Source organism: Anguilla rostrata, chromosome 11 (genome assembly GCF_018555375.3).
Source record: "Anguilla rostrata isolate EN2019 chromosome 11, ASM1855537v3, whole genome shotgun sequence".
In the NCBI taxonomy this organism is placed as follows: Eukaryota; Metazoa; Chordata; class Actinopteri; order Anguilliformes; family Anguillidae; genus Anguilla; species Anguilla rostrata.
This window is the reverse complement of record NC_057943.1, coordinates 35,942,546-36,204,701: the sequence shown is the minus strand read 5'-3', so window position 1 is coordinate 36,204,701 and position 262,156 is coordinate 35,942,546. Positions and strand designations below refer to the sequence as shown.

The 262,156-nt window shown below is 44.1% G+C and overlaps 13 protein-coding genes across 24 annotated transcripts in view; 7 read left to right on the top strand and 6 right to left on the bottom strand.

Annotated features, from left to right (window-relative positions):
• The window catches only part of LOC135234778 (6-phosphofructo-2-kinase/fructose-2,6-bisphosphatase-like), a 13,634-nt gene extending 7,607 nt beyond the window's left edge, over window positions 1–6,027 (bottom strand). For both annotated transcript variants that reach the window (XR_010324200.1, XM_064299689.1), the window contains exons 1-5: window positions 5,867–6,027; window positions 5,558–5,624; window positions 4,840–4,914; window positions 4,626–4,682; window positions 3,845–3,966 (exon numbers count right to left, since the gene is read on the bottom strand). Coding sequence is in view for 1 of the 2 variants with exons in the window: in XM_064299689.1 (XP_064155759.1) it covers window positions 3,845–3,966; window positions 4,626–4,682; window positions 4,840–4,914; window positions 5,558–5,624; window positions 5,867–6,012 (467 nt within the window). In the remaining variant the exon portion in view is untranslated. The remainder of the gene's footprint in view (window positions 1–3,844; window positions 3,967–4,625; window positions 4,683–4,839; window positions 4,915–5,557; window positions 5,625–5,866) is intronic.
• Window positions 6,028–22,103: 16,076 nt separating this feature from the next.
• On the top strand, window positions 22,104–28,193 carry LOC135234777 (UDP-glucuronosyltransferase 2C1-like). 2 transcript variants are annotated; one of them, XM_064299688.1, is made up of 2 exons: window positions 22,104–22,521; window positions 23,810–28,193. In XM_064299688.1, exons 1-2 carry the CDS (start codon window positions 22,455–22,457, stop codon window positions 25,339–25,341), a joined length of 1,599 nt encoding a protein of 532 aa, XP_064155758.1. In that variant the 5' UTR covers window positions 22,104–22,454; the 3' UTR covers window positions 25,342–28,193. The 2 variants fall into 2 exon arrangements, with proteins under 2 accessions (XP_064155758.1, XP_064155757.1); XM_064299687.1 differs by lacking the exon at window positions 22,104–22,521 and having other exon boundaries at window positions 23,752–28,193.
• Window positions 28,194–35,408: 7,215 nt separating this feature from the next.
• lmod3 (leiomodin 3 (fetal)) lies at window positions 35,409–42,200 on the top strand. The gene is made up of 3 exons (XM_064299684.1): window positions 35,409–35,980; window positions 38,668–40,176; window positions 41,516–42,200. Exons 1-3 carry the CDS (start codon window positions 35,699–35,701, stop codon window positions 41,561–41,563), a joined length of 1,839 nt encoding a protein of 612 aa, XP_064155754.1. The 5' UTR covers window positions 35,409–35,698; the 3' UTR covers window positions 41,564–42,200.
• A 1,640-nt stretch (window positions 42,201–43,840) lies between these two features.
• LOC135234776 (monocarboxylate transporter 2-like) lies at window positions 43,841–54,399 on the bottom strand. Of its 2 annotated transcripts, none has more exons than XM_064299685.1 (5): window positions 54,237–54,399; window positions 52,848–53,074; window positions 50,272–50,415; window positions 45,710–46,702; window positions 43,841–44,406 (listed from the first exon to the last, which is right to left on the bottom strand). In XM_064299685.1, the coding sequence occupies exons 2-5, from the start codon at window positions 53,059–53,061 to the stop codon at window positions 44,129–44,131; spliced, it is 1,629 nt and encodes a 542-aa protein (XP_064155755.1). In that variant the 5' UTR covers window positions 53,062–53,074; window positions 54,237–54,399; the 3' UTR covers window positions 43,841–44,128. The 2 variants fall into 2 exon arrangements, with proteins under 2 accessions (XP_064155755.1, XP_064155756.1); XM_064299686.1 differs by lacking the exon at window positions 54,237–54,399 and adding an exon at window positions 53,980–54,193.
• A 3,451-nt stretch (window positions 54,400–57,850) lies between these two features.
• Window positions 57,851–75,938, bottom strand: LOC135234774 (glucoside xylosyltransferase 2-like). Of its 2 annotated transcripts, none has more exons than XM_064299680.1 (7): window positions 75,286–75,938; window positions 69,026–69,221; window positions 67,729–67,860; window positions 66,419–66,670; window positions 64,036–64,159; window positions 62,673–62,845; window positions 57,851–60,589 (listed from the first exon to the last, which is right to left on the bottom strand). In XM_064299680.1, exons 1-7 carry the CDS (start codon window positions 75,543–75,545, stop codon window positions 60,410–60,412), a joined length of 1,317 nt encoding a protein of 438 aa, XP_064155750.1. In that variant the 5' UTR covers window positions 75,546–75,938; the 3' UTR covers window positions 57,851–60,409. The 2 variants fall into 2 exon arrangements, with proteins under 2 accessions (XP_064155750.1, XP_064155753.1); XM_064299683.1 differs by lacking the exon at window positions 75,286–75,938 and adding an exon at window positions 70,316–70,692.
• A 7,129-nt stretch (window positions 75,939–83,067) lies between these two features.
• si:ch211-207e14.4 (interleukin-17 receptor D) lies at window positions 83,068–105,594 on the top strand. Its single transcript, XM_064299679.1, has 12 exons — window positions 83,068–83,343; window positions 92,226–92,310; window positions 95,938–96,096; window positions 97,155–97,273; window positions 97,498–97,618; window positions 98,104–98,142; window positions 99,148–99,293; window positions 100,306–100,380; window positions 101,582–101,648; window positions 102,730–102,876; window positions 103,467–103,639; window positions 104,136–105,594. The coding sequence occupies exons 1-12, from the start codon at window positions 83,227–83,229 to the stop codon at window positions 104,613–104,615; spliced, it is 1,728 nt and encodes a 575-aa protein (XP_064155749.1). The 5' UTR covers window positions 83,068–83,226; the 3' UTR covers window positions 104,616–105,594.
• A 7,380-nt stretch (window positions 105,595–112,974) lies between these two features.
• vgll4l (vestigial like 4 like) lies at window positions 112,975–121,367 on the top strand. The gene is made up of 5 exons (XM_064299678.1): window positions 112,975–113,178; window positions 115,249–115,411; window positions 116,012–116,288; window positions 117,628–117,706; window positions 119,710–121,367. Exons 1-5 carry the CDS (start codon window positions 113,112–113,114, stop codon window positions 120,045–120,047), a joined length of 924 nt encoding a protein of 307 aa, XP_064155748.1. The 5' UTR covers window positions 112,975–113,111; the 3' UTR covers window positions 120,048–121,367.
• Window positions 121,368–133,104: 11,737 nt separating this feature from the next.
• syn1 (synapsin I) lies at window positions 133,105–170,065 on the top strand. 3 transcript variants are annotated; one of them, XR_010324199.1, is made up of 14 exons: window positions 133,105–134,219; window positions 138,910–138,967; window positions 143,807–143,898; window positions 145,283–145,439; window positions 147,064–147,153; window positions 150,942–151,004; window positions 151,232–151,374; window positions 153,271–153,345; window positions 159,557–159,659; window positions 160,441–160,590; window positions 161,215–161,293; window positions 161,895–162,546; window positions 167,073–169,202; window positions 169,236–170,065. XR_010324199.1 is itself a non-coding variant. In XM_064299676.1 (13 exons), the coding sequence occupies exons 1-13, from the start codon at window positions 133,918–133,920 to the stop codon at window positions 167,209–167,211; spliced, it is 2,103 nt and encodes a 700-aa protein (XP_064155746.1). In that variant the 5' UTR covers window positions 133,105–133,917; the 3' UTR covers window positions 167,212–170,065. The 3 variants fall into 3 exon arrangements, 2 of the variants coding, with proteins under 2 accessions (XP_064155746.1, XP_064155747.1); XM_064299676.1 differs by having other exon boundaries at window positions 167,073–170,065; XM_064299677.1 differs by having other exon boundaries at window positions 133,106–134,219; window positions 167,111–170,065.
• A 2,597-nt stretch (window positions 170,066–172,662) lies between these two features.
• Window positions 172,663–187,936, bottom strand: mybl2a (v-myb avian myeloblastosis viral oncogene homolog-like 2a). 3 transcript variants are annotated; one of them, XM_064299674.1, is made up of 8 exons: window positions 187,661–187,936; window positions 184,685–184,754; window positions 181,856–181,927; window positions 181,050–181,142; window positions 180,590–180,810; window positions 179,347–179,497; window positions 176,248–176,307; window positions 172,663–175,424 (listed from the first exon to the last, which is right to left on the bottom strand). In XM_064299674.1, exons 1-8 carry the CDS (start codon window positions 187,678–187,680, stop codon window positions 173,508–173,510), a joined length of 2,604 nt encoding a protein of 867 aa, XP_064155744.1. In that variant the 5' UTR covers window positions 187,681–187,936; the 3' UTR covers window positions 172,663–173,507. The 3 variants fall into 3 exon arrangements, with proteins under 3 accessions (XP_064155744.1, XP_064155742.1, XP_064155745.1); XM_064299672.1 differs by having other exon boundaries at window positions 184,658–184,754; window positions 187,661–187,935; XM_064299675.1 differs by lacking the exon at window positions 184,685–184,754 and having other exon boundaries at window positions 187,661–187,935.
• Window positions 187,937–191,054: 3,118 nt separating this feature from the next.
• On the bottom strand, window positions 191,055–217,199 carry l3mbtl1 (L3MBTL histone methyl-lysine binding protein 1). Of its 4 annotated transcripts, none has more exons than XM_064299668.1 (23): window positions 217,162–217,190; window positions 214,787–214,826; window positions 214,463–214,634; window positions 210,028–210,203; window positions 209,488–209,614; window positions 208,337–208,481; window positions 205,464–205,596; window positions 204,097–204,160; window positions 203,050–203,144; window positions 202,121–202,225; window positions 201,012–201,147; window positions 200,800–200,891; window positions 199,860–200,011; window positions 199,647–199,723; window positions 199,331–199,416; window positions 198,696–198,806; window positions 198,105–198,243; window positions 197,502–197,601; window positions 196,626–196,826; window positions 196,394–196,443; window positions 193,918–194,075; window positions 192,446–192,508; window positions 191,055–192,285 (listed from the first exon to the last, which is right to left on the bottom strand). In XM_064299668.1, exons 2-23 carry the CDS (start codon window positions 214,793–214,795, stop codon window positions 192,151–192,153), a joined length of 2,526 nt encoding a protein of 841 aa, XP_064155738.1. In that variant the 5' UTR covers window positions 214,796–214,826; window positions 217,162–217,190; the 3' UTR covers window positions 191,055–192,150. The 4 variants fall into 4 exon arrangements, with proteins under 4 accessions (XP_064155738.1, XP_064155739.1, XP_064155740.1 ...); XM_064299670.1 differs by having other exon boundaries at window positions 192,184–192,315; XM_064299669.1 differs by lacking the exon at window positions 214,787–214,826 and having other exon boundaries at window positions 217,162–217,199.
• Window positions 217,200–218,778: 1,579 nt separating this feature from the next.
• On the top strand, window positions 218,779–227,131 carry snx21 (sorting nexin family member 21). Its single transcript, XM_064299666.1, has 4 exons — window positions 218,779–219,034; window positions 222,447–222,720; window positions 223,110–223,267; window positions 223,699–227,131. Exons 2-4 carry the CDS (start codon window positions 222,462–222,464, stop codon window positions 224,446–224,448), a joined length of 1,167 nt encoding a protein of 388 aa, XP_064155736.1. The 5' UTR covers window positions 218,779–219,034; window positions 222,447–222,461; the 3' UTR covers window positions 224,449–227,131.
• Window positions 227,132–230,910: 3,779 nt separating this feature from the next.
• wfdc2 (WAP four-disulfide core domain 2) lies at window positions 230,911–235,546 on the top strand. The gene is made up of 4 exons (XM_064299667.1): window positions 230,911–231,065; window positions 231,897–232,034; window positions 232,234–232,371; window positions 235,241–235,546. Exons 1-4 carry the CDS (start codon window positions 230,981–230,983, stop codon window positions 235,372–235,374), a joined length of 495 nt encoding a protein of 164 aa, XP_064155737.1. The 5' UTR covers window positions 230,911–230,980; the 3' UTR covers window positions 235,375–235,546.
• A 3,760-nt stretch (window positions 235,547–239,306) lies between these two features.
• pigt (phosphatidylinositol glycan anchor biosynthesis, class T) lies at window positions 239,307–253,193 on the bottom strand. The gene is made up of 13 exons (XM_064299665.1): window positions 252,624–253,193; window positions 252,251–252,428; window positions 250,968–251,095; window positions 249,386–249,486; window positions 248,616–248,702; window positions 246,745–246,832; window positions 246,556–246,653; window positions 245,462–245,621; window positions 243,032–243,232; window positions 242,198–242,363; window positions 241,016–241,099; window positions 240,331–240,621; window positions 239,307–240,287 (listed from the first exon to the last, which is right to left on the bottom strand). The coding sequence occupies exons 1-12, from the start codon at window positions 253,084–253,086 to the stop codon at window positions 240,372–240,374; spliced, it is 2,004 nt and encodes a 667-aa protein (XP_064155735.1). The 5' UTR covers window positions 253,087–253,193; the 3' UTR covers window positions 239,307–240,287; window positions 240,331–240,371.
• Window positions 253,194–262,156: the final 8,963 nt, after the last annotated feature.

Sequence of the window (262,156 nt, the reverse complement as noted above, 5' to 3'; positions counted from 1 at the left end):
AGTTTAACTGTCTCATGACCTTGCTGTATTTTTAATACAAACAGTAGACAAGCCCAAGTAAGAGGAAAAACAAACTCAAACAGGCTGGTGACCCTAACAAGCTTAAAATGTAAAAAGGTGAAAACGGACTTATGAAACACACCTATTCCTCCAAACGTACAGTATGTTCTACCCCACCCTACTCGCACAGTCTGTCAGTCAGGCTAATGCCTAGTGAAAAGGCTCATTCACAGTCCTGAGCTCGCTCAGTGTTTGTCTTGGTTGTGCACTTAATCTCTCCTTTAGCCACGTTAGCCTGTTGTGCCAACGGGTTTAGACCTGGTGGAAGTGAGGAAGCATTATGCTCCAGAGGAATCAAATTAACGTCGAAAAATGAAAAGTGACTCTTCAGGACCAGCGCTTGTCTTGAGTAACCATGTAAACCAGAGGTGGGCAATGAGGGTTGTATCAGTTTCTGGTTGTTATGCCAACTTCTAGTCGTAATTACTTAATTAGCCCTAACATTTACACCAACTGGCATTTTAGCTGCATTTCTGGATAAGTGCATGGATGGCAGCCAAAGACTGTTCATGTCTCTGTATGAAATGTTTTACTGTGATACAATCAACAAGTGAGCCAGTGTGTAAACAGCCAATTAGCTCATTTAGCCTCGGTAATTGGTTGAAACAAAAACCTACATACACAGTGGCCTTCTGGGACCAGAATGGCCCAGTCCCTGGTGTAAACACTGTTGTGAGAAAGAAGCATTTATTACATGTTCTGACATGTAAAAAGAAAATGGAGATAGCTAACTAGCAAATGTATGTAACAAACAAGCTGGTCTGTAATTTCTAAAAGTAAACCAAAGCTGGCCAGCATTCTAAATGAATGTACAGTGAGATCCATAATGTTCGGGACATTATTTTTCTTGATTTGGCTCTGTACTCCACAATTTTAGATTCATAATCAAATTCAGTTGCTTCCTTAGTGCAGGTATAAAAGAGCTTTCAGTATCTAGTCCTGATTCTAAGCTTTTAAATGCCGTTGTAGTGTTATTGGCATTGGTCAACATAAGGATCACAGTTGAGCCAATGAAAGTCAAGGAAGCTCAGAAATAAGAAAATAACAGTCAGAGACATAAGCTAAACCTCAGACTTACCAAAATCAACATCAAGAGCTCAGTAATCGTAAAGAAAAGACCTCTTACATTACATTACATTTATTTATTTGGGGCGACATAGCTCAGGAGGTAAGACCGATTGTCTGGCAGTCGGAGGGTTGCCGGTTCAAACCCCGCCCTGGGCGTGTCGAAGTGTCCTTGAGCAAGACACCTAACCACTAACTGCTCTGGCGAATGAGAGGCATCAATTGTAAAGCGCTTTGGATAAAAGCGCTATATAAATGCAGTCCATTTACCATTTGGCAGACGCTTTTATCCAAAGCGACGTACAAAAAGTGCATTTCATGGTCATAGACAACTGCTAAACACAGGTTCAGTAAGGTACAATACTTATTTTGTACAGCTATTTCTAGCCAAGAACACAGTTTAGTTCACACAGTGAACACTATTCAGACCTAACCTCTGCAAAGCCAACTAGGCAGAAGAATAAGATACAGTATTATGACAAATACAAATTACCAAAAAGAGCTGGGATGGGGCAACATGTAACAAGTGTCATGAAAAAGAGGGGGGGGGGAAGAGACTTAGAGTGAAATATACAGCGTGGTGGTGGTTAGTCTAGGTATAGTCTGAAGAGATTAGTCTTCAGGCCACGGCGGAAGATGGGTAGTGAGGGAGAGGTTCGGAGAGGGACGGGGAGTTTGTTCCACCACTGGGGAGCTAGGGTGGAGAAGCTCTGTGATCCCTTTGGGCGGGTGGGAGGGGTTACAAGGCGCCCTGCTGCCGCAGAGCGGAATGGTCGAGCAGGCACATAGAATCGAGTCATGTCCTGCAAGTAGATGGGGGCTGTCCTGTTGGCAGCAGTGTAGGCAAGGGTCAGGGCTTTGAACCTCTTCAGTACATAACCAAATAATTCTCACCATAATGAAGAAAACCCCCCCAAACACCTGTCTAGCAGATCAGAAACACGTTCTACTGTCCACAGAAGACTTCTGGAACAGAAATACAGAGGCTGCACTGCAAGATGCAAACCACTAGTTAGCTGCAAAAACAGAATGACCACACTACATGACCAGGCTACAGTTTTGCTAAGAAGCACCTAAAAGAGCCTGCAGTGTTCTGTAAAAAGGTCTTGTGGACAGACGAGACCAAGATTCACTTGTATCAGAGTGATGGCAAGAGCAAAGAGTGGAAGCCAAAAGGAACTGCTCAAGACTCAAAGCACCCCCCTTCATCTCTGGGGGTGTTATGGCTAGGGCATATACAGCTGCCACAGATACTGGCTGACTGATTTAACTGCTGATAGCAGCAGCAGAATCAACTGCGATGAGTATAGAAGCATCTCATCTACTCAAGCAAAATCCTCCAAACTCATTGGATGGCGCTTCATCCTACAGCAAGACGATGATCCCAAGCATACAGCTAAAGCAACAAAGGCATTTTTCAAAGCCAAAAACCGGAAAATTATTGACTGGCCAAGTCATTCACCAACTGATTCCAACTGAACATGCTACCGCAGAGAAAACTGATGGCTGCAGTACAGGCCTGGTAGAGCACCACCAGAGAAGATACTCAGCACCTGAATGATGGCTATGGGTCACAGACTTCAAGCAGCCATTGCATGCAAAGGATAAGTGACAACGTGCTAAACATGACTAATTTACAGGGCCGGCCCGTGGTATAAACGGTCTATGTGGTTGTTTAGGGCCACAACCGCTAGGGGGGGCCACACGATCCAATGTTCATCTAAGGTAAATAACGTTATTTTCGCAATTACGTTCATCCCCTATCGCGGAACTAGCGGTATAAATTGTAAACGGAATGGCAACCGAACATTTCGTAACAGTGTAATGTAAGAATGGTAAATGGTAAATGGACTGCACTTATATAGCGCTTTTATCCAAAGCGCTTTACAATTGATGCCTCTCATTCGCCAGAGCAGTTAGGGGTTAGGGGTTAGGTGTCTTGCTCAAGGACACTTCGACACGCCCAGGGTGGGGTTTGAACCGGCAACCCTCCGACTGCCAGACAATCGGTCTTACCTCCTGAGCTATGTCGCCCCCGGAGGGATTTTACCAAGTGAACAACGCCCCCCTCCCCTTGGTCGACAGAATCCAACACCCCCATGCCCCCCCGCTCGGACATATTTGCTTAGGGCCACCAAAAGCCTAGGGCCGGTCCTGCTAATTTAATTTACATAACGTGAATATGTCTCATTATGGCGCCCTGAAATGGAGGGACTATGTATAGAAAGTGAAACAAAGGGTATAAAAATACCACTAAATAAAACCTGGGGGTGTGCATTTTAACCACATGAGATATGTTTGATTACAAATCTAAAATTGTGGAGTACAGAGCCAAAAAAAAAAAAAGGCCCAAAACATAATGTAGCTCACGGTATATATTGTAATACAGGTATTATAAATCTGTGATAAAAGCATGCTGGGGATGTAATGGACCCCCCTGGTACATGTGTGGTGTGGTGTGTACCATCACACCCCCGCCACAGACACAGATTTAAGAACCACGCTTTTCTGTATTATTCTCTACGGTTATATGAATACAAGCAATGGCTGCATCTCTGCATGTCCTGAGTCCTCCCTGAGTAATGTGTCTCCAGAGGGGGGGGAGGGGGGTTTGGGGGGGGCGGAACTGGGGACGGCCACACCCTGCTGCGCCCGCAGAAGTCTCGAGGTGCGCGACACTGAAAGCCCCCACCCCCCCGTTCGTCTGCCAGGGAGTCACCTGTCGGTGTCGTCATCCAGGGGCACGTAGGTGAGCTTGTAGCACTCGATGCGCTTCAGGAAGTCCACCATCGCCTCCTCTTTGTCGCAGTCCTTGTAGTCCGGGCTGCTCAGCTTCACTTGCTGCGAAACACAACACCACGCGAAGCTTCTCAGTGATTGGCTTGTGTGTATCCATGGAAACTGGTTTCAGCACCCTGCGGTGACAGAGGCTGCTCGTGCCTCCCCGGGGGACGGGGGGGCGAGGGGGGGACGATGGAGCAGTCATGTTATGCAGTGTTATATCTCCAGGGAGATGAAGGTCTAACACTGTTCAGTTCAGGCTAAGACTCAAAGCCCTACTTCTCCTTGAAAGGCTGTACATGAGGATATCCGAGGATTTATTTCCAACAAGACTGGGAAAGATAAGTTGGCAATAATAATAACAATAACAGTAGTAATAATAATAATGATCATTATAATATTATTTTTATATAACAGCTTTCTCTCACACAAAGCACTTCACAACAACTGAACTTGCAAAAAGAAAGATAAGAATAAAAGAACAAATAGATGTTAAACACACAACAGCTTAAAAATATATAATATAATGAAAAGAGCACTCAGTCAGTACAATCAGTAAAATAGAAACAAAAATAATGGAAAGGTGTAAAATCATTCTAAAAACACATCACTGGACAGAAATTAGGGGGGTAGTGATGTGCCAGATTAAAAATATGTGTTTTCAAGGCCGATTTAAACCTGGTTGATGAAAAAATTTGGAGAGAGATTCATTCCATTACCATGATGTTTGCTTCGATGATGTCCAGATCGTCACAGACGGACTCCACGAAAAAAACCTAGCGCACGGGAGACAGGTTTAAACCTCAGAGGGTACATCACCGGAGGAAGAGATCCTTCTGTTCACAGCTCAGCGGCGCTAGGATATCATTTCTGTTCAGCGCACTGCAGAGTGAAGCTCACCCGCAACGAGCCACTGATTGGCTAACGGCTCACCTTGTAGCCATTAGCCTTGGCAAAACTCAGGATGTCCTCTCTGCGATCCCGGGTGGTATTGGTGGCGTCAAATACCTGGGGAGGGGGGATATCAGAGCTGATCAATATGACCAATCAGTGGCTCACTGTTGATGATGACAAGCATACATGCAAGACATTTAACCATACTCATACACACACACACACGCGTGCGCGCGCGCACATACATTTACTCTCTTCATTTTTAACCGAAAATTATTTTTAGTATTGTTTAGTTTTTTCCCATAATGATTTTCTGTATAACCTAACATCTTTTTTTTTTATCCTCTGCACTGTGTGTCTTATCCTGATTTCCTTGTGACCTTGGGTATCCTGAAAGGTGCTTTATAAATAAAATGTATTATCAATATTATTATTATTATTATTGCTCATCTCTAAATTGCCCATAGGTATGAGTGCTTGAGTGAATGGTGTGTGTGTCCTGTGATAGATTGGCTTCCTGTCCAGGGTGTATTCCTGCCTCTTGCCCAATTGCACGCTGGGATAGACTCCAGCACCCCCGCGACCCTGCTCAGTGGGTATAGATAATGGATGGATGGATGGATGGACGGATGGATGGATGGATGAACTGGATGGATGGATGGATGGATGGACGGATGGATGGATGGATGGACGGACTGAATGAATGGATGGATGGATGGATGGGTGGATGGATTATTATTGTTGTTGCTGAACTCACCGCCACTTGGCCCTGCTCTTGAGTGAAGTAGGCGCAGATGTCCTTCAGCGCAGTCACAGCACAGGCACTGAACACACAAGGGCGCAGGTAGACTGTGAACGCTGCTACTGAACATCACAGCCAATTAACGCCACTCAACGCGCCGACGTAACCAAACACCACTGCCAAAAGTATAAATTCAACTTTATGACTTAAAACTACAACTGAACATCAAGACTGAACACACTCAGAAACCTGAAGGCAGAACGCAGAACATTAGCGCTGAACATCAGCACCGTCACGCGGCTTGGCACTTCCTGTTCCTCTTACTTGCGAATCTTCATGGCTTCCTCGTTGTCAGAACGGAAGAACTCGAAGGTCTTATAGGTCTGGACAGCTTCCCTGCGATACTGACCCAGGTTAAACACTGACAGGGAGAGAGGGACGAAAAGGAGAGAGAGAAAAGAAATGAGCATGCGAGAGTGAGAGGAAACTCATTCTCAATTAACGCAATGTGTAATACATGCTTCTGATATGAGCAAGTGACCTAACATCACACCCTCAGGAATCGACTGATGACACATCTTTCTGAGGAAGGCCCTGTATCAATCAGGCACTGTAGTGAGCAGCATCTGGCTGGCATGCACAGTTGGGAGAGATAGGGGCAGCATGAACAGTGTGTGAGTGAGGCAGAGATCAGAGTGTGGGCGGAGCATGCACAGTGTGTGGGTGGGGCAGAGTTTCAGAGAGTGGGTGGAGCAGCGCAGTGTGTGGGTGGGCAGAGATCAGAGGTGGGCGGAGCAGCCAGTGTGTGGGTGGGGCAGAGATCAGAGAGTGGGTGGAGCATGCACAGTGTGTGGGTGGGGCAGAGATCAGAGAGTGGGCGGAGCACGCGCAGTGTGTGGGTGGGGCAGAGATCAGAGAGTGGGCGGAGCATGCGCAGTGTGTGGGTGGGGCAGAGTTCAGAGAGTGGGTGGAGCATGCGCAGTGTGTGAGTGAGGCAGAGATCAGAGTGTGGGCGGAGCAAGCGCAGTGTGTGGGTGGGGCAGAGATCAGAGAGTGGGCGGAGCAAGCGCAGTGTGTGGGTGGGGCAGAGATCAGAGATGGGGTGTCAGTGGCACCGCCAATTGTGTAGCGTGAGGAGAGATGTAGGTTCCGGGCGGCAGCCCCCATGATAGAGTGGGCGAGTCAGAACTGGGCCGGAGCTGACACACCTGGTGCGCACACACGAACACATCACACAACGCGTACACTACAGATGTACGTACCCCCACACACCACACAGCACCACCATCACAAACACAAACGGCAAGTCGGTAAACAGCACACAGGCCTGAAACACACCGAACACACGTCAACACACCACACACACACCGAACACCCACACACACACACACACACGTACCGAACACACACACAGACACGTACCGAACACACACACGTGCGCAATGAGCAGGACATACAATCAAGCACAGAAAACAGATGCACTCACACATAACATGTGCTGTGCAGATGTGCAAGCAGAGAACGTACTTAACCTGTATTTCAGGACCCCTGCGCCCCAAACCCCACCCCACCCTCCCCGGTGACCACGGGCATAGACCTTTGGGTGTGAGGTGTGTTGTAACATGTTCCCATGCACACTGTTCAGTTCAGTGTCCCCAGAACACAGTGACCTTGGCAACGTCCACGAAACTGCGCCATCCTCCATGGGTTAGTGACCTCCTGGGAACAGTGAGGGAGGGGAGGGGCCCTCCACCCACACAGCCAAATCAGGGGACACCTCCACCCACACAGCCAAATCAGGGGACACCTCCACCCACACAAGCTCAGGAGGTGTCAATGCAGCTTTAATACAAGTGCATTATCACGGATCACCATTGTGGTAGCAATGCAGTCCACTACAAAATAAATGAATATCAGTTGTTATAACTGTAATAAATCAGAAGCAGCGACACAATTAAGCCTTATAAAGCTAATGACCACTCATGCATAAAGGCAAGCATTAAAATGAAAGAGTCACACAACGTCCATTGGTAAAACATTCTAAAATACAATAAATATTAGACTGAAGGGAATGGCATTAAAGAATACGATGTGGGAAAGCCAGTCATATCAAAAAGGGTCAAAACAAAATCTAATACCTTTCAAGGGGCCTAACGATTACTGAAATGGAGGAATACTGCTTGGAAATATCATAAAAAACAATACTGAGATGAAAATTAGTTGGTTTGAAAACTGGTCATTATCTTTAGAAAAATAAGTTTTATAGCAACAAAAGTAGTAGTCCATTTTCAAAACAAAGCTACTGTAAGTGGAAGTAGCCTATACAGTTTCAATCAATGAAGGACTCAAGATCTTAAAACTGGAGCATTTTGGCATCGCTTTTAAACGACATACAACCTCCTGTCAACTAGATTCTGTCTCTTCTGCTGTTTTATGCCTGTAGATTATTCATCTTGATTTTCTTGTTCAGAGTGGCTTGCAATGTGGCCTGGCGCTTTAAACACCATGGCAACAATGCAAGCACAGGTACAGAGCAGACCTGGGGTCAGATAAGTGACATTTCCACTCTTCAGAAGCAGCTCAAATTCTAAAATGCTCCTGCAGACCCCCGAGAACCTTACGTTAAACTTCTTTGCGTGGCGGAAATGGATGTTTCCTTTCAAACTGTCTGCAATCTCCAGGAAGCTTACAGGTGTCTAAGGGTTAACACTAGAAAGGCCAGAACCAACGCCATAGGGCATTTGGACTTTAAAATGCAAATTAGCCCAACAATGCAATAACCGCCTCCTTCCACGACTTCTCCTAAACAGCTGGGATTAAAATAACTGCATTGTTAGAATTCTTTTTAAAAAGTCAAGTCATTAAAGAACTACGGGCATTTTGAGCCATTTCCTTCACAAAACCCCCCTGCCAGACTATAGGTAACAGGTGCTGCTACACAGGTGTGAATGGGTTGCCCTCCTCTCCAGCACGCTATTCAGCAACTGATTAATCGATGCGTTGATACAAATTGCTGGGTCAAGCGCTATCGAAACGAATTTTTCACAAATAATCACACAAAATTAATTCACTGCAATCGTTTGACGAAGATGCTTTACTTTGACTACTGGACTTCAGCGTGGGGATCAATAATTGTGGGCATTGTACTCAGAGAAATGGTGGGTTTATAACTGTGTGGAGAGGACGCCTCAGACATACTTCCAGTTTTATCACTGACACGGTAAACTCTGAACAAACTACAGGATGGAAAAATCACACAAGCGAATGGGACCAGGGGAAGCACTGGAATTGCAGATGAGTGACTTCATCGTGGACCTGGCACGCCAGCTGGGTTAAAGTTACATGAACTCGAAGACAGAAGCAGCAGCCGCCAAAAGCAGCCAAGATCACAATCACCTCACTGACCCAGAAAACGCAAATGCAGTCAGAATAAGGCTAACGTTGTGAAATGCAATCGATGTGCTATGAGATCCCTGCTCGCACAAACAACCAAAGCAGTGCGGTCCCTTGTGCCACTGATGAGCAGGAGGACAGAGACAGTACATTATACTGCAGAAGCTCAATCGACACAGCAGGAGCAAGGGAAGGGAGAAGCAAGCAGAATTTGTTATGACTTATAAACTTTTTTTTTTTTTTAAATATTGCTCTTTGTATTTCTTCAACTACTTTCTCCATTTGTGTTGTGCTTGTTTTGCACTTACAACTTCTCAATGCGCCTGAAACACACCCTGGCTCTTATTCCCTCACCTATATGAAAAAACTGATATACAAATCAGAAATAAAAATGTCGAAATTGATACAGCCCTGACTTTAATTTAAAGAAAATAGTTTTGTAACATAATCTTTCATAATCTTTATGAAATATAGGTCGCAGGGGGTGCTGAAATCGATGCTGTAATGCTGGATGAGCCTTAAGCCACAGGGCATCGGGCTTGGTGGTTTAAAGCAGTAAAAAAGCGCAGCCTTTCTAGAGTTAAAGTATTTCAAACTATTCTATTTATAGGTCTGGCACAGTGGGCAGTAACACTACAAAATGAGTATGAAGCTGAAAAATCATAATACAGGATCAGTTAACACGTTAAGCATAAGAGAAACACATTAGTACGATGGCATCATACTAATGTGCCGTAAAGCCAAACACTACAAGATCAACACTGGCTCAGACTGACGTTCACATGATGCCAGAACGTTAGGCCACAATTGGATGTATCACAAAAAGGCCTGGGTCCTAGCGCCGGGGGGTGTGGCCATCCCCGTTTTACGCACATGGGCCATGCGAGGAGACAAGGGTCCAGACAGGAAGTGATGCGTGGGCCCAGAGTAATGGTGAGGATGGGACACGAGTCCAATCCGGAGCACCCATCTCTCCATGATCACCGCTCTACAGCGCCCCCTGTCCTTCACTGCCGGTATAGCCTCTCTCGTGCTGATATCTCCTCACTACACCACCGATATTATATACCGACGGAGCACTGATATCTCCAGTACTGGCTCTCTATAGCACTCATATCTGCTATTATACTCACGCGACCTCAGAAAGAGTTATAGAAGAACCACACTTGCAGTCCGGTATTTTCATATATCTTATTTCTTATATCCCCCTCTCTCGTTCTCTCAGATACGCACACACACACAAGCACACGCATGCACACACACACGCACACACACATGCATACACGCACACGCACGCACGCACGCACGCACGCACTCACGCACTCACACACGCCCACACACACTCACTCAGTCACTCACTCACGCACGCACAGACGCATGCACACACACACACACACACACACACACACACACACACAAGCACACGCATGCACACACACACGCACACACACATGCATACACACACACGCACGCACGCACACACTCACGCCCACACACACACATACTACACACACACTCACACACACACACACTTAGTCACTCACTCACGCGCGCACAGACACATGCACACACACACACACACACAGTGGACATAAAGTCCTATGGGGTAAAGGGGACAGCAGGATCCAGGTCTGGGTTCGAAGGGTAACCAGCTCCATGGAGACCAGATCGTCCCCGAATCTGGGCACTGCCCATGGGCGATCCTCTGTGCAGGACTGTGATTTGTCAGGACTACAAGCCCCTCCTGTCCCAAAAAAACCTCCATCCACGGCATGACATTTGTCCCAATTTACACTGTGTCAAAGCTCTTGGAAGAACGAAAAAGACACACTCCAGGTACTACTGGATTTTCGGTCCATGCAAACTACAACATTAAGCGAAGAGATTTAAGTAATATTTGATTGATAATGCCTAAGCAGTCAAGAAAGTATTATTATATTTTTCTCAAACAGGACATAATAATTTTTCAAAAACAAATTGTTTGATATGACACTATCCTCAATTAACATGGTTCTGATGGACTAAAACCTGACCACAAGTTGCAGACACCATTTTCAGTCGACTTACACTATAACATGCATCTTGCCATTTTATCCTCTCACCCCAACACACCCCCAACACGACAGCTACTCGTGGGCCACATACCCCCAACACTATAACTGCCCTGATACGGGTGAGCCACATACCCCCAACACTACAACTGCCCTGATACGCGTGGGCCACTCAAACACAGCTGGGGAAGTGGGAATTCAGAAGGACAGAGAGAAAAGAAAAGAGGGAAAATGTGATTTATTTGTTATTGCAGCAAGAGTATTTTTTCAAGCTTTGAGAAGGGGAGATGGGGCCAAAGCAGATTTTTTATTTTTTTTAAATGAAAAAGGAAAGGGATTAAAGAAGGACAGAGCGCACGGGAGAGAAAGAAAGATGACAGAGGGAGGGAAAAGAGAAAGACAAAGACAGGAGAACAAACTTATTGTACGTCGCTTTGGATGAAAGTGCCTGCCAGATAAATGTCGCAATGCCTGCACTCACAGCCTCTCCTCCGGTTCAGCTTGTTGCTCATCCATGGGACCCAGATCTTCAGCAGCGGAGTCTGGGTCAGCTCAGCCTGCGCTTTCGACATCTCTGCGCCCGAAAAAGCCGGCGTTCAGCGGCTCGCAGGGTCCGACTGAGCACGTGCGAGCGTGTGCATGCGTATGAATGAGGGAGAGGGAACTCCACCGCAGGGTTGCCATATTCGCTAAAAACTCCCCGTGCGACTCACGGCCATGCTCAGGCGAAGAAGCTAAAACCATGAGCATTCAGTTAAAATAGAACCAAACTCTTGAATCCCCCCCCCCCCCCAATAAACTTGTTAAGACAAGTCCCACCCCAAGGTCCTTACAACAAGCAGAAATATTATTTTGCCTCAGGAATGAGCCCATCCAGCTGTTTCAAAGCAAGATGATTTCTGTTATTTTGTATGCAATTTCAGAAAGAAAGAAAAGGCCAAATGACAGTTGGATTTTAAATCCCAGAAGCTGCAATTAAAGACACCTGAAAATCTAAGATGAAGTCAGACACAATTCATCTATTAGGCTAAACAAAAAAACCTGGCAACCTTAGTTCAGTGCAGCCAAGTAAACCCTGATCACCTGACTGTGCTGAAGGAGAGGGAGGCGGGCACATGGCTGACATGACATGAGGAGAGAGGGTGGAGTAAGGGGGTAGAGCTACAGTGATTAACCCCTTGTGTGCCTCCCTCTCTCTCCCTCCCTATATATATATCTCTCTATATATATAGTGCCCTCCAAATGTATGGCAACGATAGAGTGAAATTTGTTATTTTTGCTACATACATAAAGCATTCATGTATGTTTCATATCGTTCACCTTTTTACAGAAATAGCTTTTTTTGTGCCGAGTCCCCCCATTTTTATCTATGTAAAAATTAATTAGTGAATGACTGACAGGTGTTACCGGTTACTCAGGTGCTTTGCATGAGAGCATGGGAGCAGCTTTGCATAAAGAGCACTGAGTGTCTAGTCGTGGTTTCAGTCTGTGTTTTCGTCTGGAGATTTGCCACTTGGAGTCAGATGCACAAGGCGAAGAAATATTGCCTGTGTCATAAAAGCACACATATGGGTTACATTACATGCCTGTAATGGTGTTCTGGTGTGTTTCGGCCTAACCCAAACCATGAAAAACAGCCCCAGAATATTATTCCGCCTGTTCCAAACAATGCACCATGCATCTGAGCAGGTAACATTCACCTGGCATTCGCCAAACTCAGACTGCCAGATAGTGAAGCGTGATTCATCGCCCCAGAGAACACGTTTCCACTGCTCCAGAGTCCAATGGCGGTGTGCTTTACACCACTTCAGCCGACACTTGGCATTGCGGGTGGTAATCTTAGGCTTGTGTACAGCTGCTTGGCCATGGAAACCCTTTTCATGAAGCTCCCAATGAACAATGCTTGTGCTGACGTTACTTCCAGAGGCAGTCTGGAACTCAGTAGTGAGTGCTGTCAACTGAGGACAGATGATTTCTATGCGCTACGCACTTTAGCGCTTGGCAGACCGATTCTGTGAGCTTGTGTGGCCTACCGTTTCCCGGCTGAGCTGCTGTAGCTCCTAGACGTTTCCACTTCAAAATAAAAGCACAGTTGACTGGAGCAGCTCTAACAGGGCAGAAATTTGACAAACCGCCTTGCTGAAAAGGTGGCATCCTATGACAGTGCGACATTGAGAGAGACTGAGCATTTCAGTACAACCTCTTTTACTGCCAATGTTTGTCTATGGAGATTGCATGGTTGTATGCTTGATTTTATGCACCAGTTAGCAAAGGGTGTGGCTGAAGTGCCTGAACCTACTAATTGTAATGGGTGTCTACATACTTTTGGCCATGTAGTATACATATACATGTGTACACTTACACACAAAGAGACGCTTCCCAATAACCCTGCAATACTGCAGCAACCCTTCCCCATAACCCTGCAATACTGCAGCAACTCTTCCCCATAACCCTGCAATACTGCAGTAACTCTTCCCCATAACCCTGCAAAACTACACTGATACTGTTCCCCATAACCCTGCAATACTGCACAAAGTCTCTTCCCCATAGTGCTGTGGAGCAGGGCCGGAGGAGAGGGTCTGTAATGAATGCTGTGCAGCCTTGCTTGAGCACAGGAAAGCTGTATGTTGCTGTGGAGACGCACAGGGGCTCTGCGTAGTCTTCAGAAGGAGTGTGGCCTAACCCTTAATCATGAAAAACAGGCGGCCTTAATGACATCAACACAGCACTTCACTCCGGAGCGTCTCACGGGGTTAATATTAGGACACTAACGGGATTAAAGGCTCAGACTACAGGCACAGACAAACTGGCAAGACACAGACTGTAACCCTGCAAAAGCCATTCCTCTGGATTTCAATGGGCCACAGTCCTGAAGCACCGACAGTCTGCCCTAGTGCATGGAGGGGCAGTGGCTATGATAGCCTGGGACAGTCCAACACTCTCACGAAAGTTAAAAACTATAAGGCTGTGTTATACAAGGCTAGTTCAGATCACACACCAGTGAGGGGTGTGGCTGAGCAAATGTCACAGAACACAGCCGTGCTGTGACATCGGAAGGGGTTGGGTTTTAGCCAACGTCAGAATACGGTGAGAGTTTCTCCACTGTTTTGGGTTTCAAGGAGCATATTCCACCACTAGGGGGCAAGATGTGAAAAGACGGGACTTTGGGATGTGTAGGGCATGGAGGGGAAAGGCTGACAGAAGACCTGCAGTTGCCAGGGGCAACCCTCCCGTCAGGGTGCGAGTTCCAGTGATGAATTGAGTGAATGAAGGAGCCTTGGCCTTGGCTGCTCTGCTGAACCAGCACCAGGGTGTTGAATCTTCACTGCGCTGCACACGCTCAGTACATGTATGACACGTGAATGCCACGTGAAGCCAAGGTCCAGTGATCAGGACTACAGTCAAACCTAGGGCTGCTCGACTATGGCAAAAATCATAATCACGATTATTTTGGTCAATATTGAGATCACAGTTATTTAATACGATTACTCATTGACTTTGGAAACATCATGCATTTATCGAACTTTAAAAAAAAACAAAAAACTTTTTAACAGTGGATTTCCTTGACTTTAAATATAATTCAACTGAAAAACAAATTTTTTAAAAATGTTAAAAAAAAAAAAATGAGATAAATAAAATAAATAATATATAATGTATAAATAAATATACATTTAAATAAATAATATAAAAATAAGAAATAAAAATGAATTAGATCAAAATACATAAGATCAACTATGTTGCAGTGCACTTCCACAACCTACTGAAGACTACTAAACATATATTCAATATATAAAAATAATAAATAAAAATAAATTAGATAATCTTGATTATCTTGTTTTCATGATCGTTGGAAGCCAAAATCGTAATTGAAAATAAAATTTGATTAATCGCCCAGCCCTAGTCGAGCATCAGGCTGTTCACACAGGAGGTTAGCGGTCTGTCCACCCTGTACAGCAATCTGTCAGTATTTCACTGAATATGCCCAGTGTAGAATCAACGTGTCTGTACTGCGTAGACTCAACGTGCCTGTACTGTGTAGAATCAATTGGTCTGTACTGTGTAGACTCGACGTGCCTGTACTGTGTCGAATCAAATGGTCTGTACTGTGTAGACTCAACGTGTCTGTACTGTGTAGAATCAACGTGTCTGTACTGCGTAGACTCAACGTGCCTGTACTGTGTAGAATCAACGTGTCTGTACTGCGTAGACTCGACGTGCGTATCTATACTGTGTAGACTCGACGTGCCTGTACTGTGTTGAATCAAATGGTCTGTACTGTGTAGACTCAACGTGTCTGTACTGTGTAGAATCAACGTGTCTGTACTGCGTAGACTCAACGTGCCTGTACTGTGTAGAATCAATTGGTCTGTACTGTGTAGACTCGACGTGCCTGTACTGTGTAGAATCAATTGGTCTGTACTGTGTAGACTCGACGTGTCTGTACTGTGTAGAATCAACGTGTCTGTACTGCGTAGACTCAACGTGCCTGTACTGTGTAGAATCAATTGGTCTGTACTGTGTAGAATCAATTGGTCTGTACTGTATAGACTCGACGTGTCTGTACTGTGCAGACTCAACATGTCTGTACTGTGTAGACTCGACGTGTCTGTACTGTGTAGACTCAACATGTCTGTATTGTGTAGACTCGACGTGTCTGTACTGTGTAGACTCAACATGTCTGTATTGTGTAGACTCGACGTGTCTGTACTGTGTAGACTCGACGTGTCTGTACATTTTCAACTTATCATGCCTTACCAGCACAAAAGTGGTAAGAGCGTCATTTACATTTTACATATTACATATAGAAAAGATTTTACTGGACTTACTGTTTATGTTACGCAACAAACGCCCAATTAACCACGTCCACTGAAAATCTGGCGTTTGGCCAAGGGGGACAGCAAGCCGATTGCGGCACCAGATTTTATACGGTTTTTTTTCTCCCCTTTTTTGCAAGAATCATTAAAAATATTGCTCGATCGTTTGTGAATGCAAAAAATATTAAAACAACACGTCAGCAAATAATTCTGAGATTTCAGTTTCCTGGACCTTTAAGCAAAAGAAAAGCTGATCGTTCGCTACAAAGCGTGCAGCTTGACGTGCGCGTCCACGTGAACGTGGGTCGAAATCAGCAGGGGAATCGAAAACGGCACAACGCTGGATGCGGAAGCGCGGTTGAGAAAGTCGGTTCCAAGATTACACGAACCGTTTCATTGTCCAGCATTACAATATGGTCGCGGTGTCTTCTTAAATATAGACTGCGAATTAAGATCACAATGCGCAAACGCTAGAGTGCATTCACAGAATAATGTATAGCCTACTTCGCAAGAACGGAGAAGTAAACGCGCAGGCTAAACAAAAGATTCAGAGGAAAATAAAGCAGAGATACATGTGATTCCTTAACCATCTGGCCACGTCGCAGCATTTCCTCTACAGCTGCAGATCCCGGGGGGAAGTGGGGGGATGCAGGGTGGACATGTACCCCTCCACACACATACCACCCCCAAATTTAAGAAAACATCTGATGGTCACCGTCAATATTATCATGTTGTCCTTGGTGGTATTGTCAGTGTCTCCCCGAAAAAACCCCAAAAGAAAATGTCCTGTTTGTTTTCACCCCGAAAGTCAACGTCCTTGGCTGACCCCAGGCTTTTAGCGGTCATCCGGCAAAACAGTTCAGTTAGCAAAATGAGTTCAATTAAAGCCTGCACACTGGACCACCAACAAACACCACTATAGACATTCCGGGTGAATAAGTAGGCTACTCACCATGTGGACGCTGAAAGCGTGGGATTTGCGGGGTTTCGGCCATGGTTGTGCACAAGGGCTACAACTAGGAGAGGGTCTTTCAGTCGATGTAATCCAGATCAGTGTGAGGAGTTTTATTTATTGTATTTTAAAGGACTATTTATTCCTCGTGCAGTACAGTATCCGTCACCGCATGCTGTCATTCGTAGTGCACATGCTGTTATTGTGTTGGAGAAATTGGAGTGTGGCTCACGCTGTCTTCGCCCTGTGCCTGCGACCACCCTCCCCAGACTGCTTCTAATCGCTCACGACGCTAAGCGTAGCCAACCCCCATAGATACTATTTCCATGGCAATGGCCAGAGCTTGACCAGTGACCACAGGATATCTCCGTTTAAAAAAGAGCTTGGAAGCATCAATAGCAAGGGGGTAAATACAACTGGGTGGACAGTGCCTGCCGTTTTCCTCCGCTTTACAGAGGCGTCGATTGTGTGATGTTGGCTCCATCTGCTGCTACCGGAGAGCTTTGTTGTTGAAAGAAGAGAAGGAAAATAACTGATTGCTGCCGCCTTTGGACTGAGCTGTTCGATATGAATTCGCTACCGTCACGATTGAAATGTGTGTCTGAATTGTGTTTGCAGCATGCTGGAAGTGTCCAGTTAATGAGGTGTAACATTTAGCAAGTTGACTAACACTGAACTTTGCTGAATACAAAACAGGCCGAAGAACTGTGGCGAATGGCTACATTCATTTCTAATCACTTAAATGCCCCATTCAATATTACGAGATAGGCCTACCTAATAGCTGAATTAATATTTATTTATAATTTTCCGCATTATCCTCTTCACCGCAAGGATTTGTCTTGTTATTAATCGAATAGTTATATGGATAAAGATACTGTTGACTCAGATTCGATAACACCGCAGGGCTGCTATTGCCCCCATTTTACACAACGTCACAAACAGCGTTAATATTAATGAGCTGTGACGTAGTGGGGGCATCACGCACTTCCTCAGTGTCGTGGCGGCACAGACAAACATCACAGTCAATAGTCGCACTTATCTTACTGTGCTACAAGCTGGTCCCAGGCAGGAGTGACTACGCTAAAACCATTATACACTCTTTACAAACAATCTGTGAAAATTCTTGATAAAAAACAAGAATGTCATTGTACCATCATTCAAAAGTACAATTTATTGACCTTTGACAGTTTTCTTTGTTTTGCAGATATGTGCCTGATGTGGGAAATTAATTCATGATCTTGCGCCACCACCACTTAAACAATGTGTGTCATTGTGCAGGAACAATGCTAGGGAGACCAGGGCATCTGTCAGAGGTGACTGCTCGGCTAAATTTAGGAAAACTGCTTTCAGACAATCAGCATTTTCAGTCAGAGCAGCAGATAAATGGAACTCAATTCCCACCCATATCAGAGAATGCACAAGCTTCAGTATTTTTAAAACAACACTTAAAACATGGGTTAAGACAAACCAATCATGTGATCACTGATCTAAACCTTTATATGGAACCAATTGTTTTCCAACATGGAGAGTATGTAAAGTATATTTTGTATGATGTTGTTTTATATGTGATGTATTGTTTGTAAATTTTATTGTTTTTAATTGTTTGTATTGTATTGTTTGTATTATACTGTATTGTTTTAAATATTTTCCTGCCCAGGGACTGCAGATGTAAATTAGCTATATAGCTAACTCTGGCCCAACGGTTGTGTTGTGTATGGCTCCTGTTAAATAAATAAACTAAACTAAACTGAATTACTGTTCAGCATGAAGAAAAGGAAACAGCAAAGTAAACAAACTGAACTTATTTTCCTGTGACAGTTTAGACAATAACATAAATATATTATGAATTTTTAAATATTATTTTATGCCGCTCTGGAAAACCAATATTAAATGGACATATAAGCACTTTTTTTTCTTGATTTCTAACACAGCCAAGCAATTTCCAGATATGAAATTTAATCGCCAAAATTACAATAACAAAAACAGAAAAAGACATATCTCTTAATGTTTATATTCTATATATTCCATATTGTATGTCTAATCTTCTGACACCAGATGAAAACGCACCTGTTTAGACTGACCATGAAGCCCTACGTATGCAAAATTTAACACAACCCCCAGCTAATTGGTTACTTAAAGTACTACATCGTCAATGTTTTTGTTTTGGGTTTTTTTTTTTTGCATCTACTTTAGCCTTCAGTGTTATGTTGCAGGCTTATGTGAAGACTGCTACTATTGGTTGTGCCTCTACTTAAGGGCATCTGCGACAGGCCTAAATATAGCAACAATCACTGCAGCAACAACAGCAACAACAACAATAAAGTATAATACAGTGCCGTGAAAAAGGATTTGCCCCCTTCTAGATTTCCTCTATTATTGGATATATTTCACACGGAATGGTTTCAGATCTTTAGGCAAAATGGAATATTAGACAAAGGGAAACTGAGTAAATGCAAAACACATTTTTTTAAATTACTGTTTCTTTTATTTAATCAAACACCCATATACCAAATTAATTGCATGCGTAGTTACCAAACTGACCAATCAACCAAATTTAATTGAAGTTTAGATTCAACCCTGTTGAATCTAAACTTCACTCAAATTGAACTGAGAGTAAAAGTCACTTGTCCGTGTGAAGTAGTCACCTCAAAGTTTCTACAAGGGCACAGTCAAAGGAAATTCCAGTAGAGATGAGAAAAAAGTTGTAGAAATATATTACTCTGGAAAGGGTTACAAAGCCATTTATAAGGCACTGGGACTCTACCAAACCACAGTGAGAGCAATTATGTCTAAATGGAGAACACTTGTAACAGTGGTGAATCTTCTCAGGAGTGGCCAGCCTGCCAAAATTCCTCCAAGGGCGCAGCGACAACTCATAACAAGAGAAATCACCGTGTTCACCCGTTTTAATTTGTTTGGTGCGTAGAAACCAAAGAAATATCGTCAATTGAAAAGAAACTGGTTTGCACTCAAAAAAATGGCTACAACGCTTCAAAAAATGTCATTATGTATTTTTTATTAGTTTTCTAATAAACGTATAATTAAAGAAAACTAATAAAAAATAATTACATTTTTTTGAAGCTTTGTAGCCATTTTTTTGAGTGCGAACCAATTTTTTTTCAAGCAGCGACAACTCATCCAGGAAGTCACAAAAGATTTCAGAAGAACATCCAAAGAAATGCAGGCCTCTCCTGCCTCACCTAAGGTTAGTGTTCATGACTCCAAAATAAGAAAAAGACTGGACAAAATTGGATTCATGGGAGAGTATAGAGGTAGAAACCACTGCGAACCAAGAGAAACATCAATGCTTCTCTCAGAAAAAAGCACCTAGATGATCCTTGATCTGTGGACAGATGAGTCAGAAGTATAACTTTTTGGACAACATGGGTCCCATTATATCTTACATAAACCAAGTACAACATTTCACAGTAAGAACATCCTACCAACAGTCAAACATGGTGGTGGTAGTGTGATGATGTCGGGCTGTCTTGCTGCCTCAAGACCAGGATGACTTTGTTATGAATTTTGTTTTCCAGAAAATTCTTAAGGAGAATCTGTCCGTGAGCTGAAGCTGAAGCTGAAGCTGAAGAATAATTGGGTTATGCAGCTAGACAATTATCCAAAACACCAAAGCAAGTCCACTGAATGGTGGCTGAAAAGAAACAAAATGAAAGTTTTTGAGTGGCTTAGTCAAAGTCCTGAATTGAACCCAGTAGAGGTGCTGTGGCAGGACGTGAAAAAAATTTCTAAAATCTCCAGTGATGTGAAAGACTAATATCAAGTTACAGGAAGTGTTTGGTTGCAGTTGCTAAAGGTGGTTCAAGCAGTTAATAAGTTTAAGGTGGAAATTACTTTTTCACATGAGTGTTTTATTACTTTTCACATTAAATGAATGAAATAATAATTATACAATAATTTTAAAAAATTGTTTTGTGTTTTCTCAGGTTCCCTTTATCTGAGATTACATTTTGTCTAAATATTTGAAATCATTCAGTGTGACAATGCAATAATAGATGGAATTAGGAAGGGGGCAAACACATTATCACAGCACTGTATACCAAAAAAGCAGATGTGCTTTCAGTGCATAATTCATTTATTTCTCATAACCCAATATGCCATTGTATGAAAAAGACTCAGTGTCCACAAACTCTGTTGCTCTTAGTCCGTACTGCACTGTTGAACTTGCTAATGCAAAGAACATCAGTAAAATGTATTGTATATATTGAACAATGCTTTTTGACCTTGCATACAAAAATGCATAAGTTTGAAGGCAGTTTAGTTGGAAAATAGAAAATTGCATACCTCATGTCCAGGTTGACATTGCTATAAAACTGTCCAAGTGTGTAATTTCTAAACACAAGAACTGGAGCAACTGGTGTGTCCATTCTGCACTGATATTCTCTTCAAGCTCATTGATAATAAAAAATAAATCAATAATTAAATAAATAATAAAAAAACAATAATATTATTTAGAAAGGGTTACATTTTCTGAAGTAAATGTTTATGCTTGCAGAGCTGAAAGTGCTGAAATACTGCTGTGTAAATTGTATGAAGGAGTGGGAAGTAGGAAGTATAAAGCTGAATGGAGGTTCTGCTAAAAACCCTGAAACAGCAGAAAATGTACAAGCTTCCCCTGGACAGTTATTTGAATCCAGTTGAAATTTTCTGTGGAATATGCCTTTAAGTGTATGAAATGTTGTATTAATGCAACAAAACATTAGTAATATGATCATCCACCCGCTGGAATGTTCACTGTCTTATCCACGGGATTGCTGATTGGCTGCTGCTGGGAAAACAGTGGCGTATAGTACTTTCCAGAAAATCTTAGGGCTGCAAAAAAGATATCTGGCAGTGTAAAAGTGGAGTAACTGTATAAGTAGACCCGTACTTGCTGATGATTGTCGCGTCCTGCATCAACGCACAGGAGCCAGTCAGAGCCTGCCCTGTTTTTTTAAAAACATTTTTTATTGATCTTTGGTGGAGGATGTGACTGCTTGCTCTGCACCTAGTTCACCTCCCACTTTCTGGCAAACTGTGACTGCTGCCAGGGGTGGGCTCTGGCGAGTTCTGGGGGGTGTGTTTTGGCTCCTGTTCTGTCTTCATCAGCGTGCAGGAGCCTGGCTGCTGGACTGTGCGCACAGACTAGGCGGCTGTGCATGCGTATGCCCAAAGTCGAAGAGATTTTGAACGAGCTGGCTTAGTAACTAGCCATGGCTGTTGTGTAGCACTCTCAGCTCCTTCCACCAGAACGGTGAGAGCGATACCTTTACCTTCACAGAAACTACGCGGCTGTCCTGCGCGGGAGAGCTGTGACTGCCAGACTGCTCTGCACAGGAATCCCAGTGGTGAGTTTCTCATTCAGATCTCTAACCTCAAATCACCCGGACAAGCGTGCACTTACACCACACCCAATCCTACAGAAACATGTCCTGTGTTAATTCAGTACAGATGAGTCCAACAGGGACCATACGTATTCTGTAAGAGTTGATTTAACACTGATTTTACTGTGCAGGAAAATAACAGATACATGCTAAATGGACTTATGAATTCACATTCTTTCTCTGGCTATATATGAAGACCTTATTGATTAACAGTTTTAATGATTTGCTCATATTTGTGTGGTTATTCCCTTAAAGACAGTCCTCTTATCATGGATCAATTGCCTGCAGGTTGATCATATAACTAAGCCAAGCAACTTCCTGATGTTTCACTCAATTGACACAATTACAATAAAAGACATACCGTCTGTGCTTATTTTATATATAAATTCCATATTCTGTGTCTAATCTTCTGACACAGAGTGAAAACACACTTGTTTAGACAGACCATGAAGTCCTGCTAACACACTAACTCAGTGTGAAAGGTTTATAAACTTCCTGGCTAAGCTTTGTTTGCTCTGAGCCTGCACTGCACTGTTGGACTTATATAAGCATGATTGTGCAGCGTACTCTTGTCAATGACACCTTCGTTCCATTAAATTGGTAATGGTGCAGTACTAATGCAGCTTGTTTTTCTTTGCTTGTAAAAATTTTTGTCTTGCATTATTTCAAGATTTCCTGAAGCTCTACAAGCATAGCCGCCTGGGCCAGCCTTCCTAAAAGCCCGGTTTGTCCCAGAGGCTCTGAAACAGCCCATCTCCCGCAGCACGGGTTGGTGGACTCCAGCGGGGAAACTGCGGCCACTTCTCAGCGACGTGCGTCTGCTCTGCTGCGCTTCAGTCTGCACTTTCCCCTCAACTCTTCCCCTCCCGCGAGCTGGCTCAGCCGGTGTATTGAGTTACTGTATTATATGCTTGAGATCACTGACAACAATCGCCAACAAATAACAAATAACAAATTAACCTGAAATTCTATACGTGGAACCAGCTTTCCCACTAATCTGTTTGTTTACTGTGTTCCAGAGTCCCTGTGATTTTCCATCAGCCACTGGAGCTCCTGGAGTCTACCCTTTCCCCTGTGGCTGCCAGGAAGCCTTGACTCCGCATGCTGGGACTTGTAGTGGCTGCTCTGATTCAGCTGTGCATGCTCTGACTCAGTGGTGACTACCTTGACTCTGCTCTGTGTCGTGACTCAGTGGTGACTACCTTGACTCTTCTCTGTGTGTCGTGACTCAGTGGTGACTACATTGACCCTGCTCTGTGTGTCGTGACTCAGTGGTGACTACATTGACTCTGCTCTGTGTCATGCCTCAGTGGTGACTACATTGGCTCTGCTCTCTGTGTGTCGTGACTCAGTGGTGAGTACATTGACTCTGCTCTGTGTCATGCCTCAGTGGTGACTACATTGACTCTGCTCTCTGTGTGTCGTGACTCAGTGGTGACTACATTGACTCTGCTCTGTGTCATGCCTCAGTGGTGACTACATTGGCTCTGTGTGTGTCGTGACTCAGTGGTCACTACCTTGACTCTGCTCTGTGTGTCGTGACTCAGTGGTGACTACATTGACTCTGCTCTGTGTGGTGTGACTTGCCTGCTGCTGCAGCAACTCGGCCTCAGACGCCATGACAGCCCTCCCGGTGGCTCTCCTGCTGCTGTTGTGGGCGGGGCCAGGCTGCGAGGGCGGGCGGGTGCTGGTGTACCCGGTGGACGGGAGCCACTGGCTGAACATGCGCGTCCTGGTGGAGGCGCTGCACGCCCGGGGGCACCAGGTCACCGTCCTGCGGTCCTCCACCAGCTGGTACATCGCTGAGCGCTCCCCCCACTACACCGCTATCACCGTGCACCAGGAAGCCGTCCAGAGCATCGAGAGCAAGGACACCATGTCCCACTTCCTGCACACGTCCCTGGAGCTGCGCAAGGACTGGAGCTCCCCGCTGGCCTTCCTTGAATTCTACACCAACCTCTTTCGCCTGATGGCCCAGAACAACAGGGTGGTGGCCCAGGTGGCGCGCATCATGTTCACGGACGGGGCTCTGATGCGGAGGCTGCGGGAGGAGCGCTTCGACCTGGTCCTGACCGACCCAGTCTTCCCCACAGGCGTGCTGCTGGCCCACAAGCTGCAGCTGCCGCTGGTGCTAAACGTGCGCTGGTCCCTGAACGGGGAGGGCCACTTCGCCATCGCCCCCTCGCCGATCTCCTACATCCCCCTGCTCTTCTCCCACAGCTCTGACAGGATGGACTTTCCGCAGCGGCTCTCCAACGCGCTGTACTACGGGCTCAGCCTGTACCTGTACTACTTCGTCTCCAGCCCACCGTACCAGGCCGTGTGCCGAGAATTCTTCTCTCCAGGCGTCGATGTCTTCTCGCTCATCCAGGGAGCCGACCTGTGGCTGATGAGGGTGGATTTCGTCTTCGAGTTCCCGCGCCCTACCATGCCCAACGTAGTGTACATGGGCGGGTTCCAGTGCCGCCCCGCCCAGCCCCTCCCCTCTGAGCTGGAGGAGTTTGTGCAGAGCTCCGGGAAGCACGGGGTGGTGCTCATGTCCCTGGGCACCCTGCTCGGGGGCCTTCAGCCACACATTTCGGATGTCATCGCCTCTGCCTTTGCCCGCCTGCCTCAGAAGGTGGTGTGGAGGCACCTGGGGGCGAGGCCATCCACCCTGGGCAACAACACCCTGCTGCTGGACTGGCTTCCCCAAAATGACCTGCTGGGCCACCCCAAGACCCGTGCTTTCGTCACGCACGGAGGCACCAATGGCCTGTACGAGGCCATCTACCACGGCGTGCCCATTCTGGGCCTCCCGCTCATCTTCGACCAGATGGACAACATGGTGCGCGTGGAGGCGCGGGGCGCGGGCATCGTGCTGGACGTGACGGCGCTGGAGGTGGACTCTCTGACCCAGGCTCTGCAGGACGTCCTGGACGAGCAGAAGCCCTACAGGGAGAACATGCGCAGGCTGTCCCGGCTGCACCGCGACCAGCCCCTCGAACCTCTGGACAGCGCCCTCTTCTGGATGGAGTTTGTCATGAGGCACGGGGGGGCGGCGCACCTGCGCACCGAGTCTTACAGGATGCCCTGGTACGCCTACCACAACCTGGACGTGCTGGCCTTGCTGCTGGGCTCCGCCACTGCTCTCCTAGTACTCATTGGCGCCACCTGCAGGTGTCTGTTTCAGAGGCTCTGCAGGACCAGGAAGGTCAAACGGGAGTGATCAAACTACCGCCATGTTTCCTCAGTGTAGATAGTCGGTTGATGGCAATTTAATTGACAATAGTGTCAGAAGGCTTTTGATTAGCATGATATAGCCTAATTGCACTGCGGTCTGTAACATCCACATCAGCTGCACAGGTGTCCTGGGCAGTAATTGTGCTGCTCAGCCCGTCGATGGCTGAGCTAAGCACCATGGCCAGACTTCATGTGGAACACCTGTACTGGTGTGAACCATCTCATAAGCCGTGTTTCCACCAAAAGTACCCAGAACTTTTAGTCCCAGGAACTACTTTTCAAGGAACTAAAAGGTTCCTTCAGCCCACGGTTGTCTGCGTTTCCACCGCGGTCTAAAGTCCCGCGAAGATTAGGCAAATTAGCCCACTGACGTATGAAAAAGTGACGTTGTCGTCGGTCCATCTGTCCTATGATTTCTTCTGTAACCCCATACTACCACCGAATTAGCCTACATTATTTTCTAATAACTGGGACAGCCCGGAGGGGTTTATTTCACTTATATACAACGGGTTACCAGCAATGACTATATATGGTTACTTTTGTATTTATTGATTTTTATCGATTTAATCACCTGGAATTAAAATATTCTTCTGCAGCAGTTTGGGCATATTTTACCGTTGTCAAGCAAAACTGTCGTTGGTAGTTGAACTTGGACCGTTGTTATGCAACAAATAGGATATAACAGGCCAATAGTCAGATTGTAACTGTATTATATATCCTCTCAAACACATTCATTATGTTTTTATGCGAACATTCGCTTTCATGTCTTGACATCCGAAGCGACAGAATGCATTCACATTTATATGTATAACTGGCAACAACAGCAGAAAACATGCACACGTTGTAAACAATTTGCTGTTTGATTACTTTCTCATCGTCAATTCCATATAGGCTAATCGCAAAATGACAAGAATAGAACGAAAACTCGGACTTGCGTGAAAATTTTAATTAGTAGTGGTACAGCCACCGTTTGTTTTCCTTCGAAGTTACTGCTAGCCGAGCAGCGAAGTGTGCCCTCCAGATGCGAACCATGCACCATAAATTAGTCCATAGTTTTCCTGGTCTTTTTGTGGAATTGAAGAATGGCAGAGTAAAATTACGGCAGTCTGAAAAAGCAAAAGGGACGATTACTAGAATTAACCTGTTATTTTACCTTGACAAAAAGTGCGGAAGGTGATTTCCAGTTTGCTTTTACTGTATCACCAATGTGAATTACGCAGAACTACCGCATACCTCACATAACTGTATCAAACGTTTTGAGTCAATTACAACGGGCTAACAAAGAAAATCCGGAAGAAAATATTCAGCAACTGAATTAATCCGTTTGAATGTTTTGGTACGTAATATGCTGTCCCAGCACGAATGCTTAGCATTTTATAAAACGAATACTAAAGCAAGAAAAGAACAGAAGAGCACACGTTATAATTCCAAGACGTTGGCAGGCTATAACCAAAACTAGGCTACTGCGCCGCATAACATACAAGTTTGATTTGAAGTTATTATGAAAATAAATTGGTTTGCGGCTGAATATTTTTAAACATGGCGGTTGAAAATAAACACAAAAAAATGCTGCGAGTACTCGACCAATCAGAAATGTTCAGCGCTGCAAGCTCCACCCAAAAGGTTCCTGTACTTTCGGAAAGTACTACCCCCCGAGCAGGAAATTTTTTGGGGGTAAAATAAAGCCCCCGGAGCTAAATTTAGACCCTAGTTCCTGCGGTGGAAACGCACTGAGTTCCTCAAAAGGTTCCTAGTTCCGGGGTAAAGTTCCTGCGGTGGAAACGCGGCTATAGTCCTACAGAGACCGGGTGGACTTTCAGTCATATGCTATTCTAATTTGGGCTGTGAAATGGGAAACATATTGAAAACAAATTTTTCCATTTATTTGTTCCAGGTGGTGGCCTACTGTTGCACCACCTTCTCATAATCATATTAAATCAATCTGACACTTACTGCAAAATAAATATGAATGCAATTCAGATCCATATTGTCACCATCTTACTTGTTTGTCTAAGCTTTTCACCTTCGTTATTTCAAATGAGACATAGCCTACATGGCTATGCTTTATTTTACATTCACTAGATTCCTCGTTAAGCAATTTTTTTTTTCATGTTCTTTGTAAGGTTTTCAAAATTCAGATGCACTCACCAATAGGCCTATTTCACAAGATGGCGACCAAAACCGGATGTAGGGATACTTTGTTTCCGGTTACCGTTGCTACGGACGCAAGTCCATTTCTGACAGCGAAAAATTGAGCCTAAACAGCGACGTGTGTTCTCACAGTCCCTGATAGCTCTGCCAACGTTCACTGTCCGATGTTATCCGCATTGTCGAAGCATTGCCAGTGAACGTTAAGCGGTCTAAACTGGACAACGGCTATACATTCTTTTTTGAGAAGTTTATATTCGGTTATGAAGGTAAGTATAACGTTAGCTCTGGTTCACCAGAAAGCTAAGTAGCTAGCTTGCTAACCACATTAAGTTTAAAGAGATGTTTCACTTCGACATAACAAATTCTTTTCTGGAGGCGACTCCATTGTGTTTTCGTAGCGTGAAGCAACATCTGCTGTCCATTAACAGCGTCTCTGTTCCTCTCGGTTGTCCCGAAAATGAATGAATAGGGAGCCTGACAACTGTGAGGAAAAGCGATTCTGTTAACATTGACGGTCAACAGGGGAGGCAAATGCTATGTAAGTACAATGTGTTAGGCTCCACAAAATTACTTATGTTATTATACCGAAGTGAAATATCTCTGAACTAAGTTTTGTACTACCGTTACTATTTTGTGACATGCTGTTTGTGCTGTACTTGTTCTAATAAAGATTTATATTGCTTGTCAGATTGCCTGTGTAATGGTGTTCAGTTCACTACCGAGCTGTTTGTTTTCATCGCTGATAAAAACTACCCACACATTTTTAAATCAGCTGATATATCTTAAGTAGGCTTGTCGCGATGTCCGTCAATACATTTTGTAATTACAATTAACAACTAAAATAAACGTGCATCTGCAGTTTCAACATTGAATATCCAAATATGTGCTTGCTAACAAGGTAGCTGGCTAAAACGTAATTTGCTAATCATAACATAACATATAGCTCGCTAACTGATTTTATGACATTCCAAGTTCCAGCGCACACCAAACTACGGAGGAAGAGGTCTGCATGCTATTTCGCCGAGGCTCTCAACCAGGCGAACGTTTCCTTGCTCCTGTTTACAACCTGAGACACTTCTCCAAACCGCGCAAAGAGTACAGATGAGCTGCTTAAACTCTGAATAACTCGCGATGTCGGTGTTTGAGGTGCTTGGCTAAGTTAGCTAGCTAGATGCGTTTCCTCTTTCAGTTTAAAATGAGCAATGAGTGTTTCCAAACGTGTTTTTGACAACGTTGTCTTGATTATATAACCAAGGGCAAAGTATTCATACACATGAATTATTATTTTTTTGTTTCTCAAAGAGTGGTAGGGCCTATGTTTGGTGGAACTGTCATGGCAGACGCACTGCCGCTAGCCATCTTGTTATGAATTGTTTTCGTTTAGCCGTTCTCAAGCAGGCCAACTCAGACTAGAGTGCGGTACAAAAAATGAAAAAACTAGAACTGTTACAATCACTAGGCCTGTTTGATTCTGATTTGTACTTTGTACTCTTTGCGCGGTTTGGAGAATTGCCTCAGGTTGTAAACAGGAGCAGGGAAACAGTTCGCCTGGTTGAGAGCCTCGGCGAAACAGCGTGCAGACCTCTTCCTCCGTAGTTGGGTGTGCGCTGCAGCTTGCCATTGAGCCATAACACGGTATTCTGTCGCATGCTGCAGCAAGAGTTTCTATGAAACTCTCGCTGGTTATGAGACTATTTTCTATTTCTCTAGCTCTTTGGGTCATTCCCTGTGAAATTTGGTGCCCCTACTTGAAAGGTCCTAATACCAAGAAAATAAGGACCCCTTAATGAAGTCCGAATTATTGCCTCATTCAAATTTTAATTATTTAACGTTTTTGTTTGCTTATCCTTGATTGTACTGTCAAATTTTACTGATGCTAATGTTAAACTTGTTTTTCTTACTCAGTAGCCCATGAAGAAAAAAAGAAATTATTCAAAAAGTAAAAACGGCTGTCTTGTGATATGCCTGATTATAAACCGAGTTATATATATATTCAGAATTGTAATTTATATATTCAGAATTGAAGTTATATATTCGGAAATTGAATTTATATATTCGGGAATTGTACTTATATATCCAGAATTGAATTTATATATTCAGAATTGTAATTTATATATTCAGAATTGAAGTTATATATTCGGAAATTGAATTTATATATTCGGGAATTGTACTTATATATCCAGAATTGTAATTTATATATTCAGAATTGAAGTTATATATTCGGAAATTGAATTTATATATTCGGGAATTGTACTTATATATCCAGAATTGAATTTATATATTCAGAAATTGAATTTATATATTCAGAATTGAAGTTATATATTCGGAAATTGAATTTATATATTCGGGAATTGTACTTATATATCCAGAATTGAATTTATATATTCAGAAATTGAATTTATATATTCAGAATTGAAGTTATATATTCGGAAATTGAATTTATATATTCGGGAATTGTACTTATATATCCAGAATTGAATTTATATATTCAGAAATGGAATTTATATATTCAGAATTGTACTTATATATTCGGGAATTGAATTTATATATTCAGGAATTGTACTTATATATCCAGAATTGAATTTATATATTCAGAAATTGAATTTATATATCCAGAATTGAATTTATATATTCAGGAATTGTACTTATATATACAGAATTGAATTTATATATTCGAAAGATGGCTAGCGGCAGTGCCATGACAGTTCCACCAAACATAGGCTCTACCACTCTTTGAGAAACAAAAAAATAATAATTAATGTGTATGAATACTTTGCCCTTGGTTATATAATCAAGACAACGTTGTCAAAAACACGTTTGGAAACACTGTCATTGCTCATTTTAAACTGAAAGAGGAAACGCAAAAAATGTGTGTGTGTCAAAAAAGAATGTATAGCCCTTGTCCAGTTTAGACCGCTTAACGTTCACTGGCAATGCTTCGACAATGCGGATAACATCGGACAGTGAACTTTGGCAGAGCTATCAGGGACTGTGAGAACACACGTCGCTGTTTAGGCTCAATTTTTCGCTGTCAGAAATGGACTTGCGTCCGTAGCAACGGTAACCGGAAACAAAGTATCCCTACATCCGGTTTTGGTCGCCATCTTGTGAAATAGGCCTATTGGTCAGGTCAACATCTTAATTGTAAAAAGAGAGGAATAGCTCATGGGACAGAAATATGTGTATATACACCCAGAGTGCAAATTATACAGTGACAATCGGGGGGGCCAACTTTTTCTCCAGGGCGTAAAGGGAACCCAGTACAGTGCAGGCGCGGGCTTCAGTGAACTGAAGTCTTACAATCCAAGTGCACAATGAGTGAGTAGTGGATACTGTCAGTCACTTCAGCTTCTAAAGAAGTTTTCACATGCATGTGAAACCATGCTGTACCATGCTGTACTTCTACTGTACAGTATTGTATCTGGGTCCTCTTATGTTTGCCATCATTAAGGTTGCATTATGGGTAAAATAGAAGCAGGCTGGTAAGGCACTCTTACATGTTTGGTACTGATCCACTTTCAAAGTGTGCTGGCAGGGAAGCATGCCGGTTTCCGAATACTGCTACACAAGCAGGACCACACCTGCACAGTCATGCACACAGTCATACCATACCTACAGCACCAGGAGGATTCATTCAAAGTTATTTCCATCATCATTAAATAAACGCTAGTTTCCATTTACATGTTGAACTGATTGAGCTGAAAGCAGATTGGCTCAAAGTAGCTTAGCTGAGTCAGCTGGATAACTGCGCTGAGTAAAACCCAGAACAGCTCTCTTTTTTTTTTTTTACTGCAGTCCATGTTCCAGATTTAGGAGGGTTCGGGGTTTTACTGCGCAGTTATCTAGCTACCTCAGTAATCCTGCTTCCTGAAACACGGCCCTGAGCTGTGTGATCTGATTTTAATAAAAACTTTTATCCTAGAAGTCTTAAAGTTGTATCCTAACTCTCCAGCAGATGGCAGTGTGTGTTCAGGTGGTTGACACTGGAATCGGTATTTTGGAGCATCTGGGCTCGCCTGTCAGTCAGGAGGCTGGGGCCCTCCCATGCACTCGTGTTTTTTATTAATCTTACCATCTTACAATGTCATTCAAACTTTGTGTCACATCAAAGTGTCAAATACCTCAAATTGTCTCATGCAAGACATTTAAATGAATGTACAAAACTGCTGGTGAATACTTACAGAAAGCATATTCCTCCAGAAAACTTATCTTTATACTTGGTTGTCAAGTTCATTTTACTAAATGTACAAAAGAACTTGATGCAATTTTTGAGGAAGTTGATTTACAATGTATTTACAGAAATAACTTACGGTGTAATATTAGCATGATTAAATATAAGCTTTTATCCAACTTTGAAGAAAAGTGGTCTAATGATATATTGCTAAAACCAAAATTAAGGACATATATTACATTACATTACAGGCATTTAGCAGACGCTCTTATCCTGAGCGACGTACAACAAGTGCATTAGTTCAAGGTGCAGAGGTGCAAAAGAAACACACTAGAGTGAAGTAAAGATCATAGTGCCAGAAGTAACCACATAGATCAGGACTCCAACCCTGTAGGGTAACCTGTTCAGCAAACAAACAAACAATCCTGCCAAGTACAAACTAGCACTGAAATCACATTTGCCTAATCAGAATCAGACAAAAACAATCCTGCCAAATAAAGACCGTATTAGTATTAGCCTAACTAGGTACATTGAGCTAAACTATGGGCTAGGGAGGGGTGGGGAGAGGTGCAGCCTGTAGAGATGAGTCTTTAGTCTGCGCTTGAAGGTAGTCAGATTCTCTGCTGTTCTGACCGCCACGGGAAGGTCATTCCACCAGCGAGGGGCCAGGACAGACAGCAGTCATGAGCGGGAAGTACAGACACGAAGAGGGGGAGGTGCCAAGCGTCCAGAGATGGGAGAACGGAGAGGTCTAGCTGGTGTGTAGGGTCTGATGATCCTCTGGATGTATCCTGGTGCTGACCCCTTAGCTGCCTGGTATGCAAGCACCAAGGTCTTAAATTTGATGCGAGCCATAACAGGCAGCCAGTGGAGGTCAGTGAGCAGGGGGGTGACATGGGAATGTCTGGGGAGGTTGTAAACCAGACGCGCTGCAGCATTCTGGATGAGCTGCAGGGGTCTGATGGCGGATGCTGGCAGACCAGCCAGCAGCGAGTTGCAGTAGTCCAGGCGGGACAGAACCATCGCTTGAACTTGGAGCTGGGTTGCGTAGGTGGTGAGGAAGGGGCGGATACTCCGGATGTTGTACAGGAAGAACCTACACGTTCGACTCACCGTCGTGAAGTTCTGGGAGAGGGACAGTCTGTTGTCCATCACCACTCCGAGGTTTTTCACAGTGGGTGATGATGACACCACGGTATTCATGTTAAGCTAAACTATGGCCTTGAACCATACGTTATGGCATACCTAACCAGAAGCCAAAGGTCCCTGGTTGCCCAGTTATTAACCGGTATCCTTCCTCTGGCTATTGAGGTAGGCAGATTTAATGATGTAATTGAAGAAAAAAGACTATGTCTGTTATGTGATCTGGGTAAAATTGAAAATGAATCCCACTTTATGCTGTACTGTACATATTATGATGATCTAAGAGCACCAGTTTTCCATGAAATGTCTGTACGTAATCCTGAAGTGTTTTGGGGGGGGGGGGTGGATGATGAATAATTGGAATGGCTATTTAAGTTTGACGTTTTTAAAATGGCGAACTTTGTCTCAAAAGCCTGAAAAAGAAGGCAAGATGGATTGTTTGTTTAGTCTCTAATGAGGTGTTATTATTTATGTAATGATTATGTATATGTTGCAAAAACCTGGAAAAGAAGATAAGAAGGTTTGGTTATGGAGTCTATACTGTTTTGTACAGTGCATGTGTATCAGATATGTGCCTGTAGCATTTTAATAGGTTTAGGATTTACTCTGGATCTGTTATATGCAAAATGTTGGTGTCATATAAGCCCATGTGGGCTGGACATCGGTGTGATGCATGACACAATAATAAAATTCATTAATTCATTGTAAAAGTTATTGTATATTTGCTACTTACAATAAATACTGCATGTAGAATAAATATTGTACATACATACATAGAAATCTATGCTGCACAGTTTTTGTCGACTCTCAAGCCAAGGAAATGTTGGCTGTGTGGGCACATTTGAAGCTGCCGGAGAAAGGCAATCGCCTTGCTATTTGTGACCAACGCCCCAGCGAGATTTCAAGAGGAGTCTACTCGAGCAAGAATTTTAATTAGGGCTGTCAATGTTAACGTGTTAACTCATGCTTTTAATTTGTAATGATTCATGTGTTAAACGTTTCCAAACACAATTAATTGTACTTGTTGCATATAATAATATGTAACATCATAGTTTTATTTTGCAGCCGCTGGATCCCCTTGAGATTGTGATCGCAGGGGGGTGGTGATATTGCGGACTGGCGGTGGGGGTCGTGGGGGAGGGAAATTTTAATGCCCGTGCTCCCTCTGCATTATTCACATTGGTGTAGGTTAAGATCAAAATGAACTGTTGCCAACGTTTCATATTTATTAAAAATCTTGTATGTTGACGAAGTGAGGTTGGGAAACAGTACTTGCACAAAGTTTTATGTTATAGCTGGGCCCCATTAAAATCCGCTCTTGGCGGATTTTAATGGCTGGCTAGCCATTTGGCTAGATATGCTGGCTAGCCATTTGTTAGGAACAATGCTAACAATTAGTTTACCATTGACAGCCCAGTGTAATCAGTATAATAGGTGCATACCTTGCAAAACTAAATGAATGACTTAGTCAGAGCTCACTGTTCAAAGTACAGCCATCTTTCCAGCCCTTCCCAGATTTGGCTTCTTTGAGAGAGTGGCTCAATGGAAACCACTTCTGAGAAGAGCTATGTGCTTTTCTGCAGAAGGGACGGGGAATCTTCTGCCAATCAAGGGAAATATGGGCGAAGTTAAAAACAGATAAGTCCTCAAGCAGAACCTGTTCATTCTACACAACTGCATTCATCTGCATTCAGGAAGGAAGGAAGACTGCTTTAAAAAAAAAAATGGTCATCATTATGAAAATAGTCCAACCAAACACCAGACTTACATCCCATTGAAAATCAGTGGTATGACCTGAGAACTGCTCTCCACTAACTCTCTCCTGCCTTGGCAGAGCTGGAGCAAATTTGCATGGAGCAATGTGAGAAATGCGTGAAAAGCACATACACATGGACCTGAGAAGACTCTGTAATTGCCAAAGGCCCATCTAAACGTGTGAATGCTAATGAAATGAAAAATGTTGAATGAAAGTTATTTAGACTTTTCCTGTACCGGGAATTCTTTAAAACGCAATGGTCTTCTTATGATCTGAGCTGAGACACAAGGAAAAATAACATCAAACTGCATTATATTCACTAACCCAGACAATTAATGCAATACACTTTTTTCCAAATATTAGATTTTTTCCAAATAGTACTTGAAATATAAGTCATTGTTTTGGCCTGTAAAAACATTCAAATAAACAGAAAATGGCATTTTCCAACGCGAAATCCCGTGTGTTTGGCCCAGGCCTGGATTCCAGCATTTGTCTGAGCAGTTCTCATCGTATGCCACCTTCCAGTTTTTTCCCTGGGAGTCTAAATAAAACAATGAGCCAACATCCCATTTTGCACTCCCATGTTTCCTTGGCTCTGGTATATTCTGGAACTGCTAATCCTTCCTTCTCTGTCAGCATGTGTTGTGTTGTGTTGTGCGGCTCTGTAGTACCCCTTTGGTGGGATATAATTACACCGCGGTGCATTCTGAGGGGGTGGAGTCAGCTTCTGTGAACTCCCGTCTCTGGAACCCAAGCCAGGCCCACAGAAATGTGCACCTGCTGCCGTCACTTTGCCAGCCTGTCGCTGCTGATATACCAGGCACACTTGCACAGCTGACTCAAGCTCCTGAAATAAGAATATTTCCTTCTTGCACCATAAATACCTTCCGTCCCACCAAACGGGCCCTAATTTTAGACTGTGCCTGAAGCACAAACAAGCTGGTAGTCCCACCGAAGCCGATTTATCAAACTCCGCAAGGCCTGTTGGGCAGCAGGACTGTGTCCACCGCGTTCCAAAATCTCCGGATCCCCAGCCGTGCGGTCAGCGAAGCTTTCCTCCTTCACCCTACGCTGAGAAACCCCGGTTGGAGAAAGGCTAGAGGGAAGGTGTCGGCGGCGGACATGTCGGATCACAGCGAGCGGGACTGCGGCCTGGAGGACATCGACGAGGATGAGCTCCTGGCGAACCTCTCTCCGGAGGAGCTCAGGGAGCTCCAGAGGGAGATGGAGGTGCTGGCCCCGGACGAGGAGGTGCCCGTTGGAATGAGGCAGAAGGACCAGACGGAGAAACCGCCCTCCGGCTCCTTCGACCACAGGTCCCTGGTGGATTACCTGTACTGGGAGAGAGAGTCCAAGCGCATGCTAGAGGAGGAGAGAGTGCCCACTACTCTGCTACCCAGTCAGGTGAGAGGCTGAGCCTGTGTTTACTAGTCTCTTACACAGACACAAGGCTGGGCGAAGGGCGTCCACGTAACCGTTTATCAAAAACTGTCTGTCATTGTGTTCATATAATGTACATTATGCTGTTAGTTTTCAAATTTTCAGATAGCTATATTCTATACTGTTTGAGTACAATATGTAGTTATAATAATTATTAAACATAGTCCATATGTCCGTTGACTTTAACTGTGTGAAATGCTGACATACTACAGGAATTCCAGCAGGAAATTAGCTTACATAGGTAAGCGAGGTTGTCTGCTTCATCTGTGATTACTAGAACAGAATTACAACATTGTCATGCTAGTAGTGCTAACTAGTGATATTCATTCATTAGGAAGATCTGATGTGATGTCAAGTGAACTCTATTCATAAGCAGTTTGTTTATGTAGTTTGCTGGCTGGTCCTCCTTCAGCTGAAATACAATAGCCTTATGCACTACCTGGCTTGTACTACCACATTAACGAGGACTGGAACTAATGAACTGAGGTGACTGTAGTATTTGGTAGAGATTGGCGACTATTGGTTAGTGCCTAGCTAAAGGTGTTCTCATCCAAAACCTTCCTATTTGTCATTTAAAGTTTTGACATATCTATGCACCCATATTTTCCATTATCATTTCAAAGCGACTTACATCACTGTGTCATTTTTTTGTGGGTAAGTATTGGCATAGAATAGAACAGAGTGCCATGTTTTACAAAGCTGAAAAAGGAGGGAAATTGAAGTTAAGTAAAGTTACTGTCCCTTAAAATGAAGTTCGAAATAAGGCATGAAACTTTCTCAGCAATACAGCCCCCTCTGTGTGTATAGCAACAGTAGAGTTAAATTAGTTATTTTTGCTATATACCTAAGCCATTTGGATTTAAGACGAATATGAGACAAAAGTACAGAGAATCAGTTTTCATTTCATGGGATTTACATTGAGATATGTTGTACCGTTTTACAGAAACTGCTGTTTTTGTGTTGAGTCCCTCCATTTTCACTTAAGTTAATGGATGACGTTAACTTCTCAGTAAGTTAACATAACCTTTAAATGCAATAACTGCATCAAGTCCACGACCCACAGACCAAACTTCTGGGCTGTTCCTGGTAAATGCCTTTTCAGGCCTTCACTGCAGCTGTTTTCAGCTGACCTATGTTCTGAGGTTTTCTGTCTTCACCCTCCTCCTCAGCAAGTGATGAAGAGGAGACTGAAGACAGAAACCCCCTGGCCATGCTGAAGGATATGTTATTAGTGAGATAATTGGATATGCTGAAAAGTAATCACGGTAGCCAATGTAGTTTCAAATATTGAATACAAATTTTTTTAATGCAGTTTTAAAAACTACTTTAGATTTAGAAATGTAGCTTTATCAACCGATTTTGGCTAGTGTCAGCAATTTAGTGTTGACACTAGCACAGTTTATCTTCCCGTCGGCATCCTGCTGAAGTTGATGAAAATTACCTGATAAAGGGTCAAGGTTTTTATAGGTGCTTTAGGGTTAGAGTCAGGCTTTCTTGGGTGTGTTGATAGGTGCTGTAGGGTTAGATTCAGGCTTTCTAGAGTTTGTTGATAGGTGCTGTAGGGTTAGAGTCAGGGTTTCTTGGGTGTGTTGATCGGTGCTAAATGGTTAAAATCAGGGTTTCTTGGGTTTGTTGATCGGTGCTAAATGGTTAAAATCAGGCTTTCTTGGGTGTGTTGATAGGTGCTGTAGGGTTAGAGTCAGGGTTTCTTGGGTTTGTTGATAGGTGCTGTAGGGTAAATGTCAGGGTTAGGGTTATGTGATGGGAGATGCAGGATACTGTAGATGTCTAGTGTTGCACTCTACCAGACATAAACTCTCTCTCGTAAAATAGTGTAACCAAAAATAAGATTTCATATTTACTTCAACATCAACCCACTGGAACATTTTATCACACAACTTCCCATGATCACTTCAACGATGGAAAACTGCGGGCTAAAGGAATTTAAAAGTGCAGTACTATGACATGAAGTGGATTTTCACATTTTTTAAGCACACTTCCCCCGTTCCCTGATCGCAAGCAGCTTTCCTGCAGGAAGCCCTGCATTAGTGTCTATTGGACTGCATGGTGTTGTCGGCTTGTTATTTTAGTGATTGGGCTCTATCAAATTAAAATGAGGCTTGTCCTTGCCGGGTTGGTTTGGGTCGGGACGTAATGATGTCAGTCTTAGGTAAGCTCAGGCTTAATTTCTAGCCTGATGTAGACCTCTAATTTTAGGGAGAACACAGACATGCAAATAACATTTGATAGTCTAGTATGACTGATGTACGTGGGTCAGATATGCAAGTGTGTGTGTGTGTGTGTGTGTGTATGTGTATTTATAACCTGTGCATATTGCACAAAGTGAAAACAATATTTACTATTCATGGCAGTATCAATGACATTTATGTTTGTAGAATTAAGAATTTGTGTAGAATTTGTGTTTAATTTGCTTTAATGGTGACCAGAGTCAAGGTTAATTCCAGTTGAATTAATTCATTTCAGGAAATATTTGGGGGAAATTCTATTAAATAAAAAATTGTCATAGAAAATTCATGATTTTGAAGTTCAATTCAACTGAATTGAAACCGAATTGACCCCAGTCATGATACTGGTATATCACACTGCATGGAATACATGCAAACTCATTTATTCCTTAATTGTGTCTCCAGAAAAAAATAGAAGAGGAACTTGAGTATGATGGAAGAAAGAAGGAAGAGGAGCTGCTGTATGACGAGATGGAAGAAGTTGCGGAAGAGGAAGTAAAAGAGGTGGAGGTAGAAAAAAAGGTGGAAGAAGAACCTATCAAGATGGATCAGGAATGTGCCCCGGAATGTCCACCAACATCTTCAGAGCAGACTGTTCCAGCCACTGTTCCTGCCCAGGAAGCTTTGCCTCCCCCGCCAGAATTTGCGGATATTCCAGAGGAACGAGAGGAGAAGTGTCTGGAACAAAATGGCACCGGACCAGAAGAAAATGGTGATGTACAAACAAGCGTTGCTCAATCCGATATGGCAGCTGGACACCCTGAATTAGCATCCGAGGACCTGAAAAAAGAGGAAGTCCAAAAACAAGACACAGAGAAAGAGGGGACTAAAATATCCCGGTTAAAAATTCCAAAAAAGTTGGCACTTGGCAACAACTTCATCAAGCTGACAGCGAGGCCGTCTGGCAACGAGACGAACTTGGAGAGCACCTTGGACAAGATCCGCAACAACAACCCCGCCATCAAAGATGTCAACCTCAACAACATAGAGAATATTCCCAAGGAAATGCTGGTTGACTACGTCAACGCCCTGAAGAAGAACAAGCACGTAACGACCTTCAGCATTGCCAACACCGGTGCCGATGAGAACATCGCTTACACGCTCGCCAACATGCTCAGGGAGAATCGAAGTATTACCACCCTCAACATCGAGTCAAACTTCATCACGGGGAAGGGCATCATTGCCATCATGCGCTGCCTGCAGTTCAACGAGACGCTAACCGAGCTGCGCTTCCACAACCAGCGACACATGCTGGGGCACCAGGCCGAGATGGAGGTGGCCCGCCTGCTCAAGGCCAACAGCACGCTGCTGAAGATAGGCTTCCATTTTGAGCAGCCGGGCCCCAGGATGGTGGTGACCAACCTGCTGACCAGGAACCTGGACCGGCAGCGGCAGCAGCGGCAGGAGGAGCAGAAGCAGCACCAGCTGAAGGAGCAGAGGGAGCTGCTGGAGATGTACGAGAGCTCGCTCAACCTTCCGAGGGGGCTGCTGGAGATGCTGGGGGGGTACCTGCCCCCCATGGCGTTCGCCCCCCAGGACTCCGGGGAGCCTCCTGAGCAGAGCGCTCCATCCGCGGACCGCCAGCAGCGCCACGCGCCGCCGAAGGCTCCCGAACAAGAACCTTCGAACGCCTTCAAGGGCGTCCAGCTGAAGAAGACCCCCAGGCGCAAAGACCCCCTGCTGGAGCTGAACCCCAGGGCGGAGAGGAGAGAGGAGAGCGTCCAGCTGAGGAGGACCGCGAGGCAAAAAGCAGCGGCGGACGGAGGCCCGCTGGACGAGAGAGCCGCCCTGAAGGACGTGATCAAGACTCTGAAGCCGGTCCCCCGCAGACGACAGCCGCCCAAGGTCGACCTCACGCCACGAGACCAGCTCCTCAGCGAGATCCGGCACAGCAACATCGCCTACCTGAAAGCGGTGAGCGCTACCATAGATCTAAAGCTGCCACCAGGTCACTGATTGACAGATGTGGGGACTGAGAATCATTGAATGTGAGGAGAAGAAAGGCTTGAAATTACTATAGAATTTAGAATTGATTGACAGGTGTGAGGAGTGACCATAGATCTCAGATTAGTACCACTGAATTGATAGATGTGGGTGGTGAGAATAAATTAATAGCAGGTGAGAATAATTGATTGACAGATGTGAGGAGTGACCATAGATCTCAGATCAGTACCACTGAATTGATAGATGTGGGTGGTGAAAATAACTGAATAACAGGTGATAATAATTGATTGACAGGTGTGAGGAGTGACCATAGATCTCAGATTAGTACCACTGAATTGATAGATGTGGGTGGTGAGAATAATTTAATAACAGGTGAGAATAAGTGATTGACAGGTGTGAACAGTGTGTGCAGGCTGAGCATGGGGTGTTGCAGACCAAAGTTATTTTTCAGTATTTTTAATTTACAGATCACAGCATAGATTGTTTTGCTAACCTATAAATATATTAAGTTGTTCATATGCACACAGAGTGAATATGGAGCAGGTATATAGTGCTTATTTTAAGCCTTGTGGTTACAGCCGAAACAAAGGACTGCTGACTAATCTGTACATTGAATAAAAAGTGATGCACATTTTCCACTGAACTTGAAAATAGTGATAATTCTAGGATGTAGTTTGGATGTAGTATGTTTCTAAATTTTTTTGCTTACAACAGGAGTTCATCAAAAGACACCAGAGTTCTGAACTGGAAAGCCATAATACTACTCTACAAAACTAGCACTGCCAAAAACTGAGAGCAGTACCTTTGTTGAATTATTTGAAAATACAATCTTTTCCTAGAATATTGTGCAGCTATGTGCATGTATTTGTTTATTTATTTATTTGCAAATACCGCTGTATACCGGCATCAGATTATTTCAGCATGCATTAATAGCACATGAATGAACATCCTTTTTTGGTAATTCCTGTGGGAATGCATCATAAACTAATAAGAGGGATAATGGGTGTGTGTGTGTGGGGGGGGGGATGGGGGAATGGGGAATTTGGCAGGGGGGTAGCACGCACTGCTCCAGCAGGCAGGGGGGAAGGTATACTGCCCATTGAAAGTACACCACAGCCACACCTTCAGCTCTGTGCTCAGGCCGCCCAGCGGTGAAGCACGTATACACTGAAACGTGTTTGGCTGTGTCTTTGTCAGATCTGCGATAGCACGTGTGCCTCTGTTTGCCAGCTGTATTTGAGCCCTTAAAATAAGGCCCAGCTGGTCTGTTTGCAAAATCACTCTCAGTTGTACATTCTTTGATCCTCAGGTACCACTGCCTAAAGAACTGGAATCCAGCGAGACAGATCTGTTCTGAAGGATCGCCATCAAACATGTGAACTCACTCAGACTGATTAATGCCAAGGCATGAAGTCACCCAGCACCTGCAGTAGTTGAAGAATGAGTTAATCCCCTGTGACCCAGCACCTGCAGTAGTTGAAGAATTAGTAAATCCCCTGTGACCCAGCAGCTGCAGTAGATGAAGAATTAGTCAACCCCCTGTGACCCAGCACCTGCAGTAGATGAAGAATGAGTAAATCCCCTGTAACCCAGCACCTGAACTAGTTGAAGAATGAGTGAATCCCCTGTGACCCAGCACCGGCAGTAGATGAAGAATTAGTAAATCCCCTGTGACCCAGCACCTGCAGTAAACGAAGAATGAGTAAATCCCCTGTAACCCAGCACCTGCAGTAGATGAAGAATGAGTGAATCCCCTGTGACCCAGCACTAATCCCCTGTGCTTTGCAAGAGACTTGAAGGAGTTCACTGGCAAACTCCCGACACCGTGCAAATATCAGCAAGGCCATCAGTCACTCCCCTGTCCTGGAGGGGAGAACAGCTGTTTAAAATGAATCTTTAGTGCAGCACCTGTTTTCTCAATCTCTGTCTGTTATTTCACGCCTGCCACTTATTTTTTGTAACTTGTTTAATGAGTAAAATTATGTTTTAAAACACCCATTGTTGTGCAGTGTTTAACATGAATATGCATGAAAGCTTCACTTGAGCAAATGACGCTAAACGGCCCCAAAAGGGCAGCGTGACATTAAGACTGTAAAACTGCTGCCCGTTTGGATTTGCTGCCTTTGGAGCCAAAAAGCCTCTGCTTTAAAGCGCTCTGGAAACTGGCCCCTGAGTCTTCAGAGTGTGGAGATGACTGGGGTAGGGAATAAGTCTGGTTGTTCTGTGAGAAGAGAACCTACTGGCTGTTGCATGGTTTATGGAGACACTTTAATTCAACTGCTCCCATAAAAATGTGTTTTTTATTTTATTTTATTGGAGATGAGAACATTTTGAGCAGTTGCATAAATGAATATTTTAAACAAATAAAAATATCTTGAAAGAAAGCCGTAAAAAGAACAAGTTCCCCAATCCCAGGGACACACCCCCCCCCCCCTCTCTCTGTCCTGCCCCCCTGTATGCCTGATTTAAATGCCAACTGTAACGGCAACCCTGAATTGTTACTAGCTGCTGATTGTTAAAGTGTCTATTCAGGGATGAACTACCCTCATAAGGCCACATTATGTCAGAAATAGCTGTGCACGGGGCCGTCTGGGTAGTGTAGAGGTATAAGCATTCGCCTACCACCACAGAGGCCCGGGTTCAATCCCCGGCAGCGGTAGTTCCGGCTTGGTCAGACGTTTCTACAAACACAATTGGCAGTGTTCGCGGGTGGGAAGCCGGTGAGGGTATGAGTCCTGATCGTTGTATTAGCGACTCCTACTGATTGGTCGGGGTGCCTGTTCAGCAGGGAGGGGATCTGATGGAGATGGCATGAACCTCTGCACACATTATGCTCTCCCAGTGAAACTCCTCGCTGTCAGGTGAAAAGAAGCAGCTGGTGACTCCACATGTATCGGAGGCTGGCATGTGGTAATCTACACCCTCCCCAGACCGACAGACAACAGCGCATCGACCAGGACTGCGATACACACAGGGAATTGGTATAACGACTAAATTGGGGAGGAAATGGGAGAAAATGGCAAAAAGAGTCTGGTCCCCATAAGCCTTGTCTCCCCCAAGGTCACATGACTGTACAGTGGAGCCACAGTTACAGACTGACTGGTCGACTGAATATAGGGTAAAACTGTCAGTCACATTCACAATTACACCTCAAGACCCTTATTAGAAAAGCCATACAACGCTCTAAAGTTTACACCCCCGTTAATTATTTCTTGTCTTATTTATCTGAATGTGGTTTGTTTACTTCTGTGGAAGTAACTCTATATAATGAGAAAATGAATGAGATGAGAAATGAAAGCATTTAGATGGCTTCAGACTTCTAATGAAAATAAAAACCTGAAAATGACTTAATTGATAAGTATTCACCCTTTGTTTTAAAAACCTAAATTCGGCCTGGTGTGTCCCACAGAAATCACAAGGTATAGCATTACCCCCTTCACTCCGGAAACTTCCTTCTCACGGCACTCGCTGACCCCTACAGCATCTGACTCCAAAAGCCGCTTGGAGGGAAGCAGCGCCTGACCTGTCATTCATACTGTGGTAATAAATACGAAAACATTCAGCACTTCGATACAAACTGTTAAGGGAATTAATTATTTTGATGTGTATAGCATGTTTTATAATCAACATTGAGAAAACTGGTCAAATCCTTGGTTTATCTTTTGTTACACTGGTTAAATTCATACTGAAATTGAACCCATTGTTCCATCTTTGGCATAAATGTAAAATGTGGCTAACTTCAAAAAACACATGATTGCAACCTGCTTCCACCACTTCAAATGGCTTAGCCATCAGGCTAGCTCTGTCCATTTAGCCTTAAAGTCCAAATGTTTTTTTTAAATTTGCAGATAGACCACTGCTCATATTCTAGGAAGGTTTGCTAGCTTAACTGCTAGCATACCGTTTTCGGATATGCAGCAGATTAGGTTTCTGTCTCAAAAGTGCACGCAGGTTCTCCCTTGTCTTCCGGAGCTGGCACCTCCTCCTCCACGGATTTCTTCTCTCCTGTGCCGTTCACGGTGGACTCCTCATTCCCAGCTCTGACCTCCACTGCCGCAGCTAGCCTCTCCTTCTCCTCCTGCTCCAGGCGCCTGTAGTTGTAGAAGTTCATGACGAAGAGGAAGATTCCAGCAGCCAGCATCATGACCCCACAGGCGTAGTACATGTATTTGTAATCCATAAAGATGTCCACCAGTGCCCCTGCAGGAGAAAAGAGGAATGGCACACACATTTCAGTGTGCAGCACAAAATCCAAAAGCTCTTACTCACAAACTGCTACTTTTTCACCAAAGGTGAAAAGGTAAGGTTTCCTTACCTGCACAGACATTCTGTGGAATTATACACCTGAGTTATTTTGAGATTATTTTGCAGGGTTTAAAATTGTTTTAGGAATTTTAAACTCTCCATCTCCTGCGTATTGAATCTGATGATAATATGATAATATGAGACACTAGTAATTCATGTGCTGGTTTACACTGATTTTGAGAAAAAGATAAGGGTATTGTGTGTAGATTGATGAGAATAAACATTAATCAATTTAATCAATTTTATAATAAGGCTATAACATAACAAAATGTGGAAAAAGTGAAGGGGTCTGAATACTTTCTGAAGGCACTGAAACTCTGCAGTACAAAGAGCCAGTACTATAGTACTACTCACTCACCTGCTATTGGTGGTCCTAAAAGCACAGGTCCACATTCCAAAGAGCCAGTACTATAGTACTACTCACTCACCTGCTATTGGTGGTCCTAAAAGCACAGGTCCACACTCCAAAGAGCCAGTACTATAGTACTACTCACTCACCTGCTATTGGTGGTCCTAAAAGCACAGGTCAACATTCCAAAGAGCCAGTACTATAGTACTACTCACTCACCTGCTATTGGTGGTCCTAAAAGCACACGTCCATACTCCAAAGAGCCAGTACTATAGTACGACTCACTCACCTGCTATTGGTGGTCCTAAAAGCACAGGTCCACACTCCAAAGAGCCAGTACTATAGTACTACTCACTCACCTGCTATCGGTGGTCCTAAAAGCACACGTCCACACTCCAAAGAGCCAGTACTATAGTACTACTCACTCACCTGCTATTGGTGGTCCTAAAAGCACAGGTCCACACTCCAAAGAGCCAGTACTATAGTACTACTCACTCACCTGCTATTGGTGGTCCTAAAAGCACAGGTCCACACTCCAAAGAGCCAGTACTATAGTACTACTCACTCACCTGCTATTGGTGGTCCTAAAAGCACAGGTCCACACTCCAAAGAGCCAGTACTATAGTACTACTCACTCACCTGCTATTGGTGGTCCTAAAAGCACAGGTCCACACTCCAAAGAGCCAGTACTATAGTACTACTCACTCACCTGCTATTGGTGGTCCTAAAAGCACAGGTCCACACTCCAAAGAGCCAGTACTATAGTACTACTCACTCACCTGCTATTGGTGGTCCTAAAAGCACAGGTCCACACTCCAAAGAGCCAGTACTATAGTACTACTCACTCACCTGCTATTGGTGGTCCTAAAAGCACAGGTCCACATTCGATGATGGTGACGAGCCCGACTGCGCTGGAGAACCGCTGAGCTCCGACCAAGTCCATCAGAACCTCGAAGAGCAAGGCGCAGACCATGCCGAACGCCACGCCGAAGAAGACGGCATAGACGACTAGTCCCGCGTACCCCGTGGCCAGCGGGCACAGCAGGTGGCAGACGCCATTGTACGCTACGGACAGGCTGAAGAAGTACTGGATCCTGGGCCGGACCCAGCGAGAGTTGGCCACCATCCCCGTCGCGGGCCGAGCGAACATGTCCACGAGGGCCAGGATGGAGAGCAGGAAGGCCGCCTGGTACTCGTCGATGCCCATGTGTTTGGCGTACGGGGCCAGGAAAACAATGGGCGCGAAGAAACCGAAAAACATGATGACGTTGCCCACGAGGTAAATGAGGAAACCGCGGTGCCTGAAGAGAGAGAGATCGATCAGTTTGCTGACTCCGTCCGCGCACCCCGTCCTCTTCCGCGGACCCTGGCCGCTCAACAGGCCGACGTCCTGGGACCCGCCACCGTCCTCCGGGCTGGCCTTACCGCCACCATCCTCCGGGCTGGCCTTACCGCCACCACCCTCCGGGCTGGCCTTACCGCCACCGTCCTTCATGCTGGCCTTCCCGCCTCCGTCCTCCATGCTGGCCTTCCCGCCTCCGTCCTCCACGCTGGCCTTCCCAGCACCGTTCCCGCTGGGGTTTTCCGGATTTCGCGGTGGCTTGGGGCCAATAGGCCTCATGAGGGCCCCAGCCGCACAGCTGTTCAGAATTATGGCTCCAAGGATGAAGAACGCGCCCCTCCAACCGAAGCTGTCAAGCAGGAACTGGTTGAGCGGAGCCAGGGTGGAGAGGAGCACCGGACTTCCCGCCATGGCCAGGCCGTTTGCGATTGGTCTCTTGACCAGGAAATACTTCCCGATTATAGTGAGGGCAGGCTGGAGGTTGAAGGCGAGGCCCATCCCTGTAAAATCAAGCTCAAGATCAATTAGAGCCATCAGATTACAAACACTACACACTAGAGCATCATATTACAAACACTACACACTAGAGCATCAGATTACAAACACTACACACTAGAGCATCAGATTACAAACACTACACACTAGACCATCACATTATAAACACTACACACTAGACCATCACATTATAAACACTACACACTAGAGCATCAGATTACAAACACTACACACTAGACCATCACATTATAAACACTACACACTAGAGCATCAGATTACAAACACTACACACTAGACCATCACATTATAAACACTACACACTAGACCATCACATTATAAACACTACACACTAGAGCATCAGATTACAAACACTACACACTAGACCATCACATTATAAACACTACACACTAGACCATCACATTATAAACACTACACACTAGAGCATCACATTATAAACACTACACATTAGACCATCACATTACATACACTACACACTAGAGCATCAGATTACAAACACTACACACTAGACCATCACATTATAAACACTACACACTAGACCATCACATTACAAACACTACACACTAGACCATCATATTACAAACACTACACACTAGACCATCACATTACAAACACTACACACTAGACCATCATATTACAAACACTACACACTAGACCATCACGTTACAAACACTACACACTAGACCATCATATTACAAACACTACACACTAGACCATCACATTACAAACACTACATATTAGAGAATCCCATTACAAACACTACACACTAGACCATCATATTACAAACACTACACACTAGACCATCACATTACAAACACTACACACTAGAACATCACATTACAAACACTACACATTAGAGAATCATATTACAAACACTACTGTATGTGTAATGTACTACATCCAGAACTTTGTGAACGTTAGTTTCAGCTAACTGAAGTGGCCAACTAAAACTATATTAACAAAAGCATGGTTCAGAAGTTAGTCGTCAAATAGGGAACAATTTGGTATGTTTACATGCACACTCACACTCCAATAATATCCTGAATAAAACAATATCCCGAATAACACATGGGTTATGCAAACAGCACTTAAGTACCCCGAATAAGGCCTTATTCCAAATATGGCACATTCTGATAAAGACATATGACATATACTGATATTATTGTTTATTAATTTTCTAGTCTGCTTGGTTAGTATAGGGTATGCATTTTGTGTGTGTGTGTGTGTGTGTATGTCCTTGTGCATATAAGCATTACATTATAAAATGCTCACTTCACTGTTACAAACTGACACGTTTCAACATCCTGTCTTTGTCAAAGTAATATTCATTTATGTATTATTGTTTATTAATTTTCTAGTCTGCTTGGTTAGTATAAGGCATGCATCTCACCCCCCCAGACCCCCTCCTTCCCCCTCCTTCCCCCACCCCTAATCTCTACTCATGAGATCCTCCCTCATTCACAGAACGGGCTGACTGCCTCTGGTAGAGTTAGGTCATTCAGACCAGCTCCTGCAGCTGCTGCAGTGAGAACATTAGGGCAGCCAGAGAAAACCACACCCCATGTAACTCAGCACATTATAGGGCAGCACACTTCCACCAATCAGAGAGCAACTGGTTCACACAGACTGCTGGTATCTGAGGTTGGCGAGCCCAGCAGTACTGACTCAGCGCTCACTGGTCTGCACAAACCCCTCCCCCCCCCCCCGCCCCACCCACAGCCTGAGCCACAGGAAGACTGTGGGCGGTGCAACAGCCATACTTGATTGAAATTGGCAGCTACAATAGTAAAAAACAGAAGACTTAGGGGAGATTTGATCAAGGCTTTCAAATTTATTAAAGGGATTAATAAAGTGAACTACATGAAATTATTCAACTTGAGTTCGGTTAGCAGAACGAGGGGGCATAAATGGAAACTGGCAAAGGGTAAATTTCACACAGACAATAGGAAATATTTTTTCACAGAGAGAATAGTCAATGTGTGGAATAGCTTGTCTGGACCTGTAGTGGAGGCAGAAACACTGGGGGTATTCAAGGCCCGGTTTGATACAGTGTTAGATACCATCTAGCCTTTAGGTAAACTATGCATTAAGTATAGTTTAGTGGTAGGAATAGACGAGCAGTGTTGGGCTGAATGGCCTGTTCTCGTCTTATGTTATGTTATGTTAGCTAGCAGTAGTATTAAGGATAAATATTATTATTCATTGATAATGGTGCAAAATGTCCCAGCAGCAATGATTCACGTGTGGGGGTTGTTATAGCAGCAAAGGCTGGACCGACTCCATATTAAGGCCCATAATTTTGGATGAGATGTTGGACGTCAGGTGTCCACATACTTTTGGCCATGTAGTGCACTTAAGCCAGTGAGCAGTGTGATCTTCACTACTGAACTTTGGTGTCAGCTCATGAAATCTGGCTGATGTGTAGCCTACTTTGTACAGGAGTGCAACTATTGTATGTATTTAGTTATGTTTACTGTTTAATAAGTGTGTGTTTTAGAATAACACTGGCCTGCATTGGTTTTGCTTACCCTCATTTTAACTTCGTGACAAACAGCATATCACATAGCTGTTCCGGTATATTCCAGGACAGAACATTGAAGAGGGTATCTCGAAAGAAACTTTGCTCTGAGCAGGAGCAAAGCTGCAAAGCAAATAATCTACTCTCATATCTGAGATGATTTTGGAAGCTGTTTTTGTTAGCCATGTCAGCAAGTTCCTGGGCACAGTACAAAGGGCTTCTGACAGATGGCTCTGCCACATTACTTTAATGATTGACTGTTCACCACCGTGTTTCCGGGTACATGATCATCATGATATGGATTATTTCTCATTTTTATTTGACTACATTTCCTCTCTCACTGACTAGTGTTTTTACAGTATGTGTTGTCGCAGATACTGTATCTACGGCCAAATGAACAAATTGGATCAGGGGCAGAATCGGCCACATATTAGAGTGGGAAAGTTGCCACCCTTCGACCATAGTGGGAAAAGAAAAGGCCGTTTGTTGAAGTAGCCAGTACCGCAGTTACAATGATCCACCTGCACTGGACCACAGGGGAACCTCTCACTCCACACCTGAGTGGATCTGTATAGAAGATATTAACTTAAAGGACAGGTGTGCAAACTGTGCTGAAATCCTGCTGTTCAAACAATGAGTGGCCAATGAGCAGGAGTGCATCCACCTCATTGAACCGTTGAAAAAAACGTTTTATTGGGTTGGGAAGAGAGGGACCCTTGAACTTTATCCCCATATGCCCTTCCTATCCCAGTCCAGCCAAAACTAGAGTGACCCTGTATCCAAGACCTAGAAGCTTAGTCTAAAGCAGGACACCATAGAAAGGCTATAAATTAAAAAATGGAAATTGTGAAGACCCTTTTTCTGACACACCTTTGAATTATAACAGCCTCAGCATGCATTTTCAATAAAACACCACTCGTCTGTAATTAAAAATTCAACAGGAGGGATCTAGCATAAATATTTGTGTCCAGAAAATACATATTCATGTTTACACAGCTTACAAACAGTAAATGTGAATAAAAATGATGTGGCGAATACCTCCAATGATGCCAATGCATATATACAAATGCATAATGGAATTGCCAAAAGAAGCGGTTACCATAGCAACCCCACACATAAGCCCACCGGCAATCACCACGGGCCGGCTGCCATAGCGATTAACCAGAATGCTGCTCACGGGACCTGCAACCACAGGGGGGCGAGGGAGGAGAGAGAGTTTTGCACAGTTTATTCAAAAATACAACACACATTACACATTTAATAGGTACAAAAATGCACACACAATATTGGTAATATTGATAGGCCATGGAACAGTCTGCATTGTTGTATAGCATTTTTAGACATACTTCTATGAAGTTGCTTTCAACTATATATAAGTTCTGTATTGTTTCACAGTTAATTATTGTTTTACATTTGCTATTTATTTTAATCATTATCACTATTTCTAATGTGTTTATTCGGAGTCCAAGCGCCAGAGGTGTTGGAGCCATATTGGTTTTTTTTAGGATTGCATTTTCCCGCCCCTTCACCGCAAATAACTCCCTGATATCTCAAAGCCCTGCCAGAATTGGTCTGATTGCTGGCCGAACCCTTGGATCCTAATAAAAACACGGCGCCGATCGGACACCTGATACTACGCGCACGCACAAACTCTGCTTGCCGTACCGCAGGGATGGGCGAGGAAGGCCATATCGGACCAGCTTCTGCTCTCAGTTATTTAATCAGCCCTGTCTGTCACAGGATCTGACGTTTCAGCCACATTCCATCATATGAGCAACGGCTGATGAAAGTTCTTGCACCCGTACGCTCGTGCTGTTGCTTTTTATTGTGGTCTAATCTATGAATGAATTGGTGCTGAGGTTTATGACAAATAAGATGACTGAGCCAGGGTAACTGGGCGTGGCATAATCCAACCCTCCAGGAATGGAGTTTCCCACCCCTGCCCAACAGCAACAAAACATGATATACGGGGCCAAACAAATTTCTCTCGATGATTATATGCAATATTGAATTTTTTGAAAAACACTTAAAATGCTACCTTTTCGACAAAAATTGACAAATTTTCATGAAATTTCTCACACGGCCTCTTTAAACCAAGCTCCACAAAAGTTCTATATAGAGATTTGATATAGGAAAACATGGTTGAAAAATGAGCCAATGAAAGTCCACTGCAAAATGAGTACTGTCCTTTTGCAGAGATTTCAAACTTGGAAGAGTGACCAAACCCCTCATTAGGAACATACACATGTCTTGTGGCCATCGCCATTTTGAACTGGCCACCTTCTTGGATTATTTTTACTCACCTATTACTTATTAGGGGTTCCGGCAAAACATTTCAGGTGAGTCTTACGAAATTTGTAATATTGCCCCGCTTTGCTCCAAGAAACTCCTTGCCAGATTTGGGAATGATTAACCACTTCATGGTGCCATATCAGTACTTAATTGCAGTATTTAAACAAACATAACTCCTGCAATGTTTCATTTAGACACTGGAAACCAATATTGATAAATGACTCTCCTCACAGTGCAGTGCAGTATCCTTACTCAGTACAGTGTCCTTATCCTTACTTAGTACAGTGCCCTTATCCTTACTCCTCAGTACAGTGCCCTTATCCTTACTCAGTACAGTGCCCTTATCCTTACTCAGTACAGTGTCCTTATCCTTACTCAGTGCAGTGCCTTATCCTTACTCAGTGCAGTGTCCTTATCCTTACTCAGTACAGTGCCCTTATCCTTACTCCTCAGTAGTGTCCTCATCCTTACTTAGTGCAGTGCTGTATCCTTACTCAGTGCAGTGCTGTATCCTTACTCAGTGCAGTGTCCTTATCCTTACTCAGTAGTGCCCTTATCCTTACTCCTCAGTAGTGTCCTCATCCTTACTTAGTGCAGTGCTGTATCCTTACTCAGTGCAGTGCTGTATCCTTACTCAGTGCAGTGCCCTTATCCTTACTCAGTGCAGTGCCTTATCCTTACTACCCTTTGCTCAGTGTTATAAGTTTCTACAGACTATATGCCTCAAAACAATAAAGACAAAAAGGAGAAACAACATAAATGTGGTGATAATCATCAGTTAATTACTTATATAATTGCTGCGCTAATTCGTGTTAAATGGCCCAGGCATTAATGGTGGTGCATTTTTATAAAAATATGCATCTATAGACGACTTCATTTGGAAGGGGCTCTAACGGTGGCATGGCATGCTGTGCCCTAGCCGTTCACGCGTGATGCTGCCTACCCCCATGACACAGACGGGCGAGACCGGCTCACTCACACGTGACCTCACACGTGACCTACCAGCGCGAGTATCAACAAAAACTACAATTTACTCTCAGTCTGGAGCCCTGATGGTGCACCTGTGTTGTACCTCTTCCCACGTGAATATGATGAACACATTAACACAGCCACTGTGTGACAAAAACACTTGACGCCACTCCTGTGACTTCATACTGCACAAGCACATGCACTGTTACTTTGGATTCACAGAACCATAGGTACCTTGAAAGAGTATTTTAATTCCCTATGCACTTCAGACAATTAAAAGTAAGCGATATCAGCCAAATAAGCACATGACACATACTGTTCCTGTACACACGCATGCATACACGCACACTTACCCCCCGCATACATGGTAGCCAGCATGATAGAGGAAACCCAGGCGATCTCGCTGTAGGAGATGGAGAAGAACTCCTGGATCTCCTTGAAGTAGATGGTGAGAGCTTTGGGGAACGCGTAGGAGAAGCCGATGCAGATGAAGGAGCCAAACACCACAGCCCAGCCCCAGCCCCCGTCCGGCGGGGTATACCCCAGGCTCGTCGTCGTGGCAGGCATGGCAATTCGGGAGCTGTGGAAGAGAAAACCTCTTCAATTATAAGAAACAAACAGTTAACATGCACTCACTCAAATACACACACATACACTCTCTCATACACACTTACATCACGCATACACTCACTCTCTCATACATGCACACTTTCTCATACAGTCTCACACACTCTCACACTCTTTCATACACTCACACACACACATAATCACCCATACACACTCTCACACTCTCTCATACACGTAGGGACTCCGGGCGCCCAAGCATTTGCCCCTTTCGCCCCAAGTACCCCTTTCATTTGGTTTAAAAAACATAAGAATTTTATATTACTGTTGTTGTCATTAATTTTTGCTCATTCGTTTTGGTAAAATATACTTTAGGTAATAATTGTGTCTGGTAGAGCTGCTTTTCAAGGTTGATGTGCCCTTTTCTCACTGTGAACACCTGCCACTCAAAAGGTCTCAGCCCAGCACAACGCTGCACCACTCACTCATACAAACTCATACACACCGGTGTTTAATTAGTGCTCCAGTATTAAACTGATGGACAATCTTACGGACATTTACAGCAGTCTGTCTTTTAAAATTATTATGTGTAATATAAAATGCCGTAATATTCCACATATAATTAATATTAATGGAAAAAGTTAGCTGAATTTTGCGTCTATTTTGGATCATCGTACATCACGCGGGTTCGTTTAACGGTTCCACAATCAATAGGTTTCTTTACGCCAATTTTCACAGCACGAGCAGCGAGCATTAGGTAAGGTTGCTAATTGAATAGGTGGTGATCGCTCACGTACATTATAGCAAAGCACACTACTGTCATAACTAGCATGTCAGTGCGTTCATCTGACTTATATAATAAGAAAACTGAAACACGTAAAACCCCTGTCACAGCTTATAAAATAGACTACCGCGTCTTACCGTTTATTAACGCTGGGTTGACGGAAAGAGATTTCTTCTGAATAAATTGGTGCCCGTTCTACTGAAAAACTCAGCTTCAGTTCACTCACACTGCTCACGTGGGTTTGTGCTTGGGTTGGCGCTACTTATTTTTATTTTTAGGCTTCTGTGTTCGAAGGGTATGAGCGACGGAAGTACCCTGAGAAGGGTGGACTGGACAGCCAACTGGTATTGCCAGTTTTCCATAGCCTATTCCATAGCCTATTCCATAGCCTTACCCTTTTCCAACCGTGGGTTTAAATCGCCACTTCGGTAGCCCGGAACGTGCCGCGTGGGTTGCTCATGTGTAGTGCATTTCAATCGCGGAGCCAGAAGTGCTTTTTGTGTTGTTTCCTGAAATCTGCAAGTTATAGCCTACGAGGCATGAAGGTTGCGTGCAACCTCTTTATTTGTTTTAGGGCGAACTTCAGTTGGACCCAGTAGCAATTACTGGGTCCAATTGGACTGGATCTCATGCCCCCTTCACCACCTTATCCAAATACGGATAATTGTATTATTTTAATACTGTGCATTTTAGTGCCACAAGATTATAAATTAACTGAAGACGTAAAGTGGGCTGCGAGTGACCAATGCTCTCAACTCTCTCACCAAAAAACGATAAAATGCAGGTGCAGACGTGCAGTATTAAAACATTCTTGCAAACGTAGGCTACACAGGAGTAATAAAAAGTCTTTGTGTGGCACTGCCACATATGATTTTAGTGTTTTGGTTTGTAAGGAATTATAATGAAACTAAAACTACTTGAAATGTTCCATTCCATCCATACTTTTAGGCTATGCCCGGTGTTTATTCGTAATTCACAAGCAGCGAACATTAAAATAGTCTGTTGCTAAGCGCATTAGATATGCGATGCCCTGCAAATTAAATTAAATGTATATTTTTTTCTTGTTCAGTAATCTTTTACTGAACCGGAAAAAATGAAGGGATTTTCGGGTGAACTGTTGCGTACGTATTGGCGGGGTATGACGCAATTAAAATAAATAAATGGCGGCAAAAGTTTGTTCGGAAGTTTGTCATATAAAGACAGCCGAAATTAATCACGAGTAAATAATTCAATTACAAGATGGCTGCAAATTATTGCGGAAAATAAGCATTTTTCGGAGGAGGGCTAGCCTACAACTCAAAAAAATATCTGAGCCGCCAAACTTCAAGTTTCGGCATCCTGTCATTGGAACGTTCCTGTCCGGAAAAATCACGTGTTCAAAAACCACATGTGAACACCCATCATGTGAAGAGTAGCTACATGAACTATACAAATAATACCACTCGTGAGAGCGGAAAAGGGTATTAATTCATGTTTTGTTTTCACATAGGAAAATTGTAGTTCGCATTTTCAAAAGTCAGCGACGTAAAAATGTGAAGCTGCAAACCAATCAATGTGACCTATTTTCCATGCATTCACAACTGAAAAAAGCCAATCACATTCCAGTTCACGTACATTTCCTTTTCATGCGGGAATATTTTATTTGTTTTGTCTCTGACACCAAATATAGATTGAAACAAAGGAGCATTAGTAAAACTTAACTGCCAATATATTAAGTGTGCTCCAGCTCCTCTTTGTTTCCAGGTCCCGTTCCTACAGTCATACTAGCTATGCAAAGCCATGTCTTTACACTACTGCCATCCAGTGGGACTGGAGGATACAGCATTTAGTTCACAAGGTATGGAGGTATTTTTGTAGCCAAAGTCACAAATCTGTAGAATGGATTCACAAATCTGTAAATTGTTTCGCAAATCTGTAGAATGTATTGTAAAGGACCAACCACATCCATCGCTAACCTCTCATGGTTCTGAGGGAAGCGGGACGGGTGGTAATGGTGCAGCAGAAGGTATTGGTGTTTTGTCAGATGACGGACACAGTTGGGATATTGCAATTCCTGAGTTACAGTATAGTGCGTCCACACCAGGCCACCAATAAACATCCGGAAGCAGTTGTTTCGTTTGCACGATGCCTTGGTGCCACAATCAAACCTGTGCCCCTGAACAGATAGTTGTCTTGGACACTCCGTTAATTTCTGATTGTGTAATAGGGAAGCAGGATCGTGTGGACAGCAGCAGGAGCACGGGCCCAGACAGCTCTGAGCAGGAGAGAGAGATGCTGCGGCGAATTCGCCCGGCAGGAGAGCAGCGCCTTGAATTCAGGCTCTGCTGCGTCTGCGCCGGTCCCGTTATCAGGAGGCAGGGGGAGGCGCGACGCACAATCGGTGATGCCGCGACCCAGACTGGTGAGTGACCGTGCAGTCGCCGCAGAGCACGCATGGACAGCGGCGTGAAAAATTATTCTGACTTCGACTAGGCCACTCCAAATCTTTGATTCCGTTTCCTTTCAGCCATTCAGATGCGAACTTGTGTTTTGGATCATTGTCTTGCTGCATAATCCAGTTTCACTTGAGCTTCAGCTCATGGACTGATGACTGGACATTCTCAATTTTTTTTTTCAGAGCAGAATTCATTGCTCCTTCAATAACAGCAAGTTGCTCAAGTCCCAAGGCAGCAAAGCATCCCAATGCCATCACACTACCACCACCATGTTTGACAGTGGGTAGGATGGTTTTACTGTGAAATTCTATATTTGCTTTACACCAGACATAATGGGACCCATGTCATTCTAGAAAGCTCCAGAAAGTGTGTGCGTATGTATATGTGTGTGTGTGTGTGTATGTGTGTGTATGTATATATATTGGGGAAGCACAGAATCGTGTCACTGGAACTAAGGGGCTCAACTCAAACCATGAACAACATTTGACATACACAATTTCTTTCCTAAATTTGAAGCAGACCCCTGACTGACTGAACCCTCCCATCCCTGAAGCAGACCCCTGACTGGACCCTCCCATCCCTGAAGCAGACCCCTGACTGAACCCCCCCATCCCTGAAGCAGACCCTGACTGAATCCTCCCATCCCTGGAGCAGACCCCTGACTGAATCCTCCCATCCCTGAAGCAGACCCCTGACTGACTGAATTCTTCCATCCCTGAAGCAGACCCCTGACTGACTGAATTCTTCCATCCCTGAAGCAGACCCCTGACTGACTGAATTCTTCCATCCCTGAAGCAGACCCCTCACTGAACCCTACCATCCCCGGAGCAGACCCCTGACTAAATCCTCCCATCCCTGGAGCAGCCCCCTGACTGACTGAAGTCTTCCATCCCTGAAGCAGACCCCTGAATGACTGAACCCTCCCATCCCTGAAGCAGACCCCTGACTGACTGAATTCTTCCATCCCTGAAGCAGACCCCTGACTGAACCCTACCATCCCCGGAGCAGACCCCTGACTGACTGAACTCTTCAATCCCTGGAGCAGATCCCTGACTGGACCCTCCCATCCCTGGAGCAGACCCCTGACTGACTGAACCCTTCCATCCCTGGAGCAGACCCCTGACTGACTGAACTCTCCCATCCCTGAAGCAGACCCCTGACTGGACCCTACCATCCCTGGAGCAGACCCCTGACTGGACCCTACCATCCCTGGAGCAGACCCCTGACTGGACCCTACCATCCCTGGAGCAGACCCCTGACTGGACCCTACCATCCCTGGAGCAGACCCCTGACTGGACCCCACCATCCCTGGGCTGTGCAGTAGGCAATTTCCCATCATCCTCGAGGGATTCTGCCACAGTAGGCACTGGCATGGTCTGGATTTAATTCAGGATTACTATTTCTGAATTTGGAATAAGGCAGAATTTTCTAAAGTGCTCCATTTTCTCTTTCTGGGTTAATCTGGATATACCAAATTAGGAGACTCTAAAAGAGCCTCACAAACCCATTTTTCCCTTCATCATTACAGTGTTAACTCCCCTGCTCTTGTGATAATGTTTTTTAAACACAGTGAAATATTATGAACAAATGTCAGTAAAAAATCTGGAAACATTTACTTTTATAACTTTAATTACAATGACAAAATTCACCTCTCTGTATTCAGTGTGTACAGAGCCCGAAGATTCTGTTTAAGTAGAATCAACGCAAAAAGTAGAATCTAGGACAAATAGCATTTCGTTTTTTCCTGTGGGTTTACACAAATGATCCCTTGTAAATACAGAATATACTGAAAATGTATCAAAATAAAATATATTATCAAGATATTTTAACACTTCACAATATATGGGCAAATATACAAATTATGGTCTCTTTCAGACAATGTTTTTTCTTAAATAAAAAATAAAATAAAGAAGTATTTGTCAGTTTATATTGATAATATGCTTACAATGTTGCAATGTGTGTATTTCTATAAGGGATCATAATTTGGACACATATTAACTAGTTAAGTAATTTTGCAATTTTGATCCATGGTTCACTTTTTGGCTTCTGAAAACCATAGTACAAATAATACTAACAACAATAATAAAAACAACAACATCATAATAAAAAATAAAAAATATAATAATAATAATAATAATAATAATAGTTCTGCAGGCAGTAGAACAGGCACTCTGTTTGCTGTTTGGCTCAGTTTGGAAAGTGTAGTTCAGCTAAATTTTCTTCTGGAAAAGACATGAATGAAATGGTTTCTGTAGAATGACGTGGCATGCAGTGGAAAATTATGCCGGCTGTTGGAAAAGACATGCATTATAGAAACGCATTTTGTAAGCTCTGAGGCAATAGCAGGTCACACACACACTGTGCTTTAGCCCCTCCTATTCACATTTATCCTATTCAAGTTTTCACCAAAAAAACAGACATTTAACATGAACTGTCTCCAAAGTGCCAGTACATTCAAGGTAATCTTCATTTTTTTCAGTATCGTCAACATATCCTTTGCAAATACCAAAACTGAAAATACCAACTCCAAGTGCTTTTTGACATTTTCCTAACCCACTTATCGTTCAACCATGAAGCCATTCATTTTAGTTGTGCGCTGAAGTCATTAAATACAGCTCAGAAAGACATATTTTCATTTTTTTTAAATGCAACATATTATCACAAAATTTACTTCAAAACGGAGCAAATTGTTCATTAGATGGGGACTATTTTCATTATGTAGGTCCCGTGCATTTAAACACATTCGATGTGGTAGTGAATCGGCAAACCAAGGAAAGCCATGACTCGTGGGCAGTAAATATATGGCAAGCCATTTTAACATTTAATAGCCTCGCTTGACTATCCATAATTACATTTTACAAAATGCATTCTACAAATGCATTTTGACTAGTCGTAATTACAATGTGGCCAGTCAGAATGATAATACAGAATATATATGTAATTATAAACTGACTAGTAAAAACGATAATTCAAGATATCTGCAAATATATTGACTATTCAAAAGACCTTTTAAGGTGTCTATAATGACGTCACAGACATTGTTATTCGACTTGTCACACATACCGGTCTTCTTTAAAGATATCCATAACTTCTTTTTATATATCTTAAAAGGACTTGTATCAAATTCAAGATATCGACATTTTAGTTTTGAAAAGTTATCTACAATTGTGTTTTGACTAATAATATCTTAGATTCAGATATCAAAAACGATCATTTAAATAGCTTAAATCACGAGGAATTAAAGATAAGTCATGTGTTTGATACTCAAATCTGAATTGTAGATATCTTTAATCGGAGGTTCCATACAACTGAATGGCAAAAGTAACTTCAATCTTACTAGTCATAAATTAATTACAGATATCTGTAATGTGAATCCGGTCAGGCTATTAAATGTTAAAATGGACTGCCATAATATACTGCAGTAGCCAACTCGCCACCAGCTGCATTTTGGATGTTTACGTAACTGAAAAGGATGCGCATTAGTACACACCGAGTATGTGCTTACCCAGCATGCACTTTGCCTTCCTTACCGTCAGTCTACCTGAAACAGAACTACTTTTCACATATTGAAAAAGCAATCATTTTAAATTTATGAAGCTGTCTCAGTTAAAAGTACAAAGACTAGGTTCTTTGTACTTGCTGAATCATGCTGACCAAAGCAACAGTGGATCAGTTGCTGTGTGCTTTCAGTTGGAATATCTAATCCTTATTCCACAGCATTGGATAGCTGCTCCAGTTCACATGCAGTTCTGTGGTCTTAAACCTGAGTTTTAAACCTCAGCTAAGTACACTGCAATTGACCCATTAAGTATATGATATATTTTCATGTATTTTTAGAGAACAATGGCTTGATGGACAATAATGGTTTCTAGTTGGGATTATTCTTTTCATGGAATATATAAACAAAACTGAATAAATCGCCAGCGTTATCCGGTAAGGGGGGAGGCAGCTGGCTCAAGTTAGTTTTGGTCAGTCAGGTATTGGGTAAAGTTTGGGTCAGGCTTGGATCAGGTGTGGGTCCAGCTTGGGTCAGATTTTGAGTCTGGATCGGGTCAAGTTTTGGATAAGGTTTGGGGTGACGTTTGAGTCAGGGTAGAGCAGTGTTCCTGTGATGTCGGAGCGTGTGGTTTTTTTATTTAGGTTGTGGTTTAGTGGGTACGATCAGCCTCTGTTCAAACATCGTCCTCATGGTCTTCTCCACCTGCTTGAGGAAGATCTGGGGTATTCGGCCACACAGAGTGTTAACTGTGTCCAGGAACTTCGACTGCAGCGGCTCAAACAGGGCGTGTGCCATGTTGTCTTCAAGGGGGTACTGAAAAAAAAATCACAGAAAGACTCCATCGGTATGTGCACGTGATTCATTCCCTATCAGTGTGTACATCGGATCCAGACCCTATCACTATGACACATGGGTTTTCAGACCAAATTCAGTAAGGGTATGAACATTTTAAAATCTGCTGCTGCTAATCTTCTGTTTTTCACAATGTGTTGATGCTCGAAAGGTCTATAACTGAGGCTCAAATGTACAGATTTTTTTAAAGGAAAAAGGCTTCCATTTCAGTAATTCCACATTTCATTTTTTAAGTTTACTGTGGCAGTGAGCTCAGCCGGCCCATTTTCAGGACCTCATTGAGTAAAACTTGTACCATGCGAATAGACTGTGTTACTCTGGTGGCAAAGAACATCTAACAAATATTACTGCTACACCCACATTGGTGCTGCTGCTCCATATACTATTACTATTAATATTATTAGTGTAATTACTGTTATTCCAATTATAGTTGTCATGCTAGCCCATGGAATGCTGCTTCTTTGGAACACAGGAAATTTCAAATCTGCGTTTTACATGAATTCACTTGTGTTCTGATAAAAATAACTTTTTGCCATAAGTATGCCAATTCACAATAATAGCACAATGAATGTATGTCATTCATAATTTTATTACGACACTTGTAACGGAAGTGGGATGAAATAAGCTACAAATAATGTTTTGAAGTTTGGATAAAATTTTTTGTCATAGCAGCTAATAAAAAAAAACCCTTGGAGCGATTGCTGTTTTATTTACTCCTGTTTTTTTGCAGGCCTGTGAAAAAGTGGGTAGGCCATCTGGGTAGGTTTTCTCAGAATACATTTTCCACACATGCTATGCCCAGCTCCAGTGCTCCTTGGAGCTAATCCTATGACACGACTGTATTCCTGAAGGTAATGCAGTCATCGTCCCAGCTATTCCAACTCTATCGTCTTATGGTGGTACAAAAAAAGAAAAAACACAATTATGTAAATACATTTTTAAAATTCATATTAGAGCAAGACTAAGTTCACAACAAGGAGAGCCCAGGCTTCACATAAACTCAAACCAACAATGCAACCTCCCTGCCTAAAAAGTGCGCATCTGCTCATGAAAGCACAGCTTATTATCCTTAATGAAGCGGAAATAACTGAAGTAAAATCGGATGACTGAGATGTATGCAGCAAAGCTGAGGGAAAAACAAGACCACACCAGCAAGCACCTTACAGATAGCATGCTCTCATACAGGCAGAAAAGCATCATCTTTACAACTTTAAAAGGCCTACAATTTTTTTAAACAAACCTGATTTTTTACTTAGAACATGACTTAACCTGCTAATGTATATGACCTTTAGTGACCACTTTATAGTAACATGGTCATGGCAGGCAAGAAAAGTGTAGCTATATAATCTTACCATCGACAGTTTGCTGCTGCGGAGGTAAGTTTTCACAAACTAACTGTGAATATGCTTCTTCATATAGATGACGGCAGTACTACTAGCATTCTTTTTTACTGCGAGCAGTATCTTTTTTTGGTGTTCCAGAGTTTTAAATGGCCACAATACAATGATAACATGCACAGTGAACAGATCAAAGGCATTATCTTTTATAAGCCAGCTAGGGCACATGGCATCTTGTTTTTGACTTTTCCTACAAATTAAGCACTACCTCTTTAAATCTGGCAATGCTACCAACAGTTGTGTAAATATTATGATCAATAAGCAACACAAATGTCAGACACAAAAGATGATTGGATCAAAAAAAACAGGAGTAATTATTTTGATGCATTCAAATCTGGGTCATCACCTGTTGTAATCTAAAAACAGAGGGAATACCTGCATTTATAGAATGTAGTGTATTTTTTCCTGCTTTGGGGTGGGGGGGGTGGGGGGGTCTGTGTAAATTCACCTGCGTTAACGCAAACTCTGAATATGTTATGTTGTTGTGTTGTGTTATGTTGTGTTATGTTGTTGTGTTGTGTTGTGTTATGTTGTGTTGTGTAATGTTGTGTTATATTATGCTGTGTTATGTTATGTTGTCTTATGTTGTGTTATGTTGTGTTGTGTTGTGTTGTGTTTTGTTATGTTACGTTACTCTGTGTGTTTACCTTGCGCACCACATCATAAATGGCTTTGAAGGCGGGATGCTTGTCGTCATGGTAAACTCTGCGGATGCCGTGGAGGATGGAGACTCCTTCCTCCTCCGCGCCCTTGCAGTTGCTACCGTACGCGCAGTGCTCCGGGCGGTAGTTCCACTGGCACGGAAAGGTGTAAAGGTACTCTGGAAAACAGTGGGCACACATCACCATGACAACTTGGCGTTCCAAACACCTGCCGTATTCGCCTAAGGAAGAACACTTAGTGAAAAATCAGTGAGCTCTAAAGAGACATTGTCATCAATGATGGCTTCAGGTCTGTCTGGCGTAACTGGCTGAGGGGACAGTTGTTTCTGGTTTGTACAGAAAACATCTGGAATCTGTTCTCCTGAACCTTTAATCCAATGTCGAACATGTTTCTCTTGCTAAGGACTTAATAGGGACCATAATAGTTTGTGTTGGCATGTCTACTTTTGGTCAACACATAAACGTGTTGACAACGGACAGAAAATGGGATACTCTTGGGTAAATCAGGAAAAAAACATTCACAAATCAGAGACTGCTACGTAGGTGGGGCTTACACTAAAATAAACATCCCGGCATGCCTAGAGCCATGGTTAATAATGCTGGACAGGCCAGGTTCCCTGTTATTACCGATAACATGGCTGTAACAGAAAACCTCATTGAAAGAGGGAGACTGTTGTGGAGATTCAGTGACTAAGATGGCTCAACATATTGACAATACATGAGAAATGGTGTCCAAGGTGATGTCAGCATGGAACTCTGAGGGAATGACATCATCATAAAAGGACAACAGTGCAATGAAGTGTGCACTTCAGAAGCATGATCTAATCTTGAGGATACATGGGATTCTAAAGCCCTGAGTGGATCAGTAATGGTGTGGGTGTGGTCCTGGCATGGTTTGGGTAAAGCCCTGAGTGGATCAGTAATGGTGTGGGTGTGGTCCTGGCATGGTTTGGGTAAAGCCCTGAGTGGATCAGTAATGGTCTGCGTGTGGTCCTGGCATGGTTCGGGTAAAGCCCTGAGTGGATCAATAATGGTGTGGGTGTGGTCCTGGCATGGTTTGGGTTAGGGTTAGGGTTAGGGTTAGGGTTAGGGTTAGAATGCTGAGAAGGCAAGGTCAATACCAATAAATTACTTAATGCTACTGAGTGACATTTTTCACCCCATGTTAAAACATTTATTTTTTTCATAAAAGGGCTTCTTTTGAGATGGCTTGTGCCTAAATCCACAAGGCACGAATAGTCACCTAATGGTTTGACAAGTATGCTTTCAGCAATATTTTATGTATCAGTGTATCCGGGGTATGGCAGCCCCCAAGAGCCAATCAGATGGCTTCCAGCAGGCTGTGTACCTGGGTTGTAGTGGAAGATGATGTTGAGGAGGTCCTGGTCGCCCCAGGCGATGAGGTCCTTGTACTTCTCATATAGCGGCTGAAGAAGGTCCTCCCATGACAGACCAGTGGGAATCAAGCTGCTCTGTAGGATCAGTAACACATGACAGGCTAACAGGAGTCATACTGCTCTGTAGGATCAGTAACACATGACAGGCTAACAGGAGTCATTTCTCTAGATCAGGAAATGACATTTTGGGAGGTCAGCCTATTCCCCCAGTGAGTCTGTTCCACGTTATCATATATCTATGCAGAGTAGTGTGGGATATGATTTTGAATACTCAATAGTTTGCCAGTTTTTGTTGTAATTTTACACTTATTTCACACATAAGAATATTTATGAGTATATTTGTGAAAATGCAATAAAGCAGGTATGTGCCATAACAATATTGATCTTTTATTAATCATTATAATGAGCATGTATAATGAAACAATGGTTTATAATTGCACAAACCAGCATGAACAATTGATAAATGATTTATTAATTTTTCCTGTTGATATCCAACCTGACAGTGCTACCGAAATCCTCCCTGCAGCAAATGTGTGAAACTAGAACAACAGCGCTTTTGTCAAGACGTAACTGCCAGCGGAACCCAGCGAAGCGGTTGAGCCAGATTTCACTCTCCAGATTGATTGCTATGGCTATGTACTGCAGGGCATTTAAGTTTCAGCTTTCAAAAGGAACATTTGGTTAAATTTATTACTTTAATTTGTCAGTTTCATTGACTCCATTCTAACCTTTCGCGGAATCATATTGATGGTAATGAGAGCCTACCCAATACTTTGATCTGCTCTCGATAGCCACATGCTTGCACACACCACCAGGTGACGGGGAACTGAAAGCTACTGACATGATTATGAAAGCAGGGGATCTGTACAACCCCCAGCACACCTTTTACAAGGAAAACCTAAAAAAAGAAAAGGCTTGGGATGAAGTTTCTGGGTGTGGCAGGCACTGCCAGAACCTTCAACCTCAGATTGCCATGTTATGGTGTGGAAGAGCACAGCCACATCAAACGGACATGCTGTTCTCAGGTTGTGCATTTGATCACAGCCAACTCACCCAGCGGATGAGCCAGGTGTCCTCGGTGGCCTGTGCCTAGGACACAGCCACAACCATGCAACCGATGAGCCGTTCTCAGGTGTGTGCCAGACGCAGCCACAACTCAACCCAGATGAGCCAGTTTCTCAGGTGTGTGCCAGGACACAGCCACAACTCAACCCCGATGAGCCTGTCTCTCAGGTGTGTGCCAGGACACAACCACAACTCAACCCTGATGAGCCTGTCTCTCAGGTGTGTGCCAGGACACAGCCACAACTCAACCCAGATGAGCCAGTGTCTCAGGTGTGTGCCAGGACACAGCCACAACTCAACCCCGATGAGCCTGTCTCTCAGGTGTGTGCCAGGACACAGCCACAACTCAACCCAGATGAGCCAGTGTCTCAGGTGTGTGCCAGGACACAGCCACAACTCAACCCCGATGAGCCTGTCTCTCAGGTGTGTGCCAGGACACAGCCACAACTCAACCCGATGAGCCGTTCTCAGGTGTGTGCCAGGACACAGCCACAACTCAACCCCGATGAGCCTGTCTCTCAGGTGTGTGCCAGGACACAGCCACAACTCAACCCCGATGAGCCTGTGTCTCAGGTGTGTGCCAGGACACAGCCACAACTCAACCCTGATGAGCCTGTGTCTCAGGTGTGTCCCAGGACACAGCCACAACTCAACCCCGATGAGCCTGTCTCTCAGGTGTGATATGCACCTGGGCCACGCTTGACCCGGGATCCAAATGCCGCGATAAAAGGTAAATGTGGATGGTTACAGTCGGGTCACTTTTGGCCCAAAACTGAAATGCTGCACTAACCTTACATGTGGATAGGGGGACTTTTGCCACGTTTGGCCCACAATACACTTGCCATTGCCATAACTGAGCCCTAAGTACCTGAACACAACCACATTTGTCCCAGAATCGTCTATCTGGGTATGTTATCAGGTGGAAATAGCACTATTTCTAGTGCTACGCGTGCGCTCTGCTCCTGGTGTACCTGAACAAGCCGCCACTGGCACACTTTGCTTCCCTTACCCTACACTACGCGTGCGCTCTGCTCCTGGTGTACCTGAACAAGCCACCACTGGCACACTTTGCTTCCCTTACCCTACGCTGCAGTACGCGTGCGCTCCCCTCCTGGTGTACCTGAACAAGCCACGACTGGCACACTTTGCTTCTGCGTACGCTGCACTGCTGGTGTACTACTGAGTCTTTCGTCAGGTTTCGCATTTGAAACCAGGAACCAGTTCAGCTGTTTAAGCAGTCTTGAGCAGCTTCCCTCTGAAGTTCCTCACCTTGAACAGTGTGCCCCTGATCCGGGTCAGGTTCATCAGCATCACCCCGGAGTTGAGCCCCGCTGCCCCATAGAAGGGGTGCCGCGCGTAGCGGCTGTACCAGCCGGTTTTGGGGATCTCGTGGTCCGGAGCCATGCCGGCCAGCTGGGTGCTGTTGAAGTCCTTCAGGATGCTCCAGATGTGGTCCATGGGCCGCAGGAAGAGCACATCTGTATCCACGTACAGGAGCGAATCCACGTCCTTCAGCAAAACCTGCGTGCAGGCAGGGGCGGTATTGCAGTATTATCTACAAAATCATCTGAGATTAAACTTCAATGCACATACCAAAATTGCGGTTAATTCCATTTTAATTGAATTCAATTCATGAATTGAAAAACACACATCAGAGAACATCAGAGGCAATTAATAACTAAAATTTCAATTCATTTTTTCATTGCTCACACTGAAAATGAAATTGACCTGAACTCTGTGTCCTTTCGCAGTAGAATGTGAATACAGAGGCTGAATACAGGCTAGACCTTTTTAGGGCCTCTGTACTACTGCAGGGTTGGAGAAGTTGGACTTTAGCACACACATCCTGAAACGTGCTGCCAGTGCTTTGTGTCCTTCCTGTCCATTTGCAGAGCTGCATTCTGACTTTCTGAGGAGGCTAGCATGCACGCTAACCACTGTCTGAGGAGGCTAGCATGCCTGTGAAGTATGTCCACACTGCAAGCTGAATATTGCTGTGTTTGAAATGTAAGGCCCAAGAATATGCATAGATGCTGGCTTTAAATTCTCAACACAGTAAGAGACTACATGTTAAAATTCCCAGTGGTCATCACTAGTGTTTATATGCAATGATTTACAGTAAACTTTTCTGTTGGTTCAAGAGCTGGTAATTTATAGTTAGCAGTTCACAGAAAATAAGTGTTTTGGGTCATACGTTGAAGCACTGTCCTTTTGGAATGAATGAGGAACTCGGCCCCAATATTTCCTGTGCTGAATGTTTAATTACAATTAATCTTTATTCTGTGGACATTGTGGACATTGCCTCTGAATTCTGATTATGCAGGTGCGACTGTGGTGAAGCATGGATCTCTCCAGCTGCAAAAATCACCAACTAACAAGAGAAATCTGTGGAGCACTGGAGGGAACAGTATATTGCCTTGCTATTGAATCAACGGTGAAGGTTTAGGCCCAAACATTCAAGTGCACTAAACTGTGATAAAAAGCAAGCAGTGCATATGATGGCAGACTCTTCTCTTCTTTTAGATGCCTGTGAATAACATGGGGACGGTGATGTAAATGCAGAGGTGTTCAGTTCTCACGGGGAGGAAGAGGCGCTGGGCGGCGCATGGCTTGAACAGGTTCTTCCACTCCTCAGCATTCTCTGCGGAGAATGTGATTGGGTATATGCTGTACTGAAACCTGGGGGAGAGAAACCGGGGCCATCTCTTCAGCTGAAAAAGAAAATGCACAATGTTACAATTCATCACTCAGACCCCGTTAAAACACATCACTCACAGACCCATTTACAATTCATCACTCAGACCCCGTTAAAAAACATCACTCACAGACCCATTTACAATTCATCACTCAGACCCCGTTAAAACACATCACTCACAGACCCATTTACAATTCATCACTCAGACCCCGTTAAAACACATCACTCACAGACCCATTTACAATTCATCACTCAGACCCCGTTAAAAAACATCACTCACAGACCCATTTACAATTCATCACTCAGACCCCGTTAAAACACATCACTCACAGACCCATTTACAATTCATCACTCAGACCCGGTTAAAACACATCACTCACAGACCCATTTACAATTCATCACTCAGACCCGGTTAAAACACATCACTCACAGACCCATTTACAATTCATCACTCAGACCCCGTTAAAACACATCACTCACAGACCCATTTACAATTCATCACTCAGACCCCGTCAAAACACATCACTCACAGACCCATTTACAACCTATCACTCACAGAACCATTTTCAACTGATCACTCACAGACTCATTTACAACTTATCACTCACAGACCCAGTTACAACTGATCACTCACAGACCCATTTACAACTGATCACTCACAGACCCAGTTACAACTGATCACTCACAGACCCATTTACAACTGATCACTCACAGACCCAGTTACAACTGATCACTCACAGACTCAGTTGCAACTGATGACTCACAGACCCATTTACAACTGATCACTCACAGACACATTTACAACTTATCACTCACAGAACCATTTACATCTGATCACTCACAGACCCATTTACAATCCACCACTCACAGACCCATTTACAACCCACCACTCACAGACCCAGTTACAACCCACCACTCACAGACCCAGTTACAACCCACCACTCACAGGCCCAGTTATAACCCACCACTCACAGACCCAGTTACAACCCATTACTCACAGACCCAGTTATAACCCACCAATCACAGACCCAGTTACAACCCATTACTCACAGACCCAGTTATAACCCACCACTCACAGACCCAGTTACAACCCATTACTCACAGACCCAGTTACAACCCACCACTGAGATACTCACACAAGAGATGTGCAATAAAATGACAGTCTAAGAAAACAAACGCACCCCTTTATCAAACACTGTGGCCAGGGCATGCTCTGTGAAGATGTGGAACTTTATTCTCTTGAGGCTGAAGATCAGGGCAGATTTGAGCATGGTGAAGGCCTCTTCTACACGGTCCCCACAGACCACCGCCGCCAGGTGCATCGTCTCACCGATGATGGGGCCTCTGGGCAAGGCCCGCCCCCATTCAGTCCTCACCCTATCAGAGGGCACATAAGCACAACATGAGCATGTGATCTAAGATCTATATGTGCACTGGCTGTGTAGCTGCTATGTATACTCAGCATGGTAGTACAGGTTTCTATATTAACTCTTACTCTCAAAGGCACAAAGTTCTATATTAACTATTACTCTCTATGGCACAAAGTTCTACATTAACTTTACTCTCTATGGTACAGAGTTCTACAATAACTATTGCTCTCTATGGTACAGAATTCTATATCAGCTTTTACTCTCTATGATACAGAGTTCTATATTAAATAGACACCAGGCTGCTATTACTCTCTATGGGAGTAGAGTTCTATATTAAATAGGCACCAGGCTACTATTACTCTCTATGGGAGTAGAGTTCTATATTAAATAGACACCAGGCTACTATTACTCTCTATGGGAGTAGAGTTCTATATTAAATAGACACCAGGCTACTATTACTCTCTATGGGAGTAGAGTTCTATATTAAATAGACACCAGGCTACTATTACTCTCTATGGGAGTAGAGTTCTATATTAAATAGACACCAGGCTACTATTACTCTCTATGGGAGTTCTAAATTAAAAATTCTTAATGATGTTCATCTTTTTACATAACCGCACCGACATGATGCTGCACAACTTGGTTTGCTTGATTTCTAATAGTCCTATTTTCAAAACCTCTGCTTGAGAGGTCAAACCAAGGGCATAGCATCAGGAGGGATATTTAAATGGAGGGAGATGTGTAAAATGCTTTGCATTTATCCAGTTCCATCCAAACACCAATACAGCACCATCAGGGGCCTGGTTGCTCTCCCTGTCTCCCAGAAGCAAATCTGTGCTCTTTTGCACATGCGTGAATTTAGCATAGCATAAGATAACATAACATAATGACAAGAACAGGCCATTCAGCCCAACAAAGCTTGCCATTTTCACAACTAAAATAGTCCCCTAATTACCTAGACTAGATAGTATACACTGTATCAACCCTAGTCTTGACAATCCCCAGAGTTTCTGCCTCTACTACGTGACCTGGCAGGCTATTCCACACATTGACTACTTTCTGCGTGAAAAAAATTTGTCCTAACGTCTGTGCGAAATTTACCTTTTGCTAATTTCCATTTATGTTCCCTCGTTCTACTAGCAGAAATCGATGCATGTGAATTTGACCTGCTCCTGGCTGCTGCCGTAGCCTGCTGATCCACGATGACAGTTAGTGTTCCCCCGTCGGAGATCAGCAGGCTTCGGTGGCAGACGGGAGCAAGTCAAATTCACGCAAAAGAGCACAGACTTACTTCCGGTCACCGTAGCCGCACCCACAGCCATCGATGCTTAAAGTCCCTCATGTCCCAGTCCCAGTATGGCAGTGGCTCTGTGGTTCATTTTCTTAGAATGCGATGCGGGTGAATACTGAAGAACTATACATTGCGCCCCAGCATCGATTTAACAAAACACATTTCAACAGAAACGCCGAAGCGTTCCCCCCCCCCGCAAGTACATAACCGGCTCCCTCGTAGTTAAAGTTAGCGGCTCCCTTGAGTCGTAGTTAAAGCTAACTGTGGAGATTCCCTCCTTCAGCAAAATGAACAGAAGATCACTTTGAAAGTTCTTTGGGAGGGAGGCCCAGTGGGAAGCAGAGGGATATTTCTGTGCGCTTCAGTGAATGGGTCCTCTATCTGTGCGGCTGACACGTTAATGGCTTTTTGTGGGGCACTGAAACGGGATCCCCCATTTATTTTAAGCCGGCAGAGCACACTGAATTGTGTCCACATTTCATATGTGCCGTTTCTTTAAAATAGCTAATGTATGTAAAAATTTAAGGACATCTCTCTATCAAATAAACAGTAGCTTATTCTATTTTTCACTACTAGGTTAAAAAAATTTATACATTAAAGTAATTTATTGATGTGTTTTGTATTTACAGTGTGTTTAAAATATATTTGATGAAATATCTTGTTTATATAAATTTTATTGACAATAGTGTGCCCCCTCATCCCCAGCAAATGCCGCCTCCCATGTGAACAATGCTTTGGATCTGTTTGGAAGCAATGGATGGAATGAGGCTCGAGTGTCTCGTGGAAGGCATTGTCTTGGCTGGCTGCTGTTTTGCTCAATGGTCTGTCTTTCACGTGCGTAATGTGAATAACCGCATGATTACTGACACGCAAACAGGCCTGGCACAGCCGTGCATGTTTACCTCAGACCCGGTTTCCGTGGAAGCGCGCATAAATCCTGCTAAATGTGCTGTATCTGGCATGCCATACTTTCGCTCCGCCCCCTTCGGAACACCGTCAGTAGGGACCGATGACCTCATTTACTTTTCCACAATGCAGTGGCAGTGTAGAGGATGACCGAGGAGGCCCTCTGTTCAGAGTCCGCAAACATGCCCTTCCGCGGCGTTACAGAAATGGAACCAAAATTCAATGAAAACAAAACCTGCCAGATTTAAGACCTATTCGATTTAACAAAATGGTTGCCATAGCAGCCTCTGTACGTCTGGTGTGGCTGTGGTTTAAACTGTAGCATCTCCACAGACCTCATTGTGACACAGTAGTTTTCTGGCTTATAAGAAACCGGGGTCTGTGTATCCTGGAGGTAATGCTCCATGACTGTATTTGAATGCCAATCCTGCATGGGCTGAATGCCGTGTAAGCATCATAACCAAGCTTGTTAGATTAAATGGCAATTAGCGGGTGGACAATAGTCTGATAAATGGTTCCTAATGCTCCACTGACAGGACAACTCCACAGTGTCCAGGCAGAACATGGGAAAGATACAGCTGCAAGGAGAACATCGGGGGGTTAGGACAAAATGGCCGCTGTCAACAGCGCTCGCCTCATGAGTCGAATGACTTCATCTACACTGGACAAACTGCCACTGAAAACAAACAATATGCTGTACGCATGTCGCCATTTTACTGGCGTATGCTGGCTGTGTTCTTACAGTAGAGTCATTATGACTGAAACACTGAGTTCAGGAATATGTACATTTTAATGTATGGGATTTAAGTGCACCCGTGTTTCTTGTGAAAGAAAGGGGGTGCATGATTGTGTTCCCTGAGCAATATGAATTTACTCTGAGCACACACTAGTGGCCAATAATGTTTATCCAAAATACCAAACACATATGCAAAAACACTGTAACATTTACATTTTAAATCCTTTAGGTATTAACTGTAGCCTGTACTTTAAAAGGATTAAGAATCCTTTAAAATGTATTTCCATGTGACAAAAATATTTTGTGAAATATACATATTGAAAACTAAGTATAATTAATCTGCTGATGCAAAGGAGTAGAATATGATTATGCACAACTGCCATTCCCAATATGATGGTTTACATTATGGCTACTCTGTTTACAGTTTTGTGTGCTTGTGACAAATTGTCACTAAAGTGGAAGGGTTGGCAATGTAAATCCAATTTTAGCACCAATGGGACTGATTCAAACCACAAAATGTATTGATTTTCTAACTCATGACAGATGCCAGTTCCAACCAGTATCAATACTGAAGTGATTCTGCTAGTTTGAGTCTTCTTTCAGCCCATAAGAATCAGAGACCATTTAGTTCCAATAAGGCAGTGTAAAACTCGTTCTTTCAGCATCGAGGAATTAGAAACCATTCAGAATAAAATTCAGAGAGTACTCAGGTACCCTTCTGCCTTCATTAGAGGTAACTTTCACTGGGAGAAAAAACACTCAAACTGCAGAATATGTTAAATTAAGAGAACTTGTATTTTGGTTCCTGTTTAAAATGAATTATTTCATTATTTGCTTTTTAAAATGTAAAGAAAGGCTAGGCGCTATATCGTGGGGCAGTGCACTATGGGGTTTCTGGTTCTCTCACTCCAAAATTTCTATTTTGAATGGACATTGACTGTTCTCCCTAAGAAGAATGTGTCATTTTCACAGCCATGGTAATGTGTGCGTTTGTGGTAATGTAATGTGTGTGTTTGTGGTATTGTGTGCTTTTGTGGTAATGTGAGTTTGTGGTAATGTATGCTTTTGTGGTAATGTGTGCTTTTGTGGTAACGTGCGCTTTTGTGGTAACGTGCGCTTTTGTGGTGATGTGTGCGTTTGTGGTAATGTGTGCATTTGTGATAATGTGTGCGTTTGTGGTATGTGTGTGTTAGTGGTAATGTGTGTGTTAGTTGTAATGTGTGTGTTAGTTGTAATGTGTGTGTTTGTGGTATTGTGAGCTTTTGTGGTAATGTGTGCATTTGTGGTAATGTATACGCTTGTGGTAATGTGTGCATTTGTGGTAATGTAATGTGTGTTTGTGGTAATGTGTGCATTTGTGGTAATGTATACGCTTGTGGTAATGTGTGCATTTGTGGTAATGTAATGTGTGTTTGTGGTAATGCGTTAGTTTACGGTATTGTGTGCGTTTGTGGTAATGTATGTTTTTGTGGTAATGTGTGCGTTTGTGGTAGTATGCGCTTTTGTGGTAATGTGTGCGTTTGTGGTATGTGTGCGTTTGTGGTAATGTGTGTTTTTAGTATGTGTGCGTTTGTGGTAATGTGTGCGTTTGTTTAATGTAATATGTCCTTTTGTGGTATTGTGTGCTTTTGTGGTAATGTGTGCATTTGTAGTAATGTGTGCGTTTGTGGTATGTGTGCGTTTGTGGTAATGTATATGTTTGTTGTAATGTAATGTGTGCGTTTGTGGTATGTGTGCATTTGTGGTAATGTATATGTTTGTTGTAATGTAATGTGTGCGTTTGTGGTAATGTGTGCGTTTATGGTAATGTTTATGTTTGTTGTGTGTAATGTGTGGTTTGTGGTAATGTGTGCGTTTTATGTAATGTGGCTTTGTGGTATGTGCATTGTGGTATGTGGGTTGTGTATGTGTGTTTGTGGTATGTGTGCGTTTGTGGTAATGTGTGCGTTTGTGGTAATGTGCGTTTGTGGTATGTGTGCGTTTGTGGTAATGTGTGCGTTTGTGGTAGGTGTGCGTTTGTGGTAATGTGTGTGTTTGTGGTAGGTGTGCGTTTGTGGTATTGTGTGCGTTTGTGGTATGTGTGCGTTTGTGGTAATGTGTGCGTTTGTGGTAATGTGTGTGTTTGTGGTATGTGTGTGTTTGTGGTAATGTGTGCGTTTGTGGTAATGTGTGTTTGTGGTATGTGTGCATTTGTGGTAATGTGTGCGTTTGTGGTAATGTGTGTTTGTGGTATGTCTGCGTTTGTGGTATGTGGTAATGTGTGTTTGTGGTATGTGTGCGTTTGTGGTAATGTGTGTTTGTGGTATGTGTGCGTTTGTGGTAATGTGCGCTTTTGTGGTAATGTGTGTGTATGGGGTAATGTGCACTTTTGTGGTACTGTGTGCGTTTGTAGTAATGTGTGCATTTGTGGTGTGTGCACTTTTGTGGTAATGTGTGTTTGTGGTAATGTGTGTGTTTGTGGTATGTGTGTGTTTGTGGTAATGTGTGCGTTTGTGGTAATGTGTGCGTTTGTGGTAATGTGTGTGTTTGTGGTAATGTGTTCCTGTGTTCACATTGAGGACGACTAACTCTCCCCTCCTAGGAAAGGCAGTCCACAGCTTGTACAAGGTAATGAACTGCGGCTGCAAACTGCATTACACAATTGTTTAAATGCAACAAGAGCTTAATATGCTCGATGGCAAGAGAGCACGTTTCATAAAAGAAATGGACTATACTTAGTAACTGTTGGAGGCTTACAGCCAGGAAACACTGTCAATAAATATTTTGATTACATTTACATTACAAATGTTATGATAATTTGGGCTGTCTTTCCCATTCCCCTGTAGGTCCTCTGTGTCCCTCCAGGTTGCCAGGTTTCCCTAAACCCCCTTAAACAACAACATTGGGCAACTTCTGCTGATGAATATTGGGCATTGAGTAACAACATAAAACTATCTGCAAGCATGTCCGTTTTTCTGCTTCCTCAGAGTGTATGAATGGAAAATGCGGCTGGTGCATTAAAAAAAAATGCTTATGGATTTATGGCAGCAAGTTTCAATCACTATAAATTACTTAAATTTTGTGTTTAGTTTGCATTTTCCTATTGCGCCTCTGATCGGGGAGGGACTGCTGTTCAGATAGTGAGAAGTGGCCACTTACCTGGGTTTTGCGTGCATGCTGGTCGGCTGTGTTAAAAGTTTTATTCCTTGCCAGTTTAACCGCGGCTGTCCTTGTGCCGCTTGCTGTGGTGTTTTGGCAGAATCCGCCGGCGCCGCATTTCCCCCTTTCAGGGCGGCTGAAGACCCTACCCAGGCTTGTTTTAAAGACCGCTCGTCCGCGGCGTTCCCCGCGTAGAAATACAGGAGCGCGGAGAGCGCGGCGCACAGAAAGATGGCTAAAATCTTGCCGTGCGTTCTCATTGTGAAATACGTTCCCCGCGTCCGCGAGAGTGTGCCTCCCTCACTCCCGGGGACAGAAAATTAAAGCCAGACCTGACATGATGTTGTTAGTTCTCTCCAGTCCCAGTGTGCCGAGGGACGGTAAGCAACACTGCGAAGGTAAATCACCCGGGCCAGGAGGCCGTCTCGTGCCCACGGCCATATTTACTAAAGCCAGCTGTGGGTGGCTGAACAATACTCCTTCATCAGGCGAAACTGTTCCGTTTTACACATAGGCTATATACTTTATAACATCGGTCTGCTCACTACATTATATCAAAAGTAATACATGCTAAGAGGTTTGGAGCTCTGTTGTGTTGCTTTCTGTGGAGCTGAAGCTGAACTGTGTTTACAGCTGCTCAGGGGGCAGTGAAGTTAATGTTTGTGAGGAATGAGAGTCTTTGGTTGCTCGGCGTGGAGATCCCTGTGTTTGGAAAGGAAACAGTGTTGCAGTGTTGATGTTAAAGTTGCTCTAGGCTTACAATTAACGTCAATCGATACTTAGATTGTGAATGGGCCAGTTCTATCACACCAGAGAGTTACTGACACAGAAGATGCACAATTTAAAGGTGCAGCAAAATTTCCTACATCAGTTACTCAACATCACATTGTCTGGCTGCGACCACAAACCAGACCTGAACAAATTATTTGAAACCCTGAGTTTCCGGTGGAATGTGTGGTGAATGTGTTACGTTTGCGGAGCGTGCTACCCATACAGCAAGCCAGAAAAGATTTAAACTGCAAAGCGTGGGACAGAAAGGATACAGCAGTTTGGGCAGAAATATGGGATGTCCCAGCTGACACAGTACTGTTGGTAACCCTAGTCAAAACTCTGCCCGTCAAAACCCTGAGGAACTAAGTATATCCACTACCAAGTCAAACAAAACCTCACAGATGGTGCCTACACGCACACACACATATACATGCACCCATGCACACACACACACAGCACACACACTCAGCACATTATCTCACTGACCGTGCCTAAAGAACCTTTAAACAGGAAGTTCATAAGGTCAGGGGGGACTGTTGGAGCACAGCCTTTGCACTACTGAGTGGAGCCATTGTGCATGTACCGCGTTTAGTGGGCTGCAGTGTAGTATAATGTTAAGGAACTGGGTCTGTAACTCAGCGCTGCAGTGTAGTATAATGGTTAGGGCACTGGGTCTGTAACTCTGGGCTGCAGTGTAGTATAATGTTAAGGAACTGGGTCTGTAACTCAGGCCTGCAGTGTAGTATAATGGTTAGAGAACTGGATCTATTACCTAGCATGCTGTAAACACATGTGTGGCTGAACTGATTACCTAGCATGCTGTAAACATGTTGTGTGTAGCTGAACTGGTTACCTAGCGTGAGGTAAACATGTTGTGTGTAGCTGAACTGGTTACCTAGCGTGATGTAAACGTTGTGTGTAACTGAACTGATTACCTAGCATGCTGTAAACATGTTGTGTGTAACTGAACTGATTACCTAGCGTGATGTAAACGTTGTGTGTAGCTGAACTGGTTACCTAGCGTGAGGTAAACATGTTGTGTGTAACTGAACTGGTTACCTAGCGTGCTGTAAACATGTTGTGTGTAGCTGAACTGATTACCTAGCGTGCTGTAAACATGTTGTGTGTGGCTGTGATCTCTGCCTGAAACCCCCTGTCTAAATAATGGGGGAAAATACATAAGGACAGCCGCCTGCTCTCCTTTTAAATCTGCCTTTTTCGGAACAGGCAGTGTGGAGGTAGTTCTGCCCCTGTCCTGCTGTGATAATGGCACTTTTTTTATTTTTAAAAAATAAGCAGGGGACCCCCTCAGCCCGCGGGGTCTTAAGTGGCTAATTTTGGGAGGAAAGCGCACGGTGGGGGACTGCAGTGTGGTGGAATCCCCATATGGGAAAGCTTTCTCACTGAATTCCTCAAAGCTTTGCAATCGGCAAACAATGTTCTTTTGAGCCAGAACGCTGCATGTGAATGCAGTTACTAACGTTTGAAAAGATTTGATTCCTGGTGTTTTGTTTTTATTTTATTTTATTTTTTGCAGTGTACACATTGAGTAAATAACGGTATTAAATCAGATCAATGTCAAATAATCAAAATAATCAATCTAGGGTCTAACAAATATGTATGAGAAAATAAATATAATAGATATATTAGAATCGGATATAATAATGGCTTTACTGGCTACTCAATGTGTGATGTCTTTGTCTTAGGCCCAGTACCAATTCTGTACACATGACAGACCATAATAATTTATATCGTGACAATGATAATTATTGGGCTGCTGTGAAGCTCATCCTGTTAAGGCGCTGTTCCAGTGTGTGGATGGGCCCCATGGTCTGGTATCTGTTAAGTCTCTGTTCCAGTGTGTGGATGGGCCCCGTGGTCTGGTATCTGTTAAGGCCCTGTGTGTGGTTTGGGTCCTATGGTCTGGTATTTATTTGGGACTACACCAGTGCTTACTTAAACTGGAGTTTCTCTGTGTTAAAAAGCCATGGCTGACACCACATGCTTTGACAATTAGCACAGGCAGAGAAAGAATAGAATGTTCTTGGGCTGTTGGCACAGTAAGCATTGGCACAGTCCAGAGTGCCTTATCAGGATGAGTCACCCAGTTACCCCTGATGTGAGTGAGTGGTGTTTTGGAGTAGGAACAATGACTGCATTTGAAGTGTATAACTGAGTGAGTGTACTTCAGTATGAATGGTGAGTGTGTTTGAAGTGTATAACTGAGTGAGTGTACTTCAGTAGGAACAGTGAGTGTGTTTGAAGTGTATAACTGAGTGAGTGTACTTCAGTATGAATGGTGAGTGTGTTTGAAGTGTATAACTGAGTGAGTGTACTTCAGTAGGAACAGTGAGTGTGTTTGAAGTGTTTAACTTGGTGAGTGTACTTCAGTAGGAATGGTGAGTGTGTTTGAAGTGTAAAACTGAGTGAGTGTACTTCAGCAGGAGCAGTGAGTGTGTTTGAAGTGTAAAACTGAGTGAGTGTACTTCAGCAGGAGCAGTGAGTGTGTTTGAAGTGTAAAACTGAGTGAGTGTACTTCAGTAGGAACAGTGAGTGTGTTTGAAGTGTATAACTGAGTGAGTGTACTTCAGTAGGAACAGTGAGTGTGTTTGAAGTGTTTAACTTGGTGAGTGTACTTCAGTAGGAATGGTGATTGTGTTTGAAGTGTAAAACTGAGTGAGTGTACTTCAGCAGGAGCAGTGAGTGTGTTTGAAGTGTAAAACTGAGTGAGTGTACTTCAGCAGGAGCAGTGAGTGTGTTTGAAGTGTAAAACTGAGTGAGTGTACTTCAGTAGGAGCAGTGAGTGTGTTTGAAGTGTAAAACTGAGTGAGTGTACTTCAGCATGAATGGTGATTGTGTTTGAAGTGTAAAACTGAGTGAGTGTACTTCAGTAGGAGCAGTGACTACATTTGAAGTGTAAAACCGAGTGAGTGTACTTCAGCATGAATGGTGAGTGTGTTTGAAGTGTAAAACTGAGTGAGTGTACTTCAGTAGGAACAGTGAGTGTGTTTGAAGTGTATAACTGAGTGAGTGTACTTCAGTAGGAACAGTGAGTGTGTTTGAAGTGTTTAACTTGGTGAGTGTACTTCAGTAGGAATGGTGATTGTGTTTGAAGTGTAAAACTGAGTGAGTGTACTTCAGCAGGAGCAGTGAGTGTGTTTGAAGTGTAAAACTGAGTGAGTGTACTTCAGCAGGAGCAGTGAGTGTGTTTGAAGTGTAAAACTGAGTGAGTGTACTTCAGTATGAATGGTGAGTGTGTTTGAAGTGTATAACTGAGTGAGTGTACTTCAGTAGGAACAGTGAGTGTGTTTGAAGTGTATAACTGAGTGAGTGTACTTCAGTAGGAGCAGTGACTACATTTGAAGTGTAAAACCGAGTGAGCGTACTTCAGCATGAATGGTGAGTGTGTTTGAAGTGTAAAACTGAGTGAGTGTACTTCAGTAGGAGCAGTCCATGTGCCAGGCTTCTGGTATGAATGTGATATTTGAAATGGGCAGACAGATTCCACTGTGCCGGGCATGGTGCCATGGCAGCCGGGGTCAGTGAGATATTCCCGCGGCGCTTAGCGGCGAGGCTTTCTCGTCCTCCCCTTGAGCGGTTTTAACGTCGCCAGCTGCTAGCTCCTGTCAGGGAGCGCTCCTGGCAAACAGAGCCGTTTGAATGGGCTTGCTAATGTTAGGTAACAGTGCATAATATCCACCTGCTCCCTCTGAACCTCTGTGTGCCCTGTGAAACCCTGCTGTAATGCACTGCTGTAATGCTGAAATGCACTCATATGCAGAGTTGGGCCTTAATAAAAACAGACTTGTGATGGCGATGACTGTGCCAGATGTTTATTGCATGAAAACAGTATTCTTTTTGGCCAAAGTGAAGAATTACTGTAATTAGACGTATTCTATGAATGAGTGGTATTGGTGGAAGCATTAATTAGTCTGTTTGCGCAAACAGATCACTCTTTTCGCCATATATACCTGCTTTATGACCAGTCCCACTAATTTTTTTTATCAAATTGCTCTTGGTGCTGCTGGAGGCCTGGTGCAATTGTAATAGCATATACAGTTCATTCGTTTAATTGTTGTATCATTGAATTTACGGTTTTACCATTTTTTTTAAATAGCATTTTATAAATCAACTTTTTGCGTGGGATCTTTTAAATATCTGTACTGGCCTGACATCGAGTCCACCCTGTCTCAGCCCTAGAACCAACAAGGAGGAGGGTATATCATGTGCTGGCAACCCAGTACGACTCATTTGGATATATAATTCCTTTCACAACAAGGGCCCAAGCCCTACTGTGGAAAGGGGCCAGAGGTTGGGACAACCCTATGCCTGATGACCACTTATCAGAATGGCGGTCATGGGAGAGCGAGCTGCCCCGGAGTTACACCCCTGCATGTGACAAATCCCCCATCACTGTTCCTGGAGGCCAGAGGCCTAGTGGTCCCTTCCTAGCCCTGCCCTTTGTGTCCCCTGCTTAGCTTCCCTTGTTATTACGTCCCCGCCTGTTTCTCGAGCTTCACTTGGTCTCTTGTTAGTCTTTCCGTTATTGTTTCATTAGTTGGTTAGGTTTCCTCACCTGTGTGTCATTAGTCATTAGTCTCACCCGATTGTTCTCTGTATTTAAGTTTGATGTGTTTGTTCAGTCTTCGCTCGGTTTTTGTTGCCTTACCACGTATCCCCTGCTTGTTTTCTAGCGTCTGTCTGTTGTGACTCCTGGTTACTTATCTGCCGTGTTTGCTAGCTGTTCTCCAGTGGTTTCCCGTATTATTTGTCTTTCTTCGGTGTAGTGTTTAGTGTTTAGTTCTTGTGAGAGCTTCCCGGAAGAACTTGGTGCTCTGAAAGCTGATAAACCTGTGTCTTCTGATCCCTCGCTCCAGTATTAGTGCTCTTCCTGGGTTTGATCAGAGTGGGTGGCAGACTCCAGAAAGCTGTGGTACTGCGTAGGAAGAGTGTAGGAAGTGGCGTAGTAAGCCTGTTGTGCCCAAAATGGCTGACACTGCTTGTGGCTACGGTTCCATCAACCTCCATTCTGGTCCGCGGGAGTTGATTGTTTCGGCCCCTGCACAATCAAAATCAGCAGAGGACAGGAAAAGAGATGGGGCATAATATTTAAATGCCTCTGCTCAAGGTGTGTCCAGCTGGACCTGTTGTGCTGCATGGAGATGGAATCCATCAGACACTTCATTACAACAAAAGGAAATCCGTATGAGCTCCGGGAAGGGAAGTAACTTCCAAGCGGGAGAACATGACCTTCAGGAAGCCTTTGCTGAAATGGAATCCTGCCACCTCACGCCCAGGTGCATCAGGGGAGAGGGAGATTAAATCCACCTCATGCCCCAGTGCATCATGGGAGAGGGAGATTAAATCCACCTCACGCCCCAGTGCATCATGGGAGAGGGAGGTTAAAGCAACCTCATGCCACGGTACATCATGGGAGAGGGAGATTAAATCCACCTCACGCCCCAGTGCATCATGGGAGAAGGAGATTAAAGCAACCTCAAGCCCCAGTGCATCATGGGAGAGGGAGATTAAAGCAACCTCACGCCCCAGTGCATCATGGGAGAGGGAGATTAAAGCAACCTCATGCCCCAGTGCATCAGGGGAGAAGGAGATTAAAGCAGCCTCACGCCCCGGTGCATCATGGGAGAGGGAGATTAAAGTAACCTCACGCCCCAGTGCATCATGGGACAGGGAGATTAAAGCAACCTCACACCCCGGTGCATCATGGGAGAGGGGGATTAAAGCAACCTCACGCCCCGGTACATCATGGGAAAGGCGGTACATCATGGGAATGTCTGTGTGACATTCCTTGCATTTATTTATCCCACAATGCTCAGCAGATCTGCCGCCAGCACAAACCAAAAGTGTGAGACAAACATAGCTGGCTCCTTTGTGTTGTAAATTATTAGTACCAAGATAGTTTGCATCAAACAAAAAAGCAATTGGCTATTTAGCAGATATGCGTACACTATGTGCCCAGCAGATCTCTATGGTCTATGTCAAGACTTGCCTTTTTAGCATTGCTTTTACCTAGTGCATACGTATTTATTTTTAGTAATTTTAATCTTTAATTAATTAATTAATTAATTTATTTATTATCTGATTAATCCCTGGATTTGTCATTTCATTGTATTGTCTTCGCATTGTGTTGCAGTTAGTGTGCTTAAATGAGTGGTGTTGTTGTGGTTGGTTGGCTGTGGGCGTGTGTTGTTCATCTCATTATTGTTGCAAAGATGAAAGTGATTCTTAAGTGAAAGCCTGCGTTGGATTGATTTATGGTTTAAGGTTGCCAACATTGGGAGATACAGTGATCTGATGGCTACATTTTTGTTAATACATTGTTCTGCTGATACACATATCATTCCATGTTGGAATAGGATTATTCAGGTGTGAAGCACCATACATCCGTCAATGTATAGAGCTGGACATTTAGTGAAGCAGTTTAATTTAAGTAATTTATACAATGACAGTGTCCCAGCGTGGATTCAGACCTACAACCCCAGGTACAGGCACAGTTCCCTAATCATTAAGCTAGTTTTTTTAATAGGAAATGTAATTGTGGTATTGTATTTTATTGTTGTTCTGCTTTACAAGCAAAGGAATAACATGGATCAGCAAGTATGGGATAGTCTGTTCATGTTATGAAATTACAGGAATGCATAAGTGCCTATTTGAGTGTGGAAAACACAACTTGCCTTAAGACACCACACCCTCTCTCTCACACACACACTCTCTCACTCTCTCTCTGACACTCTCGTCCTCTCCTCTCCTCTCCCTCCTCTCCTCTCCTCTCTCTCCCTCTCTCCTCCCTCCTCTCTCCCTCCTCTCCTCTCTCCTCTTTCCCTCTCCCTCTCTCCTCCCTCTCTCTCTCCTCTCCTCTCTCTCCCTCCCTCCCTCCCTCTCTCTCTCTCTCTCTCTGTCTTCCCCTCCCTCCCTCTCTCTCTCTATCTCCCTCTCCCTTTCTATCTCTCTCTCTCTCTCTCTCTCTCTCCCTCCCTCCCTCCCCATGGGCTTCTCTGACGTCTCAGTCTATGACAGCCCACAATGGCTGAAGTTTGAGAAATATGACTGTCGGCCCTGAGGAGCAGCAGACTGGTAGCGGCAGTTCTCCAAGCATGCCTGGGGAAATCCTCCGCTGTCTTTAAGAAGGATTCACTGGAGCGGACAAAGATGGGGTGGAGAGTGATATTAGCTTTGGTCCACACCTTCGCTGTCCGCAGCCTCTGTCTTCAGGAGGACGTCTCTGTAATCTCGCCACAGAACTGTTCTCTCGATTGCATCATCAAGGTAAGACTGGCTCCTTCTTAGCCGTTTTTGGTATCTTCCTTCAGCTTTCCAATGGCTGCATTACCTTGTACACGGCATTTCTCAATCTCATTCGTCATTTAATCTGATTTCAGGTCCGGTATTGATTCAGTAATTCATTGTCCCACGGCAATATTTTGTGATTTTCTGTTGCTGTATTGCCGGGAATGAGTCCATATGCATACATTACCTGGGAATGTGTCCATATGCATACATTACCTGGGAATGTGTCCATATGCGTACATTTCCTGGGAATGAGTCCATATGCGTACATTTCCTGGGAATGTATCCATATGCGTACATTACCTGGGAATGAGTCCATATGCGTACATTTCCTGGGAATGACTCCATATGTGTACATTACCTGGGAATGTGTCCATATGCGTACATTTCCTGGGAATGTGTCCATATGCGTACATTTCCTGGGAATGTGTCCATATGCGTACATTACCTGGGAATGAGTCCATATGCGTACATTATCTGGGAATGACTCCATATGCGTACATTATCTGGGAATGAGTCCATATGCGTACATTATCTGGGAATGAGTCCATATGCGTACATTACCTGGGAATGTGTCCATATGCGTACATTATCTGGGAATGACTCCATATGCGTACATTATCTGGGAATGACTCCATATGCGTACATTTCCTGGGAATGTCCATATGCATACATCTCCTGGGACTGTGTGTAAGTGAACGTTAACTAGGAATGTGTGTGCGTGTGGACACTAAGGAATGTCTGTATGTGGACATTTACTAGGAATGTGTGTGAGTGGACATTTACTGGGAATTAGGGGTGGAGGGAGATGCCACTATTTGTATTTGTATCTGTATTTGTTCAGCCAACAAAATTAATTGTATTCGTATTTGTATTTGTATTAAAACCGGAAGTGGGTGTAGCTAAAACCGGAAGTGTGTGGAGTTTAACCCAAAGCTGTATAAAATGCCAAAAATCCCATTTGCCATTATAATCACTGGCACTGCTATTGCTGAGATAGAATGTAAGGCTGACATGTTTTGTTGTTTTTTGTTTGTTAATACTTATAATCTTCTCTCTGTTTGAAGCCCCACTTTACCTGTATGTTTGATTTGCATAAGCTTGGGTATATTAAAGAAAAAAATCGAAACGCATCTCTGGGTGGAATACATCTTCAGCTATTATGCTCTTACTCAAACTTCCCAGAGTTGTATTTTGTGAAGACAAGCTCCTGCACATGAGCTGGGGGCAGTCTAGAGCGATAGGGAGACTGAACATCCCCCGTTATACTGAAAACTTGCTCGGAGGAAACACTTGTTTGCGGACAGGGTCAGATTTTAGAGCCACATGAGCCAGTGCTGGGTGTGTCATTAGCCAACAACCTGTGTCTGTCTTTTAAAATTAAAATACCTCCAATGCCATAAATGCTATAACAAATATTTGGAGTATTTATGAAAGCCCTGCAACCCCCCCCCCCCCCCCACACCCCCGCCATACAACAGATGCTCATACCCAGGTGCGAACATGAGTCTACTGCAACACACTATTCAGCAACTTAATGACCGGCGCTTTGATATGAATTTTCCAATAAAGTGCTATCAAAACAAATTTTGCACGTATAATCACATGAAACTCATTCACTGCAATCGTGTGGTGAAGCTGATGAAGCCTTCAGGGTGGGGATGAATAAGTGTGGACTCTGTAGTCGTAGAAATGATAGGCTTAGAACTTAGAACTGCGAAGATAACGCCACCAACATATTTTCAGGTTTTGACTGAAACTGAGAATTTGAGTAAACTGAACAGAGCAGCTACATGACAGCCGTGCAAAATGTAACTTATGCATGTGCGGTCCCAGCAAACCACCAAAGGCTGCACATTGTCTGTGGAATTGATAAGAGGGGATGAATGGTGCGTAGGCCATGTAAAAATGCGCTCCAAGGAGAAGGGAGGGACAAATGTGCTGAATTTGTTTTGACTGAAGAAATTACTTTTTCAGAAATATTGCTGTTTGTATTTCTTTAACTACCTTTTCCAGTTTGTGTTTTTTTATGTCCACTTTAGCACTTTTCTCAGTGTTCCTGTAATGTGCCTCTGACATTTTGACTGAGCCTGTGTAACAAAACCACTATAATTTAGAAATACAAAAGTTGAAATTGATTCAGTTGTGTCCTTTATATCAAGAAAATTGATTTTCATATATATGGTTTTCTAATCTTTATGAAATTAGGTCTTTGCTGCTGCAGAAATCCATGCTGTAATGCTGGATACGTCTGATGTTGATGGACATCAGCGCGTCAGTGGAAGGTAGTGAAAAAACGCTGCCTTTCCAGAGTTAAAGTCCCCAAAGATTGATGGGATCGCTCTGGCCTTTCTAGTGTTGAAGGAAACTCTCACTCACTGTCTCACTGCAGGTGTGTGTGTGTGTGTGTGTGTGTGTGTGTGTGTGTGTGTGTGTGTGTGTGTCTAATTCAGAAACTTGCTGACTTCTTAGCGATGACAGCTTTAGGGGAAGCTTTAGCAGGGCAGAAATTTGACAGACTGACTTGTTGGAAAGGTGGGATCCTATGACAGTGCCACGCTGAATGTCACTGAGCTCTTCGGTATGACAAATCTGCTGCCAGTGTTTGTCTATGTAGATTGCTTGGGTGGATGCTTGATTTCATGCACCTGTTAGCAATGGGTGCGGCTGAAGAAGCCAAACCCAATAATTAATAACTAAACAACTGAAATTCCACACATTGGCAGAGATTCAATCAACCTGTGTCTTTCATTTTGATAAATAGTTGAGAGGACGTTTTTTTTCCTTCTTTGAAAGCAGTCTGGCAAGATCAGTAGTCATTAAAACTAACTTCCCAAGCTGCGTTTGTGAAGAAAACATGTTTACTTTATTTTACAAAGATAAAGGGACGGTTTCCTTTATTGGACAAAGTGAAAGGGATGGTTTCCTTTATTAGACAAAGTTAAAGGGATGGTTCACTTCATTGATTTAAAAATAAAGCATTCATTCTGTTTTAGTGTTTTTATTCTATATGCAATAAAGGATATTTTAGATACAAGTTCATGACCTTGACAGTGGCTAGTATGGGGCATTAATGGGTTTGAGGTGTAAAATAAGAAAATACACTTCAAGCAACTCCATAGCAGCTTGTACAGTCATGCTATGCCTCCTGAGGATATACACATGTATTTATTTTCTTTTATTATGAATTTGGTAACCAATGTGGGGCTGGGCATCTCTAATCCCCGCCCCAAATTGAGATGGCCAATCATCTGCGACTGCGTCCAACGAACTCACTGGCGAATCGGGAGAGTGTAGAGGTCCACGGTTTTCCCCCGAAACTCGTTGTGTCGCCAGGTGCTTCTTTGCATCCCGCAGACTACAGCTAAGCTTCCACAGCAAGCGGACTCTTCCTCAGTTAGGGGACTCTTCCTCAGCAACAGCCACACCCCTGCCCACCCCCACTCTGCTCCCTTAGACCCATACCCTAACACCTGCTCACTGTCCCAACCACACCCCCGCCCACCCCCACCCTGCTCCCTTAGACCCTAAACTGAACACTTCCTCACTGTCCCAAGTGCATATTTTGTATTTGCACCTGATATTTTACCTCACTGCGTTTCAGTTTATGCTCATTGTAATGTATTCACCATCAAACATGAAACCTGGTAAATCAGTTTACTGAATGCTATTGCTGTAAACAGTAACTGTTTCAATATAGCCCATGGGATTGCACTGGTTTGATGTGTTTGAATATACACATAGTGTTGTGCGGGTTTGGTGTGTTTGAATATAGCCCATAGTGTTGTGCAGGTGTGGTGTGTTTGAATATAGCCCATAGTATTGTGCAGGTGTGGTGTGTTTGAATATAGCCCATAGTGTTGTGCAGGTGTGGTGTGTTTGAATATACACATAGTGTTGTGCAGGTGTGGTGTGTTTGAATATAGCCCATAGTATTGTGCAGGTGTGGTGTGTTTGAATATAGCCCATAGTATTGTGCAGGTGTGGTGTGTTTGAATATACACATAGTGTTGTGCAGGTGTGGTGTGTTTGAATATAGCCCATAGTATTGTGCAGGTGTGGTGTGTTTGAATATAGCCCATAGTATTGTACAGGTGTGGTTCCTTCCAGTCACACACTGAAATAATGAGAAGAGTAGAAGCAGGAACTAAAGCAAATAAATCTTGGCTTAATAATTGTGATCATTTTACAGGTGATGTAAAAGTGTGGAAGGTTTGTTTCTCTTTAATTTCCAAATGCTTGTCACCATCATAACATTTGGAATAATTATGTGTAGGAAGTTTATGAAGACACTGTTTACCTGGAAGAGCAGGACCATTTGCATTTGAGGTGACTTGCAATTGACTAAATTGCCTTGATAGTCACAGCACAGAAATGACACTAGTGTGGTCCACTTATGAAATGCATTTCTGCAAATATCCTCGTGTAGCAGCTAGCCCCTGGATTTTCTTCATGGCAAACAACGTATGTGTCCCTTACGGATAATATATCGTATTATTTTACTTCCAAAGCAAACAGGCTAACCCGGGGATGCAAAGTGGAACTTGTTAAGTGAGGAAGGGTGATGTGAAGCAGTGTCAATCCTTCTCTCTTCCAAGAGCACTGTGTCTGAAAACTCGAGGGACAAGACGACATACTCACATGCATTTCTCATCTTCGACCTGCCAGGATAACAATTCATTTTTCTGAATTTCCCAACCTTTATTTTAATTAAAGCTGATTCCTGATAAAAGAGAACCCCTGTTCGTTGGTTTGACACCCTTTATTTTAATTAGAGCCAATCTCTGAGCAAATGTGTAATAATTTTTTTCCCACCCTTTATTTTAAATTACATTTCTGAACAAAGATCCTTTTTTAAATTCAGACAGTTTGTTTTAATTGGAGCTGATTTTTGATCAATGAGCTCTCCTTTTTTAACGTGACACCCTTTTTTTAAACTAAGATTTATTTCTAAAAGAGACCTCTTTTTTTGTTGACGCCCTTTATTTTAATTAAAGCTTGTTTGATCAAAGATAACTCTCCGACACTAATTTGACACGCTCTATTCATCATCTAAAACATTTTGGTTGATATACACCGGCACTGGGCAAACTGCCCAGACCCAGCCCAGTTGTGTCTACGCGGTGTGTGACCTGACCTAGTATGCTAATTTACATTTTTCCTTATGGAATCTAAATTTAGGCTTCTGTCATAACATCTTTAACGTTCAGCCTTTCAAGCACTGATGTCACACATCATTTGTTTTGCAAATGAGACTCATGTCAGCTGGTTATTGTGCAGATGGTTATTTATGTATTGGTATAAAAAAAATGCTCGTCCTTTATTGCTAGTTGTTTTGCTTACACTGTAAAGAACTCCTCATGTGAAACTAATATCACATTTGCTGTTAGCGTGTGTTAATTTCTGTGGGACCGATTTTAACTTTTAGTACTTAATTGTGAGATGCAACCAAAAATATGTTGGAGGATATTTGCAGAAATAACACAAATATCAAATGTGTTATGGATAAAGGTCTGACGCAGCCATTAATCTTGAAAAAAGGCCTGTAGACATAATTCACTGTAAATATTTAACAGACAGTACAGAATAGACACCAGAAGTCTCAGATCATCCTTGAGTAGTTAGCCTGTGTGCGTTCTGCCTCAGGGTGTTTCTGTTTTTTTCCAGCTTTTCACATTTCTCCAGCTGGTTTTTCCAGTCCTTACACAAAACAGATCTAAAACAAGGCTCGGGTTATCAATTTCTGAGTCAAATTAATCTTCCGCGATACATTACATTAATTTTGCAGATGCTTTTATCCAAAGCAATGTACAACAAGTGCATACCGAAGGTCATGTGCAAATAGAGCAAGTCAAGCTAGGGTCGGATTAGCATTGCATACTTTTTGCATGCTCCTTGGTCAAGGGAAATGTGATTTTTTATGCCTATAAAGCAAGAGAATCACTAATTAGCATTAGCTTGATTTCATTGTATCTATTTTGCTAAACAGCCTTGTTACATTGAGGTCACTGTACAACATGAGAACAGCGTGCAGATTTGGACAGATTATTATTTTATTACTTTTATAATATCCTGCAGATGGCGTCTTATCTTTAAATTGTCCTGGGTAAATGCTTGCATATTGTGTGAATTTCCTAAATACTTATAAGCAGGATTGCAAATAGGGCTCCCGTGAAATTTGGTTTAACGAGTGCCTCCATATCTTAAAGTGTATTATTCAGTGTATTAGAGTACTTAAAAAAAAATAAAACTATATATTTTTTGTACATTTTTATCCTAACTGTAGTGTAAGATTCAAATAGCAGAAAATGCTGAATCCTGAAAGAACTGTGGTCGAAATTCTCTGTTGCTACAAGGCCAAGGTAATGTGGGGTACAGTGTTGTTTTGAATAGAGCTGCTGGAGACGGTCATGCAATAACAGAAACGGTGACAGTGACAGTGTCAGTAACAGTGATAGTGACAGTGACAGTGACAGTGACAGTAACGGTAACAGTAACAGTGAGAGTGACAGTAACAGTGACAGCGAAAGTGAGAGTAACAGTGACAGCGAGAGTAACAGTGACAGTGACAGTGACAGCGAGAGTGACAGTGACAGTAACAGAGACAGTATAGGTGACAGTGACTGTGAGAGTGACAGTAACAGTGACTGTGGCAGTGACAGTGACTGTGACAGTGACAGTGACAGTGACAGTAACAGTAACAGTGACAGTAACAGTAACAGTGACAGTAACAGTGACCGTGACCGTGACAGTAACAGTAACAGTAACAGTAACATTGACTCCTGAAATATTTGCCCAGTTGTCGGTATCTGCTTCAGAGTCTCTCCTGCCCAAATAGCCACTGGCAAAATGCCTCATGTCTCATTTTCAAGTACCACATTCAAACACTATGCCAACTACCAGAGGTGGGTAACCTGCCTTCAAAGAGTAAAAATACTGACCATGTATTTGCTCCACCAACATGCACTAAACCAGCTGATTACAATAATTAGGTCTCCTATCATGCTGAAGAGTTATGCTAATTAGAGTCAGCTGGTTTAGTGCATGGTGGTGGAGCAAATACATGGTCAGTCTTTTTACTCTTTGAAGCCGGGTTACCCACCTCTGCCAACTACACAACATTTCCAAAGGTATGTGGACACCCCTTCTAATTAGTGGTTTTGGATATTTCAGCCACACCCACCCATTGCTAACAGGTGCATAAAATCAAAGATACCGCCATGCAATTTCCATTGACAAACACTGCCAGGAGAATGGGTCAACTAAAGAGCTCAGTGACTTTCAACGTGGCACTGTCCTGGCACTGCTGGAGCTGCCCCAGTCAACTGCACGTCCTGTTCTTGTGAAGTGGAAACGTCTAGGAGCAAAAACGGCTCAGCCGCGAAGCGGTAGGCCGCACAAGCTCACACAACGGGACCGCCGAGCGCTGAAGTGTGTAGCGCGTAAAAATCATCTGTCCTCAGTTGCAACGCTCACTACAGAGTTCCGAACTACGTCTGAAAACAAAATCGGCACAAAAACTGGTCGTCGAGAGCTTCATGAAATGGGTTTCCATGACCGAGTAGCCGTACACAAGCCTAAGATCACCATGCGCAATGCCAAGCGTCAGCTGGGGTGGTGTAAAGCACATCGCCATTGGACTCTGGAGCAGTATAAAAGTGTTCTCTGGAGTGGTGAATCACGCTTCACTATCTGGCAGTCTGACAGATGAATCTGGGTTTGGCAGAATGCATAGCGCCAACTGTACTAGCTCGAATAGTGCCAACTGTAATTTTCGGTGGAGGAGGACTGGGCCTGTTATTCACGGTTTGGGATAGGCCTCATAGTTACAATTAAGGGAAATCTTACGGGAAAAATGTACTGGCTCTATAGTAAAAAAAAAAAAGAAGAACTATTCTGTGAAAGAAGTACCCACACAAAAAAAAAAGTTTTTAATTGAAAATGAAGTGAGAGGGCTGTTAGGTGGCCTGGTCTGTGAAGGTATAATTCTGCTGATGGGGGGTATGGGGGGCACCCTTGAGTGGAAATAAATAGTGAAATGTCATGTTGTGATTTTCTCTTTTTTTTCTGTATTTTTTCAGGCGTAAAACCAGCTAGCAATCGCTACCTGTCAAACTGTGGCATGTTGCCGGTTAATAGTTGTAGCTCATTCTGAATATGACTGCAAAGTGGCCCGTGAGTCTGTGACAGTGTGCACGGTTTGGCGCAAAATAAAATGGCAAATTCAGATATGATTAACCTGAAATGTGAGACTTTTCGAAGGTTTACGAACAGGTGGCTTTATGAGGGGTCTGCACTGGCATTCTGAAGTACGCAAGACTGCTTTTGTTCTCTTATCATAAAACACCAAGCGTAGCACAACCTTACGTGTAGTTTCGAATAATTACGCTGGATGTTTTGTAAATCAAATATGCAATCTTTGGGATTTACAGTGCAGTGCCATGGTTGGAAGTGAATCTCTGGTCACACTGTGCAAAGTGCATATAGGTTGAGAGTTGGCTGCACTGCACTCTGTGCCATGTGATCTCCCTTTTCAAATTTACTTTTGTACTTAGTTTTTTGTAGGGATAAGGGTGCCCTTATGAATGATGTAATGCTATGCTTGATTCATTGTTTAATGTTCTTGCCCTGGTCATAGTTCCAAGTGTGTAACTGGCTCCCAGTCTAGGTTGTTTTGGCACCAGTGCTCTTTGGCCTGAAGCTAGTTGAGTTTACTGCAGGGCAGGAAGGCTCATGGGTAACTCACAGAGTCGGACACATGTCTGCAGGTCAGCTCTCATCTCCCAGAGTGAAATGCGGCTATTTTAACATGTTGTGTTCTGCATGCATATTAACCCCTGACCCCATGCGTCTTATTACAGGGGAAGGCCATCTGTGAATACTGCAGAATCACAAGAGAAGATGTTTCGATGACTTTAGGTGTCTCGACCGAGGAAATGTTTGGGAGTAAGTATGGAACTAATTTTACTCTCTTACCGGGGGGGGTGGCCAGCCCCAAGTCCTGCAGGGCTACAGACTCTGCTGGTTTTTCCTGTCGCTCAGCTCTTAACTTATCAGTAATGCAGTTATTATGCAGTTGGCTCACCACGCCTTGTTCCTTCAGTCTGAACTGGTCGCTGAGCTCCAGGTGTGAGCACAAGCGAGCACAGCCCTGTGGCTCCTCCGGACTAGCGCCAGCCACGCCCGCTCTGTCGTTATCAGACGTGCCACATAAACAGCGCGCGTGTGCCGCCCGCCGTGCCGCTCAGCCCTTCAGAACACGCACTTCCGTACCCTCTGTCCTCATATGAACAGCGTTCGCAAACAACTTCACACGTCCGCACAATGAAGGCCCAAACGTTTTTTTGTTGTCGCATTTTTACCTTCTTCTTCTTTGTCCCGCCGATTTCGTCATCACAAATGTTCCAGTACCACAATCAATAATTCTCCCCATTGGTCATTTAGCTACAACTGGCAATAACATCTAATTAAAGTGGCCAGTTGTAGGATACTCGGATACGTAGGCAAAATGTATATATAAAGAAGCGCACATGTGATGTTATTTCAGCCAACAGAACATGTTTTTAAAAACTGACGGTCGCCGTCTTTGTGTTGTGTGGAAGCTAGCTTGTTCACTAATTAATAATTGCCAAAGAATTTTAAATATTTCTTTTACTGCTGTATAATTTTTGTGGGAAACTCATTTATATTTCTCAAATCCATTCTCTATCATTTCACATGCAAACCGCACATAATATTGCGTCATTACTAGGGATGGGTACCGTTGCCACACTTTAGAAAGTTTCGCTTCTGGCATTTTGACTGAGTTTAGTGTTAGCTAGCTGAGGTGTCGTAGGTAGGCATGCTACCCGGTGAGCTATTAGAGAAAGAGAAGGGGACATGCAAACAGCAAAGTTTTGCTGTTTTAAATGAGTGCACTTCTATAGGTCATTTTGCGTGTGCATCCGGTGTTTTTATTGGCTGATGTACCTTAAATGTCCAATGGGAAGACATATTATTTGTGGGCTTGCTGCATTTAGCAGGATAAAGAAGAAGAAGGAGAAGAACAAGGAAATGCAAAACCCCCTAAGTTTGGGGCTTTATTGTGTGGACGTGTGAAGTTCTTTGTGAATTATGTCTGTTAAAATGGGGTCAGAATGTACAGAAATGAATGTTTTTAAGGGCTGACAGTCTGTGGCCATTGCAGTTATTTTTGTTGGGAAAAGTGCCAAACTCTCGGTGCTGTATAGGTATGGGGCATGCCGCCCCGCCAAGGCATAACTTGGCAGGATGGCATACCTACCATCCCAATGTACACACATACACACACACACACTTCACATGCAGCCCAACCAGATCCACACTCACATCGCCAGCAAGCAAAAAGCTTTGTTAGAACATTGGGAACTTGCTAGTTAGATTCTATTTGTCTGTGAGATAATGCTACGATGAGAACTTTCTTGATGAGAATTTAATGCTCTGTTCCACTGTGTGGATGGGCCCCATGGTCTGGTATCAGTTAAGTCTCTGTTCTAGTGTGTGGACGGGCCCCATGGTCTGGTATCTGTTAAGGCTTTGTTTCAGTGTGTGGATGGGCCCCACAGTCTGGTATCTGTTAAGGCTCTGTTCCAGTGTGTGGATGGGCCCCACAGTCTGGTATCTGTTAAGGCTATGTCCCAGTGTGTGGATGGGCCTCATGGTCTGGTATCTGTTAAGGCTATGTCCCAGTGTGTGGATGGGCCCCATGGTCTGGTATCTGTTAAAACTCTGTTCTAGTGTGTGGATGGGCCCCATGGTCTGGTATCTGTTAAAACTCTGTTCCAGTGTGTGGATGGACCCCATGGTCAGGTGTTGAATCCTGACCACACAGGTGCTGACTGTGACTGGCAGCCCAGTAGGCTGATATACATTAGTTCTAGCATCTCCCAGTGAGGGAGGGGTTCAGCCATGTCGTAGTTCCTGCCTCTGACCACCGGAGGCCGCCAGTTCCACGTCCCTAGTGTATCTCTCTGTTTATGTGATTTGAATTTGATCTTTGTTCCTGGTAATTGGCGGTTGATTGGATTATTGATTGGATTATTGTCAGCACTTGTGTGATGTTAGTTACGTAAGGTGAAGACACACATCCTCTGACAAGAAGCAACTTTGTAAATACCTCCATTAATTTCAATGGGAGCTGAGTTTCCGCGTCCGCAAGGCATGCTGGGATGGCTGGCGATGCGAGGTAAGTGGGGGAGGCCGCCCAAAAGACAGGGAACATGGTGTGATAACCGATCAGGTTAAAGATCTGACGTGTACACTGTACACTGGGAGGGGAGAGCGATGCCACGCGAACTTGTGAGAGGATGTGTGGCTTTACTCCAAGCCGTCCTTGTGTCATTATTGTATTATTGAGTTACTCATTGTTTGCAGTCGCGCCTCATTGTTGTATCATGTTCACCTGTGGTGTTTGTGTTATAGTTTTAGTATTTCAGGTGTGTTTGCCTGCTTGGTATGTTTGTTGCTCTTTTTTTACATTACATTACATTACATTACAGGCATTTAGCAGACGCTCTTATCCAGAGCGACTTACACAACTTTTACATAGCATTTTACATTGTATCCATTTATACAGCTGGATATATACTGAAGCAATGCAGGTTAAGTACCTTGCTCAAGGGTACAACGGCAGTGTCCTTACCCGGGATTCGAACCTACGACCTTTCGGTTACAAGCGCAGTTCCTTACCCACTGTGCCACACTCCGTCCTTTTTCCTTAACCAACCTTTTTTCCTGAGTACGTCTCTGCGTTTGGGTCCGCACCTCGGCAGCTCTGAGAACTAGTCTGAGGTTACAGTGTTTCATCGCTCACTAGTGACCCCTGCTGGTAAATCAGGCCCTCATGTTCCTGCTCACTAGTGACCCCTGCTGGTAAATCAGGCCCTCATGTTCCTGCTCACTAGTGACCCCTGCTGGTAAATCAGGCCCTCATGTTCCTGCTCACTAGTGACCCCTGCTGGTAAATCAGGTCCTCGTGTTCCACCAGTTCACGCTGCATATGAAACTTATGCCTGTGTGACCAAGACTTGCAAACTCTGGTGTAATAAAATTAATTATCATGGTCAGGAAAGATATTGCCACACTTCACAATAGGAAAACATTTTAAAGAAAAGCCTTGCTGTGAAAGATATTTGTCTCTTTTCAAAAAAAAGAATCCATATAGTCACCACACATTTCAGCGCATTTGGAGGGATATTGTTTGGATATTGTTTATCAAAATGAGATTTATAGCGAACATGGGGAACTTGAGTTGTGAAATTCAGCTGTAAAGCTCATTTCCCACGTGGCAGACATGGCAGAAATGAAAAGCAGCCCTTGTTTGGTTGTGCGCAGGTTGTGTGAAAGCAGCCCTTGTTTTGGTTGTGCGCAGGTTTTGTGAAAGCTGTGCTTGTTTTGGTTGTGCGCAGGTTTTGTGAAAGCTGTGCTTGTTTTGGTTGTGCACAGGTTGTGTGAAAGCAGCCCTTGTTTTGGTTGTACGCAGGTTGTGTGAAAGCAGCCCTTGTTTTGGTTGTACGCAGGTTTTGTGAAAGCAGCCCTTGTTTTGGTTGTGCGCAGGTTGTGTGCCCTGGCCCTGCAGCCTGTTCCTGGGGGTGCACATCCCGACTGCATGCCAGCACTATGTCCACGCCCCTCATGACATCACTGTGGAGTTTCTGCCCAATGACAGCCCTCTGTATGACATCGCCGTCATCTCCTGGAGACCCAGCCTCTATGGTAACGAACCCTACAACTGCATGGGTCCCATGTTCTACATCCAATGAGTTCCTGCGGTGCCAGTTAGCCCTACTGTCCACTAGCAAGCAGATTGCTGGGCGATTACAAGGCCGCTGTATGCCTGAAATTTGAGTGCTCTCGCTTTCCATTTCCTGTTTTCTGATATCCTGCATGCTTCATGTAATAGTGTAGTATGTAGTCTCCTCTTGGTCTCAAAACTAAAACAATCTTATGTCTAAAGTACATGTAGAACTTAATTCTTAAAAATTTAATTAGTTTTTTTTATTAATTAGCAACTAATCGTACAATATAATAGTATCATGATCAACTGTGCATGCCGTTATAATGTAGAAGTGTATTAAATTATGCAATGTGGCATGATGTAAGGGAGTTATGGTATAATGGTTTAGTACTGTTATGGTATAATAATGTAATGATGTCATGGTGTAGCATTGTAACGGTGTTATGGTATAGCAGTGTTATGGATTAATCATTTGAGGATGTTATGGTGTAATGGTGTTATAGAATAACAGTGTAATGGTGTTATAGAGTAACAGTGTAATGGTGTTGTAGAATAACAGTGTAATGGTGTTATAGAGTAACAGTGTAATGGTGCTGTAGAGTAACAGTGTAATGGTGCTATAGAGTAACCGTGTAATGGTGTTATAGAGTAACAGTGTAATGGTGCTATAGAGTAACAGTGTAATGGTGCTATAGAGTAACAGTGTAATGGTGTTATAGAGTAACAGTGTAATGGTGCTATAGAGTAACAGTGTAATGGTGCTATAGAGTAACAGTGTAATGGTGCTATAGAGTAACAGTGTAATGGAGCTATAGAGTAACAGTGTAATGGTGCTAAAGAGTAACAGTGTAATGGTGCTATAGAGTAACAGTGTAATGGTGCTATAGAGTAACAGTGTAATGGTGCTATAGAGTAACAGTGTAATGGTGCTATAGCGTAACAGTGTAATGGTGCTATAGAGTAACAGTGTAATGGTGCTATAGAGTAACAGTGTAATGGTAATGGTTAAGCAGGTGCTGTTTTATGTCTGTTTCAGGGCTTTCCTTCCTGCGAGGATTCCAGGTGTCTCTGCAGGCTCTGGGAGGAACGCAGACGGACTGCCAGCTCTTTCTGTTCCAGAGCAACCTGACTCTGTCTGCGGCCGAAGCGGACAGGGTACTACAGTCACACACCTTACAGCCATTCGCTTTCGCCAATATATGAAAGGACTGGGACCCATTTTCATTAAAACAATGGAGAACATACATAAATGTGTATTTAGTATTTAAGGTGTACTTGGTTGAAGATGAGATTGTTGAAGAGAGATCAGTGACTGTGAAAGAGGGGGGCGATTGTTGAAGAGGAGAGATCAGTGACTGCGTTACCTTTTGGTTGTTTAGGTGTACAGATCGGATCCCTTCCAGCTGGCCTTGGATGCCCAATTTGCTGTCACAGTGATGGCCCTGCCAGTCCCAGAGCAATGGAGCAACTTTTACAAGAGCGAGTACTTCTCCACACGCTGTAAGCATGCTAGCCATTTACGCTATTCTACCACAGCAAGTACTTCTCCACACAATGTAAGCATGCTAGCCATTTACACTGTTCTACCACAGAAAGTACTTCTCAATGTGCTGTAAGCATGATAGCTATTTACACTATTCTACCACAGCAAGTACTTCTCCACACACTGTAAACAAGCTAGCTATTTACACTATTTTACCACAGCAAGTACTATTTACGCTATTCAACAGTAAAGAGTACCTGCTGGAAGATGATACAGCAGTAATATTGCACCATGGGAATATCCATTAGCTGTCACTTCACACACTGTTCTGACTTCAGAGTCCATCAGCATGTGAAACTAGGTGACTGTTCTTGTGCCTCCCTCAAGCCTGGTACGTGCCCAGTCGGAGTTCTACTGTAGGTCTCAGCCGTTTTATTGAGGGAAACACTGCAGGCTGAGCTCTTTTCCTCAGTCAGATGTTAAACCATCAGTTTCTCCACAGCCTGCCTTGAGAAGAACGGGCTTGAGCAGTGTCAGAAGGGTAAGTGCTGACTGTATTCTCATTATTCATTTATAATTACTCATGTTTCCACCTAGAATGAGGAGACATGCATACAGTGGCCACAGAGAGCATTACACTTTGAACAGAGACAAGTGATTACACCTAATTAAACATTTAAATAAATACTTTACAATAAATAATGAATAAAAAATGATGAAGAAAATTATAAATTGCTGCCATGCACACAGAGCTGGAAAATCCAGGTTCAGAAAGTGAAAGTATTTTCCCAGTATTCTTCCCAGTATTCCCAGTATTTTGTTTCTGATCACCTGGATTTGCTAATTAGCAGAATTCTTTAGCCAGGAGTTTGAACTTATGAGTGAAATCAGCTGGCTGAGTTCATTGGTGGAAGAAAAACATGGCAGGACTTTTACTTTCTGACCCCTGCACCTTCCGCCACTGCCCACACAGAAGGAGAACGTGACTAAAATGTTTGTGATTGTGGATTATCACACATGCTCACGTATAATGCACATCAGAGTGTGAATAATATCAATCGTTCGAATGCCCTAGGTTTGTTTTTCTCTGTCTGTGAGTCCAGTGCTTTTTTGAACAATCGAGCCAAAACATTAGGAATTCTGTTTCGTGTTGCTCTTCTCAGAGTAAAATTGAATTCTTTTCCCATTAAAAAATTTTGTTTTCTCTACCTATTTTATTCCCTGCATCGGAAAATTGAAAAATATCTTGCACTCCAGTGACTCAATGATGAATTATTGGACAATAATTAAAACTAGATTATAATATGATATAATCATCAGTCAAAATGAAGCATATTTAGATTACAGAAGTAATGTAAGTCTGACAAGTTTTTCCATTATTGCCGAAAAGGTTTTTTGCCATTTTGTTTTATATAATGTTTGTTCATGTGGCGCCCCCATGTGTACAGTGCGTAATGTGCTAATATACTGTCAGTATGTGTAAATGTGTTGCTTGCTTTGGAGTTTAAAACTTCATGTTTTGAATATTTCTCTTCTCTGTTTATAGACTGGTATCCAAGCGATATAAAAGTGGAGCAGCACGGACTTGACATTGTTGTGACCTTCAATCTCGCGCCGCCAAATCTAGGAATCAACAAGTATTTCTCATGGTGTTATGGAGGAGGGAAACGCAATTACACAACAATTAAAGTAGTACGTACACTCCTTGGGGCGGGGCGGGGGGGGGGGGGGGGGGGTATTTCTAATATCTGTGCCAGTTCCAAGGCTCATCCCATTTCAACTCAACTTGACCTGCTTAGATTTCTGGGATAACACAGTGAGCGAATGAGAAGCCGGCAGACGCACGCTTGAATATTGACTGTATCAACACCGGTCAGGTGTCTGTATTTTTTTCACAAAATATCAATTACTGTAAGAACTATGATGACATTTTTGTTATCATTTGGTCTTGTGTCTGCTTGTAAAGTGCTCCTCTCTGAGAGCCCATATAAAACCATAGAAAGTTGGAAAGTTCATGATGGAAATCTGTGGGAAAGCGCAAGTATATCTGAATATTGCAGTTAAGTGTGATAGTCACAGTATTCCAACATACATGAATTTCTCATGAATTTTCATCACGAAACATTTTTCCTGTGCAAGCACTGTGGGTTTGCAAGGAGAAGCAACATGCAGCTCAGCACCAAAATTCTTCATTAGAGAGGTGCAATAAAACGTCTTCCACCCGTGACTGATTCCAACTATAGGAAACCAATAGTACTTGAAGAAGAAGGCTAATGTAAGATTTCAGTGCACTCTCCCTAAACACCTTTTCAGACAAACTGATTCATTCATTTATTTATTTATTTATTTATTTATTTCGTAAGTGGTGATTTGTTTTAGGTGAGAAAAAGTCATCATCAATCACCTTGGTCTTCAGAAGACACACATACAGTTTTTTTTTCTTGATAATACAGCGCATTTTCTGTTGAGCTATAGAGATTTTACCCTGGTTTCGTGCTGTGCACATATTCTGTGGGTCAGGTCCAAACCGAACTGTTTACTGGATTCACGCGGTGCTCCAAGTGAACAAACATGCATTTGAATTAAACACACAAGGCGTGGAAACCTGCTGTTTTATGTTGGCTAAATAAAGTCATGCTTTTGTCTGGGCAGTAAGTGAAACAGTCATGAATTCAACTTAAATTCATCCTGCTTCCTTTCTCAGAACCCCACAGCCAACGTGACCCACCACCGTTACCAACTGCTTCATCTCAAACCAGAAACCCACTATTCCTGTGAGGTGAGTGTTGGGCTTCATCTCAAACCAGAAACCTGTTATTTCTCTGAGCTGAGAGGTGAGTGTTGGGCTTCATCTGGAACCAGAAACCTGCTATTCCTGAGAGGTGAGTGTTGGGCTTCATCTGGAACCAGAAACCCGCTATTCCTGTGAGGGGAGTGTTGGGCTCCTTTGCTCCTCATTTTGACTCGCGGAGGGATGGAGATTCAGACGCCTTAGGGAGGAAATGACAGACTCTGCGGCTGAGAGATGGGGGGTTGATTTCTGTGTAGCTGGAGGGAATGAAAGCCGTTGATCTCGCCAAGGAGAGGATGGGAAACGCAGCCACGTGGCGCCCGTGTGTTTGTGTCGTCATTCTCCCCCGAGGTACACACATGCGATAGATAACAGGAAAATGGAGCATCGCGTAGTTCTGGCAGGCCACGAGAGTCAAGCGCTCCGGCTGAATCAGCTGATGGCTCAGCTGAGTGATGTTCGCCTATCACAGTACATTCACGAACAGGGCGGTCTACTTAAACAGCCTCCCTCTACTCATTCGGCTGCTCCTCCTGCATGCAAGCGCTGCACGTTGCTTTGTAAATCCCCTCCACCACCCCAGCTCCATCCCCATGCGTCAAGAATTTGCATTTCTCCATTCCTATGTGTTAAGAATTTGTATTGCTCCATCCCTATGTGTTAAGAAATTGCATTGCTCCATCCCTATGTGTTAAGAACTTGCTTTGCTGCTGGATCTGTTCTGTGTGTACCCCTCTAGGGGGGTTTGGCTGCTGGCCTCCCGGCCTTATCCACGCGGGCTGCGTGGTTGGCGGGAGAGCTCCAGAACAGAGCCATACCGCCAAACATAACTGTATTGCCTTTATTGTCAATAAAGTTCTACTTTGAAGACAGTGGTCCTGACAGAATTGTTTGTAATAGAAGAGTTTGGGATTAAACAAAGACGCCTGGGTCGTTTCCTTTCAAATTCAGTTGCGTTTTTGTGACTTATCCCGTCCGAAATGTGTATTTATTATTTAATAAAATAAAAGCGTAAAAAACTTTGAGGCTGCTGTGGTGTGTGCTCTGCATACAGGTGCGTACCTGGGGAGAGAATCCTGCAGGCCCCAGCGTGTTACCTGCCGTGCGTGTGTGTGTGTGCATGCGTGTGTGTGTGTGTGTTCTCGTGTGCGCCCTGTTACACTGTTCTCCGCTTGTTTTTTTGTTGAAGCTTGCCGCTGATGTGGTAGACGCCATCAGGAAAACATTCGACTTTCAAGTGAGAGGAATAGAGGAAGGTAAGCGCAGCCTCACAGCTCCCCCTATGGGCCTCTGAGTGTATTGCTTTCCAGTCTAAATAATGCAATATTAAAAAATAAAAACAATGTACACAATACAATGTTAAATGAAAAGAAATAAAAAGCACTTCAAACATGCTTATTTAGTCCTAAACAATGCCACAACAAATAAATCAAAATATAAATAAAATTAAACATTGTTTTTGTGTTTTAAGTGGCACAATGTCAATAGACACTGATTCACTGCAGTCCCATGAATTTCATCAAAACATCATATTTTTACCGAATGATTGATTGATTGATTGATTGATTGATTGATTGAATGATTTGCCATTATTTGAATCAATGAATGAATAAATATCTGCTTTGGTTTGACCATGACATGAGCATCAGTTATTATCATTATATATGTCATGAGGATCAAGTTGTTGATGATTTTGCTGTCAAAAAATTTCTTGAATATAAATGGGGCCACACAGTGTGTGAATTGTTTGATTGCTTGGGGCTATCTACACCAGAGGTGTCACAAAGCAGGATTACTCAACTACAGCTAGATTCTGTGAACAAGATTAGGCTATCGATTTGAATCTGTACTTGTTGGTTAGGAGTGTCAGTCATACAGTTTGATGACTGGTAGGCTGATAATAAGCATATTTCAGTAGTCATTTCATGATGGTTTGGGAAGTTATCTGGCTAACTGTGCAATCCTGCTTTGTAGCCTCTAGGCTCTACATAAAAACTTGATTTTGTGGTGCAACCTGTTCTTTTTAGCTAATAAAGGATAAACTTATGAAGCTGGTCCATGTGCAGTATGTATTTTGCAGTTAGGACAGGGCAGCACTGCTTCAGTATTTTTATGATGTTCTAATTCTGTCTCTCTTCCCCTGTCTCTCCCTTTCTCTTTCTCCTTTTCTGTCTCTCCCTCTGTCTGTCTCCCCCTCTGATTCTCTCTCTCACTCTCCCTCTCTGTCTCTCCCTCTCTCTTCCTCTTTTCCCTCTTTCTCCCTCTCCCTCACTCTTTCTCTCTCTCTTTCCCTCTCTCCTTCTCTGTCCATTCTCTTCTCTTCTTCTGCCCTCACAGAGCCTTCGTCCTTCACCACCGATGGGTCCCTCCTGGCCTTGCTCTTACCGGTGCTCATCCTGCTGGCCATTTTGTCTGTGGTTTTTGTTCTCGTCATCAACCAGAAGAAGCTCAGAGGGAGTAAGAGGAAGACCAAAGTGGCTGCAGGTAGGCAGGCGAGGGCACCGGTGCTGTAATCTGGCCCTGGAGACCGGCGGAGCTGCCGGGCTTCAGTCTTCACCTCTAATCTGGCCCCGAGGGGCGTCTCTGCCCGGGCAGCCACATTCATCAGTCAGCTGTCAGGTAGCAGAGAAATGGTAAATGGACAGCTATTATATAGCAATTTGTCCAGCGACTGTGGCTACACACAGCGCATTACAACGAATGCCTGTCACACTCACAGACACGCTCAAACACTCACACACTCACACACACACACACACACACACACATGCACACTCACATACACACATTCACACACACTCTCACACACACTCTCTCACACACACACACACACACACACACACAAACACTTACACGCTCACACACCAACAGCAAAAGGCAGCCAAGATACCTACCAGTAATTTTGCTACTTGGGCAGCAATACTAGTAGTCTGAAGGCAGAAAGGTAGCAGTGTTAGTAGCCTCAAGGCAGAAAGGTAGAAATGCTAGTAGCCTCAAGGCAGAAAGGTAGAAATGCTAGTAGCCTGTCATGTTGGACAGTGTCTGTCTCTCATCTATTCCTGTTCCTTTTTCAGATGTCATTAAGCAGCATGATTCCAAATGTGTGCTTCAGGAGCAAAACCTGGTCCTTCTTGCGAGGCCTCGCCCCCCTCGACTGCTGATTTGCTACTCAAACGTAGATGGCCCCGCCCACGTTAGGGCAGTCATGCTTCTGGCTGCCTTCATTCAACAGCATTTTGCCACACAGGTGGGGGCAGAGATTTAACAGAGCATTTGTGTGCTATAGTTCAGCCTGGTGTGTGTTAGTCAGACTGTGAGTGGGTTTATAGTTCAGCCTGGCGTGTGTTAGTCAGGCTGTGAGTGGGTCTATAGTTCAGCCTGGTGTGTGTTAGTCAGGCTGTGAGTGGGTCTATAGTTCAGCCTGGTGTGTGTTAGTCAGGCTGTGAGTGGGTCTATAGTTCAGCCTGGTGTGTGTTAGTCAGACTGTGAGTGGTGCTGTAGTTCAGCCTGGTGTGTGTTAGTCACACTGTGAGTGGGACTGTAGTTCAGCCTGGTGTGTGTTAGTCAGACTGTGAGTGGTGCTGTAGTTCAGCCTGGTGTGTGTTAGTCACACTGTGAGTGGGACTGTAGTTCAGCCTGGTGTGTGTTAGTCAGGCTGTGAGTGGCGCTGTAGTTCAGCCTGGTGTGTGTTAGTCACACTGTGAGTGGGACTGTAGGTCAGTCTGGTGTGTTCATTTTTGCAGGTGTTTCTGGACCTGTGGGAGGAGCTGAGTCTGACGGAGGAGGGGCTAATGAGCTGGCTGTGCCGGAGGCTGGAGGAGAGTGACTTCGTGCTGGTGGTCTGCTCCCAGGGGCTGCAGCAGGAGCTCCGGAGGAGCGCAGAGGAGGGTGCAGGGGGCAGCGAAGGAGGCGCAGCCATCGTTGCTGTGTCTCTGATCGGGGAGGCGCTGGCTCGGGCCCAGGCCGGGGGGCAAGGCCTCTCCAAATACATGACTGTTATTTTTGACTACTCAAGAGAAACGGACGTGCCTGGAGTGCTGGGCCTGGCTACCCGCTACTCCCTGATGAGAGATTTGCCGCTGCTGTTCTCACACCTCCACGGGGTGGCACTAGAGGGCCCCGGGAGGCACCTGCAGGTGGAGCACATCTCGGAGGAGGCGTACCACAAGCTGCCTGCAGGGGGAGCTCTTCAGTGGGCCCTTCATGAGGCTGGACAGCAGTGAAGGAATGGAGAAGAGGAAGATGATGAAGCAGCAGCCCAGCCCCTTTAACGGCTCTTCCTCTCAGCAGCGTAGGATAATCCCTACGGGACTGAGCTCCTGACCTGGAGGCTGTGGCTTCCATATGAATGGACCGCACGTAAAAATGTAATCTCTGTAAGTCGCTGTGGATTCGAGCGTCTGCCTGCAACCTTAAAGTAAATGTGAGCGCCCGAGTGTTTCTCCTCCCTCACCTCCTGTTTCACCTCCTACACAGGAGACCCAGGGCCATGTACTGTAACATTATAAACCAGGGCTCCCCCAACCAGGGCTCCCCAAACATGCCGCCCCATACAGGGCTCCCCCAAACAGAGCTCCCCCAAACAGGGCTCCCCCAAACAGGGCTCCCCCAAACAGGGCTCCCCAAACAGTCCACCCCATATGGGCTCCCCAAACAGGGCTCCCCCATACAGTGCTCCCCCAAACAGGGCTCCCCCAAACAGGGCTCCCCAAACAGGGCTCCCCAAACAGGGCTCCCCCAAACAGGGCTCCCCCAAACAGAGCTCCCCACCTACCTTAAAACTCTCTGTATTGCAATGAAGGTTTGGCTCCTGGCCATTTTCTTTGTCTTTATGTAGTTCTTTGAATGGGTTCATTCCAGAATTTATCATTCGTCTGATTTCAGCCCTCCCGCATCAAAAAACTGCTGTAAAAAATGGCTGTGAAACACAGAACTAATGTGCTGCCATCCTGTTATTATTTCACACCGTGGAGTAAGGAAGCCGACACTGGGAGCATGGGACTACATCGTAAAATGCACTTGGATACCTGAACAGTGTAACCTTGGGCACATTGACATGTAATGTCAAATAAACGTGTGTACAATGGCAGTAATGTAAATTTTTCAAAATTATATTTATATTTCTGTGTTCATTAACATGCACACATTTGTATTTATTGTCAATGAATAAAATTATTTCAGTATAACAATGCGTCTGTATATATTTACATTTCTTTATGCATAAGCCTTTGTTTAACCGGGATACTCTCATTGAGCTTTAGAACACTGTCTTCAGGAAGTTCTTGAATGAATTGTGTGGGGTTTGATCAGGTAATGAGGTTTAAAGTCCATTGATGGCGTGAGTAAAGGACTTCACATTTAGATTCCCTTTAGCCTGAATGGAAAAGCCATGACTGATGCTCAGCCCCACAGTGGGTGCCAAATTTATGAAAAAAAGAAAAGTTGCAGAAACTGGTGTTTCCTTATCTCTATCTGATGACCTGCTTCATTAATAGTGTGAGAAGTACATGATAGAAATTGGAATTAAGTAGTATGTTCTTACAGGCTCACAAACATCCCAACATTAAACAAAAATATGTGTCGCATTTTTGTATTTTGTGCTTTTTAGAAATTATGTCAAGATACGTAACTTCAAACAACAAAAGCACTGTGCATTCACAAAATAAACAGAACAAAGTAAGTGGTGATTTGTGAATGCCTTCTTTCTGTAGTCCCTTCAGTGATAAAGAGGTCCAGGACACCGCAAACAAATAACCTCCTGGACAGTATACACCAATCACTATTGGGGTTGTACAGTTTCTTCTTAACAACAAAGGCTGCGATTGGTAGAGAGCTCTTCTTTCTCTACAGTGCAAAATGTGATGGCACCAACATTCCACAACTATTTTGCTATCCTTGAATTTAGATTTACCTAAACAAGGAAATGTGTCACAAGATGGTTGCAAAGAAAATTAAATTAAAGGTGATGATTGTTGTTGTAGTATTCATCCTACGCACATATAATTATTAGCAATATGGTAAGTACATATTTCTGTCCTTTATGTCTATTTTCTTATGAAATTCTGAATAAATGCAAATGCAGATATTTGCTAATTTATTCAGTCAAGTAACAAGTAATGATTACATCACTGGACTTTAATTGAAATTTGTTCAATTAAAAAATAGGTCTGTAAATGTAATTTTTTTTTATATGTGAGAGATGGATTAAGATTTGTGAAGAAAATGATATTTCACATATTTAAAAAAAAACATAATACAAACCTTCAAAAATGTGTCATCCTAAATATCTGATTTGTAAATTTTTAATTAGATGTTCGAAAGGAGAGTGTATTTTTCCCTTTATTCAGACGGGGTAAGGCAGATGGCTCACTGAAGAGCTGCAATTATAGGGTTCCAAGCACATATTCCTGAAAATAGACAGACAAGCATTATGGAACACAGACAAGACAGAGAGACAGACAAATAAGCAAAGGTTCCATGCGGAATGGACAGGCAGTTGGTCAGTTAAGGCCGATTTTGTATTTGTCCGTGACATTTTAACATGTTAATGAATCAAGGACATCAAAAATTTTTTTTGCCTTTTTGCAGCAACTTTGCCCTGGGATTGTAGCTTGCGTGATAACTGAATTTCCATGTGTGAAATCATAAAAATCTGCTGGTTAGCTGATTTGGGATTTTAGCCAACAATCTTTCATTTTGAAGGCCAGGGGCCTCATTTATAGAACAGACTTACGATCAATTTTGATCTTAAGTATGACTTACGCAGAAAACCACATATAAGTAGTTATTTATAAAACCTTACTTTGTCGTGGAAATTATCTTATCTTTATGCAAAGTCTAGACTTGACGTAAGTGATTTTCCTGCTGGTTATGTAGGGGTATTGCAGTTTGAGACGCATATGCGTCCAAGCCTGTGGTGAACTTTGCATTAGCTTTATGAACAATTTGATAGGAATTATCAACTAAAGGTGTGAGGAATTAATTGCCAGACGCAAGTTGTTTTGAATTAAAAACAGGATGTGATGGTCCATAAATACTGTGTCAAATTTTAAAAAAGTAACCATGGCTGTTCTTGCGTTACTGGAAGACATTGAAAACTGCTTTTAGAGGGGAGAGAGTTTTCAGAGACCGGAATGACTCTTTTGCGCATGATGATCTTCCAAAAAGTTTGCTTTTCTCTTTTGGTCCACGGTTATTCCTGACTAAACCCTCATTTGTGCTAGCACAGGTGCCGTCAATTTTAAGTTAATTTGAGATTTATAGATTGCAGATGCATAAGCTACAAATGGGCTTCTTAGAACCTGAGTAAGCAAGGTTTTTAATGCTCAGTATCTTTTATGATTCAAACGTAAGCACACCGTCAGAAATTATCTTAAGACTAAGTTCAAGTATAAATCTAAGAATCCTAAAAATCTAAGATCCTTGTGCATTAGGTCACTCCCCAGTTCAGGGAGTTGGAAGGTGGAGGGGGTGGAGGGGGTGTAGGGGGTGGAGTGTCATAATAAACTATTAAAATATTTAGATCTGAGTTTCTGCCTGGAGACTTAGGCTAGCACACACTGGCGCCTCTTTCCTTTTGTCCGTCCGGCAGGGTCACGCACCGCTTGTGCTCCCTGCATTGAATCCGCCCCTCCCGAGTCCCCTGCCGTTGTCCTGTGGGGCTTTCAATGGCCGTAGGCTTAACAGCACACTCCCGGCTAATCAGCAGTACGGCGAGATGTCCCGCGAGAGGTGACAGGGACAACCAGCCTCTGTTATGGGAACATGAAGAATGGGCACGTAAAGCCCATAACAAAACTCCCCTTAGCGCCGCGGACCGCAGCGCCATTCATCCCATTCGTGCCTGCCGCAGCGGGCCGCAGCCCGAGGACGCGGCCAGGAAACCACGGAAACAACGGGACAGCGGCGCCCGGGAAGCGTCGAAGGGCGGTTCTGACTGCACCGGCTGGGAGGGGCTAACTCAGGTCATGTCCATGTCGCCGCCCACTACATCCCTTTTTGCAAGGAGACGATAGCCCTCTCGAACACACTCGAGGTGTTTCCCCAAAACAAACCGTGGAGCTTCGTGTTCACACTGGTATCCAGCTCCGGCGCTCCTGAGCCGAGCTGATCTGAGCTGAGCTGAGCTGAGCTGAGCTGATCTGAGCTGAGCTGATCTGAGCTGAGCTGAGCTGAGCTGAGCTGAGCCGAGCTGGTCTGGCTGTCTGTCCAACAGGCCATACTCACCAAGCTCATTTACATACAGCCATACTCACCAAGCTCATTTACATGGAACGAGAGTCAACTTAAATTGGAGCAACAACTGCATGTAACAAGAATTTTTTTATCATTCCTCTGTTTTGAAAAAGGGACACAGCAAATGAAGTACTAGCAGGAGTAACTAGGCAAAGACCTGGAGAGGGACATCAGTGATGACCTGCTCCCTTCTACCTTGACAAGTGCACATTAGATACGTGAATTTTCCACCCGCCCCGAGGGTTATAAGTACAGTGGCATCACAGTACAGCCACATCAGGCACCAAACACCCGTGTCATTCGGGACAGGCACATCGGGCACCAAACACCCGTGTCATTCGGGACAGGCACATCGGGCACCAAACACCTGTGTCATTCGGGACAGGCACATGGATGGAAAATAAAACAACACCTCCTTACAGGTACAAGCTGCAGTGTCTCCCTTTTCAGACAAGCAGGAGAAACAGACCGAGGAGCTCACAGCCATGCTGGATTTGAAACAGGCCCCAAAGGCAGCTGATTCATTTGACCCCAGCCTGCCCCCTCCTTGGTCAATTCACAGTGAGGTCTTCAGCATTGTAACTTCTCACTCCATCTCATCAGTTAAGGTCCTCAGCACCTCTCCCACACCCAAAACAGAAGATTGATAGATTAGAAGAACAGCATCATTCAGAACGACGGAAACGAATGATTAGGAATGCTTACTAAGGAAGAAGGGAGAACAAAAGAGCCTTTAATATATCTAAATGCATATATTTATCCTTTTTGTAATGTATTCATTTGGCACCCAGCGTGGGGCTGAACATGGCCATTTCCCACCCTAGTTTGGAATGGCCAATCATCTGCAGCCACAGCCGCATTCAATCACAAAGCCCACTCCCACTGCTTATTCAGGAGAGTGTCGACGTCCGCGATTCTCCTCCAAAACAGGGGGTGTCGCCAGCTGCTTCTTTTCACACCGCAGACTACAGCTAAGCTCACGCAGGGGAGTCAGAAGAAGACCATTCACATTCGGCTGTGACAGGCAATCGAAAGGTGCCTAACTGACCAGCAGGTGTCACTAGAGAGTGACGAAACATGGACTGCTCACTGACTGAACCCTCCCAAACCCATTCATGCTTTTTCATTTTAAACATCCACAGACACTGCCCTCACATTACCATGTCACTTAATGGACACTTTAAACGCAAAAAAAAGTGATTACTTTCTGAATCACTGTGTTGCGCCTCCCTCTTGTGGTAATTATTGGTACTGCTGGCTGGACACAGTATTAATTTGTATATTGAAGTTACTGCAGCACCAAGTTATTACAGGCTAGTCAGTGGCACTGCCATTAGTACAGGCATAGCCTCGACTCCCATTTCAGTTTAATCCACTGATTACCTAACCCTAACCCACTGGGCTGATTTGTTCCCAATCCTTCCTTTTTTGGGAAAAAAAAATTCAACCTTGTCAAGTTAAAAAATGAGAAATATATATCAACGGTTTTTAGCCAAGGCTAATTTCCAATCCTCGTTCCCAATTTGGCTTGTGCATTAAAACAATTTATAGTGATACCAAATATTAGTGGGTAGCACTGCAGCCTCACAGCAAGAAGGTTCTGGGTTCGAATTCGGTCTGGGCCTTTCTGTGTGGAGAAATGTGATTTCCTCCCACAGTCCAAGGACATGCAGGTAGGTGAATTGGAGACTCTAAATTGCCCATAGAGTGTGTGAGTGAATGGTGTGTGTGCCCTTCAATAGATTATTGACCTGTCCAGGGTGTATTCCTGCCTCTCGCCCAATGCACGCTGGGATAGGCTCCAGCATCCCCCATGAACCTGCCCAGGATAAGCGGGTATAGATAATGGATGGATGGATGGATAAGTAGATTAAGACCGATTAGTAGGTTATGTCAGTGTGTCATGTGTTTTTGTTTGTTCTTCTCCTTGGAAATTTCATTTGCTCTTGGTCATTTTGTTTTCTGTTTTCTGAGTTGTGAATATTATTTACTTTATATTTATTTGATTTATATTTATTGTTTGGTAACAGTAGAGTGAAATTTGTAATTTTTGCTATATACTTAAGGGATTTGGATTTGAGATAAAAAGATGAATATGAGACAAAAGTTCAGAGAATCAGTATCTATTTCACGGTATTTATATGCACATACAAATGGGTGACAAATTAAAAGAAAAACCTGAACAAATGAGTGGAGAAACATAATGAATGCAGATGCTTCCATACCGGTGTACTGAATGATACAATTAAGCAATTAACATCCTATCAGACTCTGAAAATGTAAAAATGTTGAGCAGTCCCAGCTGACCTCTATTTTGGATCAAGATGGCAAAAGGAGAAGATCTAAGTGACTTTGAAAGAGGGTTCATTATTGGGGCACGGATGGAAAGAGCTTCAGTCACAAAGACTACTCACCTGGGTAGTGATTCAATAGGTAACTGAAGTGACATCTACATTTACATCAAGGGGAAATGCATCAGGGTCAGAATTTGTGTTCGAAAGTGCTCATGATGGCCCAACATCTTACTAACACACTTTATGTTGGTTTTTCCTTTAATTTGTCACCCGTCTGTATGTTTTACCATTTTACAGAAACACCTGTTTTTGAGTCCGCCTATTTTCAGCTGTGCAAAATTAAGTTAATAGCTGACTGACAGGTGTTAACGGTTGCTCAGGTGTTCCAGACATGATGCACCTGGGGGCAATGACTTATTTTTGTACATGGGGAGATACAACTCATTGGGGAACCAGAAATGTGTAGCAAGTGGCAGTTGACTGTTGGCATCTATAGTGGAGCAGAGTGCTTCCCACCAATCAGGATGAGAGGGAAAAGAAAGAGAGGCAGCGGCATTTGGTCAAAGAGGTTTGGAAAAAAAATTGGGGTCTAAAGTATTCCTGTAGTTAACTACATCTCAAAATGACAAAAAAGGAATTAGCTACTACAGCAGCTACATACATTTTAATGTAGCTGAACTACTGGCGAGCTGCTGCAAAAATGTAATTAAACTACTAGTTTAACTATGTGTACTTAAACTAACTTCACAATACTGCAGGTCAGCCAAGGAGAACAATTGCAGTTGATGACGGACAAATCCAAAGAGATGCATAGAAAAACTTTAAAACAAAGGTCAATGACATCACCAGCAGTCTGCAGAGGGCAGGGGTTAAAATATCACAAGCCACTGTACACCTGAGACTTTGAGAGGAGAATGATAGAGGCTAGATGCAAACATCTCATCGGCAGCAAGAAGCATAAGGCCAGATTAAAATGAGCCAAAAATACACAGACAGGCCAGAAGAGTTGTGGAACAAAGTTTTATGGACAGAAGAGACCAAACAAACCTTTACCAAAGCAATGGCAAGCAAAAAGTACGGACAAAGGAAGGAACAGCCCAGGATCGAAAGCACACCATCTCATATGTTAAACATGGAGGATGTATTGTCATGAATGACTGCTCATTCCTCTTTATTGAGGATGTAATAGAGGATGGCAGCAGTAGGGTGAATTTGAAAGTGTACTGACAGATCTTCCCTGCTATCAACAAGGAAATTCCACCAACCTCATTGGCTGGTGCTTCATCCTGCAGCAAACCAGTGACCCCAAACACACTGAAATACAGACACCCCCAAAAACAAAGTTCAACTGAAAACAGCTGCAGTGAAGGCCTGGAAAGGCCTTTCCAAAGAAGATACCAAATATTTGATAATAGCAGTGGGTCAGACATGAGGAAGTTATTGCAACTTTTTTTTTTACTTTATTGCTTTCATTTACTTTTAAGTTCATCTGTTAACAGCTGAAAAGGGGGGGAGGGACTCTTCTGTTCTCTCAGCTTACAGATCAGTCGTTTTTCAGTCATAGCTAGTCCTTCATGATGGCCACTGACAAATGTAATCTCCAGGTGAAAAGAAGACTGGACACTCAGCTGCTCTTTTATGTGTGAAAACCTAAGGAAACACCTGAGCAACAGTCAGGTAAAGGGACTCAAAACATACAAGTGCAGCTTGGTGTCTGTCCCTTTTCTCAAATGCATCTTTTGATGTCAAATCCAAATGCTTTAATTATATAGCAAAACATAATAAATTCCCCTCTACCATACTTTCGGAGGAAACTGTCTCAGTGAGCCAAACAGACAGATCACTTAAACTTTGGTGATTCTGAACTTTCTAAATGGCAGGATGAGGATCTGCTCTGATCTGCTCTGATCCGGAATGCTCATCCTCCGTGTTCACCAACACACAAACAGAGGGGAGCCCGCCTGATTGGGTAGCGACTAGCCAATGGTGAGCCAGCAGCACCGCTTCAGGTAAGAACAAAGACACAAAGGTTTTCAGCACACTCCTCTTTCAAACTCTGAGAGAGATCAGTCGCTCCATCTGGACCAGAACTATTTGAAAGCTCCTCGTTTCCAATCTAACCTGGTGATTATATTAGGCATTTACAAGGCATCATATTTTACATTTATATAGGTGTGCAGAAATACCGAGATGGCAGTGACTAATTTTCATTACATAACTCGCATGAGCAGCGGATTCAAAGTCTACATTCTGGAAGGTAATTGTTTGTTCCTCACCCATCACTATTCAGTAATCTTTATTCTTGTTCTGTATTATCTTTATTCGTGTTTAACTGGTTGGATCACATATAAGATATGTGCACGTTTTATTCAAGTAGGGCTTTTCACTGTTGAACAATATCTTCAGTGTCAAATGATGGCACCCCTGAGACTTTCAGATCCCTGTGAAACAGAGACGGATCTGAAATAGCTGTTGCTCTCCACTGGCCTTTTTCAATGCTCATTCAAACGAGCGATGCACATCTGGCCAAATGGAAGGTCGGTTGCCTTCCTCAACATGGTTAGAGGATGAAAAAGATTCAGATGGGACACAAAAATGCCAACACCTCGCTAGACCACGTAATTGACCTGCATGCAATGGAAACGGAGTTTGGAATCTGCAGAGAGATCGTGGTCATTTCAGCGGTTTGCTCAGTTCAGAAGCCTTTACTTGTATGTTTCATCAGTTGTATGTTTCATCAGTGTAATAGGTCCTGACGTGCAATCCTGGGTTAGTTATGGAGATAGCATGCATGAAATACCATAGAAAGATGCAAACACTGTACAACTATTTAGCAGTCTGCTTCGTGGAGCGATTCCTGGATAATTTTGAGCAGGGAAAATATAGTGTACTGTTTGGTTAGTGGTTTATTCTACATACTGTATTGCAGGCTATACATCCAGTACAGCATTAAACTTGCAATAAGCAATGTAAATATAAGCATAATATGACACAATGTAGCAATGTTTGAATTTATTTGACTATATTGTACAAGTTAGTAAAAAATTTTGTTGGTACTGGAAGAGTATTATCTGATACACTGCCCTAGCCTTCATTAATCAGGTTTAAATTCTAACATTCTGCGGGTATATGCACTATTTTATAAGATCTTTGAAAATGGATCAAACTTTTAGTAGAATGTAATCAGTAAGAAAAGGACAAAATTTACCTACGTTTTTCATTTATTAATCAAGCACATAAATGAATCTAAAAGTGTATAGAATGTTTGCTCTTTGAAATGGCATGCTAAAATTCACAGAATTTGAAATGTATTTGGGAATTGATACAATACATCTGACAAATATGGAAAAAGGTGATGTCATGGCTTTGGCACAGATATGAAAACAACAGCTTTGCCTCGGGCATCAGAAAGTCAGTTAGGGTGTGGTTTTCAGCTAACATCCCATTAAAGACCTCTGCAGGCTCTCTTCTGGCCCAGGGGTCTGTTTTGGGGGTTGTTTGTGGGGCACTATTGAAACTGTATCCTCCTGCAAATACCTGCTCACCGTTGGAACAGTTTAGGAATTCAGGAGTTGCTTTCCTGTTGGAATGTTGAACTTTTTTTTTTTTTTTTTACTTTGTGCAAGGAATTCCTTCAACTCAGTCTAAATTCAACCTTTTCTCTGTTATCCAAGCCTTACACAGTATAGTATGGCATTATCCTTTTAGATCAAAGTAATACTTTGTTTATAATTAAATAATATCGCCATTAAAATAAATTTTTTAAATTATATTTTTGGGAAGGGGGATTCTTCTCGAAAAAAAATGCTAATATTTTCATTTTGAGGATAAATGAGGTGAGAGAAAGCATGGGGAAAGATTTTAGATAACTTAATGGAGTCATTTTCAAAAATGTCGGCTTTCTCTCTGATTATAAAACAACAATTTTCCGCCAATATTCTGAATGGGAACGGAAGCTTAAGAACGATGCAGGGTCATGTACACAGCATATGTATAACTGCAAAAAAAACGTTAAAAATTTAAGCCACATGGCACTATAATTTCCTCTCTGTTCAAAAACAGTATCTAATAATACAACTTTTATTTTTATGTGGATTCTGTCCTCCTTAATGTAGAGAAAGCATTGTCACTTTCAATTGGGCGTATGAGATCACAAGCTCCTTTTGATTGGGTGTATAAGATCACAAGCTCCTTTTGATTGGGTGCATAAGATCACAAGCTCCTTTTGATTTATATATGGTTGCTGAGAAATGTTCTGTGTATGTGTAATTAATGCAGCTTGTTAAACAGTCAATATTCTTTTATCATTCTTTTTCTCTTCCTTCAGGGCAGCCTAACATGAGAACTGAAGATCGGTACAGGCATATGACCAATGAAAAGGCTAGAATATCACCAATTTATCCAATGAAACGCAAGCATAGCCCTGACCGCCTATTCACGACCGGCGACAGGTGTGGGAAATCCAGGAGACCGCCTCTCGCACTAACATCGTAAGTGACCATTCCACTCTCTGACCCATGCGTTTCCCCCCAAGCGGAATAAACAGAAAAGCTAGATTTCACTTCATGTCATGTACAACATATTAATTGATTATTAGCAAATATGCATGGTATACAACTTTAATATGGAAATGAGGCAACAATCAAAGCATATGGTTATGCCTTTCCTTTTTTGGACAATAAAAAGGTGTTGTTGCTGGTAATCAGTGAGTAAGGTTCATAACTGACTGTTTTGTTGATGCTGCTGGTAATACTCAGTGAGTAAGGTTCATAACTGACTGTTTTGCTGACATTGCTGGTAATACTCAGTGAGTAAGGTTCATAACTAATTGTTTTGTCGATGTTGCTGGTAATCATTGAGTAAGGTTCATTACGGATTGTTTTGTCGATGTTGCTGGTAATGCTCAGTGAGTAATGTTCATAACTGACTGTTTTGTTGATGTTGCTGGTAATAATCAGCGAGTAATGTTCATAACTGACGGTTTTGTCGATGTTGCTGGTAATAATCAGCGAGTAATGTTCATAACTGACGGTTTTGTCGAGGTTGCTGGTAATGCTCAGTGAGTAATGTTCACACGTGTACCTCTACAGGAGGCAGAGAGTGTTCCGGAACCTGGCCTGCAGCATCCAGCGTTTGTCCAGCCTCAGCTCCACCGGGAGCCCGGACTCGCCCCCGACCCCGTCTTCTGCGGCCACCGGCAGCCCCTGGAGCCCAAACCCCAGCCCTGACAGGCCCCTGAGCCCCGCCCTCAGTCCCATGTACAGCACCCCACCGATGGACGAGCCTCTGGCACTCATCAAAAAGCCCAGGAGGGACCAAGATGGAGCAGACGCAAAGGCCCCAAGCATGGCCTGCAGCCCAATACAGGTGCGGTCCTGTGCATAGACCTCATTTACCTGCCCTGCAGTCCCTATCGGCAAGTCCAGCGTAGAAAAAAAAACATTATCTGTTTTTACTGGGATAATTATGGCAAGAACATGTCTCAGTAAATATGCAACTTCACAACTTTTTCTTTTTTTTAAGATTGGAAAACTGTGGAAAGTTAAGAAATCTAACACAATCTAAAACAAAGTTTCACGATTTTGTTTGGTCGTAAACATATTTAAAAAGCTTTCCTGCAAAATTTTTAAAAATAAAATAAAAAATACTAATAACAACATAGCTGGAATTTAGCAGTGCGTAGGAAGGCTATGAGAATGAATGTCATATTTTATGCTTCTATTCGCCACAAGCTCACTGCCACATTGTGAAAAGCTGCAACAACACCCTGTGACTGATGGGTGTTGCTCCACTGCCGTGAACCCAGTTCCAGTAATACAGGAGTAACAGAGATGTTGTCATTACAAATTGTCTGGGAATATGTTCTGAAATGTGATTAATACAAAGATTCGCCTAAATTCCTCTTGCCCGAGGGCAGCGGCGTCACAATCTTACAGTTAGCCCGTGATGGAATTATTAATCAGATGACTTGAGTCATGGGACAGGAGAGGCGAGGGAGGAAGAGAAGAGACCTCTGGGAAATAATGTTAAACAGGTGGCAGTTGCGCTTCGGGGCGGGGCTGGTCCTGCAACCCAGGCACACGTCGAGGTGTTTGCCTGTCCAGATTTGTCTGCGGATCTCTTTTGGTGGTGGGAGTGGATTCGCCCGTGCCTATTTACCCTGCGTAATCTCTCGGGGAATCAGAACGCGCCGACCGCCTCTTTCCTCCAGCGCTGTTTTAAAGCGCAACAAGCCAGCTCTTGTCCCAAATATGCCATCCGGCCTGATCCGGGAAGAAAGTATGCACAATTACGGGAGGAACAACACCGACAAGCCCCAACACAGAATCCTCCGCTTGATGCATCGGTGCTCCTGGCCTAGGGACTGACAGCTTGAAGCTAGCCATTCTTCTGGGATTTGGGGTTTCTAAACAGAGCTCCTCCATTGTGTTTGTTGAAGGGTTGTGCTAATGGGCTGCGCTAAGGGACTTGAGAAATTTACTTTCTTTCTACGCGACCGCAATGTCCAAAATGGAACCTGTTCCACAGACCACATCTCATCAGTCTAAATGCATTGTAATAAATGAACAGCCATTGCGGTCCTGTTTGTTTCAGAAAAGCACAGTCGTTGTGCAGTGCTGTTTTCGAATGTGAATGTGAAAGCTAGGTGTAAGATCTTGTATATGTGAAGCCTGTTTAGCTAAATACTGTGTCTTTCCTCTCCCAGGTCAGACCCTCAGTGATCACCCGTGTTTCTTCCATGGCCTGTCCTCCCCAGCAACCCCCCAGCAGGCCCCCTGCCCCTGGTAGGTACAATCAAACCACATGCACAGTACTGTCCTGTCACTTACCTTCTCCCACCAATCAAACCACATGGACAGTGCTGTCCTTTCACTTAACTTCTCCACCAATCAAACCACATGCACAGTACTGTCCTGTCACTAACCTTCTCCCACCAATCAAACCACATGCACAGTACTGTCCTGTCACTAACCTTCTCCACCAATCAAACCACATGCACAGTACTGTCCTGTCACTTACCTTCTCCCACCAATCAAACCACATGCACAGTACTGTCCTGTCACTTACCTTCTCCCACCAATCTGCTAGACTGGTGTAACATAGTTTTGTTCAATTCTATTTAGTCAAAAATAGATTCCATGATTCAATATATACTACCATGCTGATTTAAGAAGGGTGTTTCATTTTTATTAAAATCCGGTTTGACATGAGGAAGATTATAAGAAACCTGTCTTGTCTCTTGATGGATATGCTTTGTACTGTTGACTCTGAGAGTTATGTAGAAATCAGTGTGATAGTATTAATCATAATACATCGATGATAATCAGATTTTAGATTTAGGATTTTTCATGGTGAGCTTCCCCCTTTGGGAGGTGGAATTAAGGCTTGTAGATGTAAGAGAGCACGTTCTCAGGCACAGACGCTCACCTGTGCAGGCTGTTGAGCAAAGGCAAGCTCAGATTCACGGGGTGGTTCCCCCAGGCTCCCAGGATGATGCACACTGTCTGGCAGGTCATGTTACAGCCTGTTGAGTCATTTCCCCCGTGAGTAGTCTCTTCAGCTTTCAGAAAATACCCCTCGGCTCTGAAAAAAAATACCCCCCAGCTCTAAGAAAATACCCCCCAGCTCTAAGAAAATACCCCTCAACTTAGCTTTGGAATGTCATTTTGCACCCAGATTTGAACAACCAAAAAAAATGCTTAGTTGCTTAGTTCTCAAATATAAGATGTATGTAAGTTTTACTTTATCTTTAACCTTAACTTAACTTCATACGTCTTATATTAATCATATACATTTTTTGAGAACTAAGCAGAACTATTTTTTGTTGTTCAAATCTGGGTGTAATATATTAACATATTAATACATTAATACAATGACATCATTTTTTAAGACAAACCCTACAATTGTTCACACAGGAAAGCAATTCTCCTGTGAGTTGGCCAATTTTCTTTTGTTAAGACTGTGGAGCAACACCGGTTTTCTTGGTTCATGAAACTCCCACGGTTAGGCATCTCAGCCTGTGAATTCAAAAGATGCTGGCAGGTCCCCCTTGAAAAAGAGATTTAAGTCTCACTGGGTCAATCTGGTAACATAAAAGCCACATAAATTAATAAAAACACAACTTCCCTGTTTAACGGGTGGATGACTTGAAAGCTTTTTGTAACACCCTCTGCTAGTAGTGTTCAATTGTCTCGTTTGTGTGTCAGCAAGCTAGTGTTAGCCTGGCCTGTATTTTAAGTTTTTTTTTCCAGTCCACTGATTTCCAGGCTAGCAAGAGCACATTAGTCTTATTATTTTTTTACATAGGTGACTCTCATTTTCCTAAGATAATTTAAAAACCAACAATCAAGCCAGAAGTAATTGGGGTTGTGAGAATGATTTGTTTCTACATTCTGAAAATACATCGCCTCTCTGCTATCTTTGGCTTTTTTCGTAAAAGCAGAGGACAATGATGCATGAATGGCCCTTCCAGAAATGGAAGATACTGAAAATACCCATAAAATATATGATCAAGATAAGAAGCATCTCTTCACAATATATGGGAAATAGACACATTATTGCCACTTTCGCATATTTCAGTACATTGCACTGCTCTAAAAATACGAATATAAATTGTATTTTAAAAAATTAACAATATATCGCAGGGATTTAAATTTCCTTTAGGGTTATTGAAACTACCAGCCCATTGTTAAAGCCAACATTGCTCAACTTGTAACGAATGCTGTGAAAATCTCCTGGAAGGCACAGTACTGGTTAGAATAATCCACCAAATCTTTTCCTCCGCCAGTGGTGTCCCCAGCGGCCTACGACCACGTGGTTGAGGAGCATTTCCGGCGAAGCCTGGGAGTAAATTACCACAAGGCCAGCTCCTGCCAGCTGTCAGTCAGTGTGTCTGTGGACGACCACTTCGCCAAAGCCCTGGGCGAGAAGTGGTTTCAGCTCAAGGCTTCATCTTCACCCTCCTCCTCTCCCTCTTCTTCCCCTGCCACCGCCTACCCCGGCTTCCGCCTCTCATCCAGGACATCCCAGAGCGCCGATGACAGCGCCGGCACGCCGGAGAGCCCCTCCACTTCCTGTCACCCTTCCTCCTGGTCAGATAAGGGGCAGACTCTCACCAACAAATGACTGCATTTCCCAAGATGCATTTCAATAAAAATGTGATTATTTGGACAGAGGCTAAGTGCGTGCATGCTAACAGGACCAGGGCCCACTACTCAGAGTGTTATAAAGGAAGTGTTCAAGTGAATTAAAGTCAAATGGAGTCATACCTGCTGGATTGAAATAACTTCTAGGGCACAGTGTGGCACATGGAGGAAAAGAAGGTTTCTGTCAGCAGCCTGTCCAGCACCCCTATGTCCAAGAGCACCTCTTCACCCAACAGCATCTCTTTCGGTGATTGAGTGGCTATGCTCACTGTTGGCTGGGTGACTGCTCTGATTGGCTAGGTGACTGCAGAGGAACAGCAGCAGTGACTGCACAGATCAGCTAGGTGACTGCTCTGATCAGCTGGGTGACTGCTCCGATTGGCTGGATGACTGCTCTGATTGGCTGGATGACTGCTCTGATTGGCTGGATGACTGCTCTGATTGGCTGGAAGACTGCTCTGATTGGCTGGATGACTGCTCTGATTGGCTGGATGACTGCTCTGATCGGCTGGATGACTGCTCTGATTGGCTGATCAAAAATGAGTTAGTTTCACATGCTTCGGAGAACATTGCAACAATGGGAGGCACCTGCAGTTATAATTTGGATTAAACCAAAATGTACATTTCAGAGAAAATAAAGAGAGGATGACTAGATCACTCTAGACTCATTTAGCCCCAGTGTAGCAGTTAGGTCTGCAGTTTTAATAAGACGTTTAACTGGAAATATAATCAAAATTATCCGTCAAGCCTAAATTAAAATATATGGACATTAAAAAAGACTTACGCTGACAATAAAACCACCATAATTGAATAATAATTCACTTGCAGATTCAAAGTAGGTGTTTATGTTTATATGCACAAGAGAAATATAGACAAATAATACTAGGGGAAGCTTAATCTTACAGATGGTCAAGGTAGTTAAGGTGGCCATATGAGGATTATGAAAATGTGTGATTGTTACATGTATTCGTCATATTAAAGTAATGATCCTCTCACTGTTAATATAAAAAAGTGTTAACCTTGTGTACCATGCTGTCATTGCCAGACCAACATGACCTTCAGTTTTTATGAGAGCTGGACTGGAACAATCTGAAATTCCCCACTGTTATCTTGTCTGTTGTCGGGGGTTAGCTGCCTTTTTAAATTGGATGCATTAACTCCACAAAAGTTGTTATTTCTGTAATTATGAGATGCATGTTGTCATGACAACACACATTACATTCTGCTGAAAAGGCATTGTTGATGCTACTCACATCATAAGCTGTCAAAAATATTTCAAAATAAAGGTGATAATATGTAATCTGCGTTTTGTTTATTTGTATTGTGGTATGTCCCTTTCTTTTACTTTGAAACATTTGTTACAGTGAAGGATAAAGAGCAGAAGTTTAATGAAACACTGCATCACATCAATAGCAGTGAGGAAGACTGTAATATGAATGGATCCTGGGACCTGCAGGTTTACTAGCAGGCCATTTCTGATGATGTGCAAAACGGCCATACAAGGCCTCTTTACTCCATTAAATAGGTCGTTACCACTGAAATTACACGACAGAGAGGACTGACAGTTAAAAACAGTCGACGCACAATAGTGATTACGTCATAAGGGGAATCTCTGCATTTTTGCACATTTGTATATAGTATAATCACATTACATTCCAGGCATTTATCAGACGCTCTTATCCAGAGCGACTTACACAACTTTTTACATAGCACAATAATAATATGAACCATGGCTGTAATATCACAGATCTGCCAGTACTGTTTACTCCGGAGTGGGGAGGCAGCAGAATTGTATTCATTTTATAACATCTTAAAATACTGCTGAATCTAGCCGTAGCCAATAGTTAGCCAGTAGTTCACATATATTTACAACATATTGCAGTATTCAATTCAGATAGAGCAGCCAGTGAAATTTAGACCTGAAATCACTGCATTATTTTATTAGGAGCCTCTAGCCAGTTTACAAATTAATCTTTAACTTTATAAGACATTAGCCGCAGTGTATTACATAAGCTAACATTGAAATTTATTAAGCACTGAATTTGTTTGATATTGTAGCTACCTGGGGAATTCCGCAAGCAATACATAACATATTTTTTGATGAATAGGAGTAGTGCTCTCTGAAAAATATTCTTTAACTGCAATATACCGATAGTATAGATTCAAATAGAGTGCTTATGACCCAACCAGTAAGGCTGATGACAAAGTCCACAGCACAGACCACATTTTGGGTCTGTTTGGGTGCGAGGTAACATGAAGATGAGATTGCTCCCCAAAAAATGTCAAAAGCATTCACATGCATTTACTGTTCAAAAGTTTTGTGGAATTCACAAAAAATGCATGAAAACTCACTGGAAAACCTTCCTGTAGATTATCATTTAGGATTGAAAAGCATAAATGTGCCTAAAAGACATTATAAGAATTTTCAGAAAATGGATATTGAAATACTGCACTTTGAGTATTCTTAAATGTCCCCATAAAATTAATACAAATAACTATCCCTAATTTTTGGTAATTCAACTAACATGAATGACATTTTTCAAACCATTCCTGTAAAGTTCTGTGCTTCTTATAAAGGTCCAAGTAAAATTTCCAGGAACCCAAACAAATTCCCTTTCGCTTTAGATAAAAGCGTCTGCCAAGTAAATGTAATGTGATGTAATTTCCATGGAAGTGAATCCTTCACGTCTTTAACCACCTGTGTAATAAATCACTGTCGGGTTCCAGTTGAGGATTCATTTCTCAACCATCTCTTATGTGACTTGATGGTATTTTGTCTGAAAATGGAGATGTTCTGGATACCCGGGCTCATTCACTAGCAGTGCCTGGGAAGGCACATCCGGAGCGATGCGGAGGCATTTAACCGGGCGCTTTCATGCGCACGAAGGTGGCAGTTACAAGCAGGCAGCCAGGGGCGGAACCGCCTACCTTGCAACAAAAATAAAGCCGCTCAGTTGTGCACGATCGACACATTTATTTTTCACGTCCATTTTCTGCGCAGGGTAAATGTTTTTTTGGTCATGAGAGTAACTGGAGGAGGGGGGTGTGGTTTGGAAGGCGCTGGGCGGGACACGCCCGGAAAGGCGCAGAGGTTCTGTGCCTATTCCAGTGGCTTTTTCCAGCACATTCTTTCCGTTGGTATGCGTGTGTTAACACCTCCCTCCTGCTGAACCGAGTCAGGTGACTCAGTGAAGACAACCGCACCCTGACCCTACCTGTGCCTACCTGTGCCTACCTCCAATCACACGTCCAACGAGAACTGCATCCAAAGAGTTACCACAAGCACTATCTTCATAAATCTCCATTTTGAAGCAATGACTGTAAATAGTCCCAATATGTTTTTATTTTGTTTTATTTTTTCATTTATTAGCTAGTGAGCTAATTTTTAAGAGGGCAAAAACATGCGTCAGTCCAAAACAATTTCGCGTGAAAATGTTTTGGAAGGGTACAACAGTTTGGGAAGGGTATTTTTAGCAGCTATGAATTTGTTATAAAGAAAATAAAAGAGGTGGCAAGCAGAGCTGGTAGCCGTGCCTGATTTATGCTATCGTGAGCATGGGCCAGTACTGAAATTAGCAATATGAGCTACAGGAGATGAGTATCAGAGGACAGAGCACGTCTCCTCCCGATCCGGGAAGAAGCAGAGAGCTTTGGGCAACAAGCAAACCTTTCAACTACTGAACATTCTTGCAGAACCGGGAGCCCGGTGGAAATATGTCTGGAACCTGCCAGGACTGCGGTGGCAGATGGGGAGAGGACTAATGATACATTCTGGAAATTCAAGATGTCTACATGCCTGTTCCCACATTTCCAAGGAATCAGTGCATGTCTGGTTTTCTCCAGGCTGTAACGGAAACACAGTAGACAGGATCAGTGCCACCTCTTTGCTTGCTGACCAGCCATCCCAGCTGACCCTTCAGTGTGTGAATTGTAGCTGGAGAACATCTTGCTTTATTGTGGGGAAGCAGCCTGACAGCTGAGGTCGATGAAGTCCATTCACAGTGAGGTCAGAGTGCACAGAAGTGAGGGCCTGTGGTCATTGTAGTTTTTTTCTGTGGGAAACCCTGAAAAGGGCCAAACTCTCGAAAAGGTATAAGTATGGGGCATGCACTGCCCAGGCCTAAACAGATTAAATAACTTTATCTAACCACAGAAAACTAGTTTCATATCAAGTAGACGAAAGCTAGTTCAGTTCTGTTTCTGGGAGTTCCATGCAAACTACAGTAAATGGTATGTTAATTTTGTTTACCATTTATTTAGTGGGTTTTATCAAAGAATTTCATAATCATCAAACATAGTACATGCAAGGTTCAAGTAGAAGGAAAAAAATAAAAGCAAACAGGTGAACAAACAACACAACAGCTGCGGCAAACTGAAAATTTGCAGGACTGAACTTGGTACCTACTAAAAAAACAGACCTACAGTTCAGAGCTCAATACTTGCTGTAACAAGTACTGTGGAAAAACAGGCTTCGCTGGTTTAGAAATTCCCTTTGTCAATTTTGAATAAAAAATGTCTTTAAATGCATAAGTAGTTACCCTTTAATACAGCCAGTAAACAGCGTTGTCTAAACAGTAGTATCTACACGGTATTTGATTGACAAATATAATGAGTCACACTCCAAATATAGGAGTTCACTTCAGGTTTGTGTCAACATGAAGGGCCACTTCAATGAAGCTCAGGGAACATAACACTAATAAAAATCAAGGTAACCAGGGTTTGAATTACGGGGGGAATTGGGGGAGTCTGACCCCCCTAATTAAGACTCAGACCCCCCCTCAATTCCCCCCATAATTCGAACCCCGAAGGTAACCCCAGCATTCTACAAAATACAAGAAAGTTACCATGTAAATTCTGATACTTATTAAGACTGCATTTAATAATTCAATTAATTACAAATTAAGTATTGATTGTACCAAGTACTACACTCAACAACATCTTATAGCGAAAACTAAATTAGCTGGAAAAACTGGAAATGTGTGTCACGTTTCTCATCAGGTATATTACTGGGGAAAAGAACCTTACTCACGTGAGAGAAGGGTTCCGTGACAGAACAGACAGTCAAACAGTACATGCATGTGACAATAAAAACATAATATTTCTGGTTAGAACATTGGTGTGCTGGCTGCTGTGTGGCTCATCCTGACAAAGCACTATTCCAGTGCATGGATGGGGCCCAAGGGCTGGTATCTGTTAAGGTACTATTCCAGTGTGTGGATGGGCCCCATGATCTGGTATCTGTTAAGGTACTATTCCAGTGTGTGGATGGGCCCCATGGTCTGGTATCTGTTAAGGTACTATTCCAGTGTGTGGATGGGCCCCATGGTCTGGTATCTGTTAAGGTACTATTCCAGTGTGTGGATGGGCCCCATGATCTGGTATCTGTTAAGGTACTATTCCAGTGTGTGGATGGGCCCCATGGTCTGGTATCTGTTAAGGTACTATTCCAGTGTGTGGATGGGCCCCATGATCTGGTATCTGTTAAGGTACTATTCCAGTGTGTGGATGGGCCCCATGGTCTGGTATCTGTTAAGGTACTATTCCAGTGTGTGGATGGGCCCCATGATCTGGTATCTGTTAAGGTACTATTCCAGTGTGTGGATGGGCCCCATGATCTGGTATCTGTTAAGGTACTATTCCAGTGTGTGGATGGGCCCCACGGGCTCCCTCCATACTGTGCTTGGTCTTCCCCCCTAGGTGACATGTCTACATAACGGTCCTGGATTGTGCCCTAACAGACCTCTCTTTGAGCTGCACTTATATGTGTGCTTATGTGTGTGTGCTTATATGTGTGCACTCATATGTGTGCTTATATGTGTGCTTATGTGTGTGTGCTTATATGTGTGCACTCATATGTGTGCTTATATGTGTGCTTATGTGTGTGTGCTTATATGTGTGCACTCATATGTGTGCTTATATGTGTGCTTATGTGTGTGTGCTTATATGTGTGCACTCATATGTGTGCTTATATGTGTACTTATGTGTGTGTGTGCTTATATGTGTGCTTATGTGTGTGTTTTTATATGTGTACTTATGTTGTGTGTGTGCTTATATGTGTGTTCTTATATGTGTGCTTATGTGTGTGCATATATGTGTTCTTATGTGTGTGTTCTTATGTGTGCTTATGTGTGTGCTTATGCGTGTGTTCTTAATTGAGTGCTTACAGCTGTCACATTGGCTTGCATCCCTACAATCCCTACAGTCGCCCCAGCAACTGATATCAGTTAGTTCTGTTCACCCTCAAGTGCAGGTTCCAGATTGTTCAGGTCAGACCAGTTCCTAAAAGAGCCCCACGTCCCATAAGCACCTTCCAGCATTTCATTAATCACATGTTAAAACCCATAAATCTCCCATTCTCCCATTCAAGGGCTAGCAGATGGTACTTGAATCCCTTAAATAATTAAAATATATTGCCACATATTTTGCAATATAGTTTAAAACATTGATTAATACATTTTAAATTATGGAGGCACTCCAAATGTATTAAATAAATACATACCCTATGTGAAGGGGGAGAGGCAGGTGGTGGAGGGGTGAAGGGGTGAGAGGCAGGTGGTGGAGGGGTGAAGGGGTGAGGGGCAGGTGGTGAAGGGGTGAGAGGCAGGTGGTGGAGGGGTGAAGGGGTGAGGGGTGAGAGGCAGGTGGTGAAGGGGTGAGAGGCAGGTGATGGAGGGGTGAAGGGGTGAGGGGCAGGTGGTGAAGGGGTGAGAGGCAGGTGGTGGAGGGGTGAAGGGCAGGTGGTGGAGGGGTGAGAGGCAGGTGGTGGAGGGGTGAAGGGGTGAGGGGCAGGTGCAGGTGGTGGAGGGGTGAAGGGGTGAGGGGCAGGTGGTGAAGGGGTGAGGGGCAGGTGGTGGAGGGGTGAGGTCTGTGCCGCTCTCCCGTTAGGACAGCTCAGAGACGGGGATTAGCAGGCAACATGCCGCAGCTTTTCTGTTACCTGAGAAATGTGAGAAGCGGGTGAGGTCATGATCACAGGGATCTTGCCCCAACAGGGCCCAGTGCTGCAGCTCCCACATTCCAATCTCACCAGAGGATTCTTTCAGGAAACCTCGCCCAGCCGGTTCATCCACTCTCAGGAGGTCTGGACTTGGAGAACGGGTAATATTTCAGTTGCTTATTTACAAGTTGCGTCTTGTTGAATGCACAACGGCGCTGACATTCTCAAAAAATGCCACCTTTGAAGTCTGCAAAAAAAATGATGTCTTTTGTGTTTTTAAAGGTTTCAGACGAATGTGAACGGAGTTGATTTCGTGATAGGCAAAGGCGTGCATTAAAACGAACCGCCAAAGCCAGGTGACGGGAGCACTCTGTGGTCTGCCGTGCACAAGCTTGCCCAAACGGTTACCTCACAAACCCATAAATGGTGCCATAACTGGAACACATACCTGGCATACGAGCACTGCAAACTCAGGAGGGTGAATATGTCTCGTGGACAGTCATTTAATTTAGATTAAGATTGATTCACACGGCTTGCTGGAGCTTGCTCAACAGCATAGCGCTCGGTTCAGTCTTTTACTGGTTAGTCCGACTCTGGTTCCAAGGAAAATAACACAGGTAGCTTTTCCCAACTGTGGCTCCTGGGTGGTGGAGGCAAGGGAATCTCAAGGGTCTTAGTATGACTAGCCACTGGCTGGAGAGCTCAACCTCCAAAAATGCAGTGCCCGTTTCATTAACACACTAATTGAAAATATCCATACTTTAATATACAATCATTTTATCACCTACCTCTGTGCATGTAGCTATTTAGTACAACCTGCATACTGGTTCAGTAAGCAATCACAATAAGAGCAAGGCAAAGCAAAAAAAAAAAAAAAAACACATTTAAAAAAAGTTCAAATTGTGTGATTTGGAAAATGCAAATCTTTCGACAGAAATTTCTAGAAACAGAAAATATATATCTGTTAGATTTACTGATGATCCCAATGGGACCACTGCATTTCTGTAACGTATACACCAATAAGGCAAAAATCCCCTAATTTTATACTACATTACGGGCACTGTTATTCATAGGTAAACATCAGTCCTTAAACTTTATCAGTGTAGGTCAAACTGAGGATACAGGCCAGGTTATTTTGACCGCTTAACTTGTCTGTGTGTTTCCCAAAGCTCAGTGGGCAGCAGAGAGCAGAGAGCTGGTGAAAATTGTGTGAATTTCACAGAATCAAACACCCAGACTTTATCCTGTGGGGAGTGAGAGCGTCACAGGGGAATTAGTGAAGCTAAAATTTTAGATGGAATTGCTAGTTTTCAGGATAAAAGAACAGAACACAAAAGAGTCGAGAGAAACAAAGGGAGGCATAAAGGTAGAAGAACAGATAAAGTAGTGGAATGTAGTTTTGCTCTTGTTTGCATAATTTAAGTTAATGTTCCATATCCCCCTGAAACCTGAGTATTTAAGTTAAAGTATTTACATTTTTGGACATAATACAAGTTTCTTGGGTGATAAGAAAAATTTTGCAGTGAAAACATTTTCAAAAATATTATTTTATTTTGTATTGAATGTCCCGTGTAGTGTAGGTTTCTGCACAGTAGCATATATAGTTCTTCAGATTAAGACCAAAGACCCATGTCCCCTTCAGGAGACAAAAATGAATGTCCAGGTCACTGGTATGGGGTCTGAATGTTCAGAAGGGTGTCTGGTATGGGGTCTGAATGTTCAGAAGTGTCGCTGGTATAGGGTCTGAATGTTCAGAAGGGCCTCTGATAACTCATCAGCTGAGCACTTCTGGCACGTACTGCCTCTCTGGGGGATTACAGCACGCAGATCCCAGATCCGGCGTTTGTGTTTGCACTGCAATTTTTCTCCAAAACACTTACAAGTGAAATCCTAATTTGTCACATCACTGGACAGCACGCAGTGAAACCATCTAGTGGGGGTAGCAAACACATGCCACAATTTACCAGAGTTTCTTATCAATACAGTAGATTCTGCAAGTTGCCCCAAATGTCCACAGGTTCTCTATGTTCTATGCTCTTGTGACGAGCATTCATGTCTCCTGACTTGATAGTCTAGCACTAATGTTGACAATAATGCAAAATGTATAGGCTCTCTTCTGTCTTCACTTCTGTGCATTACAATTTTTCCCCAGCACAATACTGCCCCTCGGTGGTACCTCACATACATAACAACACTTTAATTAATGCCTAAACAGTTTGTAGTATCTGAATGTGAGTAATATTCAGGTACAGCAGAGAGACGTTTAAGTGTTTTATTAGAGGTACGGTATGCTATATTGGTATAGCACTGAGTTCACTCTTGTTGTCACCAGTGGTGTTTTCAGAAACGTACAGACAGGTGACAAATTGAAGTTAAAAGGTGAATAAACGGGTGTAGAAACATAACAAATGCAGATTCTTCCATACAGCAGTACTGCATGATACAATTAAGCAATTAACATCCGAATGTGCATTTGAGAGTTCAGAGAAGTGGAAAAAAATTATAAAGTCAGATGAATTATCATTCACCATATTCTCGACAAGTGGGCGAGTGCATGTGTGGCGTACACCAAGAGAATGGTACAGGCCTGAATGCTTCACCCCTACAGTGAGGGGGTCCAGTGGCTCTGTTATGCTGTGGGGGGAATTTTCCTGGCATGTTTTGGGGCCACTTGTACCCTTAGAGGGAAGGGTCGCTGCAAATCAATCAAGTCATTTTGAGTGATTATCTTTGTCCTATGATGAAACATTTCTATCCTGATGGGAGTGGTCTCTTTCAGGATGATAATGCCCCCATCTGCAGGGGTCACTGAATGGTTTGATAAGTACGACAATGATGTGAATCATATGCTATGGCCCTCGTAGTCACTAGATCTCAACCCAATTGTACGCCTTTGGAAGGTTTGACCAACATGCTCTCTGCCACCATCATCAAAACACCAAACGAGGGAATATCTTTTGGAAGAATGGTGTTCCATACCACCAATAGAGTTCCAGAGACTTGCAGAATCTATGCCAATGTGTAATTTTTGCTTTTCATTTTATTTTCTATCATATCACTGGTGCCTTCTGTAACATTCTGTAACATTTCACACTACTCTATGTAACAGCACTGGTCATAGACCACGCCTTTATGGTGTCGGCCTACCAATGACAAAAAAAACACTTGAACTTCATCTCAACTCGCTCAATTTCAATTGGACCTCATTCTCCTAATTTAACCAACAACCTTAAGTCCCGGTGCTGAATTGAAAAGGTTCCGACCAGTCGTCCAATGAAAACAGGCGATGAAAATGAACGCGCGTGTAGAGTCATGTGCGATGACCCCTGGCAGAACCTGGGAGGTGGTGGTCAATATTGGTTCCATATTAGTTCCACATTTCCATCATATTTGTTCCAGAGACAGTCTCGAAACTGCGGAAGAAGTGTTCATGTGACTTCATAAAGCGTCCCGCGCCGTGAAGGAAATGGGTGCAGATGTAAATGGCGTGCTGTGGACGTGTGTCGCCAATCGCATTTACACCACACGGACATAGCAAAGAAACAAACAACCCTGGGAAACTGGCCATCATTATTCTGACATGACCTGTGAAATGATCACAAATTCACCGGAATTGAATCAGTGATCTCCTTTTCAAAGCAGAAAAACGAAGGTGAGACAACTGATGGGTCACTGATAACAGGTAAATAGGCAAGGAGCAGGAGTTAACATAACATAATGAGGAGAACAGGGCATTCAGCCCAATAATGCTTGCCTTTTCCTAACTAAATTGTGCCTAGTGCTCTGATTACCTACATGCTAGATCGTGTCTAACACCATATCGAGCCTGGTCTTGAAAATCCCCAGAGTTTCTGCCTCTACTACGTGACTTGGCAGGCTATTCCACACGGTGACTACTCTCTGCGTGAAAACAAATGCTTCCTAATGTCTGTGTGAAATTTACCTTTTGCTAATTCTCATTTATATCCCCTCGTTCTACTAACAGAACCTCAAGAATCTCTTGTAGTTCACTTTGTTAATCCCCTTTATAATTTTAAAAGCCTCAATCAAATGACCCCTAAGTCTCCATTTACTAAGCCTGAAGAGATTAAGTATCTTAAGTCTTTCCTCATAGCTTTTATCTTTCATTTCAGGAATAACTTTGTATATACATGTGTATATACAGGGCAATCACTAAGTATTTAGACAGTGACACATTTTTTGTTGTTTTGGCTCTGTAATCCAGCACAATGGTTTTGAAGTGAAACGATAAATACTGTTAGCTTTAATTTAAGGGTACTTACATCCATATCCAGTGAGCCGTGTAGGAATTATAACCCTTTCAATACAACTGACCCAAGCACCATGGAAATAAACAAAATTAGAAGACCAGCTTCTTAGCTAAGGGATTTTCAAACTTACACTCAGAAAAGTGGTTAGAAGGACAAAGTACATGTAAATGAGTGTAGATAAAATGTCTAAGTGGTTCAAATTGTGTTGATACATTAAATTACCCCGTTGCTACTGTAAGATTTATAACAAATTCTGTCTGAATGCAATAATCAGTTCAGCTGATTCAGAAAAGTGTGTATTGAAAGGGATGAATGTAATGAGAAATGGAGATGCCCAGTCATTCGTTTTTGGCTGGACCGCAACAGCGGGGCCAGCCCTACAAACGTGAATGTCTGTGAGTGATTGACCGACTGAGTGATGAAGTTACACCATTGGTTGGCCGAGTTATGAAGTTACACCATTGGTCGGCCGGATCACGTATGTTAGGTCAAGCCATATACTAGGTTTTAACCTGGTCTTGTTAATGTTTAATGACCACTAAAGGCTGAGAGCTGCAGCACTGAGGGAACTGAAACAGGAAGAGGATTTAGAAAATATTGAAAAGTTACTTGTACTCCCAAATCGTACACTAGATGGGAGTGTTGTGTTGTGTATGAAAGGACCTGAAAGCAGGAGATCTGCATTAAGTACCCAGAGCGGGCCCAGATCGGTGAGAGAAGCGACTTTGCTTCCTGCATGTACTGCTGTGGCCAGTTCTGCTTCGCTATGTGAAGCATTTATCTTTTGTGGCAGAAGAACACAAATGGGTCATTTTAAAAAAATGCTTTGTTGAGCAATACCAAGCAAGAGGGTTGAGATTTATTGGGCAGATTCTGGAGGTAAAAAAGCCACCACTGGTGATTTTTTTTCAAAGGATATATTGAAAAAACTACATTCCATGGGACTTGTACCATGATGGTATACGTTCAATGCTTTCATATCCTGTGTGTTTATCTGTTTGTAGCCTGGTGAAACCACTGTAGTGATGTAATGACATTAGGGTGGGAATATAAACCAATGAACTGAGGCCACAGTACCGCGGATGGGCCTGCCGCTTTGCTTCATTAAAGAGCACATTATCGCCAATTATACATGCGGGTCTCCCCCATACAGACACGGAAACAAAACATGCGCATATATATATATTTTAAAGTAAATCTGGATGTCTAGTACCCTTTCAAATATTAGATGAATTAATTAAAACATTAATATATACATATAAAATAGCTGCATTACTGAAAGCATGCAGTAGCATCGGGTTACATGCAGTTTTATTGGTCTATAGGTTATCCAATCCTAAAAATTGGAATATGCGTGCTGAAACGGTTTTTTGATTGCGATTAGCAGACCGCAAAATGTTCAGTATCAAATTAAAACTATTGTAACTCGAATACTGTTGGTCTTTATTGGATACATAGCCTACACACCCAGAAAATGTAGCTGTTTTTTATTTTACTTTTTGCAGTAAATTTAGCCAATAATTTTTGCAGCCTATATAATCTTTAATACAGCTTTTGGATACCTGTCTGCAGAGGCTGTGGCTTTGCACTCAAAAGGAAGGAAGATCCATTTGGCTAGATCTGCGGCGCGTGGACGCACTTACATACAGCCCACACACAGGCAGGCGTATCTCACCTTCTCCTACCATGGCAACGCCCCGCCCTTTAATTTTTCAGTGAACCTCCCTCACGACGCACCATCTCAACCTGTCCCCAATTCTCGCAGGATAAACCAAATGTCAGCTTGAGCTCAGTTCAGGGGTGGTGACGAGGGGCGGAAGGAAAAAATAGTGTGGAACTTCAGTGGAGTGGGAAGGGGGTGGTGCAATAGCCGGAAATTCTGGAGCCCCATCCTACCTCCGACTCCGACGAGCATAGCCAGAAGCATCGTTCGCGGGGTCTGAGGCGGAAAGGGCGCACGGCTCGCTCTCTGAGTTCAGCAATTATTTTAATCCTGTTCATTTTTATATTTACGCAGCACAAAACAAAAAACTGTACCAAGAAACCGCTGTGTGCAAATTAAAGAAAATCAGTGTTTAAACCCGGGGTAGCCTACAGCATCCTATGGCGGTATCAGTGCATTCATGTCCGCTATCAATTTGTCGGTCTATAGATAAACATTTTATTTTCAGTTGTTAGTTATTATCGACTTAACACGATGGGATGTTAAAAGACGCAGGTCTGAGTGCGAGGAGGAATTCTGAAAAGGAGCATTTTTATGGAAAAGCATAGGCGTGGATTTAATAGTCCTTTCCTCTGATTTGAGTTAAATCAAATTTAGGCTACAGGAAAGTCTTTTAGGTTTTTCTTTCTATTTCCACTGTTTGCATTTCCCAGGGTGCTACCTTGACTGTGCTCACAGAAAAACGTGATCCTCTTAGGTTAGCCCCGGCATATCGTGAACCGCTAGCCTATATTCCATCTGTTAACGGAATCGTGTTCATTTTCTCTGTACCTGGCTCTTTATAGCTAGCCCCTATACGAAGACGCGTCATATCTGACGGAGCGTACATCCAGTTTGGGGTTGTCTCAGGACAGACACCGACTGAAAACTAGGAAAATCAGAGTTTCTTTCGTTTTCCTCGGTATCTTTGAACGCCAAAATGAATTACCTTCGTCGCCGACTGTCGGACAGCAATTTTATGTCCAATCTGCCAAATGGTTATATGAGTGACCTGCAGCGTCCCGACCCGCCACAACCTAGCCCCGCCGTGTCCCCGGGCCAAACGGAGCGCCGTCAGACCAGCAGCCAGTCCGCAGGAGCCGGCTTTTTCTCCTCAATCTCTAATGCTGTCAAACAGACCACTGCGGCAGCGGCCGCAACTTTCAACGAGGCGGCTGACAGAGCCAGCGGTCCGACGAAAGCCAAGATCCTCCTGGTTATCGATGACCAACAGACAGACTGGTAAGCCGACTGAACGATCGTGTTCCCTGATAAATACTTTGATTATGCAAATACCTATTTTGTCAGTACAGTAATGAGTTCACGTTTAGATTTGCCACTGCAATAATTAGAGCAATTTAGGCTTTATTAATAGGAGTTTATAGATGGCTGACTATGCACGTTCTTAAAATTATTGTAAGTGTGAACATTGCGTGGGATCCTTGATGGAATAAGGCTACACTCGTGCGCATCACTGAGTCGGATCAAAATGAGTCAGCATTATTTACATCGGCGGCCGAAAAAATATTACGAGCGATATTTTCACATAATAACCTACGCATCGATTTCAATTTAACCTAAATTGATACAAATAAATTAAACTGAGCAATGTTACCCATGTATACATACATGACTGGTAACTGGTGCTTTCTTACCGGAGGCTGTACGTTTGCACTGTAATCACACATAACTTACTGCTCTGGGAGGAAACAGCAAAATGATATAGCGCATAATAGCTAAGAAATAAATATTTAATTAGATGCCAAGGAGAAGCACGGATGCTGTGTTTCGGCCAAGGACGCCACCAGGGGGTAGCATATTAGCAAACTCGAATAGAGGCAATGATGGTTTGTTTGCGATTCACCGTAGGTGTCGCTCGTTAGATTCATTGATGAGGTTTTGCCACACTTCAGAAAACAATAAAATTCACATTCCATATAGTAACGTTTGGAACGATAAAAGCAACAACAAAACCTAATTATTCTGTCATAAGTTTTTAACGCAAAAATAATTGGCCCACGTTTATTAGCTGTTTATTATCAAGTTAATGAGTTATCAACGAGTTAACCCAGCCATGTAATACCGCATTTTAAAGGAAGGTTGTCAAATTGGGCGGCTAGAAGATTGATTGCATGACTGCCAATGTTGCTATCAATTCTACTGTTTTAATACGTCAGTTGTTGACAAGCAAATCACAGGTGAAAATATATCATTTCAGGATTGCATTTTGGTGACTTGTGCTATATGTGGCTAAAGCTGTTTCTTGTACAGTACAGTGCATGCACACCCACACATGTTTACCTAGCAACCATTATACAACGCAAAGCAGTAATACCTTCATATTCCAGAGATTGCAATTTCCAGCCATTTCCTCTCGGCCATGTAGTAACTGGCCCTATAGAGTGGCTCAGTCAGTAAAGACTCACTACGAGTGCAGGGTGGACCCTATAGAGTGGCTCAGTCAGTAAAGACTCACTACGAGTGCAGGCTGGGCCCTATAGAGTGGCTCAGTCTGTAAAGTCACTACAAGCACAGGCTGGGCCCTATAGAGCGGCTCGGTCTGTAAAGACTCACTACAAGCACAGGCTGGGCCCTATAGAGCGGCTCGGTCTGTAAAGACTCACTACAAGCACAGGCTGGGCCCTATAAAGCAGCTCAGTCTGTTAAGACTCACTACAAGCACAGGCTGGGCCCTATAGAGTGGCTCAGTCAGTAAAGACTCTCACTACAAGTTCCAGCTGGGCCCTATAGAGCGGCTCAGTCTGTAAAGGCTATCACCACGAGTGCAGGCTGGGCCCTATAGAGAAGCTCAGTCAGTAAAGGCTCTCACTATCAGCACAGGCTGGGCCCTATAGAGCGGCTCAGTCAGTAAAGGCTATCACCACGAGTGTAGGCTGGGCCCTATAGAATGGCTCAGTCAGTAAAGGCTCTCATTATGAGCACAGGCTGGACCCTATAGAGCGGCTCAGTCAGTAAAGGCTATCACCACGAGTGCAGGCTGGGCCCTATAGAATGGCTCAGTCAGTAAAGGCTCTCATTATGAGCACAGGCTGGACCCTATAGAGCAGCTCAGTCAGTAAAGGTTATCACCACGAGTGCAGGCTGGGACCTATAGAGCGGCTCAGTCAGTAAAGGCTCTCACTACAAGTTCCAGCTGGGCCCTATAGAGTGGCTCAGTCTGTAAAGACTCGCTATGAGCGCAGCCTGGGCCCTATAGAGTGGCTCAGTAAGTAAAGACCCTCATTATGAGTGCGAGCTGGGTACTATAGATTGGCTTAGTCAGTAAAGGCTCTCACTACGAGTGCAGACTGGGTCCTATAGAGTGGTCCAGTCAGTAATGACCCTCATTATGAGTGCGAGCTGGGTACTATAGATTGGCTTAGTCAGTAAAGGCTCTCACTACGAGTGCAGGCTGGGTCCTATAGAGCGGCTCAGTCTGTAAAGGCTCTCATTATGAGCACAGGCTGGGTCCTATAGAGCGGCTCAGTCTGTAAAGGCTCTCATTATGAGCACAGGCTGGGCCTATAGAGCGGCTCAGTCAGTAAAGGCTCTCACTATCAGCACAGGCTGGGCCCTATAGAGCGGCTCAGTCAGTAAAGGCTATCACCACGAGTGCAGGCTGGGCCCTATAGAGCAGCTCAGTCAGTAAAGGCTCTCACTATCAGCACAGGCTGGGCCCTATAGAGCGGCTCAGTCAGTAAAGGCTATCACCACGAGTGCAGGCTGGGCCCTATAGAATGGCTCAGTCAGTAAAGGCTCTCATTATGAGCACAGGCTGGACCCTATAGAGCAGCTCAGTCAGTAAAGGTTATCACCACGAATGCAGGCTGGGACCTATAGAGCGGCTCAGTCAGTAAAGGCTCTCACTACAAGTTCCAGCTGGGCCCTATAGAGTGGCTCAGTCTGTAAAGACTCGCTATGAGCGCAGCCTGGGCCCTATAGAGTGGCTCAGTAAGTAAAGACCCTCATTATGAGTGCGAGCTGGGTACTATAGATTGGCTTAGTCAGTAAAGGCTCTCACTACGAGTGCAGACTGGGTCCTATAGAGTGGTCCAGTCAGTAATGACCCTCATTATGAGTGCGAGCTGGGTACTATAGATTGGCTTAGTCAGTAAAGGCTCTCACTACGAGTGCAGGCTGGGTCCTATAGAGCGGCTCAGTCTGTAAAGGCTCTCATTATGAGCACAGGCTGGGTCCTATAGAGCGGCTCAGTCTGTAAAGGCTCTCATTATGAGCACAGGCTGGGCCTATAGAGCGGCTCAGTCAGTAAAGGCTCTCACTATCAGCACAGGCTGGGCCCTATAGAGCGGCTCAGTCAGTAAAGGCTATCACCACGAGTGCAGGCTGGGCCCTATAGAGCAGCTCAGTCAGTAAAGGCTCTCACTATCAGCACAGGCTGGGCCCTATAGAGCGGCTCAGTCAGTAAAGGCTATCACCACGAGTGCAGGCTGGGCCCTATAGAATGGCTCAGTCAGTAAAGGCTCTCATTATGAGCACAGGCTGGACCCTATAGAGCAGCTCAGTCAGTAAAGGCTATCACCACGAGTGCAGGCTGGGACCTATAGAGCAGCTCAGTCAGTAAAGGTTATCACCACGAGTGCAGGCTGGGACCTATAGAGCAGCTCAGTCAGTAAAGGTTATCACCACGAGTGCAGGCTGGGACCTATAGAGCGGCTCAGTCAGTAAAGGCTCTCACCACAAGAGCAGGCTGGACCCTATAGAGCGGTTGAGTCAGTAAAGACTGGGTTGTTTAGGGAGTCACATTCGTGTGACAGTCAGGCCACCAGGGTGGTTTGGGTTAGGGAGTCTCAGGCCACCAAGGTTGGGTTGGGTTTCGGTTCAGGACAGGACTCCTGTGGTCTGCCTGGTGTTACAGGGCTCAACATTAAGGAGTACCTGCTGGTCCGGGGCCGCTATGCGATTGGTTTGGGCCAGGCGATTGACCTGGCCTAATCGGGCCAGTAAATAAGGCTTATCCAGGTCGAAGAGAAAGAGGTAGAAATTATGCTACAACGAAAGCAAATACTCTGTATCGCCTTAAAAAAGGGGTTATATTTATTTTGGAAGCTGGGCCAGTGGAAATGCACCTGGGGCAAGTAGAACACTGACCTACTGGCCCGATTAGTAAAAAAAAAAAAATCCTTAACGTCGAGCCCTGTGATGTCTGTGAGGAAATGTCTCTCATCTGATGGGTGTGTACTGTAGCAGTCTTATCCATCTGGAATGCCACGGACCAAAAAACTCCTCTTAGAGGTGTTCTAGTTGAGAAATGTAACAAAATGTCTTCCACGCTTGCAGATCAGCCAAAATCTGTAGTTCTGTGGCATAACAAAGCCAAAACAAGCAAGCACGTGGCTTATGTCATAAAATAACCTTTCTAATAAACCAGGAAGAGAAAGAGATGTAAATTAAGTTGTACAAATTTAGTCAAGAAACCAATATAAAGACATCAGTTTTGGACTCTACACAAACCTATATTAGCAAACCAATATAAAGACATCAGTTTTGGACTCTTCACAAACCTACATTAGCAAACCAATATAAAGACATCAGTTTTGGACTCTTCACAAACCTACATTAGCAAACCAATATAAAGACATCAGTTTTGGACTCTTCACAAACCTACATTAGCAAACCAATATAAAGACATCAGTTTTGGACTCTTCACAAACCTACATTAGCAAACCAATATAAAGACATCAGTTTTGGACTCTTCACAAACCTACATTAGCAAACCAATATAAAGATGTCAGTTTTGGACTCTTCACAAACCTACATTAGCAAACCAATATAAAGATGTCAGTTTTGGACTCAACACAAGCCTATATTAGCATAGCAAAACAAAGGCATCTGTGTTGGACATTGATTAGTTCTGTGCCTCATGCTTCTCTCTGTGAAAACATGACATTCAGAAATTCTGTCTTTCACTCAGGGCCAAATATTTTAAAGGCAAGAAGGTGCATGGCGAATTTGACATCAAAGTGGAGCAGGTAGGACACTTTCTTTCTTTCTTTCTTTCTTTCTTTCTTTCTTTCTGTGTTTTGCTTCTGCACTGCAACTGTATTTATATTCAAACTGGTTTAAAATGGTAATTTCTGAGATTAGTTGGCCAGGAAGTTGTCACCAGACTATGTGGCTGGTTCATAAACGTGCATCCTGGCAGTATTTTGCATGGTTCATCTGAATGTTGGCAGGACTGACCACCTAACAGTAGCGTTAAATGGTATTTTTGAGTGACACATCAGGTGAATGAAACAGACATGGGCTCCATCAGTGATGCCTTTGCATCATTAACCTCATTCTCAAAAATCGTTTCTCAAAACTAATCTACAGGTTTGTAAAAATAAGATTTAATCGAGTATTGATACACAAAGAAAGCAGTTTTCATTTGAAAAGGGCAAATATTTGCACATGATTGTGACGATGATCTGACTGAAACAAAGACAGGTGCTTTAGCTTCTGAACACTGGAACCTGCTTGATCCCCACTTAAGAAATTAACCTATACTTATTTCTGATAATCACCTTCTCAGTGCACTGCTATTAACACTGCCCCCTTTTCATGGAGGCGTTTTAAAACCGCTCATATTTCATATGAATTAAATGTTCATATTTCATTACCAATGAAATATTCATGCATTTTTAAAACTGTTTAAATATTCTTATTTTATTAAGATACGTCACCAACTACACCTCAAACAACTAACCCAGCCCTATCTACACCTCAAAGGACTGACCCACCCCCATCTAGAACTCAAACAACTGACCCAACCCCATCTACACCTCAAACAACTGACAGAGCCACATTTATAGTTCAGACAACTGACCTAGCCCCATCTACACCGCAAACAATTAACCCAGCCCCATTTATACCTCAAACAACTAACCCAGCCCCATTGACACCTCAAACAACTGACCCAGCCCCATGAACACCTCAGACAACTGATCTATTCCTATCTACACCTCAAATAACTGACACAGCCCCATTTATACTTCAGACAACTGACACAGCCTTATCTACACATCAAACAAATGACTCAGTCTCACCTACACCTTAGACAACTGACCCAGCCCCATCTATACCTCAAACAACTGACCCAGCCCCATATACACCTCAAATACCAGCCCCATACACTCAAACAACGGACCCAGCCCTATCTACACCTCAAATAACTGACACAGCCCTGTTTATACTTCAGGCGACTGACCCAGCCCCATCTATACCTCAAACAACTGACCCAGCCCCATATACACCTCAGACAACTAACCCAGCCCCATTGACACTCAAACAACGGACCCAGCCCTATCTACACCTCAAATAACTGACACAGCCCTGTTTATACTTCAGGCGACTGACCTAGCCCCATCTACACCTCAAACCACTGACTCAGCCCCATGAACACTTCAGACAACTGATCCAGTCCTATCTATAACTCAAGCAACTGACCCAACCTCATGACTCAGTCCCACCTACACCTTAGACAACTGACCCAGCCCCATCTATACCTAAAATACCTGACACAGCCCCATTTATACTTCAGACAACTGACCCAGCCTTATCTACACGTCAAACAACTGACCTAGCCCCACTTACACCTCAGAAACTGACCCAGCCCCATCTATGTGTCAAACAACTGACCCAGCCCCATCTACACCTCAAACCACTGACCCAGCCCCACCTAAACCTCAGGCAACTGACCCAGCTCTATCTACTCCCCAAACAATTGATCTAGCCATATCTACAGCCCAAACAACTGACCCAACCCTATCTACATCCCAAACAACTGACCCAACCCCATCTACATCTAAAACAAATGACCCAACCTTATCTACACATCAAACAACTGACCCAGCCCCACCTACACCTCAGACAACTGACCCAGCCCCGTCTACACTTCAAACAACTGACCTAGCCCCATCAACACCTCAAACAACTAGCCCAGCCCCATTGACACCTCAAGCAACTGACCCTGCCCTATCTACACCTCAAACAACTGACCCACCCCCATCTACACCTCAAATAACTAATCCAGCCCCATTGACACCTCAAACAACTGACCCAGCCCTATCTATACCACAAACAACTGACCCACCCCATCTACACCTCAAATCACTGATGCAGCTGCATCTACACCTCAGACAACTGTTCCAGCCTCACCTACACCTCAGACAGCTGACCCAGCCCCACCTACACCTCAGACAACTGACCCAGCCCCACCTACACCTCAGACAACTGACCCAGCCCCATCTACACCTCAGACAACTGATCCAGCCTCACCTACACCTCAGACAACTGACCCAGCCCCATCTACACCTCAGACAACGGACCCAGCTTCACCTACACCTCAGACAACTGACCCAGCCCCACCTACACATCAGACAACTGACCCTGCCCCACCTACTCCTCAGACAGTGGACCCAGCCCCACCTACACCTCAGACAACTGACCCAGCCTCATCTACACCACAGACAACTGACCCAGCCTCACCTACACCTCAGATAACTGACCCAGCCCCACCTACACCCCAAACAACTGACCCAGCCCTATCTACACCCAAACAACTGACCCAGCCCTATCTAAACCCCAGACAACTGACCCAGCCCTATCTAGGCCTCGGACAACTAACCCAGCCCCATCTGCACCTCAAACCACTGACCCAGCCCCACCTAAACCTCGGGCAACTGACCCAGCTCTATCTACTCCCCAAACAATTGATCTAGCCATATCTACAGCCCAAACAACTGACCCAACCCTATCTACATCCCAAACAACTGACCCAACCCCATCTACATCTAAAACAAGTGAACCAGCCGTATCTACACCCCAAACCACTGACCCAGCCCCACCTAAGCCTAAGGCAACTGATCCAGCCCTATATACACCGCAAACAATTGACTCAGCCCCATCTACATCCTGTATAACTGACCCAGCCACATCTACACCCCAAACAACTGACCCAGCCCCATCTACACCCCAAACAACTGACCCATCTATATCTTCACCCCAAACAACTGACCCAGCCCCATCTGTATCTTGAACAACTGACCCAAATTCACATCGACGGTACCCATTACAGATGGTGTCGAATACAAATACCATATTCATATAACACTCAAATGCATTCTAAATGGTAAATGGACTGCATTTATATAGCGCTTTTATCCAAAGCGCTTTACAATTGATGCCTCTCATTCGCCAGAGCAGTTAGGGGTTAGGGGTTAGGTGTCTTGCTCAAGGACACTTCGACACGCCCAGGGCGGGGTTTGAACCGGCAACCCTCCGACTGCCAGACAATCGGCCTTACCTCCTGAGCTATGTCGCCCCGAATTCTCTCCAAATGTTTTCTTTTCCTGAATTTGGCCAATAGTATTCGGATTCAGACCTCTTTCCTCACCACTTTAATAATGCGATTCACTCAGACATCAGTGAAACAGACATTGTCAATTAGATGCACCCACCTGCAGAGAGACAGCGAGCGAGAGTTTCCCTTAACACTAGATAGACCAGAGCAACACCATCACACTTTGGGGACTTTAAAATTAAAATTACTCCACGTCGTAAATGCTGTACGATCCTCCTTCCATGACTTTCCTAAATATTTGCACTTTTAAAATGAGAAGAAAACTCAATAAAGAAATGCATGCAAGTTTGTGCCATTTTCGTTACAAAACCCCCCTCCAGACAAGAGACAACAGGTGGTTTTACCCAAGTGCAAGCGTGTTTCTGTCTGCTCTGGCACACTATGACTGGAACTTTTATATGAAATTTCCAATCAAGCGTTATCAAAACTAATTTTGCACATATAATCACACAAAAGTCATTTACTGCAATCGTGTGATTAAGGTGATAAAGCCTTTAGGGTGGGGATGAATAATTGTGGACTCTGTAGTTATAGAAATGATAGGCATAGAACTCCACAGACATAATACCACAGACATATTTTCAGTTTCTCTGAAACATTGAATAAACTGAATAGAGCAGCTACATGACAACTGCGTGAAATGTAATTGATCTGTGTGCGTGCGGTCCCAGCAAACCACCAAAGCTGCGCGTTCTCGGTGGAATTGATAAGAGGAGACCGGCAGTGCGTAGGCTGTGTAGAAGCGTAGTTTTGCTTATAAGAAATAATATTGCACTTTGTATTTCTTAATGACTTTTCCATTTTGTGTTTTGTCATGCACATTTTAGCGCTTTTCTCAGTGTTCCTTAGCCTATATAACAAAACTGCTATAATTTAGAAATACAAACGTTTAAATTGATTCAGTTGTGTCCGTTATTTGAAAAAAAATAGTTTTGCAATGTATGGTTTTCTCATCTTTATAAAATAAATAAATATATAAAGGTCGCTGCTGGTGCAGAAATCATCGATGCTCTAATGCTGGATAAGTCTGATACTGCTGGACAACAGCGTGATGCGGCCTTTCTGGAGTTAAAATATTACATAATAATAATAATAATAATAATGATAATAATAATAATAACAGTTTGGAAATGACACCAGAGATGGCAGGTTATGGAAGCAGAAATATGCTATTTTGTTGTTGTACCAGGATATTTTCATGAGACCCTGATTACCACTGGTGTGATCATTGGTTTTTGAGTTTAAGTTTTAACCTGTAACTACAGTAACGCAGGTTATGATTCTGATGAACAAAGTACTCATAAAACAAATGAATTCTTTAAACAGTGCATTGGAACATCACTTCCAAAGTTATAAAAAATATTTCAGAAAGGTCTGCACTCCCAGTACATGTTCAATCCTGAGGTGGCACTGTGTATGACTGCTAATCTCTGCAGTTCCAGTTTCTCATAACCATTTTTCCTTTAAGGCGGAGTTCTCAGAAATTAACCTGGTGGCTCATGCAACTGGAAGCTACAGTGTGGACATTGAGGCAATCCGAAATGGGAGCAAGATTACCAAGTAGGTTTTCATTTATTCGGAAGTACTCCACAGATAAGCTATCAAGCTTGCAAGCTATAATTTTAAGAAATAGCTTTGCTCATTTTTAACCCTGATGTTTTAATATGTCAAAGTGTATTTGTAGGTCCATCTCATTGTAGCAACATCCTCTGTCAAATCAAGGGATGCAGTGAAGCAAGTGTTCTTAATCAAAGTCTGTTCTGTGAGCTGCTGTCTCTATTCACTGTCTAGTACACCAGCTGCTGTCTCTATTCACTGTCTAGTACACCAGCTGCTGTCTCTATTCACAGTGCAGTACACCAGCTGTGTCTCTATTCACTGTGCAGTACACCAGCTGTGTCTCTATTCACTGTGCAGTACACTAGCTGTCTCTCTATTCACTGTACAGTACACCAGCTGTGTCTCTATTCACTGTGCAGTACACCAGCTGTGTATGTATTCACTGTGCAGTAAACCAGCTGTGTCCCTATTCACTGTGCAATAAACCAGCTGTGTCTCTATTCACTGTGCAATAAACCAGCTGTGTCTCTATTCACTGTGCAGTACACCAGCTGTGTCTCTATTCACTGTGCAGTACACCAGCTGTGTCTCTATTTACTGTGCAGTACACCAGCTGTGTCTCTATTCACTGTGCAGTACACCAGCTGTGTCTCTATTCACTGTGCAATAAACCAGCTGTGTCTCTATTCACTGTGCAATAAACCAGCTGTGTCTCTATTCACTGTGCAGTACACCAGCTGTGTCTCTATTCACTGTGCAGTACACCATCTGTGTCTCTATTCACTGTGCAGTACACCAGCTGTGTCTCTATTCACTGTGCAGTACACCAGCTGAGTCTCTATTTACTGTGCAGTACACCAGCTGTGTATGTATTCACTGTGCAGTAAACCAGCTGTGTCCCTATTCACTGTGCAATAAACCAGCTGTGTCTCTATCCACTGTGCAGTACACCATCTGTGTCTCTATTCACTGTGCAGTACACCAACTGTGTCTCTATTCACTGTGCAGTACACCAGCTGTGTATGTATTCACTGTGCAGTAAACCAGCTGTGTCCTATACTGTGCAGTACACCGCTGTGTCCCTATTCACTGTGCAGTAACAGCTGTGTCTATTACTGTGCATAACCACTGTGTCTCTATCACTGTGCAGTACACCAACTGTGTCTCTATTCACTGTGCAGTACACCAGCTGTGTCATGCTATTCACTGTGCAGTAACAGCTGTGTCTGATTCACTGTCAGAAGCACTGGTCTACATCATCAGAAGTGTCACACAGTCGTACACCAGCACTGGTGCACACAGACTGTACACATCAGCAGCTGGTGCACACAGTCGTGTTTGCAGGTGCTGTGGAATGACGGCTGTGCTGCTGTCGTGTTCGCAGGTGCTTCAGGCCCGACTTTGTGCTGGTCCGCCAGCACGCCTTCAGCATGGCTAAGAACGGAGACTTCCGGAACATCGTGATCGGGCTGCAGTACGCGGGGCTGCCCAGCATCAACTCGCTACACTCCGTCTACAACTTCTGTGACAAGCCCTGGGTGGTGAGTGTGGCCTGCGATCACACGGCTTTGCATTGCTCTCCTACTGGCCGTGCCCATATATGGACGTACGTGCACAAACCCGTTCTCATTAAGATTAAGAAAAGAGTAAAAATGCTGCTTAACCTCAGTCAGTGTGCTGTCATTATGGGATGAGGCAGGTTAAGGTTACAGCCTCTTGCTATGATGCAGCGCTACACTTATTCATTTACTCACCCTGTGATCAGTGAACCATAGCTGAAGCTCCAATGCCTTTGAATCTGCCTGAACAACCCTTACTGTCAGCTGTCAGTTACTACATTCAGAAAAGATCCACACTTAACATTTGTGCTTTAAGGTGATGTTTCAGCATGTTTCCATCGCCATGGAAACGGCGTTGAGTGCTGAGGGCAGTGTTATGTACCCAACTCTACAGCGTCGTCTTCCTCTAAATAGGTTCTCTGTGTACTTGTTGTGTGCCACGTACATGTAATATTTGTGTTATGAAAACCAAGAAATTCATGATACAAGCAAAAAGAAAAATTGTATATATATATATATATATATATATATATATAAATTTCACATTGCTGGATGTGGATTTAAAGTCTGGTAACAGTCTGTGTTATACAGTCTGAGTGTGAATAGTAGTTAATGCCCAAAGACTGTAGAAAAAATATGGACAAAGTCACTGTGGCGTTGCCCGCTGACTCTCCATGGGCTTGGTGAAAAGCGATTTGAATCCTGGGAAGTGCAGTTTGTGGGCACCGCCATGTTGCACAAATTGGAGCCAGAGACTGCGCAGTAGGGAATAAGGGAGACCCTTATATGGGCATGAAGTCCAGTTCAGTTATATGGGCACTTGAGATACAGTAACATGCAGAGACACAAACTGTCACCGATTCGTCAGTAAAAAATTAAAATATTGTCCAAATGACACAATTACTCAATTACTAATTGCCATATGGGGAGACATTAGACAAAGAAAAAGCATCTATTGCGTCTGCATGTTCTTGCAGAAAAAAATTATTGATATATTTTTCCTATTGGTACCATTGGTTTACACTGAAGCGGATGGCTGAAACACCTATACTGGAGCCAACCGCACTGGCGCTAGTGAGCAACGTATCTCAACAAGGTCAGGAAGTGAGCTTCAACAGCAAAGTCTATTTTTGTTGGCTTGTTTGTGCTCTGTGCCTCGCTGCCATTGGTTAGATGAGGTTATTTGTGAAGGATGTCACAACAGACCATCCAGTGCCACTGGAAATGGGCTCTGCAACTGGAAATGACTCTTACTTAGTGCAACCCAACAGCCCACTTTAGCCTGTAGGTAACCTTAGTGCAACACAACAGTCCACTTTAGCCTGCATATAATTATATATAATAATAATTATTATAATTATTATTATTGATAATAATAATAATAATAATAATACATGTATTTCTTCAGTGCTTTGTCTGGCTGGTGCACAAAGTGCTTTACACCATAAAAGTAGAACAGAATTAACACAACGAACATGCAACCAAACAGTATTACAGTTAATACAGTGACATAAGGTTGATTTTTAAAATCTTGAAAGTTTAAAGTCTTGTTTGATATATTTGTGTGTAAACACTGGGACTGTGACACCGTGTGTGTTTCTTCCAGTTTGCTCAGATGTCCAGACTGTTCAAGCAACTGGGGCCAGAGGAGTTCCCGCTGATAGAACAGATCTACTACCCCAACCACAAGGAGATGGTGAGTCCTGTGCCCTGCTGTGTGTCCCATCTGTCCTGCAGGGCAGGGCCAAGGCTGTGCGTCATCCTGCGACTGCTAAAACCAGGAAAAGACCCTGTGCAATCAAACCCACAGACCCTGTGCAATCAAACCCACAGACCCTGTGCAATCAAACTCCATTAGACCCTGTGAAATCAAACTCCATTAGACCCTGTGAAATCAAACCCATAGACCCTGTGGAATCAAACCCATAGACCCTGTGGAATCAAACCCATAGACCCTGTGGAATCAAACCCATAGACCCTGTGAAATCAAACCCATAGACCCTGTGGAATCAAACCCACAATTTTAATCTTTCAATTGAACATTAAGAACCAAAGAAAACAAATCTGTTATTAATCCTATTTTACTGACATATTACATTATTTTTTATCCTGAAAGTCACTGCCCCAACACAGTAGGATTCAGTATTGGGCAGTATATTATGCTTGCCATGTTACCTATGTAAGTAACATGATTATTTAAATTTTGATGAATTAACAGTGCATCTGTTTAGTGGGCTGCCAGGTAAACCTGTGAAAATCCACAGAAAAGAACATGATTTTTGATAACACTAGTTATTATATTTAGAAATGGCATACAAAAGTTGATACAGTTTATGAACAATTTATAAATTGGGAAAGAGCAATCTTTACATTGTGGCATAATGGACACTTTAATGCACAGAGTCTTTAATAGCAGAAGGATATTAGGCCTGTAGGCTTTTTGTACTTATGTCTGTATGAATAATGAGCACGTGTGAGGCTGTTCAGCCATTGGGCGACTCTCTCTCTAGACTGTTATGTCCTTATTTACCCAAATACAGAGCAGTTCTGCCCTACCGCCCATAAACAGCTCGCTCCGTAAGTATTTGGACAGTGACGCAATTTGTTTTGGCATGAATGAAGTGCGGACTGTCCGTTTTAATTTGAGGGTGCCTGCATCTATGTCAGATGAACCATGTAGAAATGAGCCGTTTTTATTCTTACGCACACGGCCCTCACACCAGCCAAGAAGGCTCTGCTGTGTGGTGGAAGCCCCAGCATTCACCCTCTCATAGTCACTGGATTCACACAAGGTCCAGCATTCACCCTTTCATAGTCACTGGATTCACACGAGGTCCAGCATTCACCCTCTCATAGTCACTGGATTCACACAAGCCCCAGCATTCACTCTCTCATAGTCACTGGATTCACACAAGGTCCAGCATTCACCCTTTCATAGTCACTGGATTCACACGAGGTCCAGCATTCACCCTCTCATAGTCACTGGATTCACACAAGGTCCAGCATTCACCCTCTCATAGTCACTGGATTCACACAAGGTCCAGCATTCACCCTTTCATAGTCACTGGATTCACACGAGGTCCAGCATTCACCCTCTCATAGTCACTGGATTCACACAAGGTCCAGCATTCACCCTTTCATAGTCACTGGATTCACACGAGGTCCAGCATTCACCCTCTCATAGTCACTGGATTCACACAAGCCCCAGCATTCACTCTCTCATAGTCACTGGATTCACACAAGCCCCAGCATTCACTCTCTCATAGTCACTGGATTCACACAAGGTCCAGTATTCACTCTCTCATAGTCACTGGATTCACACAAGCCCCTGAATTCACTCTCTCATAGTCACTGGATTCACACAAGGTCCAGCATTCACCCTCTCATAGTCACTGGATTATCACAAGCTCCAGCATTCACTCTCTCATAGTCACTGGATTCACACAAACCCCTGAATTCACTCTCTCATAGTCACTGGATTCACACAAGGTCCAGCATTCACCCTTTCATAGTCACTGGATTCACACGAGGTCCAGCATTCACCCTCTCATAGTCACTGGATTCACACAAGCCCCAGCATTCACTCTCTCATAGTCACTGGATTCACACAAGGTCCAGCATTCACCCTCTCATAGTCACTGGATTCACACAAGGTCCAGCATTCACCCTCTCATAGTCACTGGATTCACACAAGGTCCAGCATTCACCCTCTCATAGTCACTGGATTCACACAAGGTCCAGCATTCACCCTCTCATAGTCACTGGATTCACACAAGCCCCAGCATTCACTCTCTCATAGTCACTGGATTCACACAAGGTCCAGCATTCACCCTCTCATAGTCACTGGATTCACACAAGGTCCAGCATTCACCCTCTCATAGTCACTGGATTCACACAAGGTCCAGCATTCACCCTCTCATAGTCACTGGATTCACACAAGGTCCAGCATTCACCTTCTCATAGTCACTGGATTCACACAAGCCGCAGCATTCACCCTCTCATAGTCACTGGATTCACACTTTTCTTGATATCATTTATATGCTGCTGTCCATTCTGCTGATTCAAACTTCCGGACAATACTCTACTGGGAAGCAGCTATGTCTGCTTTATACTCATTTAAATCTCCTCTTATTTATTTATATATATAGGTATTTATTTCTCTGTGATCCCGGGGGTGGGTGGGAGAGAGGTGTCGCCTGGTATAGGACAGGGGTGAGGGAGACAATAATTTTTATTAATATTAACTTTTGTCCTCTTGCTCCTTTGTACTCTTGTACCCCCTGTCTCATTAATAATTAAAAAAACAATTGATCACAGAAAATATGTACATAACTCTCCTCACTTGCTGTGTTACAAAACTGGAAAGAAACAGTTTTTATTTATTGTTTTCCCCCATGATGTTACTTTAAATACAACAGCAAAATGTATAGGGCTGCATCTATTTAAGGCATCTCTTTATTCTTTATTATACCCCTGTGCAGCTGCACTGTTATGAAATGCTGTTGGCCGGTTACATGTGGTGCTGCTGAATCCTGTTTTTGAGCTTGGTATGATTATGCTAGTGTGCCCATGTCCCCCCTGGGTGGTGGGAAAGCCCTTGGTTGGCTCAGCAGAAGCCCTGATTGGCTCAGCAGAAGCCCTTGGTTGGCTCAGCAGAAGCTCTGATTGGCTAAGCAGAAGCCCTTGGCTGGCTCAGCAGAAGCCCTGTTTTGGCTCAGCAGAAGCCTTGGTGTTCACAGTGGGGATAATGCCATAGCCAGGCGGGGCCCACTGCTGAAGTGAGTTCAGTATCGTTTGTGTCGTCGGGGTGAGTCTTTCCTGGATATGAATTACTTATGCGATTGTAACATCTCTGACTCTGGAGCTGTTTGCTGACTAAGGGAAATGTAGTTTTGTAAGTTGTTTGGCTAAAAGCATCTGTCAAATGACTAAATTGTAAATGTAACAAAAAAATGTCACTCACTCAGCAGGGTTGGGCTCCACGTGTGGCCAGCACAGCTAGTACGAGCTACGGCACTGAGTCTAGCAGCATTTCACTCAGTATGACACAAGGAGCCATATTGAGTATTTATTTATTTATTTTATTTTTTCTTCCCGCTGGGGAGTTTTTCTTTTTTTACCTCACATGCTGGCATTTTAAGGGCTCAGGCTCGGTCTTTCCAGGTTTTGCCATTTCCTGTTTTCCTGCAAAGCCTCTTTGTAAGCGTCTCTGTAAAAATACAAAATGCTGCACAAATAAACTGAACTGAATGTGTGTATGTATATGAAGAATTAACTGACGGGGAAGCCTTCAGCCATTTTGAGATTATAATTCAAATATTTTGCATTGATTGATGCTAACCAATCACGTTTCCCCCGATGCAGATCACGATGATGCTGACCAATCACGTTTCCCCTGATGCAGATCACCAAGATGCTAACCAATCATGTTTCCCCTGATGCAGATCACCAAGATGCTAACCAATCACGTTTCCCCTGATGCAGATCACTACACCTGGGTTCCCGGTGGTCGTGAAGATGGGCCACGCCCATTCAGGCATGGGAAAGGTACCGGAGACCGACAGCTCTGCTTATTAAGTGATCTCAGACCAGACTACACAAGAGCAATGCTAGTTGTATAAGCAGGACTTATACTACATAACTGAAGATTTTTTAAGCATCACCTGATGAATTAAAACAGCCCGTGAGACTCATTTTGTTGTGATTTTGATGTGAACGTGTCAGCGAATGCTGGCCCGTTAACCGAAAATGTGTGCTTGTTTTTTCTTTGCCAGGTGAAAGTGGACAATCAGTATGACTTCCAGGACATTGCCAGCGTGGTGGCCTTGACCAAGACCTACGCCACGTCAGAGCCTTTTATCGATGCCAAGTACGATGTCCGCATCCAGAAGATAGGCAGCAATTACAAAGCCTACATGTGAGTGTTTTGATCTCGCAGTGCAACTGGCCCACTGAGTCCCGCACATTCAGTGCTATCAGGCGCCAAGCACCAAAATATGTTGGTGGCGTTATCTCCACGGAGTGCTAAGCCATGTCATATTCCTGTAACTACAGCGTGATTGTTCATCCCCACCCCAAAAGGCTTTATCAACTTCATCGGACGACGATTGCAGCGAATGAATTCCATGTGATTATGTGTGCGCAGATAGTTTCGACAGAGCTTGAGTGGGAAACTTGTATGAAAGTGCTGGTCATTCAGTTGCTGAGCAGTGTGCTGGAGTAGGCAGCGACATGTTTGCACGTGGGTAAAAGCACCTGTTGTCTATTGTCGGGGGGTTGTCAAGAAAATGGCATGAACCTGTATTTCTTAACTGAGACAATATTTTAAAATTTTAAAAACGCAGTTAGTTTAAGCCCAAATATTTAGGAAAGTCATGGAAGGAGGATCATATAGCATTTACGACGTTGGAGTCATTTTAATTATTAAGTCCCCAAAGTGCAATGGTGTAGCTCTGGCCTGTCTAGCGTCAAAGCAAACTCTCCCTCGCCATCTCACTGCAGGTGTGTGTGTGTGTGTGTGCGTGCGTGTCTAACTGAGAAACTTGGTGCTGGTGTCCGAGCGAATCGCATCAAAGACATAGGGAAAAAGATCCGACTCTGAGTAATATTGACCAAATTCGGGAGGAGAAATCATTTGGAGAGAACGCATTATTCCAGTGTTGCCAAATGAGGTATTTGTATTCGGCACCATCCCTAGTGTATTAATTAGAGGCAATGACCATTTGGCCCTTTGTTTCCTTTGAGGGCCAGGGTACAAGAATTGACTTTCTCCCTCACTTGTTGGTTTTTGTTCATCCGTACTTGGGGAACAAACCCGCAGGTTCCTTTACTACATTAAACTACCTATTTCAAAAATGAAGACGTGCCTGCGTTTATTTTTCTGCTTACAAGAGTACGGAGGAATAAATTGATCTCTTTCAAAATTTCACGCAAATGCACTGTTATCATGCCTTTCAACACATATTCTGCAGAAGCTGCTGTTAAGAACAGCATTGGACTGATAGGTCCTGTCAGAGGATGAGCCTTGTTCACTAGTGTGTGTGAGGATTCACTAGTATGAGTGAGGTTTTTAACTGGTGTGTCAGAGATTTTCTCTAGTGTGAGGTTTCAGTAATGTGTCAGAGATTTTCTGTAGTGTTACTGAGGTTTTCACTTGTGTGTCAGAGATTTACTCTAGCGTGACTGAGGTTTTCAGTACTGTGTGAGAGATGTTCACTAGTGTGTGTGAGGATTCACTAGTGTGACTGAGGTTTTCAGTAATGTGTGAGAGTTAAATGATGGTTTTAATAACGTCCCATACAGTACCTCACAGGTAGCAGTACCTGTACGCTGACCCTTTGACCAAACACAAACGCGCAGTACCACTGTGTGTGACCAGTGGTGCACATTGTGTGAGCCTGACTGATCCCTCATAGCTGCTTTGTCCAAATGTTTTGTGATTTATTAAAGAAGTGGAACGGAGTGCCGCCAGAGCCTTTGTGTTTGAGAGCGTTGTCTCTCTCCCTGTGTTGTTTACTCAAGGTGGGTAGAGGAACTGCACTCTGTTTTTATTCTTCCAAACATTCAAAACAACTTTAAAAAATATATATATTATTTTTATTAAACAGATTCTGGTTTTGCGATTTTGCTATCTTTTATGCTATCTTCTGTAAAGCACTTTGTAAACTTTGTTTTAAAAAAATGTGCTATACAAATAAAGTTTATTATTATTATTATTATTATTATTATTATTAAAGGGAATTCTCTGCCAGTGATAAACTGATGATCAATCGGTACAAATCCATCAAATCTGCTCACTGTTTTTGTTTCATAGGAGGACATCGATTTCGGGAAACTGGAAGACCAACACTGGATCTGCTATGCTGGAACAAGTGGCCATGTCTGACAGGTAGGACACAGTGTGTAAGTTTATCAGTGTAATACTGCTATTTTAGATGGAAAAAAATGCAGTGCCCCTGAGGTTACTGTTTTTATCCTGGCTGTGTTTTTTAGCTGTACAGCTGGGTAAGCAGAACTGGGTTTGAGCCGTTTGTTTTGGATTGGTGCAACACATGCCACCGCAGTATTTTGATGGCCAGGCACTCGCTGCTCTTTTATGTGTGAACAATTAATTCAAAAGGAAATACCTGAGCAGCACCTGTCAGTCATCTGTTAAAGGACTTCTCCACAAATGAAAATGGGGGGGGGGGGCTCAACACAAAAACAGCTGTTTCTGTAAAATGGTAAAACATATACGCATGTAAATACCATGAAATAAAAGCGGATAGTTTGTACTTTTGCATAACATTAATCTTTTGATCTCAAATCCAAATGCCTTAAGCATATGGCAAAAATAACAAATTTCACTCTCCTGTTACTATACTTTTGTAGGGCAGTGTATGTAGATGTGCCCAAGTACCATAGAAGTACAGCCCAGCCCCACCCTCACACCACAGGTCTGAGCTTACTGGTGTGCTAAGACATCACCGTGTTTAAGTGGCATTTTAGTAGGGTCCAAGCCGTTCTGTGGCTGAACTGATCAGCTGGAAGCACAGTAAGGCCCTGTGGACTAACAGTGATAACCATAAGTGCTGACTGCACACCTGTCACGCAGGGTATTCTCTCCGTGTTGCCTAGCTACAGCAAAGAGCAGAGACGCCCATGCCAGGGCCGTCGTCAAGCCCTGATAGAGCTGTGCAGCATTGTTGCTTGGTTACCAGTATTAACCAATCCAAGAGCTACTCGCCAGTCATCTGCCAGTCGCTTCCCACGTGCCCCTTTCACAAGTTTTATTTTTACACCTCGACTACAGTTTTTATCAGTCTCAGCCTGATTTATTCTCCTCTGTTTTCTGACTGAATATAATGAAGGGATTGTTTAATAATCCGTTTTATTTATACAGTTGTGGTTGATAGTATTTTAGCATTTTTGCCACATCTACAGAACAGCTCTGAAAGTGAACATCTATAAAACAGATGCGAAAGTAACCATAATGATTGCTGCCACTATCAATCAATCAATAGAGGGCATTTTGAGAAGAAAACTGTGATCACTTTAATTAATTTAGTAAAATTGTAAGGACACAGATACACCTGTCCTACATGCTACAACTAAGGCCTGCTATCTTTGCACCACACTCAGCTAGCCATGGCATGATATCTTAGCAGCACTCTCAGCTAGCTAAGACAGGCTATTTAAGCAGCACTCTCAGCTAGCTAAGGCAGGCTATCTTAGCACCACACTCAGCTAGCCACGGCATGCTATCTTAGCACCAAATTCAGCTAGCTAAGACATGCTATCTAAGCACCACACTCAGGTTGCTAAGACACGATATCTTAGCGCCACACTCAGCTGGCTAAGACATGATATCTTTGCACCACACTCAGCTGGCTAAGACATGCTATCTTAGTGCCACAATCCTTAGGCCTGCTGTCTCTCAGGTGCAGATGGCATTTCATCAGTTCATGTTTCTTATTTTTATAATTATCATTCTGATGGGGTCTGGAGTTAATAGTCACTAGTTTTACCGTTATTTGCAATCTGACCGTTATAACTAGATCACTGATGCAGCTACTTCATGTTTAACAGTCTTGCAGGAAATGACTGCCTGTCATGTTATAGAGACGTGGTCTGTGAGCACATCACACTCTGCTGGAATAAAGGGTATTTAGGGTCTAAGTACGATTGATCCCAAGTACCTCCCCCACAATGATATCTCGTTCTTGTGCAAAATGGATTGAACTTTTTGTTGTTTTGGCACTGTACTTCCACATGTTGGATTTGAAACGAAACCATAGATATGAGGTCAGAGTGCAGACTGTCAGCTTTATTTTGAGGGTATTTACGTCCATATCATATCAAAAATCTGGAATTTAGGAATTACAGCCCTGCTACATTAGGTGGATTAGATTAGAGACTGGTTTATATTAGATATGTTTAGATTAGATTAAAGATTAGATATGTATGATAAGATATGAATAGATTGAATGTGACTGGATTAATATAGATTAGATTCATTTATGCTAGATTAGATACAATACATTTCCAAAAGTATGTGTGCACCCGAACATCACACCCATATGTACTTGTTTAACACCTGGCTCACAGTTGGCATTCCAATTCATCCGAAGGTGTTTGATGGGGTTGAGGTCAGGGCTCTGTGCAGGCCAATCAAATTCTTCCCCACCAAACTCAGCAAACCATTTCTTTATTGACCTTGATTTGTGCACGGGGCCACTGTCATGCTGAAACAGAAAAGGGCCTTCCCTAAACTGTTGCCACAATGTTGGAAGGGCATAATTCTCTAGAATGTAATTGTGTGCTGCAGCAATAAGGTTTCTGTTCACTGGAACTACGGGGCCCAGCCCAAACCATGAAAAACAGCCCTAGACCATTATTCCACTGCTGGCGCTATTTGGGCCAGCACAGTTGGCACTATGCATTCCGCCAAACCCAGATTCGTCCGTCAGACTGCCAGATTGTGAAGCGTGATTCACCACTCCAGAGAACGCATTTCCACTGCTCCAGAGTCCAGTGGCAGTGTGCTTTACACCAGCGTTTCCCAACCGGTGTGCCACAGCACTCTGGTGTGCCGTCAGGCGAGGTCAGGTGTGCCGTGTGAAAAATCCTTAAAAAACTTTTTAATGTTCAAATTAATTTAAAAAAGCTTAAATGAACAGATCCCATTCACAAAAGCCAAAATAAATGTCATTAAAATGCATATCGCTTAATTAAAACCCCCAAAGAACATTTAGGCCTACGTGCGTGCGTGTATGGAGGGGGGCTGCAGGGTGTTTATTTTTTTATGCTTTTGAGAGTGGTGTGTCTTGAGATTCTGTAAATTTGGAAAGTGTGCCGCGGAAGGAAAAAGGTTGGGAAACGCTGCTTCACACCACTCCAGCTGACGCTTGGCAATACGCCTGGTGATCCAGCAAATTGAAACCCGTTTATGAAGCTCTTGACCAACAGTTCTTGTGCTGAATTTGTTTCCAGAGGTAGTTTGAAACTCTGTCGTGAGTAACGCACAGCTGCATGGCTATATGCTTGATTGTATGCTAATTTGAAGGGGTGTCCACATACTTTTGTAAATGTAGTGTATGGTTTAATTCCATTAGTTCATATATGATTATATATAGACTACACTAGACTTGACTAGAATAGAGTACATTAGATTAGATTAGATTCCAAACTCATTCGCGGTGGGTGTCAGCCGTGTCTCCTCTCCTATTGGTGGTATTCCTGGACCGGATATCGCGGCACAGCCGAGATCTGGAGTGTGTCTGGTTTGGGGATGATGTCGTTCTTTTAGCCTCATCGCACTGAGGCCTCTGATGCGCATCAGAGCGGTTTGCAGTTGTGAGTGACGTGGTTCAGGAGGTCCCTCGGTGTCTTTGACAGATGACCAGCCCAGCTCTCTCCACCCGACACATTCTTATTCCCCATCTGAACTGCCTTAATGAGCCCTCTCTCTCCGCTTCAGTTGGTGTGTGATGAGCACAAAATGGTTGCCGTGTGTCACCCTGATAAGTGACACTTTGAGACCATGAAAGTTCTGTACTACAAATCCAATCCATCATTATATTTTGTACAAGGCTGCCTTTTTTATTGCAGGGGTAGCTTTTTTTTAGGAATAAGGAATTTACTAGGAATAAGCTCCATGTTTGTGGCAGAATTTAACAACATCAAAATGCAGATTTGGAGAGTTTAAATATAAATGAAAGACCTGTCTGTCTGTAAATAAGAGATCTGTCTGTCTGTGAATTAGAGATCTGTCTGTAAATGAGAGGTCTGCCTGTCTGTAAGAGATATGCCTGTCTGTAAATGAAAATGAGACATCTGCCTGTCTGTAAATGAGAGATCTGTCTGTCTGTAAATGAGAGATCTGTCTGTCTATAAATGAGAGATCTGTCTGTCTGTGTAGCATTCAGACCACCGGAGAAGCGGATTGGTATCGGCTGCGCCGACTGGTGGAGAGAGCACACACACCTGGGCTGTGTAAGCTAATCAGCCTAAGTGCTTGAAGGTGTGCTGCTCTCCACAGTTCGGGGCCGAGACTGGGAGCTCACACCGAGAGCGTTGTTTTGATTTTAGGTTAGTTTTATTTGTGGAATTGTGTTTGCAAAAGATAAAGAAAAAGGAAGTAATCCTCAACTGGGATGCTGGAGGAGCTGGACCCGGCCGGGAAGGCAGGTCAGCTATGGGCAGCGCACGGGAAAGTGGTCACGCCATTTTATTTTCCTTTGTCTTTGTTATTTTAGCTTGTTGTTTTAGTTTATTGCTTTTGCCCGGAACCCATGAGGGGGAAGGGTGAAGGTGTCATTTTATTTTATTTCGTGTTTGTGTGGGTGCGCTCTCTCTCTCTCTCTCTCTCTCTCTCATGTGGCAGTCTGTAAGTAAGAAATCTGCCTGTCTGTAAATGAGATCTGTCTGTCTGTAAATGAGAGATCTGTCTGTCTGTAAATGAGAGATCTGCCTGTCTGTAAGTGAGAGATCTGCCTGTCTGTAAGTGAGAGATCTGCCTGTCTGTAAGTGAGAGATCTGTCTGTCTGTAAATGAGAGATCTGCCTGTCTGTAAGTGAGAGATCTGTCTGTCTGTAAATGAGAGATATGCCTATTTATGAATGAGAGATCTGCCTGTCTCAGGGGCGCAGCTATGGGTGGGCCACCCACTTCTTGCCCAGGCCCATCCTAGGGTGCAACTTGCATCTGCCTTTTAACGATAACAGCAAAAAAAAAAAAGACACACGGACTTGTCACCGTCGTTACTTTGAGAGCGTAATTTCCCTGCTGATACGATACCCCTCCCCCTACTTAGCCTAGTGAAAGCATTTTCATCTATTCAACATCTATTCAATCAAGCTCATCCAAATTCAGTGCACGGATTCCACAAATACAGTACTAGGGAATGAAGCCGAAAGACTAAGTGAAAGGGATGAAAATGCCAACAAGCTTTGATTGATTCTTGTGGCTTTAAACGTTCTTTTATCTGATCCAAAAAAACGAACTTTCGGGTAAGGAATTCTGGTAACAATTTCGGTAGTCTATATAGCCTATCACAGCGTTTCCCAAACGGTGTGCCACAGCACTCTGGTGTGCCGTCAGGCGAGGTCAGGTGTGCTGTGTGAAAAATCCTTTAAAAAAAATTTTAATGTTCAAATGAATTAAAAAAACTTAAATGAACAAATCCCATTCACAAAAGCCAAAATAAATGTCATTAAAATGCTTATAGCTTAATTAAAACCCCCAAAGAACATTTAGGCCTACGTGCGTGCGTGTGTGGAGGGGGGCTGCAGGGTGTTTATTTTTTATGCTTTTGAGAGTGGTGTGCCTTGAGATTCTGTAAATTTGGAAAGTGAAAGGAAAAAGGTTGGGAAACACTGGCCTATCAAATAGCAATGTGTACTCAAATTTTCTTTCATTTTCAGCAGCTGATTTATGAGACTTTCTCGAGCCGATATGTTTTGAGGACATTGATTAGTTTACGGTACCTACCTGTAATGTTAGTTTTTTAACACGATCTTTAAGTCTAATAGTAATGATAAATCAGTATTACTGCAAATAAGCCTGGCGAAAAAACATCCACATAAGTAGGCAAAACTAAATAGATAAACAACAGCAGTGTAACACAGCAGGCCAACGCATAGCAGTACACTTTCGCGCTTGTAATGTAGGCCTACTGTAAATGCTATTGAGCTATTAATGGAATGTGGCCCACCCACTTTTATTCAGGCCCAGCTGCAATTTCATTTCTGGCTACGCCACTGGCCTGTCTGTAAATGAGGGATCTGCCTGTCTGTAAATGAGGGATCTGCCTGTCTGTAAGTGAGGGATCTGCCTGTCTGTAAATGAGGACGCCGGAATGGACTGCCTGTCTGTAAATGAGGGATCTGCCTGTCTGTAAATGAGAGAACGGCCTGTCTGTAAATGAGAGACCGGCCTGTCTGTAAATGAGGGATCTGCCTGTCTGTAAATGAGAGATCTGCCTGTCTGTAAATGAGAGATCGGCCTGTCTGTAAATGAGGGATCTGCCTGTCTGTAAATGAGAGATCGGCCTGTCTGTAAATGAGAGATCTGCCTGTCTGTAAGTGAGGGATCTGATGGACGTGTGTGTCTGCCTGCAGGTATCGCATGTGGGTGGACAGTTGCTCTGAGGTCTTCGGGGGTCTGGATATGTGTGCCGTAGAAGCTCTCCATGGGAAAGACGGAAAGGATTACATCATAGAGGTGAGGCCCGAAGAGCCACAAGCTATGCAATGCATTCCCGTGAATATTCACTTGACTTTTCAAATCATAAATAGGCAATTCTTTGATGACAAATTAGGTTTAAGAAAGTGTTTTGCACCAAGCACAGTTTGAGTGACACACTCATTAGCAAGGTATAGAAGGAAATTAGCAAGGCATAGAAGGAAGTGGGGCCCACAGACGTTAATGTGGGGACCTCTGCCCTTTATTATTTAAAGAACTGACACAAAACCCGAGGACCTCGGAAACAATCTTAAATAATGAATTAGTGGGTGATCTCCAGCCCATAAAGACACTGCAGTATAACCCAACGCTGTGTGTATAACCCAACACAGTCCCCTCCCATGCTGTGAGTAATCGGCCCCAGGCTGAGGCCCTGCTGGATCCAGATGCTGGATCCCAAACAAAGGACTCCTTTACATTTAAATTAAGCGTTATGGACACTCACACTCCACCCCCACACAGGCTCCACCCCCACTCACACCCCACCACTACACACACTCCACCCCCACACAGGCTCCACCCCTACTCACACTCCACCCACACACACACTCCTCCCCCGGACACACACTCTCTCTCTCTTCCGTAGGTAGTTGGACTGACTCAGTCTTGCTCTCTCTCTCTTTCGTAGGTAGTTGGACTGACTCAGTCTTGCTCTCTCTCTCTCTTCCGTAGGTAGTTGGACTGACTCAGTCTTGCTCTCTCTCTCTCTTCCGTAGGTAGTTGGACTGACTCAGTCTTGCTCTCTCTCTCTCTTTTGTAGGTGGTTGGCTGCTCTATGCCACTGATCGGGGACCAGCAGGATGAAGACAGAGCTCTCATTGCTGATGTGGTTCTGTCTAAAATGAACCACACTGTCCCTCGTACCCCAGTACGCTCCCCCCAACGCCCAACAGCGGGACTGCAAGCACAGGTGAGTTCACCCCCGCACCTCCCCCCTCCTCACTACAATCCGTCAGCACAGGTGAGTTCTCCCCTGCATACCCCTCCCCCACCCCAATACAACACATCAGCACAGGTGAGTTCACCCCTGTGTACGCCCCCATAACACATCAGCACAGGTGAGTTCTCCCCTGCATACCCCTCCCCCACCCCAATACAACACATCAGCACAGGTGAGTTCACCCCTGTGTACCCCCCCATAACTCATCAGCACAGGTGAGTTCTCCCCTGTGTACCCTCCCCCAACTACAATACATCAGCACAGGTGAGTTCTCTCCTCCACACACCCTTCCCCCCCCCACCACATTAGCACAGGTGACCTGTAAGTCTCACTGGATTTACCAACAGCTAACTGGCTATGTGCCGTGTAATATTCGCACAAAACCACAAGCTGGCCCAGATTAAACAGTTCTGCTCGGCCTAGTTTGGTTGCTAAGGAAACGTTAAGCTTCTGTTTTGTGAAACATGGTCTCTGCTTTAGTCGTATTCCAACATGGTGCTGGGAGATGGAGTCAAAGAGCTTAAAATAATGGCCCCCAGTTTGTCTCCACCGTGTGACCTCATGTCGGTAATGCAGTGTTTATCACCAATGCAGCCTGCTGTACCTCCCCAGCCGATTCAGCCCCAGGCCTCCAACCCAGTGCCTCCTGCTCAACAGCGCCCCCCTCCACAAGGTAAGGGACTGCACCAAGTCAACCCAGAGGCACATCCTAGGAAAACAGTGTCCTTGAGTGCCACTTCCACTGACACAGCGGCCCTCCAGGACTGGCATTGTAGATAGTGTGCAAGGTGCAAGACCTATGGGAATTAATAAATATGATTTAGCACAGGGAGCTGAACAATACTGTAATTTATAAGTGAGCCTGGATGGTTAAACAGATGATTTACTCTTTGAAGAGCAGGTTTTTTTTGGAATGTTTTTCAAAAGTTCAGTGTTTTGAAAGTCAGTGTTCTAGAACTCCTTTGCTTTCAGTTACCAGCTGTAATTGTGACATGAGCATTCGAATGTTCAACAGTGTAAGAACATTCTAATCACATTTTTGTGATCTTACACCTTAAAGCACTGGTACTTAAACATTTTAATATCAGGAGCCAAATCAGAAATTTAGTACCTTTAAGAGACTTGTCAAATACATATACTAGCTTAGCCTAGTGAACTACAGACTCATTCTGGGACCCACCTCTTACACTCTTGGGTCCCATTTTGGGTCCCGACCCATAGTTTAGGAAACACTGCCTTAAAGGGTTAATAAAATCACTGCTCACTTGTTCCAGGTGGCCCCCAGCAGCCCATGGCCAGTCCCCAGGCCCCACGCCAGACTCCCCCAGCCCAGCAGCGCCTGCCCCCCCAGGGCCAGCCCCTCCCCCAGGGCCAGCCCCCCCCTCAGTCGCAGGCCAACCTGCCCAGCCCCAGATCCCAGCAGCCCCCTCAGCAGAGGCAGGTCAGCCCGGGGGCTACCCCCCAGCAGCGCCCGCCCGGGCAGGGCCCCCCACCGCAGAGCAGACCCCCCACAGCGCAGGGCGGGGGGCAGGGCGCAGGGCAGGGCGGAGGGCAGGGTGGGCCCCAGCGAGGCCCGGGCGGGTCCCCCCAGAGCCAGCGCCCACAGCAGCAGTCCCCGCCCCAGCAGCAGCAGCAACGCCCCCCTTCCACAAGCCCCGCCCACAAGCCCGCATCCGGCCAATCGCAGCAAAGACCCCCCCAGCAGCGACAAGGGCAGGCCGCCAGGCAGCCGGCGCAGGGGGGCCCGCCAGCCAATCAGCAGCCGAGACCCACCACCCAGCAGCCACGCCCCTCTGTGCAGGGCCAGGGGGGGCCGGTAGGAGGGGCGGGCAGCGGGGGGGGCAGGCCCCCTGTACAGCCCAAACCACAACCCCTGCAGAGGCCGAGCCAGGACCCCCCCGCGACTGGAGCCCCCCCTCAGCTGAAGTAAGAGAGCCTGGTTTTACTGCTTTTTTACCAGCGGCTGCTATCAGACATGGGTCAAATACAAATACGTATTTGTATTTGAGAATGTAGTCAAATACATATTTGTATTTGAAAATGTAGTCAAATACATATTTGTATTTGAAAATGTAGTCAAATACATATTTGTATTTGAAAATGTAGTCAAATACATATTTGAAGTATTTTCAAATACATTTACACATGAATTACTCTGTATTTGATTTATTTAAATTATTTTCATGGAAAACCAAATACTTTCCCAAATAGTATTAAAAAAATGCATTCCTTTAAATAAATACTTTCCAAACCAAATACTTTTTCAAATAGTATGTAGCACCTCTTAAAAATACATTAAAATACAATTACAATTTTAACATATTTAGAAATATTTCTGTGATAGACAACAGAAATGATGGAGCCAGCAACAATTCATAGGCTTCATACTGAAGGGGGTATCCCAGAGTGGCCATCGATGTGATGTCAGGGAGTTATAATACTGAGGGCACTCCAGGGGAACTACAGTATTATTATTGAATTTATATTATGGGCAAGGGTAGCCTAAGCTGGCAATTTTAAACAACCCATGCGCTGCCCCTAACAGACAGTAGCCTAAATGCTCGTGCATGTCTTTGCATGGGGGGGATGGCAAACTCAGACTTCTTGATAAGCTACTTGACAGTTTATTTGTACCCATGCAATCTTTTTAAAGTTAGTGACCTTTTACTGTATTTCCCTTTTTTTCTGTTGTCAGACCGTTTAACAGCCATATGTACAGTTCCATCTTTTACATTTAGTAAGGTTAGACACTGATGAAATAGAATTTAGCTGTGTATATTCACTACCAATGAACAATGGAAATTGGTACAATCGGACTGGGGCCCTGACCAGTCACATCAAAATACTGTCCAATTAGACAAAATGCTCAACATTTAGAACTGATGGGTTCCTGCATATCCAGTGCTTTTCAAGTCTTTCAGCAGCTTGGTGCAATTGCACATCTTGTACCACTGGCCTTACGTTGTGAAAGTATTTTCAAATAATGCTATTAAATCAAACACATTGTATTTGAAAATTCTGTAGTTGAAATATTTTTTAAAGACAAAAGTAATTGCAAATACATAAATGGCTCCTTAAATGTATTTTCAAATGCTTTTTGTAATTTAAACACTCAGTATTTGTAAATGCTGAATTTCAAATAATTTCTAAATAAGTAATTGGAAGAAATTAAAATACTTTAAATATGTATTTGACCCAGGTCTGGGTGCTATGTTTTAGGTCCTGGGCTTCAAACCCAGCTCTTCTCACCCTGGCTGAAAATTCCAGCTTAAAACAGCGTAAACTGGTCAAGATGGTTTAAGCTGTGGTTTTGACATTTTTAGCTGGTCAACCAGATGTTCACCAGCTAACCGGCCAACATAGTTTGACCACCAGCTTACTCTACCAGCTTAACCAGCCGCAGACCAGCTAGAAGTGTCTAAAACGCAGCTTAAACCATCTTAGAATCCCAGCGGATCGTGGCTGGCGTTTTCAGCAAGTACAATAAGGACAGTGCCTCATTGATGCAGATGCTTAGACATGACAGAGGGTCCACAGGGTCTCAGTCTTTTTGTCGCGTTCTGCCTGAGTATCGAACCTTCTGCGAGGTCATTCCCTGTTACCCTCATACAACGTGCTCGGTTGTATATGCAGCCTTTTCTGGGTCTGCTATAACTATGCATTCTTAAAACACCCTCATAGAATTCTTTACACAACTGTACTGAAATAAGGTGCGTGATGAGCTGTACTTTGCTGTGGTCAAAAGTTATAAGGGTTAATGATTTATGCGAAGAATTCATAAAGGAGCACGGTGAGCAGTGTCAGTAATCTCCGAACGGGAATGCTGACCGATAGCATGGATTAGCATGCAAGTTCCCCTTCACTGCATATATCTGGTTAATGTTAGCTAGCTAACTACAGCGGTCACGAACCGGGCACTGTTAGCAAGCTGACGAGAGTTTGTGAGCTAGCTATGAGTTACTGAGAGTGTCAGAATAATATTACTCTTCTGCGAGAAACAATAAGAGTGACTAGTGGGTCAGCAAGTACACCAGTGTTCATTGGTCAGTGGAAAAGAAGCAAGGTAACGCAAGTTAACCCTACCTCCTCATGAACAGTCAGACAAGTGAGCTTCAGGACAGCACTGATTGGGTAGAACCATCATTAGAACAGAATATGCAGAAGAAGAAAATATTTACTCTTCTTTGGATTGAGAACTTCTTACTGATACACATATTATCGCAAGTAACCACTAGAAGTGTGTGGGACGTGTGCGATCATGTGTGTAGCAAATTCTCCGACTTGTGTTTTAATGCCTGTGGATGCGCACCAATGTTGAACTGCATGAATTCAGAACGGATTTCTTTCTCCATTACAAATGCCATTGAGAGTTTGCCACAAGTTTGTGCACTTCTTGGTGGGATTTGGCGCATGCATGCCATGCATGGTAAAATCATTCCCAGCCTGAACACCGCGAGGACGGTGGTGGCTTCATGTTCACCACAGTGCTTCCCCATCACTTTGGGAGTGCAAACGGCCAATGGGAAACAATCTTAAATAACGTAATATGGCAACAAGCCGCACACTTCTCTGTGAACTATTTCTCATGTCAGGCAGAACTTCAGCAAAAGGCTCCTGTAGAGCCTCCAGTAAGACACTCTGGATGTTTGTCATTAGAGCCTGCTGTTTAAATTATACAAATAGTCTTTTTTGACTACATGTAGGTGACAAGTTAGTTCAATAAAACCCTGATAGCTATAGTACTGATAGGTATAACGGAAAGCATGAATTATATAGGGCTTGAGACTAACTATATTTGAGTTAATTTCCTGCCGTTGAAATTGGGAATGAATGACTCACTTTGCTACATTAGTAAGCATTAGTCAGCACTCTATCACAGACTGTGTTACTCCTCATTTCCCAGTAAAACTAATCCCGTCCAGATAGGTCTCAACACCATAATTGTCACTGGAGTAATGGTACTTGTAGTTTTCACCACAGTGTTCACTGGAGTAATGGTACTTGTAGTTTTCACTGCAGTGTTCACTGGAGTAATGGTACTAGTAGTTTTCACCACAGTGTTCACTGGAGTAATGGTACTTGTAGTTTTCACCACAGTGTTCAGTGGAGTAATGGTACTTGTACTTTTCACCAGAGTGTTCACTGGAGTAATGGTACTTGTAGTTCTCACCAGTGTTCAGTGGAGTAATGGTATTTGTAGTTTTCAGTTCAGTGCTCAGCTGCACTTGGGCCTCCTGTTAGCCCCCCATTCACCCCACAGTTGAACAATCCACCCATTAAAATGGTGACAAGGTGTCACGAAATCCACCATACACGTGCTGATAATGGGTACAGTGGGTCTGGAGCTCCACTAAATTGTGATTTATAACAGTGAACGGTAGACTCCACCTATTTTAAAACACGCATGCACCCTTTGGGTTAAGGCTAGGGTTAGGGTAGGCCTTTCCATAAACAACAATGCATTTGTGAGTTCACTGCGTGGTTGCAAATCACGGTTTTATGGAGATCTGTGGAGTGTAGGGGGGACCCATTATCAGCATATGAATGGTATATGGATTGCATTTAAATAGCGCTTTTATCCAAAGCGCTTTACAATTGATGCCTCTCATTCACCCATTCACACACACACTCACACACCAACGGTGAAAGGCTGCCATGCAAGGTACCAATCAGCTCGTTGAGAGCAATTAGGGGTTAGATGTCTTGCTCAGGGACACTTCGACACGCCCAGGGCGGGGATTGAACCGGAAACCTTCAGACTGCCAGACAACCGCTCTTACCTCCTGAGCTATGTCACCCCAAGTATGTGATTTTGTAACACCTTTTTAACATTTTAATTGTGTATTTGTGGACAACTGGGTGAAAAATCTCTAGTGGAAACACTGCTCACTGCTCAGCAAATCTAAGAATTGCAGGGCTAGAGACAATTCCATTTCAATTCAGTCAATTCAGGAAAGTCCACAAAATCCATCAACTGAAAAGCACCCTTAAAGTTCTAAGGATTTTTCAGTAAATCATTTCCTGACTCAAAAAAACTGAAATGGCATTGACTCCTAATCTGATGAAAAGATTGAGCGCACGCTGTTGCAGCAGATGGTTGCGTACAAAGTTGTGCTGCCACTTACAGTCTGTTCTGAAAGTACAAACAATAAATAATAAACTACCTTTGCACATTTTTGCCCAGTTGGTAGAACACAAACTCCCGAAGAGATTTAAACACAGCTGAACCAGAAATTATTCCTGTGCGAGAGTTAGTCCCAACTTCTTAAAAGATAAATGTAAAGACACACGGAGGTTGAAAATTTGTTGGCACAGATGAGGGAAGCAACTCCTAAAGTAAAAGTAAACATAGCTCTTCTTTCATGCACTTGAGCCAATCTCCATCCCAACGTTTGCTGCATGACTTTAATAGTCTTTTCCTCTCCTCTATTGCCGTTTTCCTCCCTTTGTAGCAAATCCCAGTCTCTTACCAATGCCTTCAACATTCCAGACCCTACGGCAGTCCCGCGTTCCAGCATTAGCCAAGACGAGGTGAAGGCCGAGACCATCCGGAATCTGCGCAAATCCTTCGCCAGCCTCTTTTCCGACTGAGGCCCCACATTACCCATCACACACACACACACACAGGAAAATAAGATCCAAACCCGTAGGACCAACGGAATGTCCATTCCGCTTCAGTTATGGACATGATATATTTTGGACAACAACAACAACAAAAAAATTGCTGTTATTCAACAACACAAAGTGGACGAACGATCGGTTTGAATTACTGGTCGGGCTGTTTGTGTTCCTGCCACACACACACACACACACACACACACACACCTCTCCTGTATCGTCTCCATTGTGAAAACACACAGGACCTAGGAGGACACCTGCACACACGTGCACATGCTTCTCTCCCTCTTCAGCATGTTCAGTGGTTGTTTTAGTGAAAAAAAGCCTTAACCAGGCAAGTGTAATGTTCTCCCCGTCCTTTAGACCTGTGTCGTCCAACTCATTTCAAGTTCTTTTACAGCCAAGCAAATATACATTCTGAGTACGTTCCAAGTGATAGCATTAGCAAGAGGCTCAAATTTCTATTTAGCATTACAGTTTTTAAAATATTTTTTTAATCCACATTGTTCAATTATAAGTGGTCTTTTCTCTGACATTGACTTTGTTCCTGAAAAATGTATCTTGTTTCATACCTTGGTCTGCTGCAGATGAATTACTTGAAAAAAATAACAAGGCAGTCCAAAATCGCATTTTACTCCACAACATAAGCGTGAATTGGGATTAACTCGGTAAGATATCTCAAATGAAAAAAAGCAAAAAATAACTGCACTGCCGGATACATGCTAGTGTGGAAGCATGGGCTTTTTTTACACCCATACGTGTAATTGAGTAACATTTTACAACAAAATAAAGAGGGTGCTTCTGCACACTCACACACACACCTGAGCTCTTAACCTTGTTATCAGACATAGGTCATTATTTTACATGTGGTTTGTGGAAATATGCTGGTCAAACTGCCTCCTTCTGTCCTCTCCTGGAGATGACGCCTTACAGACCCAGTGGTTGTGTCTCAGTGAAAAGGCTCAGGGCTTCTCTCACAGGAGGCACGGAGCCTCTACGGTAAGCCGGAGGGCACACTAATGTCAGTGTAGTGCATAGATTGTTTTCTCCCGTTTTTGGAGAAGATATGACCACTTCACTACTATGTATTACACTGTCCTAGATGGAATGAACACTGAAGCCCGTTTTGAAGTTTTGCTTAAATGTCCCTGCAATGCAAACGTTTCCGTATCCCACGGCAACTTGCAGCCACATCACATCAAGTGCTGGAAAATTGTTGGATTTTCACACTTGAAGGATAGTCTCTGGAACAAACACTGCTGAGGTTTGCTCACAAATACGAGCAACCTAAAAGTGTGTACATTTCATACGATGGCTGAACTACTCTGCACTAAAGCATTGAACCGTCTTCCATGAAAGAATATCCATCTTGCTGCCATTGTAACCCTCTTAGGTACATGGCAAGATGCTATATTAGTTCAGACATCCTTGATCTGGCCACATCCTGTTAGCCCTTAGCTTTGCCTCTTCTGCGTACCATGCATTAGCTTCTTTGTGCAATATCAGTGATTCTTTGTGAAAATAGTGCATAACCGTGTAAAACCTGTAAACTGTTAAACCAAATATGTTTTGTGCATCTGGTGAGTTATGAATGATACATTGTAAGTGAAGCTTTTTTTCCTCCTTGAACTGTGCTCGTTGCGGCTTGTGTGTTAATGAACTGTCGGTGTGTATGTTTTTATTAATTCTGTGTACTTTCAGTTACTGTTTGTTAATCTCTTGAGGTATGCTCTAATGTGTTTGGGCCTGGAAATATTGCACTCTGTAAACAAATAATTATTGTCATTATTTGAAGAGAAAAATCTGTTTGACTGTTTTCTGTGATTCTTGGGACTTTGTGGTGGAAAATTTACAAAATCCTTGGTAAGACAAGTCTGCATGGAGCACTGGAAAATCACCATTATTTGTTTGAAGTCTCACATGGACAAGTAACCCATGTTATCATCATGTTGAAGCCTCACATGGTGAACTCTGTCATCATGGTGAAGCCTCACAAGGTGAACTCTGTCATCATTGTGAAGTTACACATGGTGAAGTCTCTGGTGCACGAATGTCAGTACCCATGTGCAACTTTCAAGCACGAGCATCTTCATCTCAATCACCAAAATAAAAATGAATCCTTCACAGCACTGAGTACAGATGAAAGCATATACAATCCTTATTTTTTTAAATATGGTAAATGTCAATGATATAAAACAGTGAATAATACAGTAGGCAAGGACAAGTGTTTTTTCAGAATAGATGGCACTGAATAAATTCAGCACATGTTTGGTAACTGCCCTTCATCCAGCTGATTATAAATTACATTAAAAATGATAGTGCTGGGAAGGTAAATCTCAAGGTGTAGTAGCACAGGTATTTTTATGGTGGGTAGATATATTCACAAGTATTCACTGTAGCATGTATACAGGCAAATTCACTTCATCTTCTTTGTTGACTAAAGATTTTTTGATTTCAAGTTTAATTGCATCATTTTCGAAACAAAATCTTTTTCTGTATTTCACCGCTATAATTTTGGTCTTGTGTGCACACACTTCATGTATTTATCCATCGTCTCATAAACTAATGCAAAAGTGTTTGAGGCTTGCCTGAAATGTGTAACATATCGGTAACACACAAGACAACTGATGAAAAATGATTATATATGAAACATATTGTAAATCATGTTGTATTTATTTACACACAGAAATGTATCTTTGGTGTGATGTGATTGTTGGTGTAGTTCAGTAAATGTGGGAAAGTAAGTGTCAAAATGGAAAATTCTATTCTAAAATTATGGAAATTCTAAAGAGAAAAATATTCAATAAAGTCTATGATTAATCTTAAATGCTTCGAGGTTCCCCTTGTTTCTGAAATGCAATGAAAATGAGAAATTAATGTAAGATTTATTTCTCTATTACAGCTTTGTTATTGCTCTGTGTGGTTTGTTCATGTTTTCAGTGGGTCAAAAGTTTACATACACTTTGTTAGTATTTGGTGCCATTGCCTTTTAATTGCTCAACTTGAATCAAACGCTTGGGGTAGTCTTCCACAAGCTTCTCACAATGCTGGGCTGGAACTTTTGCCCATTCCTCCTGGCAGAACTGGTGTAACTCAGTCAGGTTTGTGGGCCACCTTGCTCGGACATGCTTTTTCAGTTTAGTCCACAAAAATTCTATGGGATTCAGGTCAGGGCTTTGTGATGGCCACATACTTTCACTTTGTTGTCTCTAAGCCATTTTGTTAGAACTTTGGAGGTATGCTTAGGATCACTGTCCTGCTGGAAGACCCAGTTGCGACTTTCTAGCTGATGTCTTGAGGTGTTGCTTCAGTATTTCTAAATAAGCCTGCTTCCTCATTATGCCATCTAAAGGGAAGTGCACCATTCCATTTTCCAGCAAAACACCCCCACATCATGATGCTGCAAACCCCATACTTCACAGATGGTGTTTTTCGGATTAAAAGTGACCAGAGAACACTCCTCCAAAAGGCTAGGTCCTCGTCCTGGTGATCACCTGCAAACTTCATTCTGGCTTTCTTATGCCAGTCTTGGAGTAGGGGCTTCTTCCTTGCACAACAGCCTTTCAGGCCATGGCGATGTAAGATTCTCTTAATGGTAGATACTTTGGTACCTGATGCCTCCAACTCCTCCACCAGTTCCTTTGTTGTTGCCTTGGGGTTCAGTTGAATCTTTCGGATTTGAATCTCTTGAATCTTTCAGCCCTGGGAGTTAATTTGTGCCTCCCTGTGTCGTCCCAAGATTTTTATATTTGCATACAATTGTTTGTACAGATGCTCGTGGTACCTTCAGTTGTTTGGAAATTGCTCCTAAGGAAGAACCGACTTGTGGAGGTCCACAATTTTTTTTCTGAGGTCTTAGCTGAGTTGCTCTGAAGGTAGGCCCTTAAATACAGCCACGGGTGCCAAATAAATCCCAATGAACTGACAATTGGCCAATCAGAAGCTTCTAAAAAGTCATTACATCAATTTCTGGAATCTTTCGGACTGTTTAAAGAGACAGTCAATTTGGTGTATGTAAACTTCTGACCCACTGGAATTATGATATAGTGAATTAAAGCTGAAATAAATGTGTCTCTAATCTATCATTTTAAAATTACCACTGATGTGAACAAAGTACATGTCCTAATTGACTTGCCAAAAGAAATGTATGGTAACATGAAATGTGCAGAGGTGTGAAAAATTGAGTTTGAATATCTTTAACTTAGATTATGTAAACATTTGGCCTCAACTGTACTTTTTCATGACACCGACATGACAAATAGGAGTCACAAATAATCGCCACATAATCGCCGCATTGCTACAACGTGGTTCGAAAAGTACCTAATCGATAAACAAGCAATGTATGCAGCACACAACAGGTGGGAAATGCACTCAGTGGCCAAAATACCTTCCCCATGATTAATAAGGCGAGCCAATGTGGCGGAACAGGAAAGCAGCAGCAAGCTGGAGAGTGTGGAGTGAGCGGCATATTCCACAGCCAAGCACTAACGGCATCCCTAAGCTCTGTGGCTACCCAACACACTACAGCACGTGGACGTGTCGTCATTCTCTCATTCCACTAACCAAACATCCGCATGCATTATTTTCACTGGCGCTTTGATTGGTCCACTGTAATCAGCACCAAACATCCGCATGCATTACCCTTACTGCCGTTTTGATTGGTCCACTGTAATCGTCTGGTCTACAAATGCCTTGTTTCTTGTTTGCAAAACCTTGGCAGGACACCTGACAGACTACCTGTATGGGTCAAGTCAGTTTTAATCCCAAATGGATGGTGCTCCTGTTTCAACCCCTGGAAAAGCGAAATGAGGCCACAATCAAGTTCCATTTGAAACGTGAATTGAAGGATTTGCTACTGTGAGTTACGTATTCTTAACAGCCTCTTTGACAACAGAGGCTCTGATTGGTGGTTGCTTGCATACATTCGGTGAGGCTAGGGTTGGGTATATACTACTCCATCAGCACACAACACCGTTTCCCTGATGAAGGCTGAAATCTTAAGGCTTTATCTTAAATCAAAATGTTGAGTGTGGATCTTCTCTAAATGTCATCCCAGACTATTGCCAGCAGAAGATTTTATTGTGAGTCAATTCCAATTTCCCCATTGGCCTGTTGAATTGTTTCAGTCAACTTAAAAAAGGGAATCTCTGGCAAGATTCTTTACACTCAGACACACGTTAAAATAAAACCAGGCAAACTCCAAAAGATCTACAGTAACAGGCAGCTGGATGGAAAATCCAGTAATCCTAATCTTTACTCAAATCCAAAATCGTGTCTTTTTCCCCATCCAATTAAAAAGTTTTTTATACACATTTCATATTCATACGCATTCCTTGTAATGCCAGTCTGCACTCTGGAAATCAGAGCCAATAAGAAAACTGAAACAAAATCTTCGGTCACAGAAAATAGAAATTCCAAAGAGTATAAAGTGAGGTAGACTTATTAGATGACAGCACGATACAAGCCTATACAGTGACACTTCCAAGCCTTACTGCCTTCTGTTTTCTATTACAGCATGATTAGAGCACGGAAAAGGACAGAGAAATAAAAAACTGAACTGGTATCCATATGAAGATTCACTTCTGTAAAAACCACATCCAGAAAATGTAATATACTGCAATACAGTGTTGTAAATATATGGGCATTGAGTACTTCAGAGTAAAGAGTTCTTTAAAACATACTGAAAGTTGAAATTATTTCTGTATTTGTCCATGAAGTTTTGCAATATCCGCCCAATGTATTTTAATAGAATATATTAAGGTATAATCAAGGTCCTTCAGCGTTAAAGTAGATGAGCCACAAAACATGAATATAAACAGTGAAAAATAAACACCATCAGCCCTGACAAATTCAGCATTTTTTTCTTTTCTTTTTTTACAACAGCTGATTATCAAAAAAATAATAATACAAAACACAAAACATTTGTTTTTTCCCCACCGCATCTTTGTAAACAGATCCAAGTGAATTCAAGAAGGTGCCATTTTAGGACTATCGGCCAGCCAAGCCTCATGGAAAAATAAGGAATGCGAGACGGTTGCCCTTTAAATTCCCCGTGAGGTAAATCTGCTTTACGTAGGGACTCTGTCACAACACAACACCCCTCACACTGCTGTCCTTAAGGGCACCTTGCAAGTCAGAGGTTGGAGTCACTTTTAAACCGAAATGGGGCAAACGGTATGATTCTGAAGTCAACAGGAAGTTTGGGAAGGGACTGTCATTAAGGAGAGATGGCAGCGTGCACTGCGTACGGAGGGAAAGCCAAGGCTGTGCTACTTCCCTGCCTTGAGCTTGAGGGACTCTCTGTAGAGCAGGAGCCGCTCGGTGGTGTGGGGGGGCAGTTTGCTCCTCCGGGCCCGAACGATGCAGCTGGCCAGGGGGAAGAGGCGGTCGAAGCCCCCGGAGGTGGCGGGAACCACCAGCAGCTTTCGGGACAGGCTCTGGAGCTGCGGGAAGCGGAAGGCCTCTCTCCAGAAGGCCTGGGTGGAGCTGTCGCCGTCCAGCAGCGGCTCGGCCAGGTACAGGTCCAGCTCGGACAGCTTCAAGCTCTTAGCCGCTGGCTGGAAGAAGCTGAAGATCTTCTTGCGCTTGATGTTGCCGCTGGCGGAGTGGGAGCTGGGGGCTGGATCGGGGTCATCTTGGGAGTGCTCCAGGTCTTCCTGCTTGACGCAGACCTCATCCGTGGCGTTCCAGTGATCCAAGTCGCTCATGGCCGACTCTACCACCGTCCGGGCCTGGAATTTGGAAGGGGCAGCCAGGGTGGCGCAGTCCATCTCCTGCTTGGCATCCTGGAAGGGCTGGAGCTTGAAGCGGGGATCCAGAGTGGTGGCCAGGATCAGGTCCCTTTGTAGGATGAAGGGCTGGAAGTGGGCGTGCAGGCCAGTCCGCAGACCTTTGCAGAAGTGCGTGTAATTGGTGGACCTGGTCTCCAGCGTTTTGTCCAGGCCAATGAGCGAGGGGATGACGAGCGAGAAAGTGACGCCCTCACCCTGCAGCACCTGGATGGCCTCCTCAAAGGGCTCCAGCAGGCCGATGATGTCCACCACCTGCTCCCGCTTGGCCCGCACCATGGGGGGTGAGCTGGACGAGTCCTTAGCCTCGATGCGCGCCTGGGCCAGCAGAGTCATCACCGAGCCCCAAACCGACTCCTGCACCATCCTGCGCACCGAGACAAAGGTGGAGTTCCAGCGGAAGTTGCTGGTGCTGTGGGGCGAGGCCAGGGACAGGCCACACTCCTTCCCCAGGACCTCGTTCCAGTACGCACTGCGCCGAAAGAAGGCCACCACGTTCTGCACCTGCGACAGCAGGTTCTCCACCACGCGCGAGTTCCTCAGCGCCTCCTTGATGACCTGCTGCAGGAGGTGGGTGATGCAGCTGACCCGCGTGCCAAACTGGATCTCCGAAAAGTCTTCAGCGGGGAGGCAGTCGCCGAGGAAACCCAGCAGCTCTTCCTCGTCCGGGTCGTTCTTCTGAGGGGAGCACATGATCTTGTAGTTGCAGAAGAGGTCGTTGGTGGCGATGGTGTTCTTGGCCTCGTTGGTGACGATGTAGCCGATGTTGTGGGGGAAGAGGCCGTAGCTCAGCAGCACCGCCTCCAGCTCCCGGGCCACTGCCGCCGGGACGTTCTTGCGGCTCAGGTGGCGGAAGGCCACCGTGGGGCGGTGGATGTTCCAGTGCTGGTCGATGAAGTGCAGCTGCACGGCGATGACGGGCTCAGCGTACTGGCTGGCCCACAGGTCCAGGATGACGTGAACCACGGCGTCCCCTCCGCCCACAGCCATGCAGAGCTTCAGCTCTCGGATCAGGTGGGGCTTCACCACCTTCTCCACCTCGTCGTACAGCTTCAGCCCCACGGTGCGCTGGGACAGCCTGGGGTACCACGGCACCGCCACCGACATGAAGCTCCGGAACCCCGACCCTTCCACGAAGCTGAGCGGCAGCATGTCCTCCGCAAGCATCCTCAACATGGCCTCCGTGACGCTCTTCTGCCGAGCCTGCTGGGAGCTGGAGGCGGAGCCTGGAGCAGAACTGCAGGTGGAGGTGGGAGTGCTGCTGCTAGCAGGTGGGCTGCTAGCCTCTTTGACCACAGGAGGCGACGGCAAGACAACGGCCTTCAGTTTAGAGGAAAACTGATTCTTTTTCAACTTGGGCCTTGCCTTCTGTCCCATTGAATCCCTCGTGTGTCTCGTCTATACAGGAGAAAAAGGAATGGGGAGAGATCACCATCTTTATTATGAGTGCAAGAAAACTGCACGAAAGCTTGCAAATGTGTATGAATGCAGCTTATTTACACCAAACCTTCTATGATGAGTACAAGGTGATGCCTTAGAATAAAATGCAAACACCATCTCCTTAAACTCAGCTTAGGGTACCATTTTACATTTTGAATCTGTCAAGATCATGTACCCATGCAGTGAATACCTGTGTTACCGACGAGACCATGCACCTCCCAAGGAATATAGGCAAACTGAATGGTTATCTGCCTTATACATGCCTTGACTGCTGCAAGAAACTATAGCTCCTAAAACATCATGCTTGACCTACGACACATCATCCTCAGCCTACTACACCTCACCTTTACCCTAACTACACCTCATCCCTGAACTACTACCCATCATCATCAGCCTATGACCCCACATTCCAGGACTAGACTGCATCTCTGGCCAATTAAAGCCAGCAGTGGCCCCTGCACAGGGTGATGGGACTGTTCTGAATACAGGATACACATGCTGGGATACAGGCCTCCCCCTGCCAACTGTTTTCAACCAACGGGAATTGCAAACAGCCTCGGCACACCGCAGAACATGCTTTGTCTGCAGCTGCCTGGAGTCTCAGCCATCCGTAGGGCTGAATAATTCTTCAAACTGCAGTCTAGCAGATATTATGTAATTACACTGCCCGAGGGACTCGTTTCCACAGCTCCAGCGGCCATTTTAAAGTGGTTCAGCACCTGGCCATACAGCCAGTTTGTTACACAGGTGTAAAAAGTTTGCAGGGCGCACAAAAACCCACCTGCTCGATAAAATCTGGTTCTGGGTCCGTGTCCAAGACAACATCACACTGGAATTCTACCTGGAAGGATGATAAAATAACCAGGTGAAGCCCCAACGGCATAAAACGGTTTAGTACAAGAGACAAACCTCGCGGTAACACAGGGGCACACATCCCTTCAAGCAGGGCTGTAAAGTGGGACAATACTGTCCTATATGCGATTTTAAACATGTACTGTGCCAACATAAAAAATATTCCTATCACACCAGTGAAACAAGTTGTTTTGTTCAATTGAGTTTTATGTAATGTTAAATCTGCAGGACTCAAAGTTCAATGTAATTTCTCCTCCAAGACAGACAATTAGCTGCATTATGGAAGATGTATTTCAAGTTGTCAGTATCATTGCGCAGCACGCCCCATGAATAGTGACACTTCAGAACTCCAATTCCTGCCTAACACTGCGAGATATAGCAACTGTCAGTAGCGCAAAGTCTGTCGGCTAACAAGATTGAAGAAAACGGCGTGGTCATAGGAGTTATCATCTAGTTGATATTGTCCATTTTGTCTCACCTCTCAACTATTCATACATTGTCTGATTCATACAAGGTCAGAAATAAAGAAACAAAATAACAGAACATCTATCACCATAGTAACATGCACTCAGTTATAGGTTCTCTATGGGTTATGCCGATCGTCATAGCAACACTCACACATATACAGGTTCTTATTCTCTCGTGTCTTACACGGACAGAAACAATCGTAGAAAAATGTTTTCAAATGGAAAGCGCAGCTCACCTGTGTGTCAGTGTTGTGGTAGGTGTAGCTCACCTGTGTGTGGGTGCTGTGGTAGGTGTAGCTCACCTGTGTGTGGGTGCTGTGGTAGGTGTAGCGCATCTGTGTGTGGGTGCTGTGGTAGGTGTAGCGCATCTGTGTGTCAGTGTTGTGGTAGGTGTAGCGCACCTGTGTGTGGGTGCTGTGGTAGGTGTAGCGCATCTGTGTGTGGGTGCTGTGGTAGGTGTAGCTCACCTGTGTGCCAGTGTTGTGGTGGAGCTCACCTGTGTGTCAGTGTCGTGGTAGGTGTAGCTCACCTGTGTGTGGGTGCTGTAGTAGGTGTAGCTCACCTGTGTGTAGGTGCTGTGGTAGGTGTAGCTCACCTGTGTGTCAGTGTTGTGGTAGGTGTAGCTCACCTGTGTGTGGGTGCTGTGGTAGGTGGAGCTCACCTGTGTGTGGGTGCTGTGGTAGGTGGAGCTCACCTGTGTGTCAGTGTCATGGTAGGTGGAGCTCACCTGTGTGTGGGTGCTGTGGTAGGTGGAGCTCACCTGTGTGTCAGTGTCTTGGTAACTGGAGCTCACCTGTGTGTGGGTGCTGTGGTAGGTGTAGCGCACCTGTGTGTCAGTGTCGTGGTAGGTGTAGCTCACCTGTGTGTGGGTGCTGTGGTAGGTTTAGCTCACCTGTGTGTCAGTGTTGTGGTGGAGCTCACCTGTGTGTCAGTGTCGTGGTAAGTGTAGCTCACCTGTGTGTGGGTGCTGTGGGAGGTGGAGCTCACCTGTGTGCAGGTGCTGTGGGAGGTGGAGCACACCTGTGTGTGGGTGCTGTGGTAGGTGGAGCTCACCTGTGTGTCAGTGTCATGGTAGGTGTAGCTCACCTGTGTGTGGGTGCTGTGGTAGGTGTAGCTCACCTGTGTGTCAGTGTTGTGGTAGGTGTAGCTCACCTGTGTGTGGGTGCTGTGGTAGGTGTAGCTCACCTGTGTGTGGGTGCTGTGGTAGGTGTAGCTCACCTGTGTGTCAGTGTTGTGGTGTAGCTCACCTGTGTGTCAGTGTCGTGGTAGGTGTAGCTCACCTGTGTGTGGGTGCTGTAGTAGGTGTAGCTCACCTGTGTGTAGGTGCTGTGGTAGGTGTAGCTCACCTGTGTGTCAGTGTCATGGTAGGTGTAGCTCACCTGTGTGTGGGTGCTGTGGGACGTGGAGCTCACCTGTGTGTGGGTGCTGTGGTAGGTGTAGCACACCTGTGTGCCAGTGTTGTGGTAGGTGTAGCTCACCTGTGTGTGGGTGCTGTGGTAGGTGTAGCTCACCTGTGTGTGGGTGCTGTGGTAGGTGTAGCTCACCTGTGTGTCAGTGTCGTGGTAGGTGCAGCTCACCTGTGTGTGGGTGCTGTGGTAGGTGTAGCTCACCTGTGTGTGGGTGCTGTGGTAGGTGCAGCTCACCTGTGTGTGGGTGCTGTGGTAGGTGTAGCTCACCTGTGTGTCAGTGTCGTGGTAGGTGCAGCTCACTTGTGTGGGTGCTGTGGTAGGTGTAGCTCACCTGTGCGTGGGTGCTGTGGTAGGTGTAGCTCACCTGTGTGTGGGTGCTGTGGTAGGTGTAGCTCACCTGTGTGTGGGTGCTGTGGTAGGTGTAGCTCACCTGTGTGTCAGTGTTGTGGTAGGTGTAGCTCACCTGTGTGTGGGTGCTGTGGTAGGTGTAGCTCACCTGTGTGTGGGTGCTGTGGTAGGTGTAGCTCACCTGTGTGTCAGTGTCGTGGTAGGTGCAGCTCACCTGTGTGTGGGTGCTGTGGTAGGTGTAGCTCACCGGTGCGTGGGTGCTGTGGTAGGTGTAGCTCACCGGTGCGTGGGTGCTGTGGTAGGTGTAGCTCACCGGTGCGTGGGTGCTGTGGTAGGTGTAGCTCATCTGTGTGCCAGTGTTGTGGTGGAGCTCACCTGTGTGTCAGTGTCGTGGTAGGTGTAGCTCACCTGTGTGTGGGTGCTGTGGTAGGTGTAGCTCACCTGTGTGTGGGTGCTGTGGTAGGTGTAGCTCACCTGTGTGTGGGTGCTGTGGTAGGTGTAGCTCACCTGTGTGTCAGTGTCATGGTAGGTGCAGCTCACCTGTGTGTGGGTGCTGTGGTAGGTGTAGCTCACCTGTGTGTGGGTGCTGTGGTAGGTGTAGCTCACCTGTGTGTGGGTGCTGTGGTAGGTGTAGCTCACCTGTGTGTGGGTGCTGTGGTAGGTGTAGCTCACCTGTGTGTGGGTGCTGTGGTAGGTGTAGCTCACCTGTGTGTGGGTGCTGTGGTAGGTGTAGCTCACCTGTGTGTGGGTGCTGTGGTAGGTGTAGCTCACCTGTGTGTCAGTGTCGTGGTAGGTGGAGCTCACCTGTGTGTCAGTGTCGTGGTAGGTGGTGACTTCGCCCTGCTCCAGCAGTGACGCCACAGCCAAAGGCACGTTTTCGTCTTTAGCGTAGCAGCCCAGCTCCACCCTGCGCTTAATGGTGGAGTTCCAGTGGTTCTTCACAGAGTTGTCCGTTCTGTCAGTCAACAGAATGCAGCTTTAACCCCTGGCCCCTTCACTTCAGACTACAGGTGTGACACTTCAACATTTTCATAAAAGGTAAGAAGCGGATAAAAGGTATAACTCAAATACCCTTACTCTCGAAAAAAACTTTTGTGCCTGAAGCCTGTTTGAGGGGGTGGGTAGGGATGGGATATTATACATGTAGGATAGCATACAGGCTTTGACTTACTGTTACAATGGCAATTATTTTAGAAAAATGTTTAAAAAAATTATAAAAAAATAAAAAAATATTTAATAATTTACATTTTCCAATTACGTTTGTTTCTAAATGTTGAAGAATGGCCTGTGGCCAGTCCCACGCCTGCTTTAAACCCTGACCACTTCCCCTCACACAAGGCCTGCAGTTCACTTCACAACCGGAGCTCGACCCTCTGTGAGGCTTTTGTAAAATGTAACTGGAAACGTGGGGAGAACAAAACACGAGAACAGAAATGTTTTTCTTTGGCACGCCATGAATGTATTAATGCTAACAGACTGCGGAATGAAACCAACTGGCTGGCCCTGCTGTTCTGCCGGCTTTGTTGCAGTCGGTAAGCAGTGAAAACGATCGAATGAAGACGTTCAGTTCAACAGCAGCACAGGCAGTTAAAGGGCGTGAGAAGCCAAAACAGCAGACTGCACCTCTCTCTCTGACTAAAAATGTGAATTTTTGCTTACACGTCTATATATTCTAATATACGTTTAACTTATGAAAAATCAATGATGAAACAATGCAGGAACAGACATTTTTCTAATCACCCATTTTTAATTGCAATCTGTCAAAAATATATAGATTCATCAAAAGCCAACAAACGTTACAAAAAATATATATATTTTTGGTAAATTAACGAAACAATACACCAAACCAAAAGCACCCTGTCTTTTTTCTGTAGCTCAGGGCTACAGGTTCCATTTCCAGGTGGGGCACTACCATTGTAGCCCCGGAGCAAGCCCTTGTACCGCTAAGCTGAACTGCTTCAGCTATGTAAAAGAGCGCAGAAACAAAGAAATGACACCGGTAAAGCGAGCGTCCGGTGAACACGCCGGCGTGTCGGGGGGACTCCACCTGCCGGGCAGCAGCTTGGCGATCTCGGCCCAGCGGTTTCCCAGGACGCAGTGGGCCTTGTAGATGATGAGGTCCTCCTCGGCGGTCCAGGAGGACTTCTTCACGTCGGGGTTGAGGTGGTTGTGCCAGCGCTCGCGGCACTGCTTGCCCTGGCGGCCCTTCAGGTGCCGGGCCACCATGCTCCACTGCTTGGTGCCGTACACGCTCACCAGCTCGATCACCTGGAGGGGGGCGAGGCGGGCGAGGCTGAGGGCGGGGGGCGGAGTCACACCAACCGCTCTGACCCAGGCCAGGCCTCCCGCAAGTCAGCGCGGCAAGCAGGGAGCGACACAATAACTGTGCAAATCCAAATTAATTAGCAAATCCTGGGGACAGGAACAAAACACGGGGGAGGAATTTTACTTCCTGAACCTGGATTTTCCAGCCGTGGTTTGGGCCACGCAGTCACAGTGCAGCTCACCTTCTCATCCTCCTCCTTGGTCCAGGGCCCCTTGACCAGATCTGGGTTCAGGAATCTGGCCCAACGGTACTGGCACTGGTACTCTGTGCGACCCTGCAGGAAAGAGCATTACAGCACAGTCAGCATCTGAGCTAGACCAACACCAGCCAGTCAGCATCTGAGCTAGACCAACACCAGCCAGTCAGCATCTGAGCTAGACTAACACCAGCCAGTCAGCATCTGAGCTAGACTAACACCAGCCAGTCAGCATCCTGCAGCTAGACAACACAGCCAGTCAGCACCTGAGCTAGACTAACACCAGCCAGTCAGCATCTGAGCTAGACTAACACCAGCCAGTCAGCATCTGAGCTAGACCAACACCAGCCAGTCAGCATCTGAGCTAGACCAACACCAGCCAGTCAGCATCTGAGCTAGACCAACACCAGCCAGTCAGCAACTGAGCTAGACCAACACGAGCCAGTCAGCACCTGAGCTAGACCAACACCTAGCACTGACATCACACAAGAACACACGCCTGTCTACACCCCCCTGCATTGATAACAGAGGCTGCAGCTATGAGCTCTGACCAGCACAACTGGCCATTCCAAACGGAAGAAAATCTCACTCTCTCAAGTATTCAGCCCACACTCTGTGACCTGCGCACAGCCCTTAAAGCAGTGGTCATTAACCAAACCAAACTAAAATGGCTCCTCTTAACCTGAATGTGTAGAGCAGTGGCAGCTGGGCCCACGGCCTGCTGGGAAACGGCCCCGCGGACGCGCTCCAGCGCTCAGCTTCACCCAGACCATGCGTTACCCCTCGCTCACCGGGAAGAAGCTGGCGATGGCCTTCCAGTCACTCTGCCCCAGATTCTGAACCAAAGTCTTCAGGTTCTCATCCTGAAAATGAATGGAAGAAAGCCTGTGAATATCATCAGCTGCAGGGGCCACACTGAATGAACACAGAGACGTGAGAAAAGCGGGTCTGGACGGTTCTGTGCTTGTTATTTATTTTTGCAGCTAAACTGCATCAAGCTGGAATTCCCAATTCAACAGTTATATACCGGATACCTCAAAAGTATGAAAACTAAAACTACAAACTGTAAGGGCTGGTAGACATGAGCAGTTTATTAATTCTGGAGAAAGCTAATATTTTGTAATTATGCCGACAATGTAGTTCACTTACCAAGCAAACACATTAGCGTCACAATACCACTAAATAATGAAAAACAGTTAGTACTGTAATCAGCTGAAAAATATGAAGCCCTATGAGGTAGCGTACTAAAAGGACGGGATGTGCAAAAAAGAGCATGGCTCAACAATTCCTTCATTTTAAAGTAGCTTCTTGTACAGGGGGGTTTCACAAGTTCACAGGGTCAGAGTTCATCCAAGTGAACTTGGCACAATGGTGATAAAAGTAACCACTGAGCAAAATTCACACTGCAACCAGAAACAAACTTCAAAGGGGCAGTTCACCCAAAAATGCACTGTTCCCACGTACCCACTATCTATCTATCCATCCAGAGAGTTTCACTGAGATCTGAGCAGTTTTCCAGATACCCGCTGCAGCTCACTGCGATACAACAGACCTCAACACAGCCATACATTTATGGCATTCTACGTGCCAAAAATATACATTGGAAAAACTCAACAGCAATGACTCTTTCCAAATACAACGCCATGGATACCCATGAACATCCACAGAGCTTAATTTGTGCAGCTTGATCAAGAACTAGGCCTACTTCTACCAAAGTAAGCCAACTGTGTATATCTACGCAGTCTCCACCAAAGCACACCGTGGAGTGCTAGAGCTTGTAGTCCTAAGACCAGGAAGTGAGCATTTTTGATCCATGGGTTCGAGCGTTTGAGGACTTCCAATGCTTTGATTTTGGCAGAACCTAAGCAAATTTCACATTTTGTTCAATTTCATAAATTACACTGCACTAATATCTCAACCATGAATTTCAATGCTATTATGTGTTTTAATAAAGTAAGTTGCTAAAAAGTTGCTATATAAAAACTACAACAAACGGTCACATTCCACCAACATCACAACCACAGTTTCATACTAGTCTGCAGGCACGAGACTTTGCTCGGATATAAACAGTTGGCATACTTCAGTAGAAGTAGTAGTTCTCGATGAAACCATACACAAATTAAGATCTGTGGATGTTCGTGAGTAACCGCGGCATTATATTTGGAAAGAGACGTCAGGGTTTTCTAATGTAAATTTCTGGTGCTTTAAGGGCCACAAAACTTGGTCAAATTCAGATCTGTTGTACCAGGGTGAGCTGCAGTGGATATCTAGAAAGCTTGTCAAATCTCAGAAAAATAATCTGGCTGAATAGACAGTACTCTAGGTAAGTGGCAACATACAGTTTTTGAATTTTGCTTTCATCTGATCTGGACTCTTCAGCTCTTCTGGGGTCCAGAACGAAATCCAGCCAGGCTCACAACCCCAGGGGCAGCTGTGGCAGGAACGGTCCAGTGAATAGCTGGTGATAACACCACCCAAAGAGGGAGGCTCGGGACGGCAGGGTAAGCCCTAGTTCATCATCGTGCAGAAGCACATCCCACAGCTACACAGCTAACCCTAACCCCAACCGCCCAGCACCACGGTTACACAGCTAACCCCAACCCCAACCGCCCAGCACCACAGTTACACAGCTAACCCCAACCGCCCAGCACCACGGCTACACAGCTAACCCTAACCCCAACCGCCCAGCACCACAGTTACACAGCTAACCCCAACCCCAACCGCCCAGCACCACGGTTACACAGCTAACCCCAACCCCAACCGCCCAGCACCACAGTTACACAGCTAACCCCAACCGCCCGGCACTACGGTTACACAGCTAACCCTAACCCCAACCGCCCAGCACCACGGTTACACAGCTAACCCTAACCCCAACCGCCCAGCACCACAGTTACACAGCTAACCCCAACCGCCCAGCACCACGGCTACACAGCTAACCCTAACCCCAACCGCCCAGCACCACAGTTACACAGCTAACCCCAACCGCCCAGCACCACGGTTACACAGCTAACCCCAACCCCAACCGCCCAGCACCACGGTTACACAGCTAACCCCAACCCCAACCGCCCAGCACCACAGTTACACAGCTAACCCCAACCGCCCAGCACCACATCTACACAGCTAACCCTAACCCCAACCGCCCAGCACCACAGTTACACAGCTAACCCCAACCGCCCAGCACTACAGTTACACAGCTAACCCCAACCGCCCAGCACTACAGTTACACAGCTAACCCCAACCACCCGGCACCACGGTTACACAGCTAACCCCAACCGCCCAGCACCACGGTTACACAGCTAACCCTAACCCCAACCGCCCAGCACCACGGTTACACAGCTAACCCTAACCCCAACCACCCAGCACCACGATTACACAGCTAACCCTAACCCCAACCGCCCAGCACCACGGTTACACAGCTAACCCTAACCCCAACCGCCCAGCACCACGGTTACACAGCTAACCCTAACCCTAACCGCCCAGCACCACGGTTACACAGCTAACCCTGTTTGGGGTAGAGTGGCCCAGTCGGGGCTGTTTGAGGTATGGCTGGTAGGGGCAGGTTTGGAGTACTTTGTGGTCACTGTGTCACTCACCTCCTCCCGCATCCACTTGACACTGACCTTCCCGCTCTCGCGCTGTTCCGCCACATCAGAGTCGGTGTCTGGATAGAGTGTCTCCTCACCATCCTCCCTGGAGCAACAACACAACAGCTCAACACAGCAGCTCAACACTATACCAGCACAACACAGCAGCTCAACAACAGGGCTCAACACTATACCAGCACAACACAGCAGCTCAACAACAGGGCTCAAGACTATACCAGCACAACACAGCAGCTAAACACAACAGCTTAACCCCAGGGCTCAACACTATACCAGCACAACACAGCAGCTCAACATCAGGGCTCAACACTATACCAGCTCAACACAGCAGCTCAACCCCAGGGCTCAACACTATACCAGCACAACACAGGAGCTCAACACCAGGGCTCAACACTATACCAGCACAACACAGCAGCTCAACAACAGGGCTCAACACTATACCAGCACAACACAGCAACTCAACACTATACTAGCACAACACAGCGGCTCAACACCAGGGCTCAACACTATCCCAGCACAACACAGCAGCTAAACACAACAGCTCAACCCCAGGGCTCAACACTATACCAGCACAACACAGGAGCTCCACACCAGGGCTCAACACTATCCCAGCACAACACAGCAGCTAAACACAGCACCTCAACACCAGGGCTCAACACTATACCAGCACAACACAGCAGCTCAACAACAGGGCTCAACACTATACCAGCACAACACAGCAGCTCAACACAATACCAGCACAACACAGTAGCTCAACACCAGGGCTCAACACTATACATTACATTACAGGCATTTAGCAGACGCTCTTATCCAGAGCGACTTACACAACTTTTACTTAGCACTTTACATTGTATCCATTTATACAGCTGGATATATACTGAAGCAATGCAGGTTAAGTACCTTGCTCAAGGGTACAACGGCAGTGTCCTTACCCGGGATTCGAACCTACGACCTTTCGGTTACAAGCGCAGTTCCTTACCCACTGTGCCACACTCCGTCCCATACCAGCACAACACAGCAACTCAACACTATACCAGCACAACACAGCAACTCAACACTATACTAGCACAACACATCAGCTCAACACCAGGGATCAACACTATACCAGCACAACACAGCAGCTCAACACAATACCAGCACAACACAGTAGCTCAACGCCAGGGCTCAACACTATACCAGCACAACACAGCAACTCAACACTATACTAGCACAACACAGCAACTCAACACTATACCAGCACAACACAGCGGTGTGCATGATTTAATATCCCAGCTGAAGATGTGTGTGCATGATTTAATATCCCTGCTGAAGATGTGTGTGCATGATTTAATATCCCTGCTGAAGATGTGTGTGCATGATTTAATATCCCAGCTGAAGAGGTGTGTGCATGATTTAATATCCCAGCTGAAGAGGTGTGTGCATGATTTAATATCCCAGCTGAAGATGTGTGTGCATGCTTTAATATCCCTGCTGAAGATGTGTGTGCATGCATTAATATCCCTGCTGAAGATATGTGTGCATGATTTCATATTTCTGCTGAAGATGTGTGTGCATGATTTAATATCCCTGCTGAAGGTACTGCTGTGATGGCCATTATAAATAAATTCAGTGATATAAAATTTTGTTTTTATATTTAGCATTTTCCCTCATTTCTGTTATGGAGCATGTATATTATGGCTGAAGCATGAATATATGGAAACAGCAGAGATAAAGTATCAACTGTTTTTTGTTGTCGTTTGTTTTTACTTGATGAGAAACGATTTCAACAGCAAATGACCCACTTGATTTGTTGATCTGTATCAATAAATCCAAATCCAAATGAAAGATCTTAAATACTGAACCAATCAATGAAGTGAAATCCACAAGTCTTCCATGTTCATAGCTGGCAATGCATTGTGCATCCAAGGTTAAAATTCTTTCTTTTTTCAAAGTAAAATAAAATATACATTAATAATTAAAACACACATATACAACCGTGATAGATTAACCACTGGTTAGGAAGCATGACATGGTCCCTTACCATTTCTAGTACTAGAATATAGGTAGCTACACTAGTCTATATACCGGTAACTACTTGGCTCAAAAATCTTATCATAACAATATGGCTATAATTCCAACTTTGGCTAAATAAATAAATAAATAAATAGTGTCAGACGTGTGATTAATACATTTCTATCTAAAACACTATATTCGAAATAGAACACCAAGAAGAAACATGAATCTAACGACTAAAAACTAAAACCAAGACCCCTCCCCCACTTGGGAATGCACACTTCTTCCAGCTAGCGACACAAGCTAGCAAACTAACGTTACACAGTAAGAAACTGAACATCTGAGCCATAAAACGGCAGCTCAACCGCTCGTTAAAAACACAATCCAGCGAACGTCAAGTAAATATATCCAATGCCAGTTAATACCTCTCGATAGCATTTTAACATCGAAAACGGACATGTCCACAGTTTCCACAATGTTTCACCAACGAACACACTTTCCCCGTTTTGCTAACTAGATAGCTTTCCTGATTGCAACCTGAAAATACTACCAAAGCAATTCCTTGCTTGCAACTGCCCTGCGGTCGTACCATTCGCTGTTAAGCAATTAATCGTTCACTACTTGATTTTACATCAAAATGCAACATCTACTTTGTAGGAAGCCAAGTGGCCGGTAAAACATTTCACCACTAGCTAGATGTACATTTGCACGAGTGTTAATTCGCCAACTGCTCGCTTCGATCGACGACTAACCGTGTTCGGTTATAAACAACTCCGAGTCACTGGTTCAGCTAAATTACTCTATGCTTGCAAGGTTTAGCCCAAGTTACAACTTTAACTAACCTCAGTAAGTTGCCTGGCTAGGCACTGAATCCGAATTCATTTCACGCGCAAGTAACGAGATAACCGGTTATAACCGTAACATGTCCGTACATTGTATTTAAATTTGCGCTGTTTTCCACGGAATACTGCGATGTAAGTGTTCGGAGTTCTGATCACTTACCCGCGAGGCCACCAGGACATTTCACCGCCGCAGTCCCGAGGTACCCGACAAAATCCAGAATATAGCGTAGGCTACGCGTCTACCGCGTCAGCTCAGTTCATAGAAGTCCAGAGTCAAAACAACTATTACGGTAGTCGTTCGCTTCTGCGATATATGGGTCTATATATTTTTGGTTTTCTGCAAACAAAAATGATATTGTTGTAGCAACATGCAGGTCTCGCGCTACAGTTTCTATCTCGCGCCCACCATGTCTCGTGGGGTTTCCCGGGAATTACACGCGCGTATTTGATGGGAGGAGCAAACTGCGCCATCATGCCCGCGAAACCAGGACCGAGCTACCCTGCTTACCCTTAAAAATGTATTTGATTACCCGCTCTATCAAAAACGAAGCTGTATGCCCGTTTCAGGTCGTCTGCACCATAGGCCCTAACCCTGACCCAAAAATAGTTATTTTATGAAATGCATTTTTATAAATAAGGCCACCAAAAGCAAATATTCATTTAAATATTTCCAATGGTCCAACTACAAATGTTAGTTAGTTGTATGTCGGCTATATACAAACCAATGTTATCCTCAAATCACACATAAGAATAAATGCCTTGAATAAAATATCATATGCAAGTGTGAGTATTTTATGGAATATGTGTTCATACAGTTTTAAAAGAGTTTAGTTTAGGTCATTGTACAGTCTTAAAAATGGGATTTCATTTTTTGAATAGCTTGCCTAGTTTTTGTGTGATGTTATGTGGCTAGCCTGTGTTCTGAGCTGGAAGCATTGTGCATGCCCAAGTGTCAGAGGGGTCTTAGTTTTATCAAAGTTTTTCGGTCGTTCAATTAAAAAAAATATTAAATTCATGTTTCTTCTTATGTTTATCCATGTTCTGCTGAAAATGTAACATTTTAAAATGCATGAACCACATGGCTTACATTATTTATGTGTGCATTCAATTATTTTATAAAATGATAGTTCCCTTTCACAGAGACAACATATTTGTCTCAGGTGTGCTATTCACAAGCATACTCACTTACCTGGACCAATCAATTGATTACCTTTATTTAAACAGGGAAGGCCAGTTAAGAACAGAGCTCTCTTTTACAATGGCTCCATGACTTCACGGAATAACAGATATAATAACAGAAATGATAATAAAAGTGATGATATTAAGTGAAGGTCAACCTACCTTCTGTGATCTAAAACCACCCCCAGCAGTGAAGCTGAAGGTACTATGGTAAACTGCATCGAGAGATACAGTAGGTGCTGTTGGATGCATATAAAAAATGCCACCATAGTCTGAAGGTGATACAAATGTTGCCTGAACAATTTTAAATATGGCTTTAATGGTCAGACATTGCTTATTTCTATAGAGAAAACCTAATTTGCATTTCAGTTTTATTTAACAGTTTGTCGACGTGTACCTTATACAACGCATTTTTGTCTAACCAGATACTCAAATATTTATAACATTGGACCCTTTGAATTTTCTACATCATCTTTGGTGAGTATATAGAAACAAATTTAGTTTTTCTATTTAGATGTACTAATGAGCACAATGTTAGTGTTAGGGTTTAGAACAAGCTTAAGACTGATGACAGCATTTTGAATGGCAGAAAAATCAGTCTGCAATTTACTAAAAGCTGGATTAATTGAGGGTGTGGATGCATAAACAACAGCGTCATCTGCATAATAATGAACAGAACTATTAGTAACTGGTTGTCCTAGGTCATTTATAAAAATGTGAATAACAGAGGGCCCAAGATTGAATTTTGTGGCACACCCTTTGTAACCTCCAGAAAAGCAGGCTGATGCCCATCAAGCTTAATTGCTTATGTTTTGCTGTGTAAATACCACTTACAAGCTTTTTTCATCAAAACCAATGGTTTTGAGTAGCATGTATAAAAATGCTGAACAGGCTGAGTTGATCTCGATTTTTGATCAAGATGACGAGAGGAAAAGATCTGAGTGACTTTGCAGGAGGGTTCATTATTGGGGCACGGATGGGAGGAGCTTCAGTCACAATGACTGCTCAACTGGCTAGTGTTTCAATAGAAACAGTGACATTTGAAATTAGATCTATGGGAAAGACATCAGGAAATAGGGTTGTAAATTGTGGTCAAAAGCACACACTCAATGACCGTAGTGCTCATGCATTAGTACGATATGTAAGGAAAAACAGAAGAGCACCTCTCCCTCAGGTGACAGAATGTATTGCAAGACATGATCAGATGATGTCAGCAAGAACAGTCCTTCGATAACTACATGTAGAGGGATATTATAGTAGGGTTGCAGAAATCCCTCATTATATAGACAAATGCACATTTGAGAGTTCAGTGGTGCAAAAACCATATGCACTGGTCTACCGAGATGTGGACAAAAGTGCTATGGTCAGATGAGTCATCCTTCACCGTACTCTCAACAATTGGGCGAGTGCATGTGTGGCGTACACCAAGAGGATGGAACGGGCCTGAATGCTAGTCGCCTACAGTGCGCTGGTCCGGTGGCTCTGTTACACTGTGGGAGGAATTTTCCTGCCATGGTTTGGTCCACTTATCCCCCTAGAGGACTGGGTCACTGCAAATCAATACAAAGTTATTCTGAGTGATCACCTTTATGCTATGATGAAACATTTCCTGATGGGAGTGGTCTCTTCCAGGATGACAATGCCCCCATCCACACAGCATGAGGGGTCGCTGAATGGTTTGATGAGTGTCAAAATGATATGCTATGGCCTTCGCAACCACCAGATCTCAACTTGATTGAACACCTATGGGAGACTTTGGACTGACATGTTAGACAGCACTCTCCACCACCATCATCAAAATACCAAATTAGGGAATATCTTTTGGAGAAATGGTGTTCCATCCCTCCAGTAGAGTTCTAGAGACTTGTAGAGTCTATGCCAAGATGCATTGAAGCTGTTCTGGTAGCTCGTGGTGGCCTAACACCTTATTAAGACACTTTAGGTTGGTTTTTCCTTTAAATTTGTTACCCGTCTGTATATATATAGTGTTACGACCTCGTTGTAAGTTTTGTGTTTACATTCTTTGTATTTGCTGTGTGAGTGTCCCTGATTTTCCTCCGGTTCTTTGTCAGATTGCCCATTTTTCGGTTTGAAAAAGACACGGTTTGCCATTCGCTGGTGGAGAGTCGCTCTGAGGATTTTGCTCAGTACTTGTGGATTGCGATTACTTCATTGCTGTTTTGCGTTTGACCCCAGCAGACCCTGCGGCTCTCCAGGACCAGGGATGGGAACCCCAGCAGACCCTGCGGCTCTCCAGGACCAGGGATGGGAACCCTTGATATAAAGGGATACCTGTAAATTCTGTATACAGTAATTAAGGTACATTCTTAATTCTTATTAGATGCTGAGCTTCAATGCACAGAGCTCTGACCCCAAAATCTTCAACAGTACATTTATTGTTTTTGATGGTTTGAAAGACATTGTGACCCAAGAACTGCGAATCTCAACACAGTCTGTGCGCCTCAGAGAGAGAGTCCTGCCCGAGAATTCTGCGACACGTCGATACGCATTTTACACATTCATTCATTCTATTTATGAATGTAAGGAAGCTGGAAAAATTTTGGCCCAGAAATGTTTTGCAAATTTCATTTTGGCGAACATTCTTTTTTAAATGATCAAACTGAGGAAATACAAAGAACTGTAACTCGTTAGAGAAATTTAAAGAAACGCATTCTGAAAAACTCGCCACACAACCGACAGTCCTTCTGGAATGACCCAAGTAGCCCTGTCTGAGGATGGCACAGAAAAATAAGAAAAGCACAAACTGTTGTGAATGTTGTATTGTTTGGCTACATTATTGTAGTATAAGTCCCGAATCACTGCAGATACTTTTAACACTGATTTTCTATTGCACTGTGAGTGCGTCAAAAACACACCTTGCTGAATGCAAATGTATAGGGACGTATGGCACAGCCTGCAGGTCAGGCTCAGTACAGATGTGACTCAATATGGCCGTGCCATTCTCACTCTCTCTCTGACAGGAGCTGAACAATACACACACAGAGGAGGGAAAAGGAGGAGCCTGGCCCACCATGTGCCGCAGGATTGGGCGACCACCAGAGAGGCGGGGTTTGGCACATTACACGCCACAGGATTGGGCGACACCAGGAGTAGGAGGGAGGCGGGGTTTGGCACATTAAACGCCACAGGATTGGGCGACACCAGGAGTAGGAGGGAGGCGGGGTTTGGCACATTACATGCCACAGGATTGGGCGACACCAGGAGTAGGAGGGAGGCGGGGTTTGGCACATTACACGCCACAGGATTGGGCGACACCAGGCAAGGGAGTGGGAGGGAGGTGGGGTTTCACACATTATTCGTCGCGGGATTGGGCGACACCAGGCAAGGGAGTGGAAGGGAGCTGGGGTTTGGCACATTACACGCCACAGGATTGGGCGACACCAGGTGGGGGAGTGGGAGGGAGGCGGGGTTTGGCACATTATTCGCCGTGGGATTGGGCGAGACCAGAAGTCACTTCAGGCCTTCGTCGGTGCTCTTGAACATGAGAATAGCGTTGTAGATCTTCAGAGCTGGCCCCAGCTTAATACTCATGATCTTGACAATGTCTGTTTGAGTCAGCAGCAAGAAAGCCTCTCCATCAATCATCTGTGGAGACACGCCCACTGCTCAGTTTAGCTTGAGAGAGGAACAGAACAGGATTGGACACACATTCAATAGAGAATATACCATGGATGGGAACAGAGTAGGAATCCTCCTTAATTCTGCTCAAGGACGAATAAGCCTTCTGTTCCATTTAGGCTCTCACCTCATCTCTGAACAGACGAGCTTGTTCTTCACAGCCAGTCAGGTTCTGAACAAAACCAAAGACCTGTCAAAAAAGTTTTACATATTTATTAGTACAGATGAAAGAGTAAGCATGATTAATTAGAGGTATAACCATGAGTTGTCTCTACCTGGTTTCTTAACATGCATTCTGCTGAGTGTCCACCAGGTGTCTCTATAGTCACCACATTTGGATTAAGAGGGACAAAACTATGCACTATGCCACTAATTTGACTGGTAAAAAGATTGGTAATGATTCTTTTGACATACTGGCCTTTAAGCAGTGAAAAGTTGACCACACCTTCCAGATATCTATAAACAGTGAGTAGATGGAGATAAAAACTTTATAAAGTTTGCATAATGTAACAGAATCCAACTTTTTGCCCAGATACTTTTTTCAATTTTCTCCAAATTTGGAATTCCCAGTTTAATAAAACCTGCACCTGAACAGTTCACCACACTCAAACGCTCATGGAAAGGCACCCGGAACAGGCTGACTGTCCCAATTATTTTCTATTTTAGAACCTTTTCTTAATTCAAATTTTTAAAGTTATCCATGAGTTAGTGTACAAGCAAACATCGGGAAATAGACCAAATTAGACATTGAACTTACACGGATTACATTTTTACATACATTCCGTTTATAGCTGGATTTTTTAGGTAATTCGGGTTAAGCACCTCTGTTCAAGGGTGCAATGGCAGCGTCCCAGCTCAGAGTTATAATACTAACCACTATGATACACTGGAAAATAAAGCTGTGAGGTGTCAGTGATCAGGTTTCAGTCGGGTGAGCAGATTTCAGTGGGGTGAGCAGGTTTCAGTCAGGGGAGTAGGTTTCAGTCGGGTGAGCAGATTTTATTCAGGTGAGCAGGTTTCAGTCGGATGAGCAGGTTTCAGTCAGGGGAGCAGGTTTCAGTGGGGTGAGCAGATTTTATTCAGGTGAGCAGGTTTCAGTCGAGTGACCAGGTTTCAGTCAGGGGAGCATGTTTCAGTCGGGTGAGCAGGTTTCAGTCAGGAGAGCAGGTTTCAGTGGGGTGAGCAGGTTTCAGTCGGGGGAGCAGGTTTCAGTCGAGTGAGCAGGTTTCAGTCAGGGGAGCAGGTTTCAGTCGGGGGAGCAGGTTTCAGTCAGGGGAGCAGGTTTCAGTTGGATGAGCAGGTTTCAGTCGGGTGAGCAGGTTTCAGTGGGGTCAGCAGGTTTCAATCAGGTGAGCAGGTTTCAGTCAGGGGAGCATGTTTCAGTCGAGTAAGCAGGTTTCAATCAGGGGAGCAGGTTTCAGTCAGGGGAGCATGTTTCAGTCGAGTGAGCAGGTTTCAATCAGGGGAGCAGGTTTCAGTTGGGGGAGCACGTTTCAGTCGAGTGAGCAGGTTTCAGTCAGGGGAGCAGGGTTCAGTCGGGGGAGCAGATTTCAGTTGGGAGAGCAGGTTTCAGTCGGGTGAGGACTGTGCAGTGCTCACCTCCTCCACAGTCCAGCCAGCCACCTTGCTGGAGTGGATTCCAGCCACTCCGGGCAGCAGCTTGCAGTGCTGCTCCCAGCACAGGGACAGAGAGCGGTCAGGGTGAGCCGACAGCGCGGACATGAAGAGCGAGGGGTACACAGCCTCCGCAGACAGGCCTGCAGCGCACACACACAAACACAATATATATAACTCAACAGCGCACACACACACACACGATATATATAACTCAGCAGCACACACACACACACACAATATATATATATATAAAACTCAGCAGCACACACACACACAATTTATATATAACCCAGCAGCACACGCACACAATATATATATAACCCAGCAGCATACACACACAATATATATATATATAACTCAGCAGCACACACACACACACACAATATATATATATATAAAACTCAGCAGCACACACACACACAATTTATATATAACCCAGCAGCACACGCACACAATATATATATAACCCAGCAACACACACACACACAATAAATAACCCAGCAACACACACACACACAATAAATAACCCAGCACACACACACAATACATATATGTATATATAACCCAGCAGCACACACACACACAATATATATATAACCCAGCAGCACACACACACACAATAAATAACCCAGCAACACACAAACACAATAAATAACTCAGCAGCACACACACACACAATATCTATATATATATATATATATATAACCCAACAGCACACACACACACACTATATATAACCCAGCAGCACACACGCACACACACTATATATAACCCAGCAGCACACACACACACAATACATAACCCAGCACACACACACAAACACAATATATATATAACCCAGCAGCACACACACGCACACACAATATATATATAACCCAGCAGCACACGCACACAATATATATATAACCCAGCAACACACACACACACAATAAATAACCCAGCAACACACACACACACAATATATATATAACCCAGCAGCACACACACACACACAATAATTAACCCAGCAACACACACACACACAATAAATAACCCAGCACACACACACAATATATATATGTATATATAACCCAGCAGCACACACACACACAATATATATATAACCCAGCAGCACACACACACACAATAAATAACCCAGCAACACACAAACACAATAAATAACTCAGCAGCACACACACACACAATATATATAACCCAACAGCACACACACACACACTATATATAACCCAGCAGCACACACGCACACACACTATATATAACCCAGCAGCACACACACACACACAATACATATATATATATAACCCAGCACACACACACAAACACAATATATATAACCCAACAGCACACACACGCACACACAATATATATATAACCCAGCAGCACACACACACAATAAATAACCCAGCAACACACACACACAATAAATAACCCAGCAGCACACACACACACACACACACTATATATAACCCATCAGCACACACACACACTATATATAACTTAGCAGCACACTCACTCTGGCGCTACCCGTAGCATTGGGCATAGCGCTATCTCACTCTGGTGCCGTAGCATTGGGCATAGCGCTATCTCTCTCTGGTGCCGTAGCATTGGGCATAGCACTATCTCACTCTGGTGCCGTAGCATTGGGCATAGCACTATCTCTCTCTGGTGCCGTAGCATTGGGCATAGCGCTATCTCTCTCTGGCGCTACCCGTAGCATTGGGCATAGCACTATCTCACTCTGGCGCTGCCCGTAGCATTGGGCATAGCACTATCTCTCTCTGGCGCTGCCCGTAGCATTGGGCACAGCACTATCTCTCTCTGGCGCTGCCCATACAATTGGGCATAGCGCTATCTCACTCTGGTGCCTGTAGCATTTAGCATAGCACTATCTCACTCTAGCGCTGCCCATAGCGTTGGGCATAGCACTATCTCACTCTGGTGCCCGTAGCGTTGGGCATAGCATTATCTCTCTCTGGTGCCCATAGCGTTGGGCATAGCGCTCTCTCACTCTGGTGCCCGTAGCATTGGGCATAGCGCTATCTCTCTCTGGTGCCCATAGCGTTGGGCATAGCGCTCTCTCACTCTAGCGCTGCCCATAGCGTTGGGCATAGCACTATCTCACTCTGGTGCCCGTAGCGTTGGGCATAGCATTATCTCTCTCTGGTGCCCATAGCGTTGGGCATAGCGCTCTCTCACTCTGGTGCCCGTAGCATTGGGCATAGCGCTATCTCTCTCTGGTGCCCATAGCGTTGGGCATAGCGCTCTCTCACTCTGGTGCCCGTAGCATTGGGCATAGCACTATCTCTCTCTGGCACTTCCCGTAGCGTTGGGCATAGCATTATCTCTCTCTGGTGCCCATAGCGTTGGGCATAGCGCTCTCTCACTCTGGTGCCCGTAGCATTGGGCATAGCGCTATCTCACTCTGGTGCCCGTATCATTGGGCATAGCGCTTACTCACTCTGGTAAGCCCGCTGCTGGCCCTTCCTGTATTTGGGTGGGCGTCCAATCCTGAGAGAAGAAGAAAAACAAAGAAATAAGAAAAATCACATGATTGACAGCAATGAAATCCCTCTTCACTGTTTTCAAGCACAGAACATCACTCTCCATCCCTAAGACTGAGGCTCTCAGCTCCTACCTGCCAGCACCCTGGCACGGCAATGATGTGGTGTGATGTGGTTGTCATTGGTTACCTGCCATGGTAACGAGACTTCTTGGATCGCTGACCAAACACCAGGAGGTTCCTCTTCCCTCCGGGCGCGTCGGCGTCGGGCAGCTCGGTCTTCAGCCGGCCCTGGTTGCGCTCAGCCAGGGGACAGCCCGACAGGCAGTGGTGCGCTGTGAAACGGCCGGTCACATGACCCGAGCCGTCGCACCCCGGGGTGGGGCACTTCCTGTTTGAAGAAATGTTTTAAAAGAGGTGCTGAGTAGCCTGAGGCACACTTTAGAAAGCACACTCCCAGTGTGGTTACGAGCAGAAATACATGTATGTCCATGTCAAATTCACTGGAATTCTATTGGCTTTTAGTTGCATATACATAAAAATACTAGTGGATTACTATGGCTACTTATTGAACTACGGAGCTGCATTTGTGTCTTTATTATGTTATGCAATCAAAACTTTTGATACTGCAATCAAAAAATATTTTATTGACAGCTAAATATACCTTACAATTTGGAGATCAAATATTCGTTAACTGATAGCAAAACTATTTGTTAGTTCACTGATAACTACAATGAAGAAATATCATATATTAAATATAATAATATTATATATTATATTGAGAGCAAAAACCTTTTGTCGCGTTCTCAGAACTTTTACTCTCAGTGATGCTCTTTTCATTTGTGCGTTGAAAGTTTTGATCTCAAATCTTTTAAGGTATATTCTTGCTTTCAATTGATTTTTGCAGTGTTGAAAGTTTGATGGCATAATAAAGATACAAATATAACCAAAATGTAATTAAACCAGCGTTAAAAATACAACATGCAACTAATAATTTTTTTCAGTGAAAAAAATGTCAGAGGAGTAGAAGCAGAAGTGAGCAGCCAGCAGGGGGCACTACACTGACCTGTGGTGAAAGCTGTACTTGGTGCTTCTGGGGTGAGTTATTCCCTTACAGGTGAGGGAGGAGAAGCTGGTCTGTCCTGCGGCTGGCGGCTCCCTGGGACCTGCCACACACCGTTACACAACCACAACACAACCACAACACAGTTTCACCAAACCATGTCTTTATGGACCTTGATATGGGGAGGGTGTTAGTGTGTCAGTGTGTTAGCGGTAGGACAGGAGGGGTGTGAGTTAGCGATATGGGGAGGGTGTTAGTGTGTCAGTGTGTTAGCGGTAGGACAGGAGGGGTGTGAGTTAGCGATATGGGGAGGGTGTTAGTGTGTCAGTGTGTTAGCGGTAGGACAGGAGGGGTGTGAGTTAGGGATATGGGGAGGGTGTTAGTGTGTCAGTGTGTTAGCGGTAGGACAGGAGGGGTGTGAGTTAGCGATATGGGGAGGGTGTTAGTGGTCGTGTGTTAGCGGTAGGACAGGAGGGGTGTGAGTTAGCGATATGGGGAGGGTGTTAGTGTGTGAGTGTGTTAGCGGTAGGACAGGAGGGGTGTGAGTTTGCGATATGGGGAGGGTGTTAGTGTGTTAGCTTTAGAACAGGAGGGGTGAGCGTTTACCGGGTTGTTGGGTACTGGAGTCATACGGAGGCCATTTCAGGGGGTGGCCTGTCTGCTCACACCAGCCAGCGGGGTGGATGTCCGGGTGGTCTGAGTCCATCCATTCATCATACACATGGTTCCACCCATCAAAGTGAATCTGAAAGGGGCCAGGGGGTGCAGTAAACAGCACTGTACAGTCAACGTATAATTTAAAACATAAGGCTACCTCCTACCACTGAGAGGTGCACATTTTAGCTGCAGAATGAGCTGATGCATATAACAGCACTGTGATGCTATCACAGCAGTGCTCTGGTACATATAACAGCACTGTGATGCTATCACAGCAGTGCTCTGGTACATATCACAGCAGTGTGATGCTATCACAGCAATGCTCTGGTACATACATCAGCAGTGTGAGGCTATCACAGCAGCACTCTGGTACATATCACAGCACTGTGATTCTATCACAGCAGTGCTCTGGTACATATAACAGCAGTGTGATGCTATCACAGCAGCACTCTGGTACAGCATCACAGTCCCTTTACAGAGTGAGCTGCTCGGCAACCCCTGACGTTGTCAGAGCCTTGAAGGGAACACGCGGACAGAGACCTTTATCCTGTGGGTGTCCACTTCCTCCACGGTGGCGACCCGCACCAGGGCCGGATTGCGCCTGTCCACCGCCTCCAGCTTCATCTGCACCTGAAAGCCATGCGCCGGCCGCTGGAACGACAGCAGGAGACTGGTGACCCCCGCACAAATACCCACACACTGCTTATCACCCAAACTCTGCCCCAAACACATATGCTTTCCCTCTCAGACTCTCTAACGCACACACTCTAACACACAGAGTCATGCACACACGTGCACACACACTTGCGCACACACACACACACACACTCATACACATACAATCACACACACGCACACACACTCATACACACACACGCACACACTCGTACACACAGAATCACACACACACACACAGGCTCTCTCTCTCTCTCTCTCTCTATTTTTAGTTCACTCCTAAGGGGCAGGTATGCTCAGTCCTACCAATTAGCACCGAGTACATTTCTCAGATGCTCTTCTCCTCCTCAGTGTACATCTTTTATTACATCAGTCCATTTATACAGCTGGCTGTTCACTTCAGAGGGTTCCAGAAGGTTGCAACAGCATAGATCCAAAGAGAAGGGTACACACCACTTTAAACATGTCAGATTTGAGCTCAGAGAGAGGGGGGTACACACCACTTTAAAGGCCTCTGCAGCCACAGCTGTGGAGCCTGTTTCCTCCAGGTACTTCTGCCAGTTAAACCTGTCTGGATCTGGGTAGTCTGGCGAGAAGAGAGACAATCTCAGTTTTAATTCAACTCTAATATGGATTAAATGTACTCAGTCAGAGTAAAAGTTGCTCTGTCAGTGTAAAATGAACTCTATCGGTTTGAAATTTACTCAGTCAGAGATGTTGATTTAATGCTGAAATTTTTTTTTTACCAGGTATCCTGCTACGCCTGACTGGATGTATGTAAGCAAGTAAGGCTGTGGGCAGGTGCTTGATGTTCACCTTGCGGGGGCGTGAGAGGGAGGCCCCTCTCCTGGCACCAGCCAATGGGGTGGATGTAGGGGCTGCTGGCATCGCACCTGGAGGGAGGGAGGGGGGCACACACGCTCCGCTAAATTCAGAAGATGAGAGAGCTACAGCAGGACGTCACACGAGCGCTCGTTCGCACGGCGGTGCGAGCTGCGGGGCGCTCTCCCCCCCCCCCGCGGAACCCACCAGTAGTCGTAAGTGTCGTCCCAGTTGTCAAAGTGGACCAGGAAGCGGCCGTCCACCACGTCGGTCACCGTGGCAACACAGATGAGGGAGGGGTTCATGCGATCCACGGCCTCCAGCTTCATCCCCACCTCGAAACTGCAGGGCACCTCCACCTACGGGCAGGAGCAGCCCCAGGCCGCCATTAGAGGGCGCTGAAAACCCAAAAAAATACAGGTGGAGGGAGCACACACACCTGGGCTGAGGAAACGAATCAGCCCAGGTGCTTAAAGGTGCGCTCCTCTCCATGGTACGGGGCAGAGGCTGGGAGAGAGAGAGCCATTCTGTCCGTCAGAGAAAAGGAGAGACACTAACCCGGCCGGGCGCAGAAGAGCGGGTCGGAGGGAAACAGAGCTGCAAAACGGCCGCCGCATTTGGCTCGTTCAGTCCTCCTCCGTTTAGTTTAATATTTGAGGGAGGAGGGTGAAGATAAGTGGTGAGAGTCTGTACTGACTGAGCCGCTCTATAGGGCCCAGCCTGCGCTCGTGGTGAGAGTCTTTACTGACTGAGCCGCTCTATAGGGCCAAGCCTGCGCTCGTGGTGAGAGTCTTTACTGACTGAGCCGCTCTATAGGGCCCAGCCAGTGCTCATGGTGAGAGTGATTACTGAATGATTTATTTATTATATCAAGATTATTATTATTATTATTATTATTATATTACATTATTTCCACACTTAAAGATTCAATAGCAGTAATACCCTGTTTGCTATGGTATTACTTACACCATGACTCACACATACACCGTGCTACAAGTGAAAAGTATTTCTTTATTTGTATTTGAGAATATATACATCTGTTACCCAAATAATTTGTGGCGTTTTAACGCCTCTCAGCATCACGCTCATTTCTGTGTGTGTTTCATGCAGCGCACGCACGCGTAAGGACTCTGCTTCATGGACTCACACAGCCAGGGCTGACGAACAGCTCTGTCGGGGCGACCTGTGCTTTTGTGAGCCTTAAGTAGCTTGACCAGGAGAACTCCTCTTCCTTACACCCTGGAAAACATAAAACACAGAGGAGTGTAAATTCAGCAGTAACCGTCCTGCCCATGGATCGTCAGCACTGCTCCACCCCTGTCCCCCGTGCCCTGTGCCCTATGCCCTCCGACCTCTGACCTTTGGGTGTGTAGAGCTTGTGGCCTGTCCGTTCGCACCAGCCGGCTGGGTGGATCTCTGGGCAGTTGACATTTACCCAAAAGTCATGGCAGTCAGAGTACCCGTCAAAGTGAAGACGCATCCTGCAACCACAGACCTACAGAACAAGGAAACTGGGCCAGTCTCAAAGACTGAGTGCATACCCCTCTATCAGAGACTAACCCCTCTATCAGAGAATAACCCCACTATCAGAATATAACCCATCTATCAGAGATTAACCCCACTATCAGAGAATAACCCCTCTATCAGAATATAACCCCACTATCAGAGTATAACCCCTCTATCAGAGAATAACCCCACTATCAGAGAATAACCCCTCTATCAGACAGAGTGTAACCCCTCTATCAGAGAATAACCCCACTATCAGAATATAACCCCACTATCAGAGTATAACCCCTCTATCAGACAGAGTGTAACCCCTCTATCAGAGAATAACCCCACTATCAGAGTATAACCCCACTATCAGAATATAACCCATCTATCAGAATATAACCCCTCTATCAGAGTATAACCCCACTATCAGAATATAACCCATCTATCAGAATATAACCCCTCTATCAGAGTATAACCCCACTATCAGAGTATAACCCCACTATCAAAGTATAACCCCTCTATCGGAGAATAACCCCACTATCAGAGTATAACCCCTCTATCAGAGCATAACCCCACTATCAGAGTATAACCCCACTATCAGAGTATAACCCCACTATCAAAGTATAACCCCTCTATCGGAGAATAACCCCTCTATCAGACAGAGTGTAACCCCTCTATCAGACAGTGTAACCCCACTATCAGAGTATAACCCCACTATCAGAGCATAATCCCTCTATCAGGCAGAGTATAACACCACTATCAGTATGTAACCCCATAATAAAACCCCAATTTTATTATGAAAAGAGACCAATTATTCTTACATTAAATATAAGGTTTATGTACTTTCTCATATGTTCCTATTAGATGCCATCTTCATGGTAAATTTATCTGAGTAATACATTTTAAGTTATATTTCATTTTTTCTGGGCATGGATTTGTGCACCTTCATAGAGAGAGACGGGCTGTGTCCAGCATACCTCAGCCACAGTCAGAACAAAGTACATGGAGGGGTGCTGGGGGTCAATTCCTTCCAGTTTCATTCCCTGCCGGAAGGTGCTCCTGGACCGCGGGACCCTCTGAGACTGACAACACAACAGTTACAAGCACAAAATACTGGGCGGGGCTAAAGCCAGTTCCACAATACTGGGCGGGGCTAAAGCTTGTTACACAGTACTGGGCGGGGCTAAAGCTTGTTACACAGTACTGGGCAGGGCTAAAGTCAGTGACGAAGTACTGGGCGGGGCTAAAGCTTGTTACACAGTACTGGGAGGGGCTAAAGTCAGTGACGAAGTACTGGGAGGAGCTAAAGCCAGTTCCACAATACTGGGCGGGGCTAAAGCTTGTTCCACAGTACTGGGAGGGGCTAAAGCCTGTTCCACAGTACTGGGAGGGGCTAAAGCTTGTTCCACAGTACTGGGTGGGGCTAACGCCAGGTCCACAGTACTGGGAGGGGCTAAAGCCAGTTCCACAATACTGGGCGGGGCTAAAGCCTGTTACACAGTACTGGGAGGGGCTAAAGCCAGTTCCACAATACTGGGCGGGGCTAAAGCCTGTTACACAGTACTGGGAGGGGCTAAAGCCTGTTACACAGTACTGGGAGGGGCTAAAGCCTGTTCCACAGTACTGGGTGGGTACTTTTCTCTCTTAGTCACACAAGTGCTGAATTTTCATGCATTGTACATGATGTCAAAATGTCAGACTCACACAAAACAAAATTAGTCCCTATTGTATTTCATGTCTACGTAAAACTCACAAGGTACAGAATTAGTGTCCTGATGTCACAGTGTGAGAAAGTTGCCGACCTGATTGGCAGTGGATAATTGGACTGCTGTGTTACAGTAAAACATTATGTTACATGTAATTAAATGGAGAAGGTCCATTTTAATCAGTAAGTTCAAACACATACCTCGTGGAAGAGTTCGGCTGGGGCAGCAATAGCCTTCTGATCCTCAAGATATTGAGCCCATGTTGTCCGCATTTCCTTCTTACACTCTGTGAGCCCTGGAGACCCCACGCCCAGAATGATAAATTCACTTTAACACAACACTGGTTCTTACCCACAGAAAATCTAAAACTGAAGGCATGGTAAAAAATAAAACATTTTAAAAAAGGAAAACATTTTCCCGACATCGGTGTCCTGTTTCTGTGCTTCAGGCCTAAATGAGTCCAAATATTTAATATTATATCAAAAGCCAAACAACTGTTTTTGTGGATCATATGCTGTGCAATTTCACTTCGCTATGAAAACAGCATGATTTGCATTTATTGTTCATTTTCTTTTTTCTTTTTTAAAATGTAAATTCCTGTATTTTATTTCATTTTTAATTGTCCTTGGCAGTTCTTTTTCTTAAAGCCGTCTGTAATCAGAAGAATGACACTAAACGCAGGGTCAGAAGTAATTCTTTGGAGGACAAGCATGAGTATGAGAATATAATTTCTCCTTTGAACAGGAATGGCCTCAATAGGCCAATCAGTCCAGAATTGACTGTTTTCATGAAACACTGGGCCAGTTTACAAGATGTTTAAGTGCAACATGTTTGCTGTCACCGGATTCTCTGCTGGACATCTGTGTGTGTCTGTGTGAGTGTGTGTCAGGCAACAGAAATGGCATGCTGTATATTTAGCTAAACCATCCGAAACAAATCAACCACCGCAGTAAGTCCTATTATGGACTCAACATGCAAATCAACCACTGCAGTAAGTCCTATGCATTCAACATGCAAATCAATCACAGGAGAAAGTCACATAACAGACTCAAGGTGCAAAGCAGCCACAGGAGATGGTCACATAACAGGCTCCAGGTGCAAATCAGCCACAGGAGAAGGTCACATAACAGGCTCCAGGTGCAAATCAGCCACAGGAGAAAGTCACATAACAGGCTCCAGGTGCTAACTGGTGGTGTGCCCAGGTGAGCACCACCAACAGGTAACATATCGGCAGAGCGGCTTCGCACCTGGCCGGTTCTGTCCTCCCTCATCTGCCGGGCCGTCGATCTTCAGGTCCTCAGCTTTCTCCTCCTTCAGAATAAAACACATTTGGCAATATTTAACATGTGTGAAAACCTCCCAAATAACCTCAACACGAGAGAGAGACTTAACATGAAACATGAACTCCAGGACAGGTCACCGTAAGGCCAGTTCAAAAAGTTATCAGGTCACCATGCCACGATTTTGTCTGTATGGCACACAAAATTCACTGGGTCAAATCTTCAGTCCACAATTAAAGATGTGATGGATGGATGCATAAGCATAGGTTTGTCATCCCCAATATTTTAATATGAAGTGTTAGCTAGACTAGCTAGTATGCTTGTGAGACTTCATGTCTGACTACGCGAGACTAGTTGGTCCAGCAGTGTGGCTCCCCCCCAGAAATAAAATAAAACAAATAAAACTTTCACCTATGGACAAATCACCTAATTCAGCTCACAACCGGTTGTGACTGAAACAGTAATGTAATAACTGTCATTTGTGAACTCTGTAGTTTTTACTCCAACGATTTTGTATAACTTGCATGCAAACACATCTGAAGTGAACTACAGAATGCAAGACCATGTACTGTAGGGTTGTATCCCTTCAGGGGGTCCTCAATACTCCTGCTGGTATGCAGTTAAACACATTGGCAGCCAGCCATTTCCGGTTCACAGAATATTCCCAGAACATTAATAAACGTATGACCTTCCGGTTACAAGCCCAGTTCCTTGCCATAACCGAAAGGTCATAGGTTCGATTCCTGGGTAGGAACTGCCGTTGTACCCTTGAGCAAGGTACTTAACCTGCATTGCTTCAGTATATATCCAGCTGTATAAATGGATGCAATTTAAATCCTATGTAAAAAATCTTGTGTAAGTCGCTCTGGATAAGAGTGTCTGCTAAATGCCTGTAATGTAATGTAAACTTAGGGAAAATGTGTCCAGCAGGTATATGGGTCAGTTCCCTGCAATCTTGATACTGCACCCCAGAATACTGGAGAGCTTTGGTTGAGACTTTGCATGGATATACACAGTTAGTGCACCTTCGTAGAAAATACCAAAAATAACCATGTCATTATATTTGTAAAGAGACATTGTTGTTGAGCTTTTTGAATGGAAATTTTTTGGGGCTCGAACGTTATCACTGCAGCGCTCATCAGAACAACTTCCTGTTTATCACTGCAGCGCTCATCAGAACAACTTCCTGTTTATCACTGCAGCGCTCATCAGAACAACTTCCTGTTTATCACTGCAGCGCTCATTAGAACATCCTGTTTATCACTCCGGTGCTGATCAGAATGTATGTTTTTGATTCAACAAAGCAGTGTTGTTGCTGGCCACGCCCCTCTTACCCCGCCCTCCGCCTCTGACTCCTCCTCTGACGGGCACAGGAAGTCTTTCCTTTTCCTCTTCTTCACCGGCTTCAGCAGCTCCAGATCCACCACTGATCCCTGACTCCTGGGCCCCTTCTCTCCTCCCTCAGCCCTGCCACAGAAAGCACATTCATCCCTCCATCCTCTCCTCCCTCAGCCCTGCCACGGAAAGCACATTCATCCCTCCATCATCTCCTCCTCAAACCTGACACAAAGCACATGTATCCATCCATCCTCTCCTCCTCAAACCTGACAGAGAAAGCACATCTATCCTCTCCTCCTCAAACCTGACAAAGCATTCATCCCTCCATCCTCTCCTCTCTCAGTCCTGACACAGAAAGCACATTCATCCCTCCATCTTCTCCTTCCTCAGAACTGACACAGAAAGCATATCCATCCCTCCATCCCTCCTCCTCAAACCTGACAGAGAAAGCACATCAATCCTCTCCTCCTCAAACCTGACCCAGAAATCACACCCATCCCTCAATCATTTCCTCCCTCAGTCCTGCCACAGAAAGCACATTCATCTCTCCATCCTCTCCTCCGTCAGACCAAACACAAAAAGCACATCCATCCCTCCATCCTCTCCTCCCTCAGCCCTGACACAGAAAGCACATCCATCCATTCATCCTCTCCTCCCTCAGCCCTGACACAAAGCACATTCATCCCTCTATCTTCTCCTCCCTCAGAACTGACACAGAAATCACATACATCCCTCCATCCTCTCCTCCCTCAGCCCTGACAAAGAAAGGACATTCATCCCTCCATCCTCTCCTCCCTCAGACTTGACACAAAAATCACACCCATCCATAATCTTCTCCTCCCTCAGAGCCAACACAGAAGGCACATTCATTTATGGATTCAGATTGCAATTTTGATACTATTTAAAGTAATAATCTTGAATATTTTCATTAAAATAAATGTCTGTTAAGTCACTATCTATAGCTGAATTAGGTAACACAGTGGTGATTGAGCCTATTATTATATTAATTAATATTATTATTATTATTATAATTTATGATTAAAGAACTGGGTGTCTGTGGCGACATTCCCGGGAAAAAATCACAAGCGGCGCATAGATAGTAACACGTTTTCTATCACCCATCAGTGGTTGGTCCGCCAGAGAGGGTAGGCGGAGCTAACGCAACAGGCTTGCTCTTCAACTCACTTGTGTGTGAGCGGCGTACTGTTTTTTCCGGTGTCTGCTAGCGTTAAAGGTGGGGGGGTTATGGAACCCTAATAAGTTTTTGTGTAACATGAGAGGTCATATTATTTGTTGATGTAGATTTCGTATTACATTTGATGACAATGTAACGTTACTAAATTACATAGCTATTTGCACAGCTAACGCTAGCTACTGGACCATGTCAATAAAGGCAACATTAGTTTAGACAACGTTGCGCACAGTATCCATCTCTCATATCAGGTAACGTTGCGTTAGCTAGCTAGCTAATATAATTAACACAATCTAATGTCAGCTAACAATTAGAAAAAACGCTAGCTAACGCTACCGACTGGTACCGACCTCGCAAACCGTCTCTCAAATGCAATGCTACTTTGTTGCAGCGTTGCAATGTAGCTAACTAAAGGCCAGTTCAGATCAATGATTCGCAACGAGACTGGATGCAACATGCAAAATTCCAAGACGTCTGATTGTAAATGTTCTAAAACTGCACTTGGCGATTTGACAAGGTGGGTCTTTTGAGACCCCAGGCAACGGTTTCAAACGCTCTGCAACTAACCAGTTCACACCGCTGCAATTTTCTCTGCAACACTCTAAAACCGTTTTGTCTCGTTGCGATTCATTTATCTTAATTGGCCTTAACGTTACCGTTATTTACATTGCCATCAAGTTCATCGATATAGAAGCCGGGGTATAGGTGGAGAAGAGCCGGGTCTGATTTCTGTGTAAAGATGTCAAGCTGGAGAAAATTAAATAAGAATACGGCAGTATGGATTAGCGTTGTTATTATTTTATTACGCTTCCTCATATGTTCCTTCAGCCTTGATGCCCTTTTTTGATTAATCTCCTTTGTTTTTGTTTTATTCTTCTTATTCTGATTGCCAATTTAACACCCAGCTCAGCTTTATTCTCGAACAGTTTAGCTAGCAAAACCAGAAACAAGGCAGTTGTTTCAAAAATATCACACAACAATCATTCAAGATGATGATGCACCAGATACATAATTGCACAAGCCACAGTGAATCCTGCAAATTCTTCTCTGCAGTGTAAAGATGTTCATACCGAGCAAAAGGTGAATGAAGAACGTTTGTGGAAATTGATCATCACTAATTCTACCCCAGGTCTGCTACAGCATTTTAACCCGGCTCGGCAATGTAAAGACAGCTTAAGTTAGCCTAAAGTTAGACAATGAATGAGTATGTACATAACGTTACTTGTATAACAACCATTTTTTATTCAGTAAATAAGTGTAATAGTTTGCGTGGCCCAGGTGCCAACTGACTGACATCACCCAGGCGACACTGGTTGGATCCGGTTGGATATATGGGAAGTGAGGTCCAAAAACACACCTGCAATTACCGCTTCTCGCCATTGGTACCGCCAAAGAGAACGAAACGGAAATCTTTGAGATTGTAACTTTAAGTATCTTGTCTTTTATGTTGTCCTTCTAAGCAACTTTGGTACCTATCTTATAGGATGCTCCTTTGGCCTGATCACTCTCTTGTAATCTATCGTCATTTTTACCTGCTTAAATTAAGGGTTTGTCCTTATGTTCTAGATGGGCTGAATGGCCTGTTCTCTTCATTATGCATTCTTATGTTCTAGACAGGCTGAATGGCCTGTTCTCCTCATTATGCATTAGGTCACTGCTGTATTCTCAACTTCTCACCTCTCACTTCCTGGCTGTGTGTGTACTTCCTGTGCGTACGTCCTCAGAGTGCCCAGCTCTGAGGTTCCACAGCGAACTGGGGTGTCCTCAGTCTTCCGATCACCCGCCACACCCCATGCAGCATCAGCTGCAGCACCACCCGCATCTGCAAGAGATTTATCCTTATCAGTATGATATACAAAACACACACACATGCACACACACGCGCACGCACGCACACACGCATACACACACACAAACATTCATGCACACACACACACACACACACACACAAACGTTGATGCGCACACACACACACCCACACATACAAACGTTCATGCACACACACACACACACACAAACATTCATGCACACACACAGACATTCATGCGCCCACACACACACACACAAACATTCATGCACACATTTATACACACAAACATTTATTTGTACAAACACAGATACGGGAAATAACACTGCTGTAATAATACTGGAGTGAAAGATAGCAGCAGTTGGAGGATTTCCTTTTTAATGAGTTTCTGTGATTGTATCCAACCCGTGTATATAAAGGAGTCAGACAAAATCACACAAAAGCATCAAAAAAGGACTTTAACTTTGATTTAACTAAATCACAATAACAAAGGCAGCAACACAGGTGAGTCATATTAATTTGAATGCTGAGTAGCAGAATTTGTCAGCTATAAAAGAAGTCTGGCGATCAGCACTTTGATGTGTATATGTGTTTCCATGGCAACAGAGTTCCAGTATTCAGTGCCTGAATTATGTAATGTGCAGGGCCCTACCAAATTCACAGCCTTGAGAATAGTGTCATAGACTATAAAATCAGCTTCTTCCCGAGAAATTTGGTTCCTCAGTGTAAGTGATCTTTTGCCATGAGATACTGTGAAATGCAGTGTGTTTTCTTTGCAAACTGTGTGTAGGGAAGCTAAGAGAACTTGTAAGGGCTCTAATAATGCGGCAAGAGGAATAGTGTTGAAAATGTGAATCGCTGGATTTCAGTATTTTAGTCGTGAGTCACATTATTGAGCAAACTTACAGTATAAAAATGACTCAGCATTCCAAGCTGGAGGGAAATAAAAAAAATGTAAGTAGTATTTATATCACAAATGGTGCATATGGAGTCATGTGGTTTGAAACTCATGAGGTTTTACCTGCTTTCTGGCTTGGTCCTCTCTGGTCCACGCCCTGCTTCCCCACAGTGTCCTCGGCAACAGGTCCCACACAGGTGACCTTTTCATCACTGACGACCTCCAGTGTGCCACAGTCTCTCATTCGAAACTGAAAAACACACCAGGTATCGATCACACACCTGTCTAACAGTTGTTATAGCAAAACACACACACCAGATATCAATCACACACCTGTCAAACAGTTATTACAGCAAAATACACACATCAGGTATCAATCACACACCTGTAAAACAGTTATCATAGCAAAATACACACACCAGGTATCAATCACACAGCCCTTTTCTCTCATCCCTGATGAAGCCACCAGAGCAGTAAAAGCAGGCATCCCATGATGCTTTGAGATCTGAGGGAGGGGTAATGTGTGACTGTGGACCTGAACTGTCAGTGTAGTGCAGGGCGGTATGTAGGGAACTGACCCTGTCCCTCAGACTGTTCTATGCATACATGAGCTTGGACAGAGGCAGGTGTGTTGATTGTATACCTGCCCTCTCAGCTGCTCACCTTCAGGTTGCTACCTGGGAGAAGAGCCACGCCCTCCTTCCACTCCAGAACGTGGACGATGTTGCATGTGCCCCCCACCTGGGGCAGCAGGGCGGAGCTCTGCGGGTCACATGCCCCTCTGGCCCCCTCCAGACTGCTGTGCGGCAGGCTCCCCTTCTCCACAGCGTGAGAGACAGCTGGAGAGAGAGGGACCCCACAATTACACCCACAGGAACAACCCCATTCAACACAGAAACAGCCAATAAAACCCTCATTCAACACAGAAACAACCGCCAATAAAACCCTCATTCAACACAACCTCCAATAAAACCCTCATTCAACACAACCTCCAAGAAAACCCACATTCAGCACAACCGCCAATAAGCCCTCAATACTATATTCAAAAATATGATTATCAAAATCATTCTTAAGATTTTACAGACTCAGAGAGTGAGGGTGGAGGGGACTTACTTTAAAGATTTAGAAAGTTTGGATGGGATGATAATATAACTATAACATCAACAGCTATATATGTCACGTACAAGAGGGTTAGGACCCAAACGCGTAGAAAAAATGAGTAGAAAAAATACAGGAACTCAAACGGACAGTTTAAACAAAGACATTTACTACACAAAAAATTCAAAACAACAAACAAAAGGCCACACAGGGCAACTCCAAAAAACTCAAAAACCAAAAACAGAAGAAAATCCAAAAAACATGTAGAACAGAACACAAAACTGAAGTGCCGCCACCTGGCGGCCAAAAGGGGGGAAAACAGAAAATACAGAACCACGACAATATAGTCGTCATAAATTTCTATCACAATCATTACCAGAATAACTGGCTATTGCACCTTAGTGTTTGGCAACTGAAAATAAAAGTGAAGAGTAATACCAGAAATAGGGGGAGCACATTTTCCCCCCATCTAAGAGGGTTTGGTCTGAAGTTTTGTTTAAAAGCCAGCCAACACGTGTACATTTACTTCAATAAGCTGCATGTTATTCTGTTTAAAAAATGTTAATACTTCAGAATTCTGTTATTTTGGTAAAACTAGTTATTGGCATGGCCAGGGCATTAGACTCACTAGTAAAATAGTTTGTTCAAGCAAAGAAGTGTACGTTATGCACGTGAGAGAGTGTATATTTACAGGTTCGTGATCAAGATATTCGGCACGTTAGTGGACGCGATAATGTTCTGGCTGATGCTTTATCCAGGGTGTGCGAGGTTGACAAAAAATAAATTGTTGCTAAGTTCCCCGGCGTTTAACTAAAGGGCGTTACATTTCTCTGGTTTCTTTAGTCTCTCCTGCTCTGTGTTTGGGTTTGGGTGCTGCTGTGTTTGTCTCCGTTTGCCCTATAGGTGGAGATGAGGGTTAGGGTCATGGTCCCATTGCGAAGATCCTGGGCGGGAGATGCACGGGAGAGGAGACGCACACCGTTGCCTGGCAACCCTCTTCCAGAGATGCATGGAGCCGAGCACGCCATTGACCATCACCTAGCAACCGGACTAAAAGATGCCGGTTACTGGGGACACCAAGGGATGTTGCAGAGCAGCAGAATTTTTAAAAAATTATATAAACAGATAATCTGCATCAGCTTTTGATATTCTTCTGACTATTCTCCAGATTGATAACTGTGATAACCCAGACTCTAATGACTGTTCTACAACAAGCGTGCTGGATCGCTTACTGTTAAGATACATCAGTTGAGCACTGGAGATCATTTGGGAAACAGCGCAGATTGCAATGGGTAGTAGTAATGAACTCAATTCCTATTTTGGAACATCAGTGAGGAATTTGTGGCTGGACTTTCAAAGAGAGGTGAGGGTTCTGTACCTGCACTTTGGCTGACCAGTGAGGCCATGCAACCTGTGCTGTGCTTGTATATATGCTGATACAGTGTTTTACACCTCTGGAAGAGATAACTCCCTTTTGCGTCTGTCATAGTAAATGCCCTTTTTCTTTTTCATGTTTCACAGTGTGCTCAACTGGGTTTTCTTAGCAGTGTTTATTGTTGGTGTGGCTTAGAGTTACGTTCACTGCCGCACACCTGGTTATTGTAACAGAGGTGGATTTTGGGTCGTAATAATGTTAATATTCAGGTCAAAAGAGGAAGGAGCTGCATTATGGCCAGCAGCATGCATCCTAGCATGGTCAGGAATCAGGGGATGGCCGGGGCTGGAGTGGTCAGTGACATTAGCTTTACATCGGCCATACTGAAATTTACAATGGAAAGGAGAAAAAATTGTCATGTGTCAAGAGGCAACGATATTACCAGTAAATCCTGAATTGTCACTGTCAATTGCCATGACCTATAAAAACCACGCTGAAGGTCAGAAACAACACACAAAACAGACTTCACGGTGTTTGACCTATGGTGTGATGTAATCCAGGGATAACACAAAGGGCAGGTTATGGTGAGGGTATAACACAAAGGGCAGGTTATGGTGAGGGTATAACACACAGGGCAGGTTATGGTGAGGGTATAACACACAGGGCAGGTTATGGTGCTGGTATAACACACAGGGCAGGTTATGGTGAGGGTATAACACACAGGCCAGGTTATGGTGCTGGTATAACACACAGGGCAGGTTATGGTGAGGGTAAACAACAGGCAGGTTATGGTGAGGGTATAACACACAGGGCAGGTTATGGTGCTGGTATAACACACAGGGCAGGTTATGGTGAGGGTATAACACACAGGGCAGGTTATGGTGCTGGTATAACACACAGGGCAGGTTATGGTGAGGGTATAACACACAGGGCAGGTTATGGTGAGGGTATAACACACAGGGCAGGTTATGGTGCTGGTATAACACACAGGGCAGGTTATGGTGAGGGTATAACACACAGGGCAGGTTATGGTGCTGGTATAACACACAGGGCAGGTTATGGTGAGGGTATGACACACAGGGCAGGTTATGGTGAGGGTATAACACACAGGCAGGTTATGGTGAGGTATAACACACAGGCAGGTTATGGTGAGGGTATAACACACAGGGCAGGTTATGGTGAGGGTATAACACACAGGGCAGGTTATGGTGAGGGTATAACACACAGGGCAGGTTATGGTGAGGGTATAACACACAGGGCAGGTTATGGTGAGGGTATAACACACAGGGCAGGTTATGGTGAGGGTATAACACACAGGGCAGGTTATGGTGAGGTATAACACACAGGGCAGGTTATGGTGAGGGTATAACACACAGGGCAGGTTATGGTGAGGGTATAACACACAGGGCAGGTTATGGTGAGGGTATAACACACAGGGCAGTTATGGTGTGGTATAACACACAGGGCAGGTTATGGTGAGGTATAACACACAGGGCAGGTTATGGTGATGGTATAAACACACAGGGCAGGTTATGGTGCTGGTATAACACACAGGACAGGTTATGGTGAGGGTATAACACACAGTGGCAGGTTATGGTGTGGTATAACACACAGGGCAGGTTATGGTGAGGTATAACACACAGGACAGGTTATGGTGAGGGTATAACACACAGGGCAGGTTATGGTGAGGTATAACACACAGGGCAGGTTATGGTGATGGTATAACACACAGGGCAGGTTATGGTGAGGGTATAACACACAGGCAGGTTATGGTGAGGGTATAACACACAGGGCAGGTTATGGGTATACAAGCAGTATGGTGAGGTAAACACACAAGGCAGGTTATGGTGAGGGTATAACACACAGGGCAGGTTATGGTGCTGGTATAACACACAGGGCAGGTTATGGTGGGTATAACACACAGGGCAGGTTATTTATAGGTGTTAGGGTTATAACACACAGGGCAGGTTATGGTGGTAAGGGTTTGGTAAAACACAAAGGGCAGGTTATGGTGATGGTATAACACAAAGGGCAGGTTATGGTGAGGGTATAACACACAGGGCAGGTTATGGTGAGGGTATAACACACAGGGCAGGTTATGGTGAGGGTATAACACACAGGGCAGGTTATGGTGCTGGTATAACACACAGGGCAGGTTATGGTGAGGGTATAACACACAGGGCAGGTTGTGGTGAGGGTATAACACAAAGGGCAGGTTATGGTGAGGGTATAACACACAGGACAGGTTATGGTGAGGGTATAACACACAGGGCAGGTTATGGTGTTGGTATAACACACAGGGCAGGTTATGGTGAGGGTATAACACACAGGGCAGGTTATGGTGTTGGTATAACACACAGGGCAGGTTATGGTGAGGGTATAACACACAGGGCAGGTTATGGTGAGGGTATAACACACAGGGCAGGTTATGGTGAGGGTATAACACACAGGGCAGGTTATGGTGAGGGTATAACACACAGGGCAGGTTATGGTGCTGGTATAACACACAGGGCAGGTTATGGTGAGGGTATAACACACAGGGCAGGTTATGGTGAGGGTATAACACACAGGGCAGGTTATGGTGAGGGTATAACACACAGGGCAGGTTATGGCTATACACCTCACCTGGGACAATAAGTGCAGCGGTAGTCTGTGGGCGGGGCTTTGGTACCAGGCTCTCATTGGACAAATGAGAGTCAGGGGTGGGGTCAGGGACAGAGTCAGCAGGGCTATCTCTGCCTACGGCCAGGACCTCCCGGTCCACTTTGGCGCTCATGACAGACGCCAGTAACTGCCACTGTGGAGAGAAGTTAGGATCCATTTAAAGTCCATTACAATCTTTACCACTCCAGGACATTATATGAGAGCACAGTACATCTAAAGCACATTATATCCAAAATGCCCGGCGATAGATTGGCGGCCTGTCCAAGGTATATTCCTGCCTCTCACCCAATGCATGCAGGGATAGGCTCCAGCACCCCCCGCAACCCTGTCCAAGATATAAAGTATAAATGGGTGGATATAAATAATGGATGGATTACATGTAAAACATATAATACCCAAAAGCACATTAAAACCAAAGCACAATATATCCAAAACACATTATATCCAAAGCACAATATAGCCAAAGCACAATATACCCAAAGGACATTATACCCAAAGTATATTATATTCCCAAACATTCATGTTTTTAATGCTTTTTCTCTTCATCGGTGCTCACTGCTACAAATTCCACCATTTATTGTGGAGAGCACAGACAACAGTGCACTCTCCTCCAAATTACATGTCAGCCACTGATCTTATCACACCCCAGTTAACAAGTTGCATTCCCACAGACTTGAGTCAGGGGAAGACACTTCATGTGCAGCTGAACAGCCAGGGGCTCATTTGACAAAAGTAGTGACGTGTGAGCTGAGATCTGTGAGGTGCAACTGATTTCTCCCGCTCTTTTTGGAGCATTTCATGCAGAAATCAGAACAGCAAGTGATGAACGCATGTCACAAGGGCATTCATGTAGACAATCAGTCAATCGGCTACGGTTCTCATCTGCCTGCCTCATTTTGGTTTTGTATCGAACTGTCAGTTGTCCCAAGATGCAAACTGAAGGTGCCGCTATGGACCATTTCACTAAGCTATTCAAAATACGTTTCATAATCAGGATTCTGTTACAATGTACAATTTCTGCCCTTAATTTAATGGTAATTCTGAACAAAGTCTAATCATAACTATGCTGATTGACAACGCAAATCTTAGATTTTCTGCCATATTGATTTTTTTGCAAAAGCTACTTTTGTGAGCTGTGCCTGGGTCACTTGGCCTATTGTTACCAAATTAGGGTTGAAAGAATCTCTGGAGTCTCGGCCTCAATAATTACCAAAAAAATTAAATGTTGACTTTTCAAAACAGTATGGTTTGCCACACCTTAATCAATTGTTGTGGGTATGGCCATTTTTCAACAACAAAAAAAGCTGTAACTCGAACACAACACTCGATCCTCACCAAACAAGGTACAGAAGTGCAGTACTGCCTTCTGATGATGCTCGCAAGACATGACACATCTGTGCCAAAAGGTGGCGCTATAAGAAGCAAATTATTTAAATGCCTATATGTCTTCAACTGTTTGAGCAGTCAGGTTGAGAATTTGAATCCTACATCTCTGTGCAATATATATATATATATATATATATATATATATTCAATGGTTACCCCTGAAGAAGTGTACTACTTTAGGTGGCCTTTTTCCAATAGAACAAGTGCTGTAAGAGGATACATATACCAGTGGCGTAGGTTTCGTTTAACTGGCCACAAAATCGTGCAACATATTTTGATATATTATAAACTATATGCAAACCATTTTTTTTGATGAAATAAGAAAGTACAGCACCTGACACCACACCTGTTCTCAAAACTGATTGTCCTCACACTAAATATTGAAATATTAACCAGTCCTGTGCCACAGCTAGTGCAACACATAGTGCAGACCTCGTTTGCCAACAGGCTAAGATAGGGAGATCATGTCATGCTTTACTGAACTTACTCCTTCATCTATTATAAAACATGGCATTTGCTAGCTATCGTTTTCACTCCTAACCAACGGGCGCAGACACGGGCCACCTTCATTTTAGCTAATGATATATTGTAACCACACACGCGCGCACACGCAGAAGTACAAGCATACACAAACACGCGGGCGCGCGCGCGCGCACACACACACACACACAGTCATCACAGTGTCTTCCTAAATAGATACTGTTGTCCTAAATGTGATTTCCTCGCGTATCACTGCTTCTAAAACTGAAACGATATAATCGTGGTCTCACCTCGGCACATCAATCAGACTTGGTTACCTTGCAAAATTCTCTGTATTTCCATAGCTAGCAAAAATGGCGGAATGCTCCAGACATTGAAGAATTTGAGGGGAAATATGAACGATTTATGCAAATATAGTGGGTAGTAGCAATGTAGACATATTTAATATCAAATCAATCGGCATTTATTTATGCGATATACGCGATAACACACCCGTCTGAGCGTCTGAGCTTTAACATAATAGTGCACCACATTTTCCCATGAACGCGAAAAAATAAGCCTAATTTTTTTATTTTTTTACATTAGAAGGTAAGAAATTGGCTATATTTTCCAGCAAACGTTTTCTTGACGTCGCTTTCTTATGTTAACAACAAAGGCAATAGACTCCCACCTAAGATAACCATTATAGTGTGTAATTCGTCATTAAATTAAAGGAATCAGACGTTAATTTAATAAAATCAGATTTATAAAAGATACATACTCAATGAGGTCTGAGGGAATTAAGATATTCTTACCAGCTCGTCTTGCGGACCAGGGCCTGCGAACGCGCATGCGCGGCTTTTAAGCGTTGTTTTTTTTTACACAAGCAATGGGTACGGTACATCAAAAATCGCTTTCTACATTGTTCAGAAAACCCTCAGAACATACATCACTGTGATTATTTATCCGATTCTTTGTTGAAACTTTAACTTTTAAAATTAATGCAGTTTGTAAGGATGCTTAAAATACATTTGGATCCTGACGGTATACAGGTGATGGCAACATGTATGAATATAGTGACCTCTCCAACCTTTAGTCCTCATCTCCTCTTGGTCAACTGCGATATACTGTGTAATTAAATTATTACTGCAATTGCTCATGGAAAGCATATGCAACATGCAGTATCTTGAGTTCTGAGTTCAATAATTATATAAACAGCCCCTTGAAGAAAAGCGAACACGTTTTAACTAATTTATATGACTTTAAGGGGTGGCACACTGTTTCCGCACAGCAAGAAGGTTCTGTGTTCAAATCCTGGCTGGGGCTTTCTGTGGGTTTCCTCTGGGTACTCCGGTTTCCTCCCACAGTCCAAAGACATGCAGGTCAGCTTAACTGGAGAGCCAAAATAATTGCCCATAATTATGAACGTGTGAGTGCATGGTGTGTGTGCCCTGCAGTGGATTGGTGACCTGTCCATCCCTGCCTCTCGCTCAGTGCATGATGGGATGGGCTCCAACACCCCTGACCTGGAATAAGCGGGTTAGATAATCAATTAATCGATATATGACTTTAATAACTGCACCATCAGTTTTGTTGTTTTTTAGCATCTGCTAAATTTGTGTTACGTAATGTAATGTAAATAAAGTCATGGAGTTTGCAGAAAATGGTTTGTGGCATGTATTTAATTGAATAGCCATTTTGGAGGACTTTGCCATCCCATATTTCCAAATTCTTACAGTAAAAATGCAGGGAATCCATTGTATGAATACCTGGGAAAGTTTTCTTCATGAATGTACTGGACTTTGCAGAAAACTGTTTGATGTCATTATTATATTGAATTGTAATAAGTGGCATGTATTGAATTGAATGGCCATTTTGGAGGATTTTGCCATCCCATAATTCCAAATTCCTACAGTAAAAACACACTCATCTTTGCATGAATACATGGGAAGTTGGACGTCAAGAATCTAACGAGTTTTATAAAAGAAAAAAAGAAAAATAATAATTCGAGCACCCAATTTTGAAGTTATTTTATTTTATTTTTTTTGCTTTTTGAGTAATTTCAAGTAATAACTTTATCTGATGTATTATATTTGCGTCACAACCGGGTTACCGTAAAGAGTAATGTAGGTAGCGCAGTTAAACTTTAAGCGCAGAATGCTTGAGCGGGCTTTTGTGCAGATGGCGTGACCACAGTCAGTTAGATGGCACTTACACGCCACACACACACACACATACACACACACAAAGAATGACAGAGAAGGTTTGTCAGTGGCGTGTTTTTGGTTTCCCAATAGGTTTCTAGAACGCTAACATGACGTCTGCGTTCACCAAGCTAGCTTGTAATTTACCAACTAGCTAGGATTTCCAAGAAAGCAGCACTTGCAGTCACGAGGAATTACCAAGTACTGTTTAGAAATATGTTGTGACTGATACATTACTTCGGCAATATTCTTGTGTGTGTGTGTGTATGTGTGTGTGTTTTAGTTCAATGGTAAACTTCCTTTGTGCAAACAAATGTCAAAGGCTGAGACAAACTATCAATTATAATAATTACGGTAAAACTGACTGCTCCTTCACAGAAATCCAACCCCTATTCCCGACAGCTGAAAGTTAGTTTGGAGTAGCCTAACACCCGAAACAGTTTGCGAACCGCCTGCGCTAAATAACTCGTTATCCATCGTACGAGTAAGTTCAGTTTATTTACGCTATATTGCTGTTGTTTAAGGGGTCACACCTGAGATTTTGTCTTGCCAATGCCTACGGTGGCTTCAGGTGTCTAACGCTGATCTGTTCGGATGTCCACACTAAACTGGAAAACACGGGCTGTTGCAGCCATTTGCATCTGCTGATATAGCTGGTTGTAGTTTATCGATGTGTTATTTGAGGGTATGCTATAGCTTAAGTTTCATGAGTTATTTAACTATACAAATACTTTACATTGTAAGCTAGAGCTTACGTAGAAAGTTTTCACAAATGGCTTCTAAGTTATTTTGTTTATTGGTCTGTCGCTGAGGTCATATAGCCAGCAGCTATCTAAATCGGTGGTTGCGACGTCGCTAGCTATTTAAAAAAAGATGTGCAGAGCCTTTTAATAAATTGATTTTCTTGTAGACCGCGTCGTACTGGATAAGCATTCCAACAGACTGGTTATAATCCCGTGTGCAGAAGTTAGCGGAGTAGGCACGGGAAGCTTGCAAGCTACATTCTGCAAATGTAGTTTGTCTAAGCGGCTGTACCCGTGTCGGACAGACCCAGCAAAAGGACATGGCACACAGATGGCTACTGGACGAACAGAAGCGTCCTGGTAGTGTAGAGTAATAACAGACAGGCTACTCTGTTGACGGGCTTCCGGGATGTTTTCAGGGGATTAGACATGTTGAATCCCGGATAAAGTGCCTGTGCAGACAATCGGGTAAAGTGTCCTGCGAGTCTGCCGCTCCCAAAGCTCAAACAAGGCATTGACATGATGAGCACAGTGGCATTATCTGAACCTTTATTTACACAAAACTCCCGTCTCTTTAGTGGTATCAATACATAAAAGGTATAATGAATAAAATAATAAATACAAGTCATTCCACCGTATCGTGGTCGTTTCTGACGACTAACTAGTGAGATGGATAAGGACTTAACTACTGTTTATTGCATGTTTTTTAGTTTGGAAAAGTATCATATGGTCTGTCTTTATAACTACCCAGTGGGTTTTGAGCTTGATTTAACTTCGGGCAACAAAATATACATAATATTGAAAAATATATGGAAATAGATTGTATTTTCCAGTATTTGCCAATTGTCAGTTTACATTACGTTTATTTGGCAGACGCTTTTATCTAAAGCGACTAACAATAAGTGCATACCGAATGTCATTGGACAACTACAAAACACCGGTTCGATAAGCTACAGTACTTATTATGTAACAGTTATCCATAACCATGAACATCTAGTCCAGTTCACATAGTAAGCATAGGCTAGGACAGAAAGATATGACAAGTCAAACTAGAATGAGGCACGATGACAAGATATGATAGACCTACAACATCAAGAAAACGATCAGTGCAATAAATACGTGCTGGATGAAGATTCCAGTGCAACATGAAAGTGGTAGAGGATCAAGACAGATACATGGGATAAGAGCGATCCTACATTGGGAATACCCTGCAGAGTGCTGATGGAGTTAATGTAGGTACAGCCTGAAGATATGCGTATTCTTCAGAGCACAGTGGGAAATGGGAAGGGACCGAGTGGTCCACAGAGGAATGGGGAGGGTGTTCCGCCACTGGGGGGCTATGGTGGAGAATCTCTTGTGGTCGGGACAAGAACCATTCTCCCAGATGGCAGAAGTGCAAGCCGCCCTGCTGCAGCAGAGCTGAGTGCTCGTGCTGGCGTGTGAAGTTGAGTTATGTAGGTAGGAGGGAGCTGTCCTGTTGGCTGCAGTGTGGGCCAGAGTCAGAACCTGACCCTGGCAGCGACCAGCAGCCATTGGAGTGACCTCAGCAGGGGAGTGACATGCGAGAACTTTGGAAAGTTGAAGACAAGTCTGGGAGCACCATTCTTTTACTTAATGTTGATTGAATTTAAATACGTCCCTGCATATTTGAATTTATAGCAAATGTATCCCATAATATACCAGTTGTTGCCACCAAAGTGGCAACAACTGGTATATTTTTTAACGCATTTCCATATATTTTTCAGTATTGCATTGTTACCGATGACAATATGTTGTACATTTAAAGTAGGCCAAGTTTCTTATTTCACAAATGAGTCAGTTATGTCTTCATATTGTTGGTATATTTAGTCAGATGATTTAAATATTACTAGAACAGCTTTCCATTGTCACTCAAAAAGACAAATGAAGATACCCAATATATTGGATCTTCACAAATATATTTTTGTTGTGTACAAGGAAGGGCAGCCTTCATGAGAAAGGGGCCACACTCAGAAAATTAATCCTAAGCTCTTGTTGGATGCTACTAGCATTTGTAGTGCCTTATTTGATTTATAATGGGTTTTATTTTCAAGAAAAGAACACTGGAAACCCCTAAATATTTTAAGTTTTTACTTTTCTCCAACTTCAGCCCAGCCTCCTGCAAATTTTGTGTATGTTGTGTTGTCTGTGCAAGGAAGGTCAAAACGCTGAATTAAATGTTGTTTTGTCCATGGCACACCAGTCAGGTGTCATGTTGTAATACAGTTTTTTCAGTGGTGTGCAGGTGTAGATGTTGTGCTTTTTCAGTAGTGCCCAGGTGTAGATGTTGTGCTTTTTCAGTAGTGCACTGGTGTAGATGTTGTGTATTTTCAGTGGTGTGCAGGTGTAGATGTTGTGTATTTTCAGTGGTGTGCAGGTGTAGATGTTGTGCTTTTTCAGTGGTGCGTTGGTGTAGATGTTGTGTATTTTCAGTGGTGCATAGTTGTAAATTTTGTGTATTTTCAGTGGTGCACAGGTGTAAATTTTGTGTATTTTCAGTGGTGCACAGGTATAAATGTTGTGTATTTTCAGTGGTGCGCAGGTGTAAATGTTGTGTATTTTCAGTGGTGCGCAGGTGTAAATTTTGTGTATTTTCAGTGGTGCGCAGGTGTAAATTTTGTGTATTTTCAGTGGTGCGCGGTAAATGTGTGTATTTCAGTGGTGCCGTGTAAATGTGTTATTTTCAGTGGTGCCGGTGTAAATGTTGTGTATTTTCAGTGGTGCGCAGGTGTAAATTTTGTGTATTTTCAGTGGTGCGCCGGTGTAAATGTTGTGTATTTTCAGTGGTGCGCCGGTGTAAATGTTGTGTATTTTCAGTGGTGCGCCGGTGTAAATGTTGTGTATTTTCAGTGGTGCGCCGGTGTAAATGTTGTGTATTTTCAGTGGTGCGCCGGTGTAAATGTTGTGTATTTTCAGTGGTGCCCGGGTAAGTGTGCATTTCGTGTGCGCTGTAAATGTTGTGTATTTTCAGTGGTGCGCCGTGTAAATGTTGTGTATTTTCAGTGGTGCGCCGGTGTAAATGTTGTGTATTTTCAGTGGTGCGCCGGTGTAAATGTTGTGTATTTTCAGTGGTGCGCCGGTGTAAATGTTGTGTATTTTCAGTGGTGCGCAGGTGTAAATGTTGTGTATTTTCAGTGGTGCGCAGGTGGGATGGCGTCTAAGCTCCTGGACAGACTGCGCCGTTCCCTGTTTAAGGAAGGGGCCTCGGCGGAGCCCGGGGGGGCGGAGGAGTTCCCCGAGAGCTCGGAGCTGGAGGACGACACGGAGTGCGTCTCCGCGCGCCTCAGCGGCACGCTCAGCTTCGAGGGCGAGCGGACTCTGGACTCCGAGGACACCGGAGAGGCCTCCGGTCCGGACAGTGACTCCGACTTCCTGGCAGAGTCCACGGAGAACGGGTCCTGCAGCACAGGTATCTTTTACTCCAGGGACTTTAAGTTGAGTGCGTGTGATGGTCAGTCTCTTTTTGAAAATGTTCCTTTGCCAAATCTGCTATTTGGTTCAGATCAAGGATCTCTAACTAAAACAATAGAGGGCCAGCGTATCTTGTTTGTGGTGCGTTCTAGCACTCCACTACACACCTTGTTTCCAAGGTTTAAATTTGTTACTCAGTTACAAAAACCCACAGACACTGTGGCCCTTCAGGACTGGAGTTCCTGATTCTTGCCTTTGGTCCTGGTTGTGCTTTTGAAAAGATGTATGAAATATGTGGAATGCACTGCTTTTTTTTGTCATAAAGTTTGTTAGTGTTTCATTTTCAGCGTTGAAGTAGTGTCTGGTTGTGTGTTTTGGTTTCTGCAGAGGGCAGTCCAGTGGCCCTTCCTCCTGGGGGTGTCACCCTGCTCACCTCTCAAATGCGAGAGAGCTGGCGCAGCTCGCAGTCCCGCAGCATTCCAGTGAAGCTGCTCTTTGAGGTCACCGATGCAAGTGTAGTCCAGGACGGTTCCTCCAAATATGTGGTGGGTATGAGCAGGTTGAATAAAATTTCACTGATTGAATTTGAGTTTACCCAGCGCCTGCTGTTTTGTGCATGCATTTAGCTTACAATGCTCCTGCTTTTTGTGCATGCATTTAGCTTACAATGCTCCTGCTGTTTGTGCATGCATTTAGCTTACAATGCTCCTGCTGTTTGTGCATGCATTTAGCTTACAATGCTCCTGCTGTTTGTGCATGCATTTAGCTTACAATGCTCCTGCTGTTTGTGCATGCATTTAGCTTACAATGCTCCTGCTGTTTGTGCATGCATTTAGCTTACTATGCTCCTGCTGTTTGTGCATGCATTTGAGCTTACTATTCTCCTGTTTGTGCATGCATTTGAGCTTACCATGCTCCTGCTGTTTGTGCATGCCTTTGCACAGTACCTACAGTAGATCTTTACTTTTTCCTGCAGCTCTATACTATCCATGTGATCCAGTCAGGGATGTTTGACCGGAGCCCTGCGCTCATCACACGACGCTACACCGACTTTGAGCGTCTCCACGCCCGGCTGCGCCGTCGCCACGGGGACGAGATGGAGGGCGTGTGCTTCCCCCGCAAGAAGCTGCGGAGGAACTTTGCGGCGGAGACCATCGCCAAGCGCAGCCGGGCCTTCGAGCAGTACCTGTCCCACCTGCTCTCCCTCGCCGAGCTCTGCCACTCGCCCACCTTCCTGGAGTTCTTCTACCTGGGCGACCTGCGGGCGGGGCAGGTGCTGCTGCGCGGCGGGCGCTACCAGGAGGCGCTGGGCTTCTTCCTGAATGCGCTGAGGCTGCAGGAGAAGCTGGGCTGCCAGGCGCAGCACCAGCAGCGAGCTCACTGGCTCTTCACCCTGCTGGGCCTGGTGGCCTGCTTCCAGGAGCTGGACCAGCTGGGCGAGGCCCAGGAGCACTGCGACCGCGCCCTGCAGGACCTGGCCCCTTCCCAGCATGCCCTGCAGCAGCAGAACCTGCACCCGCTCCTCGTCCCCCTGCTGCAGGCCAACGTGCGGCTGTCCTGGAAGATCTCCAAGGACAAGCGGCGGTGGGAGGCGCTGTTGCTGGAGATCCAGGACACTGGGGTGGACACGGGCAACCAGCCCAGCCTGAAAGAGTACCTGATCAAGGAGGTCCTGGAGGACAGTGAGGGGGACCCCAAGCTCAGGGTCAAAGGTGACAGCACATAAAACCCACATCTAAATTTATACCAGACTCAGATGACCATGAGGGAATTCCTGTTTTTATTTTACACAGGGCTTGTAGGAAGGTCTTAGGACACACCACTGTCTTAATTGCTGTGCAAATACGCTTAAGTTGTAGGAATGGATGAAGGCAGAAAATTCTTTTCTGCTTCTTACTGAAAAGGAAACACTGGCTCTTCAGCCCCACAGTTCTGTGTGTCTAACTCTGATGATGTGGGCTAAATGTAAAGGTGTACCTGGGGCTTGAATTATTGATTTTATCTTTTGTATGAAAAGGCAGAGTTCAGGTCGCATTTTTTTTAGTGTTTCAAATCTCCGTGGCCCACAGTCACCCAAAGGGAGCCGCAGCAATTAAGAGGCCTGTTCATTGGAGGAAATGCAATGACGGTATAGTGTGACTAAAGGGAAACTCGATTCTTCTGCTCAGGTAGACCGTCTGTACATTATGACTGGGGATAATCAAGGGTGTTATGGGACTTTGATCCTACAAGAGAAGGAGCGGTGCTATGATCCCTAATTTGATGTTAACAGCTCTTTGCCTGCTGAAATGCTGAACATGGCACTGTATAATCTTTCCCCAAGAGAGGCTGTTCATAGTTATGATCAGTCGAGCAGATGATATGGTTTGAGAGGTTGCAAAACTATGACCAGACGGCCGTGTGTCTGGCTTTATTCTTTAAGCACACATCTTTCTGGGCTCCAGAGTGGCGTACCCAGCTAAAGCACCTTTTTTAGTGCAATAATTTACACAGTCTTTCAGACTAAACCCTTGCCACCTATATACACTAGTGCTGATTGGCTAGGAGTCTCACAGGCTATGCTAGCGCTGATTGGCTAGGAGTCTCACAGGCTATGCTAGCGCTGATTGTCTAGGAGTCTCACAGGCTATGCTAGCGCTGATTGTCTAGGAGTCTCACAGGCTATGCTAGCGCTGATTGGCTAGGAGTCTCATAGGCTATGCTAGCACTGATTGGCTATGAGTCTCACAAACTGTGCTAGTGCTGATTGGTTTGGAGTCTCACAGGCTATGCTAGTGCTGATTGGCTAGGAGTCTCACAGGCTATGCTAGCCCTGATTGGCTAGGAGTCTCACAGGCTATGCTAGTGCTGATTGGCTATGAGTCTCACAGGCTATGCTAGCCCTGATTGGCTAGGAGTCTCACAGGCTATGCTAGTGCTGATTGGCTATGAGTCTCACAGGCTATGCTAGCACTGATTGGCTAGGAGTCTCACAGGCTATGCTAGCGGTGATTGGCTAGGAGTCTCACAGGCTATTCTAGTGCTGATTGGTTAGGAGCCTCACAGGCTATTCTAGTGCTGATTGGCTAGGAGTCTCACAGGCTATGTTAGTGCTGATTGGATAGAAGTCTCACAGGCTATGCTAGTGCTGATTGGCTAGGAGTCTCACAGGCTATGCTAGCACTGATTGGCTATGAGTCTCACAAACTGTGCTAGTGCTGATTGGTTTGGAGTCTCACAGGCTATGCTAGTGCTGATTGGCTAGGAGTCTCACAGGCTATGCTAGTGCTGATTGGCTAGGAGCCTCACAGGCTATTCTGGTGCTGATTGGCTAGGAGTCTCACAGGCTATGCTAGTGCTGACTGGCTAGGAGTCTCACAGGCTATGCTAGTGCTGATTGGCTGTGAGTCTCACAAGCTATGCTAGTGCTGATTGGCTATGAGTCTCACAGGCTATGCTAGTGCTGATTGGCTAGGAGTCTCACAGGCTATGCTAGTGCTGATTGGCTAGCGCTCCCCAGTTGCCACTGCATTTGCATAGCTTTGTTTAAGAATAGCCGGTTGATCAGACACTGCGCAGCCCTGCTAGACGATGGTGGCTTTGTGCAGTGAAACCCTCCCAAGTGGGCAGTGGGAGGGCACAGGGTGGGCCTGAACGTGAGGGCTGAGGACTGTTCACTTATACGTTTTTATACAAGTGAACAGTCCTGAAAATTTTGATCAAAATTGTTAAGTTTTGATGTTTCAAAACTCCAGCCCTGGTCCTGGAAGGGTACTGGGTCAGTCTGCTGGTTCTGTTTTTCCCAATTTACCTGCCCTCCCTATCCCCCAACAAACGGTTCAGACATGAGACACTAGGTCACTAGGTGACGTGACTTTACTGTGAAACCAGTTGCCTTAATCGATCAATTTAGTACTGAATAACAACTAAAACCGACATGCCCCCCCATTCCCTAGGAACAGGGTGGGTCCCTCACCTAGCCCTTAATTTTTGGTGGTTTTTTGTTTACATCACTTGTTTTTGGTTAGCTAACAGACATTATCTTTAGGAGGTGTCATTTATGATGCATTGCAGACCCTCCATAGCTCAGTGTAATCTGTATTTATATTTCTTTTTTATGAAGTGTATCACAACCATGTATCCTGGGTGTGCTATACCAAGTGCTTGCATTTCACACAGATATGAGTTTAGTATTCAAACATAGCACTTAGAAATGGGCTGCTGCTGTATTTTTTAAATATTTCGTTTAAATCATTTGTCCCTTTCTTGTATCGTTACAAACATGCTAAACGGAGATGTAACAGAGTTGGGTTTTGACGTATTGAAATAACAGCTTCTGTGTTCACGCTGTCTAAAGCAGATTTGAATCTTGGAAATTTTACAAAATGTATATTTTTCAATAAAGATGCACAAGACATGAAGAGAATGGAGTCATTTCCCAGTGTGCCTTTGGTTATTTGGGTTTATACATAAATCTGCTCTCTCCTGCAGCCTCAGAGCATATTTTTAAATGAAATGTGTAAGTTTTCCAGTCATTCGATTGCCTCTCGTACACTGTATCTCTGTGTCTCTGTCTTTGTGTGTTTGTGTGTCTCTGTGTCATTGTGTCACTGTGCCCCTGTGTCAGTGCCCCATGTACCTGTGTCTGTGCCTCTGTGTCACTGTGTCCCTGTGTCTGTGACCCTGTGTTTCTGTGTCTTTGTGTCACTGTGTGTCTGTGACCCTGTGTTTCTGTGTCATTGTGTCTCTGTGTTTGTGTCCCTGTGTCGGTGCCCCTGTGTCACTGTGTCTGTGTCCCTGTGTCTATGACCCTGTGTTTCTGTGTCATTGTGTCCCTGTGTCGGTGCCCCTGTGTTTGTCATTGTGTCCTTGTGTCACTGCGTCCCTGTGTTTGTGTCCCTTTGTCACTGTGCCCCTGTGTTTGTCATTGTGTCCTTGTGTCACTGTGTCCCTGTGTTTGTGTCCCTTTGTCTCTGTGTCATTTTTTGCTTTTTTGAGCAGGTCTGAATTCTGATCGGTGTCCCTGCTGGGAGGAAAGGTCTAAAAAGGAACTTCTTTGAAAGGGAAATTGAGAGATTCTGTGGAGATTATCACTGAGATCACAGAAAACAAGAAGTTGTATTTGAGGGCCTTGGAAAGGATATGAACATAGCTATTTGGAGAAAATGACCTATTAACATTGGCTTTACTGTCAAATATGATGTGTGATTATATATGGTTTTGTTAAGAGATTAAATGTACCCGTAACATCTTGTCTTGATATACTGTGCTATACTTGCATTGGTATAATTCTTACTCAACAGGATGACAGTTCCTGAGTTTACAAGCATCATATTTTTGGAGTGAATTTCTTTTGTGGGTATCACCTACTAATAACAACTTTGTTGTACAAGGAGAATTGTGCCCACAGTAGGTAAGGATTGTTTTTCAAGGAAAATTGTGCCCACAGTAGGTAAGGATTGTTTTTCAAGGAGAATTGTGCCCACAATAGGTAAGGATTGTTTTTCAAGGAGAATTGTGCCCACAGTAGGTAAGGATTGTTTTTCAAGGAGAATTGTGCCCACAATAGGTAAGGATTGTTTTTCAGTTAACTGTATGTTAGTTTTCATACACTAAACTAACACTACATTACTCAAACAGACGGCCAGGGTGGTGTAACTGTATGTTAGTTTTCCTAACTAAACTAATACTACATTACTCAAACATGGCCAGAGTGGTGTAACTGTATGTTAGTTTTCCTAACTAAACTAATACTACATTACTCAAACAGATGACCAGGGTGGTGTAACTATGTTAGTTTTCCTACACTAAACTAACACTACATTACTCAAACAGATGGCCAGGGTTGTGTAACTGTATGTTAGTTTTCCTACACTAAACTAATATTACATTACTCAAACAGATGGCCAGGGTGGTGTAACTGTATGTTAGTTTTCCTACACTAAACTAATACTACATTACTCAAACAGGTGGCCAGGGTGGTGTAACTATGTTAGTTTTCCTACATTAAACTAATACTACATTACTCAAACAGATGGCCAGGGCAGTGTAACTGTACTTTACATGTCCTAATTTTAATGTGCAGAAGCTTTTGCATACATACAGTCACTGCATAATTTAAATCGGCGTGAAATGTATTTTAATGGAAATAAATGTTTCAACAATACTGAAGAAATATTGCTTCATGTGTATGTCTGTAATTGACCAGAAGAGGGAGCTTAACACAGGGATGTCCTGGAATGTTACAGTCAGGAGAAAAATAAGGACATTGCAAGAAAAATGCAATTGGAATTCCAGATAATAAAACCTTAAGGATGCTTTTTTAAAATAAATTTAAAAAGAATTTGTATAAGAATAAGACAGTGATTTTGATTTTAAGGTAACCTATGTGTTATCCGATTTACACATATGAATACTGAAACCCCATGTACAGGACCAGAATTAATGCATCTTGTTGAATGAATGAAACTGAAATATTATCTATGCCAAAGGAACAACTGCATAAACTTAACTACAACTCTGCCATTCTAACAAACCTCACGTTTGACCACTGCATGTTCTGTTTCAGCACAGACAGTGGGAAATGCACAATTCTGCTGTCAGAACTCAAAGCAGCATCCCAACCTTTTCCATCTGCAATAATTTATGCAGCTTTAGAAAACAGATGTCAGTAGCTGGGCTTTAGGGATGTTGGGTGTCAGTAGCTGGACTATAGGAATGTTGGGTGTCAGTATCTGGGCCTCAGGGATGTTGGGTGTCAGTAGCTGGGCTGTAGGTATGTTGGGCGTCAGTAGTCGGGCTGCGGGTATGTTGGGTGTCAGTAGCTGGGCTGCAGGGATGTTGGGTGTCAGTAGCTGGGCTGCAGGGATGTTGGGTGTCAGTAGCTGGGCTGCAGGGATGTTGGGTGTCAGTAGCTGGGCTGCAGGTATGTTGGGTGTCAGTAGCTGGGCTGTAAGGATGTTGGGTGTCAGTAGCTGGGCTGCAGGTATGTTGGGTGTCAGTAGCTGGGCTGCAGGTATGTTGGGTGTCAGTAGCTGGGCTGCAGGTATGTTGGGTGTCAGTAGCTGGGCTGCAGGGATGTTGGGTGTCAGTAGCTGGGCGGGTTTCGGACAGGAGCAGCGGTGGAACATGTTCTTCTCAGACAGGAGGCCTCAGGCTGGAGCTGTCCGGTGCTGAACCATCCAGTGCTGCAATGCTTTCCCTGGGGTCCCATTAGACCCAGAACTGGCCCATCAGTTTCCAAATTAAAGCCAGGAAAAGGTGTGTGGTGAGTTGTAAGGCTTGCAAAGGCTGAACAGAAAGCCCAATCCTAAGCCTTTGAGAACTGCTGTCCACCAGGTCTTTTCCACTCTGGTGAATATGTTGGTAGATCATTTGTCTGGTCTTACAGTAAAAATATATGCTGAGAAGTCCTACTGATTTCCAAACTGATATGTGTGAAGAATGTATTTGGGTCTTTATATTAGGCAGATTACCTTGCTGTGTGTGGCCATTAAAATGCATGCAGGGATGTCAGTGAGTAGCCTAATTGTGATTATTTCATTTTGCTTCATTTCACCCCATGACAGTGCTCCCTCCTGGATTAGTTCACAGGAAGGGGAGTACTTCTCAATATTGATAAAAGCAGAAACGACCAATACAGCTACTATTACAAGAGCACAGTCCTGTGTAATCTTGCTTGGTGGTTAGGCATGAGTAAGGTGAAGATCATTGGCCTTCTAGTCCCACTAAGTATCCTAAAAGGCTAAAGCCCTGTTCTGGTGAGTCGGTTTCGTAGTTCAAGCCGCGTTATTTGCAATGCACAGTATTGCAAGATGAAGTTGCTGACCAGTGTGTTGAACGGACATTTTTCCCTTTGTCTTTCCAGTGTGTGCGGCAGCATCATTCACCCCGCTGAGCCCAGTATGAAGTCAGGCTGAATACATGCTCAGAGGACAGATGTAGATTTGTTTCAGTTAATTTACCGACTCATAAGATTTTTTTAACGTAATCCAGTGCCGTGGATTTTACTTTGAATGTAGGCCTGTTGATTTCTTTTATCTGCACAGTTTCATTTATCGCCGTGTAATTTCATTATGTGACATGTACACAAATAAAAAGTGGTTATTCGTAAGTGCAAACGCTTCAGTGTGATAACTCGAAGGGCGCGCGGACCCAGGCGGTTCCTGTCCCGTGGCCGTGCGCTCCCCCCTTCCTCTTGCCCGGACTGTTTTCCTCTCAACTTTGCGTTCTTCGAGTTGAGAGATCAGTCCTGCAGTCAAACCACGGGAACGAAAGAGATGAAGGCTCCGGGGGTTTATGTTTCGGCTATGATTTTTTTAGTCTTGATGGATTGGACGAGCGCAGTTCCAGGCAACTCCACCGGTGAGGACATACGATTAAACCTCGCAGATCCTGATGATAAACCATGAAACCATTCGACAGTAATAGAGATTTCTCAACATACAGTCTAATACTTAAACTTGAAATGTGGCACATTCGCAGCACGGAGTGTCTATAGGCTGCTGCATGCAAACAGAGAGTCTTATTTATATCCACCGCGTTTAGAAGCCAGTTCGAGGCTGCCCATTCTAAGTCGACCGGTGTAAATAAAACTGCAATCGTTAAAAACGGGTGTACACAATAAATAAATAAATAAATAAAATTAAAATAAAAACATACACAATAGTTGTGGGAACTCGTTATGTGACGTTATAACAATGTTACAATTGTGTGGTCTGCTAACATTTGGCTACATTGGATACAGTGTTTTAGAATCGAATTTATTCCGTTTTGCCGACCTTACGAATCATACATATAATGCGTAATAATGTGTAACCAGACGGGGTTACCCGTAGTGTTAGTGTTTTTGTTGAGAAGTTCGTGCTTAGTACCGAGTTGGAAATTACATTACGGATCACAAAATCCGAGCCTTAGGCTAACTGTGGCTCGAAAGAAACTCAAGAAAAGTTTGTTTGACTGAATTAGTTGTCTTTAATTAGGCTACACGTTATAAAAAGTTTGCAGCTCTCACCTCACCACATATATGAAGAATATATCAGAATGATCCCATTTGAGAGATTAATTGGTCGCACTGTTTAATAAATGCGTTGTATGAACGCACTGGCAAGTAGGAATGTTAGTGCGGTAATTAAGACGATTTCGTTTGCTTCAGTCACCCCAGTGACAGCGCTACCTCCATGTCCTCATTTACAGTGCCGAAGAAGGGGCACTGCCCGCGGCGCTTGAATGTGGTTCCGTCAAAACGGGCCTGCGTCTGTGACGACGACTGTCCCGGGCCGGACAAATGCTGCGTTTTCGACTGTGGGGCTGTTTGCGTGCCACCTGCTTTTAGTAAGAGCTTTCCCCTGTCTCAACAGAACTGTTTGTGTTTATTCTCCCCACCCCCACCGACAAATTTGCCTCAAATTAACTTTCAGTGAGTTGGCATCTGAAATTCGTGACAATCCTTGGCAGTGTGAGCCGCATGTCTTTAAGGCACTGCTGTGTATGTTTGTTGATTGTATTTTCCTGACTGGTCTGTGCTTCATAGCCAAGCCCGGGGTGTGTCCTCGCAGACGCAGAGGCTCAGGGATGTGCGCAGAGTTCTGTGCCAATGACAGTGACTGCCCCAACGATGAGAAGTGCTGCCACAACGGGTGTGGCCATGCCTGCATCGCTCCATACACAGGTAAGATCAGCCAGACTGCATACACAAGTAAGATCAGCCAGACTGCATACACAGGTAAGATCAGCCAGACTGCACTGCTCATACACAGGTAAGATCAGCCAGACCGCACTGCTCATACACAGGTAAGATCAGCCAAACTGCACAGCTCACACACAGGTAAGATCAGCCAGACTGCATACACAGGTAAGATCAGCCAGACTGCATATACAGATAAGATCAGCCAGACTGCATGCAAGGTAACATCAGCCAGACTGCACTGCTCATACACAGGTAAAATCAGCCAGACTGCACTGCTCATACACAGGTAAGATCAGCCAAACTGCACAGCTCACACACAGGTAAGATCAGCCAAACTGCACAGCTCACACATAGGTAAGATCAGCCAGACTGCATACACAGGTAAGATCAGCCAGACTGTACATACAGGTAAGATCAGCCAGACTGTACATACAGGTAAGATCAGCCAGACTGCACTGCTCACACACAGGTAAGATCAGCCAAACTGCACAGCTCACACACAGGTAAGATCAGCCAAACTACACAGCTCACACACAGGTAAGGTACAGCAGACACCAGAGTCATTCCAAGACCATTAGAGGGGCATGAAAAAAGGCCTACAAACTAAAACACCTTTTTGCCCAGGCACTACAGAATCTATGAAATCAATCAAAAACTACAAAACACACAGGACATTGGGATTGGCTCTTTTCAGTGAGGCCTAAGATGTTTTTTGGTCCCTAGTAAGTGTTATATCAGTTATCAGCCCTTAGAGAGGCATGTTTCCTGTGCTTTAATCTGCATTTGGGAGGGTTGTGCTGTTCTTCAGATGAGCAGTGCTACTATGGTGCTGTGCGTCTTTAGAGGCAAAGGTCAAGCCTCAGGGACCGTACTTGAACACAGGTGGTCAGTACAAACCTCTGTTTTAGTGTGAAGATTCTTAGGTTGAGTTGCATGATCCTAGATGAACAGGTTTTTGGTAAACTGACACAAACATGAGTCAAACTCAGTGGTTTGTGAATCTCAGCATAAAACTTGGGAAATAATTGAGCCAAAATGGTGCACATCTGCAGGCAATTCAGCTTTTCACCCACAGATAAAATTATCTGAATCTGACATCAACATCCATCACTGTGCCTGCTTCTCCTCAACAACCTTCAACACTCTGTACAACATGGTTTAGAAATCCTTAGCCCATGTTTAAATGCTACAAAATCAAAGTGGGCCACTCTTTTTGAAACATTTTTTATGGCAATATGGAGAATTCTTGAGGAACATGATTTCTAAAGGAAATGTTCAGATAAGGAAATAGAGCTGGCCCATCTATAGCTCTTCCGTGTAAATATGGAAGTTTATCTGAAACCAAATGCAAACACCTGAGGTTAAAGGCAGCACCAGCAGGCTGATTCATTCGACTTCTTAATCCAGCTGGATAACGGAAGAGATTTGCAGACTTCAGACTTTTAATTTGACAGGCTCTTGTCCATTTTCTGAGAAATGAGGGTCAGAAAGTCACGCAGGAAAGCGTATATTGCTTTTAGACAGCCCGCACAACTACCGTTTATAACGTGAACGTCCATTTTAAATTATATTTTTTTGCAATCAGCAGAAATGGACAGATTCCCAGTGACAGGAGCAGCCTACTCAAACCCTACATCATGCCCCTTCTTTCTATGCTATGTTTTTACACAGTATGTGAAACATGTTGGTAGTCCATGGAATTTAAATACTGTTGTTCGCTACGCTATTGATTAAACACAGCGAGTGTCATTCCTGTAAGAAGGTGGTTCCTGGCTCTCTGCAGTGCTGTAACCCTGTGCTGTCCCCTGGCTCTGTGCTGTAACCCTGTGCTGTCCCCTGGCTCTCTGCAGTGCTGTAACCCTGTGCTGTCCCCTGGCTCTCTGCAGTGCTGTAACCCTTTGCTGTCCCCTGGCTCTGTGCTGTAACCCTGTGCTGTCCCCTGGCTCTCTGTAGCGCTGTAACCCTGTGCTATCCTCTGGCTCTCTGCAGTGCTGTAACCCTGTGCTGTCCCCTGGATCTGTGCTGTAGCCCTGTACTGTCCCCTGGCTTTGTTCTGTAACCATGTGCTGTCCCCTGGCTCTGTGCTGTAACCCTGTGCTGTCCCCTGGCTCTCTGCAGTGCTGTAACCCTGTGCTGTCCCCTGGCTCTGTGCTGTAACCCTGTGCTGTCCCCTGGCTCTCTGCAGTGCTGTAACCCTGTGCTGTCCCCTGGCTCTCTGCAGTGCTGTAACCCTGTGCTGTCCCCTGGCTCTGTGCTGTAATCCTGTGCTGTCCCCTGGCTCTGTGCAGTGCTGTAACCCTGTGCCGTCCCCTGGATCTGTGCTGTAGTCCTGTACTGTCCCCTGGCTCTGTGCTGTAACCCTGTGCTGTCCCCTGGCTCTGTGCTGTAACCCTGTGCTGTCCCCTGGCTCTCTGCAATGCTGTAACCCTGTGCTGTCCCCTGGCTCTATGCAGTGCTGTAACCCTATGCTGTCCCCTGGCTCTATGCTGTAACCCTGTGCTGTCCCCTGGCTCTCTGCAGTGCTGTAACCCTGTGCTGTCCCCTGGCTCTGTGCTGTAACCCTGTGCTGTCCCCTGGCTCTCTGCAGTGCTGTAACCCTTTGCTGTCCCCTGGCTCTGTGCTGTAACCCTGTGCTGTCCCCTGGCTCTGTGCTGTAGCCCTGCGCTGTCCCCTGGCTCTGTGCAGTGCTGTAACCCTGTGCTGTCCCCTGGCTCTGTGCTGTAACCCTGTGCTGTCCCCTGGCTCTCTGCAGTGCTGTAACCCTGTGCTGTCCCCTAGCTCTCTGCAGTGCTGTACCCCTGTGCTGTCTCCTGGCTCTCTGCAGTGCTGTAACCCTGTGCTGTTCCCACAGTGAAGCCGGGGCGCTGTGCTCATCCCAAGGGGACCCCAATGTGCGCAGAGTTCTGTTACCATGACGGCCAATGTCCAGGGGAGCAGAAGTGCTGCCGGACCACCTGTGGCCACGCCTGCAGCGAGCCCTGTTGATTGGTTGGGAGGACTGGAGGGCGGGGAGTAGGGACAGCGCAATATAGACAGCCTCCTCACTCATACTTGAATCTCTCATTTTTTAATCCCCATTGTATACCGTTAATGGGAGTATTACTATATATTTTATAATTCTTTGTCACAACCAATAAAAATGACCTGGTTGTCCACACATTGTGTTTCCAATTATTTGTTTTCAGGAATGCATATTCAGAGAAGACGCAAGGTATTTGGTGCCAGTGTAAGTGCACTATCTGCTCAATCGTTGACCCCCTATTTCCAGTACTGTCGCGATTACAACGTATTGACCCCTTATTGGATACAACACTATCACATGATTGTGTACTTTGAAAGTTCTGGACTTGCAATAGCCTCACTAGCCTGTGAGCTAGTAGCTAAGATCACTACCTAACTATGTAGCTAGCAGTTGTGAATTACATAGATAGTGAACATTTTCCAGCTAGGTGGATACATGTGTAAACCTAGCAGTTTTTCATTAAAATCCAAAAACAAGCTAAAGGCAAGCTATTAGTTAGCTTGCCATCTAGCTAAAGTGCCTACTTTGCTATTTCAGCATCCATTCATCTTTAGCTACCTACCCAGTGTTATAACCTTACCCATCTGGCTAGTAACGACAATAAATTATGCAAATAAGTGCACGATCATGTGACAGAATTGTATCCAATAAGGGGTCAACACTTCACAATGGCAACAGAACCAAAAATAGGTGGTCACCGACAATGCAGGGGAGGCAGACGGTGCATATACACTGGCTGCAATCACCATATTTCAATTTTTGATCCTTTTTGAAGCAATGTATGTACGCTAGAAGTTCACTATCTACTTTGTACTTCTTAGGTGATCATTGGCCACGGATGGGTCATGTCCGTAGTGTTCGGTCCCTCTGTAATACACATGGAGTCTGGAAGCAGAGGGCCTCTCCTCCCGGTGTTCTCCAGGGCGGGGCTCCACCCCCCCACCCCACACACACACACACACACACACAGAAAGGCGTAATGCTCCCCAGTAAAGGGCCCTCAGCTCCAGCCTTCCCACAACAAGCTCAGGCCTGAACAGCCCTGCGGTCAGCGTCTTGGAATGCAGAACTTATTTCCCGCATCGGAACAAAAAAAACCTGTCCGTTAAAAAATGCTTTCTGGCAGTGAAAGGGACCTCTGTCTCCTGGCACCAGCGTGGCTGCAGTTCGAAATAGAATGTGGGTAACAGTGAGAGAAAATAAGACGCAGAAGTACAGAATCCAGAAACAAACAGAGGCTCTTCTGGAAAGAGAGCGAGCCGAGCAAAGCGGCCTCATGTGAGACTGATCCGGAAAAAATGTGCAGATGCCACAGAATTAAAAGCAGATTCCTTCAGCATGTGGTAAGAGATCCTACAAGTGCAAGCAGATGTCCACTCGACACTTTACTGTGGTACTACACTGCCATGATATTACACTGCTGTGCTTTTACACTAGTGCAGCTACACTGCCATGATATTACACTGCTGTGCTTTTACACTAGTGAAGCTACACTGCCATGATATTACACCGCTCTGCTTTTACACTAGTGCAGCTACACTGTCATGATATTACACTGTTGCACTTTTACACTGCTGTGAGTTTACACTAGTGTGATTACTCTGCTGTGAGTTTACACTAGTGCGATTACACTGCTGTGATTTTACACTAGTGCGATTACACTGCTGTGAGTTTACACTAGTGCGATTACACTGCTGTGAGTTTACACTTGTGTGATTACTCTGCTGTGAGTTTACACTAGTGTGATTACTCTGCTGTGAGTTTACACTTGTGCGATTACACTGCTGTGAGTTTACACTTGTGTGATTACTCTGCTGTGAGTTTACACTAGTGTGATTGCACTGCTGTGAGTTTACACTAGTGCGATTACTCTGCTGTGCTTTTACACTGGTGAAGCTACACTGCTGTGCCTCTACACTGGTGAAGCTACACTGCTATGAGTTTATACTAGTGAAGCTACACTGCTGTGAGTTTACACTAGTGCGATTACACTGCTGTGAGTTTACACTTGTGTGATTACTCTGCTGTGAGTTTACACTAGTGTGATTGCACTGCTGTGAGTTTACACTTGTGCGATTACACTGCTGTGAGTTTACACTTGTGTGATTACTCTGCTGTGAGTTTACACTAGTGTGATTGCACTGCTGTGAGTTTACACTAGTGCGATTACTCTGCTGTGCTTTTACACTGGTGAAGCTACATTGCTATGCTTCTACACTGGTGAAGCTACACTGCTGTGAGTTTATACTAGTGAAGCTACACTGCTGTGAGTTTACACCAGTGAAGCTACTCTGCTGAGCTTTTACACACTACTCAGATTATACTACTGATCTACTGAACAACACAGTCCACTCTGTTCTCTGTGTACTTGGGCGTCCACTGAGTGTGTATGTGCCATGTGTTGAAAAGTGCCATGAATTGCTAGACGGTGCCATAAGACCTTGATACACAGCCAAATGTTACTCCCCCCTCCCCCACCCCCACATTCCTAGCTTTCAGCAGTTCTCCAAAAAATCTTTATACATCATTTCTAAATTACTGGCAGGTATTTTTAGACAGTCTTTAGAAACTGGAGAAATACCTGAGGACTGGAAGCAAGACAGCTTGTGCGTGCACACACACACATGCAAACAGCTTGTGCATACACACACACACACACACAACGTGCATTACATTACATTACAGGCATTTGGCAGATGCTCTTATCCAGAGCGACATACAACAAAGTGTATAACCATAACTAGGAACAAGCGTGTCGAAAACCCTAGAGAGAAGTACCGTTCCAAGTGCAGGGAACAACCGCATAGTTCAACTTGGACCCTGTAAGTTAAACAGATAAGCAAAAAAATGCAAGCGGTAGTTAAGACGAGTCCATTAACTAAGTCAACTACAAAACAGCTACCTAGTTACAACCCTAAGCTTACAGTCAATTTAGAGATTACAGGGAGGTAGGGAGGGTTGGGGGGAGGTGCAGCCTGAAGAGGTGAATCTTCAGTTGTCGTTTGAAGTGGGTCAGGGTTTCAGCTATTCTGACCTCCATTCCACCATCGTGGGGCCAGAACAGACAGGAGACGTGATCGGGAAGCACAGGTGCGAAGAGGGGGAGGTGCCAGGTATCCTGAGGTAGCGGAACGGAGGGGTCTGGCTGGCATGTAGGGTTTGAAGATCTTGTGGAGGTATGCTGGGGCTGATCCCTTGACTGCCTGGTATGCTAGGACCAATGTTTTAAATTTGATGCGAGCCATAACAGGCAGCCAGTGGAGGGTAGTGAGCAGGGGAGTGACGTGGGAGTGTCTGGGGAGATTGAAGACCAGACAAGCTGCAGCATTCTGAATTATGGAGTCAGCAGGGGTCTGATGGCAGATGCCGGTAGTCCAGCCAGAAGAGTGTTGCAGTAGTCCAGGCAGTATAGTACCATTGCTTGGACCAGGAGCTGGGTTGAGTAGGTGGTGAGAAAGGGGCGGATTCTCCGGCTGTTATACAGGAAAAATCTGCACACCCGGCTTACCGCTGCGATGTTCTTGGAGAGGGACAACCTGTGCAGACAGCTTGTTCATACACACACACACGTGCAGAGAGCTTGTGCGTACACACACACACACACACACACACACACACACACGTGCAGAGAGCTTGTGCGTACACACACATACACACGTGCAGAGAGCTTGTGCGTACACACACACACACACACACACACACTCAAGCAGACAACACAGTTCTGCCAGAGCTGTTCCCTCAAATGTATTTGTTCTGCTTTTTTATTAAGAATGTGTCACGCTTTTTCACCAGATATTGCAAAACAAGAGCTGGTTGGGCAAATGAGAAACAGGGAACACCGTGTAAGTTAAACCGAACAGGTTTGAGAGTGGGAAAGAAAGTCGAGACTCATATATCAGGATGTGAAAGGGGGAAGTTATCCAAAAGGCAGATGGACAGGCAGTTCTGACTTCCTGCCCAGTTTATTGAAAGGAGACACAAATAAATACCCATTTTATACAAGCCCAACACAAAATCATGACATGAAAATCGTACCCTATTGAGACACCAGACCAGTGCAAAATGGGAAAGAAATGCCTGCAAAGAAACTGCTGTCATTTCTGAGAGGCTTCTGGAACCCATCCTGAGTGGGTGGAAGTCCTACCCATGATATGGTTTCCACAGAGTGTGGATCACAATTTTGACTCAGAACTTCGACTCAGAACAAACGTGTTTTAGGGTACACGGGTAAACACAGAGGTGGGTAAGGAGCGACGACTTGTTAAAATGATCATCGTACACTTTTTGAGGAAACATGCATGGGAATGTGTCTGAAAGAATGTTAAGACAAATGTTAAGTCTTCCTTGAGCACTGAATTCATAGGAGAATCAGCGCCTGGGTCTTCTGTTAGTTATAAGGGTCTCCACCCAAAAAGATTACCCATTACTTTCAGAAAAATAAACAGTGATGCAAAAAAAGGGACTTGAAACACTGAAAATGGAGAAAGGTCTGACTCTGAGGTACAGAACAGTCCCCCCCCCCCAAACTCACAGCACAGCAGGACTTGTTCCTTCCAAGCATCTGTTTCTGGGCCACAGGAATGTCTCCGAAATGCACTTTTGTTTTCACAGCGGGCAAAAGGAGCAGTGTTCTCATCTCCGTTCTCACAGTCTCCAGTCATGGCTGCATTTCTATAACCACAGTAGTCTTCCAGCAAGCAGACTAAGGCCATTCACAAACACATGCATCCAGCCTCGGCCCCCAGGCTTTAACGCCGATATCTCTCTTCTCCTCCCAGCCTCCTCAAGTTACTCCTCAGACTTTAATATGTACAACCCCCAGCTCAACATCCCGTTCAAATGTCCTGGAATAATCCCCAGGAGTGTCTGGTTTGGCCTGGTTTTGGCCTGGTTTTGGCCTGGTTTGGCCTGGTTTTGGCCTGGCTCGGCCTGGTTTGGCCTGGCTTGGCCTGGGCGAGGCTCAGAGCAGCGGGACGCCCCGGATCCTGCGGATGACGTTGGCCAGCCGCTTGGCCAGCCCGGGGCCGGGCTCCTCCACCTGGAAGGTGCGGGTGAGCAGGTTGTACAGGGAGCCGTAACCCACGGCAACCACGGTGCAGGTGAGGCAGATGACGTTGTAGGGCATGCTGAAGTCAGGGGTGGGCAGGTTCACCAGCAGGGGCTCAGTGTACACCCGCACAAAATATGTGGACTCTTCTTTACAGGGGAAGCTACGAAACAGACGCACACACACATTTAAATCATTTATATCCACTTATATAGTAAATAATAAACGCATAAATCTATATTATAAACACTTTATAAAAGGACATACATTTCTTGGATGCGTAATGCTAGGACGTCATATCATATGTGTCAGCATAGGAATAAAGATAGCGTTTGACAAAGAGAAAACGGAGGAAGCAGCACCTTCTCCAGATAGAACAGCTGCACACACACACACACACACACACACACACAGATACACACATGTGCACGCACATGGACAGGGGTTACGACAATTCTACTGTAATACGAAGCAAGGCAACAGAGCGAGAGGGCAGAGAGTATATTACACTGCACACAGTTACATGTGAGGATCACCCTTATGAACTGTAAACTCACAAGCTGCTGAACAGAGGCCCTTCCTGTGTGCTGTTGGTATCCATGGCAACAATGCTGGGCACCAGGCCACTAATGACGGAGGAGCTGCAGAACAGACAGAATTCAGTTACAGTCGTTCCCATTGGACAGTCAATTAGTCCCTCCTCTTTCCCAGTGGTCATGAGCAACAAGGAACATGGCCCCAATCAATCAATCTCAGTGTAAACAGAATTTAAATGGAATTAATTACAACAATTAAACAGGCGCAAACATACAGACAGAATAAATTCAGATCTACATGAAACGATGTTCAGATATTGACTGTATACTGGACACTGATGAAAGGTCAATAAATCGACTGGTTCTGGGTTGCTTTTAGATAATATTGCAAACGCACCCAAACACGTTGTATAAAGTCGGTCCATGAGAATTTCCAACATCTCCACAAGGTTGCTGAATAAATCACCATTACTACACCATTACATTTTTCAGAGAATGGAGTCATTCTAATGAGAGCAGAATCGCCTGTTCGAAAGGCAGCTTCACTGAGCAGACAGACAGAAAGGCAGCTTCACTGAGCAGACAGACAGAAAGGCAGCTTCACTGAGCAGACAGACAGAAAGGCAGCTTCACTGAGCAGGCAGACAGAAAGGCAGCTTAACTGAGCAGACAGAAAGGCAGCTTCACTGAGCAGACAGACAGAAAGGCAGCTTCACTGAGCAGACAGACAGAAAGGCAGCTTCACTGAGCAGACAGACAGAAAGGCAGCTTCACTGAGCAGACAGACAGAAAGGCAGCTTCACTGAGCAGACAGACAGAAAGGCAGCTTCACTGAGCAGGCAGACAGAAAGGCAGCTTAACTGAGCAGACAGAAAGGCAGCTTCACTGAGCAGACAGACAGAAAGGCAGCTTCACTGAGCAGACAGACAGAAAGGCAGCTTCACTGAGCAGGCAGACAGAAAGGCAGCTTCACTGAGCAGACAGGCAGAAAGGCAGCTTCACTGAGCAGACAGAAAGGCAGCTTCACTGAGCAGACAGACAGAAAGGCAGCTTCACTGAGCAGGCAGAAAGGCAGCTTCACTGAGCAGGCAGAAAGGCAGCTTCACTGAGCAGACAGAAAGGCAGCTTCACTGAGCAGACAGACAGAAAGGCAGCTTCACTGAGCAGACAGAAAGGCAGCCATTAGTGCCGTTGGTGCCTCACCCTGCGTAAAAGCCGTGGTTTGGGTCAGGGGGGTACTCGGTCCACTTGAGCAGGGCTCTCTCAAACTGCACCGTCACCTCGGTGACAGAGTTCGGGGGCAGCTGAATCAGCATCTCCAGCAGGTGGGGGCGCAGTCGGTCCTTAGAGGGCTGGTAGTGAATGTAGCCTGGCGGGCAGAGAGGGGCACAGCAAGGAGACGTCAACAGGGAGGACCCTTTACCGCTACAAAGGGAACGAGTACTCACTGGACTCATTAAAGGGAACGAGTACTCACAGGACTCATTAAAGGGAACGAGTACTCACAGGACACATTAAAGAGAACGAGTACTCACAGGACTCATTAAAGGGAACGAGTACTCACAGGACTCATTAAAGAGAACGAGTACTCACAGGACTCATTAAAGGGAACGAGTACTCACAGGACTCGTTAATAGGGAATGAGTACTCAATGGGCTCATTAAAGGGAGTGAGTACTCACTGGACTCATTAAAGGGAACGAGTACTCACTACTCACTGGACTCGTTAAAGGGAACGAGTACTCACAGGACTCATTAAAGGGAATAGGTACTCACTGGACTCATTAAAGGGAATGAGTACTCACTGGACTCATTAAAGGGAATGAGTACTCACTGGACTCGTTAATAGGGAATGAGTACTCAATGGGCTCATTAAATGGAGTGAGTATTCACTGGACTCATTAAAGGGAGTGAGTACTCACAGGACTCATTAAAGGGAGTGAGTACTCACTGGACTCATTAAAGGGAATAAGTACTCACTGGACTCGTTAAAGGGAATGAGTACTCACTGGACTCGTTAAAGGGAATGAGTACTCACTGGGCTTGTTTTCGCGGTTCTTGCTGGTGACGGTCAGCGTGTGGACGTACAGGCGCAGGTACCAGGGGACGCTGTCCAGCAGCAGGACAGGGAAGGCCCGGTACGGGTGGTTGTTGTAGACGAGCGTGTGGATCTCCCCGGTCTGCAGGCCGTACCCAGCCACGTAGCGCTCGCCGTGTAAGAGAGGCCTCAGGCCTTCGGCTGCGGGAGAGACGGGCCACTCTAAAGCTCCTCCATTACAGCACCTCCTCTCCTGTATGTTACAGGTGCTACAGCGCAGCAACGCTACACACGTCATATGGGCTGTATTATTATTATTTTCAGTTGGTCTTATGGCTCGTTATATGGAGTCAATGAACCGTTTGATTCATGGCTCTCTATATGGAATTATGGATTCCTCTTTGTGATGATGACTTTTATGACAATTAAGCTCAGTTAATATCATATAATATATTCTTGTTATAACAGAATATTTAGATCTATAAAATATGGAAAATATTGTTTTTTTATTTTTTATTTTATTTAACCTTTATTTACCCAGGGTAAACTCTTTGCGAATATAGTGTCATGGGAATGACCACAGTGAGTCAGGACCTCGGTTTAACATCTCATCCGAAAGACGGCATCTCCTACAGCACAGTGTCCCCGTCACTGCACTGGGGCATTGAGGTTTATTTGACCAGAGGGAAGATTGCCCCCTGCTGGCCTGTGATGTAATTGTAATGTACGACTTGTTTTATGAAATCCTACGTATTTATTTAGTGTATGAACCATAGACAGTATAGGTATGAACGCTGGTGGAAGCCATGTCCATTGTCTGTCTGCCGTCATTGGTAGACATAATGCGTCATCGCAATTAACCAATCAGAGCTGTATAAATACAGGCATGTGGTTTTGATACACCACCCCCCCTGAAATAGGCTTTGGCTGAAACATCGGGTGTTTTATTGTACTTCTCTGTTCATACAGAATAAAAGACAGAATTAAAAAAAGAGAGAAGCACTCATTTTTTTACTTGGAGCGCTGCCACCTTGTCATGGCAGAGATTTTTTTTGGATTTGCACCCAGTTTGTTTTGTTTGGCAAATTATTTATCATTAAATTAAATTATGTTTCAAGCCCAGTTCTCTAGCCATTGTACTACACTGCTGGCTGACATAGTGCAGGGAATACTACGTGCTGAAATACAATGCAGTATACACCACTGGTCACAAGATTTAGGACACGTTACGCATGTTCCAATATTGTTTTTAGTGAACTTTAAGCAGTTCAACTTCTGTACATGGCATCAAATGGCACATGTTAATAAGTGAATAGTCAGAAGTTATATTTAAAAAAAAAATCTTTTACTTCACAGGACAGTGACCTAAATTTTGGAGCCATATTTGGAAAAATAAACAGGAGAAGAAATTCTTTCCATTTTCCAACAAGAGAAGGAAAATGGGGCATAACTGCCCTAGTAGAAAAACAAAGGCCTGAACGTTCTCAGAAATTATTACTGCAAAATGTGGCTACGTTGATGAATCGAAGATTTAAACACTTTATATTTTACAAGAAGAAATTACTTCCATTTTTATCTCGGTTCTCTAGAAAACTGTGGGTGTACTAAAACATTTGACCGGTAGTGTGCATCCTGTGCGTGTTGACAATAACATCAATACTTAATGAAACCATTTAAACGCTGCAACTGCAATCATACAAGGAAGGTAATAACGAAGATGCGTAAAGTGCGTGTCTGCTGATTTTACTCACAGTACTCCTGGGCTGATTTTACTCACAGTACTCCTGGGCTGATTTTACTCACAGTACTCCTGGGCTGATTTTACTCACAGTACTCCTGGGCTGATTTTACTCACAGTACTCCTGGGCTGATTTTACTCACAGTACTCCTGGGCTGATTTTACTCACAGTACTCCTGGGCTGATTTTACTCACAGTACTCCGGGGTGATTTTACTCACAGTACTCCTGGGCTGATTTTACTCACAGTACTCCTGGGCTGATTTTACTCACAGTACTCCTGGGCTGATTTTACTCACAGTACTCCTGGGCTGATTTTACTCACAGCACTCCTGGGCTGGTTTTACTCACAGTACTCCTGGGCTGATTTTACTCACAGTGACTCTGGGCTGATTTTACTCACAGTACTCGGGCTGATTTTACTCACAGTACTCCTGGCTGATTTTACTCACAGTACTCCTGGGCTGATTTACTCACAGCACTCCTGGGCTGGTTTACTCACAGTACTCCTGGGCTGATTTTACTCACAGTACTCCTGGGCTGATTTTACTCACAGTACTCCTGGGTTGATTTTACTCACAGTACTCCTGGGCTGATTTTACTCACAGTACTCGTTTGCATATGAAAGCACAGATACAAAGGAATTAAAGACCTTGTACTCTACAAACACAGGGACATGAAGATGGCGCTCACCAACATCCATCATTTTCCAGCGCAGTTGAATGTTGAGGGATCGCAGAGTTCCGAAGGTGTCAGGGGTCATGAGGTCATACACAGAGTAGGTCCTCCGGTCGCCCAGCACCACTGCTTGGCTTAGAATGGGGGAGACTGGGCTCAGCTCAAACAGCTCCCCCTAGAGGAGGGAAGACAAGCACACAACCCTGCTGTCATCATAACAATAACCAGAATGATCACACATGCAACTATAACTGAAAGCAACAACGATAATTATAACACTAACTGGCTGGGAAATGTTCAAATGAATGAATGAATGAATGAATGAAATGCTCCGGTCACAACAATAACCAATAAAAAACAAGGGCAGCAAAAAAAAAACCAAAAAGACTCATTTAACTCATTTAACAGATAGGGCCGTGACTGATTAAGTTTCTCCGTGTGTTTGGCCAAAACTCAGTACAGAGATATCAGGAGCGAAATGTGCAAAGTTTGGCAGAGGCATACATCGTAGTAACGTACACCTCTACCCTTCCTTATTTTTAGAGAGCTACAATGGGCGGGCGGGTAACTGGAATTTGGATATAGGCAAAGGAGGCATTGGCCAAACTCAAAGAGAGGTTTGGTGTAGCTGCTGTTCCAACTGTAAACAGTATTAGCTTGTGAGCTAGCTAGTGTAGTGCCCTTGCTCTTCTGTCCTCTGAGTGAAATCACCAAAAATATTCAGCCAAACCCAATAGACACATTGACACAACTAAAAAAAAAAATTTAATGTGTACTATTGTTAATTGTATTTCTAGCTAGCCAGCTTCACCATGTTTGATTCCATATTTTAATAAAACAGGCTCAAGTTAGCCAATGTTTCCTCACTGCTAGCTGCGCTTTCCTACGGCTGCAATATGCAATACCAGGTAACGATATGAGAGTAGCATGCCATCGCGATGTTCCAGCATCACCCTGCCACTATGCCATCGACCACACACACAGTACAAAGCCACACGTAGGCTACCGTCAACATATTAGTGCCAGCAATAAATGATATTTGGAAAACAAACAAAAAGACCACAAAATGTTCTGCAAATTTCTACAACCCAGCACGAGGGGACACCCACCTGGCTGTTGTCTGTGACGTCCACATAGATCTTACTGGAGGAAGCCAGGGGACAGGCCTCTGTTAGTGTGCGGGAGAACATCTTGAACAGGGACCACTCTGCAGAACAGAACGCAGGTATCAGCTGTGTGTCCATGGTAACCATGCTAGTAAACCCAACATGAAACGGCTGCTCAAAAGAGCCTCTCACCCCTTCTGCTCTGTCCAGAGGTATAGAGGTCGAAGACGACGCTCAGAGTCTGCCGAAGTTCCCATGCAGTGGATGTACACTTCCAGTCCTGTCACAGAAACACAGCGACTAGCGTTAAGCAGAGAAACACAGCGGCAGTGTTAAGCAGAGAAACACAGCACCAGCATTAACCACAGAAACACAGCGACAGCGTTAAGCACAGAAACACAGCGGCAGCGTTAAGCACAGAAACACAGCACCAGCATTAAGCAGAGAAACACAGCACCAGCATTAAGCACAGAAACACAGCACCAGCGTTAAGCAGACAAACAAAGCGGCAGTGTTAAGCACAGAAACACAGCGGCAGCGTTAAGCACAGAAGCATCCGAGTCGCCCTACTTTCCCCGATAACTGGCAGAGGTCAAATTCCACTCACGTTCCGGAAATGAATTGAAATTTAAGTCATGAATCGGAAAACACCCATAATGCTCCAAACTTAAATCAATGAATCCCCGGCCCATGCCCTGACGTTGTCTGGAGTTCCAGATCCATCAACCAGCTCCTCTAAACTGCGCTATTCTGAACTTTACCATTTGGTCTTCTATTATTCCTGTTAGATTTCATCTCAGCTGTAACCTACTTAACCCATTTTATTTGCTGTCTGCTACTTAACGCCAGGCTGGCCAGTGGAGGATGGGCTCCCCCTCTATAACCGGGTTCCTCTCGATCTCTCTTCCCATTGGGCAGTTTTTACCCTATGTACCTGCTAATTGGGGGTTCAGGCCTTGTGTTTGCTCTGTTTGCTCTTTTTGCTCTGTCTTTTTCCTTGCTTCTCTGTAAAGTGTCTTTGTGACAGTTCTCTGTAAAAAAGCGCTATACAAATAAAATTGAATTGAATTGAAATTGAATCAAATTAAATTTATTTCCTGAATTGACTGAACGGAAATGCTGGCAGGTCTGTTTTTGATGGTCAGGAAACCACTAGCAAAATGACCAAAGCAGTGCTTTATCAGTACAGGAGAGAGATAATATATCTTAAAAACATTAATAAATTAAACAAACACATATTAACATTAAAAACATGAATTCCCTCTGGCTGTCCAATCACACTGCGTGACAAAATGATAAAATTCTAGACGTGCATGACATTGAGGACAAGTGTCGTCCGACCTGTTTCTCACCTGGCACACGGGCCAGTGAATGAACAGTGTTGTGCTGAGAGTCAGTAAATGAACAGTATTGTGCTGAAGGTCAGTGAATGAACAGTGTTGTGCTGAAGGTCAGTGAATGAACAGTGTTGTGCTGAAGGTCAGTGAATGAACAGTGTTGTGCTGAAGGTCAGCGAATGAACAGTGTTGTGCTGAGAGTCAGTGAATGAACAGTGTTGTGCTGAAGGTCAGTGAATGAACAGTGTTGTGCTGAAGGTCAGTGAATGAACAGTGTTGTGCTGAGGGTCAGTGAATGAACAGTGTTGTGCTGAAGGTCAGTGAATGAACAGTGTTGTGCTGAGGGTCAGTGAATGAACAGTGTTGTGCTGAAGGTCAGTGAATGAACAGTGTTGTGCAGAAGGTCAGTGAATGAACAGTGTTGTGCTGAAGGTCAGTGAATGAACAGTGTTGTGCTGAAGGCCAGTGAATGAACAGTGTTGTGCTGAAGGTCAGTGAATGAACAGTGTTGTGCTGAAGGTCAGTGAATGGACAGTGTTGTGCAGAAGGTCAGTGAATGAAGTGTTGTGCTGAAGGTCAGTGAATGAACAGTGTTGTGCTGAGGGTCAGTGAATGAACAGTGTTGTGCAGAAGGTCAGTGAATGAACAGTGTTGTGCAGAAGGTCAGTGAATGAACAGTGTTGTGCAGAAGGTCAACGCACGGGTGTTGGGAGTAGTGTTTCTCACCTGGCACACGGGCCGGATGTGCACGGCCTGAGAGTGGAAACTGCTATGGAAAAGCTTCTCTGACTTCAGCAGAACCGCCAGGCCAGTCTGGGCGGGGCAGGGCAGGGCGAGGCGGGGCAGGGTGGGGCGGGGCGGGGTGTGGGGGTGGGGGTAGGAGGTACAGATCAGTCACATGGACCACACAAGGAGAGAGAACACAAAAAGTCTAACCCCTGGAAAACCCCGTCCTGCTTAAAATAAAAACTTAAACTTAAAAACGTAAACATTTTCAAAGGAGGCTTTCACCCACTATTAGGACTGACTTATTAGAATTTCATTTTTAAAAATGCATCTCTGACTCACTTTCCCAAATGAAATTTGTGAGAAACACATAAATCTGAAAACAGAATCTAGGCTGCCTTGAAGTCTTGAGTCTTGTTATTTTACTCTGATTTACAGATTGCGGATAGATAGACAAATAACACTGACATCTTTTGACAAAGTTGACCTTCAAACAAAACAAAACTATTTAAATACAACATTTCAAATCAGCACAACCTACTCCAAAATGTCATACAAAACATTTTAGTAAAGCAATAAAATACTGTAAAGTTTATTAAAGTGCACTGTCTGTGTGAACAAGGCTCACCAGATTTCAGAATACACACTGAGAAGCTAACAAAACAACTACAGGAAGGGGCTGTAATGTGGAAGGGACAACAGCCCATTATGTCAATGTACCTTAGAGGCACAGGTGTGGCAGAGACAGGAAATAGCAAATGCTCGTGTACCTTAGAGCCACAGGGTAGAAGCTTCTTCCATGGTGTCAGGTTTTCTGTGCAAACAATCTCCCGTGGCAACACAGCATACCGTAGGAACTTATGGTTGGTCACTGCATACAAGAAGCAAAAAAACAGTCTGAAAATCAACAACAGACTAAGCACCAACAGCCACACCCAACATACAGCACAAACGCAAACTTGATCAAATACAGCAACCAGTTACACTCCTGTGCATGTAGGGGGTATGTGTGGGGTTAGTGAGCGTATGTGTGCGCTTAGTGGGGGTATGTGTAGGGTTAGTGGGGTATGTGTGGGGACAGTGGGGTATGTGTGGGCTTAGTGGGAGTATGTGAGGGGTTAGTGGGGTATATGAGGGTGTTGTGGGGGTATGTGTGGGGATAGTGGGGTATGTGTGAAATTAGTGGGGTATGTGAGGTGTTAGTGGGGGTATGTGTGGGGATAGTGAGCGTATGTGTGGAGTGAGTGGAGGCATCTGTAGGGTTAGTTAGGGTATGTGTGGGTTTTGTGGGGGTATGTGAGGGGTTGGTGGGGGTATGTGTGAGGTTAGTGGAGTATGCGAGTGGTTTGTGGGGGTATGTGTGGGGTTACTGAGCGTATGTGTAGGCTTAGTGGGAGTATGTGAGGGGTTAGTGGGGGTACGTGTGGGGATAGTGAGCATATGTGTGGGGACAGTGGGGTATGTGAGGGGTTTGTGTGGGGTTAGTGGGGTGTAAGATGGGTAATTGGGGGTATGTGTGGGGTCAGTGGGGTATTTGTGGGGTACTTGTGGGGTAAGCGGGGGTACGTGTGGGATTAGTGGAAGTATGTGAGGGTTAGTGGGGTATGTTAGGGGTATGGGGTATGTGTGGGGACAGTGGGGTATGTGAGGGGTTTGTGTGGGGTTAGTGGGGTATAAGAGGGGTAAGTGGGGGTATGTGTGGAGTTAGTGGGAGTATGTGAGGGGTTAGTGGGGTATTTGTGGGGTACTTGTGGGATTAGTGGGTGTATGTGTGGGGTTTGTAAAGGTATGTGTGGGGTACTTGTGGGGGCATGTGTGTGGTTAGTGAGGTACTTGTGGGGTTTGTGAGGGAACGTGTGGGGTTAGTGGGGTATTTGTGGGGTTTGTGAAGGTATGTGTGGGGTACTTGTGGGGTTAGTGGGGGTATGTGTGGGATTAGTGAGGTATTTGTGGGGGACTTGTGGGGTTAGTGGGGGCATGTGTGTGGTTAGTGGGGTACTTGTGGTGTTAGTAGGGGTATGTGTGGGGATAGTGGGGTATTTGTGGGGGACCTGTGAGGTTAGTGGGGGTATGTGTGTAACGACAGTGTAGCACAGTGGGTAAGGAACTGGGCTTGCAACCGAAAGGTCATAGGTTCGATTCCTGGGTAAGAAACTGCCGCCGTACCCTTGAGCAAGGTACTTAACCCGAATTGCTTCAGTACATATCCAGCTATATAAATGGATACAATGTAAAAAATGCTATGTGTAAGTTGCTCTGGATAAGAGCGTCTGCTAAAATGTCTGTAATGTAATGTAATGTAATGGTTAGTGGGGTACTTTTGGGGTTAATGGAGGTATATGTGAGCCTCACCATTTCCCACTCCCAGAGGTTTGAAGGAGGCACTGGGTTGCACAGTGTTGGTGGAGTCGATGAAATTCAGAGATGCACAGAAGATTCCGGACAGCACATTAGTGAGCTCCTTCCAGGCCCCATCCACACTGAAACACAGCGCAGCAGCGGACTCAATTACTGAAGCTAAACTACACACAATGCTTACTGAAGCTAAACTACACACACTGCTTACTGAAGCTAAACGACACACAATGCTTACTGAAGCTAAACTACACACACTGCTTATTACATTACAGGCATACAAAGTGTATAACCATAAGCAGGAACAAGTGTGTCGAAAACCCTAGAGAGAAGTACCGTTCCAAGTGCAGGGAACAACCGCATAGTTTATCTTGGACCCTGTAGAACAGCAACAACACAGTCTATGCAAAAATACAAGCAGTAGTTAAGACGGGTGCATTAACTAAGTCAACTATGAAACAGCTACCTAGTTACATTTAGTATAGTGCACGTGCTTTATAAAACTGAATGAGGTTTAAAACTCTGTTCCATTAGACACACAATCACATTTACACCTGAAGGTGTATAGTCAAGTTGAGAGATGCAAGTTAGCATGTGACCTCTTCTACTGAATGTGATGTCACCCCTGCAGAACCAATAGGACTGTAATTAGCTCTGCTGGTGACCTTTTGCTCCACAGCCTAAAAGTGTCTCTTGTTGCGCAGCGCGTCCAACCAGGGCAGGACTTCAGACCATACACCAAACCTTCCCCCGTTACGGGCCAAGGCCAACACTTATATATGTAATCACCTTAAAAACATTCAACTGGAACACACTTCCTAAAACAGCCAGGACAGCACAATCATTGGCCATCTTCAAATAAACAAAAGACCCATCTCCTCAGACTGTATCCTGGGTCCCCTCCCATTCCCACTTCGTAAAACCTTTAGTACTAATTAAGGTAATAGTACTTTTCTATGTATTTAGGTTTTTCAGTCTTACAGTTTATGTAATCTGTATGCATTCATGATTTGTATTTTGGATCTTGCTGTGCATAGTTAATTTACAGTAGTCATTTGGTAATGCTACATACTCGCTGGTCCGGGAATGGTGTTAGCCAGGTGGGGAACTATTGCTAATATTAATAAAGTGAATCCACTCATATTCATTTACGTTATAGGTAGCTTTGGATAAGCCCGCCTACTAAATGACTTAAATGTAATGTAATGCAACTGTAATGTAACGTAATGTGACGCTGTATTGCAGTTTATCGCACACACTGGCGGCCATGCTGCCCTCACTCTGTGACAGTATCCTGGAACCAGACCCAGAGCTCCGCACCAGGCGGGGCCGACAGGAAGGGCTGTCCCCACTGCATGGTCCGCCAGAAGCCCTGGGTGAAGGAGATGTGCAGCTCGCGCACAGAGAACTTCGTGATGACCTGCCCCAGAGACTTGGGGAAAAGCCGGTAATCTGCCACTGAATTGAAAATAAGGAAAATTAGGCAGAGTATGGTCTCTATGCATAGGCTACAACAAAAAATTTCAATAGCAAACCTCCATAATTGCAGAAAATGTAATTTTTTTAATACGGTAACATAATGGTGATAATTGGCTTTCTATCGCTTCATGTACAGGGTTTATTAACGCGCATGCACCTCCGTCTCTTTGTTACCTTTTTTCCCTTTCTGAAAGAAGTCCGTGTCCCAGCGAGTGCGAAACTGAAAGCTTGAATAAATGTCTCCAGAATGAAGCGGCCTGATGACCAACTCCTCTTGAAACTGGTCGTTATATCGTTGATGTCGCAGAGAGTCAAACGCTTCTGCAGCTTCATCGCGCAGGTTTCCTGTCGCTTTCTCGCCGCTGAGGGGAACAGTGTCGAGATCCACCTCCGTAGCCTCCCATCGGCTGTCGGATTCCAAGGCTTCCCGGCTGGCGGCACTACCGTCCTGTCTCGGCGTAAACTCGTTTGATTCCCTGGTGTCCGTACGTTCAGGAAGCACACTGTCCGTTCCATCAGTGGATTTCGGTTCTTCTCTAATATCTTCCAAATTATTCGGGGTTGAAGCACTCACAAAATGCGATACCAGCGCTACAAAACCTAGCAACAAAACGGGACCATGTCTGTAGGCTGCCATTTTTTTGACATTACTTCCGCGTTGTCTTCTTTTGGGTGGGTGGATGGATTTTGACAGTTACGAAATGACGTTGGGCTACATGCTGCCATCTGCTGTAGCGGAGTGTGAACTGTAAATAAACGTGTCGCCAAACACATAATTCAAAACGTTTTGGGACACTCGGAAAAAGGATTTTGAGTGCTATTGAATGAACTAGGTAAACACTAAGTATCCCTCTAAGGTTAACGGCTAGGTAGCAGACAGCACCAGGATAATGAGAATATTGTCAGCAGACACTTAGCCAGGGGCACCGCCAGGGATTTTGGGCCCCATGAAAAGATATCACATTGGGCCCCACCACCACAGGCCACCTAATAATTTTTTAGGGCCCCTGTCAGTCACAGGACCTTAGAATCGTCCTAACTTTTCCCCCCATATGGCGCCCCTGCACGTAGCTGATCAGAAACCACACCTGTAAATACTGAATGTATGAATATGTAAGGAATAAACCACGTTGGGCTGTCCTGTTATTGGAAAATAATGTGCGACGAGGGTGGTGATACAGCCGAGGCGAAGCCTCGCTTAACCACACCCAAAGTACATAAACACTGTTCATTCACTGACGGGGCGACATAGCTCAGGAGGTAAGACCGGTTGTCTGGCAGTCGGAGAGTTGCCGGTTCAAACCCCGCCCTGGGCATGTTGAAGCGTCCTTGAGCAAGACACCTAACCCCTAACTGCTCTGGTGAATGAGAGGCATCAATTGTAAAGCGCTTTGGATAAAAGCGCTATATAAATGCAGTCCATTTACCATTTACCATTTGACCTTCAGCACAGCACTGCTCATTCACTGACTCTCAGCACTAATACTGCGATATACCAAACACTGTTCATTCACTGACCCTCAGCACAGCACTGCTCATTCACTGACTTGAAACAATTTAGGAAACATTGGGTAGCATTGCTTTGGAATACAGCTTATTTAATTTCGGTGAGGCAAGATAGCCTATAGTGTTTGTAGCACAGAAACTTGGCGTCATTTTGATATCAATACTTTTATTGGCAGGCCTAGTTTTTGCCAGTTTGAATGAATGAGTTATAGACAGTGCTTTGTATGTGTGAGTAACTTTTTATTAGCTGCGACCGCAGCTCTATAGCTCTGTCGGTCGGTCGGTCGGTTGGTTGGTTGGTCGGTTGGTCCACAAGTGTCCCACCCCGTAGCGACCAGTTTTTCGCCCCAGGATGCTGAAATCTGGCATGGACGTTGGTCATGACTGAAGGTATTGTGTGGGCTTGCTTTGCTGAAAATCATTGCCAGAATACTTGAAGTACAGAAAGTCAACTGCCACTGTCCTCAAGCCTCGATGCATTTCATTTCAATGAGGGTGGATAGCAGAAAAATGATAAAAGGAAAAGCTTAGATATTTGAATGAGTGCAAGGAGGAGTTGAAGGTTTGTGCGCGATTATATGTAGGCTAATTCCATTGAAAATTGTGGCCTGATCTAAAAACGTGTCAACTGCAAAATCACCAACTTCAGCTAGAGTGGGCAGCTCATTCACGTGTATGTGGAGCGTGACTGTCAAACAAATGCCAGTCTGGCTGGGAGGCTGAAACATGCGATTCCAATATTTTTTTTAGTGAGAGTAGACAAATAACTGAACGTTTTGATGTCAAAAAAGTGTATAAAGAGTCAAAATTGAAGGAGCTGTGACGTTAAAAAAGCAATAAAATGCTGAAAAACCAGGTGCCCCACACTAAGATCTGAACATGCGGACAAATTGCCCACAAAACGTTGAATATTTCAAAAAATCTGGAACTACCCGGCGATTTTGGTGGAAGAAGTTTTAATGTCTTGCACAAATTGTACGACTAGATGGAGCTAGAAAGATTGGGCGGAAAGAGCAGATTAAAAAAATATATATATATGAAAGTGAGTAATGAACACTCCTCCAATCAAATCATACGTCGCTGGTAGAGATGTTACCAGCATTTCCTCTAGCCTCCCCCCCCCCCCCCATTTCCTCTTGCTTCTCGAACAAATCTGACTACATTATTACTTGACGTTGCTGGTAATTAAAACTGTAGAAAACTACACGATCAGTAGAGCAGAGAAGGCTGCATTTCCTGACGGGCCAACTTGACAAATATTCTGCTTGCTGTGGGGTTAATGACAGCGGCCAAGTGAGTACTTGTACTTTACCTTGCTTTTAGCCGTTTTTGTTTGAAAAGAAAATGCATACGTGCGCTGGCCTTAACATTTTTATTGACATACTTTCACTGAATTTTGGAAATCGCTTTTAATTCAGTGGGATCATTTATATATATATATATATATATATATATATATATATATATATATATATAATATATATATATATATATAATGTAATCTCCATTCATTTCCCGAGCTTTAAAACACATGCGCAGTCAACCAATATACACCTTCAGATAAATAAAAAAAAACCCTCAACAACGTTCCCAGAAAACGTAAATAAGATTTTGTTTTTTCTATTCTGAACTGAAATAATTTGTCAAACAGTTTTAATACGCATTTTCACTCATTTACTGTTTCACGGCGAAGTTACTCTTTAAACAGCAGGATTATCAAAATGAAAACCAAGTGTAGGAAAATTGAGACTCCCCATGATTGAGATGACGTCACATGTTAAAGTTAGGGTATTCCCATCAATGTTGATCAAACTGTTTCCTCCAAACTCTCGATGCTGCATGATAAAAATATATCACATGTATAACTATACACTAATATAATCAATATGTAATCCAATAAACCTATATCAGTAGTTGCAGCTAAGCTTATGGAAACGCAAGAAACCACAGTGTACACTGTAGAAAAAAGCAAATCCAGAAAGCTTAAAAAACCATACTTACTCAGCAGAAAACTAACACTACATTATTGCCAAGTAAAAAGGCTAGAAGGTGAATATTCTTCCAAAACTAACACAACGCTATTGAAGTGCTAGAAGACAACATTTTTACAGTGACCCTTGTGTAAACTGAATATATATAGAAAAGTACAGGAGGCTATGAATCCTGTAACTTGTATGCTTAAAGAAACATTACAGAATGAAGACTAAGATTTGTATAAAGGAAAGTTGGGGCAACAGTACACAATAATGTTATCATCTAAAGAACAGAAAATCATTGTGGTGCCAAAAGGTCAGGTCGACCCAAGAGCAGGAAAATCAAAATCATTGTGGTGCCAAGAAGACCAGATGGCTGGTATTTTTAGAAATGTGTTAAGGGGAGTTGTGGGGTACATTTGAGTATAAAATGTATGTGAAACTGACAATCGAGGTTCAATTCTGCAGAGTTGATCCGGCTTTGTGCACCTGTGCAGTCAAGTCTAACTTTTCTGAAGAGCTTGCTGCTGTGGTGTCTTTTCCCTCGTGAAGTAGTTTTCTACAAATTAATGACTGGACTTTGAATTCTGTCGGTTCCTAGACGCGACACAAGGTCAGTTAACGTTCACTTTTAGCTTTCAATTTTCCAGCTGATGGTATAACTTCGTATCTTTTTAAAAAAAATAAAGTGCATTCAAAATTCACAAAATCCCTACGATCTCCCCAGTCTCTGAATATTCTTAAATTGAAACTTGCTGTATGAGCAAGCCACCGTTTAAACTTTCAGCTTTCCGAGAAATTACGATTTCATTCTTGTGCCCATTGCGGGTGTCTACTGTTAGCCTATTAGTCGGTAGGAGATATCTCACATACAGAACAATAAAGGAACGACAAAGCCAGCTCTTGCAGGTGAGAATGGGTAAGACTAGCATGTTTCTGCATCTTTAATAACCATAGCTGGCTCTGGTGGGATCAATTAACTTTTCTAATTGTCTTTATTGTGGGGCAGGCGGGGGTAGGGCTGGGGAGCAAATGTCAACCTAAAATCAGTCTCACTCCTACGCCCCTGGCTGGTTTTGTTCCCGAAATTGTCTCGGACTCCATTGCTTTCATCCGTACTTTCATGGCAGTCTCCTGCCTCTTCACTGGCAAAATTAATAAAATCTCTACAATCTCTCCAGTATCTGAATATTCTTAGATCTAAACTTGCTGTATTATCCGTGCACGCTCGGTTTTTACTTGATTTTTGTTTTTACTCCGGAAATGAAAAACGAACGGGCGCTCCTCATTTTGTTTTTGATACGATACATACATGGGTGTAGGAAGCATTGAAAATGTGGGTGGTGCAATCTGGGGAGGGGGGATTTTTAACAGAGTAGATGTAATTTCCTGTATTCTGGTGCCTTTTAACAGGTGGTTCGATACCTTTATCTGGCTATACTAGCATGGGAAAAATTATGGGTAGGCCTACATTTTGTAATTTCATCCAGAGGAAGGGGTTGGCCCCAGATCACATATTTGAAGATATTACAAAGCTAAACGTACAGAAATTGATTCGATGGCTAATTCAGAGCCATCTGTACTGTGCCGTTTTATGTGCCATTTGCACAAGAGGCATTGAAGAAACTTTGAAGTAAAGTACTAAATAATTGTGGAGCGTGACTGTCAAACAAATGCCAATCTGGCTGGGAGACTGAAACATGCGATTCCAAAAATGTTTTTAGTGAGAGTAGACAAATAACTGAACGTTTTGATGTCAAAAAAGTGTATAGAGAGTCAAAATTGAAGGAGCTGTGACGTTAAAAAAGCAAAGAAAATGCTGAAAAACCAGGTGCCCCACACTAAGATCTGAACATTCTACAATGTTTTCCTATGCGGAAAAATTGCCCACAAAACGTTGAATATTTCAAAAAATCTGGAACTACCCGGCGATTTTTGTGTAAGAAGTTTTAATGTCTTGCAAAAATTGTAGGACTAGATGGAGCTAGAAAGATTGGGCGGAAAGAGCAGATTTAAAAAATATATATGAAAGTGAGTAATGAACACTCCTCCAATCATATCATACGTCGCTGGTAGAGATGTTACCAGCGTTTCCTCTAGCCTCCCCCCCCCCATTTCCTCTTGCTTCTCGAACAAATCTGACTACATTATTACTTGACGTTGCTGGTAATTAAAACTGTAGAAAACTACACGATCAGTAGAGCAGAGAAGGCTGCATTTCCTGACGGGCCAACCTGACAAATATTCTGCTTGCTGTGGGGTTAATGACAGCGGCCAAGTGAGTACTTGTACTTTACCTTGCTTTTAGCCGTTTTTGTTTGAAAAGAAAATGTATACGTGCGCTGGCCTTAACATTTTTATTGACATACTTTCACTGAATTTTGGAAATCGCTTTTAATTCAGTGGGATCATTTATATATATATATATATATATATATATATATATATATATATATAATGTAACTCTCCATTCATTTCCCGAGCTTTAAAACACATGCGCAGTCAACCAATATACACCTTCAGATAAATAAAAAAAAACCCTCAACAACGTTCCCAGAAAACGTAAATAAGATTTTGTTTTTTCTATTCTGAACTGAAATAATTTGTCAAACAGTTTTAATACGCATTTTCACTCATTTACTGTTTCACGGCGAAGTTACTCTTTAAACAGCAGGATTATCAAAATGAAAACCAAGTGTAGGAAAATTGAGACTCCCCATGATTGAGATGACGTCACATGTTAAAGTTAGGGTATTCCCATCAATGTTGATCAAACTGTTTCCTCCAAACTCTCGATGCTGCATGATAAAAATATATCACATGTATAACTATACACTAATATAATCAATATGTAATCCAATAAACCTATATCAGTAGTTGCAGCTAAGCTTATGGAAACGCAAGAAACCACAGTGTACACTGTAGAAAAAAGCAAATCCAGAAAGCTTAAAAAAACCATACTTACTCAGCAGAAAACTAACACTACATTATTGCCAAGTAAAAAGGCTAGAAGGTGAATATTCTTCCAAAACTAACACAACGCTATTGAAGTGCTAGAAGACAACATTTTTACAGTGACCCTTGTGTAAACTGAATATATATAGAAAAGTACAGGAGGCTATGAATCCTGTAACTTGTATGCTTAAAGAAACATTACAGAATGAAGACTAAGATTTGTATAAAGGAAAGTTGGGGCAACAGTACACAATAATGTTATCATCTAAAGAACAGAAAATCATTGTGGTGCCAAAAAGGTCAGGTCGACCCAAGAGCAGGAAAATCAAAATCATTGTGGTGCCAAGAAGACCAGATGGCTGGTATTTTTAGAAATGTGTTAAGGGGAGTTGTGGGGTACATTTGAGTATAAAATGTATGTGAAACTGACAATCGAGGTTCAATTCTGCAGAGTTGATCCGGCTTTGTGCACCTGTGCAGTCAAGTCTAACTTTTCTGAAGAGCTTGCTGCTGTGGTGTCTTTTCCCTCGTGAAGTAGTTTTCTACAAATTAATGACTGGACTTTGAATTCTGTCGGTTCCTAGACGCGACACAAGGTCAGTTAACGTTCACTTTTAGCTTTCAATTTTCCAGCTGATGGTATAACTTCGTATCTTTTTTAAAAAAAAATAAAGTGCATTCAAAATTCACAAAATCCCTACGATCTCCCCAGTCTCTGAATATTCTTAAATTGAAACTTGCTGTATGAGCAAGCCACCGTTTAAACTTTCAGCTTTCCGAGAAATTACGATTTCATTCTTGTGCCCATTGCGGGTGTCTACTGTTAGCCTATTAGTCGGTAGGAGATATCTCACATACAGAACAATAAAGGAACGACAAAGCCAGCTCTTGCAGGTGAGAATGGGTAAGACTAGCATGTTTCTGCATCTTTAATAACCATAGCTGGCTCTGGTGGGATCAATTAACTTTTCTAATTGTCTTTATTGTGGGGGCAGGCGGGGGTAGGGCTGGGGAGCAAATGTCAACCTAAAATCAGTCTCACTCCTACGCCCCTGGCTGGTTTTGTTCCCGAAATTGTCTCGGACTCCATTGCTTTCATCCGTACTTTCATGGCAGTCTCCTGCCTCTTCACTGGCAAAATTAATAAAATCTCTACAATCTCTCCAGTATCTGAATATTCTTAGATCTAAACTTGCTGTATTATCCGTGCACGCTCGGTTTTTACTTGATTTTTGTTTTTACTCCGGAAATGAAAAACGAACGGGCGCTCCTCATTTTGTTTTTGATACGATACATACATGGGTGTAGGAAGCATTGAAAATGTGGGTGGTGCAATCTGGGGAGGGGGATTTTTAACAGAGTAGATGTAATTTCCTGTATTCTGGTGCCTTTTAACAGGTGGTTCGATACCTTTATCTGGCTATACTAGCATGGGAAAAATTATGGGTAGGCCTACATTTTGTAATTTCATCCAGAGGAAGGGGTTGGCCCCAGATCACATATTTGAAGATATTACAAAGCTAAACGTACAGAAATTGATTCGATGGCTAATTCAGAGCCATCTGTACTGTGCCGTTTTATGTGCCATTTGCACAAGAGGCATTGAAGAAACTTTGAAGTAAAGTACTAAATAATTGTGGAGCGTGACTGTCAAACAAATGCCAATCTGGCTGGGAGACTGAAACATGCGATTCCAAAAATGTTTTTAGTGAGAGTAGACAAATAACTGAACGTTTTGATGTCAAAAAAGTGTATAGAGAGTCAAAATTGAAGGAGCTGTGACGTTAAAAAAGCAAAGAAAATGCTGAAAAACCAGGTGCCCCACACTAAGATCTGAACATTCTACAATGTTTTCCTATGCGGAAAAATTGCCCACAAAACGTTGAATATTTCAAAAAATCTGGAACTACCCGGCGATTTTTGTGTAAGAAGTTTTAATGTCTTGCAAAAATTGTAGGACTAGATGGAGCTAGAAAGATTGGGCGGAAAGAGCAGATTTAAAAAAATATATATGAAAGTGAGTAATGAACACTCCTCCAATCATATCATACGTCGCTGGTAGAGATGTTACCAGCGTTTCCTCTAGCCTCCCCCCCCCCCATTTCCTCTTGCTTCTCGAACAAATCTGACTACATTATTACTTGACGTTGCTGGTAATTAAAACTGTAGAAAACTACACGATCAGTAGAGCAGAGAAGGCTGCATTTCCTGACGGGCCAACCTGACAAATATTCTGCTTGCTGTGGGGTTAATGACAGCGGCCAAGTGAGTACTTGTACTTTACCTTGCTTTTAGCCGTTTTTGTTTGAAAAGAAAATGTATACGTGCGCTGGCCTTAACATTTTTATTGACATACTTTCACTGAATTTTGGAAATCGCTTTTAATTCAGTGGGATCATTTATATATATATATATATATATATATATATATATATATATATATATAATGTAACTCTCCATTCATTTCCCGAGCTTTAAAACACATGCGCAGTCAACCAATATACACCTTCAGATAAATAAAAAAAAAACCCTCAACAACGTTCCCAGAAAACGTAAATAAGATTTTGTTTTTTCTATTCTGAACTGAAATAATTTGTCAAACAGTTTTAATACGCATTTTCACTCATTTACTGTTTCACGGCGAAGTTACTCTTTAAACAGCAGGATTATCAAAATGAAAACCAAGTGTAGGAAAATTGAGACTCCCCATGATTGAGATGACGTCACATGTTAAAGTTAGGGTATTCCCATCAATGTTGATCAAACTGTTTCCTCCAAACTCTCGATGCTGCATGATAAAAATATATCACATGTATAACTATACACTAATATAATCAATATGTAATCCAATAAACCTATATCAGTAGTTGCAGCTAAGCTTATGGAAACGCAAGAAACCACAGTGTACACTGTAGAAAAAAGCAAATGCAGAAAGCTTAAAAAAACCATACTTACTCAGCAGAAAACTAACACTACATTATTGCCAAGTAAAAAGGCTAGAAGGTGAATATTCTTCCAAAACTAACACAACGCTATTGAAGTGCTAGAAGACAACATTTTTACAGTGACCCTTGTGTAAACTGAATATATATAGAAAAGTACAGGAGGCTATGAATCCTGTAACTTGTATGCTTAAAGAAACATTACAGAATGAAGACTAAGATTTGTATAAAGGAAAGTTGGGGCAACAGTACACAATAATGTTATCATCTAAAGAACAGAAAATCATTGTGGTGCCAAAAAGGTCAGGTCGACCCAAGAGCAGGAAAATCA

Excerpts from the sequence above, each read along its gene's own strand:
- si:ch211-207e14.4 (XM_064299679.1), top strand. The coding sequence starts at position 83,227 with ATGGGGTGGAGAGTGATATTAGCTTTGGTCCACACCTTCGCTGTCCGC. Across the intron at positions 83,344-92,225 it reads CTCTCGATTGCATCATCAAG|GGGAAGGCCATCTGTGAATA; the intron begins GTAAGACTGGCT and ends GTCTTATTACAG. Across the intron at positions 97,619-98,103 it reads CGAGTACTTCTCCACACGCT|CCTGCCTTGAGAAGAACGGG; the intron begins GTAAGCATGCTA and ends GTTTCTCCACAG.
- LOC135234777 (XM_064299688.1), top strand. The coding sequence starts at position 22,455 with ATGTTTCACTCAATTGACACAATTACAATAAAAGACATACCGTCTGTG. Across the intron at positions 22,522-23,809 it reads GCTTATTTTATATATAAATT|GCGGGCGGGTGCTGGTGTAC; the intron begins CCATATTCTGTG and ends CAGGCTGCGAGG.
- mybl2a (XM_064299672.1), bottom strand. The coding sequence starts at position 187,680 with ATGTCCTGGTGGCCTCGCGG. Across the intron at positions 180,811-181,049 it reads CCAAGGAGGAGGATGAGAAG|GTGATCGAGCTGGTGAGCGT; the intron begins GTGAGCTGCACT and ends GCCCCCCTCCAG. Across the intron at positions 179,498-180,589 it reads GCCAAGCTGCTGCCCGGCAG|AACGGACAACTCTGTGAAGA; the intron begins GTGGAGTCCCCC and ends GTTGACTGACAG.
- snx21 (XM_064299666.1), top strand. The coding sequence starts at position 222,462 with ATGGCGTCTAAGCTCCTGGACAGACTGCGCCGTTCCCTGTTTAAGGAA. Across the intron at positions 222,721-223,109 it reads GAACGGGTCCTGCAGCACAG|AGGGCAGTCCAGTGGCCCTT; the intron begins GTATCTTTTACT and ends TGGTTTCTGCAG. Across the intron at positions 223,268-223,698 it reads ACGGTTCCTCCAAATATGTG|CTCTATACTATCCATGTGAT; the intron begins GTGGGTATGAGC and ends TTTTTCCTGCAG.
- l3mbtl1 (XM_064299668.1), bottom strand. Across the intron at positions 198,244-198,695 it reads TGGACACCCACAGGATAAAG|ATTCACTTTGATGGGTGGAA; the intron begins GTCTCTGTCCGC and ends GGCCCCTTTCAG. Across the intron at positions 192,509-193,917 it reads CTGGCTGGACTGTGGAGGAG|GTCTTTGGTTTTGTTCAGAA; the intron begins GTGAGCACTGCA and ends CTTTTTTGACAG.
- LOC135234774 (XM_064299680.1), bottom strand. The coding sequence starts at position 75,545 with ATGAGAACGCACGGCAAGATTTTAGCCATCTTTCTGTGCGCCGCGCTC. Across the intron at positions 66,671-67,728 it reads CCCAGCGCCTCTTCCTCCCC|GTTTTGCTGAAGGACGTGGA; the intron begins GTGAGAACTGAA and ends GCCTGCACGCAG. Across the intron at positions 60,590-62,672 it reads TTTATGATGTGGTGCGCAAG|TACCCCCTTGAAGACAACAT; the intron begins GTAAACACACAG and ends TTTTTTTTTCAG.
- lmod3 (XM_064299684.1), top strand. The coding sequence starts at position 35,699 with ATGTCGGATCACAGCGAGCGGGACTGCGGCCTGGAGGACATCGACGAG. Across the intron at positions 35,981-38,667 it reads CTACTCTGCTACCCAGTCAG|AAAAAAATAGAAGAGGAACT; the intron begins GTGAGAGGCTGA and ends TTGTGTCTCCAG. Across the intron at positions 40,177-41,515 it reads ACATCGCCTACCTGAAAGCG|GTACCACTGCCTAAAGAACT; the intron begins GTGAGCGCTACC and ends TTTGATCCTCAG.
- LOC135234776 (XM_064299685.1), bottom strand. The coding sequence starts at position 53,061 with ATGCCTGCCACGACGACGAGCCTGGGGTATACCCCGCCGGACGGGGGC. Across the intron at positions 50,416-52,847 it reads GGCTACCATGTATGCGGGGG|GTCCCGTGAGCAGCATTCTG; the intron begins GTAAGTGTGCGT and ends CTGTGGTTGCAG. Across the intron at positions 44,407-45,709 it reads TTTAGGACCACCAATAGCAG|GGGCACTGGTGGACATCTTT; the intron begins GTGAGTGAGTAG and ends TTTCTCCTGCAG.
- pigt (XM_064299665.1), bottom strand. The coding sequence starts at position 253,086 with ATGGCAGCCTACAGACATGGTCCCGTTTTGTTGCTAGGTTTTGTAGCG. Across the intron at positions 243,233-245,461 it reads CTGGAAAATGATGGATGTTG|CCGAAGGCCTGAGGCCTCTC; the intron begins GTGAGCGCCATC and ends TCTCTCCCGCAG. Across the intron at positions 241,100-242,197 it reads AACCACGGCTTTTACGCAGG|CTCCTCCGTCATTAGTGGCC; the intron begins GTGAGGCACCAA and ends TCTGTTCTGCAG.
- syn1 (XM_064299676.1), top strand. The coding sequence starts at position 133,918 with ATGAATTACCTTCGTCGCCGACTGTCGGACAGCAATTTTATGTCCAAT. Across the intron at positions 151,375-153,270 it reads AGCAATTACAAAGCCTACAT|GAGGACATCGATTTCGGGAA; the intron begins GTGAGTGTTTTG and ends TTTGTTTCATAG. Across the intron at positions 161,294-161,894 it reads ACAGCGCCCCCCTCCACAAG|GTGGCCCCCAGCAGCCCATG; the intron begins GTAAGGGACTGC and ends CACTTGTTCCAG.
- wfdc2 (XM_064299667.1), top strand. The coding sequence starts at position 230,981 with ATGAAGGCTCCGGGGGTTTATGTTTCGGCTATGATTTTTTTAGTCTTG. Across the intron at positions 231,066-231,896 it reads AGTTCCAGGCAACTCCACCG|TGCCGAAGAAGGGGCACTGC; the intron begins GTGAGGACATAC and ends CCTCATTTACAG. Across the intron at positions 232,035-232,233 it reads TTGCGTGCCACCTGCTTTTA|CCAAGCCCGGGGTGTGTCCT; the intron begins GTAAGAGCTTTC and ends TGTGCTTCATAG.
- vgll4l (XM_064299678.1), top strand. The coding sequence starts at position 113,112 with ATGGCAGTGACTAATTTTCATTACATAACTCGCATGAGCAGCGGATTC. Across the intron at positions 113,179-115,248 it reads CAAAGTCTACATTCTGGAAG|GGCAGCCTAACATGAGAACT; the intron begins GTAATTGTTTGT and ends CTCTTCCTTCAG. Across the intron at positions 117,707-119,709 it reads CAGCAGGCCCCCTGCCCCTG|TGGTGTCCCCAGCGGCCTAC; the intron begins GTAGGTACAATC and ends TTCCTCCGCCAG.